Genomic DNA, 286,774 nt, shown 5'->3' with positions numbered 1-286,774 from the left:
TTTATGTATCCTAAATACCCACAATTAAATCACACTTATTTGACAGTTTGCTTTATTAGACAAAATTAAAGTTCAATTCAATTTGAATGCGACACACAATAAAAAATATATTAGGCTATTTCCTTGATTTTTCTCTGTTTTCTCCATATGTCATGTTTTATCTCAAGTTACATGCTTTTTTAATAACTATGTGCACTAACGTCTGCATTTTTGCTTGTGGTGGAAATGACTTCAAAACTGAGGGACAAATAAACATCATTTTAACACTATAAATATTGAATGCAATATTTCTTATATTTTAGATCATAGTAGATCATAGATGTATTTTTAAATAAATTAATGAATTAATAAATATTGTAGTGCTGTCAAATTATTAATTGCGATTAATCGCATCCAAAATAAACGTGTTTGTTCACATAATAGCTATATGTGTGTGTGCTGTGTATATTTTTTCATAAATACACACACATGCATGTATATATTTAAGAAAAATATTGTATGTTTATATATTAAATATATTTATATATAATATAAATTATATGAATATATATGTAAATATTTTCAAAATATATACTTGTATGTGTTTGTATTTATATATAGCCTACATAATAAATATACACAGTACACACATATATTAAACTCTTAAAAATAAGGTTCTTCAAAGCCATGCCATAGATGAACCATTTTTGGTTCTACAAAGAACCATTCAGTCAAAGGTTCTTTAAAGAACCATCTCTTTCTTACCTTTTTCTAATCTGTAGAACCTTCTTTCGCCACAAAGAACTTTTTGTGAAACTGAAAGGTTCTTCAGATGTTAAAGGTTCTTTATGGAACCATTTAGACAAAAAGGTTCTTCTATGGCATCGTAAAGCACCTTTATTTTTAAGAGTGTACCTGAACAAAAGCTTTTATTTTGGATGCAATTTTAATCATTTGACAGCACTAATTCTTATAGGCTACTTTTTTTATTGCTAACTTTGCACTTTTCCTTAAGATGAATCGCTTGTTGTACTCCTCATTTAAGTCGCTTTGAATAAAAGTGTCTGCTAAATGAATAAAAGTAAATGTTAATGAAAAATAAAGGCGGTTTTAATATGGCATAGCCAGTGAGACATAAAAGTGCCTGAAGTTGAAGAAACAAACATCGTTTATGTATCGTTTATCAATATTCAGTACCACTTTGTATCCACATCATACTCAGTATGTATACTAGGCCACTATACTAACAGCCTGACACTAGTCAGACCCGTCAGACTGGTCTAGTAACCGCTTGGTGCCGCCTGTGGGAGAGAAACACGGAAGAGTTCATTCAAGGCGTTTGGGGATCCTCGCGGACACACGTACACGAGTTTCTCCCGGTAAACATGCTTCGGTGACGCTTCTCCAATGCGTCCTCGCGTTTTACTCTCATTCGCAGCGGTTTTAAGTGGAGATGTCTGGAAACACTTTACTGCATGGCCTGATTCTCTTATATTCAATTCACCCGCTCGTGCTCGCCGAAAAACCGGGTAAGTGAACAAAACCACGGCAGATGATCGGAAACAAAAGAGGCTGTTTGCTGAGGCGTCAGAGTTTACTGGTGGAGGACTTTGTATAGTTGTTTGCATAGAACATACATTTGTGATTTTATATCATTATAAGCAAACGTAGGCTACACAGCTTGTTCTGAGGAGATATAATGTTTCAAACTTTGTTACGCGAGCTCTTGTTAAATTCTTGAGCGCAGTGAGTTTGAATTATCATTGTAGAAATAGGCTTGGATTAAGGTCTAAAACCAAGATGTATGTTTGTGTTTTCACTTACGTGCACATATGCTGTTTTACAACTTGTGTTTATGAACAGTTTCGTGTTGCATGTTTCTCTTTGAAACTGTAGTATTGCTGGAGATTTAATAGCCTACCTAAAAAGTTGATATCCTTACACTTTATTGTAGATAAGATATTTGGTGTCTGCTTTGGCTCATTAGGAAATGTGCTGACTGTGTTGGAACAGCAGTTGACACAACATGCTGGCGCAGTCTGTCCATGAGGACAACTTTCCCTCGAATCACTCTCACATTGCAGTGCCTGGATAGTTAAAGCAGCATCTGATCTTCAGTGTGGAAACATAACTTTGGGATTTCATTGCTACACAGAGGTCTTTTTACTGCTGGGATATTCATTTAGGACTCATTTTTAACTCTGCATGTGACCTTATCCAAAGTAGCTTACTGTGCAGGCATTGAGACAATACCTACCTTTGGTTATTAAAGGAATAGTGAAAAAATTTGAAGGATTTTACTGAATGGCTAAGTTTTTCGAGCCTTGAAAAAGATGTAGAATCAACATTTAAAAATAATCTATATGACTTGTGAACTAATTCCACGTCTTTTAAGCCATACAGTACATTTGTGTGATAAACAGACCAAAATCTAAATAATTTTTCACTGAAAACCTTGACATCTGTGATCTGTCCTAGCTCTCCTTGGTGGGTTCATGAGAGAAGCAGATAGTAGACCTATGCCTGATTTAGGAATGAATCATTCTGAGTCTGATCTTTCCAATGAAATGGTTGATTTACATTCATGCATTTGGCTGAAGCTATTATTTAAAAGATTAGCCTAATTCACCCAAAAATTTTAATTTTCATAATTTACTTAACTTAATGTCATTCCAAAACCATCATATGTGGTTCATCTTCAAAACACAAATGAAGATATTTTTAATGAAACCTTGAGACGTTTGTAGAATTTGTACTTCCATTGATAGACCAGGTAGCCAAAACTTAAGAGATCTGGAAAAGGTCACAAAGGCTTCGTAAAATGAATCCGCTTTCATTCAAGTCTTGTGAAGAGACACGGTCGCTTAATGTGATGAACAGATTTATAACCCTTTTAAATCTTTTAAGTTTTGGTTACCTTGATTTTGAGTACAGGGACAGAAACCTCTTGAGGTTTCATTAAAAATAGCTTTGAGTGTGTGTTTTTAAGATTAAAGAAAGTCTTAGGGGTTTGAAATGACATGAGTCTGAGTAAATGATGTGAGGGAAGTTTAATTTTTTTTAGTCAATTACCCCTTTAAAAGTACACATTTTATGGGAATCAAACCCATGACATTGGCATTGATCTACTGTTTAAAGCTACCGGAATGCTGAATCACTCACTAATTCAGGCCATTTTTATGTTACCTATTGAATTTTGTTTAAAGCTTGAAAACTTCCACAAGGACTAATTGCATGGAAAAGAGCAGCAAGTACAATTCTTCTTGTTTTCCATGGAAGAAATGAAGTCAAGTGAGTTTGAAACAATGTATGAATGAGGACATTAATGACAGAGTCTTTATTTTGGTAGGGTTGTTCCGATTCCGATACTAGTATCGGAAATTCCACCGATACCACAAAAAATTCTGGCATCGGTATCGGCGAGTACTTGAACTCATGTACTGATCCGATACCATTTTCTTAAACAAGACCTATAGTTATGCGCGCTAGCTTTGCTTAACGCTGCAAATCGGAAATCAATTATACGCTGCTCAGAATGCAAACACAGGAAGTTATGCTGTGTTGTCACAAGCAGCCACTATTTAGAATAGCGAAGAAATACAAACGTGCTAGCACATTGCCAGTAAATCACTCGCATATGCGACTAAATCTTCACCCTGGTGACTAAATAATGTATAATATTAGCCACTGGCTAATAAATGCTCCGATTTTACTCGCCAGTGTGTGAGTTGGAGGCTATGTATAAGTTTAGCACAGATATATTTTCACTCGCTGAACACTCTGACCGAGCGCTTCAGAGTTTCACTCTCCATCAAGCGATCTGTGCTATTTTTCAGATCATCTGAATGAATACGCAGTGCACCTGTATTTGACGTACCGTAAGCTCTAGTGTGAAGTACATGACTTCACTTTGCTTTTTTCCTCACACACAAAGAGAGATAGAGTGAGTCTTACATGTAGCGCGTCAATTCTGCATGGTATGTAAACGATATTCTTTGTTGAATTTTCCTGTCAAAATAACGGAGTTCCTTTTGGAATTCTTCAGCTTTTAAGAGCTGCCGGGTTCTCCAGTAGTAGGCGGAGCTAATGCGCAAACGACAATCTCATTGGCTGGCGCTCACCTATTATCGTCCCTGTTTTGATTTCAGCAAATCAGTTCGAGCGAAAGCACACAACCTGATTAATATTCATGAATCCAGCAGCTCGTTAATCCTTAGTGCGTTTTATATTGTTCTTAATAGAATTCATAGTATGATTATTATCTTATCAGTATTATTGATAGTTTTTCCCCCATTTTTTACAGAAACACTGAATGACCAAAAAAGCACCTCCACCAGTTCAGTTAAAATGACTGTATTCATACATGGTTACCAAGTTTTAATTCTAATTGCTAAAGTTGTATCATTAAATAATAGTTGATTATCATAATATATTTATAATGCTTGACTGACTGATGTTAAGAGTGTAGTTTTAGATATTTATAAAGAGGTGCCATTTTCCAAACATTATAGATTATAATTTTTTTGTTTACTATCTATCTATCTATCTATCTATCTATCTATATATATGTCGTTGCTGTTGGGCGGAAACCTCCTATGTCCAAATTTTGTCAATTTCATAGTTTTTCACAAATCGATGCTATTGGTCAGTCCCCACGTGGGTCTGTTATTTTTACAAATTATTAACCAATCTAAAGTGTTGAAAATAGCTTGAGAGCAAATCTCTTAACTCCATTGGACACTTCAGCTGTCTGAGAAGTCTCGTAACTCCACCCCTTCTTCACTCCGCGGTTTTTATTTATGGGAGAAAAAAGGGCTGTCTACTGGCGCCAAGTAAGCCTAACTCTGTGTGTTTTTTAGACAATAACGAGTGAAAATAGTTAGGTTAGATACATTTGAGTAGGCCTGTTTTGTTAAAAATCGATAGCTGTAATGCTTCGGTGCAGAAGGAAGCCCGTGAGCCACGAAGGTAAGTTTGCGAGCCGATTAGGCTAATTTCCACCTATTAGACAGCCTAGTCAGCTCATCGTTTTTTGTATTGCATCACTTATAGCTCTTAAACCTTTAAAATAGAGTTTAGGAAGATGTATGTAATCACAGGCGTTAGCTTTGGTTAACTATTGAAGCTTTTTCTCATGTCAAAAGGCTCAACGCGACCGCCGACTTTGTTTGCATGCAGATTAATTTCCGCCTATTAGACAGCCTAGTTTATCGTTTTATTTTGGTATTGCATCACTCATAGCTCTAACGTTTAAAATAGAGTTTAGGAAGATGTATGTAACCACAATCATTAGCTTTGATTAGCTCTTAAAGCCTTGTCTCTTGTCAAAAGGCTCAACGCGACCGCAGACTTTGATGAACACTGCTGGCAGCAGCGACGTCTGTGTCCGTACCATTCTTATCAATGACAACGTAATCTCGTATCTCCCTGCTCTCAAATCATAAATCTTGTATCTCCGATTAAACATGATTTGTGGGAAATGTTGTGTTAATGTTGGTACACAACAGTATATGATAGCAATATAAGGTATAATACCAACATTAACGATAGTGTTTAATAACTCAAAAAATATGCCGTTTTTTTAATTTCCTGAAAAATAATGATTTTGGAGATGCCAGGATTCTGCCGGACAGCGGCTATATATATATATATATATATATATATATATATATATATATACAGTATATGGTGAAGCACACCATAAAATAATTGTATCAATTCATACAGGGCTAGTAGTACATACAGCTGTATAACCAGATACACACCCAGGTATCGGATCAGTACTCGGTATCGGCTGATACCCTGAGCCTAGGTATCGGTATCGGAACATTTCAAATTTTTGGGTGAACTTTTCATTTAAGTGTTTCAGTCAAGGATGCAGTGCTTCAATACTACGTAGTATCACTACCCTTGATGTAGTTAGTGGTTCCATTAAGAACCTTTAACGTCCATGGAAGCTTTCCATTGTACAAGACATTATTTATAGTGAAAAAAGGTTCTTTAGGTTTAGAACATGTTCTTCACACAAGAAAAAAAATGGTTCTTTTAAGAACTGTTCACTGAATGAAAGTTTCTTTGGGGAACCAAAAATGGTTATGGAATAATTCACTGTGAACCCCCCCTTCTGGAAGTTGAATATCCTCAACTAGTGTGAACCCATATTTGCTGCATGTTAGGAGACAGTCGTTTTGTCTGTACATGCAGAACTCTCACTGTTGTGAATATTTGTGTTCCACCCTGGGGCAGACGATGGCCAGGTGTTCCTCGACATGCTGAAAAAGCTGGTTTTGAAGCTCTGTCATGTTCTTCTCTGTTGGGATGAGTGCGAGTGCAAGAGCAAGAGAAAACGGAGTCTGGTTATTTTGAAACAATGTTATTATTGACTACTTTAATTTTCAATTAATAACCTAGAATATTCTTCAAGGCAAGACACTAAAGGCTTTTTTTTTTTAATGCATTGGTCAGTTTTGAGATTTTAAACTAGTTGGCTTTTTATAACACACAAAATGTGGTGAACATTTTTTTTTCTTTCTTTTTTCTCTCCTGGCTGTTGACAGTGTTTTCTGATTTATGGAATGGCAATGGAGATTTTGATTTATGGAGACAGATTAAAAATCTTTATATTTAATTAGTATTCTAATTAAATATATTATGTATTCTAATAATATTCTAATTAGTATAAAATATTTAATTAGTAGTCTCATTTGCATATTTAAACATTTCAGAGAGCTTGTAATAAAAAAAAAAAAAGTTTGCAAATCTTAATGTAATCAGTCAATGGGGGAATTTAATTTTTTAACCCTATTCACTTAAGGTGTCTTGCATTAACTAGTCATAGCTTTTAGTTCGTTTGAATGGCCCTGATTAACATGTGATGTCATTCCTCCACCACCTGCCCTGTCTGTTAGTTTTTCTTTTTTTTTTTTTTTTTTTTGCACCAACCCAACCCTACATCTGGATAGAGTTCAGACGCCACCACAAAGGCCAACTGTGTGTCCGCTAGTATTTAGCACTGACGTAATACTAGCTAAGGTCAAAGAAAGCATTTTTAGTTAGTGCGGGCGAACGTTCCCTTAGAAACACACCGGAGCTATTTATAGCATCGGTCCCGTTTCATTCCTCGTGTCGTTTAAGAATGTTGCCAGTGTCACGAAACTCTGGGGTCTCAGAGTCTGTAATGCGCATACATCAGCGCCAAGTTCCTGCGTGGTTGCTGGAGACTCAGCTGTCTGGAAGGAAAAAAGGAGTTAGTGGTGCTATCACAGGTGTGAGTGCCTTTACCGTGGGAGACAGTGGCATAACGGAGCCATGACATATCAGTGAACAGTAACAGTCTTGACAATACTTGCACAAATGCTGATATACACAGCGTGGGAGCTCTTCACCCTGGAATCATCCATATGACTTGTGTCCGGCAGCTGACGGTTTCTAACACCACCTTTGTCACTGATCAGTGAGCATATGTGAGGAACATCTCATTTCCTCTCTAAGAAGGGTGCTGTATAGTCTTCTGCTTTTAATTACAAAAGTTATACTTAGATCTAAGTAGAGGCTTCTTGTGGTGTTTTGATTTGTCTTAGGGGCATGTGCGTGTTGAAACACTGAGTTAATGTAACTTTCTGCTGGCTGATATGATATTATTTGGTTTATGTTAGGTTGGCGTGTATTGGCTTGTTGGGTTCATGTAATCTTTTGTTGCAACAGTATCAAGCATTCTCGTGCATTTAGAGTCTTGCTTGCTGTTATGTAATTGTTTGGAGATATTAAAGAGTTTGAGTCTGGGGCTTGGATCAATATTGTCTTCTAAGAAATAAGCTTTAAAAGCTTAAATTCCAGTGATTTCTTCGCCATTATTGACACAAAACTGAATTTCAAAAATAGTGGGTGCGTTAAATACATGATTATTTTTATTCTGACAACTTGTAAATACCTTAAATTTTGCTCTTTTTTTTGTGAGAAGATCCATTGGCACAGCTTGATTTTTGACCAGAATATTGTGGATTTTAGCAGGATTCAGGCAGCTTATTCAGTGTGTTATTCCGTTTACATTTCAGTGTCAAAACCAAAGAAGAACTTGACTTTCAAAAGCCTCTTATGCTCACCAAGCCTCCATTTGATCAGAAATACAGTATTATTGTGACAATATTACAATGTAAAATAACAGATTTTAATGTTTTAAAATGTAATTTATTCCTGTGATGCAAAGCTGAATTTTCAGCTTCATAATTCTAGTCTTCAGTGTCACATGATCCTTCAGAAATCATTCTATTATGCTGATTTGGTACTCGATTTTCTTATTATTATCAATGTCGAAAACAGTTATACACAATATTTTGTGGAAAGCATGATTCTTCATTTTCAGGATCTGATGAGTAGAAAGTAAAAAAAAAAAAAAAAAATTTAAAATAAAAAATATTCTGTAACCTTATAAATCTCTTTAATATCACTTTTGATCAATTTAATGCATCCTTGCATTAATAAAACTAATTTCCTAACACTAATTGAGAGTGTTTGGTCTTGTTCTTCCTGGGTCTGATTTGGGCATTCTTTATTACAACAAATTCTCATTTTTCTTTTACAGATGATGGCTGTGGTCATTATGTCCTTGGTCAAGAGAGTGGTGTCTTGTCCTCCAAGAACTACCCAGGAACTTACCCCAACAACTCCTGGTGTGAATGGCGGATCCAAGTACCAATTGGCCACACTATTGTCCTTAAGTTTGGAGACCTGAACATGGAGAAGAAGGACTGCGAGTCTGACTATTTGAAGGTTCTGAAAGGATCGTATGGGGTAGAAAATGGTGAGCTGTTTTATATCATGGTGCTTACATAATTTGTTGTTTTCTCAGCCATTATCTAGCGATTCCCTAGTGGTCACTAGATCCTCCGTCTGGGTCAAACAATATATGAAACCCAGATGTTTTCAGTGGTGAATGATGGTACAGCTTCTTGTGTTTTGAGGTCATTATCTTTGTCATCAGGGCTTTCTTGTTTGATTAATGGACAGTGTGATGGTTTAAGTTGTTTTTGTCTTAGTGGTTTTCTTGAAGCTTTAGTGCATTTCTCAACAAGAAGAGCTGTCTTTTGCTGAATGTTACACTAAAGGACATTCTGAAAGCTGCATTTGAATTTAAAAGATTATGTTCAAACAAGTTTCCCAAACCTCCTTTGGTCGTAAAAACAGCCTCAAACTGAGACCATTGGTTGAGCCAATGTTGCTGTGTGGGGTTGAAACAGAATGCTGTAGGAAACACTGCTGTATTTAGAATTCTAATTTGAGTCTGGTTGTACTTGTGCAATCATATTGTGATATAGTTGATCACATGCTCTTTAGTCAGTTTAAACTCCTCTATATCACATTACTGTGAGTAAACCTGAATAAAGTGCTGCAAATCAGAATGCTGTCATGAGTCGGCACCAGTCACACGCTGATAAGTTTACTGTAAAACAGGAGGAAACCACAGAAATCAGTGTGTCAAAGGATGTTTCAGAGTTTATGGTGAAATGTTGCCAAGTCTTCCCATTTCCTAAAGGATATGTCACATTGTCAGATATTTTTCTATTTCGAATGAGCTTGCTGTTTTTGCACTATAGGCCTATTGGGATTTTAAAAATTGAAATAGTGCACAGATTAAGTAGTATTCTGAGTGTAAATGCATTTCAGTTAAAACGGTAACAAGACTTTTCATGTCAGAAATTTGTAATATTTTAATGAAAGATTTTCCTGAATAAGATTAGGTAAATGTTTAAATGGTTGCTCCCTCAAAATGCCTTGACGTGTGGGTACGTGGTCAAACATGGTATATTGTACAAATCTGTGCATGGATCTATTTTGATCCAATTAATGTGTGTTAATGGATATCACAGCTGCTAAAATTTCATTGATTATCTAAGTGTCAAATTCGGCCAGAATGGAATTCTGGCACCTGTAATTCAGAAAAGTAAAAAAATATTATTGGCAGTTTTTGATAGGGGTGGCTCGATACCACTTTTTCAGAACTGATCCCGATCCGATACCAAAAATTCAGAGTATCTGCCAATACCGATATCGATCCGATACCTGGGCAGTTTATTTTTTTTTAATCAGTGTTGAATTTTTATACCTCAATGTGTGTTGACCTGATCATGACTTTTTTTGTGTTACACACAATCTACTAAATATAGACAACTTTATTGTAAAGAAAAACAGCAAATGAATTCATATATATAATTATAATCTATGACAAAAATACTACTATAAACTAGGTTAGTGGATAATTCAGTAGCAAAAGTTACTCTAGAAAAATCATGAGTGCACAATTTTATAAAATCTAAAATTAGTGGGGAACAAATAAAAGTGAATAAGTGTAGGACTAAATCTAAAATGATAATGTAAAATGATATACATTGCTCTTTGTATTGTTGTAAAATGCATTCATGAAAAACAAGTAATATATTTATATATAAATATATATACGGTAAAATTAAAAGGCATTTCTTTTAAACGTATAGCACAGCAATGAGGCAGAAACATATGATAGATAAGCCGAACAAGAAAGGCTATTAATAATCTTTCATTGTGCAAAAGTATTATGATTAGGGTTGGGTACCGAAACCCGGTACCAATATGGCACCTAAGTAACTAGTTCTATGTACTAGAACCGAATCAGAACAGAGATTTCGGTGCCTCATTTCGGTGCCATGCTTGAGCGATCGATTAAAATATTTTTCCTTTGTTTCTCCGAAATGAACGTAAGAAGCATCATCACCGGCACCGCACGTGAAAAATAATTTCCAGACTGAGAAAATGCACGTGAACTCACGTCAGAAAGCTCAAATAATACTAGTCCAACAAATCTTTGTAGTAGTAACGCAAGTGTGCTGTTTTCACATTCCTACTTAAAAGCACAACTCGGGAAATGAGAGCATCCGAGGAGCGCGTGAATGCAGAAATTACACTTGCTCTGACAGCAGCAGGTAGCGTTTCATTAACTAGCTAAACTAAACATGCTTAAATTAGGGCTGGGCGATATGAGCAAAAATTCATATCTCGGTATCTTTTGGCTGATGTGTTGTATATGGTATATCTCAGTATTTGGCTTAAACAAATAAAGTGAATGTAAGCATGTAGGCATATATTATGTGCAAAAAGGGTTAAAATCACATTACATTCTAACATTGTAACATTTCAATCTAAAAACAAAAATAATGCTTTTAAAGCAGAAGTTAAATTTACTAAACTAAAAATGAAAATAAAGCACAGACTGAGTAGAAATGGCTGTTTTGATTACCCCATTACTTTACAGTTAGTGCTGTCATACAAATACACTTACTTGTAGGTTTAAAATTCTGCATATATCACATTTATTGTCCAACTACAAATATTTCAGCAAAATGTATATTTTAATCCGTCTGTTTGGCGCGCATGTTCTAAATGAAGTCTGTGAAGTTTAGCGGAGAATCGCAAAGCAAAAGCTCACGCACTTCTGACAGCAAAATGGAAATATTTCCATGGCTTTCTAACATTTACAGATGGAGAATATGTAAGTTCACATTACCTGTGAAATGTAAGTATGCATTAAGGGAAAACAGCACGTCTCAAACACATTAAACAGCACGTCTCTATCAGCGGCACATGCAACCTTTCTGTCAGAGCCGCTTTAAACTGAAACTATAGGCTAGTATATCTTACGAGTTTTTTTTTAAAGCCCTTCATATAAAGCTTGTCACATTTAGAACAAATTGTATTATGCACTTTCTCTGCAGCAGTTCAGTCTGTGTCCTCCCTAGATATCTTTTCAGCTGCGCTCGTATCAAGCTTGTAAAGAATATATCGATATATCATGGTAACTCAATATACCGCCCAGCCCTAGCTTAAATTAAAATGCCTAAAACTAAAATTATCTTGTATTCACGTTTTTAAACCTGTTGTCCAACAAAAGAGAACATTATAACCTTTTTAGTCCACAGCAGTTAAATGCTTCCTTTTGTGATCTGATGTAGCTTCTTGTCACAGAATGAGGCAGAAAATATGTTCCATAGGCTACTAATGCATCGATTAGCAATGGATTATAAATATACTTAATTATTATGAAAATACCAGCGATGGCTTGAATAACACAGATAAACTATATATTGTTGTAGTCAAGTGTTTAATGTATTTGTTTTATCATTCAAAACGTTTATATCTTCTGTTTACTCAGTTACAGCAATAGCAATGCCTTTGTCCATATTGGGGATTTCCTGGAGCTTCATGAATTGCATAAGTAAAGTGTGTTTATATATACATATACCTGTGTATATATATAACAAGTATCGGTTCAGGCACCGTTTAGGCACCAGCACCGTTTTAAAAGTATCGATTTGGCACCGGTATCGAAAAAAACCCAAACGATACCCAACCCTAATTATGATACGAAAGGCTCCAAACACAGAGCGGCACAAAGCACTTATGCGCATCCAAGTGCATTATTCTGCGCATGGAAGCAGCTATGCAGCGCTCCGCATAGAAATGTTCAAAGCACAAAGTGAAGAGATATTAATGCGTAGTATATTAAAACTGTGCGATGGTTTATTGAGCCTTTTCTTTTAACAGTTTTAAATTTCAGTTACTGTGCTCATTAAGAACATGATGCTCTCTAGTCCAGTGTTGTGATCTAACAGACACCAACACGATTTTGAAAACATTTTGTGGGACTTAACGATAACACATTAGTATTTGCACAATATCAGATTTGGATCGGTCTCTTCTGACCGATACCCCGATCCGGCTGAAAATGCCAGTATCGGAGCGATACCGATACTGAATATCGGATTGGCAGTTTTTGAGTTCATTCCATTTCCTCGTTTTGTTGGATCCAATCCAACATTCCAAGTTCCTTTTTAAAGTTTAAACATTTTTTAAACATTATGCTTCCTTCTGGTCATTGGCAGACCTTTGTAGATACGAGAAATTCATCTAGAGCTTCTTTCCAAAATCCCAACAGAGCTGCAGGTTCTGAACCTCTGTGTGATGAATGTACTCACCTACTGCTTTTTGAATGATGGATGGAAAGGAAAGGGATATTGCAACTCTTCCCTCAAGGTGAATGGGCTGTTCTGACTTATTAGGCTATCATCTTTCAACCCTAAACCTGAGGGCTTTCTTGGTCATCCTGGCCAGAAAAGATGAACTGCCCTTTGTGTGGGCCATTGCTGTGGATAGAACAAACAGCATCATGAGAAGAGACTGAAGGACATGATTCTTCCCACACTATGTCTGGTTCCTCCCCAGCCAACCCTTTAACCACAAACGTGTGGTTTCTATGGTGTCAAGAGTCGAGCCCCAGCCGCATCCACTGATCAAAGCGTCCTGCAGCGGGATGGCTGGAATTCCTCTCTGAGTGATTCTTAAACAGCAGTTGAAAGACGTTGGATGACTATAGCTTTGTGTTGGTGCAGAATTTGACAGTTGGGTCATTCCGTTCAGTCATAATGTTTTCTAGATTAAAGTGTGCTGATAATCATCAGAGCTTATCAGAAGCTCATCAGTGTACGGGGTGTTATCCTTCAGTTAGCAGACATCTCATAAACTTTCCAGAATCACACTATTTCTTTTTGGTTTCATAAATGACTTCTACAGCATTTTGGGCAGTTTAGAGAACTTTTTAGTTTAAGATCTGTACTGTCGGGTTGATTTTGTTTATTTTTTTGTTCTTAAAATTTTACAAAAAAATTTTTTACCAGCCGTCAATGCATACATATAATTTTATTTTTATCTATGTAATGTTTTTAGGTATTTATATATTTTATATGCAATTTGTAAAGGCATCACTTGGCAAGTACTGTATTGTTTGTTTGTTTTTTGTTTTGTTACAATTTTTATTTATTTATTATTATTATACTTTTTACTTTCATTGTGCACTTGGCAGGTGTTTTGAACAATTTTGAAACCAGTTTTGTTGGATGTTCATTTTCATTAATTTTATTAATACCTCAATGTGAATCTAATTCCTTATCTAAGGTTAAATTTTCATGAAGGTTAATAAATTTACTTGCATTTCATCTAGTTTACTGGGAGTACTGTGGTGGTCCGATGTCCCAAGCTACGCCGATTCACACGGACTCCAGCGAGCTGACCGTCCGCTTTCGCAGCAGCCAGCACATCTCTGGAAGAGGATTTCTGCTTTCATACTCCACTGAAAACCACAAAGGTATCCTTACTTTAAAATGAAAAGTGTGTATCGTCTTAACACAACATTGTTCGTGTGTAGCTTCAGCTCTCAGGAATCCACTGTCTTCCTGTCTCTTGGCTGACCCTCGTGTTAACCGCCGTGCATTGGCCCCATGCTGTGGCTTGCCCCCTTCCCTCATCTGGATGCTTACAGATCCTTAAGGGATGTTTCTTTAAACGACTTGTTTGAACAAAGCAATGTTAAAAGGATTGTTGATCCAAAAATGAGAATTGTCTTAATTTACTTACCCTCATGTAGTTCATGAGAGTATAGAACTCATATAGAACTTTTTCTTTTTTAGTGCTTGATAGTCTGTGGTCATTGTCTGTGACTGTCATGTGAGCGTGAGTGAGGTTTATGTCTAAGTATGTATATGTTTCCATCCTATACGTGGAAGTGCAGGAAGTGGGTCCATCATCCTGTTGTGATGCTCATGTCCTGTTGTTCTTGTTGTTGTTTGAGTCGGGGGCCTGTTTCCTTTGTTGGAGACACTTCTCATCTGCTCCATTTTTACCCTCATTGTGTGGCCTCCTCTGCTTTCCTCCTCAGAGCTGCTGACATGCTTGGACAGAGGCAGTCATTTCCCAGCAGCAAAGTACAGGTGAGAGTATGTCTTCAGCATATAGAAGCCTGGAAAAAGTCACACTCACAAGCTGGCCAGTAAAGCAGTTTTTCAGTCTTATAAAAAAGCGTATGGGTACTTTAATTTAAACATTAAAGTATACACTTTACTTGCATTTAATATGCTTTCTATGTATATAAGATAAATTTTGTAAATTTAATTTCACGTAGACACCAAAATGGGTTGCCTCGTCTTTGACACGATTTTATTATTATTATTATTATTAATTTTGTGATTTATAAATTAGATTTTTTATTTATTTTTATAATTATACTATTTGGTTTGTATAATAATATTATTATACAAATAACCTTTATAAAGTTATAACTCAATATTTTTCAGAGTGTTGATTAAACAAAAATTAACTACTAATAATTATTGTTATTGTTGTTGTTGTTGTTATTATTATTATTATTATTATTATTATTATTATACAGTGTATAATTTTTAAAATATATATTTATTTGCACAAATGCAATGCAGTAAAAAGTCTTTCAAATTTAAAAATCCAGGCATCATTTTCAGTTATAAATGGAATGACTCTTGAGGCAAGGGAAGAATGTGAAACCAGTCATTTGACACACTCTTTAGATAAATAAAAGTAAAATTGCATTTAAATCATCACAATAGCTCGAATATACATAAATATAGTGCATATATTGAGAATATTCAATATATATTGCCCAGACCTCTCTACAGCTGTTCAATTGAAATATATCCAAGCCACAAGACATTACATAGTAAAAAAGTAATGCTAGGTTATAGTCAAGAGTTTTCCAGACTATATCTCATGCAATCAATGCTTATAATTTTAGTTTCTCACTCCGCTTTATCTCTCCAGAGCCGTCGGCTGTAATTTACTGATGTGTTGTAAGCAGATATTTCTCTTTGTTCTCGTCCCGTGTAGGAAGTACTGTCCGGCCGGATGTGCAGCGGTGACGGGAGACGTGTCTGGGGACATTTCCCTGGGCTACAGACATGTGAGTTGCGTCTCATTGTTTTCCTCAGGTGTGGCTGGCATGTCGCGGCTTATTCTGTGTCCGCGGGAGAACGTTAGGCAAGCTGCAGGTTTGTTTACAAGGTCGACGTGCAGCCAAGCAAATGCTCAGCGGGGAGCTTCCTGAACAGGTTTTAGATGCAGCCGCTCGGCCAGGAAAAGCAGCTTCTCTAAGCAGATTTTCCCACAGGTGCTCTGGCCTCTAGGGCCTTCACGGGGAATGTTAAGCGGGCCAGCGGTCGGGGGTGGAATGTGCTAATGGCTCGTCCCATTGTCTGACAGCCATTTGTTGTGACAGGGCTTGTATGTGTGTGTATGTGGACACCCTGAGGATACGCGGCGACAGATCATTTGTGCTGCCTCCATTGTTCTCCCTGGTCACTTAGTGGGCAGTGAACTCTGAATGAAAGGCGTTTATGTAATTGTGCATACCTCGCTAGCGAATCGGGGTCGGAGCTTTGGGTTACGCGAGGGATTGGCCGAGCAGCAATGGATAGTTTGATGTGGAGAGAATCATGTGCTTGGACTTTGAGTTATAGCTCAAGAAGTTAAGGGCCTTTCTGAAGGCTTAGCATTGTGGTAAAATCTCTTCCTGTTTGTGAAAGCTAAGCTGGCCGAGCTTTATGTGTGTCACGGCATTGATTTTGTGAGGGTAACTGAAAGGTTCTTTTCATTTGAATCAGATGTTTGTTGCATGCGCGTAGCTTAACCTCTTAAAAACCAAAAGTAGAGTAAACCTTACTGATCACTGTGAGAAGGAAAACTGTTGCAAAAATAATGTCTATTTCCATGAGTCCATGAGTGAAAATGCTTCTATTTTGCAGCTTTGTAATTTAATGTAGTTTTTTTTTTTTTTTACAAGTTGTTATATTATCAGCAGGATTTGAGGATAAAAATTCCAAAGAGCATTTTGTGCATCAAGTAAGACTTTTTAAGTTGTTTCCTTTTGTACTTTTATAAGTTTAAATTAATTTTAGTTTTAAATTTGGTGTCAGAGTTTTGGACACCAACAATCATGTAAAAAATAAGGATAAATAATATAAATATAAAGTAGTGCTGTCAAATAATAAAAATACATAATACATGTGTGTGTGTGTGTACTGTGTATATTTATTATGTAAATATAAATACACACACATGCATGTACTGTATATTTTAAGTTAATACATTTAAAATATTTTTATATAATATCAATTATATGAGTATAAATGTACATGGAATACATGGAAATATTTTCAAAATATATACTGTATGTGTGTGTATTTTTTATATATATATATACACACATACATACACACACACACACACACACATAAATATACACAGTATACATACATATATTGTGTAAACAAACGCTTTTTATTTTGGATGCAATTAGTCATTTGACAGCACTAAAGTAGTTATGATCTGAAAAATACATATTGTATTTATAGTAATAGTTTGTAGTAATTAAACCATGTTTACTACTTTTTTTTTAAATAAATTATAACTTTTATTCAGCAAGGACACAATCATTTGATCAGAAGTTACAAATTATTTTTATTTAAAAAATCAAGTAAATGCTTTTATTTTAAGCTTTCTATTAATCAAAGAATCTTAAAAATGTATTACAGTTTCCTCAAACATTTTATGCAGCACAATTGTTTGATACTGAGATAATAAGAAATATTTATCGGGATATTATATATATTTATTATAAATATCAGGATATTAGAATGATTTCTGAAGGGTCATGTTACACTGAAGACTGGAGTAATGATGCTGAATTCAGTTATGCCATCACAGGAATAAATTATATTTTATAAATCTATTAGTAGAAAACAGTTATTTTAAATTGTAATACAGTATGTCCTAATATTACTGTTTTATTGTATTTTTGATCAAATAAATGCAGCCTTGGTATGCATAAGACTTCTTTTAAAACATTAAAAAATATTATTCAAAATGCGGTGAATGTTTTGTTGATTTGGGGAAAAAGAAAAAGTTGATCACAAAAAAAAAAAAAAATGTGGTGAATAATATGCAAAGAAATTTGTACATCAGTTGCTACAAATGTGAAACATACTGTTTGTAATTAAAAGTTAAAATTAAAAAAAAAAAAAAGTGTGTGTATATATATATATATATATATATATATATATATATATATATATATTATATGAATTGAACAGAAATATACTAAAACATGTAACCTAGAAAGAAACTGGAAAATGCACATTCTGGTTGTGGGAAAAATCAGAGCGTGACTATCTCTCCGTATTGTATTTTACTAATGATACATTTACACAGACTAAAGTGATGGTAGGAGGAACGCTTTCTGCTTTAAGTTGTCCTAACCCCCAATCACGGATCACAGGTTTTCAAGAAAGACAACAGACACACGGCTCCAGGCTCAACACTCACACAGCAGGGTCTTAACCCACAATGGAAGACAAGGGGGCGCATTTCCACCCTGCTGCTGTCTGCTTTGATATGCGAGTGTGAAGGGCTTTAGAAAGAGCTAGAGCGATTGATTACTTCACATTGGCTTTTGTGTAGATGGGGTGGAGCAGTGAACTCTGGGATTACAGACAGATAATGCCACCGCAGTGAGGGTGTGGATCTGCCCTCCAAAGACATTCAGTAGTCACTTCAACACACACACACACACGCACGCACACACACATTTATTCATTATCTTGCCACCTTATTCTAGGTTCATAAGTACTTTGAGAAACTGAATGAATCAAATGAATGAAATCTGTTTGGACATATAGCACCACCCTCCTCTTTATGCAAATAAATGAAACTGAATTCCCATAGTACACAGTACATGCTTGCTAGTTTTGCTATCATTATGAGTTGTTGTTTTTTTTTTTTTTTTTTAAATGAATACCTTTATTCAGCAAAGACTCGTGAAACTGGTCAAAAATGACAATAAGGATATTTATAAAAATTACTTTTTAAAATATATCAAAGTAGAAAACAGTTATGTTAAATTGTAGTAATATTTCACAATTTTATTACATTTTTATTACAATTATTTATTTATTTATTTTACTGTATTTTTCATCAATAAATGCAGCCTGGCTGAGTATAAGAGACTTTTTTTTTTTTTTTTTATCTGACCGACCACAAACTTTTGAGTAGTAGTGTATGTGTTTGTTGTCATTTCCAGGTCGTTTCATTGATTCTTGTATAAAAAGTGGAAAGCTCTGTGCCGTCATGCTGTGACCCGTTCTGCAGTGAGGAGATTTGTCTCAAGCTCATATTGTCTCACTGAAATAGTCATTATACAAAGGTCCTTCTATGGACGGTTAAGAATGAGGACTTCATATTTGCATAAAGAAGCTACATATGAATGCGGCAATATAGTAGTCAGTTAATAAACAAATAAGCATTAGAGCAACCAAATCAATGAAAAAATGAGTGCTTGCAAAGTTAATTATTACAATTACTATTACAAACTATTACAGTATTACAAAGCTTTACTATTACTATTGCGCTTAAGACATGTTTCCACTAACTTCACCCCATGACAGACGTGAAGTTCTGATCATATGCATATGTGGAATTTTTGGATCCAATGCAAATGAACTTCAGATACATTTAAATATTTGAATTTTCGCAGCTAGACTATATGTAACCACCTGATGTAGTCTAATCAAAACTAGAAGTGCAAAGTGAAAATTACCTGTTTTCCTTAAATATGTTAGTCTTTAAACACTTTTTTTTTTTTTTAAATGTAAAATTGACAGCTACGAGTAATTGTTAAATACTTAATGTTTATTAAACCAACCATGTCTTGTGGTTCTATTTATATATTAATTATTCATTCATTTTAACAATAGCGAATTAGCAGAGGGTAAGGGCTTTTGTGCAGAATTATTAGGAAAGTTGGTATTCTGGTCATATTTTTTTTCCAAGAACATTTTACCAATTCCAAACCAAATCAATCTTAATAACTACTATTGATTTTGTATTTAATCATTTCTAAGTGATATATAATTGTCCATGAAGGCTGAAAGTCAAAAACTCTGCAGAATTATTAGGCAGGTTTTCTCTTACAGATAAAATGAGCCAAAAAAGAGATTGAACTCAGACTAAAAGTAAAAAAAAATATATATATATATATAAGCGAAATGCTCATTGGGTCAGCAGGGTCAGAAAAAAACAGGTGGAGAAGAAAAGACACGTTAACTGCAAAATAATTAAGAATTAAGGTGAAGAATTAGGTGTGAAATCATCAGGAATCATTTTGTCTCCAGCTCCATCATTTTCCAGAACTGCAACCTTCCTGGAGTCTCCAGAAGTGCAATGTGTCAGGTTCTCAGAGACCTTACTTGAGTAAAAATGCTAAAAAAATAACCCTCGCTTAATAAGAATAACATGCTGAAGTGTTGTGAAATACATAAAGACTGATTTTGTATAGGCTTTATGGACAGATGAATTGAGAGTGACTCTTGAAGGACCAGCATCACATCCTCTTGTACCAGTGTTTGAAGAATTTATCTTCCAGAATCTGGCAGTAGGTTTTAGGAGCTCCTTTTTATTCCATAATTTTTATTCCAGTCTTGCAGAGATCGACTAAAATGAGCTAAAACTTACTGCCAGATCTTTTTGGGAGAAAGGTCTGAGTTCAATCTCTTTTTTGGCTCATTTTATCTGTAAAAGAAAACCTGCCTAATAATTCTGCACACCTGAAATAAGGAGTATTTTACTTTCAGCCTTCATGGACAATTATATATCAATTAGAAATGATTAAATACAAAATCAATTGTAGTTATCAAGATTGATGTGGTTTGGAATTGGTAAAATGTTCTTGAAAAAAAATATGACCAGAATATCAACTTGCCTAATAATTCTGCACACTGTGTGTGTGTGTGTATATATATATATATATATATATAGCAACACACTTAAAACACCCAGAGCACTGTAGCATTGCAGTAGTGTTTTGCATGGGCCAGCACAACTTTTATGCATCATAAATCAAAGGTAGCGACTGCAGTTGTTATTTATGTACCCTGACTGGAGGAGACATGTTCAGGTTAATGAAGCATCTCTGTCTGAATGCAGAGCAGCTGTTTCTGCTGATAACACACAATACGTCTTCAGTTACCTCATCACAGTAATGATTTGCAAGTGGCTAATGGGCCCAATGTAAAACACCGGACCACCCCGAAGACCGTAAACACTTTTATTCAGTCTTTCTTCCATAGTCAGTCATCTTGCTCAAGCTTTTTAAGTGAGTTTGCTTCCAGAAGTATTTTTGTAATTAATTTTATCTTCAGCTTTAAGATTCAAATTAAAAAGGTATTTTAAGTATTCAAAAGTTGTAAAAACTGTGTGGTTAATGTTTATTATGAGACGGTGAACTATGCACAGATGACTTGATCATTAATTTAAATAATCAGTTTTCTAAAAAAAAAACAAAAGGAACAAAGTTTTTGGCATGTTGCAGATGTGCTAGTTAAAAATTACGTATTTCAGATGGATATATTAAGAAACATCTGCATTTAGACGACATGCATGTGCTCTCAGTGATTTAAATCAGACGATCGCAGTGTTCAAATCCCATTATGGCTGTTACCTGGCCTGTTAAGTTAAAGGGCCTTGGAAAGGTCATTCATGCTAAGGCATTTTCTGTGACAAAGTACTAGCATTAGCGGTGGTAGCTAAGGAATGCTAAGCATTTCCACTGGCTGCTACGATTACTGTAATTGTTGCCTCAATGAAATTATAAAGCCCTACTCAGTCAGAAATTTTAAATTAATCTATGTTGTTACTAAAAACATGCATGCTTTATGTTCAATGGAGGTCTGTCTTAGTAATTATGAAATACCAGAGCAAACTGAATTGAATGCCTGTGCTAGAAGTGTGCATATGGGTGTTTTATGGTAGCTGAGACTGTGCTCACAACATGAAATTATTGGCAAAAATGTTTGTTTTTTTGTATCAGGTTTCTTTTAGGGATGCTGTAGACTGATCATAGAGAAAATAATAGAAAACTGTTTTTAAATTGTAATATTTCACAATATTACTGTTACGGTTTTTAACAAATAAATGCACATAAAAGACTTCAACTGTATAAAAAAAATCTTAATTTTCAAACTTTGGACTTGCAGTGTATGTAATTATAATGTATATAAATATGATTTTTATATACATCCATGTGTGTGTATGAATATTCATTTTTCATACTGTATAATGTATAATGTTCTAATGACTTTTTGTTCTAATTAGTATTTAGTTTTTTTATTTATTTAGACTATTATCAAATTTTTAATATCAAACATTTCTCTGTTAATTGCTGTAAGAGGAAGAAAACTGGTTTTATCGGTATTGTTCCAATATTATTTTTTTCAACTTAATTTAATTGCCATATCCATAAAAATCAACAAAATTTAGGTTCATCTTAAAGGAAAGTTTTGATAAAAGACAAATGGTCAAAAACAACAAAAACACCAATGGTTGTGTAGGAGTAAAAAAAAACACTTATGTCTTATAGGCCGATCTCTGTCCATTCATTGTGTCTGAGTGCTATCTGTACTTTCTATTTCAGACATCAGTTTTGTGTAAAGCAGCGGTGCATGCTGGGGTCATCATGGACCAGTTTGGGGGACCAATCACAGTGGAGGAGCGGCGAGGGCTCAGTCATTACCCTGCGGTCAGAGCCAATGGCATCCAGTCAAAAGAGTGAGTTACTCTAGTGGTTTCTGCGGTCTTTCTCTATGACAGAAGCTTGAAGCCTCAGATTTTATCTATACAACAGAATGCTTTTATATTCTTACATGCGTCAGATATCAGCATGTGCGCTTTCCCAGTACATAAAAAGGAATAAAATGTTGATGTTTACGTGATTATAGTTGAAGTCTATGGGGCAAGTATGCAACTTTTGCCTCATCGACTTCCATCTCAAGTGGATTTCTTTCAAAGTGTGTTTACTGTAAATTTTGCCAGGAAAAACGGTTAGGTTACAGTTTGAAAAATTTAAGTAGTCTGCCTTACAAGTTCCCCTGACAAGTCGCAACATGTCTTATTCCGGCACTTCATCTAACGGCTGTGGCTGGATGTGACCTTGGTAGGTTCTCCAGGACTACAGCAGTTATTATTAAGTGGTGATTCCTGCCGCCTTCTGCTTGATGGATGTTTCAGGTACTACCTAATGTCAGGGACACTGTCTGGACTGTTGCGGTTTCACAGATTTGTCTTCAGGGAATTGGGGGGCAGGTTGAGAAAGAAATCGGGATTGCCTCTCGTTATAGTCTCTGAGGAGTGCTTGAAGTGTCCATTGAGGAGTGATTTATTAGCAGGACAATAGGCCGCTCTCTAGAGCCAGAGGTACTTTGATCCATTTAAAACCTGGTGTAGCCTAACAGAACAAATGCAGATTAAGGCCATTTTCTCTCTTTTTTTCGACCAGTTATTAATAGGAATAGTAGATGGAGAAAACAGGAAATGAGGAGAAGAGAAAGGAAGGGGGATCAGAAAATGATGCAAGTCAGACTCGACCTAGCCACCTCCCTTAATGTGTCAAGTGCATACACTAGACCACGGCGCTAGTTTATTTTGTTCTATTAAAAGGAGCTAGAAATTATAATCACAGCAGTCTTTGTAATAGGTTACTGAATAGATTTTAGTTTTGCTTTGCTGTTGCTAGGGAGTTGCTATATGATTACTGGGGTCTACTGATTGGTATTTAATGCGATGCAGTGTGCTTTTTTGGGTGTTCACTAGGGCATTGCTATGCAGTTACTGGTACCCTTCTTTCACTGACATGGTTCGGCTCTCAGCCAATTCTCAGTTCTCTGACTAGCCAGTCAGTGTTCAAGTCTAAAACTTCATATTGTGTGGTTTTATTTTTCGTCCACTGCTGCTTATGTGTTGTGAGACACTACATTTCTCCACCACGCCTCCAACATCTCCAGTTCAGGGGTTCCAGTTTAGCAAGTTACTGGGTGCTCTGAATGGATTTCAGTGCATTGCTATGATTGCTAGAGCATTGCTGCATAGTTACTGGATGTTCAGAATGGTTTTTGGTGCTTTGCCATGTGCTGTCTAGTGTGTTCTGGTTCATAAGTGCAGTGTTATGCAGTTATTGGGTGTTCAGAATGGATTTTATTGTGTTGTTATATTGTTTCTGCCTGCTAAAGCATTGCTATATAGTTACTGGGGTGTTCTGTTTGTTTTAGTGAATTTCCATGTGATTTGAAATGGTAATTTTTATTACCATTTATTACCATTACTATTTTATATATAAATAATATATATAAAAAAAAAATTGTCTTAGCAAGCAATATTAATGCATATGAAGCTGGTGAAGTTGCATTGGTGGATTAGCCATTTATTTCACAAACCAATTGAATAGTCAAACTAAATCTATCCTCTTTAGTCTAAGGAGATTATGTTGATGATGTAACAGTCCTCAGGGTCCGCTTTAACCTAACTGAATAACTACAATCAATATCAGTTCCTGTAATTACATTGCTTGCGTTTTGATCGCAGGCTTTCCGCATGTTTTATTGTGCACACTTAAACGGCTATTTCAGTCTGGTGACTCTGATCAGCACTTGATTCATTTTTCCGTTGATTTTATTAGATTATATTTCTGTCACCAGCAGTTTATTGCTTATATTCCCAGGCTTCAGACATTTATCTATTATATTGTTGTTGTTGGCACACCACTCGCCATATCCTGTTTCGGTTTCGTTCACGCTATCGTAAACCACTTTGTACCCTGAACTCTGAAACGGTTTGCTCGACTGCCATAAAAGTAATGAAAAAGTAATCACATCCAGGAAGCCTGTGATAATGACAGGTTTTTAAGTAATGCCTGACAGAGATGCAATTTCCCAGCCTGTTCTTCTCTAATTACCAGCACACTGCTCTTTTCACCAGCCCAGCTGTACCCCAGTTCTCCTGTCAGAGGGGGAGATGCAGGATGCAGTGAGGGAGGTCGTCTGAATTTGGCAACACAACGGGGTTGACAATGGGGAATCTCCCTTTTGGCCCCTGTAGGCGTTACTTTCACTTGACAGGGCCTTAATTAATCACTGTAATAATGATCTTTTGTGTCTAAAACACTCAGTGCTCACTGATATCTGTTTTTCCTTGTCTTTCAGTGGCTCGTTGTCTGAAACCCTCTTCAGATTTGTGACAAACGGTAAGCACTTTTGTTTTATGGTTCAATGGTGATGTGAATTGAGCACACATATTGGTGTAGGATTAATCCTATTATTTCCTGAACTGAGTTGACATGATTAGTTTTCACCACCTGCTGTTATTCCTGCTGCCGCTGTGTGTTACAGTGTTGTTTGACTGGTATATTTGCACCTCTGCAAAAAAGGAAGTAGTTTAATCACCTTGTGCTGGCCCAACAGGTTTTTTTTTTTTTTTAACCAGTTCGGATATGGGAAGCACTGTTTGCTCTTTGTCAGGGTGAATGGAAGGTGTGGGAATATCTTATCACCTTAGTTTGTTTTTCTCTGGCTGTTTGAGTCTGGCACAGACTGGTTGCCGTTTACCTGTGCCGACGCGCTCCATGCAGCTCTGCAGAAGCTGATGAATCAAACTCTCACAGCGGTTGCCAAATGTGTACATGTTCCAGCACTTGTTCCAAATGTTTACCTTCCATGGTTTTATTTTTATGTATATATATTAGGGCTGTCAAAGTTAACGCAAAATATTTTTTTGTATTTACTCAATATTAACTAATAGATTTTCATTTTTATGGCAACATTTTATAGTTATGCAAAACAATGTGGCTAATTTTCACTATTTAACTTATTTAAAAGGATATATAAATTAGGGGTTGCACCGACTAATCGACTTGACGTCGACTAGTCGCTGGTCATATAGAGGGCGCAACAGTATAAGAAATCTCTGAAGGACTTCCACATTTACACTCCATTTCCAAACAGTTAAAATGACAAATAAATGCATACTCTGAAAGCACTCCACAAGGCATGTGTGATTATATTACTGGATGCTCGAAATTGAACCGGAGAATTCACGTTTTAAACGGCTTATAGTACAGTACGTTTTGTACAGTGACTGAATTACATTTTATGACTGAGGTCTGAGGATGTCCTAAAATGTACACCATATACAGGTCAGTTAATCGCCATTCTAATATAATGCGCTGCTGCTCTGTAACGCACACACATAGACTTCAGACAGTAGCGCGTACATCACGCACAGATCGTGCGTGCACAGAATCGTTCAGCGCGGAAATCTGTTGTCAACACTGTTCTGTGATTTCTCAATAAAATAGCTTAGAAACTGAAAAGTTCAAACATATATTTCTTAATAACTAAATCCCACAGCTTCACTACTAGTAGAGAGTCGCTGCCAGGTAGAATTAATTCACACACGCAATCGCTCACACTAATGCATTCATATGAATGTAATCTTTACTGTGCAACTTTATCTGTATGTGATTTAGAACGAGCAGAAATCTGTGAGAAATATAACGACCCAAAGACAAAAGAACTGAAAAAATTTGCTGTTATAGGAGTAATAGCCATGTGGGCAGCACTGTGTCATATGCCATAGCTGTGCACAAGGTGTTTGTCACAGCTCCAGACTTATTTGTTCATTAATGGCGCCATCAGCGACTAGTCGACTTCGACTCGACTTTCATCACATAAAAGTCAACTTTAAAAAATCAGAAGTCGTTCAACCCCTAATATAAATATATAATAGCTTCAAATGTTTAATCACACACACAATGTTCTTTAGAATTAGTTAAAATGAACTGTTTGGACTAATTAAGTTTCCCTGTTGTGTGACTGTTGAATCCAATTCAAATTCAAAATTCTTGTGGAGGTTCTGCATTTTTTAATTCTAAATTTTAAAGTCTAGTCAGTTCAAAGGGACCTGTGGCTGTTTCCTAATTTCCATTCGGTGTGCAAGTAAAAAGTCCACTTCCTTACTAACATTACACTCTTAAAAATAAAGTTTCCAAAAGCAGGTTTTCACAGCAATGCCACAGAATTATTATTTTTGGTTACCTAATGACAATCTGGATACATTGACTGTTCCCTATTTGCTTTAGTGATACGCACAAGCTTTGATCAGTTGTTGTTATAGATTTGTGGAAGTACCTTTCCGGATCGTTATGACCCTAATGCAGTGGTTCTCAGCCTTTTTTTCCACCGGGCCGCACTATGGTCCAAGTGCAAATATGTCATTTACATATTACGTCATCAATAAACCAACCAGATTTATAATAATTCTACTCGCCGTTAATAAAACACCTGATGCTGTCGGGAGCTGACCAATTTTGTGAAATTCTGCTCGAAAGGAGTAACGACACAATTAAGTTGCAGTCTATGAGACGTGCACGGAAGCGTGACTTGACACGCGACATTGCAGAAAGTTTGCGTTTACAAATGTAGCCTATGTTGATCCAAATATGGAAAGCATTTTCGAATTTAATAATCTGAGGTTCTCTCCAGAGATGTTTTGCCACATTTGTGTAATTAAGTAGGATTGCTGCGTAGTAGCCTATGGGTGTTTCTTTTTGCCTGAACATCAAGTGAGTGGCGGGGCAAACCGAAAATTGATGCGAAAGTCCATGTTCGTTAAATGTATAACATTAATTACGTGAGTACATAGGTCTGTTCATGTCTGAAAATAATATATGAAAAACAAAATTATTTTACATAACAAAAACATTAGCTTATATTTGTTTAGTACATTTTTAAATTAATGTAAAAACTAAAAGGAATTGTAAAACTGAAAGTTATTTTTTAATTATGTATGTACATAGTATGTACATAATACATTATGTACATAGACTGTAACATTCAGCATGGTGGGCCGCATTTGGATTCGTGACGGGCCGCATGTGTTGAGAACCGCTGCCCTAATCTCTTCTGGTCAGAAGTGGATTTGTATTCAGTGTGCATTGTTGATGTATTGCATGAGTTTCTGATGACAAGAGCTGATAGATTTGTGCACATCAGTCAATCCATGTCAATTGATTTCCATTAATCCAATTAGCTTAAAGCACAGCCGTGCACCCAGCAACGACTGCTACCATCAAGTGAGCATCCTACCCTCATCAACCCCCTAGCTAGAGTCCCTAGTGATATCACTCACAAACAGTAGCCTGTGTGACGAGACCTCTAAGATATCAAGATGCAATTTTGTGGCGTTTTAAGTCTAACTAAATGCTCAAATGCATGGACATGTTGAAATTCAAAGATTCAAAATCCTGTTTAAAACTGATAATGAACAGTTTTAGAATTAGGAAAAAGTTGAAACGAAGCATTATGATGTGAAAAATACTGAAGATTCCTTGGTATTTCTAGGTTATTAAATAAAGTAAAATACATTAAAAACATCATAAGCATCATCTCTGGAGTTTGCAGACTTTTGAACCCCACTGTACTTATGAGTGTACAGAAACTTCAATCGGGATCTTTTCTGACCTCCTTCTGAGATTCTCCTTGTCTTCTTCCTGAGTTTCCTCTGCCCACATATGCTAAATGTGTGGAATGTGATAGTGTTAGCCAAATCGGGACTAAGCAACAGGATGTATTGGCCCTGTTTTTCTCTCTTTAAAGGATGTGGCTGTCTTCCCCCCCCTTTTTTATTGTAATATTGTTGTTCATAGCACATACGTCTCCATTTAACTGTACACATGGTGGGTATTTTAAGAGCTCAGGGCTTCCTGTTGAGTCAGTGTACACGTAACTGAGTTTTTTCTCCACATGTGTGTTTTATTATGTTAAAAGCAAACACTAGACACAAGTAGAACTAATATTACTCTCTTTTGACATTCTTTTTTTTGGTGAATTTGGAATTCATTAATATGTCAACAGTCACACACGTGGCACGATATCTGACACACTAACATTCAGAAGATTTTTATATGTTTTTGAAAGTCTCTTACACTCAACAAGGCTGTGTTTATTTGATACATTGATGTTGTGAATTAATATTACAATTTAAAATACTGGTTTTGTATTTTAAAATATTATTTATTCCTGTGATACAAAGCTGAATTTTCAGCTTCATTACTCCAGTCTTCACTGTCACTTGATCCTTCAGAAATCATTCTAATATGCTGATTTGCTGCTCATTTCTTATCAGTGTTGAATGCAATGTGAATTATTTCATGGAAAATCATGGAAAGTGTGAATTATTTTTGATGAACAAAAAGTTCAAAAGAGCAGCATTTATTTGAAATAGAATTTAACAGTTTTCAAGTCTTTACCGTCACTTTTGATCAATAAAAGTAATAAATTCTCCAAACTTTAAAATTTGTGGTGTAAATGTTTCATTTTAAATGTGTTTCTGACCACAATGTTCTCTTTCACAGATTGCAGCCAACAGACTGTTCTTCAACCTGTGAGCACTACTACAAGCTTGTCATCACACAACATCTCCTCTGACAGGTCTGAAGTCGACTGGTTTCCTAACAGCACCCAACCAGGTGTTGCTGATGACCTTAATATTAACCATCCAATCTGGCTCCAGATTGACCTCAGAGAAAAGAGGAGGATCACAGGTAATACTTGTAACTTTCATAACCTGATTTCTTTGACATGTTTGTTCATCTCTGTGTCACCTGACTGTGCCAGTTTCCTCTTTAACACCTCAGGTTTTGGCTTTCCCAATGCATCATTTAGTAGCTTTTCCATACTTCAGAGGGAAATGGAATGCTATTATATCAAAACAAACACGCAAACATGTCGGAAAGACCCACAGTTGGTTCCAGAGGGTGTAGTTATCCTCACAAAAGGACTTCCTCGTGATCAGCTCTGAGTGCCAAGCATTACACACTCAGAGCACATGAGCGTTCCTCCCTCCCCGATGTTCCCCGACCGCTAACTGGTATCTGCATCTTTTGAACAGTTCCTGGTATTGCATAAAAGCACAGAAAGGCCCTCTCTGTGTCCATTCATCACAAATACAAACCCTCTTACAAAAGCACATTTAAATTTAGGAACACGCCGGACATGTTTATTTTGAGCACGACTGTGCGTAGACTGCACAACTGAGTTAATTTCATACAGCTCAAGGAGCGAGAGAATGCTCACTTTGTCTCCCGTCAGAGGGAATCTGTGCTTTTGGACACGATGACCCTGAGTGAAACCGGCCCGTCTCAAAGAGGAAGCTCTGTTATCTTTGTGATGATGGCGTAAATTTGTGAGGCTAAATAAATCTAGGGAAAAAGCATCTCTTTATCCGTGGGGTCACCACTCTGCACTTTTTCTGAGAAAGCTTTTGTCAACAGGCATGAAATGCATGTTTTTTTTTTTTTATATTACTGTAGAGAGTAGGGTAAATGAAAGCAGTGAGCCACAAGAAACTAGTGTTAGTGTTATATATTAGGATCACATTAAACATTGTAAAATCACTGTTACGTACAGCAGGGTTTTTTTTTACATACAGATTTTTGTTTTTGGAAAGAAAGAAAGAAACTATACTTGCATTCGGTAAGAACACGTTAAATTTAACAAAAGTGACCATAGAGACATTTACTATATTACAAAAGATTAAAAATTAATAAATGCTGTTTGAACTTTCAAATCATCAGAGAATTCTGTAAATGTATTACGGTTTCCACAAAAAAAAAAAAAAAAATATTGATAATGATAAGAAATGTTTCTTTAGCAGCAAACAGGCATATTAGAATGATTACTGAAGGATCATGTGACACTGAAGACTGGAGTATTTTAAATATATTCAAATAGAAAACAGTTATTATGCAATTAAATTGTAATATTTCACAATATTGCTGTATTTTTTATCAAATAAATGCCTTGTTGAGCTTAAGAAACGTATTTCAAAAACATTAAGAAATCTTACCAACACCAAACTGTATATCGCTTAATGTGAGTATATGTGTAGTTGGATATGCTGTATGTGTAATAATTGTCAGTTGAAGCTAGTGATTCATCTTGCAGTCATGAGGATTATGAAATCTGTAATGTTTTGGTGGTAATACTGGAGTGGAAATACTGAAATATCCCACTTCTGACCTCAAAATGTTCCAGTCGTTCTGTGTTCCAGACAACTCATAATTCTCCCAAAACAAACAATAGAGCATTGCTTTACTCTGCCATCTTTGAAATGACAATAAATTAAGTTTCATCAGTGTCGGATGTCCGAGTGCCGTCCGAGTGCCATCCCAGTGGTCATTTTTCACGTAGAAGGTGGGAGAATTATGGGTTATGCATTGCTCATCCTGTCAGAACCACAATTGTGTGTTTTATAATTTACCTTAACTGCTTGTTTAGTTTTCAATTTCTACAACTACAAGAAGGGACACCAGTGTCTTTTTTTAAATAGTGCTTTGATTCTTTAGCTTTCCTGGCTTTCTCTTTGATGATGAGTAACTTCCTTTCTCGACTTTCAAGTCATCACACTTCAATCTCACAGCTTCACACTTTGAATTGCTGCTATGATCACGGTGGTGTCCTCTCGCGCCTGTGATGTAGTTAATGTTGGAAAGTAATAACAGGCCTTGGGGTATTTCTGTGTCTGCTGGGAACATGTCACTTCAGTGTTTCCCTCAGGAATGTGTTTAGTAACCGAAGGAGGCCGGCCGCAGGTTTTCCACTGTGATCCAGATGACGGGCCGCACTCTGAAGTGAAGTCTTTAGCCTACATGCTGTCGCATTCCTCAGCTGGCTGAGCGCTTGCATCACGGTCCTCAGGAGAATGACCTCAGGAGCATTTGAGGCTAAATGTTGTGTGACTAGACATTGAACTAAACGGGAGTTTGCTAATGAAATAATTCCGAATCATGTTTTTTGTTTCATAGGTATTCTGACCACAGGCTTGACCATCGCAGGCTTTGAATATTTTGTAAAAAACTACAAGATCGAGTACAAAGAGAGGAGTCGCTGGCGAACATTTGTCCAGTATAATAACTCTGATGAAATGGTAAGACTTTGTCTTTAAATCACTACATAATCATGTTCAGTAAATATTATTATTATTATTATTATTATTATTATTTCCTACAATTGCCAGGGGGAAACAATGTAATTTTATATAATTAATATTACATAATTTATATACATGTATAATTTTTTTTTTTTTTTTTTTTTTTATGAATTATGTTTGGTTAACATTTTTCCCTGACAATTGTAGGAAATTAGATAGATAGATAGATTTCGCTAGTTTTAGCTGTATATACGTCATTTGTTTTATTGTTACAATGTTGTATTTTACTTCAGATCTTTGAAGGAAATACTGACAGCCTCCACCAAACACGCAACACCTTCCATCCCTCCATCGTAGCACGAAGTATTCGAGTCGTACCTCAACAATGGCACCGGATAATCGCTATGAGATTGCAGCTACTGGGCTGTCCTTACGTTAAACCCATCCCAGGTGCATGTCTGACACGCAAAGGCTTCACAATCTCATTTCTCTCATTAGAACTGTTCACTAAACCACTGTTTCTCCCTATGCAGTGAATTCATCATCTCCGGTCACACAGGAGGTCCGGCCTACACAGTCCATTCACAGTGACATGACCAAACCAGTGGCCTCTCAGGCTGATCTTGGTATGATTTATGAACACAAGCTAATCACTCATTAATTATTACAGATTATGTTACAGATGTACTGGACACTACTATTACACTACCACTACTATTCAAATTTCAGCTAAAAGCTTGTTGTCTACCTCAGGGGTTTAATATCATTAACTATAGCCATAAAAAGTTAATTACTTACTTATTATTACTTACTTAAAATAAACATTGTCTGAAACTAAATAAAATATATATTTTTTAAATTCCTCTTTTTATTTCAGCTAATTGCCAAGGCAACATTTCTCATTTTCATTTAGTTTAAGTTGAAGTATTAGAACTAAAACTTAATAAACTATATAAACATATTAAAAAACTTATCGAAACACAACAAAATTAGCAACATTTGAACTACAATTACAATTAAAACATAAAATCTAATTCGAAATAGAAATAAGAATTTTAATCAATCATCAATGACACTAAAATAACACGCAACACTTTTCTACCTGACCTTACTTTTTATATTTGTACAGTATTTTAGTTATTTAATTCACATAAACATACACACGACAATTTGGAAATTACTAAAATGAATTTTAAGTTAGTCTTTTCTCATCTCTGGAAATTCATGGTTCAAAAGTGCTTGACCATGTATATAAAAGCAAGAGGTGTTTTTCTTTTTTTTTCTTCATCATCGTTACTTTAATATCTCATCATTTTCTTTTGTTTTCAGTTAATCTGGTCATAATAATTGTGCCAACCATTCTGCTTGTGGTCCTGCTCCTTGTAGGAATCTGCGTGGTTAAAATGCTATACAAGTAAGTCAGTTTTATTACGTTTTTTGATTTGTCATATTTCTTTGTATTTTTTCTTTTGCTACCATCCTTTTAAGCCTTTTCGAGATGTAAAAGACCTCCGTTATGATTGCTTAACCTTCAATGTGTATTAACATAATAAATAGGTCTGTTTTTATTTTCATGTTGACTTGAAAGAAGAAAGGATGAAAGTTAAGACTATTTTGTCTGTATTCTCCATGTTGTGTCTGACGTGAGAGGGTGGTGGAGTCCGATATGTTAACATTCATTGAAGCACAGCAAGCTTATCTCAGTTCAGCTACAGTCTGTTACTAGTTCTGTTATCAAACACAGCAGACGCAGTCTCAGCATCGCGTATGTACATGCACCAGTGATTCCCAGCCTGCCCTAATAGATACCACAGCCACTGGTGTCAATAAAAGCTGATACGAGCAAACCTTGTGTGGCCTGTTGTGATTCCTCAGCAACACATTGCAGCGCTGTTTAAATTCATAAAGAACGGAGAGATTGAGGGCTGCGGAGGATGAAGGGGGGTTGAGGGTCAAAGATCAGTGTCAGGAGATGTGCCAGCTGCATTAGTCCCCCGAGAGAGAGCTCAAGGACAGGGGGATTGTGGGGAAATGAGGATGAATGAATGGAAGCCTCTTATGGAGGTGTTTCAAGGGAATTGTTAGGCTTCTTCTGTTGTTTAAGACTGATGAAGGTGGTGAGAGACCCTAGACTTTGCCACCTGTGTCTCTGACACTGATGTTTTTTCATTGTCCCACAGTAAGAAGACAAAGGAGAACACGTATGGCTCTGCGGAGACGCATACAGGTAATGAACTGGTTGGAACATTTAAAGGAATAATTCTCAAAACCTGTTATAAACACCAAAGCTTTTATAAACCTATGACTTCTTTCTTCAGTGGAACACAAAGCAAGATGTTTACAAAAATGCTCAAACTGCACTTTTTCATACAACGAGAATAAGTAGAGAGCAGTGGTGTCGAAAACAAGATCACCATAAAAGCACTCTTTTGAAGTTATTTGATAACTTTATGAAAAAAGTGGTAACACTTATAAAGGGTTATTAAAGGGTATAATGCATTGTAATTATTCATGATGTGCATTGTAACAAATTATATCTTGTTAATAATTATAACAGAATTTAAAGTGCGTAGTGTAACAATGAATTGATAAATGTGTTATAATGTATTAGCTGTGGTTACAATTATTGAGACAAGGTGCATTGCAAGGCATAATTAATGCATTAAAACTACTTGAATAGTAAATTATACATAAAGGCTTTAAGTGAAGCGTTACCAAAAACGTTATCCATAAATGATAAAGTCAGTTTCATATACAAAGCCATTACATGGCTTATGAAGGACAAAACTGAGTGGAAAACTGCGGCTTTAATGAAAAAAGATGATTTTTTTTTTAAGCTGCTGTTTTAAAAAAAATAACAAATATTTGTCCTTCTAAAGCCATATGATAGCTTTGTATATGAAACAGATATTGTTTGTTGTTATTTATGAATAATGACTTCATTTTTGCATTGGAGTTGCTTTTATGATGCTTTTGTTTTTGGTGCCACTGTTTTCCATTTTTTCATTGTTCGCTTGAACGTGTTCTGTTGATGAAATTAGTCCTACAGATTTAGGACAGGGTGAGTAAATAACAGCAAAATGTTCATTTTTTGGGTAAACTTTTTTCATTGCTTTTAGGACGACATAAAATCCTTAAAATAATTGAATGCACACATTTGGATGAATAAAACATATCTGAATGATCTGAATGAATATTTTTACCTTTATATTTCACTGAGTCTGCACAAAATATTTTCTGTCTTCATGACATATCCCTTCATCCACATATACGTAGTGTTTTGCCCTTTCAGACATAATATAATTTAAGGCTTAGCTGCTCAACTCACACACAGAAAAAAGCATCTTTCACAGACTGGCTGACAGTTGAATGATTCTTGTCTACAGGCTGTTGGAGGCAGATAAAACAGCCGTTTGCCAGGCACCAGTCCACAGAGTTCACCATCAAATACAGCTCAGAGAAAGACCCCGTCCAGAAGCTGGACCTGGTAACCAGTGCAATGGCAGGTAAAGATTGACCAAAAATTCGGCTGCAAGGATTTTTGCCACCCAGTGTTGAAGAACCTGCTGGAAAACTCAACAGTATTAATTTGGCCAAAAGTAAAGGCATTTATAATGTTATAATAGATTTCTAATTCAAATAAATGCTGTTGTTTTGAATTTCTGTTCATCGAAGAAACAAATATCACTTTTCCACAAAAATATGAAGCAGCACAACTGTTTTCAACATTAAAAATGAAAACTGAATATTTCTGAAGAATCACGTGACACTGAAGACTGGAGTAATGATGCTGAAAATTCAGCTTTGCTTTCATAGGAAAAAAATAAACATTAAAATATAAGTAGGTATTTTAAATTGTAATAATATTTCATAATATTACTGTTTTTGTGTTTTTATATAAATAAATGTAGCCTTGATGAGCATAAAAGACTTCTTTCAAAAACATTAAAACCAATTACCGACCCCAAACTTTTAATATAATAATTTGAGCTGGTAGCATGCCACTGAAAATGTAGTTAATGTTAGTTTAATGACCAATAAAATGTCTCTCAGCAGAGTTTGCTTGTTGTAGTCAGACCAAAAACACTTAACATAGAAGAGATGTGATCTATTGCTTTTTTTTAGGACAAAGTGGTTAGGACATTGTGTTCATATGGAAATATGGATTTAAAGCCAGAGCGTTTCATTTTTGTGGCTGCAACTAAAGTCAGAGATGGGAGTTTTTTATTGTCTGATAAAGGGGTTCAACTTGTAAGGTAATTTATGGTCCTTCAGTGAGCTGAAGAAGGAAAAATAACCTTTTTGAAATAGTTGTTACAGCCTGAAAGCTTGCCAGATGAAAACGCCTGCTAAAATTTAATTGGCACTTTTCCCCCTACACTCCTCCAGGGCTGTAATTATTGATGATTCAAAGTTTGTGCAAGACGTCAGACAGATTACAGGCAGTCCGATTTCAAGCCTGGTGCTTTACTTGAAGCCCCCTTTGAACAAATACTGAAAATTTTTCAATTCAATTTATTTGTCACAATTTTGGTTTTTAATACTGTGTCAGTCGTTCCTCTTTTAGGCTGCATTTTGTGCATAAAAATGAATACTGTATTCATATTTGATGGCATTAGAGTTTATAATAATACATTTTATTTGTTTCTTACAATCAAGGCGCTTATGGTCCCATATTTAGGAACATGGCTTGATTAGTTAGCCAGGTAGGTTTCAGTATGGCTAGGCATAAACCATTTCTTCTTTGGAACACAAAAGAAGATATTTTAAAGAATTTGTAAACCGTTTTGACCCCAAAACAACATTGGACTCCATTGAGTTTCACTGTATGAACAAATAGTGTTGTTGTTATTAACCAAAACCATTTTTTATGTGTTATTGTATATTTATTAATATTGTGAATTAGATTTAATTTTAATATTTTCTGTTTTCAATTTAAAGTATTAGTAATTTAGTTGTATCTGTTATTTTTATTTGTCTGTATAGTTTAAGCTTTGGTTTGTTATTATTATTTTATTTCCTTAATTTACTTTATTTCAGCTGGTTGTCAAGGCAGTATTTCTCCTTTTCATATAAAGTTTAAGTTTTTTAATATTTATCTCAGTTAATGTTTGTCAAGTAACAATTTTTTTTTTTTATTGTTTTAGTTTGTTCCCGATCATAAGCCCTTACTAAAATGATTAAAAATCGAGCTGAAATAATTAAATCTTAAATAATTAAATTTATAGTCATAAAAATAAGATATAAAAAAAATTAAAGCTAAAATAATAAATTAAAGCTATATAGAAATTAAAAAATCTAAAGGAAATTACAAAAGCACACAACAAAATTGCTAAAACTTAAAATAAAACTAATCAAATGCAAAATATTAATAAATACTATAATACTAAAATAACACTGACAGTAAAGATTGGAGGCATTTTTAGAAAAACTATTACTAAGTTACTATTTCCTTTTTCTTCAGCTGAGTACCAGGAGCCTCTCATGCTCGGCACAGACACCGTGTCCCGAAAAGGCTCGACGTTCAGACCCATAGACACTGAGGCCAAAGACAAGGACATCGAGGCTACTTCTCACTACGACCACCTGCAGACGGGCATCCAGTATGCCCTGCCACTGACCAATCAGGAGCCAGAGTACGCTACGCCTATCATCGAGCGGCACGCCTTCCGCAAAGATCCTTTCCTTCCAGATCCCAGCTACAGCGTCCCAGGCGTGGTACTAAATAAAAGCCCGTCGTTTCGAGCGGTGGAGGGCAGTAACTGTAGGAAAGTGATCGGAGGGCTGGCTGGGGGCTACCAGATGCCCCACGTCAAAACAGACAGGGGGAATTACCCAGAGGACATCTACGACAGCCCTAAAATCCGGAAACCCGTCATGCAGAACGGGAGTTGCTCGGAATACAAGAGACCCCAGATTAAATCTCCAGTTCAAGAGTGCTATTCCACTCCCAGAGACTGCGTCAGACTGCCTTTCTCCGGACTCAGACCGGACCCGGAGGGCAGTAGGTCCGACCCAGAGGGCAGCAGCTCCGAAGGAAGCTGAGAAGAACCACACTGTGATGTGCCTGATTTACCTGACTCAACAAAACCACCTCCAGACTCTTTAACTTATTTGTGCATGAGGGACAACTTGTTTTTGCATTTTTGCGGAGGCCGTAACGGATGCCATCAGTTTGTGTAATTTAACGTTTTTTTTGTATATATGATGTATTTTGCCTTGACATATGAAGATTTTTTTTTTGTTTAATTGTCCTGTTTGTTCCCCATTCATTCCCTACGGACACAAACTGTGAATGTGAGCCAGATTTTCATGCATTTAACAATGTGACCATCATCTCAATTTTCTCAGACTCTGCTTTGAACATCCCTAAAGGGCAATTTCACTGATTTTTCAACCAGCTATGTTTTAAGCTGTCATTAGTATTATGTGTATGCACAGTGTTTACTCTTTCTCCATTTATTTGTCAGCAAGACATTTGACAGCCAGGTGATGTGTTTTGCACAATCTGACAGACTTTTGTTGACATAAACTGGTATATTTGGGTGCAGGTAACATGGAGAAAGACTATACATTGTTTATTTCGATATACTACTGACATTTTAACAATACAAAGCTGGTTGAAAACCGGAAAAGACTCTCTTAACCATTACATTGAGGGCTACGGACAAAAAAGATCTCCTGTTGGAAGGAGGAGATGTTTTGGAGCTGGAGTAACATAAATTCCTGAGCAGTTACTTTGGTCCGTCTCCTTTAGGACCAAGAACCTCTCCATGTTCATGTCTCTACACCAATCAAAACACATGAAATTTGTATGCTTACATTACATTAGATTTAGCCATTTTGGATCACTTTTCATCTCTTATACTGCTGTATGCAATCACGTTGTTGAATCTCAAAGGTTTTTTTCATGCTGAATATTGTTTCATTCACTTTGTTGTTTTGGACTCCTCTTGTTCCATGTGAAAACTGGCTGTTTAAAGCAATAACAGACTAAAATTGATTATTTTGTACTGTCTTTATTTGGATTGTCTAGAGGAATATACATATGTATGTACAGTTTTGAAATGTATATTTAGGTAAAAAAACAAAACAAAAAGTGGTGTTACTTTGTGCTGTCAATGATTATTTAAAGGGATAGTTCACTCAACAATTGTTGTTTATTCATTCTCATTTAATTCAAAACCCATATGACTGACTTTCTTCGGTGGAACATGAGAAGAAATGATAAACTGTGTATGAAAGTGAGAGGCTGTCAAGTTTGAATGTCATTTTTTTTAAATTTCAACATTTCTTCTTTGAGTTTCACGGAAGAGAGAACTTCATACTGGTTTGGAGTGAATGATGAAGGTATTTGTGTTTTTAGGTGGATTATCCCTTTAAGCATCCAGAAGATCTGTGAGTTGCTGCTGTTTAAGGGACAATCCCTGTTAAAGATTACTGACAGGTCTTAATTTCTGTGAAATGTTTTGGGGGATGTGCTGATGGTTAATGTTTGATATGCGCCTGAGGATCTGGTCATGCTGGTGTGTTGAAGTGCTTTGCCACTGAGCATCTCAGTGCTGTGTTTGTGCTTGTCTAAACCCTGATTAAAAGCACCAGTAGCTCAACCCTGTCCTGTGATGAGTGCTTTGCTTTAAAAAATGCAAATGACTTTTAAAATTGTGAATAATCAGCATGATTACGTAAGTATTTGATGAGAGCAGGATGTCACACATGAGGTGTCTCTGTGGGACAGTGATCAGGAATGTAACGGTGGGTTGTTAGTTATGGGGCAGCAGCTGATGGTGACCCTGCTGTTTAAATCTACCGTTCAGGCGCCCTGTATCACATTTCCCACCCAAAGTATGCAACGTTAAAGCACAGCAGTGAATCTCTGGCCCGACCAACTGCCACAAATGTGACCGTGGACCACAAAACTGCTCATAAGTAGCACGGTTATATTTGTAGCAATGGCCAACAATACATTGCATATGGGTCAAAATGATCAATTTTCTTTTATGTCAAAAATAATTAGGATATTAAGTAAAGATCATGTTGCATGAAGATATTTAGTAAATTTCATACTGTAAATATATCAAAACATAATTTTTGATTATTGATTGATAAGAACTTAATTTGAACAACTTTAAAGGCGTTTTTCTCAATATTTAGTTTTTTTTTTTTTTTGCACCCTCAGCTTTTCAAATAATTGTATCTCAACCAAATATTGTCCTATCATAACAAACCATACATCAATGAAAAGCCTATTTATTCAGCTTTCAGATGATGTATAAATCCCAATTTCAACAAAATTGATCCTTATGACTGGTTTTGTGGTCCAAGGTCACAAATGTTTATGAGTCTGTGTGTCTTCAATTCTGGTATATGTGCAAATGCAATCATGCAGGAAGGAAGAACAGCATTCACCATAGGCTATTTTTAAAAAGGAAATGTCATAAACTTAAAAGGTTCGTGAAACGGCTTTGTGGTTTAGTGTGTGTGGGAGGTCTTTGTGGGAAGCGGAACTTTGTAGTTCACGCCAGGGTGCGTTCCCGTTCACACCTGCGCGTTAAATAACGAATCCTGCTAAATTATGGATATTAACACGTTGCTTTCAATACCTTCTTGAAGATCCAAGTCATATATTAAAATGAAAATTAATAAATAAAAGTGAATTTCAATAGTCCGTTACAATCGTCTGCCTTTTAGCAAACGAGTTAAACCGACTGGGCGACGTACGTCACATTGCGTAATTAACTTTAAACTGCATTTTTTGTAATATTGTCATCCAGACCTACACTGAAGCCAATATGTGGAGGAACCATAGCGTTATATTGTACAGTACGTTAACTTTCTCAGTGCTAGTCAGATGGACAGGTGGAAGCACACTTTCCAGCGATGATGACAGGATATAGCATTTTATTTAATCATATTCTAGAGATAACAAAAGCAGATTTCCATTTGTACTTCCTCGGAATTATATATATATATATATATTTACAAATGTCTCCACGAAGACAAAAACCTTCCTGAGATTTGAATTGTTTTAACCTTGTAAACCCTGATATTAAATAGGCTAATAGTCAGAATTAAACAGTTTATTAAAGTATCGTATTTGATGTATCACGCTTTTATGGCACATACTGTATGTGACCCTGGACCACAAAACCAGTCTTAAGTGTCAATTTTTCTAAATTGAGATTTATACATCATCTGAAAGCTGAATAAACAAGCTTTCAATTGATGGATGGTTTATGATGACAGGACAATATTTGAAAATCTGGAATCTGAGGGTGCAAAAAGAAAATGTAAATATTGAGAAAATCGCCTTTAAAGTTGTCCAAATGAATTCTTAGCAATGCATATTACTAATCAAAAACGACGTTTTGATATATTTACTGTAGTAAATTTACAAAATATCTTCATGGAATATGATCTTTACTTAATATCCTAATGATTTTTGGTATAAAAGAAAAATCTATTATTTTGACCGTGTATACATACAGTGTATTTTTGGCTATTGCTACAAATACTGTATACCCCAGCGACTTAAGACTGGTTTTGTGGTCCAGGGTCACATATAGTATGACAGAAGATGAAGCTTAAAATCGAGGAGGAAAAAAATACCTTATTTTTATTCAGAGGACCAAAAATGTTTTAGTAAGATATTATTTAAAGGCTTTTGTGACCAAAGCTCAGTAGATTGTGGGGGCAAAATATAATGAAATGTAATGCAGTGATGATTAAGAGATGAACAGAAACGTTCCTCAAAAGCCTGACGTATTATATTTAATACTCAAAAAAGTGTAAGGATTGTCAAGTAAACCCAAGTTTAGGAAGTGTTCATTTTGGAATATTACCAACAATATAAAAGTTATTCTTACTTCTATTGCGAATATTTCAAATATTTCACTGTTGATCATAACATACTTCTAGAGAGACTGGAAAACTGGGTCGGGCTTTCAGGGATGGTACTCAAATGGTTCAGGTCATACTTAGAAGGGAGAGGTTATTATGTGAGTATAGGAGAGCATAAGTCTAAGTGGACGTCCATGACATGCGGAGTCCCACAAGGCTCAATTCTTGCACCCCTCTTGTTTAGCCTGTATATGCTCCCACTGTCAAATAATGAGAAATAACCAAATTGCCTATCACAGCTATGCTGATGATACCCAGATTTACAGAATCAGAATCAGAAATACTTTACTACTTCCCGGAGGGAAATTAGGTTCATTACCTCAGCTCCAAAACAAATATAAATAAAAACCTATATCCAAGAAATAAAAATAAAACTTAAATATTTAAATACAAGTAAAAATATAATATTACATGATAAAATACATTATTATACTGAGGAATTATAAAGTCTGATAGACACAGGTAAAAAAGGTCAAATTTCCTGTGTCGCTTTGTGGAGCACCTAGGTTGAATAAGTCTTTGACTGAACGTACACCTGTATCTACCCAGGACATTATGAAGTGTGTGAGAGGTGTTGTCTAAGATGGCCAGAAGCTTAGACAACATCCTTCTTTCTGACACTACAGTCAGAGAGTCCAGGAGGAACTGGACCTAGCCTCATCTCCAAATGACTACAGCTCCATTGACTCCCTCTGCCAATGCATTGATGAAATAAACAGTTGGATGTGCCAGAACTTTCTTCAGTTAAACAAGGAGAAAACGGAAGTCATTGCATTTGGAAACAAAGATGAAGTTCTCAAGGTGAATGCATACCTTGACTCTAGGGGTCAAACAACTAAAAATCAAGTCAAAAATCTTGGGGTGATTCTGGAGACAGACCTTAGTTTCAAAGCAGTAACTAAATCAGCATACAATCATCTCCAAAACATTGCAAGAATTAGATGTTTTGTTTCCAGTCAAGACTTGGAGAAACTTGTTCATGCCTTTATCACCAGCAGGGTGGATTATTGTAATGGTCTCCTCACCGGCCTTCCAAAGAAGACCATTAGACAGCTGCAGCTCATCCAGAACGCTGCTGCCAGGATTCTGACTAGAACCAGAAAATCTGAGCATATCACACCAGTCCTCAGGTCCTTACACTGGCTTCCAGCTACATTTAGGATTGATTTACTTTTACTCGTTTGTAAATCACTCAATGGCCTAGGACCTAAATACACTGCAGATATGCTCACTGAATATAAACCTAACAGACCACTCAGATCATTAGGATCGAGTCAGTTAGAAATACCAAGGGTTCACACAAAACAAGGGGAGTCTGCTTTTAGCTATTATGCTGCCCGCAGTTGGGACCAGCTTCCAGAAGAGATCAGATGTGCTAAAACATTAGCCACATTTAAATCCAGACTCAAAACTCATCTGTTTAGCTGTGCATTTGTTGAATGAGCACTGTGCTATGTCCGAAATGACTGCACTGTATTTTATGTATAATCATTCTTATTTCTAACTGTTCTAAATTCATTTTAAATAAAATTTTAAATAATTTTAAAGGTTTTTAAATTTCTGGTTTTATTGTTGTGATTATTTAACTTCCTTTTATATAAAGCATTTTGAATTACCATTGTGTATGAAATGTGCTATATAAATAAACTTGCCTTGCCTTGCCTATAAGGCCTTTCACATGTAAATTTTACATATTACATATGATACAGTAGGCTTATACCATATGTTTTGCACTTGTTCTGTCAAGCCGTACTGCCACCTCATGTTTAAATGAGTTACTGCAACTGCAAACTACTTGTTTTATCAACACCACAACAAAACACTAAGCTCTGGGCAAATAAATTTAAGTTTATTGAAACATTTCATGTCATACAATAACTACAGGTGGAACATTTATTCCCAGTCTCCCTATGACAAATCCTATGACACTGGAAAAACAGAGTTAACAGAAGAATAAATCACAAACCAGAAGGAAAAGGAAAAAATTAATTGGCTATAAAAAGGACAAATGTTCCTCCATGTTAAAGTTGCATCTGTGCGGTGCCATGCACTGGCAGTGTGGGAAGCATTTCATCTCACAAATCATCTTCTAGATGGAACTAATCAGTAACAAGAAAATAAAAGCAACAACAGTCCACTGAACCAGCCCACATACTAAGAGAAGTCCTTACGGCCAAAGGAGCTGATTGTCCCGACTGCCCTCATCTGCCTAACATCTACAAACACCTGTGACAATTACAGTGGGGTGTTGAATAGCAGATTAAGGGTGATATAAGCAAATAACTTATGAATATTTCATATTTACCACTCGAGCTATGCCTCCTTGCTGAAAATACCTGCTTAAACCAGTCTAAGATCAGCTAACCACCAAGCTGTTTTTCTTTCAGCAGGGTAAAGCAATTGTTTAGGGAATGTTTTATTGCTATAGTATGCAGCCCAAATGTTTATTTTAAATAGAGTAATCAATGTACAGACATTCAGACTGGAGCATTAAATAGCAATAATGTGATAAACACCTTTCTGAAAATGCTAGTGAGAGAACAGTTTGAGAGAAAAGTGATATGTTAAATAACTCAATGGTAGTAAAGCAACACTGATGATTATAGGAACCTCTTCTAGTGATCTATACAGTAACGATTTTACAATTCACAGATTTTGAGGCACTACAGCCGACTCTACAGAGACTGAATTGGGCAAGTTAAGAATCCTCATCCTCAATTTCTGTACACTTTTATGTTTTTTCACAGAATAAAGAGAGTAAATTGGCTTGTATTAAATACGCTATGCTACACTGCTGTGTAAAATGCAAGTTAACCTCCCTAACAAGCTAAATATCAGTATCTTTTCCAAAGACACTGTTAATACAGTAGGTTCAATGGCACTCGATGGACATTGTTCAGTAAAGATGTTTGAAAATACCTTGACAGATATGTAAGGGTGGATATCACGAAAGCTGTCAAGAAATGTGTAGGTCACATCTCACCCTAAAATAAAATAAAATAAATAAAATTTTTATATACTTTAAATAAAATAAAAAAAACCTTGAATTGGAACAATAATAATTACTATTTTTAGTTTTACATTGTGACATTATTGTCACGAAAAATATAATTTTTTTATATTTATTATTCAATTGCCAGTAACATTTTTGTAATGAATTTAATCAAATATAAAATAGCATGCTGCAATGATGAGGATTTTGAGGAAAATGTGCTTAATTGTCCTGAAAATACAAATAAAAATAGAAAATATAAATAAAATACAGAAAATTGTTTAAATTAATATCATTAATTATTAATATTTTGCACTGTGCCATAATTTTCACAAGAAATAAAAATAAGCACATTAACCTTTAAAATTTCACTTTTCAGTATTTAATATTTCAATTCAAATAAAATTGTGCGGGTGTGTATAAATTCTTTAGTTGAAATAAATATTGAAAAGTGAGTGTCATTGTACATTTTAGTGTAATGTTTGCCCTTTATTTGAAATACAAAACAAATTAATGTTAAAATTATGATTTTTTTTTTATGGTGTGTGTGTGTGGGGTTGATTATTTTAAAAATAATGCCATGGAAAAGTTAAAAAAAAAAAAAAAAAAAGTGTAACTATAAACATTTTTTATATATATATATATATATGTGTGTGTATATATATATATATATACACACACACACACACACACACACATATACATATATATATATATATATATACACACACACACACACACACACGTACATGCATATAAAATGTTTATATATACACACATGTACATATATATATATACACACATACTATGTGTGTGTGTGTGTGTGTATATATATATATTTCCCTTTAGGGTAAAATATGACCTGGATATCTCTTCTATGAAATTCACCCCAAATTCATTCTAGATCAACTAAATGGCACCTCTCCACTTCTGTTCTTAGACTGTTAGTGAAGCAAAGAAATGAAAGCACATGGATGTGCACTGTTAGTAAAACATGCTGTGTCATTTCTGTCCCCGTCACCTACTGACCACCCTGTGTGCAAAACAGGAAGTAGCATCATCCTGTTTGCCTTTGCTTTGGAGCAGTACAGGATCACACTAAGCTAAAACAGAGAAGTTAAAAACAATGTGCATACATTTTGAGCTAACAGTAACTCATTGCTATATCAATCTACTTCAGTACAAGAGAAGAAGTGTGAATGATTAAAGTAAAGCCCTACATTCTAGCTCATCTTCAGCTCACCTACAGAGGGTTACACAAAAGAGGAAGTCAAGAATCAAAACTCTTATACCATATCAATCCATCCAATCACTTTACTCATCTACGTGAATATTCATTTTGTCCCCTTAAGTGTTTCTTTACAAGAATAAACCAAGATGGTGACGTACATATGCAAACAATCCATTGTGGCCACTGAGTAACTGTATGTCCTCTTCCCTCAGTGTTTCTCAACGGTTCATTCATCTCCAGTGGACGTCGAAGCAGTCTGTTCTCCAAACGGCATAAAACAAGAATCTGGTATGTTACATATTATACATGTGCAGTCTTAATCTCTTTCTGGTCTCCGTCTCCTCATCTGATGCTCCTCTCTCTCTCTCTCTCTCTCATCTCCAGGATCCGTCTGGAGATCTAGGAGGAACTCTCTGCAGACTCTGCTGTCTTGGAGGTCTTGTCGTCTGAAGGACTTTCACTGGACAAGGCAGCATCTCCATTCTCTGTTCTGTTGTTCACTAAGTGCTTCCCTACAGCTGTAAGGAGAAAGAAAACGGTTGGTTGGTCTGTTTAGAACAACTTCACAATTTTCTTTAAACCAATAGCCTTTGGTTTTTATGATTAAATGGCTGTATAGGCTATAATGATATCATTACATACAGTACCATGCATAGTTTTGCGTCAGTAAGGTTTTTTTTTTTTTTTTAAGAAGTTTATACTTTTATTAAACTGATCAAAAGTGACAGTTAAGATATTTATGAATGCTGCTATTTTAAACTTTCTATTCATCAAAGAATACTGAAAATGTATCACATTTTCCACAAAAATATTAAGCAGTGCAGCTGTTTTCAACATTAATGTTTCTTGAGCAGCAAATCGGCATATTACAATGGTTTCTGAAGGATCATGTGACGATGATGCTGTAACGATGCTGAAAATTCAGCTGTGCATCACAGGAATACATTTTTGAAACATACTAAAATAGAAAAAAGTTTTTTAAATTGTAATAATATTTCACAATATTACAGTTTTATTAAAATATTCAAAACAATATTACTGTTTTACTATATTTATGTAATAAATGCAGCCTTGTCGAGCATAAGATACCTCTTTCAAAAACAAAAAAACAAACTTGTGTATTTTTAAGAAAATAATTTGATGTAATTTTTATACTTTACTAATACATTTATAGCCTTTTTTAATGCTATGGGGTTAATATTACTTTTTACTAATACATTTTTATTGTTTCAAGTTGCGTTTTAAACTAACTTTAATATCATTATTTAGGAATATTTTATTTTTTAAATTACCCATTCATTTGTTGATATTTAGGTCTTATTGCCTGCATCAAAAATCAAAAATACTATTAATGAAAATAATACAATATTAATGTGTTCTGAACAACCATGAACAGACAATGAACAATAGTATATTTATAACTTTGCATAGATTTACATAGATTATTCATTCATATTCATATTTATTACTTTGATTTATTTTATGTTATTTATTCATAATCATATTTATTGCCTTAGCATCAAAGATAAACATTTATGAAATAAATTAAAATGCAATATTAATATAATATGAACAAATAAAGAATGAACAACAGTATATTTATAAATTTACACAGATTAATAAATGCAGTAAAAACTGTTCTTCAATTGGAAGAAAATGAATGAATACAGTGCTCTTGCCTTGAAGGGAAGCAGGGTCGGCAGTGCCATTATTGTGATTGGCTCCTGATCCCTCCTCCAGCTCGTCCAGGTACAGACGATAGCGGTGTCCGCTGTCATCTTCATACTCCACGTTCTCATCGTCAGAGTCCACCTCTGGAGCCACGTAAACCACCTCAAACTCAATTTCTCCCCTCTACAGAACAAAAAAAATCTCTGTGAATGTCTGGAAGTGTGGGGATGTGTGTATAAATGTCAGTTCTGTTTGTTATGTGAGGTGAAGATAACCTTTGGTTGCTCACACAGCGCTATCGTATGATAGGGCTGTCAAATTAAAATTGGAATTTTTAAATATTCATCGAATTTACAATAAAAAACGTTGAATTTGAATTTTAGGTGTGCGTCAGGCAGCCTTATCAGTGGCACAAGAAATGCGATGACGATGTAAGTGTCATTGTTTTTTAATGTTTTTGTTAGCCTATCCAGTTGAACACATTAGATGCGGCGATGCTGTGTTTTTCATTCAAAACATTGCGGAAAAATACAACATCAATGCAGAGAAGATCTTGTTTACGTCAAAACTGAAACCAAAAGCTTTTTCCCCCTAACTGAAATTATGCCTTTTAAATTAGAATATAATTTGAGTATTGATAATATTTAAGTGCAAAATTTGAATTTAGTTTTTCAGCCATTTTGACAGCCCTATCAAATGACTTCAGAAGACTTGCGCATGAGTCACATAAACCACTTATGATTTGTCTATGCATTTTTTTTTGTCATTACAGAGCCTGACAGACCAAGTCCTCATTTGCTTTTATTAAATTGAAAAGAGCGCCCTCCTTTTGTGTTCAACAGAAAAGAAGTCAGATGGCTTTGGAACAATATGAGGGTGAGGAAATTACAATTTCATTAACAGGTATGTTCTCTTCAAACCATTAGTCATTACACCTCACAAGCCCAATTAAAGGGCATCTTAACCTTTGGGAGGTTCTCTGCAGGTGTTAGGATGGGATTGAAAAACATGGTTCTAATAATAAGTTATAGGTCACACGCTAAGCCCGATCTGACAGCCCCCTCGCCGGGCTGGAAACTGAACCGTGTGTGTCTCTCACCTGCTGTGAGAGGATGGTGACGGCCTCTTTGTGCTTTGCATCTCTCAGGTTGATGTTGTTGACGGCTAAGATGGCATCTCCCACATGCAGTCCTCCGCAGCGCTCTGCAGGCTGGGTGGGGTGTATTTCGGAGATGAGGATGGGAACGCCGTGCTCTTTCCCGCCCTGTATTAATTCCAATGCAAACATCAAATCAGGACTTTGATCTTGGAACATACATTGATTTTTCCATTGAAACCAGATGAATTAGCCTGCATATAAAATCAAAGGTTGAACTCACGGTAATGGAGATGCCAAGTCCTTCATGATCTTCTTTGGTCAAAACCACTTTGCGAATAGGGCCGACTCCCTGAGTCTTTTTCAGAGAATCTGTGTTCTGCAGAAGTAAACGTAGAGAGGACATAATCGAGGGTGAATCACATGAAAATGGTCATAGTTCACCATAAAAATCAAACAAACTACTACTTATATTTATAGTGCATATAAATAATTAAGCTTGTTTCAGAGTATTATATTATTTATATTGTGACATTATTTTCCTATTTATAGTAGCCAGCTGTACTGTGGAAAAATCTCATTCTTGTGACTGGCATTATATAGTATACTTAATATATTTAAAGTATATTAAATATTAGTCTTTAAAATGATGTTGTTTTAAGTCAATATTAATAAATATAAAAAAATCTTAATTTTATATTTAATATATCTAAAATATATTTAATTTAAATATATAAGTAAGTCAATATGGACATTTAAGTATATTTTTTAAAGATTCTTAAATGTCAGTGCAAAAAAAAAATCTTAATGGGCTTAACATTTTATTTTTAAGATTAATTGTAATTAAACTTTGTTTAGTGCAAAATTAAATTTCTTATTCAAAAACAAAATAAATAATTATTAATTTCATTAATATTCTACTATAGTTTTTGTTATTATTTTAATTCAATTTTATTTTCATTTTCATTTTAGTTAAGGTTTTTGTAATTTTGATTTACGTTATTTTAGTACTTAAAACTGAAATAAAAAACAAATGAATGAAATAAAATGTTTTAATTTTTGTAAATTTAGTTTTATTTAGTTTTTAATGAATGAAGTAATGAATTATGGTTTTACTTTTAGTTAATAAATAAATAAATAAATAAATAAATAGCATATAAGAAATTACATTTTAATTTTAAATTACATTATTATTCATTTTGATTTTGGGGTGAAATTTCCTAAAGGCACATCATTCTCTTGTTTTGTCAAATTTTACTCTGATATGTGACCCTGGACCACAAAACCAGTCTTAAGTGTAATTTTTTCGAAATTGAGATTTATACATCATCTGAAAGCTGAATAAATAAGCTTTCCATTGATGTATAGTTTGTTAGGATCAGACAATATTTGGCCGAGATACAACTATTTGGAAATCTGGAATCTGAGGGTGCAAAAAAATCTAAATATTGAGAAAATCGCCTTTAAAGTTGTCCAAATGAATTCTTAGCAATGCATATTACTAATCAAAAACGATATATTTACAGTAGTAAATTCACAAAATATCTTCATGGAATATGATCTTTACTTAATATACTAATGATTTTTGGCATAAAAGAAAAATCTATCATTTTGACCCATACAGTGTATTTTTGGCTATTGCTACAAATATACCCCAGCGACTTAAGACTGGTTTTGTGGTCCAGGGTCACATATATCTCAAGGAAACTAGTTCACATTCTGCATGCAGGTTTACCAAGTAAATGAACTGAATGTGCTATCTTACATGCCCCACAGGTGATGGCAGGGGTTTTTTGGGATCATTGCGCCCCCTGCAGGCTCGGATCACAGTTTTGTGGCGGTGCAGGTGAATTTCAGCTTCAAGCTGGTTCCACAGCTTGTCATGAGCTGGTCCTTTCATGTCTCGCCCGAGCAACTGGATCTGCTGCACCCTTAATAAAATAAAGAGCATTCAGGTTTAAACTGACACCCAGAACTCTGTGCCAATCTTGGCTCTTTGTGTGGAAGAAATCGCCACATGAAACCCACATAACGGTTAATCAGAACAGAAGAACAATGCTGTCTCACCTCCCAGCCAGCTCTTTGTCCAGATACTTGGCTGCCAGTCTGGCTCCGTACACCTCAGCCTGTAGTACCGCAATGTGCCTGCGGAGAGCCTCGTTCTCTTTCTTCAACATCTTCACCTCTGCCTCCAACTTGGCCTCCTTCACTTTTTCCTTCTTACTGGCCTCCAGTTCCTTCTCCTGTGACAAGTAATCAAACAAAGACAAGAGGTGAGCAGTTGTGCGCCAAACCGCTGACCTAAGTCTGTTAATAACAGTCACATCAAATCTGTCATTAACAGCCTTTCTAACGTGCTGCCCAATAGGACAAGAAACAGAAGACCTATGTCACCACAAAAACTACAACTTCACAACAATGCATATGACAAGTGAGGAGAGATCACAGGACAAACACTCTAGCTTAAACATGACACTAAATGTGTGCACATTAGTGCCGTCAAACGATTAATCGCATCCAAAATAAACGTTTTTGTTTACATGATACATGTGTGTGTGATGTGTATATTTATTATGTATAAATAAACACACACATACAGCAAATATTTTGAAAATATGTACATGTATATTTATATAATAAATATATAAACATAAAATTTTTCTTAAATATATACATGCATGTGTGTATATACATAATAAATAGACAGTACACACACATATATCATGTAAACAAAAACGTTTATTTTGGATGCAATTAATCGTTTAACAGCACTAGTGCACACACTATAGAACTGTAACAAATGTAGATTTAACATCATAATTACTACAAGTTGGGGGTGGGTGATATACTGGTAGAGATTTTTTTTTTTTTAGAGATTGCGGTTACACACTCAAGTAGCGTCACTGTGCTACATGGTCACAAAAATGTATTGTTTGCACATGTTTTTAAGCATTGCAGTTTAAAAACAAGTGATTTATAGGCCTTGAACGCATAAATACACACACTTTTGTGTGTCAAAATGCCCGTCTGCAAGAATCCTCGTAAACACAGTAATTTAGGTCTTAAGTGAAAGCAAACAGCTGAGAAAGAAAACATGTGTAACAGTATATTGGATCTGGGCAGCTCTTAAAGTGACAGCAGTCCAATATTCCTGCTGTCTGTCATTCATGTTAATCAAACAGCAAAAGAGAGAAAACCTCTCACTGCTTTTGTCTAAATTAGTTTTGTAACTTTAATAAGAAGATTTTTTTAATCTAGATTATAGATTATTAAAATATATACTTCATTTACAAAGTGAAGAATATGCAATGTTTTTATACATTTGATACAATGTATGTAGAATTTCTTATTTATTTGTTCTACTGTGGTTTTTGTCCTATTGCTTGTAATTAGTTTCTTATTCTTATTTAATCACTGACTGTTTACTTGTTTTCAGTGAGCTTGAGGTTGTTGTTTGTTTGTTTTTTTATTTATTTAGGCTAATATTATTTTATTATATATCATGATATGTATCATTATCGTGAAATAAAATGACTTTGAGACTTTGGTCATATCGCCCACCTCTACTACAAGTTTACCAGTAGTGTGAAATGAAACCACTTGAATGGCATCTCTTCATTTGTTACAACCCCTGGAGTGAAAAGAGACACATCTAGCATTAGCTATGCACCAATATTGAACCTGATATCGATCGGCTTGTATCAGTGATTAAAGGTGCAGTCACGTTAGCCATATTTCGGGTGAAATTTCACAGGCATAAAAGGTCTATTGTCAAAAGTTTAGCGAGTCATTTTCAAACAAAGCAGCTTTCTCTTGGTCAGTGTGATGAATTTGAGCAAAATATGTGAAGGAACAGTTCCGTTCTCATGCCAAATTCATGATCATGCGGATTTAAAATACTGGTTATCGCCCACAAAATTTCACCCAATACCGGCAAATGACAGCTCCTTAACAGCATGTGGTGGCCGATACAGGTTCTATTACTTTTTCATTATAACCCCATCAGTTGGTTCAATTTTCCAAGGTTTCGGCGAATACTGTATCGGCTACCAATACATCACGCACCTCTAGCAGTTAGTATACTAGTACACAAAAAGAACATAGTTCTTTACTAGGGATGGTTAAAACAGACAGCAGCAGCATTAACAGAGGGAAAAAGTGGAGTTAGACAGGACACACACGGACTCAAAACAATGCAAAACTTACCTTGTCCTCCACTGAGGGAACAGGCTTAAGATTGAGAAGAAAAACAGAGGGTCAAAGGTTAAAGAGACAGGGTTACTCAGAAAGGCCGATTACAGAAGCATCAACGTTCATCCTTACATCATTAGGGTTAAGTCAGGAAGACAAAGAGCAGAGTGCCAACCCAACCAGAGCTTGTTAGTGTTCATTACAGCTGATTATACAAAGATACTGCTATTACGACACCATCAAATGTCACAGCTACGCTACACAGTCAAAAGTATGTAGACACATGTACTAATTAGTGGACTGAGCTATTCCAGCCACCCCGTTAATGACGGCTGGATAGACTGAAGCATGCAGCCATGTAATCTCTGTAGTCGGTTTGTCAGATTGGCACCCTTGGCTACTCTTAAGTGATGCTACAGTGAAGTGAAAAAGTCTAGGAGCGATGGCAGGTCACCCACAGAAGCTCACAGAACAAGACAGCGAGTTCTGAAGCGTGAAGTGCACAAACACTGTCGGCAGCTACATCACTCACTGTCGACTAACTAACGGCCTCGGAAAGCAACATCAGCTTGAGCTGGAAGGGTTTCAGATAGTGTTTTTGTTGTCGTTTTAATTTAATGGCATAAGTTGATATTGGATATAAGATAAGTTAATACTTTTATTTGGCAAGGACACAATAAATGAATCAAAAGTAACATTAAAAACAATGTTACAAAATATTCCTATTTGAAATAAAAGCTATTCTTTTTAACTTTCTATTCATCAAATAATCCTAAAAATAAATGTATCATGGTTTCCACAAAGATACTAACCAGAAAACATTGTTAACAATAATAAATGATTCTTCAAATCAGCATATTAGAATGGTTTCTGAAGGATCATGTGACACTGAAGACTGAAGTAATGATGCTGAAAATTCAACTTTTTAGCATAAATTCCATTTTAAAACATTAAAATAGAAAATTATATTAAATTGCAATAATATTTCCACAATATTACTATTTTTTACTGTATTTCTAAGCAAATAGATGCAGACCTGATCTTTCAAAAACATTTTTAAAAATCTTACCAACACTAATAACTTAGTAACACTGTTAAACGTAATCTTTAGCAAAATTATAATGCTCAAAACTCTAAATTAATATAGTTTTTCAGTTATCAATAATATTTTAATAATAATTTTTCATTCAGTTAGGTTAGCTTTTATTTGTAATTTATTTAGACAAAATCTAAATAATAAATGAAGAAAGAAAATAGTTATCAGCTATTTGCATACTGTGTAACATGGAATATTCACACATTATACGGATGGTTTTCTCTTGGAATCAAAGTTCCAGTGAATGGAAAACTAAATCTACAGCACACAATGATAATCTATGGTTTGTTTGCTAGCCGCCATGGCAATACATCCTGTACGCAAAACAGGCTGCTGGTTCGTCTACCAATCCTTTTTATATGGGTCTGGAATAACTTGATCGGCCTGCTCGAAATCCCACTCAACTAGTTAGACTAACATCACTTCTAGGCCTGACACCCCAATTGAAGCAAAAGCAAAGCAAATTCCTTTATCAGTTTCACATCACTCTTTTAGGAAAGCTTTTCATTTGAAGGCCATTATAACAGTTCCACTTTCACATTAATTACCATAGTTTTGGAATGAGATGTTCTGTGATCAGGTGTCCACATACTTTTGACCACATAATGAGTTGAAGATCCAGGTGGCCTTAATGCTAACATATAAATCTAGGTGTCCTACAAGCCAATTTTCAGTAACTCATCTAGATATAGAACCTAATCTTGGTTCTGCTACATTTGTAGGAATCTGGTTCTGTGCCCACCATCCTGTCCTTGATGGAGTCAGAGTCGACCGCCTGTCCGCCTTTGGCTTGGAGTTTGAGCTGCATGGCGTGGAGTTGAAGAAGTTGTTCGTGAACCTCCTTCTCCACCACAGCCTTCTCTGCCTGGACATCTGTCAGCTCCGACCGCAAGTCCACCAGCTGAGCCTGAAGCACACACACAGAGTATAACTAGCCATCCAAGAATCATGAATCATGCTCAGATTTGTGCTGACTCAAGTAGTGTCTGGTATGAAGTATTGACCATCCTTCTCCAATCCAGAATAGAGCAGACATAACATAACAAAAATATATGAAAATGAAGACAATTGTTTATCCTAACAGAGTCAAACTGAAAGGAAAACTGCAATTTGTGGCTTTTTGAGGGACTAGCAATTAGTGCAAGTCTTCTGGTATGTTGAGCCATGCTGCCTATGTGAAAACCTGTACTTCGATTTTAGCTTGCAACAGTCAATTTAAAGGAATAGTTCATTCAAAAATAAACATTTGCTGAAAATGGTGGTTTTGTTTCTTATAAACACGCAGATTTTCACTTCACAATACATTAACTGATGGACTGGAGTCGTGTGAATTACTTGTGGATTATTGTTTTGTTTTTATCAGCTGTTTGGACTCTCATTCTGAGTGTACAGGATCCATTGGTGAGCAAGTAACTTAATGCTAAATTTCTCCAAATCAGTTCAGATTAAGAAACAAACTCATAATCTACAACTTGGATGGTTGGGTAAGTACATTTTCATTTCTGGGTGAACTATTCCTTTATGAAGAGAGGACAGAAAACTGAACATTTAGCCTTTGCTCATATCCTTGATGACATTTCTTTAATTCACAATGAGCGATTACACATCTCACGCATTCATGCATTCGCATTCACTTCATAGCATGTTAATCAAGGCTTTGCGTATGAATGATAAAAGAAACTACTTGAAATCCAATCTTTTTGGATATCATTAGAAAAACTGGATTTCAAACCACGTATGAAAGTTGGATTGGATTTGTAAAAAGTTTTTTCCTGTTCAAACCACAAATAACTAAATGGATTTGAGCCAAAAAAAAAAAAAAAAAAAAAGTACAAAGACCATGTCGCATTTAATTCATCCTACATTTATCCTAAACATAAACAAGCTTTTTAATAATGCTCATTAAAGGGTTAATTCATTCAAAAATTAATATTCTGTTATTAATTAATTACTCATCTTCATGTTGTTCCAAACCTGTAAGACCTTCGTTCATCTTTGGAACACAAATTAAGAAATTTTTGATGAAATCCAAGAGCTCCATAGACAGCAACACATCGGACACGTTCAAGGCATGCATCGCGGTACTCTTGTGAATGCTCATCGACTGACACGAAAGAGAAGAAATTGTTGAATAAAGTCGTTATTTTTGTTTTCACTGCGCACAAAATGTATTCTCACAGCCTCATAAAAATACGGTTTAACCACTGATGTCACATGTACTATTTTAACGATGTCCTCACTACGTTTCTGGACCTTGAACGTTTCAGTTGCATTACTGTCAGAGTCAGAAAGCGCTCAGATTTCACCAAAAATTTCATTCAATTTGTGTTCCAAAGATGAACGAGTGTCTTATGGTGAATTAGTGACAGAATTTTCATTTTTGGGTGAACTATCCCTTTAAATTTCCTCTTCCTCTTTCTAATGTTTCCGCTTCCCTTCAGAAGAGCATGCTCTCATCTGACACAGTCATTAACAACCACAGCCGTGGTGAATAATGGCATCCCGTCGCCCATCAGAAGGCCCCGCCATTAGAAAGCAGCTCAATCCTCCAGCATCTCAGCCTCTTAGGAAGGCAAGCTGCGTCAAGGACAGATATAAAAGTCCTCTCGTAGAAAAGCTACTCATTTATTTATGCGCCTAATCTCTGCTGGATAGCCAAGGTTAGCTGAGGGACTCTCATATTCAGCAGTAACGCAGCAGAGAAGGTTCATTTATCTGTCAGGAGTCGTTCTGAAACAAGTACAGCGAGAGTGATGAATCTGAACCCAACACCAACAGCCGCTCTGAATACTTCAGATTCCCACTGCAGCCCCTCCCAATAAATAAAAAAACTAGCAAAACCAAATATCTTCCCTTAAATTAACAATGTAACTGAAGCTGATGCAAAACGATGGCACCGAAATACCTCAAAGGAGCTCAGTGTGAAAAAAAATGCCTTATTGTTTCAGGCCAAGACTTTTCATACAGTGTTAGCCCTCAGAGAGGGTGTTTGGTACAGATATTTGGGTGGATCCTTCGGAAAATGAGATCACAGGAGTAGATTTTTAAGTCAGCATGAAATCAAAATGGACCTTATTTACTTTCTTCATGACCAATCCCTATCAAAAATCCTGTTTCTTTCGGCAATGCATTACATTATGCAAATTGAATGGGTTGACAATGCAGTTTCATGTTGACTAGAACTATGGTACTGCAATGGTTTGTTTTTTGGTTTTGGACATGTACCATGTTAATACAATGGTATTATTTGAAGTACCATCTAAATAGTACCTTAACATGAGTATAAATACCATGAAAAGGTACCATCGTTGTGCCATAGCAGCACCACAGTACCTTTTTAAGGACAGGAAGCCGAGAGTCACATCCAACTCGCCTCTTGTTTTTATCAAGCTGTGTGTTAATCTGCTCTGCTCAGCAGCGCCGGTGAAGAGGTGGGTGTTTGCATGACCTCCTCACCTGCTAAACTACCTTTTCAGAAAGAAATTCAGCCTCCCACACAAATATACCGGTGAGTCAGTGCAGTTAAGAACCTGTTATTTTGAATTTTATCTCCTGGACTCAAGTGATTCCTCCATGGGAAAGACGATTCATTTCCCATGTGGATGATAACACTGCTTTTCAAATTGGACTGTGAGCTTTGATAGAGAGCCATTAACAGATTTGAAAAGCGGTGGGAAATGCAGATTACCCGAGCTGGTCTCCTGAGAAACCTGAATCTGCCAACACACAGAAAAGATGCCAATTATCCAGACTGTGTGACAGAAAAATCACAGGACAGCGGAGTGCAACAGCAACAATACTTAATACAAACATGACCTGGCACATAAGTGCATGTTATGCCGCTGTTAAAGTTAAGGGATCATTTATGTGATGCACTGCAGTCAGTTTAAACAGAAGAATGACCAGTGTCTGGTATTGGCTAGCTGAGCAGGTCTAGCAGGTTTTTATATGCTGTCCTCCTAATTTTGTAACTACTCTGTTTGCACCATATGCAAAGCATTTCCTGTGGACGAAGAAATCTGCTCCCAAACGGGCAACTTTTTATGTGTGTTTATGCAGCTGACATCCAGTGTGTTCCGAGAAAAATTAAAGAAACAAAATGACAAATGCACATATGCATTATTTATCAGACAGCCTACATGAAGTGACAAGTAGATTGAAGGGAACATAACAGGCCATTCACTTAATCTGATAACAATTTTCAGCCTATACGGTTTATTTTGACAATACAAAGAAGCTCATTTTCCAAATTTTACCTATTCATATTTAAAACTATTGCTTTAAATATGTACAAGACTCATGTCCATCATGACATCTTGCTTTGCGTAGGGGTTTTGATCACCCTGTTGGGTTTATTGTGCGGTGATAACCAGATTAACTGTGCTGTGCTGTGTAGTGTAGGCCTTACTTATTGACCAAAAGCACCGCACTGTAATTACGTCTAAAATTTAGAGTAATCTTTTAAGTTGTGCTACGTGGAATGAAAAACTCATGTTTAAGCAACAATAACATTATTCAAACAGGATTCAAATTAATAATTCAGAATGCAAATGATGCACTGTTGCCATATATACCATTTCAACATTATAGAGCGGTTTTAATTTCAAGGTTCTTTTTTTTCTAGCAATTTGTCTAGGATTTCTTGATTACAGAATAAAGTTTTTCTCAAGTGTTGCAGTATTGCAATTCACAACAGAAAAAAAAAAAAATTCCATGACTTTTCCAGGATTGGAAATTACACTTAAAAACTTTCTGACATTTCCATGTTTTCTAAGACCATGGAAACCCCGAGCCTTTCAAAAAGTACCAAATATATGGGAGTAAATGCTTAATTTATGCGCCAATGCTATACACGTTCACACAGTATTTTTTGTTAGTGTAGACTGGCAATAAAACATTTAGCTATTCATATTCTATTTTTGTAAAACAAAACAAAAATCAGTTATTAAAGACTAACAAATACTAGTTATTCAGTCCTAAACATTCAGATTGAAACGTTCACAAGACAACGCATACAGTAAGTTCAATGTCAGTAAACAAAAGAACAACTTTGTCTAGAGACTTTGTAGGAGAATATCCATCTCTTTTCCTCACCTCTAGTTTGTGGTTGAGCTGAAAGATGGTTTGGGATTTATGACACAGCTGAGCAAAACATGAGCTGAGGCTGGTCATCTTCTGACGGCCCTCATATGTGATATCAGCCTGATCCGGGTCGATCTCTCCCAGCAACAGATCCACATCCACAAACGCCTTGTCAAACTCCTTCTCCAGCACCTCCAGCCATCGGAACATGGACATACCGGGGCCGGGAGCCGCGGCGGGACCGGGAGAGAGGGCCGAGCCCGGGGATACAGCACCGCCAGCGGACGCAGACATGTTTAACGCGGATACAAGAAGAACACACAGATAACTTGAAATCTAGTCCTTTACTCAGTGCGATCACTGGCCGATTAAGTTATATTAACAGTAGACTTCTGATGTGATAGAGAGTGAGAGTGATGTTTTGTTGGCGTGTTTTCCGCGCTCTCATCTGACCAGGAAATCCGAGAGCGAACCAGTCAAACATGGATCGATTAGTTTGGTCTGCCACACGATGCGGCCCGTCAATGAGGAAGGCAGTCGATAGACGAGCGATTCGATTACTGAGTGCTTCGTGGGAATTTACGGCAGATACACCCTCTGTGTCATAATATGAATAAAATTATTATCATTATTATCATTTTATTAGTTGTTGAACTGTATAATATATTTGCAAGTGTTCATAAAACCTATACGTGCTTGGTTTATAATGTATGTGTGTGTGTGTGTGTGTGTGTGTGTGTGTGTGTGTATAGCCTGTATATAAATCAAGCATGTATAGGTTTTATTAACACTTGACATTAACATATTACACAGTTCTATATACAGTATATATACATACAGTATGTGTGTATGTATATATATATATATATATATATATATATATAGTAATTAACTAAAACAAAGATTAAATAAAAATACCTAAACTAAAAACTTTAACTAAAATAAAAATACTTAAACATTTCTCATTTTAATATAGTTTAATTTAGTTTAATATATATATATATATATATATATATATATATATATATATATATATGCTAATTACACATTATTAAATCATATGCGGCTCAAAAACTGAGATTTGTGATTATTTGCTGCACCACCCAACCTTTATTAATTAATTAATTACATTTTTTTTTAGCTTTTTAGAAATTGAAGATTTATTTGATAAAAAGCAGTCAGTAAAGTCAGTATTGTTTTTTATTAGATTTATAACAATAACAGTGAACAAACAACATACCAAAAAAAAAGAAGAAAAAAAAAATAGTAATGAAGTCAATAAATGTCGGTAGTTTTTTAATCCAGTAGTCCAAAATATAAAAATTTTCTACATTTTAGGTTTTAAAACATCATTCTGTAAAGTTAATATTACTGGGTGCAAAGAGAGGCCAAATCATTTATACATAAGAAATGCTTTGTGTAACAGAATAGGTTGCAAATAGTTCATCAGCAAGTTTACATCTCCAAACAGACAGGACACTCTGCTGATATGCCAGTTCCTTGCTGGTGTCGAATTTTGTTTTCTAACCAAGATAATGATCTCAACCATTGTTCCAAATAAAACAGAGGAGTCTTATTCTCACAAGCATGAATCTGCCTCAGCTATTTAAGCCTCAGATGCTCAAAATGCTGCTTCAGCACAGATGTGTGAAGCTGTTTTCTCAGAATGATGATATTCTGCCTTTTTCTGTGTGTCTTACTCTACAGTCAACATGGCCACTGCAGCCACATCTGTCCAAAAAACTGCATCTGTGAGCAAGCAACCTCAGTGCAATGTTTCAGGGCTCAGGCTGTACCACCCATCGTCTCAAACAACCTGAAGAAAATACACCTGGGATACAATCATCTCAGAGAGCTGAAGGTAATTTTTTGTTCTTAGTTGGTTATATTTGCTATTCAGGATTAAAACATTTATTTGATTATTTATTCATTTGTTCGTTTGTTCATTCATTCATTTCCAATTTCCAACTTTGAAATGTGTCACATTACAATGGTAAATTGGTAGTCAATTCATAATTCCAGAATGTCTTTCTCTTATGTTTTTTTTTTTTTACACCTCTGTACTGTAATTTTTCTTTAATTAAATGTATTTATTTATTACCATTATATCGGTTGGTTTTAAACAAATTTGTTTATTTATTAATTTCCAGTGGATAATTTTTTCCTTATTGAGTATCCTATTATTATTCTTTATTTTAATAACCTATTGTATTTGTTGATTTTAAACAGATTTAAACAGAACTTATTAATTCCCAGGGCATGAAATCTTTTTTTTTTTGAATATCCTGTTTTAATTTGAAATGTCACATTACAGAGGTAAAATTGGTAGTGAATTTGAAAATTTCAGGATACCTTTCTCTTAGTTTCATTTTTTACACTTTTGTACAACGTGATTTTTCTCTAAAAGTTTATATTATTATTATTATTATTATTTTCATAGCCTCTTATATTGGTTGATTTTAAACAGATGTATTTATTTATTTATTTAGTTTATTCATTCATTCCCAGGAGATTACATTTTTCTTTTTCTTTGTAAATATACCGTTTTTACTTTGCAATGTGTCGCATTACAGGTAGATATTAAACAGATTGTGTTATTTATAGGTCAGAGATTTTTCCGGACTGCCAGGCCTTGAAGAAGTCGTTCTGTCATCTGGTGGAATCGAGCAGATCGACGTCAATGTGTTCAGATCTCACGTGTTGCTAAGAACTCTGGACCTTCAGAAAAACAAGTTGAGACAGCTTCCCCGTGGCCTGCCCTCTGGCCTGGAGATCCTCCATTTGGGCCACAACAGGATACACAGCCTACAAGAGTCGCCCCTGGAGGGCCTCAAGAAGCTGCGGGTCCTGAACCTCCAGAATAACCAGATTAGCACCTTACGCGCAAACACCCTAACATCACTTCAGAAGCTTGAGTGTCTTTATCTGGATGGAAATAAAATCGAATCAATACATGGTGCCCCCAGGTTGCCCTTTCTCAATCTGCTTAGAATGGGAAACAATAGGATCTCCTCCATTTCATCAACGTTCTTCTCTTCACTGCAGCTTCTAAAAACATTAGATTTGTCTTCAAACCGCCTCACCAAAGTCCCTCATGATCTTCCTCGGTCTCTGGTTCATCTGAACTTGGACAGGAATCAGATCCGATCGCTGAGGAATCGTGACATGTCCCCGCTGCACAACCTCATTACCCTTTCTGTCAGCTCTAACAGGCTAGTGTCAGTGGACGGGGGTCTTCGCCTGCCTAATCTGTCTGTGTGTGAGTTGGCAGGAAACCAGTTACGAATACTGCCTGCTAGATTGACCTCTAAACTCGAGAAGCTGGACTGCAGGCAGAACAATATCCAGGAAGTCACTTTCCAACAGCTGGCAGGAATGAAACTACTGAAACATCTCTTTTTGGAAAACAACTCCATTCAAAACTTTGAAGCTAATGCCCTGAGAAACTGCATTCAACTAACCAGCCTAGCCTTAGAACAGAATCTGCTTTCTGCTATTCCTCATGGGTATGTGCATTTTTTTCTTCACTTAATGTGTTGTTATACATTTGATTTCCTCTGACATAAACAAAAAGTAAATTTTAGTAATTTTGATATGTTTTTGCCTTTTTGTAGTTTTTATACACAGTAATATTTTATTTTATTTATGAGTTTAATTATGAGCTTATGCATTTGTTTAGTTATCAGTGCTGTCAAACAATTAATTACGATTAATTTAAAATTAAAAATTAAAATTAAAATAAAAAATTTTGTTTACATAATATATGTATGTGTACTGTATATATAAATACACACACATGCAGTAAATATTTTGAAAATATTTACATGTATTTACATGCATATATTTATATTCTTATATTTTATGTTATATATAAATATATTGAACATAACATTTTTCATGAATATATACTTGCATACATAATATACACACACATATTATGTAAACAAAAACTTTTATTTTCGTTTGACAGCACTATTAATTATGCATTTATTTACGCATTAATTTACACATTTATTTACACATTTATGCATGCATTAATGCATGCAAACATTTACTGTATTTATGCATTTGTTTATTTATGCTTTTATCAGACTGAATATGATGTGATTAATTGGCCATGTTAAATACCTCCAGAATCTCTTGATAACCATTTCTATTAATCAGTTCTTTTAATATTCTTTTTATACCAGGCTTCCTGAGACACTGGTCCGTTTGGATCTGAAGGGGAACAACATTGACATGATACATGAACGTGAGCTGAAGCCTCTCAGGCGACTGCAGGTGTTAAATCTGCGCAACAACAAACTCTCCACCCTGCCTCCATTGAACCTACCAAAACTAAAAGTTCTATATTTGGATGGAAACCCATGGCAGTGCAGCTGTGAACTCCTCGAGGTCAAAAAGGCCCTTTTAGCAAAGGATGTGGAAATCAGGCCTGATTTCTGCAGCGAGCTTGTCCATGAATCTCTTGATGAATGGCGAGCTTATGTACTGGCACAGGATATCTGTGAGAAGCAGACCAGGGATTTGTTATTGGAGAGCCAAACTGAACACATAGACAATGAGGAATATGATGATTATGATTTGTAAATGTAATCTGTACATATGAAAACATTGCAATGTGGTTCTGCCTCTCTTCATGCTTTGTTTCTGGCATCCCATATAGAATGAACAATACATTTCATCTGTTGTAGTGTTTTGTCCAATATTGGTCACCGTCAGTGATATGGACACAATAAAATATAATCAATTGTATTTGGCTTGGAAAATGTGGCTTTGTTTCATTAAACTCCAGAAAGAAATCAGCAACAGACTCATAAAAAGCCATTTCATATTAATTTCATATTAACATAAAAAAAAATTCATTTAATCTACTGTATTATAGTTTAAAAATTAGCTATAAATATTTATATAAAATACATCAATATTAAATTAAAATATACATTATCGTTTTATAGTAGCAATGTGGCTAGTAGTAGTACGTGTGTTAAAAGTCGTTTTAATCCTATTATCAAACAGATTCAAATATGTCCGTCAATAAAACGTTTTATATATTCTATGACGCTGAGTAAAATCCGAAATGTATATCTGAAGTAAACATAAAATATTTTACTTTTTATATTCATAGATCACATTAATAGACATTTCAGTAATAGGATTTTTACACATATTCCATTTACCGGTACAGCAGCCAATCGCATTGCACCATCTCGCGTAAGGCTGAATTCTGATTTTATTTTGATCTGAGATCAGCCGTCAAATGTTCTTCTCCCGCCTTAGCACTTGCCGGGAAACGTCACAACCGATCCCAGACCAGCGGTTAGAATGATGCACAAGCGCTCTGACAGCCGTCCAATCAGAGAGCTCCATGTCACACAGCAGCGGGGTCAGAGTGGAAAGGTTGGCAAGATGAAGAAATGGCAGCCGGCGCGCTGCGGTGTTGGCAGTGACCAAAATGGCTCATTTCTCGATAGATCACCGCTCACACCTACACGGATTACTTTAATATGAGGAATTTACTTCAAAATCCCATAGATACATTCAACTAGGAGCGCGTTTCTAAGACTTTGAAGCATGGTTTTACTGTATGAGATGGTGTGGCGGTTTTTGCACGCGCTGCTCTATGTCCAGCGCGCGCTGGTCGCCTGGTTCCGAGTTCATATCTGGAGGTGGAAACGGGCCGTGGTGGGCTTATTGCTGCCCCTTGCCCTCGGCTTTCATAATCCGAAAAAGACTGGAGCCATAGGCAAACGGACCAGTCGTCGGGTTCGCTGGGGAGCCGATGGCAGGACGTTAGAGAAGCTGCCTCTTCATGTGGGGTTATTGATCACTGAGGAGGAGATCCACTTCACTGACGTCGCCAATCTAGTGGTCTGGTGCATGGCAGTGGGCATCTCATATGTCAGTGTTTATGATAATCAAGGTAAGACTTATTGGGATTTTATTATGCATTGAATAAAGGGAAGTGAATGGCAGTCACATGCATCCAGTCACCTGCTGTTTCATGACTTGAGCAAAAAGTTCATTTGGCGCACTTAATGTACTTTGTGTTTAGATATGATTGCCTTTATGCCAGTGCTTCACTTTTTTTGCTCGTATTGATGTCAGATATAGTATGTTTATGGTTATCTATATATGGGTTTCATTTTTGGTTTCTGCGTGAAAAAAGTTATTTCAGATATATTAAGTGTATATACATAAAAATGATTTTATATGCAATAAAGTGTCTGTTGTAATGTTTCAAATAACTTGTGAAAATAAAATGTCAAAGTATGGGTGAAATTGTTCTATCGTCATTCAGCATATCAGAAATATTTATGTAAAAATGAACACAAATGGGGGGGGGGAAATCTCATGATGAAATAAATGTTTTTCTCCAATGAATGTTGGCCACAATTATTGGCACCCCTAGAAATTCTTATGAGTAAAATATCTCTGAAGTATATTCCCATTCATATTTACAGGGTGACTAGGAGCATGAAATTGTCCAGACATGACTTCCTGTTCCATCACAAGGAGTAAAACCTAAGAATATAGTTCTGGTGTGCAGAACAAGATTGTTGAGCATCACAGAATAGAAAGTGGCTGTAAGAAAAGTGTTAAAGCATTGGAAATCCCCATTTCCACCATCAGGGTAATAACTAAGAGGTTCCAATCTAGGGCTGTCGCGGTTCAGGAATTTCCCTTGCGATAATTTTGAGTGGCTCAATAGCGCGGTATGCGTTATTACCGCATATATATATATATATATATATATCTGTGTGTGTATGTATGTTACGATGTAAAGAGGTCATATTCAGAAACCAATAAAACGTCTCCGGTTACTCACGTAACCTGGGTTCCCTGAGAGGAGGGAACGAGACATTACGTATGGGGAAACTCCTTTTCCTCGAAATGCTGAAGCCTGATTGAATCACTCTATTGCTTTGCAATAGCCAATGGCGTCCGAGCATTCGCCTGATTGGCTGGTTTAGCCACTATATAAGCGATGTCGGGCGCCAGAATATCTCAGAATCTTTCGACTGAGAGAGAGCTTTTGACTGTAAGGTGGTTTTCCTACGGCCGTCTCGTAATGTCTCGTTCCCTCCTCTCAGGGAACCCAGGTTACGTGAGTAACCGGAGACGCCCTTATCGAGTCGGTCTCTCGACATTACGTATGGGGAACGATAAAACCCGCCGTGTGAAAAAACTGTTGGCCAGCTCGCACGTAGCCGACGCAGAGGACAAGGCACTGAGGCAGTAGTAGATAATTCAGAGTACTGCCACTCCCCTCTAGGTCGGGTATCGGACCTAGTTGAAACATTTAGCCAACACTGCGCCGGGCGCCTCAGCGCCTCTCTGCACACCGTCAAGCAGCACTGAACTGGTGTGATATAAGGGTAGAAATAAAGCAGCAAACATGTTGGTGCTTGAAAAAACACTGCCGGCCTGAACAAGCGGGCATATATAAAGGGGACACTTCTGGATATGTGCTTGTTTTACTTAGTAAATGACTTACGGACACAAAGAATAAGTATGATTCTGCACCGTTTCGCCTAGACGACCTAGTCGAAACCATGGACTGAAGCACGCGCCAGGCTGGGGCGTGTCCTAGGCGACTCAGTCGGCCAATGGCTGCTCAGCCTTCTCCTCCTGCACTGACAGAACGTGTGGTGCAAACGAGGGAATATCCAAGTTATAAAATTTCGCAAACGTGTTGTGAGATGACCAGCCCGCCGCCAAGCAAATGTCTTGAATACACATTCCCTTGGCCCAGGCCCATGAGGATGCCAGACTCCTAGTGGAGTGGGCACGCACTCCTAACGGGCAGTCGAGTCCTTGGGAAGCATAAGCTAGGCGTACGGCTTCCACAATCCAGTGAGACAGCCTCTGCTTCGACAGCGGGCTACCCTTCTTAGTGCCTGCGAAACAGATGAAAAGCTGTTCAGAAGTTCGAAACTGGCTAGTTCTGTCCACATAAGCACGTAGCGCACGCACGGGGCACAGAGTGTGCTTCTGTGACACTGAATCGGCGTTCGGCTCGGGGGAACGGAACGCTTGTATAGTGATAACCTGGGCCCTGAACGGGGTTGAGAGCACTTTAGGTGTGTAGCCGAGTTTAGGCGTGAGTCTGACCATACAATCGTTTGGGCCAAACTGCATACAAACATTATTTATTGATAGAGCATGTAAATCACCCACTCGCTTCCCAGACGCTAGCGCGAGCAGCAGTGCCGTCTTAAAAGAGAGCACTTTCATGTCGCTAGACTCAACTGGTTCGAACGGTGGGTCAGACAGCGCTCTGAGCACCAATGATAAATCCCATACTGGCATCTGGCGTGGGCGGGAAGGATTCAGCCGCCTCGCCCCACGAAGAAAGGACGATATTAGGGGGTTCTTACCGACCGAGCGGCCCTCCAGCATATTATGAGAGGCAGCGATAGCGGCCACATAAACTTTCAGCATCGAGGGAGAACTACCAGCATCCAGACGTTCCTGCAGGAAGGTCAAAACAGCCGGGATATCACAGCTTATCGGGTCTTCATGCCTGCTAACGCACCAGTTCGCAAACACTCTCCATTTCAAATTATACAGGTGCCTCGTAGAAGGCGCTCTCGCTTCTGTTATTGTGTGCAATACACGTTGCGAGACGGTTAACTGATTCACTCCATACTGACTTGCCACACATGCAGATCCCATAATTCCGGCCTGGGGTGCCATATGGCGCCCCTCGCCTGGGACAATAAATCCCTTCTCAGCGGAATCTGCCACGGGGGGACCGACGACAGGTTCACCAGCTCCGGAAACCATGGTTGGTTGGGCCATTTCGGCGCTACCAGAAGCACAGCATCCCTCTCCTCTCTGATCTTCTGCAGCACCAGCGGCAATATTTTGACTGGGGGGAATGCATATTTCCGACCGGTGGGCCAGCGGCTCGACAGCGCGTCTCCTTTCAGGGTCGCATTCGTCAGCGAGAAGTATAGCGGGCAGTGGGCGTTCTCTTCCGACGCAAAAAGGTCGATCTCCGCTTCGCCAAAGAGACTCCAGATCAGCTTTATTGTTTGGGGGTGTAATCTCCACTCCCCGTGAACAATGCCCTCCCTGGACAGCATGTCCGCGCCGCGATTCAAACTGCCCGGTACATGAACTGCTCGAATCGAGAGGAGTACCCGATCTGCCCCCGAATGCAAATCGCAGAAAGCGCCTGTGATGAGGGGCCACCTGGATATGAAAATAAGCATCTTTCAGATCCACCGCTATGAAATGGTCCTCGGGCTGAATGTGCGCGAGGATCTGTTTCACTGTAATCATCTTGAACGCGCGCTTCGCGAGTGCTTTGTTCAGCGGTCTTAGATCTAGAATAGGACGCATGCCTCCGTCTTTTTTCGGGACAAGAAAATAACGGCTGTATAGCCCGCACTTCATCTGTTCCTCGGGTACTATCTCTACTGCCTGCTTGGCTAGGAGGGAGGAGATTTCTGCCCGTAGTAGCGGGACGCTCTGTTCTGACACTTCTGACATAATCACGCCGCCGAAGCGGGGCGGTCTGCGAGCGAACTGAAGAGTATAGCCGCGCCTTATAGTGTTGATCACCCAATCTGACGCCGACGGGAGCGCTGCCCACGCGCTCAAGTGGCTCGATAACGGAGACGGTGGTGTTAGCCGCGGCAAGGGCTGTGTGCCAGTCGCCGGTGAAACACCGCTGCTCAAAGGAACAAGTGACGTGCCCGCGGCGCGTCGCACGGAGGCATTCGTCGTTAATAACTCTGGCTGCCCCGAACTTCCGCTCTGCCAAACGTCCCCCGAGGGAGAGGTTTCGCTTATATTGCGGGTAATAGTGGAGGAAAAGAGCTCTTTTGGTGAGGTATGTAATGTTTTATGTTTATTGCAACAGAACCCATCGGTTTCAACATAACATTTAAACATACATTCTTGGCTTTTAGCCGCCGAGCAAACTCTGGGCAGGAACATGCCCTCTTGGCCGCTGGCCCGATGTCGTGCACGGACCGCGCCCTTTTCCTCCTGGCACGAACATCAGGAACGCTGCTCTCTTTTCTCCACAGGCCGAGCCTGCTGACGGGGTGCCGGCTTCGCTCCGAAGCGGGATTTCTTAAACTGCCTCTGACGAAGTGGCGGCTCAGGATCGCGTCGCAAGCTCGCGTTCGGTGGTGGAGCGCGACCGGCAAATCGCTGAGCTGACGACGATCTGGAACGCGACCTGGGAGGAGCGCTAGATCGCTTGGGAAGAAGGTGTGGCAGCATCTTAGACTGCTTTAGTGCTTCCGTGTACTTCTCGGAAAAAGCTTTCACCGCGACTCCAAAGAGACCTTGCGGGCTCACCGGGGCATCGAGGAGCTGCTTCTTCTCTGCATCTCGCATTTCCGTAAGCGTCAGCCATAGGTGGCGATGTAGAACCACCAGGCTGCCCATGCTGCGGCCGATTCCCTGGGCGACCTTTTTAGATGCGGCCAAGGACAGATCAGCTGCCGTGCGCAACTTACGGAACGACTCTGGGTCCGGGCCTTCTTCGTCCAGGGACCTCAGCAGTCGCGTCTGGAATACCTGCAGGACTGCCATCGTATGGAGGGCAGATGCTGCGTGTCCTGCAGAAATATATGCCTTTTCAGCGATGTGAGCTGTGGCTCGACATGGCTTAGAAGGCAATGAGGCTGTCTTCCAACCCCGGGACGGACAAAGGTGAGCCGCGACGGCGTCCTCAACGGGAGGCGGTCGTGCGTACCCTTTTTTCTCTGCTCCCTCCACTGTCGTGAGAAGCTGAGTTCCCTGTGCATGGGCTCGGGCTGAGTGAGGGGAGCGCCATGAACGAGTGAGCTCCTCGTGGAGCTCAGGGAAGAAAGGGGCGGGTCTCTGCGGCACGTCCGCTTGGCGGCTCGCGCCGAGAAAAGATCCGTCCATCCAACGTTTAGACGGCTGTTCAGGGGCTGCCCAGTCCAACTCCAGATCTGCTACAGCCTCCGTGAGGATGGTCATAAGTTCTGCATCCAACTTGCAGACCCAGGCATCCGGGTCGGAGGCAGTCGTGGACATGGTGTCGTCCTCTTCACAGCCGAAGGAGACCAGTTCCCGCGCTTTTGTCGGAGGGCGGGAACTCTCTTCAACATAGATGAGCGGAGGCTCCGGTGTGCGAGGGCGACGTGGGCGCTGGGCCGACGTCAGCCCCTCGTTAGAGCCTCCTGAAGGAATAACCTGCAATCTGCCGGCCCGTGGCTCGAAGGCGACGGGCGGGGGAGATGCAGGAGCCGGCGGGCTACCGCTGAGAACAACGGCCAGCCTCGCCCGAAGGATCTTGATTGGCAATTCTTCACAGGCTTGGCAATCAGATCCTTCCAGTGCTGCCTCGGCATGGGCGCGGCCCAGACAAAGTACACAATCCTTGTGTGCATCCGGAAAGTCAACGGGCCCGCCACACATGCGGCAAAGAGACATCTTGTCGGTATCTTGTACTCCGCCGGAACGCAAGAGGGGATCGCTATCTGCGTCGTCCACTCTAGTCGCGTAGGTCAACGGCGAAAAAAAGGCTCCAGGTGAAGGAGAAAGATTCTGAGATATTCTGGCGCCCGACATCGCTTATATAGCGGCTAAACCAGCCAATCAGGCGAATGCTCGGACGCCATTGGCTATTGCAAAGCAATAGAGTGATTCAATCAGGCTTCAGCATTTCGAGAAAAAGGAGTTTCCCCATACGTAATGTCGAGAGACCGACTCGATAAGGGAACCGAAACTAAATCGCGTTGAAACAGGAAGTGAAGTAAACACAAGAGAATGACAAAATAATGGTGAACATAAAACTTAAACCTCACAATAAGATCATTAGTATATTGTTAGCCTATATACATACAGTTAGTTCTGATCCTCGAATCTGACTGACAAGATACTTTTTCTGTTGATATTTCACCTGCGTGTTCTAGACGGCTGTCAGTCAGTGCAGCTTCATTGTTTCGCCTCAAGGTGGCGGCAAGACTGTCTTTGAGTGAGTCTTCGTTCAACTACACGTTCAAAAGCGCTGATTCATTCAGTGATTTGTAATGAAACACGCTGTTTAAATCATTTTTACTTTGAGCGCCACTTTTAAAGGCTCAGCTGACCAGCAGAGCGTCGATGCTAAGACAGATTGCGCTTTCCTTGGACATGACAACCCGTTTTCACAAATATACATGACTCGGCCTGAAGGACAGACGCAGGTAATCGCACGCGATCAGTCGATCTCCCTCTCATTCGCTGTCTGTTTAGGCTTAAGTGCAAATTTACTGAGCCTCTGTGCAAATCAGCATGATACACATTGTTATCATTACTAATATTCAGTACACATGCACGAAGTGTAAAACAAGAAGGGCGTAATCTTACGAAAAATAAAACACTGAAATATCGCGGTTGCTGCGGTTGTTGCATTCCTCTGCGGTTATGCTCGTCAATAGCGCGGTTATCGCGACAGCCCTATTCCAATCAACTAAAGATGTTACAAATCTGCCTGGAAGAGGACGTGTGTCTATATTGTCCTAATGCACGGTGAGAAGGAGAGTTTGAGTGCCCAAAGACTCTGCAAGGATCACAGCTGGAGAATTGTAGAGATAAGTTGAGTCTTGGGGCCAGAAACCTAAAAAAATATATCAAATATCCCCTACATCATCACATGTTGCTCGGGAGGGTTTCAAGGAAAATTCTCCTCGCTCATCCAAAAACAAACTCCAGCAAATTCATTTGTCAGACACGACTGGAACTTCAAATGGGACTGGCTTCTATGGTCAGATGAAACTGAAAAATAGCTTTTTGGCAGCAAACCCACCAGATGAGTTTAGTACAAATCGGGATAAAAAAGTACGCCATGTCCACGGTTAAATATACTGCTGGATCTTTAATGTTGTGGGCCTGTTTTTCTGCCAGAGGTCCTGAACATCTTGTTCAGATGCATGGCATCATGGATTCTATCAAATACCAACAGATAAAAAATCAAAACCTGACTGCCTCTGTTTGAAATCTTATGGGCTGTAGTTTGATCTTCCACCAGGACAACAATCCAAAACAAACATCAAAATAAACACAAAAATGGGTCACTGAGCACTAAAGGAATCTTTTACCATGGCTGTCCCTGTCCTCTGACCTGAACCCTACAGAAAATTAGTGGAGTGAACTGAAGAGGAGAAGTACTAACATGGAGCTGTGAATCTGAAGGATCTGGAGAGATTCTGTATGAAGAAAATGGTCTCTGATCTCTCATCAGGTGTTCTCCAAACTCTTCAGGCATTATAGGAGAAAACTCAGAGCAGTTATCTTGGGAAAAGGTTGTTGCAATAATTGGGTGCCAATAATTGTGGCCAACATGAACTAGAGAAAGCATTTATTTCACAATGAGATTTTCCCCCCACTTTCAATTGTTTTACTTCAATGATAGGTTGGAATTTTTGGAATGAAAGATAAAAAGGATAAGCAATGCAGATTTATTTTCTCAGCCGCCTTTGCTCATATTTACCAAGGGTGCCAATATTAGTGGAGGGCGCTGTGTGTAGGGCATATAGGATAAACATGTGAGACATGCACCAAAACTTCTTATTACTTGATTTCAAGAGTGAAACTAGACTTTGTAATACCACTATTTGCATGAATGTTTCTTTGAACCCTTTGAAGGTTTTGAAATGCATATTACTCCAACTTTAATTCTTGTCTTTATAATGGAACAATTTGTCTGGTCTGTTTCAAAACAGTGTGTTTCACCTCACTATATTTCTCAATGGAAGTAGGGGTGTGTCTGATATCATATGCTGCTTGTAACCTTTGACAGATATTTGATAACTGACAAATATGTGGTAAGGGTGAACAGAGATCTGAATCACATTATTAATAGTAAATTCTAGAGGTCGACCGATTCATCGGCACCGATAGTTGATTGCTGCAACTATCGGTTATCGGCAAAAATCCATGCCGATAGTTTTCCGGTTTGCAACCGTTGCTGAGAAGGTTCCGCTGGCATTATACAGTACGAGAGCGGCCTCTAGAGGCGGAAATCACTGACAGCACGTGTTGTTTATTTTGACACGTGACACTGCGCGCTGCACAGAGCGGGAAACTCCAGACGCGCATTTAAATACAGCCGACAGAAAATCCTACCGCGGAACAGAGCGCAATTCACATAGTTTTCTATTAAATTACATTATATTTGTCCCAAATCGTTGTGAATGTACATAATGACTTCACCCTAGCCTATAAATTATGTATTGTGCATTTTTCAGCAAAATGTTTGTCTTTCTGTGGCTCTAATAAAGTCTATGCTTCATATAGAGAGCTGTAATAGATCGCGATTTCTCTTTCCGCTTGTTCTGTTTTTTTAAACACCGAACTTCAAACTCATTTATGCTCATTTATGTTAATTCTTGAAGCAAATTTATGTCCGTTTGGGGATTAAATAAATTGTTTTAGACCGCCACTTGAATTGAACGCAAAGCGACTGGTGTGTGTGTGTGTGTGTGTGTGTGTGTGTGATACCTCGGAGTTCTCCTAGACGCAGCGCTGCGCTTTTTTTCCGGTGTGTGACTGACATTTTTTTTTTTATAAGATAATTATCAAGTGTTAAAAAATAGAAGCATAAGTGTGTGAGTACACATACAATATCCATATGTATGTTGTTTTAATGCTATGGCCGTGTGTAGATGTTTAAAGATGGCCATCTTTAAGTAGGACTGTTGAAATTAAACGGTAATACTTAACAATAAGAGTCCATTCGTAGCATTAATGAAAACTGTTTGTTCCTTGTTAGAGTGTGTTAATTTCAACATTCACTATTAGCAACTAATATGCTACATTTTTTAAATTGTAAAGTTTCTTCTTTTAACATTAGCAAACTATGAAATAACTAATGATCAATATAGTAAATAATATTAATATTTTTATTCATTTACAATGTATGGTTCAGTACGGTTACTGCTTTTTTTTTTATTTTTTTTATTTTTTTTTTTTATAAATAGTAAAGCACTAGCTTTCTTTCAGTATCCATTTTGAAAACTATCGGTTGATTAATCGGTATCGGCCAGTGTGGTCCAACCTAGCTATCGGTATCTGTAAAATCCACTATCGGTCGACCTCTAGTAAATTCCGCTCTTTATTCGTTCATGCCACTATGGACCAAGTAATTTTAAGAAGAAACCAAGAAGTCTGTGGTTTTCAACTAGTTTTGATTCAAGATTTTTTTCTCCTCCCTTTTAAAAACAGATGATCATGTTAATTTTGCTTTATTTTATTGTGTTTTATTATTTAACAGTGATTATTCCCAGTCAGAACAGAACTGTGTCCCTCCAATTGGAAGTCACTGATCTAAGCCACATTGTCAAGTTCAGCAATTTGAGGTCTCTCATGTGACATGTTCCTTAATTAGCCTCAAATTTTGAGTCTAAATTTGTCTTCTGAAAGTGGGAGGTTGTTGATAACATTTTTAGATTGATGTTAATGATATAACGGATGCTAAAGTGTAAACCAGTTTTTATGGTTGTTTCTCATTTTAATGGATGAAGAACACGGAGCATTTCTTTCTGGAACTATATTGTCTAATGGTTGTGGGGCATCTTGTTTTACAGGTGTGTTCAGGAGGAATAACTCCAGACTCATGGAGGAGATACTGAAACAGCAGCAGGAGCTTTTGGGAATGGACAGCTCCAAATACACGGTGGAGTTTATGAAGAACGGTACAGATAAACAAGAGCATCAAGGTGAGGCTTAAAACCTGAGAAAACGACTGTTGCTTTTTGTTTGAGACGCCCATTGTGGGTGGACGCCTGTACAAACAGGTTAGATCAGAATATTTAGTCTAGGATGAATGTAGGTTTTGCTCCTTTATGATCTCTGAGATAGATCACAATGACTAGTTGTTTACACCTTTTATCTGTTTTCACGGCTTGGGTTTGGAAACAGGTTAATTGCGGAGAAACGGACACTTTTGTGCAGTTTTGTCTGGAAAAGATTCATTGTTGCTAACCTCTGTAGATCAGGAAATTGGTTTTATTTTTCCGAAGTTGCCTTGAGCAAGTCGTGTTTTAAGAACTGTATGGAACTCAATCCAGAGTGACGCAGTGATGCATGGAAAAACCCTCTTTGCTTATTGCTTTACTTCTAGGCTATATATATATATTTTGGGCAAAACAATAAGGACATTTTTTCTCTGCTGATCCAGTTTTACTGGTAGTTCAGATTTTGCCCTGCCAACATATTTATAATTTTAAAAGGTGTGGGATCACTGAGAATTTTTAAAAGAAATTCATGTTTTTTATTCAACAGGGATGTGTTAATTTGTTTAAACATGACAGTAAAGTCACTTATTTTACAAAGGATTTCAAATGCTGTCCATTTCTGTTCATTACAAATTCTTAAAAAATGGTTTCCACAAAAATATTAAGTAGCAACTGTTTTTAACTTTAATAATAATAGGAAATATTTCCTGCAGCAAATCAGCATATGATTTTTAGTACACTGAAGTAATGATACTGAAAATTCAGCTTTGCATCAAAGGTATACATTATATATTCAAATAGAAAACTGTTATTTTAATTTGTGATATTTCACAATATTGCTTTTTTTTTCTTTTTTTTTACTGTATTTTCGATTAAATGAATGCAGCCTTTGTGAGCATAAGAGATAACCTTTTCAAAGAAATTAAAAAAGGCTTTTTGTCCCAGATAAATTGAATGTGTGTGTGTGTATATATATATGTATGTATATGTATGTGTGTGTGTGTGTGTGTGTGTGTGTGTGTGTGTGTGTGTGTATATATATATGTATGTATGTGTGTGTGTGTGTGTATATATATATTTGTGTATATGTGTATATATATATGTATGTGTGTGTGTATATATTATCTTATCCCTCAAATTTTCATCATTAAAATAACTTTTGAGCTTGTTCGTTCACATGATGTGACTTGTGATTTCCGTTTTAATCTCAGTCTCATCAGACGTCTGACTATAACGAGAAGACTGTGACTTCATATTTAGTCACTTGTTCTGAGTTACTCAGTTTTTAAATGAGAAATACACCAATGTCTATGCATTGCCTGATTCTTTTAGTCTGTTTAAATATTGTCGTCACTTAATAAAGTTATTTTTTTTCCTGTCTTCTGTAGTGTTATCTTGTCAGTCAGTGGTGAAAGTCTTATCTCCAGACGATGGGCGGCTCAGTATCGTCCAGGCAGCCCAGCAGCTCTGCAGGGCCATTGAGCAGAAGGAAAAGACATCCAAAGACATTAACGTCACTGTGTTGGACTCATTACTTAGAGGTGAGGTTACACACCTAGAAGTCTGTCAGCTGACAAGCACAAAACCAACACTTAAATATGAGCATTCAGTCCTGTAATTTTACTGAGCAATGTGTTAGTCTTTTAAAGGATCTTGTCAATTCTTTACCTTTCTTTAGTGAAGAATGTCGATAGGGATTAGATGTTTTCAAAGTGCCTTATGAGAAATTTCAAGCGAAAGCCAGTGAAATTATTAATTGGATGTTTTGTTGTATTGGTGGTGTCTTTTCACAGTACAAGAGCAGAATAAAAAGAAACAACTTCAACATCAAGTTTTTTAAAAGCTGTAAAATGTTATAAAAAAAAAAAAAGATTAAAAACAGTATAATAATTTACTGACCATTTATATGGTAATTTGACATTTCTTTATAGATGCAATGATTTAAACCTTTGTTTCAAATAAATTGAATTTTTTTTGTGACATAATCAATTAAATAAAACTGTAAATTGACATTTTAATAAATATTGGATCATAATATTAAATATTAATCATGTAAATACATTTTTATACAAAATTGTAGTACAAGATTTATAATGGTTACAATAATGTTGGATGTATCAAACCAAAATCCACTTACAAAAATAGAATAGTATATATCTGTTTCAGGAACATGATAATGTTAGATAACAAGAGGCACAATAGAAAATGTACAATTCAGGCCAGAATATTTATAGCACAACCTCTGATTGCAACAATATGAGCATCATTGCTGCTCTGTGATTGCAGCTCACTCATCCTGGAGGATATGTTGTGTTGAGAGATCCGTTATTCAGAACCTTTTTCACTGTTACTGTGGTCTCCAGGATCTTCTCAGTTAACAGAAGAGCCTGTAGTGTTCTCAGTATTCATCTTCAGAAGCTCCTCAGTAGGAGTGTGCGATATATATCGTCTGTGATAATATCGTAATTGTTGTTTTAACGATGTGCAATTTGACATTGAGTATTTTGCAAAAACCAAACAAAACACCTACGGAGTGCACGCATACATTACGTGATGAAGTCCAGTGGGTTAAACAGTGCATGTGTGCATTTACAGTGTTTTTTCACTGGATGATTCAGTCTATTAAAATGCATGAAAATGATCACAAAATTCAAGATATGGGGGCAAAAAGTGTATATATATAATTTCATATAGTTAAAATCACACGAAGAGTGCTTTTTTCTTCAAAAATAAGCATGATTTCAAATGTGATATTGATTTTATACAACAGTTAAAAAAACAATAAGTTAATATTAAGAGACTTACGTTTTAGACACCATACTGCCTGTTTTTGCTCCATTTCGGCAACAAAAATAATTCCAAACACAGCCACAGCACTGTTTTGCGTCTCTGAGCAACATGACGGTGTTGTTTCGTTCCTGAATGAATCAACAGTTTAAATGATTCGGTTCAGTCGCAATGACTCACTTGTTATCAGTGACTTGCTGCCACCTACTGACGATTTTAATTTCATATTTAAAGTATCTTTTTCATTTTTAAAAATTTCACACATCAGTATTCAATGTTTTATGTTTAAAATATCAAAACATTTTCATTTGTAACTGCAGAGCTGCATTAAACAGTGTGTAAATACATCTAAATGCCACTTAAGATGCAACTTCTGCAAAGATTAATTTTGTTGATACTGGTTTCATTTATTTGGTAACAGCCTAAATGTCTTATTATGCTAATTGACTGATTAAATGTAATAGTTTGTCTCAAAAAATGCACACTTTTAGAAATAAATGGCTTTATTAAAGGTAAAATTGCCCATAAAAGGTAAAAATCAATTTAAAGTTATATGAAAAGATTAATTTCTATCACTGATTTAAACTGACCACAGAATATGAAGAGTATCAAAAACTGCGGCTGTCCACACGGTAGTCGGATATCAGCACAATAACACACTCGGCAAAATATTGTCTAATTATCGTTATCGAAAAAATCCCAAAAAATATTGAGAGATCTTTTTTTTTTTCAATATCGCACACTCCTACTCAGGCTTTTTCCACTGATGCCTGTTTTTTTCCCCTGCGCAGAGTCAAAGAACATACCAGACCCAGACCTTGTGCTGAAGTTTGGCCCTGTGGAAAGCACACTTGGATTTCTTCCCTGGCACATCAGACTAACAGAGATTATGTGAGTATGTTTATGTATCGATGTAATTAAGCACAAACTGTACAGATTACAGGCTAATTGCTTTGTACAGAATTTTTACATTTTTATTCTTTTTTTTTTTTTATCCTTTCCTCTGGATTTTTCTTTTGTGCATCTTAAAAAGTATTAATTTGTTCTTCCACAAATTAAGGCCTTATAAAGTTCTTAAGTCAGAGCAGAATGACTTAAATTCATAATGATTTTGCTTTAAATATGCAAAAAAAAAAAAAAAACCTTCCTCAATATTTTTGTCTCGTTTTGCAATACAAATAGCTCACAAATCAAACTACACGTACTTTAGATGCAAAATGAAGTCTTGTCTAAGACACAGAACAAAATGAAGTGAGTTCATGCTTAAAACAAGAACAAGATGGTATTCTTTAAAGTACAGTGGGCTTCACTGTCCACAATAGATGTCTAGAATTTAAAATCAAAGTGAAAATGTACATAATGAGGGATCGGTAGCAGAAAGTCTGTGATTTGACGTAGTTGTGTTCGCATGTTTGTTTTCTGTGAGTGCATACAGTGGCATTTTGCCTGGAAAGTTTACTTAAATCCCTTCGCGTGATTATCAGCACAGATTAACAACTAAACCTGTCCACGCTGGCACACTTATCTCTGGAAGATTTCCAAGCGTGTGTGATGACGTGTGCAGCTCTGTGAGATCACAGCACACATGCAGACTTTCACTGCATTGCATCATGCAACCATTGTCAGCATCCAGCAGTCTGACAGTCTCCATCTTAACTGTTTTAAACGCCAGTTTCTTGTCTTAATTAATACGCATGGAGTTTTTACCACACCAGATTGTGAATGATAGATGCGTTGTAGTAACTAATTTAATTAAAGGTTAAACAAATGTAAGGCATTTGTACACAGAACAGTTAAGTATACACTTTTCGTTCTATATAAATTTTAACCCAAAATCTTAATACACAAATAAAAAAATTGGAGATTAAATGAGAAAATATTAATGAAATTTTAAAAGTAGAAGCATATAAATATGGACTTTTATCTTGTCGACTTATGTTAAGAAACAGAATTTAATAGAGAAGGTAGCATGTATTTTTCCTTTTTAGTGATAATTGCTAAATATATTGAACTAATGGAGAATGTAAATTTGCATTGTTCAACGCTGAATGGGTTTTTGTTTTTGTGTTTATCTGAGCTTCCACTAGATGGCAGTGTGTCACTGCGCTGATTCGCAGCAAACTTGGTCCTCTGTTTAGTTTCCCTTCCATGTATCAGGACACATTCAGTCTTCTAAGCCTTGGATGGTGTTTGTCTGGTGACTGATAACACATCTGTAGACTGTTAATCAGGGCTGTTTTAAAGTAATTAAAATGACTTTTTGATTTTTAAAAGTTTAAGTGATTGCACAAAATTGATTTACAATTATGCACCTACATTTCAGGTATGTAATTAGCTACATTTGAATTATATCAGCCCAACTACCCTGAGGAAACTGAGATAATCCAACCACATCTAATCACGTTCATTCCACTAAAATGAAATGTGCACATTTGGAAAAGACTGAAATTGGGGAGTAATTTTTTTTTAGAGAAATTAGTACTTTTACACAGCAAGGGCACATTAATTTGAATAAAAATGACAGTAAAGACATTTATAATGTTGCAAAAATTCTTTTTCAACTAAATACTGTTCTTGTGAACCTGAAACCTAAAACAAAAATGGTCATAGTGCTGCTTAATATTTTTGTGGAAACTGTTTCCAACATTGATAAAAAAGCAGCTGATCAGCATATGAGAATGATTTCTGAAGGATCATGTGACACTCAAGACTGGAGTAATGATGCTGAAAATTCAGCTTTGCATCACAAGAAGAAATTACATTATAAAATAGAAAAGTTATCTTATTACCATTTATAGTATTTTATTTATATAGTATTACTATTTTAGTGTATATTTGATCAAATAAATGCAGCCTTGGTGAACATAAGAGCTTTAAAAATCATATTTATTTTATGTATTCGGTCCTGCACATTTGATGTGGAACCAAGGTTTAGCTTTAATTAAAAATCATGAAATGCAGCTGAAACAATATTTTCTAAATCACCAATTAACCAACCGTTTCAATTGTTTTTCATTGTAAAATATTAAACCTATTTAAGAAAATGAAAGGCAACATTAAAATGAATAAAATATATATTTACTAGTGTGTTTCTGAAGTATTTATTCTCTCTCCTCCACCTGTAGCTCCATGCCGTCCCACGTAGACGTCTCTTATGACGACCTGTTCGGTGCTCTGCAGCGCTATGCGACGTGCGAGCAGCGGCTGGGCAAGTGAGGATCAGTCCGCAGAGAGCAGAACAGAAGGAACTGAATGAGCGAGAGGGGATGGAGGGGGTCCGTCCCTCTCTCTTCATGTTTACAGTACAAGCACTGGAGCCTCAGCGCCAGCGACCCGCTACTGCTGCTCTTCTCCGCCCAGATCATCTCTGCTCTTCTCCGCCAAGGCCTGCCGGGCGTCTCTCTGTGTGTATGTGTGTGATTATACTTGTGCGTTTGTGTATGTGTGAGTCTCCCGTGAGTAACAACATGCAGAAAAGGACGCAACCTCTGCCCTGCAAGCAAGCCGGTCGCTCGAGGAGCTTGGTTAGCCATGTGGTGTAAATTTGCCATTTTTTTTTTTTACTTTCCTGTATCTTTGGACACTTTGGAATAGTGGCAGTTCGTAATGGTGCACTGAACTCTACAGAAGCTGCGTACGGTCATCCCATATGTCTTGCACAGCGAACGAGAGCCCCTGGAGAGGGAATGCGCTTCTAGTTGCACAGCTGCTCTCAGACAGCGCAAACGTATGAGATTTTTCTATTTCGACGAATCTTCTGCATGCTCCCATTAAGGCTGTACAAGCGTGCTATAAATGGTTATGTGTGTGTTTATTCGTAATTGTGTCGTTTGAATGTGCACGTGCGTGCCACAAATGACACTAATTAGCGTTAAACCCTGAAGTTTGTAATTCTAAGTGCGTAAATTGATTGCTCTACGTCGTTCCCCTCGAAAGCTCTCGCTGTTTGTAATGGCACGTGGCGCTATAATTGTTTTTATTTGATTTTTATTTGTCATCAGTAAATATTGTTTCACTCAGAAGTCTGTTATTTTTTTCTGTTGATATCTCTGGATCAGAAATGTTTCGCATTAATATTTCGTGAGATCCGTGATTGTTTTTTCATAGAATGCCACAGGCTTTTCATCATTCTGCTCAGCACAAGAAGTCTTAAATGTGTAATTCATGGGTTGCCGTTGGAAGGGTTGGTTTGCTAGTGTCCAGCGTGAATGTACAATAAACGTTACTGAATCCTTTAACTGAAGTTGTATTGAGAGTGGCATTGATTCTTCTGCGGTGGAGTCGAAATGAAAAGAGGAATGATTTTCTGTTGCAGCTTCACTCTCACACTTCCTGCTTCTGACTGGTGTGCGGGTTTTTTTTTTTTTTTTTTTTAATAAAACTTTTGTGTATTTCATCTGACAGTTCTTCATCTGGCTGGCACTTTTATCCAAAGTGACTTTTGCTCAGGCTATATATTTTATCACTATGTTCCCTGGGAATTGAACTCATGGCATTGGCATTTCTAGTGACATGCTCTAGCACTCACAGGAACCCGCTGGTATATTGGATACATCCTGAATAATTCTTCTACAGTAATTCAGCTTTTCATCCATAAGGTTCACACATACTGCCAGGCAAAAGTTTGGGCTCGTAAGGTTTCCTAATGTTTTTTGAAAGAAGTCTCTTATGTTCACAAAGGCTGCATTTATTTGATTAAAAACACAGTAAAGCTGTAAACATTGTGAAATATTATTACAGTTTAATGTAATTTATTCCTGTGATGCAAAGCTGAATTTTCAGCTTCATTACTCCAGTCTTCAGTGTCATGATCCTTCAGAAATCATTTTAATTTGCTGCTCAAGAAATATTTCTTATCAATGTTGTAAACAGTTTTTTTTTGTTTAATATTCATTATATTATATTAATTTTTCTGGAAACCATGTTTTATTTTTTGCTACAGATTTTTTAATAAATATGAATTTTTAATAAAAATTAATTTGAAATATAATTTTTTTTATAACATTATAGATGTATTTACTGTCAGTTTTAATCAGTTCTATGCATCCTTGAAAGATAAAAAAAAAAAACCTGACGACCAAACTTTTGAACAGTAGTTTTACTACACAATAATACTTCTCAATATATTGCAACCTTTTTTTAAAACCAGTCAACCAATATTATATATAATCATTAAAGACAGTTAATTTCCAGTTTTATTACATTTGCTACATTGAATGCACTCTTAAAGCTATAAAAACACACTGCACATTTATAATGTTATGGAGTAATTCACTTGAAACATTTAAAATGGTTTATTTTGATTTGTAGTGTTCTATTTTATTTAGACAAAATATTAAAATTTAATATTAGCCTTTTACCACTTATTGACCATAACAAGAAGCCATTTATATAATTATATAATTATAATATTGGTTACAATGTTAACATTAATCAAGTTAGATGCATTCAAAATCTAAAACCAGGGCAACTAACAAAGGCAAATAATGTATTGTCCTCATAGATAGAGCTTCTGCTTTATAAACCTTTGGAAGGAATTGTTTTTTAATCTATTTTTTATTTTTTTGTTGTTTCAAAGTTGTATGACTGATTGTCTTGTCAAACACAAAAGAAGTTAACCAGAATGTCTAAAGATGATCTCAATCTCAAGAATGTACTCGCCACCATAAATGTAGTTTGTACTCGAGCACTAGATTCTGAAGCCATACAATATCTTGTGTGAAACCCAGACTGAAATTAAACCTATCCAAAATTGACATCTGTGGTCACCATTCACTTCCATTATATGTAAAAGAGCAGCTTGAACTTTGTGCAATAAATAACTCCTTGTGAGTTCTACAAAGTCCGTCAGAGGGGTTTCAAAGGCATAAGGGTGAGTAGATGGACTTTATTTCGATAGTCCACTTTAGACATTCTACTAACTAGAAGTAACTTTGTAACTACATGTCAACTAATTCTCATTCATTTGCAACTACATGTCTACTAACTCTCAGATTAGACTGTTAGGGTAGGTTTAGGGTTAGAATAAGTTTCTCATAGTCATTATGTTGTATCCATCAAAATAAAGTGTTAGAAGTTAAGCAGACAGTCTACTAATACACTCTAATGACTGCTAGTTGACATGTAGTTGCAAAGTTACTTACTGTTAGTAGAATGTCTAAAGTGTTACCTTACATTTTTGGGAGAACTGTAACTTTAAATTCACATTCATAAGTAGTAGATGTATTTGGAACATCAAAGCTGAAGGATGGGGGTTGTCATAAATTCCTCCTGTTCTTATTAAACACCTCCATGTCCAAAAATGCAGCTTCTGAAGTAGTTCACACATTTAGGTCAGTGAGGACAGAAGGTGTTATGAACATCTGGGCCACCGATTACATCCCGAGACTTATTCATTGCTTCTGTCAGGTGTCATTTACTTCTCCTTTTGAGGTAAAAGACTGAAAATGACTCTTTTGAGAAGAAAAAAAGAAGAAAGGTTTTTTTTACCTTTCATTTGATGGTTCGAAATCTGTTACTCGGATCTACGGCTGACTATGTTCAGAGTTACTAAAATCTGCTTTTCATATTCCCATGTTCTCACAGGAGAAGTTTCATTATGGATTGTTGCTGGGATTGAAAATACGTCAGGTTGCATTTTTAAGAGCATATCCGCCTCAGGAGGACAGAATAATGCTGGAAATTAACATATATTTGGCTCCAAGGCTTTAGATTTTCGACGCAGTTTGAAATGTACAAACTAATTCGGTCTTACATGTCCCTCGTCATCTTTAATGTATTACATATTTTATTTGGAAAAGCTTTTCCATATTTATTGCTATTTTTTATATCACTTAGATTTCTTTTCATATTTTTTCTTTTACATGGATTCATAGCCAGTCAGTGCGTTTGTTACAACTACAATTGCAAGCAAGAAGGGTTTATTGCCTTAAGCATCTTCGCACAGAATTTAGTTTCTCTCCATTTTTGTCTCTAAAGAGAAAATAAACGTATTCACAGGTGAACATGAAAAATACATGATGACTTTGAACTAATAAGATTGTCAAGGCAACAAATTGTCATGACCTACTTTTGAACACTGGGGGGAAAAATCAGTGCATCTGGTATACAAGTCATCCTAATAGTTGTTGGTGAGTAAATTTGAGGTCCGGTATGGAACTATGCCTTATTAATAAATCCATATTTCACCATTGTTTTAAATTATGATGAAAATTACTTGTTTGTCATACTGTATGAAATGAACTGTATTTTTATCAAATGAGAGATGTAAATCTGTTGTTTTAATTTAAAGCAATATTAAATGAAATGTGTGTGTGTGTGTGTGTGTGTATACACACATAGGCTATACATATACAGCTTTTTTTTTCCTTTGGACATTTTATATATTTTTTAGATATTCATATAAGTTTGTTTCCTATCAAATAAACAATTCCATATTAAAGGAATAGTTCACCCATAAATGGAAATTTTCTGAAAATGTACTCACCTTCTGGCCATCCAAGATATAGATGAGGATGCGTATGGATTATGGATTTATAATTTGGCCGGAAGGTTAAAGTTAAAACAATGTAATGATGTATTTGCTTACAAACACGCAAATTTTCGTTTCACCAGACATTAATAGATAGACTGGAGTGGATTATTGTGATGTTTTTATCAGCTGTTTGGACTCTCACTCTGACGGCACCCATTCACTGCAGAGGATGGTGAGCAAGTGATGTAATGCTAAAATGCTAATTTCTCCAAATCTGTTCTGATGATGAATCAAACTCATCTACATCATGGATGGCCTGAGGGTGAGTAAAGATTTTCATTTTGGGTGATTTCTTCCTTTAAGACCTAAAAGCAGTTACAAAATGCATGTCAGTAACCCCCCATACTTTCAATATGTTTTTATTATTTTATTTTATTTCAAAGGTTAAAACTGAATTTTCAGAAATCATATTTTACCTCAGGCCCTAAGTAACTGGACATTTCAAAACGCTTTAGGGTTGAAGTCATAATGGGGTTGAACTCTTGAGAACAAACTTCAGACAGTGAAAGACAGACATAAATTCAATAATAATAAAGTATCTTCTAGCCATTCAAATATTGAAACATGCTAACCGATGTTACTAACAAAAATATATTTGGTCCCACTTTATATTAGGTGGCCTTAACTACTATGTACTTACATTTACATTAATTATTTGATACAATGCATTTATTGTGTACATGTTCTTACACTGTACTTATATTTTTAAAAATACCTATATGTAGTTACATCTGTAATTAATTTCTGTAATTACATTTATAATTACACTGTTGACCCATCCCTTACACCTTAACCCACCTTTAAACCTACCCAAACCCCCAAACCTGTCCCAACCTTACCCGTATCCCACCTCAATACCAGCAAAAGTGTGTTGAAATACAATATGACCACAATAAGTACATTGTACTTGTTTTTTGATGTAAGTACATAGTAGTTAAGGCCACCTAATATAAAGTGTGACCATATATTTTATTATTTAATTGGTTTTCAATATAAATTTTTTAATTATACATTAAACAGTTATGTTTATAATGTGAATATAATTTCAGTAATACGTCGCAGATTGCATCATTGCCTGACAATGACTTTCTATGCTGTGCCGTCTAATGAAATGTAAACAATTTGCTTAGTTGAGCAGTACAGTATCCAAATGAATCTCAAGTCTTGCAGTTCTTTGGTCCCTCAGTTTTACTAAAACTGGAAAATCCAAAAAAGCAATCCAACCAACAAAATTTCATCGAGCATGATGCGAGCGTTTTTACTGATGTTGGATTAAGAACTTATCTGTCTGTCTCAATGACTTTTAGTGTTTGTTATATGGAGCCTTTGTTAAAAATCCTTTGTTCTTTTCATTGTACGTGTTTCCAATAAAGCACAAGTCCTCGTGGACCTTCAGTCAGTCAGAGAGAGGCATCGACCGCGGCTCTAGGTGATCCACCCCCCGTGGCTAATACGATAAATATTGCAGCAGCACGCTAACACCTTGAATAGAAACAAATCAATTGATAACCGGAGCACATTGAACTGAGGTGCTTAGAAAGAATAATTCAGACCTGCCTACAAAAATAACATCTCGTAGTGGATTAGCCAAAGTCTAAATTATCATTAGGTCGTTTCAGGGAACACACAACAGTCGGGATGCATTAGCAGACACATAAATCTACTCAAGGACCCGCTTTATGAGCTCTACAGTTCCCTTGTTTTTATTGATTTGAATTTGTGCCTATTTATAGTACAGACATTGTCAGGTCGTTCTCTTGTAATAGGGTGTTTGTCTCCTGCCGCTTGACAAAGCAGTCATGTTGCAGTCACGGGCCCTCAGTAAAGGAAAAAGATAAAGGCTTCTTTATATATCAGCATTCTTCAGGCTGCGTGAAATTTTAAATGGATTTCGAACCCGATAGTCTTTCAGTCAAGAAATCAATTGCAAGATATGGGCTGTGTTCGGAATAGCATACTAACTGCTACTATTATGTACACTGCACACATTTCTGTTTGCATAAAGAACTCCTACCAAAATGGGCAAGCACGCTGCCAGGAATAATGTATCCCACGATGCAATGCATTCAAACTGACCTTCCATTTTCTTTGTGAAGAATGAAACAAGAATTAACAGCTGGGATATTGAAAATCTTAAAATTTTACAAACAAATTAACCTGTCATCTTGAAAATAATATCATGAAATATTTCATTTATCAAAGTGAAAAAGGCATTGCACTGTGGTCTGCAGTATTGCACAAAGTGAGCTTGTTGTGTAACTGAACCATTGAGTAATATTGCGTGGCAATTCTGTTACATTAATAATGACGTTTTATTCATGCAGGCCAAGACTGCAGCGCAAGGTTTAGATTAAAGATACAAAACATGCTAGAATCTGCTTAGACACACTTTCATTTATTCCCACTCTATCTGAAATGAAATCCTATAAAGTGAATGCTCAGCGCTGATATAGTTTTAAAACAGCATTTTAAGGGAAGTATATGTTAGATGGATGGATGGATGGATGGATGGACAGACAGACGGACGGATAGATAGATAGATAGATAGATAGATAGATGGACGGACAGAATTCAGCATCTATGTAGGCAGTAAGTGAAGCAGCTCACTAAGTTTTGGAACAGAGTTTCTGTATCGGCTTCAAAACAAGCAGACAGATGCTTGATCAAGGCCAGAAGAACATGTGGGATCAAACATCATCATTCCAGCGCCTTCCTCGTCAACATTCAGCAGATCAACATCCATTAATGCGCTGCTGTGCTTCTCTAACATAAGAATTCCCACTGGGTTATGATTGCACCTGCTGTCTGTAGAGTCCCTCTGAACGAGTCAGTGACCTCTCTCTGTGCTTCAACCACAAAGAATATACTCTATGCTGCGGTTTCGCACACATGCAATATGAGAGCCAATCCTGTTCAGCATGCTGGCCACTGGTTTCCATGACAACTAAGGGGTGATGGGTGGTCAAAGCCTGTATGAAAACAGTACTTTCTCAACCAGCTGATATTGAACGGACTAATCTATCATTACTTAAAGTGGATGTGGATTTAAATTCAAAGCATATCGTATCAAAGCAAATTAAGACAGAGAGCTTGCAAATGTGACTCACTTATACAGTTCTAAGCGCACCCATTAAACATGAAGATGTGCTGCAAGTAAATGCAATCCATGTATTGATTTCAGACCGAAGCATCCATAACTGTTGGGCTTTTGGCCCACTAACAAGCATAGGCTTAGATGTTCGGCCCCCTTAGGAATGAGTAACTGATCGTGGGCTTTGTGTTTTGACATCTCGCTGCACAGAGGGAATTGAAATACCTGCAGTGTTTCCTTATGGCAAGATTACATCCTCTGAAGAGAAAGCTAGTTGCCTTTTGCTCTGTTTTTGTTTCGTTGCTTCTTTTTTCTCTAGAAAAATATGCATTTATTTATTTGCTTGCAAAAGAATCCAGTATGTGCTTAATTTTCTTTCTCTCATAAAGAAAATGCTGACATAAATTAAAAATTACGTTTCACTGAAATAGATTTATTAAATGAAATAATCCAAGATTAGTCATTTCTGATTTATTAATAATCTAAGAGCAAACTGTATTTGTCCATTTGTAGTGATTGTATAGGTGCAGATTTTTCCACTTTGCTTTTCCTTTTCAGTATTGTCTAATTTATTGCTGTATTTTATGTATATATACTTATTTATTATTGTTATTATTTACATATATTTATTCTTTATTATTATTATTTTCATTTATCTTGATGCAATTATATTCAATAGTATATTTTGTGACTTTTTATCTGATCTTATCTTGATGTCTCTGTTAACATGCCAAAAAGTTGATTTGTTTGTTTTTTCTTTAACTCAAAAGGAAAAAAAAAAATTAAATAATTAAAATGAAAAAATATATATATTTTAATTTAAATAAATTAATTTTGTTCTGTATATATACTGTATATACACACATGAAAAAAATCTGAAATTAAATTCCAAAATAAAATGTAACATTTAAAACAAATATTAGCAATCAATAAGTCAAAGTCAAGTCAAAATTCAAGTATTTGTTTAATGAGATATTAAATGAAAGATTTCTGGGAAAATGCTATTTTTTCTATTGTGTATAACTGTGTAACTTTTGTGCTATATGTATATGTTGCATACAGTACATTTATATATTAATGTATTTTTCTTTATATTTACTAAATATGATTACATTACATAATATTGCAGAACTTATTTTTATTTAATAAATCAGATTACATTTATTTATTTATTTGTAAATTATTTAATTTATATTTACAATAAATTAATATTTAGTAAATGTGATTACATTTATTCATTGCCGCATTTTTTATTATATTTATTAAATATGATTACATTTAGGCCTATTATATTATATTACAGTACTTATATTTATTTAATAAATCAGCTTACATTTGTTTGTTAATTCATTCATTTATATTTACAGTATATTTATATTTAGTAAATGTGCTTACATTTTTATACCGCATTTTTCTTATATTTACTAGATATTTATTTATTACAGTACGTATTAATACATTTATCAAATGTGCTTAGCCTACATTTCTTTGTTACAGATTTTTATTTTAATGAGCGTCATTTTGAACTCATTCTCATTGGTTGACGCTTACCGTCGGAAACAGTGGCCTCTAGCGGTCAAACTGTCTACTTCGCTCAAAAGCGCACCTCCTCCCAATAATCACGGCAGTCCTGCTCCGGCGTTCAGAAAATGCGCACCGAAACACCGGGAAACATAAACAGGGGAACAGGTGCAACATCGCGCATGAATCTGTAACATCCAGCGACTTCTAGGAGCCTCCAGCATCCCTTCTCCTCCAGCACTTACTGGAGATACATACACCTGTTTATTCTCACCTGCAATATGGAGAGCTGGAGCTGCTCGGAATAACCAAAGCCATAGGAATGATCACTGCTTACTGATTGACCGCTTTAGTTTTCAGCTTTAGAGATGATGCCCGAGCACCAGAACCATGTTGTCACCACTATTGAGACCATTCCACCAGAGACAGTCACCGCCTCACCATCGCTGTTTCAGAGGATGAAGAAAGTGTTTAACAGGTAAGAGAAACTACTGGACATATCCTCTCAGGATGTGTTTGGATTTGCTCAGAAATCAATTCAACTTTGTCATGCTATGCACATTTATTAAGATGTTTATTTTGCATTTGCTCAACCATGTTTACATCAGAGTAAACTGAAGCAATCTGTTCTAAAGCACACATTAAGAGTTCCCAATAGTGCATCCAGATGTGATGCTTGTAATATTTATATCTTTATTTTCATCTACTGTATAGAGAGGTGAAGCAAGTCCTGTTTTTATATTCATGAGCCATAGGCTGGTTTCTTCTGTCATTATTTATACTACTAATTTGGACAGAGATTTAGGAAATATTAATGTTCTAATGTCAGTTACTGTCATTTCTTACATTGATTCCTACAAAACATCCCTCACATGCTGTTCCTTGGTCTGCATGCTTGCAGTGAGCATCACCGATTGTCTTTTTGTAAAAGTCAGGATTCACTTCATCACGTTGACGGAAAGGTCTTGTGGAGAAATGCACACTTTGTCTCTTTTGTCTTGTGATGTTTGCGTTCATCAATCACAAGTGCATGCTGGCACCAGAGGAATCTTCTCTTGAACGCCTGTTAAAGTCACAGAAAACCTGCTGTGTACAATTTGGCCCAATAAAACTGCAATCTGAGCAACTTGGGCTGAAAATCTGCTCTTAATCAGGTTCTAAGGTGGCCAAATTTTGGTTTAGTTTGGGTGGGAGTCAGTCTCAGAAATGAACTTTACCCTTCAGATAGATTTTATTAGCTTTTTTACCTTTATAAATGCATATTTTTAAAAATATTTTCAGATATTTTGCATCAAAACCCATCATATTAGCACAAAATTTGCTTTAAAGACAAATGAAATGACAGCAACAGACGAATAATACACCGAAAAAATGAACTTTTTCAACTGCTAGTAAGAAATTACAAGCAACACACTGAATTAAATGCGAGTTGTTCAAGTAGAAAGTCTGAAGTTGTATTTTCTGCTAGAACATTTATTTACAACTTCAAAAATTCTTTTTTTACAGTCAGTGTACGGCGTCTGCAGTCACAGAATCCATTACTAATTGAATCTAGAAAAGATTTTTAAAAGCAGATTTTTCCTCCCATATTTTAAATACCAAAGCATTTTTGTCACTTTTGGTAGGTTTTTTAATTTATTTTTGATCGTAATTGGGATGTTCTAACTTTAAATGCGCCAGAAGTGTTCTTCTGACTTGTTGGAGTTGTTTTGTCTGGTAATTTGTTTGTCCGTGTGTGTAAGGGTATCCGGATGGGAGGCTTCAGCTGCTCCAGTTGTGTGTGTGGTTATGCAGAGAGGATGACAGCTGGTAGTCCTAGGTCAGATGAGTCAGGCTGCCCACTCTTTCTCTCTCTTTGCCATCTGCTGGTCCTTTTTATCCCCGCCACTTGCCTTTATCTCCCAGAACAATGTCCCAGGAGGTGGAATCTGTGCAGGGGCAGATCGGGTTGCACGCTGGGTGCTTCAGTGCCCATTGTGAACCTGCCAAAAGTAAAATCTGCTCTTAGGGTGAAAGTGAGGCCTGTTCTTACTGAGGAATCTTTTAACCAGCTGGATGCCACTGTATAGAAATTAACATTTTTAGTGCCGCATCACTATATGCTAACTCGTCCCACAAAGTTTGTGCTACAGTTCAAATCAAGCGGGCATATATAGTATATTGAAACCAAAATATCATATGGATCTTTGACTACTTTGATAGTTTGTATTATAAAATTCTGTATTCAACTAGTTTCTGGATCCTGGCAAGTTTGACTGTTCTTTATGATACACTTGATATATTACAAGTTACACTTACATAATGTGCATGTTTCATTTATTTATGTTTCTATAATCGGATAGCATCATGAGCTTGGTCTGATCCATCATGCTTAATGTTCTCAGTGTCTGTCTTTTATTCCAAAGCCCAGTAATTGAAATGCTTGTTTGGATGAAAAAGGTCCTACTTATTTATGGGATTTGATGTCATATTGTATTTGTGGTTGCTTAAAGCAATGCAATATAAAGCTTAATTGGAGGAAAGATTCAGATTGCATTAATAACCATAAAGGTTGTTTTGCCCTGGATGATTGTCTTCCATTTAGATAGTAATCACTTAAAGGAGTGGCTCACTCAAAAAGTAAAATGTCCATAATGTTGTTCAAAACCTTTGTGCTTTTTGGAGCTAGAGAGCATCTGGTAACGCTTGCATTGCAAGAGCAGCATAATGATTTTACAAAAATGTTTAATTTATGGCAACAAAAAAAAAAGAGCATATAGGTTTAGAACAAAATGAGGGTGAGTAAATAATGACAAAACTTTCTCTCTCTTTTTTTCGCAGTAAACTATCCCTTTAAACTTGTACCAAGGGTAAACCTGCCACGTAACTGCTTTTCTCAATGTGCAATGGGGTTGTGGAAACAATGTGACATAATAAGATATAAAATATGCAACATCTAGTAATTCCCCATGGCATGTTAGGAGCAGCAAAAAGAGTTTGTCCTCCATTACCTTCGGTACACTCTCAGAAATAAAGGTACAAAAGCTGTCACTGGGGCGGTACCTTTTCAAAAGGTACACTTTTGTACCTATTAAGCTAAAATATGTATAGTTTTAGTACTAATATGTATTTTTAAGGTACCAAAATGGACCTTTTAGGTACAAACATGTAACTTTTGAAAAGGTGCTGCCCCAGTGACAGCTTTTGTACCTTTATTTCTGAGAGTGTAGAGCTCTTTTCCGTCCTCACCTCATGGGGAAAATGAGTTGAATGTGTTCAGATCCTTTGTTTCAGTAATTAATATTGTGCCAGTCAACAGCAAACTCAATAAAAATCAGCTTTTTTGGACGGAAAGCGGTTCTTTTCTCTGACACATGGATAGTGAGGACAGGTAAGCTAAATCTAATCACATTTCGTCTGTAGAAAAACCCATGCGGTTCACACGGCACAGGAAGATTTGCTTAAGATATCTTTCTTGCGTTACAGCTAATAATGTTTGCAAATGGATAGAAGATGTTTTAGGGGGAAATTGCTAATGTTTTACAGTGGATTATATTTCTTTGAAATTGATCTACCCAGCTAGTTCTGTGGCATATGGAGGGGATGGGCTTCTTGGTAAAACGTTAAAGGGATAGTTCACCCGAAAATGAAAATTCTGTCATCATTTACTCACCCTCAAGTTCTTCCAAAACTGTGAATTTCTTTCTTCTGCTGAACACAACAGAAAATAGTTTGAAGAATGTGGCAGTTTTTGGTTCCTATTGACTTCCATAATATTTTTTTTAGTATTCCCATACTATGGAAGGTAATGGGTACCAGCAACTGTCTGGTTACCCACATTCTTCAAAATGTCTATTAAGTTTAGTAGAAGAAAGAAACTCAAATAGGGTGTAAATCATGAGAGAATTTTCGTTTTTGAACTAATGCAGCAGTCATTTTTTAAAACACTTTCTTAACTCTAATACTAAAATAATAACATGTATTCATTGTTTTAAATATATATTTTAAAAACAAAGATCTTACCACCAGACTACAGCAACCACATGGTAGGTTATGCGAAAATATATATATATATAATCAGAAATGTTGGTACAAGATGATTTTTTTATTTTTTTTTGTAAACAAACGTCCTCTTTGAACCCGGCAAGTTCTTCTAGTCATGTGTACTTGAGTTTTTCACATTGTTAGAGTTGTTAAGACGTAATGTAATCCTCAAAGAAAGTGGCTCCTTTTCTTAGCAACCCAGGAGATAATGCATGGAATGTTCATGGCTCATTGAGGAGCGGGTGGGCTGATGTTATTGTTCTGGTGCACCCAAGGCTGCGTTGACTTCCTGGGTCTAACAGCGCAACTTTGTTCTCATTTCCTGTGGCACCATTACTGCACGGCCGACAGCTGAAATCATGTGAAATGTTAAATGAAACGTGCCATTCATCCCTCTGAGGCTTGAAGTCTTGAGGCTCTGAAATGTGTTACAAAGTATCTTTTTAATTTGGATCTTCATTCTAAGAAATGATTTTAAATTATGATTAATCATATAAGCGAAATTGAATAACAAACAAGTCGTTCTATATGACATGCTTTTATTAGCGAGATTTGGAAGAAAAGTCCTATATATAGAAATTTGCTTAAAGCCTAGAACTCATTGATCCAGTATTTCTCCTTTCAGAATAACAGTGGAGCGGATCTGATGATTTCTGCTCCCAGAATGGCTATTCCGGGGCCTTGTGCCGCAATGTAATTGGCTGTTTAATCATGTGGCGGTAATCAGGTCAGAGGAACTCACATGGCTTGACTTGGCAGGAGCTGTTAAAATTGAGTTAACATTCAGTCTCCGTTATGAAATTCTCCCGATAATGAGCCTCATAGTTTTGTTCGCAGCTTAATGCCCATTTTTTGCTTTGTGGAACATTTATGAGCAATTTAATCCAGGCGTCTTAATCAGCTTTATTTCGGCTTAGCAGGACACTCTTTAACTCCTTCCTCTGTGCGCTTTAATGTATTTATTTCACTTTTTGGCGAGGAGGATGATGTGAACAGAATGATGTGCTGCATTAAAATGTATTTAGTATGATTATGCACATATAATGATTATGTTTCCTATATGTGACCCTGGACCACAAAACCAGTCTTAAGTCGCTGGGGTATATTTGTAGCAATGGCCAACAATACATTGTATGGGTCAAAATTATCAATTTTTCTTTTATGCCAAAAATCATTAGGATATTAAGTAAAGATCATGTTCCATGAAGATATTTAGTGAATTTCCTACCGTAAATGTATCAAAACTTAATTTTTGATTAGTAATATGCATAGCTAAGAACTTGATTTAGACAACTTTAAAAGCGATTTTCTCAGTATTTTGATTTTTTTTGCACCCTCAGATTCCAGATTTTCAAATAGTTATATCTTGGCCAAATATTGTAACAAGCCATACATCAATGGAAAGCTTATTTATTCAGCTTTCAGCTGATGTAGAAATCTCAATTTCGAAAAATTGACACTTAAGACTGGTTTTGTGGTCCAGGGTCACACATGTGATCATTTACTTAACTTTGTTGCAGATCTATATATTTTCCTCCTTCCATTGAACACAAATGGAGAATTATGTAGTTTCTTACTCTTTTGCATGTTATTAAAATGAGGATTTAGGATTTCAAGCAACAACAAAGATGCAAAAGTATCATAAACGTTGTTCACATGACTCATTCGCTGTATTGTGTGAACATAATATTTCTTAACATATTCTTTACCGCACGAATCATTCCATGCATGCTATTGACTGACCAATATATGTGTTATTGCTGGGCAATGATTAATTGTGATTAATTGCATCCAAAATAAAAGTGTTTGTGTACATAATATATGTGTGTACTGTGTATATTTATTATGTATATATAAATACACACACATGCATGTATATATTTAAGAAAAATGTTATGTTTATATATATATATATATATATATATATATATATATATATAATATATATATATATATTAAATGTATTTATATATAATATAAATTATATGAATATAAATGTTTAAATATGTATATGTTCTAAATATATACTGTATGTGTGTGTCTTTATATATACATGATAAATATATTGCCATTCAAAACAACTGTTTTCTATTGTAATATATTTTAAAATGCAGTTAATTTCTGTGATGCAAAGCTACATTTTTAGCAGCCATTACTACAGTACACACACACACACACACACACACACACACACACACACACACAGAGTCTGGTTAGCTATCCTTGTAGGGACTCTCCATAGGCGTAATGGTTTTTATACTGTACAAACCGTATTTTTTCTCGCCCAACACCAACCTTACACCTAAACCTACTCCTCACAGGAAACTTTGTGCATTTTTACTTTCTCAAAAAAACTCATTCTGTATGATTTATAAGCTTTTGTACTCAGTTTAGGTCCCCACCATGACACGAGTCCCCATGAGTCTGTGTGTATTGTGTAAGCACCCTCCAATATATAAACCTGTACACACACACAAGCACATCCACACACAGCCACCACTACAGTACATAAATGATATTATTTGAATTATTAAAAAAAAATCTTTATTTCATTACAAAAATTATATTTTTCATAAAATGTCTATTCTACAGTGTCTTCAATTAAGTTCCATTAACATGAATATCATGAAGCAGGGCTGTGCATACATATTTATGACTTGCTTTCTTTTTCCTTTGCTGTGTTCATGGGTGGTCTAAGAATAATCAAATATCACGCACTCCCATCATCAACTGAGGAGAGTGGAAAATGTCTGAAAATTTTGCCATTTCCAAACTCAGCAGTTGGTTTCTCCCGTAAATATTTTGGAGCGCTGGAGTTCAGATCATTAATGCATCTATTCTGATTGTGCTTAGAGGTGACGGTGAAGTTGGCTTTTGACAATATGGCCAAATCGAACATAACTGAAAAAAAAGGAAAGAAAAATCCTTTCCTCTCAATTAATTGCCCCTCACAGCGTTGCAGCAAAGTCAAATATCATCATTCACTTGATGTCTGATTCCCTCCAGTGAAACGTGATTAATCGAGGTGAATTCAGGAGTGAAGCCTCGTGTGTCAGTCAGCTGGTGAATGAAGGACGCCCAGGATTCAATTTGTCTCAGCATGTGCCACTGGGAAGCAGGTGCTTTGATAGGAAGGAGGATGCAGGATGAAGAATCTTAGTGTGCTTCATCTTAAAATTTCCACTCATATTGCCCAACTCAAAAGCAATGACATATTTTAATGGGACATATCATATGCTTTTGTAGCAGAACCTAAATTTATAAAGTTTTCAAGGTTTCATGCTCCTAAAAACAAAGTTTTAGTTGAACATCTCCATTTTCACCCTCCTTCTGACTGTTTTTGCTACTGTACGTTACCTTTTAATGGGGTCAGCAGGAAAATGAATACTTCTGTTCAGTAAAAATTACACTAATGACATAATATTACAAAAGATTTCTATTTTTTTTTTTTTTTTTTTAACTGTTCTTTTTAACTTTATATCCATCAAAGCAGCATATAACAATGATTTCTGAAGGATCATGTGACACTGAAGACTGCCTGCTAAAAAAAAATCCAGCTTCGCATCACAGGAATAAATAACATTTTTAAAATATTTTAAAATAGAAACCAGTTAATTGTAATTATATTACAGTTTTTTTTAACTGTATTTCTGAATAAATAAATGCAGCCTTTCTGAGTATACAAGACTTTAAAAAACATTTAAAAATCTTACCGACCCCTATCTATATCTATATCTATATCTATATCTATATCTATATCTATCTATATCTATATATATATATATATATATATATATATATATATATATATATATATATATATATATATATACAGTATATGACCTTTACCTTTGTGAGTGCCTGTCCTGTTTGCAAGTTAAATTAATGAAGTCCCAAAAGGTCATGGATTATGCTGGTTAACATGGTCCCATTAGCCCTTTTAGTTTTCTATGGCATATCTACAAAAACTATGCATTTTTCCCACTGGTATTTTTGCAAGGGGTCAGTGACAGAGCTGCCACATCTGTACACGCCCCGTCAGTTTTAAAGTTGGTCATAATCCACACTGACATCCACTTTTCATCACTGTGACTCGAAAAGCTTGAGTGTTTGTCATGCAACACTCTCTTCTACTAGAAAGCACTTGAACTTGCCCTGTCTGATGTCTTGAGTTATTTCAGTGCGCTGGAGTGGCATTTTATGCTGGAGTCTAATACTTAGAGGGAAATTTCTTGGTGAGGCACTGTCTGTGTTTGTACCACCTGAAATTGTGCACCTAAAATGTTACTTTCGCGTTAACCCTGTAAAGCCTGTCATATGAAATAATGGTCTGATATATATATATATATATATATACGGTATATATATTTTTTTTGGATCTTTTGAAATAAAACTAGTTCTTTATGTACTGTGAAACATAGTGTAACCTTCAGAACTGACAACTTCCCAAGACCATTTATTGAAATGGCACAGAATTCATTAACACATGTCAGTGATGACCATCTGGTTTGATCTCAGCAGTTTGTATGGCACATTTCAGCATAGATTGTTTTGTGAACTTGTTGAAATATACAGGTTTTGCAAAGAGAGTGTTTGCATAGACATCTTAAAGGGATAGTTCAGCCAAAAATCTAAATTCTGTCAACATTTTCTTATCCTCAAGTTGTTCCAAATGTTGTATGACTTTTTTTAAAGCTAACAGTTGCGGGTATCAATTGATGTACATAGTACAGAAAAAATACTATGGAAGTCAGTGGAGACCATCAACTGTTTGGTTACCAACATTCTTCAAAATATCTTTTGTGTTCAATAGAAGAAAGAAATTTTTGGAAAGGTTTGGAATGATATAAGGGTGAGTAAATGATGACAGCTTTCAGCTATTTCTTAAACAGAGTGTCTATTTACATTAACTCCGCCCACCAAGGTGTGATTGGGTTTGTCAACTATAAAAAAAGACGCTCATTCAACATCAGTTTCAGTGGCGTAGATGGTAAGGCACATGCTTTTTGACGCTGTCGACCCAAGTTCGAGACCGCCTTTTACCGAACTTTTTTTCTCCCTTTTCAAATCTCATATCGCATCGGAAAGGCATTTATTTTCAATAAAAATGAAGGAAATAATCAAAAAGTTGAAAATAAAAGTATCGGGTAGGGTTAGGGTAGGTGTAGGGAGGGCTTTATTGTCCCAATAAGGTGGCATCCATTTAATAATTTTAATTAAAACTATAATTTACACTCAATACGTTATTATTGCGTACTGTTTTATAATGTACTACAATACTGAGGTGCAGATAATTGCCACTATTTACAATAAGTAGTATAAATAGCAGAAAATCTTGCTATTTTAACAGTGTAAATAGAATCTATAGCCATTTGCACTTAGTGTAAATAGCATATCATTAAAAAATACTGCTATTTTCACTTGGTGTAAATACCATCCATCGCTATTTGCAATTAGTGTAAATGGCATCTATCGCTATTTATACTTAGTGCAAATAGCCGCTGCCTTAAATGGTGCAGAAATAGAAAACTTGTTTATTTAATTATAAGATCAAAGAAAGAGTGGAAAATGGTTTTTGACACAACAAAATTGGACTAACATGACCTCCGTAATTTTATGAATATTCAGGAATTTATTTTAAAATATTGATTGACCTTTTTGCTTTATGCTAATTTGTGTTGTTTTAGAGTTTGTCTTGTGTCCAGAGAATTTCTTTTTATCCTAATGAAAACAGTTCTCCGGTCATTTCAAGCTGCTGAAGCAGAGCCTCAGAAACGGCAGCTCTAAGAGATTAAAGAGAGAAGGAAAGACTCCGAGATTTATCATGTCTTAGGGGTTAATTAAAGGACTGGACCATCTCTGTTTGTCTTGACACAAGGATTTCATGTTCATTTCCTTGTGCTGAAATGCAGCGCACTCTCCATTTCCTGTCCCTAGTGTCCAATAAACAGATATTATGACAAAGACATTTCAGTGCCATTAGTCTGTATCCGCTGCTGATAAAATCTAAGTGTGTCAGATAACACACTGTCAATGCAATAAGGATCTGTAAAATCAAATTCAGAGTGTATACTGATACTCTAATGCACTAACGCCCAGTTTTTGGGATATTGCATATCAAGGTGTTTCTTCAGCTACAGGCACTTTTGTGCCCTAGGGTTGATATTTATTTTAAATAAAATTTTTGTATCCTTTTTCCAGACTTTCAATCTTAATTGATACACTGATACACTGAAAAACATCTGGTGTAGAATCGGTTTTCACTCAGAAATTGCTAGTAAATGTTACAATGAAATAACAAGGAAATATCCATTAATACTTTGAATTAAACGTCATTTTGAAGTAGAAGACTGAAAGTATTTTCTTGTTAAACATACTTCAATAATGTTTGTTTTATTTACTTCAAAATAAAACTGTATAATAACGGTTTAACTTAAATAAAATCGTTACAGTGGAAAATATATCAAAATATTATCACTTGTTATAGTAATATTTTTACAAATATTTTTGTATAAACAAATTGTGATCATCTAAACAGAATTTAAATAATAATTTTTAAATTATTTGTGTTTGTTGAAATGATTTATATACATTTTTTTCAATGGTAAATAAATATCACTTATGAACAATATATTATTAACAATATATTGTGTAAATTTTGTTTTCAATTATTATTTTAAAGGCAAGACAAGGCAAGTTTATTTATATAGCACATTTCATACTCAATGGTAATTCAAAGTACTTTACATAAAAAAAAATCTAAATAATAAAAACAATAAAATCAAAGAATACAAATTTTTAAATTATTAAATTTTGATTATTAAATTTAAAATGACTTAAAACAGTTAAGGATAAAAATACGATACAATTCAATTAAATAAAAAGTGTGAAAAATATTGTTTATTTAAAATCTTACCTATGAAATTAGTCTTAGCGAGAAAAGGAGTTGGCCATTTTATTTTTTCAAAAAAATATTAAAAATGTCCATTTCTGACATTTCCACCACAAAATGAAAAATACATTAGAGATGGTGGAAATGATATTTCAGAAAAATGACCTTCTGTGACGCATGTATGTTCACTCTTGTATGTTCACGATGTTGTTAGCGGACAAATGACTTGAAAAGTGTTTAACTGTAGAAGAGTTTCTTTTCTAAAAGTCCACAGGGCAAAAAGTGCCCATAGCTTGGATGAGACTAAAGATTTGATGCCAGACACATTTGAGCGTCTATCAGCTTTTAAAAACACCCTGCCAAGTCCAGTCTCCCAGGAAATTCTGAGATCAGAGTCAAAGGTCATTATAGAGAAGGATGTGTCCCTGAAGATGGCAGGAGTCCAATTTTCCAGCCCTGTTCGACCATTTAGCGGTGTCTTCATGACTGCCAAGGAGTGATGTAAGGCAAGGAGCATCCGCACATAATCAAGGCATTGATCGCACTGGGGCTGTTTGAACATTTTCTCCACACCTCCAGCGGCCATGCAGACTAGACGTTCACACTGGAAGAACACAAAATGCTTTTCCGTGGATCTTTTCAATGACAAATTGAAGACAATGGAGTGTTTATGTATCTGTACTATTAACATATTGCAATATTTATTGATAATATTCTTTTATCTATTGAATATAAGATGCAAACTATATGCAACAAACAAGACGCAATAAAGCACTGTGTGAGTGTGAGAAAGCTAAAATTGCTGTGAATTTTTGACCAGTTGTGACCGCACTTTTTTAATAGTATTTTTTGTGTGGGCTGTGTTGCAATAGTATGCTAGTTTATCTGTCTTTCTACACTATGCAGTATGCATATTGTTCACAAAATGTAAATTTTCTGTACGCATGGAGTACCCGGATGGAATATTGTGCATTATACAACAAAGCACACATCACAGAATAATACAGTCATGGCCAAAAATATTGGCACCCTTGGTAAATACGATCAAAGAAGGCTGTGAACAGCACCTGCATCACCACATGTTGTTTGGGAGGGTTTCAAGAAAAATTCTCCTAGCTCATCCAAAAACAATCTCCAGCATATTCAGATATCAGACACGACTGGAACTTCAAATGGGACTGGCTTCTATGGTCAGATGAAACTAAAAAATGAGCTTTTTAGAAGCAAACACTCAAGATGGGTTTGGTGAACACAGGGATAAAAAGTACCTCATGTGTACACTGAAATATACTGCTGTATTTTTGATGTTGTGGGCCTATATTTCTGCTGGAGGTCCTGGACATCTTGTTCAGACACATGGCATCATGGATTCTATCAAATACCAACAGATAAAAAAATCAATAAGTGACTGACTCTGTTAGAAATCTTATAATGGGCCATGTTTGGATCTTCCAACCGTACAATAATTCAAACACAAACCTCAAAAACAACACAAAAATGGGTCACTGAGCACCAAGCGTCTGCTGACCATTCCAGTCCTCTGACCTGAACCCTATAGAAAATGAGTGAACTGAAGAGAAGAAGCACCAACATGGAGCTGGGAATCTAAAGGGTCTGGAGTGATTCTGGATGAAGGAATGGTCTCTGATTTCTTGTCAGGTGTCTCTAACCTCATCAGGCATTATAGGAGAACAATTAGAGCTGTTAAACTGGCAAATGGAGGTTTCAAAAAGTATTGAATAAAAGGGTGCCGTTAATTGTGGCCAATGTGTATTAGAGAAAAACATTTCTTTCTTAATGATATTTCCCCCCATTTTAAATTCTTATTATCCAATGAAAGGTTAGATTTTTGTGAAGTTTTAAAATAAAAGATCAAAAGGATTAACAATGCAGATTAATTTTCACAGCCTTCTTTGATCATATTTACCAAGGGTGCCGATATTTTTGGCCATGACTGTATATCCCACAATGCAATATGTGCAACTTTCATTCCCAGTGTAAAAATGAAAACACCAACAGCTTCATTTTGGCTCATTTGACAGCCAAAAATGAAAGCATTTAACATAAAATTGATTTATAAATGACTCTTTATTCATTAGGTTATAATTTTTGATTTTGCCCGTAGATAACCTAATATTACAAAATATTATAATAAATTTTTTATATAATATTATGTTTAAATATATTTTAGTATATTGATATGATTTAGACATATTTTATATTTGATGCATTTAAAATATAATAATTATATATTTATTGTATTTCTATAATATTAATATATTTAAAAATAATATTAAAATATATTTATATTGTAATATATATATTTTCAATTATATTTCTATAATTGTGTGTATGTATGTGTATGTATATGTGTAATGTGTAATTGTGACATGTCATATTTCACTTTTAATATGGACAAACAAATTGCTTGTTACTGGAAACTAACTGGGTTAACTAGTTTTTATTAAAAGACATGACTGTCATCCAAGATTGAGAGCTAACATATTGTCGACACATCTCAAATATCATTTCATGCAATGAAAGACCTGAGGAGCTTTTCAGTACATATACTGCTCTCTTTATGTTATTAGTTACATTTTACTCTGGATTCTGATGTTTAAACCCTTCTGTCTGACATCACCGGCCCTGAGAGTTTTCCCAAGATGCACTTAGCATGCGCAGACACCTCTTAGCATGCATGCTGAGCACTCCAGACTCTGCTAGCCACGTCCCAGCAGAGCAGCTAAGCTAAGCTAAGCAGAGCGGGGCCGTGAACGTGGCTCCACTGATGAACAGGGATCTCGGGGCAGAACGAGGGGGTCGGATCATTGACTTGTGGGAACTCATTAGCCCACCTGGCAAACCTTAAACTACATTATTATTCTTCTGTGGTTTTTCTCTTTAGCCCTGATGCCTCTGATGGAACGGGTCCATATACTCCTATCACTGGTTAATGAGGTTTAGGCTTGACTAACTGGGTCAGGCTTCAGGAGCCACAGCTAAAGACCTTCATCTGCTCTCAAGAGTAAATGTGAAAGAGTCCCTCAAGGTATAGATTAAGAGAATAAGACTGAAGACCAGGAAGAGGGGAAATAGAAAGGATAAATGTTGGAAAGGGACGTAAGCAGGAAGCTGAAATTATGTTATTTTCTGCAATTCACCTCTGATTTGGTTTGTTTACCAACCTGTCTTTAAATTTAGCATCAGATACTACACTAAAAAAGGTGTTTAAACAATTTTCATTGCTAGTATATTTTACAAATAAACACAAAGAAAGACTGGAAATAGTCCAATAGAAAGACTGGAACAGAATTAGAGAGACAGAAATAGTCCAATAATGTTTATTTTACAACTTTGAAAAATCATTTTTTTGTTTATGTTTATTCTTATGACAAATTGCTTAGTCACTCTGATTAAAAGTGTCTGTTAAATGAATACATGTAAGTGTGAATTACTATTCATTGGTGTTTGAATGGCCATAAAATAATTGGTTAATATTTTTCTGCCCATGCATGAAATTTTTTTTTGAATGGAGCCTGAATTTAATTTGTTTTATTGAAGCTGAAATAAAACAACTTTCCACTTAACAATAAGGCAAGACACAATGGGTGAATAGGGTAAACATTTTCATCTAAGAAATTGTCATACTTCTCCATCTGATTAATCACAGTACACACCATGTTTTCTGAAATAATATATTTAAATATGAACTAATTTGCATATATTTCCAAGAATCTGAAAACTTCAAAAAGACATTTTGTTGAGTTGGAGTTAAAGTTTTTACAGAGGGAAAATAAATCCTTTTTTATCAATCCATAAATCAGATGATACTGTCAGCCCCCAGAAAAAAGAAAAAAAAATCACAATGTTTTTTTTTTTTTTTTTAGGAATAAATGTTATACAAATCAGGCAAATGATATATGAACAAACCACTCTGTAAAAACCTTCAGAATACGGGAATAAAACAGTAAAGTGGTGTATGTAAGGGAGTAGACATTTCTGACTAAATATGTGCTACTGTAATTAAAATCAACACATGCAAATAGATAAAGTGGAATAAAATGAACACTTAAGCATGCACTTCGAAAGTTTTAACATTTTAAAAATGTCTTTACATGTAGAAATAACTACAACTAATCCACTTGTAGCTTGATTCACTTGAACATTTCCTGAACATTGGATTAGTGCTGTAATTTTGGTTTGAGACCATCTAGAGGGAAAATAGTGGGAAACCAGTTTGAAAACAGTCATTATTTTTGCAATTCCATTTGGTGATGCTAATGGTGCAGAAATGACACGCTTCACCTTTAGAGAAAGAAACTGTTAAATGAGGAGGAAGGAGCAAGCGAGGCATTAGCCCCTCACCCTCTTGTTCAATAAGAGCCTGTTCCTTCAGACATGCTGTGCACATGCTTCATGAATAGATGTGTTTGTGAGGAAGCGATCCTGTGAAATATCAGCCCTCTCCTTGTGGGGTCACGAATGTGGGAACAAAGAGAGATTCTGTGTATGTGAGCATGAGGATGTCATCGCACATAAGACCCATCAGTTATGGATATTTTTAGAACGGAGAACATTCAGGGAGCCCAAACTTATGCTATTAGTTGATGCTCAAATGGGGGAAACAGCCTATGAATGGCTTATAATTGACTTTGCATATAAAGCTGGGATATTCGAGAATTCTATATACACAATTGAGGATATTGATGCAGCAAACATATTTATACATATTTTAAGTAACGCTAATTCCTAATGTAAAATGTAGTTTTATTTGTTTATTAGCTGTGTGGACCATATTATCGCTCTGTATTTATTCACTAGCATTTAGTATGATGAGAAATCGTCCTGAAACATGTTCCTTTTTTCTGTGGCTTGCATGCTATCTCTGGGCATCAGATTCATGCTGGATCACTGAGGATAAATCAAAAGCCTTTCTCAATCCCTCAATAACTGATTAAACATTATTTAGCTGCATGATTTGAAAATGGATAAAGCTATTATCACCAGATAAGACTGACCCGAGATGGACTCTCATATGCTATGGAGAGGCAGTAAAATCACAAGTTTTATATGGTTTGAGGGGCTGTTGGGACATGCTCATTATATTTGTGCTATGTTAGTGTATAGCTTTATGCTATGCTTTTTATGTCTTGTTGTTTTTAAGTATCTCACTCCATGAGCACAGCATTTTAATCACTAGTACACCGTTCAAAAGTGTAAGGTTAGTGAATTATTATTATTTTTTATTCAGTATGATCAAAAGTGTCAGCAAAGGCATTTATAATATAATATTACAACATTTTTCTATTTCAAATAAATGCTGTTCTTTTGAACGGTCTATTCATGAAACAATCCTGAAAAAAATTATCACCGTTTACACAGAAATAATTAATTAATCAGCATATTAGAATGATTTCTGAAGGATCATGTGACACTGAAGACTGGAGTAATGATGCTGAAAATTCAGCTTTGCCATCACAGGAATAAATACATTTTAAAATATATTCAACTAGAAAACAGTTATTTAAATTGTAATAATATATATAAATTGCAATAATAATTATATACTGTATTTATATTGTATACTGTACCATACACATACTGTTTGTGTGTGTGTGTGTGTATATATATATATAGCACTAGAATATATTACAACATTATTTGTATGTGTGGACACATCTTCCATCACACTAATGGGGTTTGATTCATAGTCTATATGTGCTTTATGAAAAATGATATGTTGAGATCCAAACTGTCAAGATTTGCAGAAATCAAAGCAGTGTTAGCTGCTAATTTTCCCTGATATAAATGCTCTTTTCCTGATCTGGCATTGCGGAATTGCGAGTGTTGTAGAAAAAGCTTGTGTTTGGTTTAAATATGTATCTGTTGAAGCAGGTAGTGAGATGAAGGTCTGCCAGCATAGACATCTCCTCATATCTGACAGCTCAGTGCCTGCCTGGAGGACTGATGGGATATTGAAGAACCGCAGGGTTTGTTTTAGGCTCAAAGCCAGTGTGTTTGGCCCCACCGCTGTGTGTTTATTGCGCATGAAGTCACTGAAGCATCCTCTGTCATGGAATGCAACTTCCTGTCTGATGAAAGGGTTGTTGCTTGTAGGAAATGCAGGCAGATTCCTTTGCTGGAAGACAGATGAAATGGTTGCGTCTTGCTTTTTCCTGCCTCAGATATGTGCTGTCTTCTTAGGGGGACGATATACATGTCACCTCACTGAAGGTTTTGCTAACTAAGAGCGAGTGAAAAAAGAAACCGAATTTGCATGTGCACATCCTGTCAGGAGTTTTTTTTAGAAACATTTTCTTGCACATTCAGTTGTTTTTTGACAAAATGCCAAGGGCTGTGCACCTCCCAGCTTGCGTTCCCTCCTTTCTGCTTCATCTTCAATAAGGTAGCACTCCCGTCGGACCGGAGCACTGCTGGTCGATTCTTCGGTCGTGGCTCCTGCTGGCCAATGCCCCTTTGGAGATGCTAAAGTGGCTGCATTCCAAAGGCATCTGTAGAGATTTTGAGCAATGATTATCCCTGGGCTGCTGGATGACCTGCGGCTGTATAATTCCCTTCTGAGCTGACGCAACTCTCTGGGTTCTCTCTCCTGCTCTGGGATTTCATTCGATGATGTTTTTGATAAATAATGCAACCTCACCGATCAGCATCAGTAGTCTGCACGGCTTTCATAGAAGAATTGAGCTGCAAGGGCAGTTAAATGGGATGCAGCTGTAGGGGTTGCTGTCCTGTGACTCAGGGCTGTGTGATTATGTTGAATGTTCAATAAAGATTACGTGTGTAATCTTTTTTTTTTTAATGTTGTTATGTCTGGGTTTAATGTGCAGAGATGACCAGGGCAAGCGATTGGTGCTGGTAGAAGCACAAAAATAGCCACTTTTCCACTGTCGGGACAGTGTGAGCCAGTGCTTTCAGCGGGCTGGGCTGGGCGGGCGGGCGGGCGGGCGGGGCTAACAACTAATAGCCTCGCCTCGGACCTGTAACACCGAGCCCAAAATCACCATGCGTTCCTCCATCAGGCCAGAAGCTCCACAGCGCTTCACTAAAACCCGCCCTTTACATGCCTCTCTGGAACAAACGTCACGCAACCCCATCATTTCACAGACAAAGAGAAGATTTATCAGAAAGTCACTGGAACTAGCACGATCACAAAAACAACATGATAAAAGCGTCCATTTGTTTGCATGTTTTGTTAAAGATTTAAACCCAAAAGCATCGCTGTTTATCGATACATTGATCATAATGAATTAATTTATCAGGATTAAAAAATGAGTCACACAGAAATAAAGCGTTATGAACCGTTATTTCCTTAAAGAAAGAGGACACATAGCCTAATTATTCAGTCGAGTCTATTTCTGTTTATTTGTAGTCACAGTATACATCACATTTAGAAAGAATGATCAATTCCATATTTTTTTCCATCCAAAATATGACCTGAGTAGCAGAGGGAGCTCCCGAACAAAAACTATTATTGTGATATTTTTTTTATGACATACGCGGAGCTAAAGTCTCGAGACGAGACTTATATGACAGATAAAATATGTTACTGAATAAATACACGATTGTGATAGAGAATGAGAAGCTGACGTCTGATTCCTTCAAGCGATTGTAGCCTATTTTTAGACACCCTGCACTTTAAAAGAATGCTGTATTGAATTTAAAAACTGAATAACAACTTACATTTTAGTTTGTTTCTATAAAACTTATTACATAGGCCTAGCGTTGGAAGTTTTTGACTTGGACTACTTTTAAAATATGTATAATATGAACTACTTTAGGTAATATCACACAAGCAAAATCTGTTATTCTGCACACCTGTGATTTGGGCTTTGGCACGAGCAACACAGTAGTGGCAAAAGTTATTAAATGAACCTCGACTGAATCATTGTTTTTTTTTAAAGGAATCATTTGAGCGAATGATTCAATGATTCACTCATAAAACAGTCACTTGCTTTGTTTTTGAGTGAATCAGTGTTAGAATAGAATCATTTGATTGAATGATTCTGTGACTCACTAGTAAAAATTTATTTATTTATTTATTTAGACATGCCTGCATACTACCATTTAAAAGTTTGGAGTCTGTAAGAGTTTTTATAATGTTTTTGAAAGAAATGTCTTATGCTCTCAAGACATTTATTTGATCAAAAATACAATCAAAATAGTAATAGTGTAAAATACTACTACAATTTAAAATAATGTTTTTCTATTTATTATATGTATTTTTAAATATTCCTGTGATGGCAAACTGAATTTTCAGCACTTTTCAGTGTCACATGATCCTTCAGAAATCATTCTAAGATGCTGATTTGGAGCTCAAGAAACATTTATTATTATTATTATTATTATTGTCAATGTTGAAATATTTTTGTGCTACATTTCTGTCCGGATTATTTGAAGTATAAAAAAGAAGAACAATATTTATGTAAAACAGAAATTTTGTGTGAATGTAAAAATCTAATTTATGAATATAAATTTGTCTGGACTGTCACTTTTGATCAATTTAGTGCGTTCTTGGTGAATAAAATTTCTTAAAATAATTCTTTGGAATAATTCCAAAACTGTAAATATCAGTGTATTTATTTAAATATTTTGAAGCTGTATAACAATTATGTGTGTATTCCACATTTAAAAAATGAACAGTTTGCAACAAATTAAGCATAATTTCATTTCAGAGTGAACTATTTCTTTAAGTGTGCACAGTCATGAGCACATATTGTGTGTGGGCGTTAGTCCACAAGGACTAATTGGTTTGCATGTGTGCATTGAGACTGCAAGGCGAAAAGCGGGCTGCTTCGTTCGAGTCGGATTGAACGTGTGAGGAGTGTGGGGATCTGTGCTTATCTCATGAGCCTCTCTGGGAGGACTGTTTCACAGAACCACTGAAGCAAGAAATGTGGTGTAACCGAGAACAGTGATTGTAGCCAGAACTAGCTTGTATCCAGTCAGCAAGGATTGCACCGTGTCTGTGACTTTCTAAAAGCATATATTATTTCAAGTGTAATTCTTTGAGTTTAAGCTTCCAAATAACTAGAAAACACCGTAGAATCAGGCCACCCTTCTCTCAGATAAGTACTATACTGTTGATTTGAATAATTCATGAGAGCGCTATGCCTGAGTAACTCTTTATTACCTTGTAAGAGCAGGTAAATTATTCATAAAATGAACATCTTGGATTATATTTCAAAAAAAGATGAAATAAGGTTTGTGATTTAGTGTCCTGTAAAAAAGAAAATAGATTTTAGGTTAGGATGTACCCGTCCTGCTCATCGATATTCTTGTCAGCTAGGAGCAGCTCCTTTCTCTGTGACAATAAGAAAATAAATGAAGCCGCAGAAATTCAGGAGCATCATGGCACTTTTGTTCGTCCACGTACAGAGATTCTCAATCTTTCTTTGCAGATAGGTTGTCTTTATCATAACCAGCGGCTTTTGGGAACTGAGGCTCTGAAGTAATTACCCGTCTTTTAGAGAGGGTTGGAGTGGATGCACCCTTCAGAAACATTGAATTGTATTGAATCCTTTAGAGCCCGATGCTTTTGGTCTCAATAGTACCTTTGTGACAGACGATTCGGCCCAGCTAGTTTGAGTTGGTTGCTGGCTGCTGCATTTAAGTAATTGAGAAAAGTGTCAATTGTGGAATTTGATTCAGGTCTACTTGTGTTGCCAATTTTTGCACCAGTATTTTCTTTGCTGGACTGAGGACCAAGGTGATTTATAGTAGAGTTGGATGTGTAGCCTACTACATTTATAATGTAGTAATAATAATAGCTAATTTTTATATTTTGTATTTAAACCAATGTCAATTTTATTATATAAAAATGTCAAATAATTCATTGCTACTCCAATTTAAGTGCTTTATTGTATTAATTGTCATTAATAATCAAAATTACATTATCACAGGATAAATCTTGCAACACTTGTTGGTTATATTGATTGTTACATCCAATCTGTTAGTCACTTGATGTGTATTAGATGTTCCCCATTAACCTTTTCATCAAGCCTTATGTGTTTTTTAGTGGCATTTATCATTAACTTTTATTTGCATGATCTTCATTAGTAGTTCAGACCTCTACTTCACACGGAGAACCCCGCTGGAGTTTCTGCATTCGTTATGAAAGAATGATGTCATCTATTTGATTAGTAAATGATAGTAAGTGTCTGTTGCAGATAGTGAATGTATAATTAATTGGGTCATGATGATGTTAATCTTGAAGATAATTGCTGGGATTTCCATGCTAATTCAGGTAATCATATTCAAATCTAATCAGTATGATCAGATTGAAGAAACGGTTCACCTTAAAATGTAAAATCTGTTATTATTTGCTCACGCTCGCCGCTCGTGTCTTTGGTGGAACACAGAAAGGAGAAGTTTTAAAGAATGTCCTTTTTTAACTTTTTGACTTATTTCTGGTCTCAAAATTATGGAAGCTTGTGTCTGCCAAAAAAAAATAAAATAAAAAAGCCCTTTTAATCTCACAGTTCTGACTTGTTTTGCAATTCTAAGAAAACAAGGCAGAACTGTGAGATATAAACAGAATTGCAAGTATAAAAGTCAGAATTGACCCTTTGCGAAAACCCGTCCTCCTTAGTTACTGTTGCTATGTCCAACAAGCCATGCCGTTCATGTTCTCACACAGTGAAAAATACATCGCGGAGCAAAGAGAAAACTGACAACACGCCGACAGACAAGACAGAGCAGGTTAATTCTGGTATTAAACAAGGTTTCAGCTTTCAATTTTTGTCATTTATTTAAAGAAATTCAAACAATTAATACTGTTTTGTAGCTCTTTAATGTTTCGTGACAAGTCACAGTAGCTCCTCAGTTCAAGCAGCATGTGAACAGATCGTCTTTTTTTATATTTCCTTACAGCACGAAATAAACGTGAATGAACATCAGAACACATTTTATTTCAACCACAGAAAGACATCGACACACAATTTTTAAAGTCGAAGTCCACCGAAGTTAATCTACTCTCCTGTCTGATTTGTTTGTCGTACAAGATGGCAGATTTGGCGTTACGATTGGTCAGATCACCTGTCAATCAAACTCTTTGCGAAGGGTCAACTGCAAGATTTAAACTTACAATTCAACAGAAAAAAGTCATAATTGTGAGATTTAAACTCATAATTTTAAAGAAAAATGTCAGAATTCCAAGATTATCTCACAGTTCTATAGAACAAAGTCAGAATTCCGAGATTTAAACTCACAATTCTAAAGAAATACGTCAAAATTCTGAGATTAAAAAGTCAGTATTGCAAAATGCAAACACAGAATTGTGAAATGTAAACACAAAATTGCAAGAAAAAAGTTTCTGAGAAAAGTCTGAAATATAAACTCTGAATATGAATTGCAATTACCTGTTTTTTTTTATTTATTTTTTTCTCCATTGCGGAAACAGGCTTCCATACAAAAAATAACAAGCTTTGTGAAGTTACTTCAGAAGTTATGTTCCTGTAATTTGTGAACTGAAAGTTGATGAAAGTGTCAGCTAAATTGCAAGTTTGAACTTGATGAACCTGCATTACGCAACTTCAAAACAATTACCAGTTGTACGAAGTCACTTGTATTCATCAGTATGTCATGTGATGGTACCAATTAAGTAGTCGTGCTGCTAGCTGAAGGTCTCTGATTGACAACATAGCTGTGATCACTACTCATTTTTTGTGCCGTTTGACAGGCGTCTCTGTGGGACGTGCGTTAATGGTTGGATAAAAGTTTTATGTGCTTGTCTTCTGCCTTCTGCTTTTGGTCATGACACCTCATCTTGGTTCACAGCCAAGTTTTTCTGTCTTTTAGACCCCTAATTAAGTTTGATGAAGCACTGCTTCCTTTACCAATATACTTTAAGTCTTTTGCTTTAACCATCTTTTTCCCATCAGGATGATATGAAGCTCATTATGATTTAACTTTTGCTATAAGAGTGCCTGCCAATGTCTGTCTTGTTTGAAACAGCGACTGCATCCCAAGTTGCAAAAAATCTGTACTATACAAGATTAGGATCTTAAATCATAGAAAAATATTATGTGAAAATTGCATGAAGAGAATACTAATTACAGTGAATTTTCGAAACGTGCATTTATACATCATGTTTAGGCAAATATTACCAATAACCACTTGGGCTTTGGAACTTGTTTAAGATTTTTATTTACTTGTACACTGTAAAAATAACCAGTTAAATTGAATTTAAATATTACAGCGGAAATTCACCATAAAAATACTGTGACAATGTTTCCGGTGTTATAGGATGCCATATTTGTGCCTGTATAGTTTACAACTTTTTGCCATAAATGTCATTAAGTGATATAATGTTAACTACAAAAATCAGCTTTTTACTTTAAAATGTACTGAAAATCACTATAAAACATGCCAATGTATATAGATAGTACACATAAAACAAAGGTAACACACAACACTAACTAAATAACAGAAAATTTAATACAAAACACCCTAATGTATATTAAGGATGACAAAAATAACAAGGTATATACATTGAAGTATAATCATGTCACACAGGGACGTATAGGAATGTTATTTTGCTGTTTTCTCATTAAATATTATGGTAATTATAGTTTTTACCTCTGTGCAGTTTAAGTGCAGTGCTTCCTCCACCATGTTTCTGTCAAAGAATATATAATTTAAAGAGTAAGGGCCTATTTCTACACTAATGTGCCAAGAAATAACAGAGAGATCTGTCTAATACAGTTGTGCTGTTACTAGTGACTGATTTAAAATGTGAAAACTTCTTCATCTTATGCTGATCGATTGGCACTTTCACTCTAGAAGAACTACAAAACGGGAGAGAGATGCGTGTATTTTTCCAGAAAACTGATGTGAAAGCATCCGCTCGGCTTGAGTAATGACCCTGTGCATGGAGACAGTGGTTATTTGTGTGCTGCAGTATATGAAGGATGATTTATTTCATGACTACAGCTCTGTACTGAGTGAAGTGAGCATTGAGTTGTTTTCTGGCAGCATGGTTGGATCTCACAATGGCTCTCTGCTACCTAGCATACCAACTGAACACAGGCCATGTTGTTTTCGGCAGGGAATGGTCAGGTTTCTTTTGTCGGAAGTGACATATGCACTATTGTGCAGTGTTTAACATCAGTATAAGATGATATTAACCTGTTGTAGTTGTATTGGATAATGCTGTTATTGTTTTATCTAACTTAAATTAGTTTTGGCTCCTTTTACGTACTGTTCCAATTCGAATCCATTGGAAAAAAAGAAGCACTGTCTTAGGTTTTTTGGGTTTTTGGGTTTTTTGGGGGGATCTTGTTTCACTCTGAAATATGTCAAATAATGGAAATAAAATGGGTTGCAAAGGTCAGTAACATTGACCAGTATTTTACTGCCTTTTAAAGGGTTAAACTCAAATTCTATTAATTGTATTCTAGTATAATCTCAGTGTGGGGTCCCTATGAAAATGCATATAGGCATATTATCGTAGACTTCAAAAGAACATTTTTGCTTTTGTGTTAAATATTTTTGTCACTGAAGCTTGAATATTGTTGTTTTCACTGAAGTAGGCTTATCTGAACCCTAACTGAAATATATCTAGCAGTGATATTGCTTTTCTGTATGAATATTATCTTACAGTATCGCTCAAATATTGAGCCTCTTGACCTTCTAATGTCCTTGAGAGATATTACCTGCTTTAAGAAAGGACTGCTTCAGAACAAAAATCTCCAGTCTGTTTACTCACAGCACACATTGATATCAGACTTGATCAAAATCAGATTCAGTTTCTCACTATAAAAGCATTTTGATATTTAACACACTTTAAATTGCAATCACAACCCACTTCACTTCCTTTAAGAGATGCTTTTCTGAGTGAAACAGGATGTTCAATTAGAATTGATTGGATTGTGAAAAGTTGATATTATCAGAATGTAGAGGAACAAAAAGTCCAATTTGACTTTATGATGACATTTTTCGTAATCTCTGACCTGTGTGACTTGCAACAATATTATATTTGTAGGTTTACATCCCATTAACAGTGTATGGCACCCTGGAAACATTAAAAAAAAGCATGTAATGTCAACCAACCATCTGGCACTGGACCTTTAACCTGTAACAAGTGTGTTTCATTTCTTCATTTGCATCTAATTTGAATACCTGTCATCAAGTGGTAGTAGTTCCAAACAGAGTTTAAAGGGATAATTCACCCAAAAATGAAACAAAACCCAATGTGTGCTTTTTTCAAAAAAGCATCTCTTTTCTATATGATGGGTGTTTATAGTCATAGGCACCATATTTGTCAAAAAGGACAAAAATTACTATGAAAGAACCCCCGAAGTAGTCCATATGAATGTTTACCTCTGTTTCAGCTTGACAGCAGGTCTGACATCAAATAGGGCGCCCATAATGTTGGTATTTTCAGTGGAAACTGATATAAATTTCTGGTTTGTCATCATACTGTACAGCATATGGGTTCAGAAGACTTGTAATCTAGTGCATGAGTATTGACAACCTTTATGAAATGTTGGCAACAGCACCATGACAACTAACCAATGTTCAATAAAACAAAATTTATTGAAGAAAGTTAATTTATCAATAAAAATAATCACAATAAGCAATTTTTCTTCCAATAAATAGTCATTAGCACAACTGGTGAATTTGTGTTATAAGAAATATTTATTGAGCACCAAATCAGTATATTAGAAAGATTTCTGAAGGATCATGTGACACTGAAGACTGGAGTAATGATGCTGAAATTTTAGTTTTGTGTCACAGGAATAAATTACATTATTAAAATATATTCAAAGTAAAAACTGTTTTTTTAATATTTTTTTTTATTGTAAGAATATTTTACAATATTGCTGTTTTTAATGTATTTTTGATCAAATAAAGTTCACTTTCATAAGCATTAAAAATCATACATCTCATTCAATCAGATTTCATAGATTTTAAGAATCCAAACTATCCGTTTCAAAGAGAATCAAATCATTTAATCTGTTCAGCAGAACGTCCTGTTGAAGAAAACTGATTTGATGTTCCAGGTTGAGAAAGCGTATCATTCCAGATTTTTCAACGTTGTAATCAAAGTGGTGGCCGCTTTACCTCACGGTGACTAAACCCTTGAGTAAAACCCCTCTGTGAGACCAATCTCAACCCCAGCACAGCAAGACGACTCCTAGATGAAAGAACTTCCCTGCTTTTGAGAAAGAATTCACTTTTGTGTTCTCCCTAATCCCTCTGCAAGTTAGTTAAATGAAGCATGGGCTCTCTGATACATATAGCGAAGCGGGGCAAGCCGGGGTTACCGAGACCCCACAGGGAGTCTGTGCTAGTTTCGTGTGCCTTCTTGGAGAGGTGAAAAATATCTTTTGAAACACTCAAGAAATTGTGAGCAGGGCTGATTTCTAGAAGCTGAACCCAGCCATTAGATCCTTAATTGCATCTTGAAGCGTTGTATATTACACCAGAGGGTCGTCTCCATGGCAGGATATTAGATTTCGGTGGTATGCTTTAGTGAGCACTTGCACTAGGTGGTCTAGCATCTGCTTAAGGACAAGGAAAATTAATGCAATACAGGGTGACCTACAGAGCAGAAAAAATGATATAATGTGGATTGCTTATCTAAAGGTGCACTGCATTAGACAAAGTGTATTAAGATTTATTTTTGTTATGCAAATTCACAGGGCATAGGACAACAAACTTGAAGTTTAAAACAGTATTTTGATTAATTTGAAAATTATACATTTGATGTAATAAGTTTGCATAAATGTGAAAGAAGTGATACTTTTATTCAGCAAGAATGTATTAAATTGAAAAAAAATTACAGTAACTTTTACAAAATTAGTGCTGGGCAATGATTAATCACGATTAATTGCATCCAAAATAAAGTTTTTGTTTATATAATATATGTGTGTGTACTTTGTATATTTATTATGTATATATAAATATACACATGCATGCATATATATATATATATGAAAAATATGTTATGTTTATATATAATATAAATTATATGAATATAAATATATACATGTAAATACATGTAAATATTTTCAAAATATATACTGCATGTGTGTGTCTTTTATATATACATAATAAATATACACAGTACACACACATATATTATGTGAACTTTCTATTTGTCCACAAAAATGTTAAGCAGGATAGATTGATAATAACAATAAATGTTTTTTGAGCATCAAATCGTGATTTCTGAAGACTGGAGTAATGATGCTGAAAATTCAGCTTTATGAATAAATTACATTTTTAAAATATACTCAAATAGAAAACCGTTATTAAAAATTTTAATAATATTTCACAATATTACTACTAACTAACTATTTATTTATTTATGATAGTGGCCAATGGCCATCTTAATATCTTCTGGCCATTTTTCTGTAAATATTAATAATATGTGCTAATAATTACATTTTAAATTTGGTTACTTAATCAGTATATCATCTATTTAATTTGAATATTTTTTTTTTTTAAATCAACTGATCTCTCCTCAATCAAAATATTTATTGGCTATTTGATACCAGCAAAAAATCGTAGCCACAGATAGATCAAAACCTTTCAGATAAATAAATTTACTGTTATACCCATCTGCCCATGTACTATTCCAGCTCAGTTTTGTTTTAGGGCAACATTTATCTGTGCAAATGCGAATAGAGTGATCTCTTTCCTGTGGGACATGACCTAGTTCTCATTAAACTATTGTTTATTTAATCCCATTAGATGTCTCTTCTCTAATGTGTGTGGCTACAACCGAGCACCTTTCAGAAGTATGACAGGGACAACAGGAACATGTTTACTGCACTCCCAGTCCAGGGGTTTTGACGATTCTCTTTGTGGTTGTGGTATGGTAACCTATGGTAACTAATTTCATGGAAACAGTCTCATGAAATCAATTTTCACATTGGCAATGGTGCTTTGATCAAATGAGACTGTTCAGACAACATCACCTTGAAATCAACAGTGTTCACATTCATTTTCACTTCTGTAATCAGATGTATTTGTAGCAGATGTAGTTAAACAGGATGATAAATATTGGTGGGACATGATTTTATAAATCAGGAATTCTTTGAATTGTGAAAAGTGACAGATGGTTGTCCCAGAAGGGGCACTTTTCTTTAATTCCTTTTTTTCATAATTATTTTTGGAAAAATGTGGCTTATTTTAAATAGTAAAGAGTCAAAATTATCAAACAGGTGTGCACATCCCAAACACCCAGATTGGGATCAGGTGCAGAACAACTAAGTAATTTAAACGAAAAAAAAAGATTGAAGTTCGCACACTGAAAAGTAGCTGTTCAGGATTAATTTATTATTAGCAACGTTTCGACCCACAGGTCTTCATCAGGCACATTAATCCTGAACAGCTACTTTTCAGTGTGCGAACTTCAATCTTTTTTTTCCCGTTTATTTTAAATAGTAAACAGATTTATTTGGATAATTAAAAATAAACATTTACATTTTAAATTATATTTTTATTTACATATACTTTATAGGTTTAAAAATGTAGAAATATTAAAAAAATATTTGTAAAGATTTACAAACACTGTAAAAAAACTATATGATCAGCAAGTCATGGCATCTTATGTTTTTACACTAATTTATGATTATTGATTTTTTAAGACTGTTTAGGTTTACATGATTTGTACAACCAAACTGATTATACTTAAAAAAATATAAGCTTAATGTAAACTTAAGAAACCGAAGGGTTCTTTTTCATTCTTTTTTTTTTAAATTTTTTATTATTATTATTAATTTCTTTTTTTTACAGTGAATACTATACAGAGAATACTATATTTTTTGAGGATTTTGTGTCAAGTGGTTTAGCACTTCATGTACCACTGCATACTTTTATTGGAGAGTCTCTGCAGAAGAGAAAATATGAAAAAAAGCTTGAGTAGTTCTCTTTTTAACTAACATGGGTCTTATTTCAAGAAGCAAGGAGTTGCCTTGAATGGGAATGAAATTAGCTCTTGATGTATATTTACCCCTTGAGGAGAGTCTGTATAGGTCATCCCACTGATCTGTATTGATCTAGACTGGAGTAATTTGGGAGAAAATGATGTTTGATTGGACCTTCAGAGTTAGCATGGAGTGTAGACCTGATGAGGAGATGCCTGGAGATGCAAGTAAGAAAAAAATCAATCTTTAAACATCCTTTCTTTTCTACCAGAGCAGAAGCCCAGAGTAGCTCCGTAAATAAGGTGTGTAGCGTTTTACTTCACTCTTTCAAAGAGTCTGTCAGAATAGATTACCAGACAGAGACCACTTTTATCAGATTGACTTTGAACCTTTTTACCTCTGTTGTTTCGGTGGAGTTTGCTGGTAAGTCTTTGTTGTAAAATGAAGTCTATTGATCTGACAAGACATCCGTTTGAGTTAACCGTCATTTGATCCAAGACATTTGGAAATTAGAGCTTGAAGTAAGTCTGAGGAAATGGTGTGAACTGTTAGGTGAAGGCTGTTTAAAAGATAAAATAAAAATAATACTAACAAATCTAATTCTGCAAGGTGCAACAAAAGTTACTGAAAGTAAAAATGTTATTTTAAATGAAATTATTTTAATCATACAATATAAACCTCTATTTAGTAATATAATATAATATAAATACACAAAAAGTGTGTTGAACCTCAAAATTGAATTATTTAAATGGTCTAAAATAAATGAATATGACAAATAATTGTGTATAATTGACATCATTTGCTGTTTTATTTATTTGTTTATTTAGTCAAAGGAATAATGAAATAAAAATGGTCATCATTTACTCATCCTGAAGTTGTTCCAAGCTTGTATGCATTTCTTATTTCTGTTGAATATAAAATAATATATTTTGAAAAATGTGGGTAACCAAACAGTTGATGAAAAAAGTACTATTGAAGTCAATGGGGACCAAAAAATCATTTGGTTGCCCACATTTTTCAAAATATTTTGTTTTGTGTTCAACTGAAGAACTTGAGGTTGAGTAAATGATGACAGAATTTTCATTTTTGGGTGAAATATCCCTATGACACAATATGACATAATTAAAAGATTGGCTAAATTTAATGACATTTTGGCAATTATGGCAATAACAGTCTTTATTTGGAAACCTCTGATTAAAAATGTTAGTGATGATGACCATGCATGGCTCTAAAATAAATTCTAGTCATATTTCAGGTGGAAATCCTCAGCCACTGAGAACCAAGATTGCTGGATGATAGATATGTTTCCTCACCTCCCAATTTGTTCCATAGATTAATAAGTCTGCTTGGAAGCAAGTATCAGATACCTTTGATAAATTCCTCTCTTGCCAGGCTCTATCTTCCTGCAGACTATCTTGTATTTTTGATCTGAAGTTGTTTACTACTCCACACACACCCCATCATCTTTTTTTCTTTTTTTTTTAAATAACAGACTTTAGTGCTACAATCTTCCCAATTACACTGAATTCACAGGCGCTCTAAAGTATGAAAAAAATCATTGCTGGCTCTTGTGAAGTTGGTTGAACTGATGTTTTTCTGGCTCTGGAATAATTTGGTCCAAATCTTAAGTTAGAGCTGCCTTGTTTCAGTGCTTATTTAATGGTACTAGTGGGCTCCATAGAGACAGGCCATTATGGGATGTTGTCTGTGGCTTTTTCAGTAAATTCTAGTTAGTCGGTATGGTTAGTTAGCTTCATAGGCTGCTGCACTGTGAAAGAGTATGGATAGACCTTTAAAGAAAAGAACTGGTGGTGCATGACTTAGTAAGTCATTTTGATCAAACAGGACAAAAAACACTATAATAACAAATTAAAAGCAGTCCATACGATGTGCAGAGCAGAGAAGATTTTCAGCGGATGATAATATTAATTTCAGTTTTTTACTCACACGAAAGCTTCAGAAGACAGTCATATAGAATACTTTTACCATACATAAATGTTTTTTTTTTTTTTTCTTTCATTTTTTTTGGAGCTTGACCGACTAACGTTAGATGGTATTGTTTATTGGCATTAAGAGTTCCATGAAGAATCTTTAACATCCATGGCCTTTACATTCCACAAAAAGTCCTTTATAGTGGAAAAAGGTTCTTTAGATTTGAAGATGTTCTTCACTCTAAGAAAAAAAAGGTTTTTTTTAATTACTATTCACTGACGGGTTCATTGGGGAACCAAAAATTGTTCTTCTATGGCATTGTTGCTTATTTAATTTAATTTTTAAATTTAATTTAATTTAATTTAATTTAATTTTGGGGTATGTGCTAATAATATAATAAAATATAATTTTATTTTTATTTTATTTTATTTGGGGGTATGTGCTAATAATAAAAGAAATGAAAGAAATTAATACTACTATTCAGCAAGGACGCATTAAATTAATCATGGTAAAGACATTTATAATGCTATAAACATTTTCTGCTTCAAATAAATGTTATTTTGCATTTATTCATTTATGAAAGAGTCCTGAAAAAGTGTATAATGCTTTCCACAAAAATATTCATAGTTTTCATTTATAGGAATATAAGAACAGAAGATCAACCCCGAATGACTTTTTCATGAATGTCTGTTGAACAGAAAACGTCCCTGAAAAGTACAGGCCGTACATTTGTCACACTTACCTCAAAACGATGTCTTTTATGGCCCAGGAGTGCAACACAACAGGACACTTTTGTAACAGAGGCCAAGGCCCATTGTGTCTTAACCTCTTTTTTTCTGTTTGCATCAGCAGATAAATAGTTTACTTGTTGTTTTGCTCCCCTGTTCGTCCTCATCACATCCCTGTCCTTGAGAAGAACAACAAAAACAACATGAATCCTTTCACCGTTTGCAGTGAATGCTGAGTGTACAAAAACACAGGCTCCTTCATAGTCTGAGTTTAAGAAGATATCAGCTTCCAGAAGACTGGAGTGACCAATCATCACATTCCAAACATCATCCATCAATCTGAGCATTTATTGTGTGGATGCCTTGCAGCTGGCAGCCTGCTTGCATTACATATTTCTGAAGGCAAAGAAGGTACATGTGAAGGACAGTAAAGCGTATATGAGCTTAATATCATTTTCTTTTTGTCCTTGTCACTCTTTCTCCTCCATAATGAAAGAGAGCTTCTTACAGGAGCTATAAAGCAAATTCAATTCAACTTTCGCCATGTAATTCCTCTTGGGGCAATGTTACATAGACCAAAAAGAAAGAAAAAAACTACATATTTCATCTTAAATACAATTGCCTTAGAGAAAAGCAAATTGGTTTCTATCTAAATGCAAATTTGTACCTCTGTGGTACTGTTGGGTGAAGTGAGCTCATGCATGTGGGTTCTGGACCTTTCTGAGACACAAGCAAGGCCTCAATCATGTATGACATTTCACTGTTTAATCTTCAATGATTGACGGGTCTGTTCTTAAAAAGTTTGACAAGGCAGAGATTTTAAATGATTCATGCTGAAATATTTGCTACATGCAGTACTTTGAACACCTCTGTTTTAAGTATAAGGCTTCTTTAATGTAAGCATGGAGTTTATTTTTTGTAACCTTTGCATCAATTTACTATCAACGCACTTATCTGTTCTTGGCTAGTTGTGAGGTGAACATTGCTGTCATTTCTGAATGCTATTATAGCACACAGAAATGACAGCAATTTCAAGAACATAAAATTTTAGCTTTTTTTATTTTTTTTATCTTGTTTTTTTCTTATTTTGTGTTACATGATTTTTACATTTTTTATTTTATTATTATTTTTTATTTTATCATTGAATCATCATATTTCTTCTTCTTCTTCTTCTTTTGACTTATTTATCTTATATTTTACATGACCTTATATTAATATATTATATTATATTTTCTATTATTTTGCAAAAAAAATCAAGTCGCAGTTATTGTCACACATGATTGATCATTGCTGTTATTTTGCTGTTCTAGCACTCAAAAACAACAGTAATCTCAATAAAATAAATATTAAATTTTTTTTTTATCTTTATAAGACTCTTATTTTTCTTATTTTGTTATATGATTATTTTATTTTATATTTAATTAATTAATGACTAGCTTTTTGTCAGAATGAAATATTTTGAAGAAAAACATCAAGTCACAGTTATTGTCACAAATGATTGAAATTATAACAATTATAACGCTAAAAAATGAAAACATTTTTATTTTATCTTGTCTTATTTTATTTGTATTGTACTTTATATTTAATTACATTTTATTGTATTTCCAGTTTTATATCAGTATGAAATATTTAGAAGAAAAAAGAGCTTGAGTCACACAATTATCGTCACGCATGATTGATCATTGCTGTCATTTCTGAGTGCCATTACAGTACGTGAAGCTCAAAGCGTTTGCCTGCAGACCGTGACGTTCTTGGCAAAAGCCTGTAGTCTTTGAGAAAATTAGAAAATGGCCACAAAAGCCCTGGGGATAGAGATGTGAGATGTCGGATATCTGCTCCATCACTTTAATACTGTTATCGTGAAATTGGCCATTGCTCAATTATTGTCAGAACCGGTGAAGAGATGAAGAGCTAATCGGACATTCATTAATCTCAGTCTCATAAACGTTTCCTCACATTTCATGACTAAGAAGTGGCAACAAACATTGCTTGCCACTATTTACTTCAGCTGCCAGTCCCCCTAAAAAAATGATTATTTGATCTGTCTTGACGTTTGCTGAAAACAGCGGCTGCAGTAAGCTATGTGAGGTTATTGCATTATTAAAAGACATTAAAGTTTCTCATCCATCTCATTCCAGTGCTTCCCGTTCTGGTGAAATCACAAGATAAATGCAACCAAACAGGCCATGATTACTGATCTGACAAACAGATGCTATTTAGATGTGTTTATTTATTTAAAAAATGATCACTGGAGCAAGATTTGAATTTGTGACCCCTCACATTTAAAGCAAAATATTCCTTTGAGCCACATCAGCTCATGCTCAGATTAAAGACTGAGCCTCCCTGAGACTGAAATCCTAGAGTCGCCTGTGGTAGCAGATGCTCTTGGTTTAACCTCAAGTATTTGATACTTTTCTTTCACTGTCAGTTGTTAACTTGAATGTGAGAATTTCACCTCCTCGTGGTCCTTGTCTTGGTGTGATTATCTGGCTTCAGTTAAATAATTCTGTAATATTTCTCCGTTGTTAAATAGAGTTGATGTTTTTGTCTTTGTAGCAGCCACAAAGGGGGTACTTGTGAATGGTGAAGCACCCTTTTGAAATAAAATAACAAATGAGAAACACTACAGTCTCATGCACTTCACAGACACAGAACAGATCACCCAAAAATTAATATTTGCTGAAAATGTACTCCCCCTCAGGCCATCCACGATGTAGATTAATTTGTTTCTTTATCAAAACAAATTTGGAGAAACTTGCTCGCCAATGGATCCTCTGCAGTGAATGGGTGCCGTCAGAATGAGAGTCCAAACAGCTGATAAAAACATCACAATAATCAATTTGTTTAGAATTATTTTGGTTTGTAAATGTGCATATTTCTCTCCTGATTCAGACAGGATGGATTTTTCACTGGACAAAGCTATGTGATAGATAGAGGACTCTTATTTTAGTCGGAAACAATAGTTTGAAGTTAAAAAAATCTTTTAATGATGATTTTTTTCACTTTAATTGATTGACTTGAGTCGTGTGGATTATTGCGATGTGATATATCAGCTGTTTGGACTCTCATTTTGACGGCACCCATTCACTGCACATGATCCATTGGTGAGCAAGTGCTGTACTATAATGCTAAATTTCTCCAAAGAAAGAAACAAAGAAACAAACTCTATATCTTGGATGGCCTGGGGGTGAGTAAATATTAAGTAAGTTTTCATTTTTGGATGAACTATCCCTTTAAATGAAGGCCACAAGACTGCATGTCCTCATCAAAAAATGCACCATTTTGGACAGGGTCTTGCAATTAATTGTGTAAAGTGTACACCGTAATGTGAAAAACACAAAAGAAATCAATAAACCGAGTCTTTAAACGAAAACAATTCTACAAGCTTTTGTCTTGTAATGAGGACAGCTTTGTAATGTGATGGCAAAAAAACAAAGTTTTCAGTAACCTTTTCCAAGTCTCAAAGCTGTTTTGTTTGTCGTTAATTGCAATACTTGGCTTTGAAATTTTACCTGAATAGATTTTTGTTGTATACAACAAATACATTTTTGTTGTAAGCACATCTAATTAACCTTTAGCATTGTTTTCTGCACCGCTACTGAATCTGCAGGGCCACGGCACGGAAATGATATTTTACCTGAGTAATGAGCTTGCAGTCGGAGTTAAATGTGATAAGATGAAAAATACTGTGTACCGTAAATAATAATACAACTATAAATAAAGCAACACGCCGGTCTATTTTTTTTTCTCTTCACTGGCTGCACTCAAACACAGCACAAACAGTGCCGTCTGACACATGTACAAAGGACTCTTATGATTTGATTCTTTTAATGAATTATGAATGAATTTGTTAATTAATTCTTTTAATGAATTTAATGAATCATTAAACACAGCTAGGGTTACCAGTCTGAGTTGATTCAGTTTGAATCCATCACCGAATCAATCCATATATATCTAAATACAGAGATTAAAAGTTTTTGATACATTATATAGACACACATACATACACGCATATAGAAGCTAAATATCAGTTTATTTTAAAGTTTAATCAAATGTAATATATTTAAGAATAATATGTGCATTTTTTAACATTAATATATTGATAAAATGAATGTTAAAAAGTATAAAAGCACAAGTATAATTTGTTTACATTTTTTTTTAAAACAACAAATGTAGTTTTACAGTACATTCATATATTAATATATTTTTAAAATCAATGCAAAACTACATTTGTTGTTTTGTTTAATATAACTTTGAAACAGGTTATATTATATTCATACTTTTGTACTTTTTAACATTAATTTTAACAATATATTATTGTAAAACTACATTTACTGTTTTGTTTAATGTAGATTTTTAACATAATTATATAGTATTCAAACAATTTACTTCCAAAAACAATCCGTTTGATACAATTTTACTAATTGTAATTACTATATAGAGCTTGCACATTTTGGCTGAGAAACTACCTCCCAAAATATACGCTATATACACATATGCTGTGTGTATGTATACACACACACACACACACACACACACACACACACACACACACACACACACACACACACACACTTGAATTTGTGATTTACAGGGACTCTCCATAGGTTTTTATACTGTACAAACTGTATGTGCTATTGCCCTACACCAACCCTACACCTAACCCTACCCCTTACAGGAAATTACTGGCAATTTTTGAATTTCATAAAACACCGTTTAGTATTTTTTATTTTATTTTATTTTTTAAGCCTTTTGTTTTACGAGGACACAGGAAGTGTCCTCCTAAATCATGTTTACATTGTAGTACCCATGTCATTATACACATTTGTGTCCTCATAAACCATATATACCAGTGTACACATCACACACACACACACACACACACACACACACTTATATACACATTGAAATGCATTACAAACATTTCTGATTTCTTGTAAATATAGCAACTTATATTTTTTTAAGTAGCTTCTACTCCACTTTTCAGTTACCTACTAAAGCTTAACATTCATTTTATTATCTCAGTTGTACTAGACTAAGAGGATTTTTATGAAAGGTAGGACAAACACATTACGTTTTTTTTTTTGCCCCATTTTCTTTTCCACCTTGTCTTTGACGGTGTACCAATGCAGCACACGTTTTTTGATAACGCGGCTCCTCTTTCATCTTCCCGCATGTTGTCTTTGGAACTAACCTGTGTGCGTGCCTCATTCATTACCCATGTGTGTGTGGCGAGCACTGGCTGTTTTCGTATGCGCTGTGCTCACTGGGGAGCTGGATGGGGTTTTTGAAGAGAGGGCAAGTCCCCTACATTTAAGCCCAGTTGATTGACAGTTCATTCCCTCACCCGGTTCCACACGCCTGCGTTTCCTGCGTTCTCCTCAGAGCTCTGATCCTGCCAATTGGACTGTCACACACTCAGACACACACACACACACACACATACTGCACCTACAATTAAACATGCCCTATCGTATTGGATTCCACTAGTTGTCCCCACTAACCACCACCTGTAACTAACCATCTGGCACCATCCAGAAAATGGCAAATCTGACAAATTGTCTTGATGAATTACAGGAAGCTGGTTTGTTTATCACCATGACAGCTGGTGTGATTTTATCATCATTTAAATCCGACGGGAAGGATGTGGCGAACAGCTCTTGAAAGGCTTGCTTGATGGGAGGTCACCAGTGTTGGAAAGTTACTTTGAAACTTGCAACGCTAATCTACTAAATATTTCAAGTACAGCCAATCTCTTCAAGATATACTTCAAGCTACTAACAAAAAAGCAGCTAATTACATTATTTAGAGGGACAGCATTTTTTTATTATTATGATTAACCCATCATATAATTTTGAACATCAAGAGCTAAATATTTAGCTAAAATCATATTTTTATATATAATAAATAGATATATTTATTATGCATTTATGACATTTATTTACTTTTTTGTTTGATTTTAAACAAATTATATGGTATTCAAACATTTTACTTTCAAAACTCATACATTTGACAGAATTTTACTGTATGTAGCGGTTTTGTCCTGTTAAATTTAATATAATTCTTACTGATATGCTAATATAACTACATTTCAGGAATTAAGAAATACATTTTAAAATATATTAAAACATTTTTTAGAATAAATTTTTCATTAATTTTATTTTTCACAATATTTATCTTTTTGCTGTATTTTTGCTCAAATAAATGCTGTTAAAAATGTTTTTTTTTTTCAATGCAAACATTAAAAAGTATTTTTAAAATGTAGTTAAGGTTATTGGCATTGTTACTTTTATTTATTTTCTCCCCAACACAGACAGTCGTATCATAGGAACCACTCTGTAAAGACCAATCTGTTGATAAAAATGTTAATGTGCTTCAAAAAGAAGTAAAGTGTTAATTGACCAGAAGCATTTAAACAAAGAAAAGTGTGTCTTCTCTTTGCTTGGTAGCTTTTGCTTGATAGCTTCTCAAAGAGATGCATATTGTGTCCTCATAGTATTAGCACCTTTCTCTTTGTTCACACTTTTTTGTTACAGTATTTTTATCTCAAATTGCACACAACACATGTATATGAAACAAAGGGGAATGTAATCATGTATATTTGCAAAATAAACGGGCTTATCAACTTTTAAAGAAAGGAGAAAACACTTTCTGTATCATTTGTTGTTGACTTCAGAGGTTGTGTATGTCCAATTAAATTCTTACGGCACAAATTAATCTGTCACTCAGTAAAAGTTAGACAAATTAGACACTTTTTGTGAGCAGGATCAAGAACCATTATTCTACAAACCCATTTTTCTCCAAGGTTGTTAAGATTTATCCTTGGGTCCCTTTTCTCTACTTTTAAAGGAATAGTATATTCAAAAATGAATATTTGCTGAAAATGTACTAACCCCCAGGCCATCCAAGATGTAGACGAGTTTGTTTTTTCATCAGAACAGATTTTGCTCACCAGTGGAACCTCTGCAGTGAATGGGTGCCGTCAGAATGAGAGTCCAAACAGATGATAAAAACATCACAATAATCCACATGACTCCAGTCCATCAGTTGATGTCTTGTGAGAAACTATATCATTAAGATATTTTTAACTTCAAACTATTGTTTCTAGCTAAAATATGAGTCCTCTATACATAATATTGTTTTTTCTTTGTGAACAAAATAATCTCACCTGAATCAGGAGAGAAATAGATCAAGCGCTGTTCACAAGAAAAAACAGTCTAAAACAGTACACCAACAAAACGCATATGTTGGTGGATTTTGATGTGAGAGGACAACGGGGGATGGACTTTTTCACTGGAGGAAGTGTTATAATGGATTATGGACTGTTTTGGTGGTTTAAAGTTAAAATAACTTTAATATATTTGTTTCTTACAAACACATAGTTTTTCACTTCACAAGATGTTAATTAATAAACTGAAATGGTGTGGATTACTTGTGGATTATTGTGATGTTTTTATCAGCTGTTTGAACTCTCATTCTGACGGCACCCATTCACTGTAGAGGATCCATTGGTGAGCAAGTGACATAATGCTAAATTTCTCCAAATCTGGTGAGATGAAGAAGAGTCAAATTTTCAGTGAAGTTTAGTTTTTGGCTGAACTATTCCTTTAATGTGTCCTTCTGTCATGGTTAAGGTCACACAGTACAGTACAGTACAGTTTTCTTTGGATCTGTGAGTTATGCAAATGACTCCTGGATTTCTATTCACAGGGAACTTCTCCTCACGCTGGCCCTCGGCCAGGTCTTATCACTGCTCATCTGTGGGATTGGCCTGACCAGCAAATACCTGGCGGACGATTACCACGCCAACACCCCGGTGTTCCAGAGCTTTCTCAACTACATCCTGCTGTTCCTGGTCTACACCACCACACTCGCAGTCAGGCAAGGTAAGGGCGGCTCCTCCAGGTTTCTGTGCAGTTTAATAAAAACACTGTCAAATGGAAACATAACGTGAGGTTATCTGTAAGACAAGGTGATGATAAGACCATAGGAACATACATTTTTTATGAGAGATTGGCAGAAAAAGGTTATTTGAAGTTTTTTCATTACATTTCTTTGTCTGTCTCGAGCATGACCTCTTCTGGGACTCTGGCAGAAACTTGCAAAACTACTAGCCTGTTTCTATTCAGAAATATGTCAGTCAGGCTGTGTAGATTGCTGTTGTTTTTTTTTTTTTTTTTAAAAAGAAAAGAAAAAGGAGCACTGCCTTTGCTTGTATTTTTTTAAGTTACATTTTTATATTATTTTATATTGTTCAATTACATACAAATTCTCTTATTTTATTTAATAAAAGCATAAATGCACCATATTTTACTTGTCACATTTTTTTTTTCCTGAAGTAAGCTTAGAATATCCATTTGTATTTAGTTTAGTATATATTATAAATATTTACAAATGATTTACATATAATTTATTTGTAAAATATCAAATTTGCATTGACTGAACTAAGTAAATTTGGACAAATACTTTCTTTTGTTTATTTTAACCCCTTAACTGTCACTCACAGTTTTGAACAGAGACATTATAGTGCACGATCCAAACTTAATTTTTTATAATTCATGAATGAAAACATTTTGTAACATGATTTTGATGTACCATTTCCATGGTAATGCAATGTCTGATTTTAAAATGGGTTTCAAAGGATGAATTTTGAGATTTTAAGTTTTCTACTGATAAATAATTTCTTATGATTTCTAATTCGTGATAGAGATAAAGGCAACTAAGATGACTTTCTGTGACAAAGGTTAGAATTCCTGTTATGATGTAGATTTTTTTTCAGGTGCCCTCTTGTCATAAATTAATCTATTACTTTTCCTACATAATTTTTTAACAGAAAAAGTGGTAAAATACCTATTTAGGAGTCTTAGATCTTTCCAACGATATACAGTTTGTCATGATTAGATTAGGATTTAATTGTAAAATAGTGAAGTAAACGTAGGCGTCCCACAGAGGGGACGGTGACAGTTAAGAGGTTAAAGTTCTAAATGAAACATAGGAGTGCATAATAAGCCCTGTCTTAATGTTGATGTAGTAATTATACGTTTCATATTTCTCAGCATTTTCACTTCATGTCTAGATGACAAGTCAGGTTACAGGTGTCATGCTCCGGTTTTATTTCCTAATTGATTTCATGTTGAGCCTCGTGTCCAAGCAGCAAGCTTTGACACAATGTTTTCTGGCACACTTTCAGCAGGCTAATAATAGAAATGGAAAAGCATCGTGTTCTGAGCTGAGAAATATGCCAACTCACAGTCTATTTATAACAGATCACATGTGATTCCCTGACTAACACACTCTTTTTATACAGAAATCAGGTTGTTCTAATAAGCTCCTTTAGGATCATTAATGGATGAGTCATTTTGTTTGAAGGCTAAACGGGACCATAAATGATTTCGGATGAAAATTTTTGCGGTGCTGGTATCGCCAGGAGCTTTCATACTTTTATAAATATTACAGAGTACATGATTCAGATTGGTTAATCAAGCAAATATTTTTGTAAAATGCTGCTAAACTCTGTAAATAGAATACTTCCATGACAATGCAAGATTTTATGTCCCTTTAATTGGTAAGTAATCATATGTACAGTCAGATGGACATGTCTAGCTGATACATTACCCTTTGCTTAGAAAAGTTTGGGCTTTTAAGTTTTAGTTTTGGACTAGTTTAGTTGATATAAATGATTATAATTATAAATGATTAAATGATTTAATGGGAGGTAGCAAAATCTGACAGGGTAGCACAAATCATCAGAACACCAGCTTTACTGACAAGATGCGCATGACAGTCGCATTCGATTAATCGTGCAGCCCTAGTAAATCACCCACCAAATTTTCCCCTCCCATCGGCGCTTTTATGGAGTTGCGCTCTAACACTAATTTGCCCTGTTTAGTAAATCTGCCCCATAGTGGACAACAATCGATGCCGCGTTTGCGATGCTTCACAACGTCTACACAAAAAGTCTAACATGTCTAATTACTTTTCCTGTCGTCCACGACGAGTTCGCCTTCGTATATTGTTTCAAACATGCTGAAACGAAAGAGAGACAGTGGAATCAGTGGAAATTTTACAATGGAGGAAATGTTCGTGGAGTTATATGGCTATAATACTTCTGCATTTATGATGTGAGAAAGGTCAAGTAAAAACTAATTTACCTCAGTTCTCTTTGACAGTCCTCTTCATACAATCCAGATTTGTGTCCACTGTCAGGTTTTCTTTCTTTTTTGAGTTTTTCTGAGGACAAGACAGAGCAGAAGATGTTTGTTTAGCCATTGTTTGTTTAATGTCTAATCCAGTGCCTATCGATGACAGCACACACATCGTTAAAGACATAAAGCCCTAAGCTCGAAACACACAAAAACACAGACGAAAGACTGGCATCGTGAAACAATCGTGGCCAATCAGAAATCGCCACGATTGCTTCACAATGCCAGTCTTTTGTCTGGGACAGCCGAAAATCGTGCATTCGAAAATCAAAGAATTTCACAAAAAAAATTGTGTAGTCTGAACCGGGATTATAAGGTGTTCTGAGTAGTTCTAAAGCTTGGTTCAGACTACTTTTTTTTTTTTTTGTTTTTTTTTGTCGGCTACGACAGTCACTATGCCAGCTTATACGATTTTGACTCCTAAAATCTTGTGTCGTGAATAGGGTTGGGTATCGAGAACCAGTTCCAAATTTCCAACAACCAGGTATTCGATAAGACATGTGCATTTCGATTCCACTTAACAATTCCTGCGTTCGCATTTTAATGTGATTTTTAAACTATTTAAGTGCAAGAAGGGAAACTTCTTGCGCACTGTTTGCGTGCAGCGCACACATCTGAACCGCAAGAACAGCGGTAGTGGTTCCCGGTTTGTGTCCGTTCTCGAACCGTTCCGTGCATTTCCACTGCAGAAAAGGTTGTTCCGGGCAGGAACTAACTTCTCTTTCACATTTATCGACCAGTAGGCAAAAAATACGTCAGTATATCATCATAAACACAGCCGTTTTTTGTCTTAAGTGAACGTAAACAGATGAGAAAGAAAACGCACGTGTACTGTATTTTTAGATCTGCGTGCGTTGTGTTAAAGAGTCAGCCGTCTAATAAACATGCTTCCTGTCATTTATGTTAATCAAAGAACAAAAGAAAATCATTAACTGACTGAATATCTTTCGGAAATTTAATGAGGATTAATCAATGTTTTATTTGAATGAAAAGAACAAATGCAGTGTTTTTAAACTTTTGATTTCAATTTCTGTACCTGAGATTTCTTCAGTTTTATTTATTTATGCTATTGCTAATTGATTTGTTTGTTCTATTATTTACTGTTTACTTGTCTTTAACAATTTAATGTTTGAAATTTATATTCAAGTCTAGATGTTTTTTCTGTAGTATTTCTTTTGGTAAAACCATAGGCAAAAGACAGAATAAATATGTTTTAAATATATCTAAATGTTTGACTTAAAAAAAATTTAATGGATTTTAAAAAAATCTTATTGGAATTGGAATTAGGAATCGTTAAGAATCGGAATGGATAAAATTCAAACGGTACCCAACTCTAGTCGTTAACAGGAAACAGACTACAGGTTGCTATCCGATCATTCTTTGCTTGCTGTCTTTAATGACGTGTGTGCTGTCATTGCTAGCGCGCGACTAGACAGGTGGTGACTTGAGCGTAAACAAACAATGGCTAGCAAACAGCGTGTTTTACTCTGTCTTGTCCTTTAGAAAAGCTAAAAAAATAAAGAAAACCTGACAGTGGACACAAATCTGGATTAAATGAAGAGAACTGTCAAAGAGAACGGAGGTAAATTAGTTTTTACTTTTCCTCTTTCACTCTTTTGCGGCACCTCGAGACAAACATCATAAAATATTATTGCCATACCTCCATGAACATTTTATCCATTGTAAAATGACATCTAGCAGGACGAATACCATTCTCTCTTTCGTTTAGGCATGTTTGAAAGAATGTACGAAGGCCCTTCTGCGCTCTTATTGGCCTGTGTCATTGATGTGATAGAACTTGTCGTGGACGATGGAAAAAAAAATTAAAACATGCAAGACTTGCTATGTTGACGTCGTGAAACATCGTAGACATGGCATCGATTGTCGTCCACTATGACACGCTACACAAGATGAATGTCCCGACGCCCATTGTCATATACGAATCCGCAGGACAGCTACGTCAAGCAGATCGTGCCAAAATCATGCTAAAATCGTGTAGTCTGAACCGGGCTTAAGTGTATTCTGAGTGGTTACTAGGGCATTGCTAGGTAGATGGTAACATTTAGGGTTTAATGGGTGAAGTTTTTGTCATTTCATAGCTCTTTTTCCACCCATAATGCATCATTTTAATTGACAAGCCTTGAACATTGCACGCGAAGGCTGCGCACAAACTCATTATTTCAAGCACGCCACTCTGAGTGAGCCGTCGGCGGCCCCTGCCAAATTGGCGCAGTCTCTTTGTTCTACTCCAATGACCAAAGAGTTGTGTCTGCAGCCTCGGTGAACACGGCCACACGCTACAGAAGGCGGGCAGGGAACGTCTTTCAGGGTAACAAGAGGGCAACAAGAGCAGCTGCCTGTCAGGCGGCCCGTGTCCACGAGCTCCGGCCAAACAATGATGCTCATCTTCTACAGTCCGACAGCGTAGAAGCTGTCATCTTACAATAGCCTCGGTAAAGTGAGACTTGCTTTTCTCATTTCCTTCCCTTCCCATCATCTCTTCTCACCTCTTCTGTGTAGCTTGTAGCAGTCGTGACCCTCGTGCTCCGTTCAAATTGGATTTAAACCACGGTGCTGCAGAACTGGAGAAAGGACTATGGCGGGAAATCAGTCTCTCTCTCTTTTCTAGTCAAAACTGCATCACTTTTTACCGGTGGAGACATAATGTGGTTTCCTGTACTAATGCGGCCAGGCAGTTATTAATTACTCGAGGCTAATGCTGATGGCTGACAGAAACGTTTCGAGCGACAGCGTTTTGCTCTGCTGTGCGTTATTAAGCCTGATTCATATTATGGCAATTCCAGAACACTACACTCCGCTGATCAGAGCCAATATTAAATACACCTTGTCTAACTTTTAATACATTTGGAAAGATTTCGATTGCTTATGCCAGCTGTGTCAGTTTGGTATAATTGAGATATTTTGAATTTATTTATATTTTTATATTTTCTGTTTTTATTTTAATTTTAGTTTAGTTATGTTGTGTTTTTGTCATTTCTATTTGTTTTTTATGTCTATTTATTAATTTTATATTAACAATAGACATAACATTTTAAATAGACATAAAAAACAAATGTTTTGTTGGAAAGTAGCTGACATAAAATAAATTAATCTTTTTAAGCATTTTATTTTACTTCAGTTAATTAGTTTTAATACATCAAGCTAAACTAAATAAAATAAAATGATAAATGATGACTTGGCAACATTTATTTTATTTAGCTGAAATAAAATAAATGTAATTTTTAATTATTTCAAGTATTTCAAGTATTAACTAAATAAAAATAATCATTATTGCCATGGCAACCACATACAATAAAAATAATTTTATTTCAGTTAATTTAAATAATAAATTTTGCCTTGGCAACTAGCTGAAATAAAATAAATGTATTTATAATTTTTATTTTATTTCAGTTAATCTATTCAAAAAATTAGTTACTTTAATACATCAAGTTAAACTAAATAATGATAAATGTTGCCTTGGCAACTAGCTGAAATTCTATTATATTAAATTCTATTTTTGTTAATTTATTTGAAGTAATGAAAATATTTTTAGCTAATTATAATCTTTCAGGAACCTTTGAAAATTAACAAGCGCTTTAATTTTTTTGATCCCAGTGGGTATTTCTTTTGTATTTTAAAAGAATAGTGTTTTCTAATGCATCTGTTTGTTCCAGATATAGTTTTCTGAGGTGTTCAGACACTGATTTCATTGTATAAATGGCCTTTTGATAGTGTACTGTATCAGGTAAGCTGCATTAGTATCAAGTTCGCTGATTTTGGAAGATAAAAATGAAAGAATAGCTTTCCAAAGCATGGGAGAAGCATTAGTGTATGAGAATAGCCTGTCTGCCCGGTGCGAGGATGCAAACAGTCAGAATAGCTGTTGTTCCAGCAGGACAGTGTCTGCCCAGCATATGGCTCTCTCTCCTATTGTTTCAGGAATAGAAAACAAATGCAATTGCATGCCAGAATTCTTCTTACCAATCTGTCAGCGCTGCGCCATGGCTGCCAAGTGGACGCTGGCAAAGAGAAACAAGTGCATGGCAATAACGGTTATAATCACAAAAAGAAGACGCTGAAAACAGTCGCTGTGAGGGAAGTGGTAGGAAAACGTGTGAAAACTGCACTTGTTTTTTTAACAACTTTGGCTTTGTTCATACCTCAAAGTTTAGTGCTGTCCTAAATGCCACCCTCAAACTATTTCAGTGACAAAATGTTGCATTGACTGATGGGTATTTGTTTATTTATATACATTGTCTGTATACAGTTTCATTAAAAGTGATATAGACTAAAATGACTGAATATGACATGAAGACATATTGACTAAATTGTCTGTAGTCTTCATGGGTGTTTTGTTAAACTAAGACAGCTAGACCGATTCTGATTGTCACAGGTGTAGAGTTCCATTTACTCAATGCCTATTGGCCTTGAGCTGTGGGGGCGTGTCATTGAAGAGCCCCGCCCCCTCACATTCATCACTGCCATCTGACATTACAAGCTTGTACAACTTTTTGTACAACAAGCGATTGTTACTCTCCCCTACAGAGCTGCATTGAATAAGCTAATTAATCATTTTGATGTGATAGCCCTGATATTGATTTTACGCCGCTGCGATTTGTTTTTACGCTGCCGTCTACACACGTCTAGAGAGCTGGCATCAGGAACCTTTTGAATCATTGATATTAGGGCACAATTATATTTGTTTCGGAGCTTGATTTCCTGGTGGATTGCAACAGCAAAATCAGTCAGTTTTATCTTTTCACAGCTTGTCTCATCCATTTGATTTGAAAACAACTTGGGATCAGGTTTTAGAAGGGTTTTGCATCTCAAAATGAATCAACTTCAGCCAATTATGATGCATGATGGAAATGAATGTTAATGATTTTGCTGGAGCGAGTTCACATAATTCAAACTGTTAACATACAGCATTTGCTATGTGAGGCTTTTTTGTTTCAAATGTTTCCTTGTGTAACTTACGTAGGCCCTAAAATCTATTTTCATTGTTTCTCAAATTTCGTTTTGTTTGTATGGTTAAATTTAAAATGTTTAAATTCTAAAATCAAGTAGTGAAAAAGCATGTCTAATTAATTGTAATCTTTCACAAAATCATTTATAAGTTTTTACAAACTTATACAATTCTACAATAATTTATTAGACTAAAAGTTTAACAAAAATTACATGTTTAGGACCCTATAAAATGCATTTGATTTTTTTTATTGAATTCCATTTTTTTCTAAATTCAATTTTTTGTATTATATTTTAATGGTTAAATAAAAAAAATGAAAAAATCATGACACTTGTAAAATTTAACAACAATTTATTAAAAGTGTTATTTTTTTTTCTCCTCAAATTCTGTTTTATTTTTCCAAAATTCAGTTATTTCCATTTTAATGTTTTTCTGCATTCCATATTATTGGTTTAACAAAATTTTTGTAATCAGAAAGCATATCTAATAAATTGCATTCATAAAACTTTAACAGTTTAATAATTTATAACATGTTTTACAATAAAGATTATTTTTTTCTCAGAAATTCTGTTTTGTCTGTTTTAATAAATTTCTATTAAATCATAAATCCAGAAAAATTATCAAAAAAGGTTATCAAATGAAGACATAAATGTAGAAAAAAAGGTAATTACCTTTTTAAAATTTAATCAAATGAAACTTTAACTATTAATTTCATTTTTGTCCAAGTGTTTAACAACAGTGGTTTACTGTTAAAATAAAAACATGAAATAAAAACTGTTATATTCCTTAATAATTGAGCCTGTGTAGAAGATGAAATATAGAATAGCAGTCTTTTTGCAGTTTAATATTCACAGACACTAGTCCATACCACGATTCGATTACGTTTACATCCCTACTTTTTATTTATTCATCAATATTTTGCTCAATTCTTTGACATTCCGTGTCATACTGTAAATTCCATTTTTATTACTGGATTCTGTGATTCCATCTGCATTAGGGCCTTTCAATGCCCTGTTGAAATACTTTCGAAATTGTAGGTTAGGAGGAGGCCTCTGCTTTGTGTTTGCAGCATATCCATCACGCAGTCTTCATTATCTTCTGCAAAATCGAGTGCAAGGATTGCTTGGTAATGTGTGAGGTCAGTGCTTTGTCCTCTGCGTTGATGATTACCCCTGAAAGCTTCTTTATTGGCTTTTTAGAGGCCAGCTGTATCCACTCCTTCTTACTGACACAGATTAGAAGTGTTGAGCTGGCAGGAGTAAGGGAAGAGATTTATTGTTTGCATTGCTACAGTGCCTCGACTCTATCCTGTTCCCCCCATGGACAGATAATCAATAAACTGTGTCCACACGATGATGGGGTGTGCATGTATCCTCCTCGGCCGGTGTTGAGTGTGAATAAGCCATTCACGGCCACACACACGTATATTCAATGCAGCTTTTTGGAGGTTTTGTTGGAGCGAGTCTATGGTGTCGTTAATTCCAAGGTCAGGGGTTTGATTCCTAGCGAACAACACACTTACTGATAAAATGTATACCTTGACTGCACTCTAAAACACGAAGAGCACAATAACAGGTTCACACAAGGGCGGTTAAAAACGGTAAAAAATCGTTTGATGTTTAATGCATAATGGCTATGTGTAATTTTTTGTCTGTTTGACACATTTCCATAATTTTCGCTTTAGGTGAAAGTGTCTAAATGTAGACAAAACACGGTATGTCTGTAAACACGGATGACCTACTTACTACATTTGCCAAAATGTGCAGTTTATAATATGCGGGCACATACTGTATCCCAGAATGCACCTTGAGCATCCATTTACATTGTGATGAATAAATGAAAGCAATTTTAGCTTGGATTTGTACATAGAATTGAAATATCCCTGTCAAGTTTGAAATAATAGTCCAAAAATGTATTTTTAATACTACACTTTAACGAGCCTCAGACAAAATCTAAAGAAAAAAAGAGAGTTCGCATATATCAGGCTTTTATGTTTTATATACTGTATATTATAAATGAGTTTCATCCACATGCCCAAACCGAGCAGTTGCTGATATTTATATGGCCATGTAAATATTTCTTATTTCTTAAGCTTCACTTTTTGACTATCTGTGTGTACGACTAAAGTAAAATGAATTTCTGATAGCTTGTAATGTATTTTATAGTCACATTTTAACAGGATTTTTCAAAAAATTATGTAAGGATTATCAAGTAAACCTAAGGTGCTTCAGTCCAGTAAGTGTTCATTTTGAAATATTACCAACAATATAAAAGTTATTACTGGGTTTGCATTATAAAAGTAGGGATTTTACAGCAATAGAACATGTGGACGGTCAGAAGGGGGACTAAAAGGTCTTTTACTTGCTATAAATGTATGAACTATCAATCAGACAACAGAAAGCATGCAGGCTAGTAGATTGTGTACAACAGGTTTTCAAGTTTTAATCATGTCGATAATTTAGAGGCCTTAGAAATTTGTGTAGGCCTATCACTTATGATACAGTATAATACTGAAGTATACAATGTAATGAGGTTGTTTGACAACAGTGTTGCACACTGCACACTGCAAACTGTTTTACTTGTATTGTTTGGCAGCGTAGAGTATTTACTATGCTGCAGTATACAGGTGCTGGTCATATAATTAGAATATCATCAAAAAGTTGATTTATTTCACTAATTCCATTCAAAAAGGGAAACTTGTATATTATATTCATTCATTACACACAGACTGATATATTTCAAATGTTTATTTCTTTTAATTTTGGTGATTAGAGCTTACAGCTCATGAAAGTCAAAAATCAGTATCTCAAAATATTAGAATATTACTTAAGACCAATACAAAGAAAGGATTTTTAGAAATCTTGGCCAAATGAAAAGTATGAAAATGAAAAGTATGAGCATGTACAGCACTCAATACTTAGTTGGGGCTCCTTTTGCCTGAATTACTGCAGCAATGCGGCGTGGCATGGAGTCGATCAGTCTGTGGCACTGCTCAGGTGTTATGAGAGCCCAGGTTGCTCTGATAGTGGCCTTCAGCTCATCTGCATTGTTGGGTCTGGTGTCTCTCATCTTCCTCTTGACAATACCCCATAGATTCTCTATGGGGTTCAGGTCAGCGAGTTTGCTGGCCAATCAAGCACAGTAACACTATGGTCATTGAACCAGCTTTTGGTACCTTTGGCAGTGTGGGCAGGTGCCAAGTCCTGCTTGAAAATGAAATCAGCATCTCCATAAAGCTTGTCAACAGAAGGAAGCATGAAGTGCTCTAAAATCTCCTGGTAGATGGCTGCGTTGACTGTGGACATCAGAAAACACAGTGGACCAACACCAGCAGATGACATGGCAGCCCAAATCATCACTGACTGTGGAAACTTCACACTGGACTTCAAGCAACATGGATTCTGTGCCTCTCCACTCTTCCTCCAGACTCTGGGACCTTGATTTCCAAATGAAATGTAAAATTTACTTTCATCTGAAAAGAGGACTTTGGACCACTGAGCAACAGTCCAGTTCTTTTTCTCCACAGCCCAGTTAAGATGCTTCTGATGTTGTCTCTGGTTCAGAAGTGGCTTGGTAGCCCTTTTCCTGAAGACGTCTGAGCGTGGTGACTCTTGATGCACTGACTCCAGCTTCAGTTCTCTCCTTGTTAAGCTCTCAAAAGTGTTTGAATCGGCTTTGCTTGACTGTATTCTCAAGCTTGCTGTCATCCCTGTTGCTTGTGCACCTTTTCCTACCCAAATTCTTCCTTCCAGTCAACTTTGCATTTAATATGCTTTGATGCAGCACTCTGTAAACAGCCACACCTTTCAGTAATGACCTTCTGTGACTTACCCTCTTTGTGGGAGGGTGTCAATGTTCGTCTTCTGGATCATTGCCAAGTCAGCAGTCTTCTCCATTATTGTGGTTTCAAAGAACAAGAGATACCCAGAATTTATACTGTAGGGATGGTCATTTATTCAAACTCGAATATAAATATTCTAATATTTTGAGATACTGATTTTTGACTTTCATGAGCTGTAAGCCCTAATCATCAAAATTAAAAGAAATAAACATTTGAAATATATCAGTCTGTGTGTAATGAATGAATATAATATAGTTTCACTTTTTGAATGGAATTAGTGAAATAAATCAACTTTTTGATGATATTCTAATTATATGACCAGCACCTGTATTACCTCTTTAAGGATGATCTTAAAGGTATAGATCACTAAAAAATTAAACTTGTCATCATTTACAGTCATGACAGTCCAATCCTGTACAATTGACTTTCTTGTGCTGAACACAAAAGAGGAAGTATTGAAAAATATCCTGTCCTGAAAAATTGTAGTCCATGTGATTTAGTGCATATGATTTGTGCATAATGTTCATTAATTTCCTATATTCTTTGAAATCAGACTACAGTTTCTGATGTACACCTGTAAGTAGGGCATTTGATCCAAGTATTAGTCTTTCTTTTGGAACAGGAGAACAGATTAATGAGTCTCTGGAAGGGTCCTTTAGTCTCTAAGGAGTGATCATGTTAGTTCTGTAAGACTTTTAGTAATCACCAAAGTAAATGTAGACGTGCTGCACACAGGATTTCTGCATTATTTATTGATTTAACGGATGCTTTTATCATAAGTGCCTCATGTTCTCCTGAGTATAGCTGTTTTGTTTTGACTAATGCATTGCACACCGATGCCTTTACCTCAGGGCTTCAGGCTTTACTTTGGGCTTTATACTACATAACCACAGATTTCTGTTTAAAAGCTACTACTAGCAACAGACAGTAAACTTTTATTTTCATTAAAGGGATTTATCACCAAAAAATTAAAATTGTACTCACCATCATGTTGTTCCAAACCTGTATGAATTTCTTTCTTCTTCTGAACCAAACAGTTGCTGGTAGCCATTGACTATAGTATTTTTTCCCATACTATGGACATCAGCAACTGCAACTGTTTGCTTATGCAAATTCATGGAAATATCTTCTTTTGTTTTCAACGGAAGAAAGAAACTCACACAGGTTTGGAAAAACTTGAGGGTGAGTAAATCATGATGCTAGTATTTCATCAAATGATGGAGAAGAGACTAGTTTTCTATAAAAAACTTATGTTTAAGTGTATGCACTTGTATACTATATATATACTTGGCTGGGTCATACTATATAGAGTATATACACTATACTATACTTTACATACTATTTATACTCTCTCTCTCTCTCTCTGTATATATAGTATGCAATAAATGTTTAAAGTGCATATGTATGTTTCAAAGTTTGGGGTTAGTAAGACTTTAAACATGTTTTTTAAAAGAAGTCTCTTATGCTCCGCAAGGCAGTGTTTATTTGATCAAAAATAGTAATATTGCAAAATATTATTACAGTTTAAAATAACTGTTTTCTATTTGAATATATATTACAATATAATTTGTTGAAAAATATTTGTAATTTGTCATTTTTAAATTGTGATGCAAATTGCAAAGCTGAATTTTCAGCATCATTACTCCAGTCTTCAGTGTCACATGATCCTTCAGAAATCATTCTAATATGCTGATTTGCTGCTCAAGAAACATTTCTTCTTATTATCAACATTGAAAACAGTTGTGTTGCTTAATCATTTTTGTGGAAAACAATACTTTTTTCAGGATTCTTTGATGAAAGTTCAAAATAACAGCATGCACTTACATAAAATAGATAAATGTTTTGGAACATTAAAACTGTGACTTTTGATCCATTTTCATTTTACAAAGTAAATTTTATGTTTGTAATACAAAGTATTATAAAGTTTTTTTTTTTTTATGGATCTCTTTTTCCGAAAATCTGAGACCAACCAGCAGTCTCATTCGCAACTTTGAGGACATATGGGCTCTGCACTGCCAGTGTGAAGAAGAGTCGTTTGTCGAGAGATCTATCTTTAGAAACTCTGGTAACGCAGTGGGATTTGTCAGTGCTCTCCGGGAATGGGATTATTATATGGTCTCTCAGAATGACCTGTCTTTAAGAGTAATTTTCCCTTCCTTGTTCGACCAGCACGCTATCCGCTGTCAGTCCTTTAACAAGCACTATGATGACATCTCTGTCACAGCTGCTGCCTGTGGTGATCGCGTTAAAGTCGATATAATGGCACACACCATTAACATTCTCACAAATGGGAGGTGGGAATAAATATGATTCGAAAGCAAAATGATATGCCTTATGGAGAACGGTTCAGTGTTATATATCTCTATAAAGCTGAAAGGGACAGAGAGCAAGTACTCAGCAAAGAAAATTCTGACATCATTTTTGTCCACGTCATTTGAAACCATTATGATTTTTTTTTCCTTTGTGAGTTTTGTTCAATTGTGTGTAAAAAGCAGCATGAACACTCTGCACAATATCTCCATTTGTTTTTCAAAGAGGACATTTATTTTATTTTATTTTGTTATTTTATTATTATTTTTATATTATAATTATTATTTATTATTTATTATTTATTATTTTTATTTTATTTTTAATTGTCATGAAAAACAGATCGGAAGTATGATTTCATCATATTCTTGTGTAACTAAAATATAATTGATAAAATAAATCATACAAATATTTTATAATAATTGCATTGTATCGGGGACAACTTGTGCACGTACAGTATCTCACAGAAGCGAGTACACCCCTCACATTTTTGTAAATATTTTATTATATCTTGTCATGTGACAACACTGAAGAAATGACACTTTACTACAATGTAAAGTAGTGAGTGTACAGGTTGTATAACAGTGTAAATCTGATGTCCCCTCAAAATAACTCAACACACAGACATTAATGTCTAAACTGCTGGCCATAAAAGTGAGTACACCTAAGTGAAAATGTCCAAATTGGGCCCAATTAGCCATTTTCTCTCCCCGGTGTCATGTGACTCGTTAGTGTTACAAGGTCTCAGGTGTGAATGGGGAGCAGGTGTGTTAAATTTGGTGTTATCGCTCTCACTCTCTCATACTGGTCACTGGAAGTTCAACATGGCACCTCATGGCAAAGAACTCTGAGGATCTGAAAAAGAATTGTTGCTCTACATAAAGATGGCGTAGGCTATAAGAAGATTGCCAAGACCCTGAAACTGAGCTGCAGCATGGTGGCCAAGACCATACAGCGGTTTAACAGGACAGGTTCGACCAAAGAAGTTGAGTGCACATGCTCAGCGTCATATCCAAAGGTTGTGTTTGGGAAATCGACGTATGAGTGCTGCTAGCATTGCTGCAGAGGTCGAAGGGGTGGGGGGTCAGCCTGTCAGTGCTCAGGCCATACGCTGCACACTGCATCAAATTGGTCTGCATGGCTGTCGTCCCAGAAGGAAGCCTCTTCTAAAGATGATGCACAAGAAAGCCCGCAAACAGTTTGCTGAAGACAAGCAGATTAAGGACATGGATTACTGGAACCATGTCCTGTGGTCTGATGAGACGAAGAAAAACTTATTTGGTTCAGATGGTGTCACATGTGTGTGGCGGCAACCAGGTGAGGAGTACAAATACAAGTGTGTCTTGCCTACATTAAAGCATGGTGGTGATAACGACCCCAAACACACCTCCAAGACGACCACTGCCTTGCTAAAGAAGCTGAGGGTAAAGGTGATGGACTGGCCAAGCATGTCTCCAGACCTAAACCCTATTGAGCATCTGTGGGGCATCCTCAAACGGAAGGTGGAGGAGTGCAAGGTCTCTAACATCCACCAGCTCCATGATGTCGATGAGACAGATGAAGAGGACTCCATTGGCAACCTGTGAAGCTCTGGTGAACTCCATGCCCAAGAGGGTTAAGGCAGTGCTGGAAAATAATGGTGGCCACACAAAGTATTGACACTTTGGGCCCAATTTGGACATTTTCACTTAGGGGTGTACTCACTTTTGTGGCCAGCGGTTTAGACATTAATGGCTGTGTGCTGAGTTATTTTGAGGGGACCGCAAATTTGCACTGTTATATAAGCTGTACACTCACTACTTTACATTGTAGCAAAGTGTCATTTCTTCAGTGTTGTGTCATGAAAAGATATAATAAAATATTTACAAAAATGTGAGGGATGTACTCACTTCTGTGAGATACTGTATATACTCTCTCTTCTGAGAGATTTTAGATCTTACCTGCTGCTTCTATCATATTTCTAGTGCTTTTATCCCCTGCTGTTTTCAGATGAAGCAGATTTAAATTACTTTTCTCCTGACCGTCAAATCTGACCCCAGTGAGAGGCATCCGCAAATGTTATTATGGTCTCCGGTTACTGTAATCTATATTAAAATGTTTGATTACCTTTGGGGAGACATGCTTTCTCTTTACATGTTTGTGAAAGGATTTGACATCTGCAGGATTTGATTGTCATTGGCATTGAATTAGATCTGCCCTTCCCTGTAACATCTCATTTCACCTTGTCTTACGAGAATCGCACGTCATTTTCATTTATTTTATTCTTTGAAGCTATTTAACCGTCACACTTAAAAGCTTAATTACTGTTGTTAATTCAGTTAATGAGGTTCTATACAGGTTTTAGAAACTGAATAGGAAAAAATGAAAAAAGATTATCAGCCAGTATTGAAACATACAAAATACATTATTTTATTTTTCATTTCATTTCATTTCATTTCATTTCATTTCATTTCATTTCATTTCATTTCATTTCATTTCATTTCATTTCATTTCATTTCATTTCATTTCATTTCATTTCATTTCATTTCATTTCATTTCATTTCATTTCATTTCATTTCATTTCATTTCATTTCATTTCATTTCACCTTGCCTGTATAGGTTGTTTGAGATCTACTGACCTTGATTATTAATAATCAAGTTTAGTGACTGAAAGTAGTTAATGGATATTGGATAGATCATGACTTTGCACAATCCATTCTTCCCTTTAATTACACTAATTTCTTGTACCGGAGTCTGTGACACAGTAGATCTCTCAGTAGAAAATGGATTAAATTGTTCGCTTCTTAACATACAGTGTATAGTTTTTACAGTTACAGCACACAGATGAAAGTAAACACTTGACATACGTTTGGCTTTATATTCTGCTGCTCTACCAACAACTCATTCAATAACCTTTCTTTTTTGGTCTGCTGGTGTTTTCTTGACTTTACCAGTTGTCCTCAACGTTCATTTCCTAATTAAATTTAAGACTGTGGAAGTTGCAAGAACAAAGCATTGTATTGTGTTCGATTCGATTAGATTAGAGCAATTATCTTTATTTTCTGATTCTTGGTGTGCTGCTTAGAGGAGCCAGTGCTTTTTTCAAGCACAATACCCTGAGAGTTTGACGTGTTGAAAAGGCCTAATGAATCAATTAACTTATAAGGTCTTACAAAAGTCCAATCCATTAAAAGTTTCTAGAATATGTCAAGAATAAGTTTGTTCACTGCAGAGAGACTGTGTTCAATTAGAAAATCAAAACAAGTAAGAAGGACAGTCAAGTATCAGCATGGCTATAGCTGCAAAAGTAAGTTGATCACATTTTACACTTGCCTTCATTTGAAATAATACACATTATGAGGAAACTAAGTTAGTTTCTAAGTTCTATTCGTCTTGCTTTTTTACCGGCAGTACTTCTGCTGTTATGATCCTATAGAAAACTCATTTATTTAAAGAGCAGATTTGCTGTGTCAAGAGATTACTGCAGTATTTTAATAAAACCTCTCTGTGCAGAAAGAAAACTGGCTGTTGTATTTTATTTATTCACCAGATCGGTAGACAAATCTATAGACCTGTTTTTGGTTTTTATAGTTTCTTGGAAAATGACAAAACAACTTTTCTTTATTTGAACCTTTCTTATAATCTCACCAAGCCTGCAATTATTTGATTAAAAATACCAATATTGTGACATTTTTTGTACAATTTAAAGTAACCATTTTCTATTTTAAAATGTAATTTATTCCTGTGATGTTAATTCAGATTGTTCAGCATCATTACTCCAGTGTCACATGATCCTTCAGAAATATCTTTCTATATACTGTATGCTATCCTTCTAATATGCTTTGCAGCTCAAGGAACTTTTCTTATTGTTGAAAACAGTTGTGCTGCTTAGTGCTTTTGTGCAAAGAATGTCAAATTTTTAGGGATTCTTTGATGAATAATAAGTTAAAAAAAGTATTATTTCATATAAAAATATGTTTTTACTGTCACTTTTGATCAGTTGAATTTCTTCCCCAAAACAGTAGTGTATACATAAATTATGTATTTGTTTTGGAGTAGTTTTTGATTTATTATAGTGCCATCTATACTCTAATCTAATCTAACCCTAAAATCTGAAGTCAAGGCTTTATAGAAATGACCAGTAAAAGAAGGTTGATCCAGGATTATGTTCTGCTCGTTTAAATGATTGGATGATTTTAATAGCTGGCTTCATCTTGCTTGACTTCAAACCACTCCAACCGATTGATCGTTTTCCCAAACAGTTTGTACATATAAGTTTGTATTGATTGTGTAAAATGGATTATACCACAGGAGACTGTCTTAATAAGTGAATTCTCTGTGTACCTTCATGTTTTCCCACAGGAGAAGAAAATCTGCTGGCGATACTGAAAAGAAGATGGTGGAAGTACATGATTCTGGGATTGATTGATATAGAGGCCAATTACCTGGTCATCAAAGCCTACCAGTACACCACACTGACCAGCGTTCAGGTATATAAATGTGTTTACGAGTCTGTGTTTGTGCGTTGTGAAGGAAAGAAAAGACAGATTTTCAAACAGCCAATGTCCTAAGAAACAAAAGCGCAGTGGCTTGAGGCTTTTATTGGGTCTGTCCGATTGGCGGTTAAATCTCAGCTGTTTGCTTCACATTGCGCTTGTCATTTAATCTTCATTACAGCGCTGTTAGTGCTGAAAGAGCCTTATTCATGTCACTGCTAATGGTGTTTGATTAGTGGCCAGAGGAGGTCTCAATGATTATTAGAGATTCCAGCAGAGAAAAGGATCGATTTTTTTCACTTCTCACTCTTCTATTGCCATCACCGACGGTCATTACAACCGCCCTTGTTGATGCAAAGACTGTCATCAGCTATTTGTTAGAGAACGTGCTGGCATCCAGGCATATATTAGCCTAGCCTACCCTACCATTAGACATTAAAAGGGACATTCAGACAGGTTTTTATCAGATCTGCAGGCGTAACTGAGAGGATCAGCTCTGATCAATAAGGATTTTATAATGTGCACAAAAGAGTACATATCTTAAAACAAGACTGTGTGTTGTTTTGTTATTGATTTTTTTTTTTTGTGATAAGATCCCATAGCATTATGATAGCATAGGACTACAGGTGAATACAGATGCTGTTTGATTTTATAAGCCCCAAAAAACACACAAACAAACACTACAAAGGCATCATGCACACTCAGATTTTTGTGGGTATTGATTGCAACTTGTAAAAAATGTGCAAAGCCCTATTTGCAGTATCTTTGATAATTAACTTTCGTGATGATTGTTTGTAAAAACAAAGAAGTTTGTGTCAGAAATCACCCATTTACATGGCTAAATTTGGTCAGTCCCATTGGCTGTAACATGCCTTACACAGATCACTTGCTTTAAATTTGAAATTTTATTATCATCTGTGTCACTCTATTAAATCAAACATTTGACATTTATGCAAAATTATATTAAGTTGCTTCTTTCATGTTTTGCAACACTTTCAAGGTTTGAAATGTCCAGTTTATCCGAAACAGCTGAATGTGAATACGGCAATGTTTTATTATGCTGGTTGTTGTACATACTGTCCAAAGTGGTGCTAAAATGTTAATGCTCTATTGTGTAAATGATAAATAAATAACATAACTCCTACATTAAAGCTTACCATAGTGTTAACAGAAGCAAACATGAGATAAAAATTCAATTGCTAAAGCAACCATGACATTTTAGATTGTTTCTAAAAGTCTTTGAGCTCATTTACCTGACTCTGAGTGTTCTGTATTGCAAGTGCAATAATGTACCGGGTGAGTTATCGAGCAAGTTTACTATGCCAGAAACGCTATACATATAAAGCTAGTTATGCAAACATCAAATTTAATTGTTTACAAATTATGCACTAAACTGTTCTGAGGTTGTAACATCACATTTTAAAGGAAACTGCATAAAAAAGCTTTTTTAGTCTATATTCTGCCCTTGTTATAATTTGTGTGAAAAGGAGTAAAAGTTATTGGTGTTTTACTGCCAACAGTGTTAATTTCAGCTGGATGCATATTTGGAGTTTTGCAAAAAATGTGGGTTAATGTATGTTTTTACAATGAGCCTATGATGCTTTTGCACATGATGTTTTCGGTCCACAAACCTGCATCTTATTCACAAACCACCCACAATCCAGTTTTAACCAGATGTGAGTATTTCAATTTGCATACTTTTTCTTTTTTTTTTGCAAACAAAAAGCAGCCAATGCATGTAAATAAAATGTGATTTATCATCATATATTTATGTGTCCTTCTATAATATATAGAGGCAAATTCGCTAAACAATTGCTAAGTTTTTGCATGTGGTCTTCCAGGATTTTATTCACAAACCACCCACAATCAAGTTTAATTAGACACAAGAATTGCAATTAAGTATTTTTTAAATGCTTGTTCGTAACATTCCTTTAATAAATTGGGGGAAAACGAAAGCAGACAATGCATGCAAATAAACAGCGTAATCATTGTGAATTTCAAATATGACTTTTTTTTCCTGTGGAACAGAGTTATTATGGAAATATAAAAGCTGCTCTTATCTATACACTGAAACTGCATGATCACTGGCTGTCAAGTTAAGTTGCATCTTAGCTTAGTCTATTAAACACAATAATACAATATATTAGCTCAGAATCTGAATTTTATCCTCTTGCAGGCAACTTTATTAATATATGAACATGCCTTACACATATATGTTGAACTACCAAGTTGTTTAGGTCATGTTTTATCTCACCTAGGGAATCCAGTGAGCCAGAACTGCCTCAAAATAATAGGTGCATGACGTCCCTGCACACATGCACTGATTTGTTTTCAGGAGTCTTATTTTTTGAACGCACCCACTGCGACCAATCAGCAGGTACCGCTAGTTCAGCACTTCTCTGGTGCCTGCACAGCACAGCCTGTGCGCCCGATTTTAAAGTGTTATCTGTCTCTGTGTTCTCTACCTTGCACAAAAGAGAATTAGACTCTCACCATCGTAAAGTTCATACCGCTAGAGCCACTGGAGACTGCAGCGTCTCTGATCAGACAGTGGAACCAGACGCTCCTGCAGGTCAATCAAAAACAGAAACCCCGAAGCATGCCACCAGACTTCCTAATGATTTCCACAGCATTGCTGTGCAACCAACTTTAATACAGGTGCATCTCAATAAATTAGAATGTTGTGGAAAAGTTCATTTATTTCAGTAATTCAACTCAAATTGTGAAACTCGTGTATTAAATAAATTTAATGCATACAGACTGAAGTAGTTTAAGTCTTTGGTTCTTTTAATTGTGATGATTTTGGCTCACATTTAACAAAAACCCACCAATTCACTATCTCAACAAATTAGAATATGGTGACATGCCAATCAGCTAATCAACTCAAAACACCTGCAAAGGTGTCCTGAGCCTTCAAAACGGTCTCTCAGTTTGGTTCACTAGGCTACACAATCATGGGGAAGACTGCTGATCTGACAGTTGTCCAGAAGACAATCATTGACACCCTTCACAAGGAGGGTAAGCCACAAACATTCATTGCCAAAGAAGCTGACTGTTCACAGAGTGCTGTATCCAAGCATGTTAACAGAAAGTTGAGTGGAAGGAAAAAGTGTGGAAGAAAAAGATGCACAACAACCGAGAGAACCGCAGCCTTATGAGGATTGTCAAGCAAAATCGACTCAAGAATTTGGGTGAACTTCACAAGGAATGGACTGAGGCTGGGGTCAAGGCATCAAGAGCCACCACACACAGACGTGTCAAGGAATGTGGCTACAGTTGTCGAATTCCTCTTGTTAAGCCACTCCTGAACCACAGACAACGTCAGAGGCGTCTTACCTGGGCTAAGGAGAAGAAGAACTGGACTGTTGCCCAGTGGTCCAAAGTCCTCTTTTCAGATGAGAGCAAGTTTTGTTTTTCATTTGGAAACCAAGGTCCTAGAGTCTGGAGGAAGGGTGGAGAAGCTCATAGCCCAAGTTGCTTGAAGTCCAGTGTTAAGTTTTCACAGTCTGTGATGATTTGGGGTGCAATGTCATCTGCTGGTGTTGGTCCATTGTGTTTTTTGAAAACCAAAGTCACTGCACCCGTTTACCAAGAAATTTTGGAGCACTTCATGCTTCCTTCTGCTGACCAGCTTTTTAAAGATGCTGATTTCATTTTCCAGCAGGATTTGGCACCTGCCCACACTGCCAAAAGCACCAAAAGTTGGTTAAATGACCATGGTGTTGGTGTGCTTGACTGGCCAGCAAACTCACCAGACCTGAACCCCATAGAGAATCTGAAATGAGAAACAAGAGACCAAACAATGCAGATGAGCTGAAGGCCACTGTCAAAGAAACCTGGGCTTCCATACCACCTCAGCAGTGCCACAAACTGATCACCTCCATGCCACGCCGAATTGAGGCAGTAATTAAAGCAAAAGGAGCCCCTACCAAGTATTGAGTACATATACAGTAAATGAACATACTTTCCAGAAGGCCAACAATTCACTAAAAATGTTTTTTTTTTATTGGTCTTATGAAGTATTCTAATTTGTTTAGATATTGAATTGGTGGGTTTTTGTTAAATGTGAGCCAAAATCATCACAATTAAAACAACCAAAGACTTAAACTACTTCAGTCTGTGTGCATTGAATCTATTTAATACATGAGTTTCACAATTTGAGATGAATTACTGAAATAAATGAACTTTTCCACGACATTCTAATTTATTGAGATGCACCTGTATAAATACTGTAGATGGACAACACTTTCTTTTAGAAAGTCAGGTGATGTTAGATGAGAAAGCTATGGAAGCTTGTTTCTGCCACAGGAAATACAAAAAATACAAAAGGTGATTGCTTTTTATCTCACAATTCTGCCTTTTCTCACTATTCTGAGTTTATGTCTCACAATTTTACCTTTTTTCTCACATTGAATAACTGGCACTTCTGTTGACTTTTCTCCAGAATTTTGAGTTTACTTCTTGCAATTCAGTTTATTGGTTTATGCCACAGGATTAAAAAAAAATTTAAGTTATTGCGACTTTTTATCTCACAATTCACTTCACTTTTTTTCTCTCTGAATTCTGCATTTATAATATAAAGTTTTTATGTTTCTCACAATTCTAAGTTTATATCTGAATTTTCTTTGCAATTTGCAAGATATAAACTCAAATAATATAAACAATTACCTCCTATTATTATTATTATTATTATTATTTTATTTATTTATTTTTAATCTCATGGAGGAAACAAGCTTCTGTAGCACCAGCAGAAAGTGTCTCAATACAGAATTTATATAGGTCAGGGAGTTTGATTAAATGTTCGTTTTTTTTAAAGTTTTTTTTTAATAATTATTTTATAACTATTTGTTTTTTTTAGAAGGAATCACACTAAATGAATGTTAAATTGACCATTTTTTAATATAATATTTTTTATAATCATTTATATAATATTAGTCAATTTATGAATGTGACACATTTCATTAAATTTGGTTGTGTCCAAGATTGTTGGTTAGAAGTAAACTTTTGACAAACAGCAAAACGTTTAGATTTAGATTCCAGCATTGACACTCATTATAACACAGTCCAATGAACTAAAACCTCCTGCTTGAAAAATTTTCTGTGTTATGCATTTATTAATTTAACAGACTCATTGATCCAAAGCGATTTACCAGTGAGGAACTTTACAGCATTAGTTATCCATCACAAGGAGACAGGTAACATTAAGTGCACAAAACAAAGTTTCAAATAAAATATTTTTATAATATGTTCATTTTCCAGTTTTAATAAAGTTATATTAAATATATTTCTTTTATTCAAGAGTTGACACTTATTTAAATAAGGAGAAAAAACAATAAAGATGCGTTGTGTGCGTTCATTGCTGTTTCAAAAGCGTTACTAATTCGACGTCACATAGAGCTTCTGAGAAGTTATTATGATATGGCTTTTATTAAAACAATTGCTAAAGAGGATAGAAATAACATATTCCCTATGAACTGCATATGTGAATATTATGTGTAAACCAATTGTTTAAATCAAATTTATGCTTTAAAAGTAGAATAATCATAGCAGATTTCATTCATTAGTCTGTCCGTTTAAACGTCTGCATTTAGTTTCAAATGGCGTTTTTGACGACAGTATTCTATAAAAATTATTTGCATTCCGATTCTGACATCCAAAGGCACAACAGTACATTTTATCTCTTATTCTGTGGATTGTTCCCGTTTCACTCCACTTGTTACCATGTGTTTCTGCCACCACAATGCGTGCGCAGCTGCGAGTGACGTAACTGTGACGTCTACACGAAATTGGTCTATTGAGCAAATTTTAGAAATAGCTACTTTGTCTGTTTTTGCTCTGTTAGTGTTGCTTCACTGGTGTTTCGTTCCTGAGTGATTCGGTGTTTGAATTAACGATTCGCTTCCATTTAATTTGTGAATCATCGTTCGAGTTAATGAACGATTCAGTCATTCACGCATTTACAGTGGCCGAGAGAGCTCAACGCGCTGCAAATAGAAAAAAACACCTGCAAATTAAGAAAACATCTTCATCAATTTGACAACACACGTGCTGCAAATAGGCTACTCGCAACTCAAACAAATAAAGAAACGCGCTGCAAGAACTTAAACAAATTGAGGAAACCCCTTGCCTTAAAATTATGAAGTACATAATTTAAAAGTTAAATGAACTTATTTTCAATTAACTTATTTTTTTAATTAACATATACTTAAAAATTTTAAGGCAACGGGTTTCCTCAACTTTTTTAAGTTAAGTCAACTTATCACTTTTTACAGTGTGCAAATACTCAAAACACAAACAAAAACATAGTTAATTTTAATTTTGTTGTGGTTTGTGCTACTTGCGCGTTTCTGTATTTGGTTGGGTTTTTGAGTATTGAGTATTTGCAGCGCGTTTCTTTAGGCTAGCTATTTGGTTGTGTTGTGAGGATTTGCAGCTCATGTGCTGTCAAACTAATGAAGATGTTTTCTTAATTTGCTGGTGCTTTTTCTATTTGCATGTGTTTTCTGAAGTTGCAGCGTTGAGCTCTCTCGGTCACCATACTCATTAGGTTGCTTGTTGCCACCTATTGGTGTATCGATGTAACAGAAAGAGTCCTATCCATCTATCTACTACAGTATTAAAAAAATATATAATTGTTTAAATAAGATGTAAGATTCTAAATCTTACAGTACTGAGATCCCACATAAATGTATCATAATTTTCAGTATAAACTTGTATTATTATGGTTTGCGGTTATCAAAAGTAAATTTTCAATAATAGTAACAGGATAATAGTATATTGTAGAGTAAAAGTATGTTAAATTGTGTATAGTAGGAATCAAATGAAGTCACAAACAAAAACGGAAATAGAAACAAAACTGATAAACAAGCCAGAGGCTTTAAAAGAAGCATTGCATTTTCAGCTCTAAATGAGCAAGAAACATTCTCACGTTTCTAGTCTAACACGATAGCTTGTTTGATGAGGTCAGTCGGGTTGCTGCTCATCCCACACTGGAGCACATCATGTTTCGCTCTTCTCTGTGTGAAGAGATGCTTCCTACCTCCCAAACTTTTGCGTGCCGTTTCCCCTGTGGTTCACAACGAGCGTATTTTAACATTTTTATATAGACAGTAATGAGGTTACACAACGGCTCATCAATATTAATAGGCAGTCATGCCGAACCATGCGATGGAGCCACTCTTTAAAACATTTGCCCATTAAGGGTAGATGATTACTTGTTATAAATGGTCATGGTGTTGGCTGAGGTCCAGAATGCAAATATCTTGACTAATTCTGCTTATATTTTCTCTTCTTTCTCTCCTTTTCTTTTTTCGTTTTATCGAATGAGCCAAAAATTGTGGAGTTTTAACAAATGTCTCTGATTTTGGTGCATAAATGGAGGCGTTGTATAAATTTTATGACCTCATTATATCTCTTGTGTGTCCTTCAGTCATTGACGCCTTATGAAAAATGTATTTTCGCTAAACTTCTCAGTACCTCGCTAGAGGAACATGAACAGGTTAGAGCTTAAAATTGGACTCTGGAATGGGATCAGTTAACTCAAATAAGCCCAGTGAGCACTGCAACAGCAGAGAGCTATTTAAATGAGTTCAGAGATTCCACACTTCCATCCAAGGAGGTTTCTGGTGAAGGTTATCAATCAGCATCGAAAAATAATAAAACACAGAATAAAGGGCTCCCTTCAAGTTTTCGAGTTGAATTGAGTTTCTGTATGGTAAATCTATCATTCTATCTATCTATCTTTCTGTCACCTTTTGGTCTGTTTATCTATCTGTCGTTCTATTTTCTATAATTGAATTTGAATTTAAAAATGTTTTTTTGAGATGCTATTGTTCGAGGATATGGGATCCTATCTATCTATCTATCTATCTATCTATCTATCTATCTATCTATCTATCTATCTATCTATCTATCTATCTATCTATCTATCTATCTATCTATCTATCTATCTATCTATCTATCTATCCATCCATCCATCCATCTATCTATCTATCTATCCATCTAATATAATTGACCTTGAATTACCGGTACTTTTTTTTTTTTTGACAGTTATTTTGTATGAATATGGGATATTTATTATCTATCATTCTGGGATATAGATATATCTATCTCTGTCTGTCTATCTATCTATAGTTCTATCATTCTATTGTTCTTTCTATCAATCTATCGTTCTATCTGTTGTCTTTCTGTCTATCTATTGTTCTATCTATCATTGTCTATCATGTATTGTTCCATCTATTTGTCGTTCTATCACCAGTTGTTCTGTCTATCTATCTGTTCTATTTTCTATAATTTAATTTGAATTTAAAAATGCTTATTTTTTAGTTATTTTGAATGAGTTATTTTTAATGAATATGGGATATGTCAAAATATGTTTTTGATTTTTACTGAATACAGATTTTCAATGTATTCCACAGCTGCTGGATTGCTTCGTGATCCCTGTGGTGTTGCTGCTGTCATGGTTCTTCCTGTTAGTCAGGTATAAAGTGCTGCACTTTGTGGGTGTGGGCGTTTGTCTCCTGGGCATGGGCTGCATGGTGGGTGCTGACGTCCTGGTGGGCCGACAGCAAGGCCTCGGTAAGTCCTTGCCCCTCCACGATGCCACGATACACATTGAATATGAAACCACACAATAACCCTTTCTCATTTCCCTTGGGTGGTGTTTTGTTTCACGTGCAGCCACAGTCCAGACATTACATCAGTGTAAAGCACTGCCCAATCCTCCCGAGAATCCTGGATCGTGCGGATTGATTCAGTTTCAGAGTGTGTTATTAAATATGAATGAACAGTAGGGGCTTGTCCATACAATTCTACACACAGCTTTCCCCATGGGGTGGTCTAATGAAAATCACACTAATTTGCAGCGATTCTGCTGTTGTTAGAGTTGTCTCTGAATAATTTACCTACCGCTGAGTTAATGTTACATTTACATTTATGCATTTGGCAGATGCTTTTATCCAGAGTGACTTACAGAGCATTCGAGTATACATTTTATTAGTATGCTTGTTCCCTGAGAATTGAGATTTCGTACACATGCATTAAAATATTATTTTCATTGTCATTGTTTTTGAGTTAACTTAAGTTTTTAGCATTTATATATATATATATAATATGTATTACCTAATATAAAGCTCATATCTGTTTTATACAGGGGACCATAAGCTTTTAGGGGATTTATTGGTTCTTGCGGGAGCTACGCTCTACGGCATCTCCAATGTATGTGAGGAGTTCATCGTGAAGAACCTGAGCCGGGTCGAATTCCTGGGAATGATGGGTCTCTTTGGCTCCTTCTTCAGTGGTATCCAACTGTGAGTCTCTTACTATTAACTTTTAAAGATCAAATAATTGTAATTGTAGATTTGTGGCTTTTCATCCAGGTCTCTTAGCTTTGAGGCCATCAATATGCTAGTATACTTATAAAACTTGACAAAAAATTGAACTATTGCACTTATATTTTTAAGAAAATTATGTTTTTGTTCAATAAAATGCTCTTTAAGATGACAGTCTTTTTACTGACTGTAATTTAAGGATGCACAATATATACTACCATTGAAAAGACTTTTATACAGCAAGGATGCAATAAATTGATCAAAAGTGACAGTAAAAGTTTTTTGACTTATATTTCAAATAAATGCTGTGTTAAATCTTTTTAGCTTTGCTATCACAAAAATAAATTACATTTTAGAATATATGACAATATAAAAGTCATTTTAAATTGTAACAATTTTTTATCAAATAAATGCAGTCAAATGAGCTTAAAGGGGTGGTTTACTGCTTTTTTTCTTTGCTTGATTGTGTTTATGGGGTGCAATATAACATGTCTTCGTGTTTCGTTTGTTAAAAAACGCCTTATTTTTCATATATTTCACCTTTATTGTAAGCCGCTTTCTCCTCTGTCATTTGAACGACCGGTTGACTTCCTGATTCTATGAAACCACTCCCTCAGAAACAGGCAATGGGCTCAGATTGGTTAGTTGGGCCGGTGTGTTGTGATTGGCTAAACTGCGTACTGCACATTGTCCGGAAACTTCACGCCCATTACCTTCACGGGCGACAGTCGCACGTGCTGCGGTCAAATGTGAATAACGGTGTCAATATTGCCGTATCAGTTTGAGCCAGAATCAGACCCAGAAAGCGGTAATGAAGAGAGTCAAGCAGAACTTCCGCAAGCACGGCTCTTACAAACGTTTCTGAATGGAAGTTTGCTGTTGTGATTACATATCATTTTTTGAAGTTTGTACACGTTTGTCTTATAAACAAAATAGCATCGAACTAACTGGCCACTATAACCAAACAGCGTTGGCTTGTGTTTACGTTCTTGATCAAATCGAAAAATTACGTCATAAAGTATACATGGAAAATACATTTACAAAATTAGTACATAATTACAAATTCGGGTCCAAAATGTTTGTACGCGTCTGTCAAAGACACACGAAACATAATTTAACTAACTGGCTACTAAAGCCAGCGTTGGCATTTGTTTACGTCCTTGAACATTACGTCTGAAATTATACATGCAAATACATTTAAAATTATTAAATCTTACTTACAGGTTGTGGACCAACAACTGCTGCCTCTGGTTTTAAAGTTGGAACCGCTCCATGTTTTAGTAATAGTTTCTGTGTGAATCCGGCATTGAACTCGTGTAGATTCTGGAAGCTGTCTTCCGTAAAATGCGCAGCACAGAGAGCTGAACTAGGATTGTAATTGTCAGGAACATAATCAAACATAAATTTTAACCATTGTTGACGAACTACAGCATCCGTAGGAAGCCCGAACACAGAAGACCTGACAGCTGGGTGAAAATAACACTGTTTCGACGGCACGGCTACAACTCTCCACTATAACTCTTCCTCTGTGACAAAGCCGCAGAACATGGCCTTGCCCCCTCTTTGGCATGTTCCGGAGGGAGGGGTTTGATGGGTTTTTTACGCATGCAACCCGGGAAGTATCTCGTTGTAGTCCCATATGAGTCGTTTTTGTAGGCATTAAACTTCCTGGTTTTTAAAAGACGATATCTCCACTTACGTTGAACTTTCAGCGCAGCAACTTTGCAGATACTGTTCATGCACCAACAGCAACATTACACACTATTTAAAATGAAAAAAGTGAAATCGCAGTAAACCACCCCTTTAAGAGACTTTTTTCAAAAAACATTTAAAAAAAATCTTACTGACCCCAACCAGTATAGTTTACATTGGTACCATACAGTTTTACAATATATCACTTATTTATCTATGCAGCGATACAATTTATTGCTATTAGTTAATATTTGATATACCAGCTTTTTAATGTTAATTTTCCTTATTTTTACATTTAACTCTCCACTGCTGTCATCTAATACTTAAAGTTTACAGTTTTTATATTTTTTAAATGTAATAGTATTTAATTGCATTTTTCATTTATGTAGTCAAAATAGTATGGGATTTTAAAAGCTTCCATTTATTGATTATCAAGCTAAATTGATTAAGACCCTTTACACCAAGTTACTCCAGGGTTTCCTGTTTATGGAACCATATGGAACCAAATTCAATTTGAAATGTAATATGTAAAATGGCAATGTATTTCTGTATTTAAATTTACATTTTCCCATTCATATGTGCAACTTTTAGTGCAAAATGAAAATGAAAATTCAATTATATCATTTAAATTTGCCATTTTCTACACTAGTTTTAATATGCGAACTAAAAACATATTTTAAAGCTTTATAAGTTGCAAAATGAAAATGTATTACCCAAATTGATTAGATATGTTAACATGTCCAAGCAAAAACTAGCAAAATTATAATTTAAATGCTGTTTTTCCTAAATGCATTTAGACTTAGGAGTAGGACACTTGGGATTGCATTTTCATCGTGATACCACGTGATAATTGTAGCAAAATGCAACGAGAGTTTCAAAATGCATTCTGAGCCAAAGGTGCAGCAAAAGGGTATCTTTTATTGTCTTTTAATTTTCTTAAATGCATTGACACTTACATGTATGATGTTTCAATTACATTTTCATTAAATGCCCCGCGATGAATATAGTTTAAGTCATTGTGGATTTGAAAATGCATTCCGAGCCGAGCACGCCCCCTACCCTAATAAAATATAAGGTAAGGCAGTATGAGTGTAGAATAGCACTGTCTGTTTGCTTATGTGCATCAATCCGAGTGTAAACAGTGAGAGATGTTAAGGCAGGTGAAAAGCGTTTGGTTAACGGTGAATATTGACCTATTGTGCGTCCTGTTGCCGAGCCCCGCCTTGATGTAATGATTGACAGGTAGGGGGCGTGCTCAGCTCGGAATGCATTTTCAAATCCACAGTGACTTAAACTATATTCATTGCGGGGTATTTAATGAAAATGCAATTGAAACGTCATGCATGTAAGTGTCAATGCATTTAAGAAAAATAAAAGACATTTAAATCACCATTTTGCTACCCTTTTGCTGCACCTTTGGCTCAGAATGCATTTTGAAACTCTCGTTGCATTTTGCTACAATTATCACGTGGTATCACGATGAAAATGCAATCCCAAGTGTCCTACTCCTAAGTCTAAATGCATTTAGGAAAAACAAATAGTTTTTGCTTGGACATGTTAAACATATCTAATCAATTTGGGTAATACATTTTCATTTTCATTTTGCAACTTAAAAGGCTTTAAAATATGTTTTTAATTTGCATATTAAAACTAGTGTAGAAAATGGCAAATTTAAAGGATATAATTGAATTTTCATTTTCATTTTGCACTAAATGTAGCACATATGAATGGGAAAATGTAAATTTAAATACAGAAATACATTGCCATTTTACATATTGCATTGCCATTTTGCATATTACATTTCAAATTGAATTTTGCTACACATATGCTTCCATACCTGTTAACTGTTTAATTATGATTATTTATTGCTTTGGCAGGAGATCACCTTCACATGGTTTTCACAGAAACGTAATAATTTTCCTCAGATCCTCCTCACAGTTTGACGTTTACACAGCCTGCATGTTTAATTATCATTTCCACCAGAGCTGTTTGGATCTCCAGCACCACATATCCCAGCTACTTCCAAGCGCCAGCCAGCTGGAAGGTTCTCGTCTCCCATCTTTTTTATCCATCCGCAAACGAGGCCCATTTGGACCGCCTGCGTCCCGCAGCAAACATACAGCAGTTCCAGCTGGAGTCGCGCTCTCATCTAACACCTTTATTCCCCCGCTGCTGGAGCTTCGGTGTGCTTTAACATCTATATTTGTGGCGTATTTACATAAACGCCAACGACACTGTTTATCCATGCCAGCTGGGTGTAATTATGCTGAAAGGCATTCATATCTGACAGCAGGCTGGAACTGTGGACGACAGTCAAACACTGCTTTCACTTAAAATCTGACTGCTTCATAAAGGGCTGTGGAGGAAGCAGTTTGACAACCTCACTGGATCTAGAATATTCTCTCTTTCTCTGTCTGCATCTAATAGTTTCATCTGCAGGCTTCAGGAACGGTCTCCCGCTGATGCACCTCTAGACGCTGTCGGCCGATGAGACTTGTAGCCTTGGCAACAGATCATCTGTGACGGCTCTACAGAGGTGTCACACGGGGCCAGACGATTGTTTCCCGCGCGGCTTTAATTGTGGGGGGGATGGGGGTGTGGGGGGGGGATGACCTGTCATTGTTAGTAAGTCGGAAAAGCTCATACGGAACCGGCCGCGTGTCACGAGAATCCCTCGGACTGTTCAGGAGGGCTTCAGGGGAGATTGACCGCTCTTTGCTGAGGCTGGCTGGATTTGTCACACTGGCCGTTGTCGCCATAATCGCTCACCTGTCAAAATGAAGCATGCTGTCGAGACTTCGGGGCTGTCGCTATTTATCTTTTATTGACGTTCTGGTTTTTCCCCAGCTCAGCTGTGGCTGATGGGAGTTGTGCTGTGTTTCTGTTTTTCAGGGCCATTATGGAGCACAAGGAGCTTCTGAAGGTGCAGTGGGACTGGCAGATCGGTAAGCTGGTGATTTTGACAGTTTTCACACTTGGTTTGATTGCTTGATCCCAACCTGAGTTGAATTCAATCATCCTCTCTCTCCCATTGGTCTCTTTTCACAATGTACCACTGAACCTGAAAGCGGTTTTACTGCAAATAGTTTCATTCTTAGCAAGTATTTTTGTCTATTTAAAAAAAAAAAAAGAAGTTCACTAAATTAAAGATTTTAAAATATGTTTTTAAAGAATGAAGTCATGAACAATTGCTGTCATATTGCTTTGGTAGATATTTTTAACTTATTTTAAATAAAAAGTTAAAAACAAATGGAGAATCTGCCAGTGCAATAAAACAAAATACACTTATATTTACAATAAAATTAACAAATTAAGTCTAAGTAAATTTTAAAAAGATTTGTAAATACACTACAATTCACATAAATTTTAAAACTGTAATTTTTAAAAAGTTATTAGCATTTTATTCTCACCAATGTGGCTTTTATTTGATCAAAAATACAGTAAAAACAGTAATATTGTAAAATATTATTACTTTTTTTAAAATAACTGATTTTTGTACAGGTCAGAACTAAGGCATTAATAATTGTGTTAATTTATGACATTTTTGTCTAATAAATTGCATTATATTAAGAGTTCAACTGACAGCCATTATAAAAGCACTTAAAATCCATATATATATATATATATATATATAGTAGTGGCAAAAGCAATATAAAATAAATAATGTAAATAAAAAATAAATACAAATATATTAGGCCACTTAAATAACACAAGCTTCAGTAACACTTTAAAATGTATGAATTTCATTGCATTACATAAAAAAATATTAAGTTTATTTAATCTTTAAAACCACATTAATTTTCAAGAGAAGCAACACTGCAAAAAACAAGACTTGTTTTTGTTGATTGTATCATGAATATAAGTGTATTTTCTTATTGCACCAAATCAGCATATTAGAATGATTACTGAAAGATCACGTGAGTAATGATGCTGAAAATTCAGCTTTGCATCACAGGAATAAGTTACACCAGAACAGTCTATGCTGTTTAATCGATTGAGTCATTTTTTTCTGCCCATATTTCTATTAAGAATTCAATTTCCTTTGTCAACCAGTAAGCATTTTTCAATTATCTTGGGAATGTTTCATGACAGATATAACAAAATATGCATCTTCAATAGCGGTTCGTTTCCTCAAATTAGGCTGGATAGCTTTCATTGCAAATATAAATCACAAAGCACATAAACCACACTCCAGACCCCCGCTTTCAAGGGATCTTGTGTGCAGCCGGGTTCAGAAAACAGCTTTCATAGCACTGCACTCAAACATACAGGGGTCTGGTGTTGAAACCTCCATAGAAACAACACACAGCTGTGAACGGACGGGGCTGATTAAATATTGCTGTGCACGTGCTGCTGAGCTCAGGGAGAGATGCTGAAGCGCCAACATAACCAGAAGATGTGACTTTCAATTTGACTTCCTCGCAAACGATAACGGGCTTATTTAAACTGTTGACAAAAGACAATTAACAAAATTAATTGCTTATGCAGTCCATGACATCTCTGCCCCGCGTATAAACACACACGCCTGCTCACGTCTTAGAAAATCAATGCACAAACACAAAACTGGTTTTATTGAAGCAATAAGCCACTCCAGGCAGTGCGTTACAGTAATTTTACTACGGTTACTGTTAAATGCATCTGATTTGAAATAATTAAAAATATCATTCGGTTTGTAATCCCGTTTAGATGAGACTTGGCAAAACTTGCGTCCTCAAATTCAGTGTATTTTATGACCCAGGAAGTCGCTTAAGTTTAATCCAGATTGATGCGGCTTGATGAAGTGTTGAGAGGCTGTGCCAAAGGCAGCATTTGGGTTGGATCCCAGGAGGATGCTGGCTTGTCACAGGGACATTAGCAAGTCTAGAGTCGCTTGAGGGGGCAACGTCATTAACTGTCAGGGCTGTTGCAAGTAACGCGCTTTATGCCAGAAGAAGGAACGTCTCCCGCCAAAACTGTGATGCCCTTGAAAAATAACGAGGGCATGTTGATGACAATGCATTAGTTATGTTGCCACCGTCCTTGAAAGAGCTTGAGAAAATTCATATTTATTTGTGTATCATTGCATATGTTATATTTATTAATATGCAGTGACTTCTGAAGTATTTGGGTGCTTAAATGAATAGTTCACCCAAAAATGAACATTTGCTAAAAATGTACTCACCCTCAGGCTTTACAAGTTGTAGATGAGTTTGTTTCTTCATCTGAACAGATTTGGAGAAAGTTAACATTACATCACTTGTTCACCAATGGATCCTCTGCAGTGAATGGGTGCCGTCAGAATGAGAGTCCAAACCACTGATAAAAATATCACAATAATCACATCCACATGACTTCCGTCCATCAATTAAGCTGCATTTTGAGTCGTCTATACATAACATTGCTTTCTCTAGTGAAAAAGTTATCTCGTCTGAATCAGGAGAGAAATATGCACAGATCAAGCACTGTTTACAAGTCAAAACAGTCCAGAACACTTCTAAACAAATATGTGGGTAGATAATGATGTGAGAGGAAAACAGGGGATGGACTGGGACTGATTCGCTGGAGGAGGTGTTATTATGGATTGTATACTATAGTATTTTGGGCAGAGGCGATGGTTTGAAGTTAAAAATGTCTTACTGATGAATTTGTTCATTGCAAACATGTACACTCTAAAAAATGCTTGGTTAAATACAACACAGCGCTGGATAAAATATGGACAAACCCAGCTATTGGGTTGTTTTGACCCACTGGTTGGGTTAAACATTTAAAGGGATAGTTCACACAAAAATGAAAATTTGATGTTTATCAGGGCATCCAAGATGTAGGTGACTTTGTTTCTTCAGTAGAACACAAATGAAGATTTTTAACTCAAACCGTTGCAGTCTGTTAGTCCTGTAATGCCAGTCAATGGGCACACAATCTTTGGGAGAAAAAAAAAAACATGCACAAACAAATCCAAATTAAACCTTGCAGCTCGTGAGGATACATTGATGTCCTAAGACACGAAACGATCAGTTTGTGCGAGAAACTGAACAGTATTTATATAATTTTTTACCTCTGATCCACCACAATGTCAACCATCCTGAGCTCATCCACAACATCCGGCGTGTGTCACGTCAACGGCTCTGGAACATAGATATATATATATATATATATATACACACATAGATCCTTACATATCGTGGCCCATAGAAACCGTTGCTAATGAGGCATCTATGTATATATATATCTATGTGCCAGAGCAGGTTGACGCGTCACGCGCCGAATGTTGTGACAGTCGGACATTGAGGTTTATCAGTGGTAAAAAATGATATAAATACTGTTCAGTTTGTTACACAAACCGATCGTTTCGTGTCTTAGAACATCAATGTATCGTCACGAGCTGCAAGATTTAATTTGAATTTGTCTGTGCATGTTTTTTTTCTCTCCCAAAGATTGTGCCCATTGATGGGCATTATATGACTGACAGACTGCAACGGTTTGAGTTAAAAATCTTCGTTTGGGTTCTACTGAAGAAACAAAGTCACCTACATCTTGGATGCTCTGGGGGTAAGCAGATAAACATCAAATTTTCATTTTTGGGTGAACTATCCCTTTAATAGCTGGGTTTGTCCATATTTCACCCAGCGCTGGATTGTATTTAACCCAGCAGTTTTTAGAGTGTAGCTTTTCACTTCACAAGATGTTAATTGCTGTACTGGAGATTTAGGATTACTCGTGGATAATTGTAATGTTTTTATCAGCTGTTTGGACTCTCATTCTGACGGCACCCATTCACTGCAGAGGATCCATTGTTGAACTAGAGATGTAATGCTAAATTTCTCCAAATCTGTTCTGATTAAGAAACAAACTCATCTACATCTTGAATACCTCCACATCATGAGTAAATTTTCAGCAAATTTCCATTTCTTGGTGCACTATTCTTTTAAAAAGTATGAACGTCATTGCATTAGAAAACAAATGTCAAAAGTGCTTTTTATTTTGAGGAAATAAAACCTTTTTCAAGTAAAACGCTTGAATAAATTTAATATTTTGTTATAAAATGCAATGCATGCATTGTGGTGTTTTTTTTTTTTTTTTAGATTTTTAAAAGTGTCCAAATATATTTTATATTTATATTTCTTTTTAATTTAATTTTATTTCATTTTTGCCACTACCGTATATATGGGTACTGTTACTTTGCTCAGGGTGCATCATTAGTTAGATTTGTCACATCTACTCTGAAAATACTCTAAAAATGTTGTCATCATCTCCAATTAATTATTTTTTACAGGTTTATTTCAGGCTTTTTTTTTTTTACAGTGTCACATTAAATCCTCGCCTACAGATAGATCTGAACTTCCCCTGAATAGCAGGTGACAACTTATAATTCTCTGATGTACTATATCGCCAAACAGTGTTAGCAAGGCATCTGAATAAGTTATGAAGCCTTCTGCTCAGCTCCGAAGCCTTATAGCCTGAGAACCAACTACGTGTGAACAGCAGTGAGCTCTGAAATATATAGTGTGATACAATCCTGACATTGATTTGTCCTTATTGGGTACAAGCTAATTATTTGTTTTTACCTCAAGGGTTTCCGAGTTGATCCTGTACTTTTTCTTTTATTGCAGCACTGTCACTAACAAAAAGATTAAAACGTGCTATGATAAGGGAGTTTTATGGTATCACAGTAATATCATGTTTTTAATATTCACCGTAAAGTACAATGTAAATGAATACTATGGTACCAATAATATAAAGGGGCCACCTAAATATACAATATACGGTTTTTAACATTACAGTATTCATATTTGTAATGGGACCACTCAGGAATAATAATAATAATAATAATAAAATATTATTATTATTATTATTTAACAGTTTATTAGATCCTGAGTTGTCCTATAATCAATATTGTTAATAGTCTAGTGGTCTCAGTTTTTTTCTCTATGCGTTTCCCTTATATTTTCCAAAATGAGAAATGTATTAAAACATAAAGAAGTTATGTGCTTCACCTACAAAAGCGAAATTGGTGACTTGGTGGGATGCCAGACAGGAAGCAGATTTTATTAGTATTGTCTGCTTTTTCATTTCAAAACAAATTATCATTATCTGTCTCCATTTCTGCTGCGTCTCCCTCCATCTGCTGGAATAAGAGTTGTGTCCTTTACAAACGCATTTTAAAATGAATGGCCTGAGAAAACACAAGTGAATAATTTAATTTTTTTGTGCCATCCAATTCCATTATGATTGTGCTGGATGAATTATGACCAGAATATCACAGCTGCTGACTTTCTGTCCTCTATGACATAAACAGCTGAATGCTGCTAACAGAGGAATATTGTGCTACACTCCTCACTGGCTTTATTTGCACAATATAAAGCTGCAATATAATGTTGTACTGGAATATAATAGTAGCTGTTTGCAATGTTTTCTATAAAGCCTGTACATATATAATGCATTATAAAGAGGTATCGTAATAGCATGTAAAATTGTAACTACAGTTATTATTAGCTTTTTCTTATAATACATTATATTCATAAGAGCACAGCTATGAATACTTAAGCATTATAAATAAGAGATAATGTACAGTGATTACTGAAAAATAAAACAGATCAAGACCCAGATGCAATGTAGACTTGTGCAGTTCACATGAAATATTGATTCAAGTTGTAACTGTTTTATTATGTGAGAAAAAAGATATTTCACAGTGATATGAAAGACATGTTTAACAGTCAATTCCAGAGAACTGTGTAATAATGTATTATTATTATAATTTTTTATGAAGTAATGTAATATAAATACTAATAATCATAGACCAATACATTCCAAAGTATTATTATATTATATATAAAAATACATATTTTTTGAATATATGCTTTACATTGATCTGTTAAGCTTGTTTTTGAATTATTTGAATTTAACTATACATTTTTTCAACTCACATTTTGATTACAAATATAATTATAAAATACATACAAAATAAAACATTTATGGTTGTTAATCAACTTTTAATTTTTTTTTTTTTATAAAGATTAAGGATCTATCTTCAGTTACCATTTTTTTTAAATTGCAATGTATTGTTGAGATTTTCCCTATAGTGTCTGATGTGTCTGTGACTCTTTATGTCCTCTCAGGGCTGCTGTACATTGGATTCAGCGCATGTATGTTTGGCTTGTACAGCTTCATGCCAGTGGTAATCAAAAGAACCAGCGCCACAGCGGTGAACCTCTCCCTGCTGACAGCCGACCTGTACAGCCTCTTCTGTGGCCTGTTCCTGTTCCAGTACAAGGTTAGAATATGCTCTCACTCTCTCTCTCTCTTTCTCACCTACACCATCAGCTGTATGTCATTACACCTGCTGTAATTTTACTCACTTGCCCCATTTTTTCCCTCTCATGAATGTTGAGCAGAATTTCTCTGCTCTCCTTCTCAGAGAAGGTCTCTGTGATTTCAGTACGAAACATGCAGCTTTCACAATCCTCAAAAACATGTTTCTTTGAGATTAGAGAATCCTAAATTCTCCTGCACATCATTTATTTTTTCCACCCAAAGTCTGTGTACTTATAATGTAAGTCAAGATTTCTTGTACTGAAAAAAAATATTTAGTTTTGCATGACCATTTTCCTGTGGCAGGATAAGAAAAGACAGATATGTATGTGTTAGTGCTAGGCAATGATTAATCGTGATTAATTGCATCCAAACTAAATGTTTTTGTTTATATAATATATGTGTCTACTGTATATATTTATTACGTATATATATATAAAGACACACACATACAGTATATTTTTTGAAAATATTTACATGTATATATTTATATTCATATAATTTATATTATATATAAATATATTTAATATATAAACATAAAATTTTTCTTAAATATTTACACTAATGTACTCTTTTATTTTGGATGCTAATAATCTATGTGCACTATGTGTTGACTTGTGTCTTCAGTGATTGAAATTTTATTCAAAATAACAATATTTTGAGTGGGAAAATAAAATGTCCATAGTGAAGTAGTGTCTTGGGTTGTGGCCAGGGTTTGAAATTAACACCCATCAACTCGCCAATTGCAGGTGAAAATCATACAATTATCTAACTAACACTTCTTAGCTTATTAGTCATATTGGCCGATTGTGATTAATAAATTATGTCCTCCAACCAGGAGCCTCTAACATTAGCAATAGACAGTGAAAAGAGGCTCACCCACTGGACGAGAAGTGTACGTCTTTAAAATCCAAATACTTTCTTACTCAGATATTTTCTAAAATAATTTTTTTTTTTTTAAACTTAAAATTTAAACAAATTTGAATGTTTTTATTAGTTTCAGAGTCACAGAGGTTTATTTTTTATTTTATATTTATTTTTATTTTATTTTATTTACAATCGACTGTTGAAAACTGAAAACTTTCAATTCAGGTTTAATAATAAATATACTTTAAATCTAAGCCATGATTTCCATCTTATAATCTGGTTTATTTCTGATATTTTTGTTTTAGCTTTTATTGTAAAAGTTTTGAATTTCCAGCAACTTAAAAATGTAGTTACCAAATCAGCTGTTGGGTGAAAAAGTTCATTGCAATTGTTCGCGGCATTGCTTACTTGCGAGTTTGCCGTTGGGTTCAATGTAGTTTGTGCTGCCCCGTCCCCGTCCTTCACCGCTTTAAAAAGCTGCAATGAATTGAGACAGATCCACAATGCAATAATACAACGCCCTTAAAAGAATGAGCAAGGATTTTTCACTGAAATACTAAGACGATTTATCAGGGGATTTCAGAGGCACTTTGCCTTCAGGGAAGGATCCAGCCACAATGTGAGACTTCATCTCAAAACACCACCATTACAACTAAAGCCATCACTGAACAAAGCCATTAGTCATACTGTACAATGAGCATAGTGTTTTAAACTCCCACTCCTTATCTAGTACAGATTACTCTGTCTGGAGGACAAAAGGGCATTCTTGTTTCTTTTGAATTGATTATTATATGAAGTATCACACTGAGTAGTTTTAATGGTTACTGTGCTGCTAAAGTGACGTATGGAAGTAGCGAGGTGTTTTACTGGTGAATAAAAGCGCTTGAATTTTGACTCTCGAGGTGAATGTATTAGGACCATGTTTTTGAGCTTCAGGATTCATGAAATACAATTAGAGTGATGGATATGAAACAAGCCTCCATGTCTGTCGCCATCGGCAGAAAGCTCAGGATTACTGCATGTTCTCTCTACTTGCTGGGAATAGTTAGAAGTGGCTCAACCAAATCAGATTCAGTCTGAGCAGAGCGGCGTTTTTTAGTGATAACAAAAGCTGTAATCACATATAGAGCATCTCTGGCTTTGTTTTCAGTGTCCTTGTGTGAAGAGGCTCAGCACAGCTGTCATCTGTCTCTTTCTGAATCACAGAAATAATGTTTGATAGACATGTTGAAATGCATTATTATGTAGAAATATAGCATATCATAAAAAGTAAAAATAGTATAAGGTGTTGTTTTGCTAGTTTCAGCAGTTTTTGTGTACTAGATACAGGATAGTAATATATATTTATGAAATACATTATATTTTTGTAATGAATAAAAAGTATAAAGTGTTGTTTTGCTAATTTCAGCAGTGTATGTGTACTAGATACAGGAATTTATGAAATACATTATTATATTATGTAAAGGAGTAAGAAGAGTATAAGGACTTGTTTGTCTAATTTCAGTATTTTACATACACTACACTCTCAAAAATAAAGGTACAAAAGCTGTCACTGGGGCGGTACCTTCTCAAAAGGTACACTTTTGTACCTATTAGGTTCAAATATGTACACTTTAAGTACTAATATGTACCTTTAAGGTACCAAAATGGACCCTTTAGGTACAAACATGTACCTTTTGAAAAGGTACCGCCCCAGTGACAGCTTTTGTACCTTTATCTGAGAGTGTAGATAAAGAAAAATATAGTAATAACATTATTTTTTAAATTAAGACAGCACACTATTTTTTTTTCTTCATGCCTCAATGGCTCTTAACATTTCTTTTAACTCTTATTTTATTCCCTTGGTAACTAAGTACACAACATTTGATCAAACGTTATTAGTAGAAAAATTGTTAGTAGAAAGTAGTATTGTAGTATTGTAAGTTAGTCGAAACTGTTTATTGATATAAATCATTTTCACACAAATGTTGAAACTACAGCTTTAAGCATAGCTCTGTCAGATTTGGGAGCCATAACTATTTTGTAATTAGCCTTAAGCAGAGCTGTCAATCATTATATTTCTTTATCAAATTAATTACACAATATGCTGATTAATTAAATATGTCATTAATCTAAAGCTTTATCAATATAAGCTGAAAAATTAAGATATTTTAAGGGTGGCAGATGAGTAAACCTGTTGTCATATTCAATCTGTTTTATTATTGTTGTGCACAAATGCATCAGACACGTTTCAATTGGCTGCTGTATTGCGTTTTTTGTTTTGCTTAGTGTATTTAAAATGCTGTTTTTTTTTTTTAACATATTAATGAACCAAATGAATGCATTACATTGACAGGCACAGTATTAAAGGGGACCTATTATGCCCCTTTTTACAAGATGTAAAATAAGTCTCTGATGTCCCCAGAGCGTATATGTAAAGTTTTAGCTCAAAATACCGCACAGATAAATTTTTATAGCTTGTTAAAATTGCCACTTTTAGGTTTATGAGCCAAAACGCGCTGATTTTGAGTATGTTGCTTTAAAGCAAATGAGCTGTTGCTCCGGGAGAAGAGGGTGGAGCTTCAAGAGTCCACTATCAGTACAAGCCTGTTATCTTTACAGAAAACATACTCTGTTTCAAAGTCAGTCATCTGATTATAATGTGCATAATAAATTCTCGTTTATGAATTACAGAGATGGGGAGCATGGCGGGATAAAAATAACAACATAGCTGGTCTCATGCTACCACAAACTTTATAAGTCCCACTTCTAATTAAGAGCCAGACAACTTCAAGCGATTGACTCACCTTGCTTTCATATGCAATTTGGAAAACAAACGCGTGATACTTACTTTGTCTGGAGCTGACGTTCCCGCACGAAGCATTGGTATTGATTCCTAAACATTTGGGGGACGTTACCGATTTTTTTTTCGGGGATATTTCCTTCGAAAATGAAGTTTAACCACAGTGTCCTCGGCTCAGATGGGGAGATTATGGCGACTCTTATGTTCATTAGTGCATCCCAAAACACAACACTTGTGAAGCCTCTTTGGTGCTGACATTGTATATATCTCCAGTAATGGCGGACCGCAGCTTCTCACTCAGGGCTGTGTTTATGCTAATAGGACAGAGAGCGTCACAAATGGGCGGGACTTTTTCCCCTCAGTGACGTGAACAGAGGGAGAATCTGAAATGGCTCTTTTGGAGAGACTGTTCATGATTTATTGGTTTTATAAAAAAAAAAAAAAAATGAGTTAGTGGATTTTTAACATTATAGGCTGGTTGTTTTCACACACCGCAGCCACACAACTGTGTTCAAACACCTTATAAAAGTGATTTTTGCATAATAGGTCCCAAGGGCGACGCTAGACCCCTTTTACTGGGGCGCGTGCCCCAGTATAAATCTGCTGTGCCCCAGTATAAATCTCAAGTTTAAGTTTTAACAATTTACTTTATTTGTCAGTGTATTCATTTACATTGATAATCGCAGCAAAAAAACAAAAACAAACTGGTCTATATGCAACGTAGTAACCTAATTAACGCAGTCGCGTACTTTAACCGAAAACACAAACTCGTCCTTTTGCGCAGAAATCCATGTCCACGCGTCTGTTTCCTTGAAACAACTGCAGCAAGCAGATACGCGAATGAGGTACACAGTAAAAAAAATTCCGTAAAATTTACGGTACAAAACCGGCAGCTGTGGTTTAACTTAAATTTACAGTTAAATACCGTAATTTCATTAACTGATATAATGTTAATATACCAACCTATTGAAGGACTGAAATCTGTTTTGTACCTTTGAAATACACTGATAACCACCAAATGCAGGTGGTGATGAGAAAGTCACATGATGAACCAAAGCCCATCACAAGCAGCTTTTAAATAATAACATATAGAAGGTGCACAGTGTCATTCACAAGCACTAAACACCATCATGGTGAGGTTCATTAAACTGAAATATGCCGTAAACATTAATTTAACATCATTAGATGTAACATACACCCTAATAAACATAACTGATAAGAAAAAACTAAGAAGAAACAGTTATTTCAAAGAAAAACATCCAATTCAAACAAAATTTGAAATGCAATGCAGGGAATTCTGGGAACGTCAGTTTACGTTTTTTCCCTATAACTTTTACAGGAACTTACCGTTAACCATTTAACAGGTTTTTACTGTAGCATTTTCACAGTTTTTTAGGATATGAAAACATGACTAAACTAAAGTAAGTCTCTAAATAATATCGATCACCTTATTTTGACTCAATCATTATTGGCTTCTGTAGATGGACATCAGAATTTTTTTTGTGCGAAGCAGGGAAAGGGAAGCAGAAAGGAGAGATGATGAATTTGAGGGAGGTAAGACTTGATAAACAAACTACTGTGCATCCCCAGCCAGACAGGTCTCAGACAAAAAGTCTCAGAAAAACCGGTCAAGTCTGTAGAATCGCATTGTTGCTGAGAAAAACATTTATGTGTTCTGTACTTTCAGATATGAAATTAATATTTAATTCATTAGCTCTAATTTAGGACATTACATAAATAGTTGGCATAACTATGGCTGAGATAACTATGTGCTATTATAGGCAGTTCAGTTTAATGCTCAATAAATGAACCAACCTTGTTTGGACTTGGCTGGGAAACCAGGGAATACCTTTTTGTTTTTTTCCCTAGATTAAATATGCTTTTTATTTTAGTTGCAGCCATAAAATGACTAGTTTCTTGAAATATTGTAGTTATAAATTCTTGAAAAGATGTAATTATTCATTGTTATCATTGTGTAATGTAGAAGAATGCAGATGTGCAAGAAAAAAATTATCTTTGCTTTTATTATTTCCATACAGTGTATGTCATTTATGCTTTAAACGATGTTAATGTTCATGTTGAGTTTGTTAAAGATACTTTTTAAATACATTCATGTTTACCTTCCTCAGTATTGTTGCACTGTAGGAATAGTGGTTTAAGCAAGGGAAGTTTGTACAGCGCATTGTGTTGCACACTTCTTCACACAGCAGGCTTTCAAGAAAAAAAGTGATAGAAAAAGGGGGCCTGTGCCCCAGTAGAGCTTTAGGCCTAGCAACGCCCCTGATAGGTCCCCTTTAAGTAATCCTGTAATACTTCGTGATGCTCATGTCTGGTATGATATGAAGAACATTTTCTGCATTTCAAAATATTTCATACTGTTCTCTCTGGTCATTGTGCTGTACACATAAAGGCTAGGGGTTACATCAGCATGAAAGAAAGCTGGCAGACATGAAGCGCCTCCAAATGAATCCCGCTCCAGCCCTGAACTGAATGCCAGAGCCATTTGTAATGTGGTCATATGTAGCCAGAGCTCTCTGAGATTCTCTGCACGCTGTTGTTATTGCTGGTCAGTAGTCTGCACCTATATTCTCATTCTCATCTCCTTTATTTTTGTGTCTGGCCTTTTGTCTTCTCAAACCTGCAAACTCAAGGTCCTTGTGAGTGTATAGCGGAGCCTAAAAGTCTGAGACTACAGTGAAGATCTAATATCATTAAATGAATTAGAAAGGACATAAAAGATAGGAGAAATATTTCAGATTCTGCACTATTTGTAGGTCACTAAGCAAATTTGTGACATTCAAGTACAGACAGTCAGATGCTTTTGCTTTCACACTCTTTTGGATCGTAAGGGTTATTAGAGTTATTAGAGATTTAAAAAATTACCTGAAATAAAATAAACATAAAAATCATGAAACTAGCTGAAAACTGAACTAAAAATTAATTTAAAAACCCACAGAACTATTAAAAATGACAAAACACAACAAAATTATTAGAATTTTAAAACGAAGGTGAAAATCTAAAATAAAATATAACTCAATAAAAACTAACTATAATCGTATTTCACTGATTCTAAAAACGTTAAAAACATAAAAAATAAATTGTACATTTGAAATAAAATAAACAGTACCTGAAATAAAATAAGTTGAAGTTTTTTATATAATTTATTTCATATAGTTGTAAAGGAAAATTTCTCATTTTCATATAGTTTTACTTGATTTCCTAAAATAACTAAAGCTAAAACTGAAATAAAATGAATAAACCTAAAAAAAAAAAAAATTACAAAAACACAACAAAACTAAAATGTAAAATATAAAATAAAACTATTCAGACTATTAATAAAAACTATAATGGTATTTCACTGATTCTAAAATAACACTTTCAAATCATGCAGATTTTATTCATGCAACTTGAGTGCTGCTATTATATAAATAAATAAAAAATGTTCTGTAATCCATGCAATTTTCTCTGAAATTGCTATGCTGAAATGTAAAAATGTTAAAGTAGTAGTAATAATAATAATAATAATACAATATATATATATATATATATATATATATATATATATATATATATATATATATATATATATATATATAACATTTAATCCGAACATAACATTTAATCCGAAACGTGTTAAATGTATAAAATAGAAGCATTTTTTTTTCTAGTGGTCTCAGACTTCTGGATCCTACTGTATGAATCCATATCTGCAGTGGACAGATATTGGCATATACCTAGCTCTTGGCTAAGACCATTTTGAACGTGCTTGCATGTTTTTCACAGTGATTTGCCGCTTGTCAGACAGAAGTAGATGAGAGTGTGTTTGAAATTTGAATCGAGCTGATTCCCACAATAGCTTTCGATGTTCAGTTCAGCTGAGCCAATTCTGAAAAAAATGAGCTGTAATGATTGAGTTCTGATCTTGATGGGTTGCTCAATTTCCTGAAATCTTGGTAGCCCGTAAATGTGTGACAGAAGCATGTTCTCGCTGCAATTAGACTTTGATTTGCACTTGATTTGTACTTTGTGGCTTGTTTGGAGCATGTTCCATGAGGAAATGTAGATCGTTTGGTGGTTGGAGGTATCTTCATATTGGCAGCGGTCGGGTCCAGATTAAATTGTTAAGACTGTTAATGAGAATTTTACTGGAAGCATGTGGTGGTTACAGAACAAATCATTTGAAAACCGCAGAGGGAGACGGAGACTCTTCAATCAGCAGATATGCCAATATTCATGTCTTTAGCTGTGTGGTAGAATAATAGGTTTTTAACTGCCTGACTTAAATGATATTCTCCAATCAATATAGACAGAGTGAAGTTTGTTATGAGTCATTCATGCGGTACTTTTTATGTCCTTCTATTTATATCTTATATTGGTTTAAGTGAACATAAGCCCTATTCGGACGGGACTAGTTTTCTAAACTACGTTTGAGTTTCGATTCTTATCACCTGACGTCTGCGATTTTCATGTACTAATTCGGACGGGACTAACATCTCCGTGTTTATTACAGAGGTGGAGGGGATGTTTTGTACATCTGGGCGTTTCAGAGATCACGCGCTCTGTATGCATGCATTGCGTGTCATTCGGATTGATTACCATTAGTATAACAAGGAAACAAAACAAAGGAAAAAAATATCACCGGCAATCACAGACATCGGACGGGATTAGTTTTCTCAGAGGATCACTGAGTTTGCTGAAAAACAGTAGGTTGCTCTGGAATTATTACAGAGGTTGTGTGAGAAAAAAAACAGACGTGGCAGATTCGGACGGGATTAAAATCACCAAGTACGTCTGTGAAACACAAATTTCTCTAACGACCCCCTGTAAAACTAGTCCCGTCCGAATAGGGCTAGAAGTGAGTTTTAAAGGTACAATAGGAGATCTCGGAAAATGCTAACTTTAGCCTTATAGCACTGAAAGCGAACGCACATACGCTCAAAGAGCAGAATACCAGAAACAACATTAAATTACTACAATAGGCTACATCAACAGTTTCCAATTACAGTCCTAGCGCCTTCCCCGCTCTGCACTTTTCATATGTATATCTTATCCCGTCTGACCGGTTGTTCTGTTCGACTGTAATAAGTGCCCTGTGAAGTGGACATCACCAGATATTCCGCCATGATTCCAGTTCAAAGCCTATGTTCCATACAAAGGGCATCAAAGTGTGCAAGACGTGAATTTAAATTGTATTTATTTACAGAGGTGTATTATGTCACACTTAACACTTCTCTAGTAATTTTCGTCTGTGTGTGAAGACGCTGCGCAGCGCAAATCCGTGAGTGAATGTTCCGAAGTGAAATAAACTTCAACGGATTTTCCCTGCTCAGGGAGTAGAGCGCAATGAACACTGTAGGGAGCATGTCAATCGGTACACAGTTCATGCACGGAGCTCACTTCAAACGAGCTGTTAACTAAGCAAGACATGCAAAATATGCAGAGTGGGGGGCGCGAGGACTGGAATTGGGAACCACTGGGCTACATCATGTGCCATTCACCGGTGAGAAAACTTTACAGCACAGTTAGTAAAAGTATTACAATACCAGAAGGAAGATTGGGTTGTTGATGTTTGCCTGCCATTCTTGCTCTGTCCGCACAGCGTGCGTGAACGCACTGATGACGTATCCTGTCTGCGCGAACAGGGTGCGCAGAGGTATGCAAATACATACGTTTGGCAGGCAGGTAGGAAAGCCAATTAAAACGCTCGGACCGAGCGTTTTGATTGGACGAACATTTCTTGGTCCTACACCTTCCACAGAATATATAAATACTAGTGCTGTCAATCGATTAAAAAATTGAATTGCGTTAATCACAGTCATGGACTGTGATTAATCATGACTAATCACAAATTTAAAATACTAGGATTTACCTGTAAATGTGTTGAAATAAAGAAATGCATGACAAACTAGTTTAAGGAAACAGAACCTTTCACACTTCCGCCAGGTATGAGACATAATCCTTATTATTCTTTTATCATTTTTATTTTGTTTTTATTCAGCCATTATCAGCCTTTAAACTGGCAATAAAACGTTTACCACATCGCTTCAATCCCAGTATACATTTACCCAACTATTATCAAAAGTATTTATAAATAAATACAACAAAACATTTCTTGCGTCCTTGCGTGAAGTATTATGGCAAAATGCATTATAAAGAAGAATTGGACCTGTTCTGCAGCTGCATTAGAGCTAATATTAGCATCATGCATCATAAGACAATTTATGAGATTTAATAGTACACTTTTACTCAGAACTCACTTCAAACCACCATCGAGTGTTTGTAATAACTTCCTTTTGCGATCACATGTGGAATTTGGTCGTTTACTGCTGTTAAAATATGCTATTTATAGCCTTTTATATCGCTGCACAAATTAGCATTTTAGATGTTCACATACAAATATCCTATCGCAATCGTGAGTTTATTATCTTATATAATCTACAGTGGCTGTTGTCATGTTTATTTCTGCTGTGTAAAAGCCTTAACATGTATGCTCTGCTGAAACTCACGTTGTTTGTGATGTTAACCGTCTCTCCGTTCTTAAGTTGCCAGGGATACATTCCAAGTATAATACACATTAGTAAAAGGATCTATTTAAATTTTTATTTGGCTATATACACTTTGGACAGCCGTGGTACATTATAAAAGTAGCCCAAAAAACCGCAACGCATGGCTCTATAATTTTTTTCCGTGACTGCATTTTCAAAATAGCCCACTTGTGCCGTTACCCTGGCAACACTGGTTCGCTGTACCCCCATCAACCTTCCGCGATGACGGCAAGAAGTTGGGGTCAATCCTTATCAAACGATTAATTTGCCTTAAAAAAATATTAACACATTAAATTTTTTTGATTAATCGCATGCGTTAACGCGTTAACGTTGACAACCCTAGTATATATGTATATGTATGTGTGTGTGTATATATCTATATATATAATATGCATACTACTACTGTCAAAATTAGCTTGTTAACACGTGATTAATTTTTCCAGTTTAACGGCATTAAAAATATTTAACGCAGTTAACGCAAGGGGCGGGGCTAGGGTTGGCCAGCCCATTCACAACTGCTGCTTTTGTCTCTTTTTCTTGACAAAAAATGCATTCATTTAGACGTGCAGAACGCCTTTATGACCACATCAAATGGGAGATGATTCAGATGCGCACTCCACTTCGCTAGGCAAATGAGAGCCAAACGAACGCGAAATGTGGGATTTGAAATTCTCCTGTAAACATGCCTTCCTTATTGAGGACAGTTGTTAATAGCTGACTAATTTTATTCATTGAAGTCAATGAATATGAAATTTGAATGTGGTTACAAAAGCTTGCATGCTGAGCACAGTCCGTTTTCCGTCTATTATAGGTCATTTTAGGTAATTTGAGTGTAATTAGTGGGTCAAGACATGCTTTTCTTTGTAGTTGGTCTATGCTGCACAGCTAACTTGGTTAGCGGAGTTTCATGTTGCATTTTGAGTTTGATTTCCATAGTCAAGGAGCCATTGATTTTCTGAATTTGGAAATGTTTTGAGATAAGCGAGTGTAAATTACATTAAAGAACAAGAATAAAATCAAGATATAAGTGAATGTAGGGGTGAGTTTTAGATCATTTAGGTAATTTCACTATTTTGGATTGATTTGGCATTTCAGCAATTTCAAAAAAGCTAAATGTTTCAAAAATGGTGTTTTAATTAAAAATGAATGTTATTTATTTCAAAGAGGTGCCTTTTGTTTGATTCTGGTGTAGCAGTTGCTTTTTATTAGTTAGTTTGTGTGCCACTCTAAAATAAATTTTGATAAAAATGACTATGATAATATAAAAAAGGTTTACAAAAATGTAAACAACAAAAATATAAAAAAGCTACTTCAAGAAGGTAAGGAAATTGATGCTCCACTAATTGTGTTAATTATTTTTAACATATTAAACTGAAAATATTGAATAATAAGAATTTTTCACATACATTTTTCATATACAGTATAGCCACTGATTTTCAGAATTTGGAAATGTTTTGAGAAAAGTTACATTAAATACGAAATAAGTTAAAGAACAATAAGGAAGAAAAAATACCATTGGATATAGTGTTAGGGAGGAGTAGCTAACCAATAGTAGTGTCGCTACTAACTTTCTACTCTTTTTTTCAGTAGCGTAGTAGTTATTAACAATCAGTAGCCGTTTTTAAAATACTGTAGCTTTTCCAGTAACTTGTACTAAAATGCAGTTAGATATTTTTTATGAAACCAAATATTGGATTCAGTCATTTTATCAACTTGTTTTCTTTCAATCAACACAGGTTTTGTATGGCTTCGTTGATTTGAACCTATGCACCTCAAAACTGAGAAGTTGTTATACCCTGTTTAAACAAAGTCAGTACATTTTAGGGAACACTTTACAATAAGGTTCATTAGTTAACATTAGTTAACTACATTAGTTAACATGAACTAAAAATGAACAATACTTCTACAGCATTTATTAATCTTAGAACAAGAATTTTCAGGAAATAGAAAATTCTCTCTGGGTCAAAATGAACATGAAAGGTAGACAAACTATAAAGCCACAACAAGTTTTATTCTTTGAAAACCCTCCTTTAACAAATGGCTGTTTGTCTCTTGGACAGTACAATCCATCTTTGGTTCATAACTTTCATTTTGAAATATGACATTCAGAACACCTTGCATATTACAGTATGATTTATTGCGAGTATGGCATCTTTTTTTTTTGACAGGTTGTAATTACATTACTGTACCCTTATTGAAAACTCTTTTCTCCCCTAATGCTTGGGGAAAAAGGGGGCACCATGTGTCTGGCTTGAAATAGCAGGCACTTTATCATAGTTATGCTGGCATGTAGCACCACTTGATATATTTAAATGAGCAACCTGACACACCGGCGATGTAAGCAGAATATATTCCTTTCCAGCAGATATTACTCTTGCCGGCTCTAATACCCTTGCAGTACTGGAAAATCACTCGGGCTGTGCTCGATCTTCCATACGTTTGCCAGAACCATCTGCCTAATTTCTATCCTGTGGTCTGCACTGAACTCTCAGGTGTGTTAACTTTTAAAAACCTCAGGCAGGATTTAAAAATCCTCTAAAGGACAGGCAGGATTTTGCCACATTTTTTTCTGCTATTTTCATTTTGAAAGATTTTTCCACCTCACTGTAAAACAAAAAAAGGAATTATCTCCCATATATGTTTTATCTCTCAATGTGACTTTGTTTCTCACAATTGCAACTTTGTACCTCACAATTATTATTTTATATCTCACAACATTACTGTATATTATCAGTTAGAACATGAAACCACACAATTGTCATTATTTCTTTTACTTGCATCTTTATATCACAACTGCAAGTTTATTAGTAGTCATTGTGATTAAACATCACAGTTGCTTATTTTCTGATAATTGTGCATATTTTCCATCTTTCTTATCTCACAATTATTATTTCTCACAATTGGAACTCAGCATTACCTCAACATTAAATCACATAATTGTCTCATTATTTTTTCAAAATTGCATCATTCTCACAATTGCAGCTTCATTACTCTTAATTGTGATGAATATATAACTGCAACTTTATGCTTTTAATTTCAACTAACTTTGCTAATATTTGTGACAATCACAATTGTGACTTTTTTTCATTCTTGCGACTTCATAAGTCAATTATTGTAACTTTATCTCTCAAATTTGCAACATTAAAGCACAAAATTTCTATTAGCATAATTGCATTTTTATTTAACAATTGCAACTTTATTTCTTGTAATTTCAGTTTATTGATGTGATTATTTCCCACAATTGTTACTTTGTTTCATAACTGCAACTTTAAACTCACAATTACAATTTTTTTTTTTTTTTACAAACTAAACTTTATTTCTCAAAATTAAGATTTTATATCTCACAATATGACTTTATGTCTGTAATATATGATATAATATTGCAGCATTATATTACACAGTTATTATTTCTCACAATTGCAAATATAAGACTCACTTCTCACAACTTCATCTTTATTTCTTGAAATTGTGACGCTTTCCCAAAATTGGTAAAAAAAAAAAAAAAAATTCTCCAGTGACTTCATTTTCTAATGTAAACTTTATCTCACATTTACTTTTTTTATTTTGTCTCTGAGCTGGAAATGGGCTGTCATAAATCAGCCCTACACTAAAAACCCCTTTAAAAATAAAGGTTATTTATCAAAGAACATTTTCCCTTATCAAAAACCATTTTGCTGTATTCAGTTCTCCAGTTGTTTACATGCTGTTTTAGAGATTAAAAAGTTTTTGAAGTTACATCACAGGTTCTTCAGTTCATCTAGATACCATCTGAGGAATGAAATAGATATCTTCAGATGAAAAGTAAGTCCTTCTGGGTTATTTTTTAAGTACTGTCCGTCCTAAACCTCTCGTTTTTAATTTATTCATTTTTCCTGTGTATCCATGCACATGCTGACAGATTTATACAGACTTGATTTTATGAAAAGCAACTCTGGATATGCATAAAAGCCTCACCAAGACATAATGTGACTTGCCTTTATTGATTTATTGGAAATATTTATTCTGCTGTGATGCTCGAGGGGGGAAAGGCAGAGGGCTGCAAACTGCGAGAAAGTGTCAAAGTTTATTTAAAATTCTCTGTGGAGTTTCTCTAGACTTCAAAGGCCTAATGTCTATCACTTTAGGGCTTTGGAGTGTATGTGCTAGCAAATATTTATGAGTGTGTGTGTGTGTGTGCATTTTTACACGAGCGGCCTCGGCTCAGTGTGGCGGGAAGCGCCAATGGTCTCATGGTGGTCCTCTCTGGTAGAGTTTTTAGATGTGATGTGATCAGCTAATAACACTAAAAGCAATTGCATATGAGGCTTAGTGAATCACGCATATTTTGATACTTTGAATCTATGCAAAAACATGTTTCATTCCCCCAAAACTAGCATAATGATGTTTTCTGATCAAACACTTTCATACTGAACATTGTTAGTGATTTATTAATGGTCTGCGAGCTTCCAGCATGCTTTGCAGCATTAAATGAGCGTTAATACAATACAGTTACTGTTACAGATATTTTCTTACACTGAAAAAAGTGACAAGTTTACTTAACTTAAAAAAATTGAGGAAACCCGTTGCCTTAAAATTATTAAGTAATAATTTTTAAAAAAGTTAAGTGAACTTGACAATTCACTTAACTTATTTTTTTTATTATTATTATTTACTTAATAATTTTAAGGCAACGGGTTTCCTCACACTGTAAAAAGTGACAAGTTGACTTAAAATTATTAAGTAAATAATTATTTTTTTTTTTTAAAGTTAAATGAACTTGACAATTCACTTAAAACAATTGATGAAACCCATTGCCTTAAAATGATTAAGTAAATAATAATTTTAAAAAATAAGTTAAGTGAATTGTCGAGTCCATTTACCTTTTTTTTTTTTAATTATTATTTACTTAATAATTTTAAGACAACGGGTTTCCTCAATTTTTTTAAGTTGTCTTAAAATTATTAAGTAAATAATAATTTTTTTAAAAAAAAGTTAAATGAACGTGACAATTCACTTAACTTATTTTTTTAAATTATTATTTAATTAATAATTTTAAGGCAACGGGTTTCCTCACACTGTAAAAAGTGATAAGTTGACTTAACTTAAAAAAATTGAGGAAACCCGTTGCCTTAAAATTATTAAGCAAATAATAATTAAAAATATAAGTTAAGTGAACTTGAAGGCAACGGGTTTCCTCATTAAGTTAAGTCAACTTATCACTTTTTACAGTGTAATTTGTCCTGATGTACTGTAGTTGTTCGTTATTTGTTGTCTGATGTTAAAAACACATCTTTTATGTTTGCTGTTATGTAAGAAATCTGTAGTTTCCTCCAGAAGAATTTTTAGGGATTAGGGATATTACAGTTAATTAAAACTAAAACCATAAAAAACATTAACAAAATGTTAACTGAAATAAAATAAAACATACTAAAAACTTTGCCAAGAAACATTTATTATTTTTATTTAGTTTAACTTTATGTACTAAAATAACTAAAACTAAGGGGACGTTTACACAACACCATTTTCAAATTTCGACCATAAACGGAAAACTTTTGATGTCAGATTTCAAAATAAAAGTTTTTGAAAATGATACTATTACTGTCTTTGTGTAAATGCTAATGTTCAGTCTACAGGTATGTGCGCAGGCGCATATTGTTTCTTTACAAAGTGACATACTGGCATGGCATGAATAATACAGTGTTTTAGTCATTTTCATGGATCCGTGTGAATGGGGATCGGTTTGACAACGTTGTCATCTGTAAACAAATCTACATTGATGTCGTGTAAACGTACCCTAAAACGAAATATATAAAAATGTATAAAATCATGTATGAAAACTAATATAATAATAATAAGATATTACTACTAATGTATGTATGTATGTATGTATGTATGTATATATATGTGTGTGTGTGTGTGTGTGTATCTATATCTATATCTATACATACACTCTCAGAAATAAAGGTACAAAAGCTGTCACTGGGGCGGTACCTTTTCAAATGGTACATGTTTGTACCTAAAGGGTCCATTTTGGTACCTTAAAGGTACATATTAGTACTTAAAGTGTACATATTTGAACCTAAGGTACCGCCCCAGTTACAGCTTTTGTACCTTTATTTCTGAGAGTGCATATATAAAGCAAATTAATAAACATGACAGATAAACACAACTATATTACTAAAATTTAATTTTAAAATGTAAAATTTTTTAAACAAAAAAATTTATACAATAAAAACTAATTAAAATTATTAATAAAAAATAGCATCTCGATACTAAAATAACACTGGGCTGAACATGCAGTGCATGCAGTAAACAAAATTTAAAAGCTACTGGGGAAATTCAAAATCCTAATGCATCAGATTTGCTTGTATTTGTTTGTTTGTTTGTTTCTTTCTTTTTTAATTATTAACTCTGCTGAATCCTGCTCTTATGGGCTAGAGCTGAAGGCCGCATGTAATTGGAAGCCCTTTGTTAGTCACAGGCGTTATAGATGGGCGGCACATGGCTCAGAAATGGACCATGATAGAGCTGAGAGGCCATTGTTCATAGCACAGCTCTACTGCCAGAACTGATTGTTGTGCTTATCCACACCTCAGACCCTACGGATGAAAAACTATTGATGTGATTTGGAGATTGAGTGACGGCAAATAGAGTGAAGCTTTGGCATTTCAGTTTTCAAAGTCGTGATTGTTTTTCAAAGCGCTGACAAGGGTATTGAGTCCCTGCTTGACCATAACGCAAAGCAAAATATAATGCACTGCTCAAAAATGGCATTGTCAGTGGTGCAGATTTATTTTACATTACGTAAAAAAAAAAAAGAAGCTCTTAGCAGTCCAGCATCTTTCTAAGATTCAAAAAACATAGTTGGGCAAAATTCAGATTTTAAGATCTGGCTCACTTTCAGTTAATGAGTGTGAATTTCCATCTTCCATCCTAAACCTGTCATGTAATTTGGGATAAATTAGAGCATTCTGGGAAATTAAAGTGTTCTTCCATGACCCATTAAGTTAAGATAAGCATTCCCGTGACATTAAATCACATTAATGCACATGTTTTGCCCTTTGGTCTCACAACATAAATTTTAAACTATTATTAAATTATTAATGCCATCCCATCATAATTACAATCTCAGACCTCCTGCCTTGAACAGTAGACTCACACTGAGAGTGAATCATTTCTCTGGACATGCTTCGCTCCATCTCTAACACAACTGCTGCTTTTGCTCATTAGTTCATTCCTGGTAGAATCTCTCCTGTTGGGCCTGCACATATGATTCCCTCATGTTCATTAACGAAATATAACTCTAATGTGACACATTTATAGGAGCAAACAATTTATAGGAGCAAGCAATGGCTGTCATTACACTGTATGGAGCATCTGCTCAAAAATTATATTCTGTCATTATTTACTCACCCCATTTTGTTCCAATCTGTATGCTGTTATTTTGTCTGTGGAAAACAAAAGGAGTGTTTTCTTTTCCATACAGACACTTTTGACTTTGACTGTCAAGTTTTTCTTTTTTTTTTTTAGTTCCATAGAACAAATAACAGCATGCATATTTGGAATGATTTGATTTATTATTAATAAATTATGATTTGCCGTTTTAAATCAGTGTTCTGTTTAGAATAAACCATGATTTAGAAGTCACTATTCTATTTAAAAGTAGTAAATTATGATTTTAAGTTTTAAAACATTTATTTAGAAAGAATAAATCATGATTTAGTTTTTGATCAGTGTTCTGTAGTAGTAGTAGTAGTAGTAGTAGTAGTAGTTTTAAAATTTGAAGTTTTAAATTAGTGTTTTATTTAGAATTAATAATTTATGATTTAAGCTCTTAAATTCAGTGTTCTAGTTCAAATTAATAAACCATGATTTACCGTTTTAAATCAGTGTTCTGTTTAGAATGAATAAATCATGATTTACAGTTTTAAATTAGTATTCTATTTTAAAGTAAAGTAAATTATGGTTTGAAGTTTTAAATCAGTGTTCTATTTAGAAGCAATAAACAATAATTTACAGTTTAAATCGGTGTTTTATTTAGAATTAATAAATTACGGTTTACAGTTTTAAGTCACTGTTCTGTTTAAAATTAGTAAATGATTTAAGAATTTAAATAAGTGTTCTATTTGGAATTAATAAATCGTGATTTACATTTTTAAATCCGTGATCTTATTTAGAATTTAGAATTAATAAATCAATTAATAATTATTACTTTAATCAGTGTTCCCAATCATTACTTAAATCAGTGCTCTATTTAAAATGATGTGTTTTAAAGTTTTCGATGAGTATTCTATTTGAAGTAAAAAAAAAAAAAAACGATTTACGGTACAAATCAGTGTTCTGTTTTGAATTAATAAATCATTGTTTACAGTTTTACAGTTTAAAATCACTGTTCTAATTAAAAGTAGTAAATATTCACTTTATGATTTAAAGTGTTCTATTTAGGATTCCTAGATGATGATTTGAAGTTTTAAATCACTGTTCTATTTGGAATGAATAAATCATTATGTTGAGTTCTAAATCATTCTTTAGACACTATATGAAGTTCATTATGTTGTTTGTCTGTCTTCAGTTTTCAGGCCTTTACCTGCTGTCCTTCATCATCATCATCCTGGGACTGGTCCTGTACTCCTCCTCCTCCACCTACGTTGCACAGGATCCTCGCGTTTATAAACAGTTCCGCAACGTGGGAAACACTATCACAGACACGCCCACCGTGGGGCCCTGGAGCCTTCAGTGACCTATACGAGCCTGGGTCAGGAAATAGAGGAGGAGCCTCGCGTAAGAGTAGCCTGAAGGGGGCGTGGTCTCTCAAAACCAATCATCCACTGCCCGGCCCAGCAGTCTGTAGAAAAACGAATGATAATGATCACTGAATGATGTAATCAACCACGTAGCAAACGAGTACACTGTGATCACGAACTGTCAATAGGTAGCAGTGACTTCTGTATATCTGAGATATCAGATCCATTATGTATAGAGATGATTTCACCTCATTGCCTCTTTCCCCTCGGCAAATTAAGTGTTTAGAAGGATTCGTGCTGACTGTTTTGTCCAAATGCTCAATTGTGAATGTTTTATTTTCTTATACGAGCACAAAGGGTTCGTTGTATTTGAAAATTTGACATGGTTTGTTTCACTACAATTTCATGAATATTTTACATTTTAAATGAGATCTATCTGACGAAAACTGCATTCTGAGTTTTACAATGCTGATTTGAGCCAGTGCCTTGCCATGTAATATTATTGTGGGTTACATTAGCCAATGAGAAATCATGACTTAAAAACAGTGTCATCAGTACTGGACGTCATGTCAGGATTGCATATTGTATTATCTGCTCTAAATGATAAATATTTCCATTCATCAGTCAGAAACACAAAAAGGGTAAAAAAAAAAAGAAAAAAAAAAAAGATTTTACACCCTTTAACTGTACCCTCATACATACTCATTTTAAATTTGTCATATTTTGTTTTAATTCTGCCAAGAAAAAGGGTACATGCATTTGTATTAAATATAAAAGTCTGTGTAATAGCAATTGATTGTAAACTTGTAAACTATTTTACTGCACTTGTCTTTGTTTTATAAGCAGCTCAGTCTTAATTATCATCTTATTTGGATAAAATCCAGTACATGTAAAGTATTCTGAACTGATATCTTGAGGTTTTTTTTGTTTTAATTTTTTTTTTCATTCTTAAGTTGTCATTTAAATATTGGAAATTCTTAATGTGTCTGACTTGCTTAAAATAAAGTATATTTGTCTTAAACTCAAAAAACACAAAAGGCCAAGACTGGGAAAATGTATTTGACCTTGCATAACATTACATCAAAATCAAACTTTTGCATATCAGACTATGTAATGGTGTAAACTACAATTTAAGGGGATGGTTTACCCAAACATGAAAATTCTGTTATCACTCACTCTTATGTTGTTCCAAACTGATATGAACACAAAAAAATGTTGAAATAGTTGTGCAGTCCAGTGTCCAGTCATTTGACGGTAGCCATTGACTTCCAATGTATTTTTTCTATTTTATATATGGAATAGCTACTATTTGTTTACTCACATTAAAAAAAAATATATATATATATATATCTTCTGATGTATTCAACAGAAGAAGGAAGCTCGTACATATTTGGAACAAGTTGAGAGTGAGTAAATGATACTAATAAAAGCATAATCCCTACAGCAGACAAAAATAGGCTCCTAGTATATTGACCCATGGGGAACTTCAGGTGCAGGACAACAGCAACATTAAAAGTAAAATTCACCTCTAACATGGTGAATTCAAGATATTCAAGAATCAAGACGGAGTGTAGAAAAGATTAGCATTACAAACACACTGCAAATAAGAAATGCGTTTTTGTCATTGCTGTTGGGAAATGAAGTTTTTATCTTATGAATATTTATTACATAACGTTCCAAGAATGCCTACCCGATTGGCTTGGCGAATTAAACGCTTGCCGTGTGAATGTTAATTAATTTAAGCAGGTATGTTGCCAAGCAACGTCGGCGTGACCTCATTTATATTCATGAGCTACTAATATTCATGAGCGACTCCTTAGAGATGTATCTCCCTATGACCTCTCTCAGGTGGTTTCTTCCTAACCTTTAACACCTGAGAGACGCCTGCAAGCAGCGCGGTGACACCGGCGCAGGTATGGCAGACTTCAGCGCGACCTGGGAGCGTGAGTTGCTGGAGCAATTCTCCTGCCTGACTGCCGCCACAGACGAGGAGCCTCATCTGAATACAGCAGATATTACTTCGGAAAGCAGCGACAAAGCAACGGGCTTATTGCATTTAAGTGATGAAGTTCTCCTGGTTATACTGAGGAACTTGGACCCAGTGTCGCTGCTGAGGCTCGGCAGCACGTGCAGCTTATTGTTCCGAGTTTGTTCGTGCAACTCTCTTTGGACCACACACTTCCAGGTATGATTTGCGTGGGAATTCGATTTTTGATTCATCACAGTGAGTCGAATCTTTTACATTCGTTAATTCTTACTTTATGCACTATACATACATACCTAAGGCAGTAGGTCGCGAACAGTGAACAGCGTGTTCTAGGTAAATATTTGAATCATGTGTCAAAACGACTTGGAACAATGTATGACACTGAGCAAGTAGTTATAGAGAAAATGTGACCCTGGACCACAAAACTAGTCATAAGGGTCTTTTTTTTTTTTTTAAATTGAGACATCATCTGAAAGCGGAATAAATAAGCTTTCCATTCATGTATGGTTTGTTAGGATAGGACAATATTTGGCCAAGAGACAACTATTGAAAATCTGGAATCTGAGGGTGCAAAAAAAAAATTGAGAAAATCGCCTTTAAAGTTGCCCAAATGAAGTTCTTAGCAATGCATATTACTAATCAACAATTAAGTTTTGATATAGGCTACTTGCAGTAGGAAATTTACAAAATCATGGACCGTGATCTTTACAGAATATCCTAATGATTTTTGGCATAAAAGAAAAATCGAACATTTTGACCCATACAATGTGTTGTCGCTATTATTGTTACAACCCGTGCTACTTATGACTAGTTTTGTGGTCCAGGGTCACAAATAAGAAAACAATTATAATATCTTATAGAGTTTTAAGAATTTCCTTGGGTCGTTATTTGTTTAGTTATGTGAATGTAACTGAGTGATCTGACAGGTAATCCATGTATAAAGGCCCGTTCATACCAAGGACGATAACTCTAAAGATAACAGCGTCCACACCAGCGAACTATATCCTCTGTTTATTCTAAGCGCACGCGCATCTGCCGCTTTAAAGGGGTCATATGATGCTCTTATTAAAGATCATTATTTGGTGTAACAGAATGTTGGCATGCTTTAATGTTCCAAAAACATTTTTCAAATACTGTACATTATTGTAGGTCCTCTATGCCCCGCCTCTCTCAAACACGTCGCTTTCTACAAAGTCCCTCCTTCCGACAAGCGCAGTCTGCTCTGATTGGCCAACTGACCCAGTGCATTGTGTTTGGCCGAATACCGCAAGCACTCGGAAATGTAACGCCCCTTTCCATAAGTGAGCTTCAGCTTTCAAAATAAATTTAAAGGGGTCATTCTACAGAAACGTCCACTTTTCTGTCCCTAGACTTTAAAGAAATATTACAATTGAAATACACATTAGGGATACAATTATTATTTTTTTTAATATATTTTAAAATGAAACAATATGTTAATTGAACAATTACACCTTCCTGAGCCATCAATGTGGCATTATTATTATTTTTTAATTATATATAATTCCAAGTACCACAAAACTGCTTGTCCCCACAGCCATGTACAGCAGGAAAGTGCTTTATTTTGAGGTCAAAAACAGGATTTTCTACCATTTTAAAATACAAAAGTCTATTCATAACTATCAAATATATGATATAAATGGCATAATAAAACAAAATGCCAAATAAATATTATAAAATGTATAATGAAAATAGTGGTCCCCTGGAGTTGTCACTGGTGTTACAGCTGAACAAAAGTCTTTTATTTTGGAATAAAAAAATCACACTGATGACATCACTCGACTTCCTCCTTCCTATTTTCTAAACATCTATGAAAAAAGGCCCATGTTTAGTCCACTGTTTCTTTTCAGTTATGAGAAATTTTCTCATTTATCTCATGATTTCATATGAAGCTTTTAGTTGATGTCACTGGTGTGACCTATTTATTGTTAGGGAAATGTAAAAAAAACTGTAATACAAATTGATTAAACTACTTAATTTAGTGAGTATACCATGATTGACAACATGTGGCTTGATACCTTGCAGCAGACATTTTGTAAAATGCATTTTTCATGAAAATTGTCACTGGTGTTACCTTCCTTATGGATAACACCAGTGACGATCAGTATATCAGGCCTAATGTATGTCACTGGTGTACTGTTACTCTACTGTTTTTGTCTGTCACATTAAATAAATAAAACACAATCTCCTTATTTCTTGCATTTTCATTATTTTTCTGTAACTCTGACTACATGTGCTGAGAATTTTATTTTTAGAAATATTTCATAAAAACTTTTAATATTGCTAAAGAAGGTAACACCAGTGACAAAAAATGATACATATGGTCTTGAAATAATTGCACAAAAAGCTAAAAAATATATAATTAAGCTGTCATTTATATGTATTCATAAAGTCAAAAGGTAATCTAATAATGTGGTCTAAGTTTAAATGTAAAAAATAAATAAAAATTAAGACATTTTGCTATACCAAAAGTGGACGTTTCTGTAGAATGAGTTAATAATGTCCTTAGTTTTACCATCAGTTCAAGCCCGAAAGTGGAACAGAGTTGCGTGACAGACACCGTGATGAAGCTATGTGTTTGCACACAAGCCGCAATTAGCCTTTTTCACAAGAATCGGAAATTATGTCAGCACAGGGTAAAGTTAGTTCCTTTACAGGTCTGCGCCTATTATATCAGTGTGCCCTTTTCTCAATTAATGCTTCTTACCTTTTCTGTTTTCCAAGTTGTTGTGTTATAAGCTATAAAGAAATATAATTTTACTTGTTAATTTATATAGCCACTCAGACCGCTGACTCGAGAGATAATGCGCTTAACATGGCGCTGGATGGATCTATTATCCGTCTCCAGCAAAGTCCCTTTTTTAAACAGTCTTTGATCTCTGGTACATTTGAGCGTATTCTGTTTTTTTTTTTTTTTCAGTCATTTCCACTCCAATCACTACATCATGATAAATTACCGTATTGTCCCGAATATAAGACGACCCTGATTATAAGACCCCCTTTTTCCAGATGTACCTTTTGGAAAAAGGTTTTTTGAAACCCAAATCTTGTTTGTTGTTTTCTGTTTTTTTCCTATTTTAATTTTTGTTTTGAAAGTATGGTAAATACTGGTAAAATGTACCAACAATGACATTGAAAAATATACACTTTTTGATATACCATTGAAAACAGGTAGCCCATCTGAATTATATAACATTTAGGCTATCCATCTCATAGCCTACCAAAATGTTATTAACAGTAGAAGTGAAATCTTATTGTAGTCTTCAAATCTGGGTACTGTCTTATGTTTTAAAATCACTTGCAGAGGAAGTTTGTTCCCATCAGGCTAACATGACAGTCACGTCTCGTGCCCCTGTAAGCTTTTCTTTTTCTTTTGTTTTCACTCGCGATCTTTACAATACACATTACATTATTTTATGGCACACTCGTTTTATGCGTTTTTGGCGCCACCTATTGTTGTGGGTGTATTACTGACATGTCAAAGTCTAGACCCCGAATATAAGACGACCGCTTTTTTCAGATGTATTTCCAAGAAAAAAAACATCGTCTTATATTCGGGTCAATACGGTACTTAAAAATGACAACATTTATGTCCAGATGCACATTTTTCCAAGGATACATTAAACAATTCTCAGTCCGGTTGAAGCCTATTAAACTCAACACAACAACGTAACGTTAATCCCAATAGAATAGGAAGGAACAAAGCCATGAATCCGAGTCATCTCTTGCTTAATATGTATTTCCCAGGGCACATTATACAATGTACATTTACTCCATCACATTAATGCAAAGGAGAGCAAGTAGACAATTCAACATTACTTTTTAATAATAATAGCGGGAAAAAAATCACGTGGAGAGTCATAATGCACAGCCAACACCAAACGGACAGAATGGCAAAGCTAACTGAACTGCCACCATTTAGAATTAAACAAACTTGTATTTGTGATTACCCGAGCTGACCAAACAGTTAATTGTGAAATGTTTGCCCTTTGTAGAGTACAGCACGGGCAGTTAGAGCATTTTCATAGGATCTAATTTGTAAAAAAAAAAAAAGACTTTGATTCTCGAATTCATTCTTTTTCAGTACGGCCGCTGTTGTCACCGGAAAAACTTTTACCCTGCAAGCGCCAATCCGGAAGCCAGAAACTCAGAAGTGTGAAAAAGGCTAATTAAGACAGTTGACTCCACTGTGATTTAGGGGGGCGTGGCAGAGTCTTAACTTTGATAAAGAATATCTCTTTGGTTTTGAGACTTTAGTCTTTGCAACTCCAGGGATCTTATCTATGCATAATCAGCTTGTAACACCCCAAAGAGAAAGGAAAACTTGAAATCGCATCGTATGACCCCTTTAAATTCTCGAGCTTGTTATAGCAGGATGGATTCTGATTGGATGTCAATGTTTGTATCGTTCATCAGCTGGAAAAAATCGTTCTGAAAGTGATTCCAACGATATCTTTTCTTTGTGCCTTTATCGTTATAGTTGTGGTGTGGAATCATTCGAAAATGATTTGAGTACTTGGTATGTTTTTAATTTGGGCTATTTTTTTTAAATAAACGGTAAGAAAGACTCATTTTGAATTAGCTTTTTTGCGCATTTCTGTGGTCATTACATTTTATTTACTTTACCATTTTTGTTTTTACTTTTTTTTTTTTTTTTTCTGTTTGCAATTTAAACGGTTCTCAGAGGTTCTAATTTTTGTCATACACCAGCAAAATATAATCCTGAATGGACACCAAAATCCACAATCAGCATAATGGCAATCCAACTATATGTGGGCCAAAGATGAAAAAGGGTTTAAGCATAAAAACAATAAGTGCAATACTGCTTTAAATTGTTGCCCCAAAAGTTTTCTGTTTAATTTAATTGCAAATTTGTTTTTGTTTTTCTGCGCAAAAAATAAATATCATACATTTTTCCCTGTTTTACAGAAGACACCCACTAAAATGTCATTCAATGTAACAATCTTGTCAGGCATATTTACTACAAAAATCAATTTATGACACATTAAAAGACTAATTACTTTCACCCCAAATAGTAATTAGTTGTAATTTTACATTTTTAAAATTTGCAATTGTCCTAAGTTTTGACCATTTGTCAGTAAGAATACTCCAATACTACATTAACAATAAAATTTAATATGCTCCCTTATTCGTTTATATTTTAGTCAGAATGAGCATGTTGTTTGGATTTTTACATAAATATTGTATGACACTGAATGACAATGTAACATTATTTCAATCCAAATTGACATTTTATTCTCCCAAAAACTTATTTGAAACCTTAAAAGTAGACACTTTACTTACATTTAATGTGCTTTCTATGGACACAATCACTTTTATAAATTTCTTTTGATGCGGACATCTTAACATCTTTGAACCATGTTCCTAAGAATTTAAATAATTATTACATTCATGAGGTTTGGGAGATTTTATTTATTTATTTTGACCTGCAGGCTTGAAGTGATTTAATTAGTGGTCCTAACAGACTATTCCAGTGGTCCCTTGCGTGCTTATTCTCTCCAAAATCTCTCCACAGGATTCGTTTGGGGTCAGTCTGTCATATACCCAAGCCCGGTGTCCCGTAACGGCCAAAACTGCCTTCCGTCTGGTTTTTATGTGGAGATCCCTTTTCAGAAACATCCACTGTAACCGTGCGTTTCAGGAGAAACTCTTTGTGGAGATCCCACTCGCGCCGCACAAGTACTGGATCCAGTGGCTCGTGTTGGAGGAAAATGTTCCCTTGCCTTCAGTGAGGCTTCCCTGCAGCGATGTGGAGAAACTGTGGGGAATCACTGCCGATTTGTTCCAGGAGAAATTCCAAGGTGGTCATGCTCTTAGCTGTTACATGGGCTTTCCATGTTTAATTTTAGCCTAACATGTGGTGTTCTGTTTCCCAGAGAAAACTGAAGATTGTGACACCCTCAAGTTTGAATGGAGAGAGCTGTATCATCTTGCACTGACGCATCATGGTAGTGTCTCACTGGTCTTTCAGCATGTTCTCAGCCAGAACCAAAACAGTGGTGAGAGATTTGCATCCCATTTCATGAAACTAGATGTGAAACTTGTCGTCTTGCCAGGTTTTTAGGAAGCTTAATGGCCAAATAAAAAGTGAGATAACGTTGCGAATATTGTGATTTAATATTGCCAAAATATAATATATTATGCAATATATCGCCTTGCTTTAATCCTCTGTGAGTGCTGGAGTGAATCCAGTCAACTGCAGTTTGTTCTCTGGCACTTTTGCATCGCATTTAGACTCTGAAAAGTCTGACTCAAGCCAACTGTACTGTATTGTCTTCTTAACCAAAAGTACATGAGGGTGTCTGGGTGCTCTTGCTGGTCTGGTTGACTTTTTATACGTCTTTGCTTTCTCTGTTTTGCTTTCCCCCCTTTGAAAGTGATGGGATTTCTAAAGAAATATGTATTAATCCAATTTTTTGCACTGGTGAATCACTTCAAACTGCTGTGATGGAAAGTTGGGGTATGACACACAGTTTTTGAGTGATGTGTCTGAAGAAGGACTGTGACTCATAGTTCAGGCTCACCTGGTATTTCCTGTTTCTTTTAATGCTCTAGTATATGAAAGGCCCATGTTCTATAGCTGTTAGCTTTGAACAGGATGTAGTGCATCCTGGTCAGACTCGGTGATGATATAAAGGTCTTTCAAACTTCCACCTGAGGTTTTGGAGTTCCTTCTGTAAGGTTCAACTGTACAGATTTATTTATGAATGCATTTTATTGCAGTGTTACTTTTTCTGCCCATTAGCTTTCAGTCTGTAGTATTGTTGGCATTGACAATCATTTTATGTGCTGATTTTAGAGCACATAGAGCTGGAGTCCATGTACCATCAGTACGTCCAGTGCAGGTTCCAGTGGCTCTTCACATATTGGTTGTTTCGTCAGCCGGCTCCGTACAACAAGCAGCTGCGATCCATTTTCCTGCAGTGGAAGAAGCACAGCAAGAGAAAGGTGGCCACCTGGGGTGAAACCCTGTGTGATGTGAGGTACCTGGCCTCCCTGCACCCCATCACCAAAGACTACTGGAGAGGCCGATTGGCCCGGGGAGATGAGAGCCTCGGTAAGTTATTTGGTTAACTAATTTAAAGGTGATGTTGATGATTTTTATTAAGATTTATTGAATGGCTATTATTATTATTATTATTAATGTTTTTTCTTAATATTAATATTGCTATTATTTTGCTTTTACTTGTTAAATATCAATAATAACTTTAGTATGTTAGCACGTAAACAGATTGCAAAGCTTTATATAAATTTTAGTGGTAGTGTTTATTTATTTTAATAGTGTTGTTATTAATGTTAGTATGTTCTGTGTAAACATTGCACACCTTTATGTAAATTAGTTGCTTTGTTTTATTAGTGTTTATTTATTATTATTATTATTAATAATAACTAGTGTTTTATTTGAACAGATTGCATACCTTTTATATAAATTAGTCACTTATTTATTGAACAACACTTAAGTTTTATTATTATTAGCTTTGTTAAATGTAAACACAATGCCATTATATTATTTATTATTATTATACCACTACTAATACTGTTATTGTTATTATTAGCCTATTATTTGTAAAACTGCTTTTTTCCCCTCTACCTTTTGTTACTGGCATTTGCAAAATCTATTATTGGTCAGCCTCTGCTGGAGAATTGGCTTGATCTGCAAAACTTGCTGTATTTGATGGTGTTTTGTTTTCTCTGACGGTCTCGTGTGGTGCTCTCTCTTGAGGAACTATGCCTGTACCAGTCCTTTGGCAGGAAATCCGTCTGTAGATCAAATGTTACTGCTCCAGTCTCTTGGAGTATCATCTCATGTTCTGACTCTACTTGTTTCTCCTCATCAGGGATTCAGACTGTCAGAAACTACTTCTCCATGTGCAAGTCTCTCATGGCCTGGATCTTGGGCCGCGACTGGGGCCGACTGAAGCGAAGAAAGGTACGTCTATGGAATACATGCAGGAAACTGAACAATATTTCAGTCTAAATTTTAAAAGGTTTTTTGTTTTTTTTGACATGAAGTCCTCTCTCCCTGGTGTGCATTGTGATGTTTGAATAAATTTGACATGCTGTCTTTCCAGGGACTAAGTTTTCTTCACACATGATTGTTCCCTGTTCTGTTCCAACTGATATCTGTCTTCCCCATCTGAAAAATGCCAAATAAGTTCCTCAGAGGACGTGATCTTAAATATTCCAGCAGTGCTCATCTTCTGCATTCATTAGCCAGGGAAAATGATTTCACAGGTCACGGCGTGAGCAGACGCTCCTATCTAATGGCTGCCTAAATGGATTATAGACGTATCGGTGCATGTCCCAGTCAATTACATCGCACGTCTGAGCATACAAGCTCTCCTGCCATTATACGCCGTTTTACAACACATGTGACCATTGAAGGACACACAGAGGACCAGAGAGACATTAAATGTGCATTTTATTGTTTTTCCAACAAAGGTTAATATAGTCAGTTTCGTTTCAGGGTTTTCATGTACATGTCCTGTATGTGCTTTGCATAATCTATATGCTTGATATCAGCATAGTATGACTAGGATATTAAGATATTTTAATGCTAATTGGATAGTACTTTGTGTGCAATTTATTTTATATTTTTTTGCACTTTTATTAATATGCAAATTTGGTCTTGTTCCCCTATGCATGCCATTTTTCAGGAGCAAGGTCAGGTGGAATATTGTTTGCTGATGGAGTGATGTGTCATTGGCAGGTTTATGAAGACACACTGGAGGGTGTGTATCTTCTGCTGAGACGGGAGATGCAGGAGACGCTCATCGAGCATGAGCGCTTCTGGCAGGTGGCCAAAGTCCAGATGACCCGTGTCTGTACGCTGGAGGAGACGGCTGCAAATTATGTCAACTGGAAAATGATTGAGTCGCTCCCCTACTACAAGTCAGTCCTGCTTGAGTCTGTTCAATTACTCTGTCTGTCTGACTTTCTCTCTTTCCCCCAAGAATACAGAATTAGGCATATAATGTAATGAAAATGACTCGCTGATGTTTTAATGTTTTAAAAATTAAATTAACTGATTAACTGATTAATTTTATTTGAGATTTTGTAAAATCTTTTACACATTTAAAATTAAATTGTTTAAATACATAATGTTAGCTTGATTTAATTTATTAATATCAATTTGTGTGCCTAAATGCAAATAAAATTTAATTTAAAATAAAAAAACCTTAAATTTAAGCTGACCTTATGTATTTTTTGCTTGTATTTAAATCCATAATTTAAAAAATATATTTATCATCTAAAAATCTTAAATTCAAGCTGACATTATGTATTTAAATATATAAAAAATATAAAGTCTTAATATTTTACTTTTTTTTTTTATTTATATAGAATAGTCTTGCATTTAAGATGACATTAATGTAAAACGTTAGCTTAATTTAAGATGTTTGTTGTTTATTTTTTGGGATTAATGAGTTTTTTTTTTTCTTAACTTTCTTTAAATACATAGTTTTTTTTTTTTTTTAGATAAATAAAAACAATCTAACTTTAATGTTTGTATTTAAACATTTAAAAATACTAAACTGAGCTAATGTTTAATCATTTTAGATAAATACAAAAAAACACAAGATTTTCATTTTTTTCCCCCCTTTTAAATGAAACACAACACTTTTTTTTAACCTTTAAAAATGTATTTAACAATTTTATTTAAATGAAGCTAGATGTTTTTTTTATGTGCTTATTTAAATACAAATTTATAAATAAAATGCAATGCTATAAATTAAGCTGACATTAAATAATTTATTTAAATAAGCTTTTTTACTAAACTGATTTAACAAAGTAAGCAGCCTAATTTTATGCAGCGCTAATATTGACGGCGATTTATAGTCTTCAGCACATTGTGCACAAAGCAACTGCTTTGCAAAGCTTATTTTTATAATATGGTGAAAAATCCGAACTGATGCAGCGTTTTGCTTAAATGAGGCTCTTTCACAATTATCATGTTAAATTAGTGACACTTATTTGCTGGTACCCATAGGTGGTACCATCGATCACTATTTTTAGGCTGTAAATTGTTGCTCTATTACTCGAATTGCTGTCGTTTCCATTAAAAACTAGTGGTGAAAGTGTTGAGCTTTAGTAGTGGTTGGCTTTCAGCCTGGGCTTTGAAGCCTGGAGAGTGCGCTGGGTGGAGATACGAGCACCGCTAGCAGCTTCAAACAAATAGCCCACAGTAACTTGCGGCCTGAGATCCGCAGCCAGTCGATGACATCTTTGAAGTGGATGGTGACTGATCTCAAAGAGCATGGACTGAACTCCGCTCTAAAGTCAGCCTGATCCCACAGCATCAGAGAACAGTAGTGTGAAAAGTTAAGTGGGATGTTCCTTGAGGCCGATAGTCTTGCATAAGCAGATGTGTGAGTGATTGAAGTGGTAAAGTGCTCACTTGACGAAACGAGAAGACCTGAATATTATAGTGCTTTTTACCCATACTGGACAAACATTTTCATGCTATGGCACTTTAAAATAGTTTTTAAAAATTTTTATTTGTATTTATTTCCATGCTATGGCACTGTATTGTTTCTTTTCATTTGTGTGGGTGTCTTTTATTTTCATACTTTCATGCTGTGGCCTTTAAAAAAAAATATATGTATGAAAAGTGAAAATGCAAACACTAATAAAACAAAAAAATTAGTTTGCATTTTTTTCATGCTATGCCACTTACATTAAAATAAAATTTTAATTGTCATAGCATGGATTATATATTTATATATATGTATGTATATGTTTGTACTTCGTTGTCTTGCAAATATTTGTATTAATGTTGTTTATTTTTATTTTAATATGGCACTTTAAAGCGTGCGTGCCATAGCATAGAGGATAATAATAATAAAAGGGTAACACTTTACAATAGTGTCATTTGTTGACTAATGTATTAACTAACATGAACACACAATGATCAATACATTTATTACACTTTATTCATCTTTGTTAACGTTAGTTAATAAGTTGTTCATTGTTAGTTCATGTTAAAAAACAAAACAATTTTTATTCCTTTCAGTTTTATACAAATATAATTTATTAATGTTTGTGCATTTTAATTATATGGCACTTTAAAGTGTGTGTGTGTATATGGATGTTTATACGTATATATTTTTTTTTTTTTTTTGCACAAAACTCTCAAAATAAAATGTATGTAGTTTAGCACTTCCCTACTATCTTATCTGTCTAATTGATCATTTGCATTCAAACCATCAGTCCTGCTTGGCTGGTTTTAAATTGAGCTAATAATCCGCATTTGAAGAGCTATATGTCTGCGCATGTGTTTGCATGTTTGCTGCACACAAATTGAGTTTTCTTAAGTGTTTTTTCTTCCAGGGTGTTTTGTTTGAAGCAGTAGTAGTCATTATACAGGAGCAAATCTCCAGAGACTGTAAAGATGAATGCCTTGTTGTTGAGAAGTGCTTGAAAAATTACTTTCCCCGCAAAAGCCATTACATTGTTTTTGGTTTTTAATTCTCATTGTGGCTTATTAATAAAGGTTGTCTTACTTCCCAAGCTAATGAAAAAACACATAATTAGACTTGCCTTGCCTTGTGTAGCTGCTTTCATAATGGCTTTCCAGCTCATGCATATAATGTTTGTTTTCTTTTTTCTTCTTTTTAAGGCTGTATCTGGTGTCTGGTAATTCGGTGTACCTGGATCACGTTCAAGGTTTCTTGCGTAGAAAGAAGCTGATCCGGAATTGGATTTACCTGGAGGAGAACAGCTGGGCGAGACAGTTGCTGCCTGAATCGCTCTACACGCTGCTGGAGTTTGACACCAAGATCTCTCAAGGTGGGTTCAGCTAACATGATGTGAACAACACGTGTAAAAGGACCCTGAATCGATCTAAATGACTGCACAGCAACCGTACATAACCCAGTAGCTCATATTGTGATTAATTCCCATATTGAATTAGTAAGCTTTGCCAATGGGGTTTTGTTGTCTTCCGAGACCCTCAGGTCTCGTGTTTCCTCTTATCAGATCATCTTTATGCTGATGCTGTCTTATAGAATGCTGCTCATCAAGTTCATCTTGGTTCAGCAGATTTTTGTAAGTGTGTTGGTGTTAATCCAGTCCTCCGTGAACGGTCAGGACCACACAGAGTTCATGACATTTGTATAAACAGGATCTTTTCTATCAAAGCGTCTTACAAGTTTTATGTAAATGCCTGTTTTAGTACTTGCCAAATTTTGTCCAGTTTGTGATTTGATTAATGTAATGAAAGTAAATAAGAAAAATCTAAAAGATGATTATTATTATTATATTGATGATGATGATAATAACAACAATTTTATTGTTAATATATAACATGAAATATTGACATCCCATACCATGGAAATCAAAACATTATTAAAATTAAAAATAATTTAAGAACCATGGTATGGAAAAAAAAAAAATTCTAATGTATATCATTGTTATATACATATACATACTTTTTTTTTTTTTTTTTTAACTGTTTGCATTTTGTTTTCATGCTGTGGGATTTTTAGGATTAAAGTGTAGTAGAGTGAAGAAAAATGCAAACATTAATATTCAATATTCTTTTTAATTTATTTTTCTAAAACAAAATATTAAATAACTTTTCATTGTAAGAAATATTGAGAAATGTATATAAAATTCTTAATATAACATTTTGAAATTCTTTGTCTAGTGTTTACAATTTTAAAATGTGATTTTTAGATAATGTTTTTAAATCAGCAATTGTGTACACATTTATCATGAAATTGTATTGTGTATATCAGTCACCGCCTGTCTACATATTGTATATGAATTGGCCTGATGGCCATCAAACATTGATAACCTCGATGTGTGTTTTGTTTGAACAGAGAGTTTGCATGGGGACTGTCTGACGGCACAGCTGAGTCGACTCATGTGGCTGTACCTGAACTCTGGGCAGGAGCTCTATCTGCAGGCGCTGAAGGGAATGGTGCTGCAGTGCGCTCAGGACTGTCTTGGCCATCTCAACACACTTCAGGCCTGTCAAGTGCCTGTGGCCTAGGCCTCATACACTCACACAGACCTCTGAAGTGTTTTAACTGTCTTTTTATAACATGCCTATGATGATTTTTTATTTTTAAAACTTTGTATTTTTAGATTTTTTAAATTTTTTCAAGCTTCACTCAAGTTGTCAGTCCTCAGGTTTTAGTGCACACATTCATTCTCAATTTATGTCGGAGTAAATGCAGTGCACATACAACGGAAATTGTTTTTAATGTTGTATTGGTTTTAATGCCAAATGATCACTAGTCTCCATTTGAGATGCTTTTATTGTAACTATCATGTGACTTTTTACCATGGTACACTGCAGGGTTGCTGATTTATTAAAGCACCTCTATGCTCCACTTAAGTCTTATTGTTTTTCCTTAAGTTTTGAAAAACCCTGAAGTACAGATGAAACCCAGTGCATTTTTATTTTTATATAAGTTAATTAGTTTCTGGAGAGAAGGCATTTTATATATTTGATTACTGCCTAGTTTTTTTTTTTTTTTTGTCAAAGCACCTGAAATATACTTTGACTATTTTAATGAAATGCACATACTTCATACACTACTACACCGTTTACACAAAGATTTGAAAATGAATGTGCATCATTAACTTTCTTTTAACAGTGATTTTTAAAAAAAGATATCTTTTTTTTTTTATTGTTGGCCAAAACATTAAACAAACCGATGTAGAAAAATACTTTATTTGACATTTGTACAAATGAAAAGCATTTTACAAAATGGAAAAATAGTTAATACTTTTGAGAACAAAAAGCTTGTACATAAATAGACCTTTGGCATTTGTAAAATCTAGCTGGAAAATTAAAAGCTTAAGATTTCAAAGACTGATGAGAAATTCAAACATACTGTTAAGCCAACCAGTGGCTTTCAGTGCACAGTGAGTGGGTCATGTCAACCAGTGCACGTTGCTTTTGTATTCATATATACACAATTCAGCATGCGGTCACACTGTCCTCTAATGCACAATGAAGAGCACCACATACATTCTCCATCTGGTTATGAGCAGCTCTCTGCCTGAGAATAAATATGCATTGCTTGTGAATATGGCTTAGCTTGCCTGCACCTTTATGAAATAAACTTGTCTCTGCCAGTTATGGAAAATATCCCTCGATGTCAAACTGTGGTTCTGCTGCATAGATTCGTAAAGGCACAGAATAATATTACATATCTGCAAAAACGCATTAATAAATGCTGGTTAACGTGAGGTTGCATAGCGCAAAATACATCTAATTAGTTACCTTTATCTATTCCCTTCTTTACATAAAAAGAAAAGTAATTCTAAACCTATGCACATGCACAAGATATTATGAGCGCATAATGACAAAACCTCCGTTTGAAAACATGCGTAATATACTTTAAATACAACGAGATTACAGTCACGATACATAAGCCGTATATAGATGCTTGTACTGTAAATATCTTAAACATTTGTCACCTTGGTGCAAAGCTTGACATGACCGCATCGCTGGACTTTATCAACTATAAAAAATTCTGCTTGGGGTCAAAATGAACTTACTGACACTTAAATTCCCTTCTGAAAGCATTCAGCTCAACCGCAACGAATAAAAGACTCTTAAAATACCTGAGTGAACAAGTTTTGCATTGATTTCGTCCATATTCCTAAGAAATACATGTGTTATCTGGAGTATATAAAATGTCATGAGCATGTCACAGGAAGTGCAGAGCATTCCGTTTCCTGTCTGCCTTTGGAACTCAACATGTGCAACTTGTTCTGAACCGAACTGTGCTGCAGCGTTAAAAAAGCAGCTCATATTTTATTAAAATTAAAAATAGTTAATCGGTGTCCTGAATAGATTAACCTGGATTCCTCTGCTGTCATTTATTTTGAATTGGAACATTGCTTGTTTTTACGGAAGCTCAAACATACTAAACCACATGAAAACATGCAGGATGTTGGTGATGAAGGACCTTTCAAATGCTGCTGTTCCTGTCGGTTTTTTCGATGTAGAGGATCCTGAATGTCGACCTGCGACCTGTAGCTGTTGGGTAGAGGATGGACCAGCTTCTTTGGGTAAAAATCACTGACGTTCATGAAGTTTGGAGGTACACAAACAGCAACACAAGGCACTTTAGGACACCAGTTGCTCTACGTTCCCTCAAAGACGACTGACAGGAACAGCGTGAGGAACTCAACCTCAAGCAGTCTCAATAAATACACTAAAACATTCAAACTCCTTGAAAATTCAACGTTCCACAAGAAACAAAAAAACAAGAAACTTGTAAAGACGTCCTTGTAAACTGGATTCACAGCTTGGTCCAACCTTTAGTAGTCAGAAAGACCTTGTTTGTTTCCATCAGGTTGACTTTATTTTCTCTTTATGAGCTCTGGGAGCACCGTCTGTCCTGACAAGGTGGAAATGGAAGCCTCATTGCGTCACGCAGTTTTCGCCCATGTCCTGTGCGTAACGGTCCGAGATGACCGTCCGCAGCTCGTCAATGTCTTTCCTCAGCTGGCACACCTCCACCAGCTTGGCCCGCAAACCGTCCTCCATCAGCGGCTTCTCGTTCTCCTCCGCCGAGCAGCTCATAGCTGGAAAAAAAAAAGTGTCACAAATGGGTATTTTCATTCCATTGGCTGGAATGGGTACTTTATCTGGTGCTGCAATAAAGTGCATTTATTCTTAATTATGAAAATGTTAATGTCTTTTAAATGACACATTGTGTTTCACGTTATATCAGCAAAGCTAAACGGATGAAATTAAACATTTCTCTTTCTTTGTGTTTTCAGTTAACAAGCTTACAACTTAGCCTACTAGCCTAGCATAATGCTAATAGTTAAGAAAAGGATTTTAAATACATGATACACTGCTATTCAAAAGTTTGAGGTTAGTAATGTTTTTTTTTTTTTAAAGAAATCTCTTGCGCTCATCAAGGCTGCATTTATTTGATAATTTTGTGAAATATTATTACAATTTAAAATAACTGTTTTCTATTTTAATATATTTTAAAATGTAATTTATTCCTCTGATGGCAAAGCTCTCAGCATCATTACTCCAATCTTCAGTGTCACATGATCCTTCAGAAATCATTCTAATTTGCCGCTTAAAAAAATCTGAAAACTGACATTTTTTGTCATGATTTTTTGATCATTTAAAAGAACAGTATTTATTTAAAATCAATGCATACTTGCTGAAAAAAAATCATTAAAAAGTACATTTGAAAACTTATTGACCCCAAACTTAAAAAAAACCCCACCATTAATTTTAAAACACTGCTAAATGTAATCTTTAGCAAATCTCAAAACGAATATCCATTTTTCATACTGTACATTACAATATTGTGATGCATAATTTGACTTGCAGCATTTAAAACGATTTTAATGTTCTATTTTTAATTAAAAATATTTAAATATGAAGTGAGAACTAAAATATGAAATTCAAATTTAAATTAATAATAATAAATAAATTAGTGCCGTCAAACAATTAATCGCGATTAATAGCATACAAAATAAAAGTTTTTGTTTGCAAAAAAAAAGTTTGCAATATATGTGTGTTCTGTGTATATTTATTATGTATATATAAATACACACACATATAGTATATATTTAGAAAATATTTACATGTAGTTACATGTATATATATTCACGTAATTTATATTATAAATAAATATTCAATATATAAACATAACATATTTTTCTGAAATATATACATGCATGTGTGTATATTTATATATACATAATAAATATACACAACGCATACATATATAACTTTTATTTTGGATACAATTAATCGCGATGAATCGTTTGACAGCACTAAAATAAATTAATAATACTAAAGGTAAAGTGCAATATAAATTCCGAGTGACTAGGGATGAACAGAATTTGAATATCTATAAATTAATTTCTGGATTATTAAAGGCTACTGTAAAAAGATAATATGCTGCTAAGGCTAGAGTTTTATATGTTATGGATGAGTATTTACATTTTATGCCAAGCAGCAGGGCCAGGTTGGGCTCTTTGCCTTGAGCTCTCTGTGTGAGGACACTGCACAGGCCCTTCAGATCCAGCAGACACAGGGACATCTCTTTCAACAGGGGCCCGGCCTCCTTCAGACAGGACTCGGAGGTCACATTCAGCGTCTCCTCGTCTGGCCGTCTTTGGTTCTGTGGAGATAAAAATACAGAAAGAAAAACACGCAGCAGGGTGAATCAGGACAGAGCCTTTCAAGGGAACATTCAGAGTTTAATTTTAAATTACGGAAGTACAATGAAGCTCCGGCTTGTCACATTTGCCACTGGAGATTTGAGAGAATGGTTATTTTCACCTTCAAATGCTATTCCGGACACAAAGAATGTGTCTGAAGTGTGATTTCAGCATTTTACACTGCAGTGTGGGAGGAACTTTCAGAGTTTGGACTGCGGCGTTGATGACTAAGCTTAACAATTGTGTGTGTCCTGATACAGATTACCAGCGTAACTCATTCCCACTTATCAGAGCATATTCAAACAAGCGCTACAAGAAGAAATTCATAAGTAGCTGTTTGTGAAAGCTGTCCAAAACATTAAACAGTGAGAGGTGGAATTACTAGCACTTACACAGCAGGACTACACCAAGAGCGGAGGAGAACGTGTGCCCTGATCTATTGGGGACGGTGGGATAAAATCTGCACATCAGCGGAAAACGCTTGATAATTCATTCAGATCTTGCCAGAAGAGAACTGTTCTCTGTGTTGTACATTATAGAAGATGCAGATATTCATTTATACACACGAGGTCATTACGAAATAATACTGGACAGCATCAAGCAGCTTTGCAAGTCATTTCACACAGCTAGAATGTAGTTACTCGACATTTAGTAACTCTTTTTAAAACTAATTATATTGCTAGAGCTTGTACAAATTCCAGAAAATTAATAAGGAGAAAGTGAGCACACAGTAAAGGCCTATTAACTAGAGAGTTGCAACAAAATTACACTAAGTGCATAAAAAAAAAAACAGAAGCTGCATCTGAAATCACATACTGGTTTCACTACTATTAAACTACTTTTTAAAAATTTGGGCTCAGAGAATTTGAAGTGAGAGCTAAAATATGAAATTAAAATTAAATATTAATAATATTAAAAGTAATAATTTTAAACATGAAATGACCAGGATTTTTATATCTTAGTATCTAATTTACAGTCAAATAGGCATATGCTGGATTATAATACAAATATTAAAATGAAAAAATACTGTAAAAATGAAAATGTACTTGTAAAACTTAGAGAGATTACTTTTAATCAATATTTTTTATTTGGCAAGGATGCACAAAATATAAAAAAGCTGTTCTTTTGAACTTTCTTATTATCACAGAATCCTAAAAAACAGATCATAGTTTTCACAAAATATTAAGAAATAGGTTTATATATATGTATATATAAACACACACACACATGCATGTATATATTTAAGAAAAATGTTACGTTTATATATTAAATTAGTGCTGTCAAACAATTAATCGTGATTAATCGCATCCAAAATAAAAGTAATAATATGTGTGTGTACGGTGTATATCTATTATGTATATATAAATACACACACATGCATGTATATATTTAAGAAAAATATGTTATATTTATGAATTAAATATAAATATATACATGTAATACTTTTTTAAAAATTATTATTATAAATGATAAATTATTGAATATATTAAAATAGAAAACAGCTATTTTAAATTGTAACAATATTTCACAATATTACTGTTTTCACTGTATTTTGGTCAAATAAGCATGAGCATAAGACTTTAAAAAACGTTTGAACGGTTGTTTAAATGAACACTAGAAAAGTCCATCTGTCAATGCAGATTTGCATACTTTAATGCAAAATATAAACCCCCGCTAAAATGTAACAAATATGTTTTAAAACTACTCTTATGTAACAGTTGCTTAGAAATGAAACACTTGTCGTTTAAGGCTTCAGGATCTCGGTTTAAAAGCGGTTGTGAACTGCATCATGAGGGAACCAAACTGCTGTCCGCCGCAATCATCCTTTACATGGGATCTTTAATACTTGGTAATCAAACCTTACAATACACTGTGGGTCTCGCATGAGAAAGCCAGTAAGAGCACGCTTGCTAATAACCTGGTGTCCCTGTGGCAGCGGTATGATGTACGGCCTCTGTGCTCTGTGAGAGTCTGTGTGGATCAGTGCGGCTGCGTCACGCATGACTGCGGCTCTGCTCTCGCTCACCTTGAGACGGCGTGCTGAAAAATGACGTCCTGAATTCTAATAACGCACTGAGGGCGGGTTGGGTTATTCATGACTAGACTGCCATGAAAAAGCAGTGTGAGGAATTTAATGGCACAAAAGATGAGCCTTCAATCAAGCTTCTAACTTCCGCTTGCAGGCTCATCTGTATCATTTAGGACGAAAAAGTCTTAGCGGGACTTTAGAGTCCCTTCGCGGGTGGCTTGGAGAGCCGTACCTGCTGAAGAGATTTGGAGAGGGTTTCCAGTTCCACCTCGCGTTCCAAGAGCTGTTTGCGGAGCTCCTGCGTGATTCCCCTCTCCATCTGCAGCTTCTTTTCCAGGGCCTGCAAGAAGGATGACAGACAGCGGTTAGTGTGTCTCAAGCAAGCCTCCTCTGATAACACAATTCAACATTAGCCTTAACATCCATCCAAAAATAAGAGCCAGTCCAAACCAAGCTTCCTCAACCAAAGGTAGAGAATGACATCTTACCGACATCTCCAGAGTGAGTTTGTTAGTCTGCTGCTTCTGATCGTCGATCAGCTGAAACAAAAGGAATCGCAGAGTGAATCATTTCACATGGCTTTGGTTTGAAACGGTTTAAGTTTGTGTCTTTTGTCTTAAAACATTCTACCTAGTCAGCATTTTTGGATGTATACTCATTATGCCTAAAGTCTGGAAACAATTCAGAAATGTTTTTATTTAAAGGCTTAAATTAGTCTTGTAGTCAAACATAAATTGTACATATATGTAAGTATGCATATATATATATATATATATATATGTGTGTGTGTGTGTACAAAATTACAATTTTAATACAGACATTTTAATTATATAATTTGAATGCCCAAAGAAGGAAAAGAAGCCAGTAAATAAAATTAAATAAAACAAAACAAAACAAAACAAAAGAAGATAAAATAAAACGAGAAGTGTTATTTCAGCATTTTACGTTGCAGTGTGGGAAGAACTTGGACTGTAGTTCAGACTGTAACAAATAAAAATAAATAAATAATAATAAAAAAGATTTATTCACCAATTTTTGGTCACTTCCATTAGTTCATTTCAATTTTTGGTTATTTCTATTTGTGTTATTTCATGGCTTTGATAACTTCAATATTTTTCTAAAAGGTGGGATATATTTAATAATACAGAATGACTAGGTGTTCCCAAACTATTGGCCTGTTGTCTTTTTATACCTACATAATTTTTAATTGAATTATTTTTACTATATCACTGTTTTTATTGTATTTTGGTGAGAATTTTATATATTAAAAAATAAACCTAATTATTCAAATCCAAACATTTAATGTAATGTATGTTCCGTCTTTAGTGCAAAATTGAAATCTACCAGTAATTTATTGATTATAATGTACTATCTGTGGCAGAGACATCTGGAAATAAAAGCAGCAAATGATTACAGTGATGTATTTTTAAGCATCATTAGGTGCATCATGGGAGATCAGTACCAGGCTCTTCTGGCTCTGTTGTTCTAGCAGACGAGTGTTTTCCCTTTCCAGCTGCTTCAGGTCCAGCATGGGCAGCCGTACTCCATCCTCCAAGCACTTCTCCACTTTCTCTTGCAGGCTACGAACACAAGTTTTATGGAATTAAATAAAGCACAGAGAGAAATCTTAATAGATCCTCATTACATATATCAAAGCTGCTGTGGCCTTCCATTATTATCTTTTCAGTCCGAGCGGATGATTGGCCTGATTTCATCCCCGTGTTTACGCCACGTTTTCTATGTTTTAATAAGAGTACACAGCACTTTGATCTTCAGCTCACTTAAGGACTGAGCACTTTATATATATATATATATATATATAAAGTGGCTTTCAGAAGGGAAGCAAATCAAAAGCAATGCTTCTGGCTGTGAGGTCGTCTCAATGGAGTGAGTGTGTGAGTGCAGTACCTTTGAACAGCAGCCACCAGCTCTTTCTCCCGTTTGGATTGGGTCTCGATGAGGGCGTCTTTCTCCTGCAGCAGGGCTCGGTTCTCCTCCAGGGTTTTCTCCAGCTGGGCGACGGTGTCCTCCAACGCCTGCTTCTTCCCCTGCACTTCCTGCAACTGAGACGCCACAATATGGACAGAGATGAGTAACACTACTACAATTTTACACACCATTTTGTAATGTTTACTCAAATGTGAAATTTTATTTTGCCCGTGATCAGAATTGCTCAAATTAATATTTAAACAACACAAAATCAAGATATATTTAATTGAGAAGAAAATATAATATGACTTGTTTTCAGAAACAAGTGAATTATTAAAATATTAGTAAATTAGTATTTTTTTTATTTTCTTTGTGTGTTTATTTTACTTATCCAATTGACAAGTAGTTTTTTAATGTTTTGGCATAAACCTTATAAATTTTGTTAGATTTATGCTTAAAGCAAGACATAGCTATCTGACAATGAGCAAGGAAAAATAAAATAAAATAAAATATAAAATAAAATGAGAATGTGTCTGAAGTGTTATTTCAGCACTCGTACTGTAGTTCGGACAGTAACATTTAAAATCAAATCAAATCAAATGTTTTGATTAATTCAACAATTTGTGGTCACTTCAATTGGTTCATTTCAATTTTTGGTTACTTCCATTTGTGTTATTTCATGGATTTGATAACAAATCATAATTATTTATTTTAAAATAATTAAATAATAAATAAAAAATGTTTCATTTTGATTTGTTTAACCAGTTTTGGTCACTACATAATCCTCATTCCATTTGTGTCTTTTTTAAAAAGTTTTAATAACTTAAGTTAAAAATAATACTAAAACAAAATGAATAAGTGTTTACAAATGTTTTTCATTTGGTGGGTAGTTCTGAGTTAAAATATTAGTAGTTTAGTATTTAGAAATATGTTATTTTATTTTATATGTTAGTTTATTTTGCTTATCCAATTCTTGTTTTTAGCATAAACCATACAACATTTTCATAAAATAAAATAAAGTCAATTTTTTTTTAAATAAATAAAATAATGTTAGTTTTTATTCAGCTATTTTTGGTCACTACATAATTCACATACTTCCATTTGTGAAATAAATTAATTTATAACAAATTCTGTTTGTTTTTTTTAACAATTAGTACAGAAATGTATCCCTTTTTAAGGATATTCTGATATGTACTGAGAAGGGAGACTAAAATATTAATGAGTAAAATGATTTTCTGCAGTAAACTGCATTGCATTTAATCCAATCTCAGCACAGAAAAAATCAGCAGACATCATCTGGGGGTAGCTCAAAGTGACAGACGCCTCAAACTACACCAAAGTACTAAGCAGGTAAGAAAACTGTGACATCAAACATTTGTTGTTGACTGTCAGATAATATTAATCTTCACTAGTAAACTGCACAAAACAATGATTTAATAACCCACAAGTAAGATTATTCCCAACCATAATGAAGAGCATCTGTCACATCAGCAGCTGTTTGTGCTGATCTATTAGCAGAACGCCGTGGGGACTGACACTGCTGTGTTGGTTTAGCATTGAAAGGGGAGGCTAATCATGCCCTGATTAACCGAACCAACATCAATTTCGATTTTTGGGACTGACAATCAGATTTAAGGTTGAACAGGATGGTGATAATCAGGAGAAATGAAACTGTTAAATGTAAAAGACTGTTAGATCAGGTTTTGCAGTTTAGGACTTTAGAATAAATCTGGAGCATGGCCCGGACCTGCTGAGCCTGCGTCTGGACCTCGTCCAGCGAGGGCAGGTCTGCCAGGTACTTCTCCAGCGTCTCGATGCGCTGCTGCTTCTCTTGATTCTGCTCCTGTTCACGCTGGCATTTCTTCTTCAGACTGCTGATGTAGCGGTCACGTGTTTTCATCTGAACCCAAACACAAAGTATCTTGTTCAGCTTCAGTAAGGTATGTGGAACAGTTTACTCATTTACTACGCACATTACGAACACAAAACTTTGTGTGAGAAATCTGTACGAACGTTTTCACAAAGATATCACAATTACCAACTAAAATTTATTTTAAACGTACGAAACACAACAACTGAAACCACACGTACGCCAAAATCACATGCATTGGATGGCCTTATAATCATGCTAAAACAAAATTTTAGATACAGATATATAATCTTAAATATAGTTAATCCTAATATAAAATTAAAATGTATAATACAATGAAATGCTATAATGATAATAAATTTTTATACACAGATTTACATAGATATTTAATCATGTGTATGTATACATATATATATATATATATATATATAGTCAAATGTTTAATAATACTGTGGTTATTTTTGAGAACATGTCTGTGAAAAAAAAGGGTTTAAAAAAATAATATTATGAACAAATCACAATTCACCAATAACTTTCCTACTAAAATTGATTCTAAATTTATGAAAAATTGTTCGAACAACTGAAATCACATGCATTAGATTGCCTTATGATCATGATAAAATAAAAGTTTAGTTATAGATATTTAATCTAAAATATAGCTAATCATAATATAAAATTCTATACATATATATACATAAATAATTATCATGAATACATTTTATATTATATACAGTATATATATATATATATATTGCTGTCAAATAATTAATCGCGATTAATCGCATCCAAAGTAAAAGTTAATTTACATAATATATCTGTGTACTGTGTATATTTATTATGTATATATAAATACACACACATACAGTATATATTTTGAAAATATTTATATACATTTACATGTGTATATTTATTATTTATATTCATATAATTTATATTATATATAAATATATAAACGTAACATTTTTCTTAAATATATGCATGCATGGGTGTGTATTTATATACACATAATAACACATATGTAAACAAAACCTTTTATTTTGGATGCGATTAATCGTTTGACAGCACTAATATATATATATATATATATATACACATATATACATATATACATACACACACACACACACACACACACACTCACTCACTCACTCATGCTATTTAAAAAAAGTCTGAGAAAAATGTATAAAAAATAAATAAATAAATAAATGTCAAATTATTTCTGAGAACATTTCTAAAAAATGTAAATAAGTACTGTCCATAATTAATCTGAAATCATGAGATTGATTGTAATTGTTTTATTTCTAGTTTTTAACTGTAAGAAATAACTGTACATTTTAAAAGAAAATCAACAACAACCAAACAAACAAACACTTCTTTTGGTTTTAGTACAATGGCAAAATAAAAAGCAAGATTTTAATATTTTTTAATTGATTTTATTGCTGTCTTTACAATATCATACTATATTTCTCACATAGTATAATGTACAGCTGGCTAATAAGAGGTCTGTAATTTGGTTTTGATGGTTTGGGCGTGTTTTATGCAAATAACTAACTTCAGGCATGCGGTTGCTTATTTACAAAACTCAAAATTCATTAACATTAGAATGAGGTTAAGAACAAATTCATGTGTGTGTGCATGTGTTCTGAATTAGGGGTACTTATTCATAAGAAATTGTTCTGTGCATACAAATCCAAAATAATCCATGCAATTATAAGCGAATGAGGCCCAAATATTTTAGTACCATTGACGTTTAGAAGCTAGAAGCCCTCACCTTCTCCTCCAGTTTCTTGATATCTTCAGTGTATTTCTGTGTGTTCTGTTTGAGAAATTCGCTGAGGTGGATGACCTCCAGCTCTGCCGCAGCTAGTTTACGGCCCAGCTCTCCGTTCTCACAGCACAGTGGACTCACACGCTCCGGCAGCTGGGACTTCGGACTCTGGCTGGATACAGGACTGTCATACGGAGAGTCCTAAAATAGTGGAGAGAGGCATCAGCCGTAGGTAAGTGACCATTTTTAATCTCATTATAAAAGTATTATGTTATTTGATTCATTATAATACCTTAGCTTTGAGCAGATATGAGTCGTCATAGCGCCCCCTCTGGTTTTGGAGGACTTGTTGTGCCCTTAACTCATTTTCCCTGATCCTCGCATGGAGCTGAAGGATTTGCTGCTTTTGCCTAGAAATTGCAAATCAGTAAGACACTCAATATTCACTTTGATTTTATTGGCGTTCACAGTCTGTTGCACAGCGCTGCTTCAGAGCACTTCTTTGGGGTTCCATGTGGAAAAGTTGTTTTAAAAACAAGCATGCTGAAAAATTCCTTTTGAACGAGAAGGGCATGCTCGCTGGAGGCAGTCGCTGTGATGTGCCAGGCACAACTACTTTTGTAAGAAATGCTTTTACACTTGTAATGACATTTTAAAGTGTGCTTGTTGCACTTGGTTTGGACATTTTCTGCCTTTGAGCAAAATGAGAGAGGGTGTGTGGTTAAACATTACTAGATCAAGTTCAGCATACTAAAAACCAGCAAGATCAGAGAACCGATCGCAAAGCTATCTTGTGGTACCTAATGTTTTGATCAGTTAAAGGTGCTGCAAGCGATCTGTTTGGAAAATTTCCCTTTTTCCTAACGGAAAAAATAACTGAATTAGATGTTCTGAAAGATACCTTTCTCTGTGATGACTGTAGACTCTGTAAACATAAACAAAAATGTGGCCAAAAAGTTCTGAGACACAAAATATAATAAAATACAAATTAAAAAAGGTAAAATAATAATAATAATATGAATTAACATATTCCAAGAACGTGACGTTATTTCTGAGAAAAAGTGTAAAATAATATTACGAATAAAAAAATAAATAAAATAAAAACATTATTAATATATATATATAAATTTTTAAATAATAATAATAATTAACATATTCTAAGACTGTGACATTATTTCAGAGAAAAGTGCAAAAAAAAAAAACCTAATTAATTAATATAATACTACTACTACCATTACTATTAATAAAAATTTCTGGAAAAAAGTGTAAGGGGGGAAAGGTGTGAAAAAAATAAATAAATTCATGAATGTGACATTATTTCAAAGATTTTTGTTTTAAAAATGTAATGAATAAATGAATAAATAATAATAATAATTAATGAATACACTATTATTTCAGCGAAAATTTCTACATTTATACTTATATATAAATAATAATAAAGTACTAAACTAATAAACTTTTTACAATTTATTAAAAACCAACAAATAACCAAAATTATTTTGGCATTAGTACAATGTCAACATAAAAAGCGAATTATTTTGTTGTCTTTATAATATCACAATTTATGATTTCAACTATATTCCTCACACAGTATAAATGGGTTTTTACACATGAAAAATATAAAGTTGTGTTTATATTTTTTGGTTTAAAAAAACCCTGGTTTAGACTATCAGAAGGCTCTGAAATGCTTTCTACCTGTCAATCATGTTGCATGTTCACGGAGCAGTCCATATATGTGAAACAGGAAGCAGAAAGTGTGATCATTCCTGAAGATTATTCAGGTTTCCTGCCATATTCACTTTCATAAACAATCGTCAGTTAGTCTGTGGTACTATTTTGCTCCTCTCTCCTGATTTCAGCATTAAATTTGTAGGGCAGGGTTTTGGAAGAAGAGGAGGAGAAAAGAGAAGTTCCCAAACATTGCTTACAGCATCTTTAATAAGGTAAACTACATTGTAAATGAGCAATATATAAGCAAACAACTAAACTGTCATGTGACGTAGAAGCCTGAGCAACACCAGACTGATGGCCAGCTAAAAGCGATTCCTCATGTGTAATTCTTGGCTGGGAAACACGGTGCGTTTGTGTCTGCTCTGTGGCGTCTGTGGCACTGCCCCGTCTGTCAGAGCTCACCTAAAAGCAAAGCCACACTTCGGCTGACGGCATGATACTATAATTACAAGCGCTCAAGGTCACAGCAATCACTACAGGGTCAGAGTCGCAAACACAGCCGACGTCATGTTAAACGATTGAAACGCTATTAATGAAGCATCTGCCCCTCCCCAGAAACAGGAGCTAATGACAAACTTACAGACAAAAATGGATGATTCCATTACTTTGTTTACATGGGAGGTCAGGATAGGCCTTGTTTGGACACAGACAGTTGACAGATGACAGGAAATGATGCGTAGAAGCAGTGGCATGGCTTTTTCTTTCGGCTAGGGTGAGTGATTATTTTAATAGGTAGAATATGTCTACATGCATCAGACGGTCATCTTTTAACCTCATTTGAATAAATATTTGACCCAACAACCTAAAAATGGTCTTATTCTTAACTGAGCACTCTAAAAATGTCTTTGTTTATCAAGGAGGCGTGTGACTTACTGAAAGCATGATATTTGATTGGATATTACATGTATAAAATATAGATATGTAAATATAAAAATGTCCATTATTATAATCTAATATCTAATATATTAATGTTAATTATTATATATTAATGTCTGTTAATTAAGAATTTACATTAATTTATAATAAAATATATAATTATAATAAATTTAGAGAAATAATATATAATATATTTTAAAATATAATATAATATAACATAACATAATAATGAATATAATAATTTCTAATATCTGTTAATTTAGAATTTATATGTGTGACCCTGGACCACAAAACCAGTCATACATTTTTCGAAATTGAGATTTATACATCATAGGACAATATTAGGATAGGACAATATTTGGCCGAGATACAACTATTTGAAAATCTGGAATCTGAGGGTGCAAAAAAATCTAAATTTTGAGAAAATCGCCTTCAAAGTCGTCCAAATAAAGTTCTTAGAAATGCATATTACATATCAAAAATTAAGTTTTGATATAAAAGAATATAATAACATAATATAATATAATAATTTGATTTCAATAAATATTTGGACCCAACATCCTGAAAAAGGTCTTGTTCTTTGTGTACAACTTAATTTGGCAAATAAAATATATCTATTCATTTAACATATATATTAATTTAAAATACATTTATAATAATATAAAATATATAACCACAATAAATATAACAAAATAATTATATTTTCAGAATTATGTAGATTTTATATTACACGGATATATTAACATATATTTATATATTTGCATATTACATTACTTAGATTATAATACATATAATTCTTGAATTGAGTGTTTCTGGACCATTCTAGCCCAATTTGTCAGCTGATTTTAATATATATTTGACTCCACAACCTAAAAATCATCTTATAATTTGTGTACGACTTCATGAGCACTCTAAAAGTGTCTTTGTTTACTCACCGGTCAATCTCCAGTTCCCTCTGCCTCAGGAGTCCCTCCTTAATCTTTACCAGGGTATTGACAGGGAGAGACGTTCCACCCAGAATCTGCACGAAACAATAATTATAGCATTAGAACTGCTCATCTGGTAAACACACGGGGTCAGGCTAGCGTGTCCTTATGGTAAGCACACTGTAATTAGCATACTCTGTCATCATAATCACTATCAGCAACAAACTGCCACCGAAGCCATGCAGCATTACAGTGAAGAACTCCAGGGGGTTTTTGTAAAGGTCTCTTCTCACTTCGAGGACGACAGCGAGTCTTTGCGCTACTCAATCTAATTATGCATTTGTTTATAACTTTACTTGCATGGTTTTTCCAAGGAGATGCACGACTCACTGAAAGTTATACATTTCAATTATAATCTGAAATTATATATATACACATGTACAGTAACATATAGTTCCCCCACAGCCAGTATGTACACAATCACCAGCAGCGCATGTTTGAGTGAAGGGTGCCGGGTCATGCCTCTTTAACACAGAGATCATTAGGGCACTAAATGGGAGCACTGATGTGCTATCAGAGTGCTGAAAGGACCCCCTGAAGAGCTCGCTGATGATGTCACATCCCACGGTTTACACCAAATATACGCCGGACGTGAACACATGACTCTATAACTCACTACAGCACAAGGGAAGTCTGTCTTGAAATATTGTTATGATCCATATTGTATGGGAGATTGGGGTTAAATGTGTCACTATTTTCGTGTGAAACTGCTACATTTTTTTTGATCTTTCTAAATATTTATTTAAAAAACAAACAAACTATAAAACATACTTAAAATATAAAAAAATTAAACCAAAATATTTTCAATATATTTAATATAATTTTAAAATATTTTAGTCGCTGCTTTATTGATATACTATAATCAGATTTATATTCATGATTTGCAGGTAATAAAATAAACAAATAATAATATTAATAATAATTTTACATATTTAATATAAAATCATTTTATAAATAACAAATGTAAAAATTTATTTAATATTTTAATTGCTACTTTATTGATATACTATAAACAGGTAAATTTGCAGGATTCTCATAAATGAACAATATATAATAATTATTAAATGTATTTAATATAAAATAATTTAATATGTTTAATAATCAATTAAAAATAATTTACAATTTAAATATTTTTCCAAAAATATTATAATTGCTACTGTATTGATATAATATAAATAGATCTAAATTCAGGATTTGCATGTTTCGTAATGAAATGAATCATTTCAATTAATTGTTTATTTAAAATTATTTAATTTTAGAAATGTATCATTTTCAAATTAATTAATACATTTCAATTAATAATTATAAAATGTAAATAATTAATTTTAAAAATCCATACTTTCAAATTAGGTTAGTAAAATATTGTAAATCTTATTTTTATTTATTTTCAAATTATATTTATTTGAAATATTATTTTATTTAATATTTTCAAATTAATTAAATAATTAACAATTATTATCAATTAAATTATTTACTTATTTTCTTTAATTATAAGGTGCCTCCATGTTCATTGTTACTGATTCTTTGTCATCTGAGCAACTGTTCAGAATTGAAATAAATCTTAGGAGTCCTGTACTTTTTGCACTGGATACTGGAAGCGGTATGGTACAATTTCATCCACGGAGACCAATGGTTGCCATCCACTAGACTATGCATGTATGTACTATGATGTGATTGTGCAGGAGCAACCGCAGTTGCCAATTACACAACCAGTTATCAGATGTATTAATCTCATTTACATCAACTCTTTAAAATAGTGTGTATTGTTTCCCAGACTTGACCAGCCGCCAGGCTCACAAATGCCAACCCTATAAATGTGGCACATATCAGTGGCGCACTCGAGCCTGCAAACATGCCTTTATTTGCCTCTGGAGAGGTTTTAGTCCCTGCAGCAAACTGCGCGGTGATAAGAAGCAGGTGCCACTTTCATTGCCAGGCCTCCCTCAACTCTTCACATAGCTGGGGATATTTTTAACAGTCAGTGTGTGGTAAACACAACGAGCTGGCTCAAATCTCCACAGTATGTGCCACGAGCACCAACCACTCGCACACACGGAGCTGTGCAGAAGGAGTCCATCACCAGTTGGGTGGTTGGCAGCAGTGACAACAAACACAGGCTGGGAAGCAGATGACAGAGAATGGATGGGGAGAAGTTGAGTAGGCAGCTCGCTCTATTCACTCTTAAGGGATTATTTCACCCAAAACAGAAAAGCACAATGACTTTCTGTCTTTCCTTATGCATAAAAACTGGTGCAAAAGAATCATAAAAAGTTGTAAAAGTAGTCTATACAACTACATTTATGTGAATGGGTTTCAATTCCAGCAAAGAACTGATAAGAAACGTGTACCTTGAATGCAATGCAAGCTGCTTTGGATAAAAGTGTTTGCCAAATGTAGATGTTAAAAAGTTTTATTAACAATCTTAATTAAAATGCTAAAAAAAAAAAAATAAAAAATGAAAGAGACATCTTAATACATTTTAAGAAATAAATAATTGTAATATTTTATTAAAAGGCTAAAAACACTAAAAATGATTAAACTTATGTCATATTTTAAGTTTATTTTTATTACAACATAATTACTTGAATACTATCTTGGAATCAAAAAGATTAAGAACCACTGAAAGTAAGTGGTCTTAATTGAGTTTATGTCACGGATCGGCCAGGCCCTACTCTCTACCAATCACAACGTTCCACCTCACCTGAGTATTAATCACGTCCACCTGCACCTCATCCGCTCATCACCAGCACCGAGATATAAACCCCATCACCAGTCACACTCACCGTCCGATCTCGTCAGTCGATGTGGACTCTTCACCCAGCAACCAGCAAAGACAAAGAACGATATCCTTTACGAGCTATACTTACCTCGAAAGCCTTACCTCCTGTTTCTGCTCCTTGTATCCTCTCCTCCTCCTAGTTCGTCAACCCCCCCCGGATCAGTGCACCCTGTGAGGAATCCCTCTCCTCGTCCCTGGAAAAGAGTTCAGTGTGTGTGTGTCAACGCCAGCCTTCGTTTCAGCTCCATATCATCTTCACTCATTTCTGTCTCAATAAACTTTATGTGATCACTGACCTTGTGTCCGGCCCATACTGTGACAGAAGATCGGACCGCTTAAATCGACAGACAGGATGAGTGCTCCAGATCCCTTCCAGGAGTTGGTGGATTCGCTCAAGAAGGTCTTACTTCAATCGCCCACGCCACCGGTACCATCAGCTCCACCGCCACCACCCGCCCGCACAAACGCCAACACTTCTTCTCCGATTGTTTTCGCCAGTCCCATGGCCAGACCAGCGCCCTTCTCTGGCTCGGCGGAGGAGTGCAATGGCTTTCTCTTACAATGCAACCTCACCATCGACCTTCACCCCCATATGTTCCCGAATGACCAGTCTAAGATCGCCTTTGTGGTCACCTCCCTAACTGGGCCTGCACTCCGTTGGGCGGAAACTATTCTCCACCAGGCCGGACACGCCACTCAAACTTTCGCAAACTTCATCCATCATTTTAGGGAGGTATTCAGCAGCTCCCCAGGAGACTCGACTGTGGGAGAGAAACTTTATCGACTATGACAAGGTACAATGCCCATTCATCAATATGCCCTCCAATTCCGTACCCTCGCCGCAGCCAGTGGGTGGAATGAACCCTCTCTCTTGACAGCGTTCAGACAAGGGCTCAACCCATCTCTTCGCCTTCAAGTCTCCACATACGATGACACTTATGGATTGGAGAAATTTATTCAACTGGCCATTCGGTGCTCAAACCGTATTCAATCTTGCCACACAGAAACATCCATAGCCATTGCATCTCCTCCTTCACATCAGCCAGAGACCAGTGAGCCTCCAGAACCGATGCAAACCGACTCCACCCACTTATCACTGAGAGATATCCCCATCCCCATGATCCCCATCTATCCTGGAGGACAGGAAAAGTCCTAAAGTGGGGTGAGAGTTGTTTTCCTCACTGTTTTCCGAAACATCCACTACCAGTATCCCAAGATCCCATTCGAATTCCAGTTCACACCACTTCCATTGAGAGCCCAGTGGAGAAGCAATCTGTAGACATCCCTGCCTGCTACGCCCACTTTAGCGACATCTTCTGTCCCCAGAAGGCTGCCCAGCTACCACCACACCGGCCATGGAACTATGCCATCGACCTCATACCGGGTGAACCAGTACCACACGGGATAATTTACCCACTGTCACCTCCCGAACAGAAGGCCATGGAGGAGTATATTGAGGAGGCGTTGAAACAAGGTTATATTGTCCCATCCACCTCCCCTGCTGCTTCCAGCTTCTTTTTCGTGGCCAAGAAGGATGGCGGTCTAAGACCCTGTATTGATTACCGAAAACTGAATGAAATCACAGTCAAGTTCCGGTATCTTCTTCCCCTTGTCCCTACGGCTTTGGAACAACTCCGCGGTGCCACCATCTTCACCAAGTTGGACCTCCGCAGCACTTATAACCTCATTCGCATCCGAGAGGGAGACGAATGGAAGACCGCTTTTGTAACCCCCACACTACGAGTACAGGGTAATGCCATATGGGCTGGTCAATGCTCCCTCGGTCTTCCAAGGTTTCATGCATGAGGTGCTCCGGGAGTTCCTCCACCGTTTTGTCATTGTATACATAGACGACATCCTCATATACTCCCGGAGCCTGGCCGAACATCGCCAACACGTTGCGGAGGTCCTCCAGCGTCTCCGTCAATACCACCTCTTCCTCAAGGCAGAAAAATGCACTTTCCATCAGTCCACAGTTCATTTCCTCGGATATATCATCAACAGTGGTGGCATTCGCATGGACAAGGGGAAGGTGGAGGCTATCACTTCTTGGCCCCGTCCCAATACCATCAAAGAGCTCCAGCGGTTCTTAGGATTTTCCAACTTTTACAGCAGATTCATCTCAAACTACAGCACCATCACCAGTTCCCTCACAGACCTACTAAAAGGTAACGCCAAGGCCCTCTCTTGGAATCCAAATGCCCAAAAAGCCTTCGAAACCCTCAAAAGAGCATTCACCAACGCACCACTCTTAGTTCACCCCAATCCCAACCTGCCGTTTATTGTGGAAGTGGATGCATCCACCACCGGAGTCGGAGCTATACTATCTCAGCAGCAGGGGACGCCTCCCAAACTCCATCCATGCGCCTACTTCTCTCTGAAACTCAGCCCGGCGGAGAGGAACTATGACATCGGCAACAGGGAACTCCTAGCTATCAAGCTCGCCCTGGAAGAATGGAGGCACTGGTTGGAGGGGGCTGCACACCCATTCCTGGTACTTACAGACCACAAGAATCTCCAGTATCTCCGCGAAGCCAAACGGCTGAACCCAAGACAAGCCCGATGGGCTTTATTCTTCACTCGATTTAGATTCAAGATCTCCTATTGTCCGGGTCCAAAGAATGTAAAGGCAGATGCACTATCTCCAGCCCCATCCAATGGACCTCTCCACCAGTCGCCTCCACCACTCCACCTGCCAACCCGCCGGGCTGTCCCCCTGGTCATCAGTACATTCCAAGAACTCAACGGACCCCTCTCATCCACACCACTCACACCTCCCTAGGTACTGGTCACCCAGGGGCCAACGCCACCCTCTCGCTGCTACAAGATCGCTTCTGGTGGCCTAACATGGCTAGGGACGTGAGAAGGTTCATACGGGGCTGCCCTGACTGATCATCGATCGATTTTCAAAATTTTGTCATCTCATACCTCTCCCAGGACTTCCCACTGCCTTACAAACGGCAGAGATCTTATTCAATCAAATATTCCGTTACTACGGCATCCCAGAGGACATCATATCGGACAGAGGACCACAATTAATCTCCCGGGTTTGGAAGGCATTTTTCTCTCTCCTAGGTGTGACCGTAAGCCTCTCATTAGGTTACCACCTGCAGTCAAACGGGCAGACTGAACGCAAGATCCAGGAAGTGGGACGTTTCTGAGAACCTTCTGCCATGGTCGCCAGAACTCTTGGAACCAGTTCTAGGCTGGGCTGAGTACGCCCAAAATGCGTTACGTCAAAGCTCTACTGGACTCACGCCCTTCCAGTGCGTATTCGGTTTCCAGCCTCCCTGTTTCCCTGGTTAGGAGAACCATCTGAGGTACCCGCTATCGACTACTCGCTCTCTCGGAACCAGAGGGTCTGGGACGCAGCACACCACCAGCTCCAGCAGGCAGTGCGCAGACAACGGATAGCAGCAGACGTCCGAAGAGCCGCCAACCCCACTTACCAACTGGGACAAAAGGTCTGGCTATCCACCAGGGACATCAGGCTGCACCTGCCTAGCCGGAAACTTAGTCCCAGATTCGTTGGCCCCTTCACCATTCTAGAGCAAATCAACCCAGTCACTTACAAACTACAGTTACCACCACAATACAAGATTCACCCAACCTTCCATGTCTCACTTCTCAAACCCTTTTCTCCTCCTGTTTCCCCAGGGCCTGGCCAAACGGAGGAGCCCCCTCTCCCTCTCATTGTGGAAGAAGGCGCCGTCTACAGAGTGAAGGAAATTCTGGACTCTCGGCGCCGTGGTGGTAAGCTTGAATATCTTGTAGATTGGGATGGCTACGGCCCTGAAGAACGCTCATGGGTGCCAAGAGAAGATGTCCTCGATCCCACAATCCTGGAGGACTTTCACTTAGCACACTCTGATCAGCCAGCACCCCGTGGCCGGGGTAGACCACCACGATGCCGAGGGCGGCCCTCAGGAGCGGGCCGTGGAGAGGGGGGTACTGTCACGGATCGGCCAGGCCCTACTCTCCACCAATCACAACGTTCCACCTCACCTGAGTATTAATCACGTCCACCTGCACCTCATCCGCTCATCACCAGCACCGAGATATAAACCCCATCACCAGTCACACTCACCGCCCGATCTCGTCAGTCGACGTGGACTCTTCACCCAGCAACCAGCAAAGACAAAGAACGATATCCTTTACGAGCTATACTTACCTCGAAAGCCTTACCTCCTGTTTCTGCTCCTTGTGTCCTCTCCTCCTCCTAGTAAAAAAAAATCATTTATTTTAAAGACAGCACTAGCACACACTTTTTAGGTTTCAAATGATAAAACAAAAGACATATTGTTCATATTGTGTGGACATTTAAGCCACAATTACAAATTTATAAAGTAGAGAAAAGACAGACCAGCACATAATTAAAATATCTTATTTTGCTGATGAAATGACAAAATGTTCATTTTTTTGAATGAAATAATCTTTTAACAAATGTACGCAATATGACGAGTCTAACAGAGCAATATGTTTGTTTAGTAATATTAATTAGCTTCCTTAAAGCAACTGTGACAGGTGGAAGTAGGCCAACCATTCAACCAAATGAAAGTCTGCAGGCCTGTGACGTGTCCATGCATCTGACCAGCAGGCTTTCCATTGAAGATTGGGGAGTGTGTAGGCCAGGACATAGCTGTCATTCCCCACCAGCTTGTCTCCTCTGAGGGTGTTGTCGCCACATGCCAGAAGCACCACGCCATTCCTATCAAGACCGGGACCTTTGCACTTACATAAGATACTATGCTGACCCTAGGCCTCCACAAATCTATCATAAATGCAGGCTGTTATGCAGATGTGGCCATTAAGAATGCACATTTTTTTTTATTATATTTTTGGGCCTTTTTATACCTTTATTTGACAAGATAGTAAAGAGCAGACAGGAAAGCATTGGGTGAGTGGGACCGGCAAAGGACCTCGAGACGGGAATCGAACTCGGGTCACCGTGAATGCAGATGCACTGTGTGTCGGTAGGCTAACCACGAGGCTATTGGCGCCGACAGAATGCACGTTCTTTCACGCAGCATCACGCAATTCATCACGCGTGATCACGGTGCTTTTTCAGATTTTTTCAAAACGTTGTGCTTCACACGATATCCACCAGGTAGCACAAGGAATAACATTCTGCAGTTAAGCACCCAGGCAAGATCTACGACAGTGTTTTATTGCCACGCAAAATAAAATAAAATAAATGTAAGATTACGAGATTAAAGTCATAATATTTTGAGAATAAAATCAAAAATACTAGAATAAAGTAGTAGCCATATTGAGCGTGTAGTTGTAGCAATATAAGAAGAATAATTTGAGAATAAAGGCATAGCATTATGAGATTAAATGAGAGTCAAAAAACAAAGTCATATTAAAGTCATTGTATCTGTAGGTTTTATGGCATCAAAATGTGTGAGTGTTTCTTTGACAAATATTACTTACCAATAACTAAACAAGTTACAAAACTTGCATCATAGCAGATAAGAGCGCCTGTCCTCTTGGCAAGTGGGCACCTAACGGGAATAAACGTCTATGTTTACCAAATTTTATGCTGTTACATAAACTAAAAGCTTTATGAGTCAGGGGTTTGTCTAAACTTATTCCTCCACCTGCTTCTCAAAGCTCCTGACGGCACTGTTTGTCTCCCTCCACGCGGCCATTTAAATAGTCTAAGACAGGAACAGCTGCTTGAGGAAGGAACCTCATTCATTACAGTAGACTGAGGCCAGAAAATGCAAAATGCTGCATCTTTAATTTTATACTCCCTTTGGTCCTCGTTCGCCTAGAGTCAACAACTTTGAATAGGTCTTCATTTGAGAATGGAGAAGCCTCCTCCGCATATTCTATTATTAACCACTACCACATGAACAAAATCCACATTAAACACCACAATAAATCACTTGACATCACATTTCCTATTTAAACAAGTAGTTTGGGCAGGACACAATAAAGGGCAGGACAAATAAATATGTTTGATCAGTTTTCCAGGAAGAGATGCACATATATTGAAACTTCAATTGCGATAAGCTGATAATTATATTGCTGTTATGGTTAATAGTGATATATACAGTGTATATATATATATATATATACTGTATCTATCTTAATCCCATAGAAAATCTGTGGAGGGAGCTGAAGGTTAATGACTTGGAGAGGATCTGCAAAGAGGAGTGGGATGTGAATCCCTCCTGAGATGTGTGCAAACCTGGTGGCCAACTACAAGAAACGTCTGACCTCTGTGATTGCCAACAAGGGTTTTGCCACCAAGTACTAAGTCATGTTTTGTGAAGGGGTCAAATACTTATTTCACTCATTAAAATACAATACAATTTCTAACTTTTTTTACATTTGTTTTTCTGGATCTTTTTGTTATTCTGTCTTTCTCTGTTCAAATAAACCTACCATTAAAATACTATTATGATCATTTCTTTGTCAGTGGGAAAATGTACAAAATCAGCAGGGGATCAAAATATATATATAAAATAAAATTATTAGATAAAACAAACACAAATCAAATTGCAAGGCATCAAAACACTACAAATGATTAATCAAACAATAAAAGATAATCTGAATATAAAAACAGGCAGAAATAAGCAATTAAATATCTAATACTGGTTGAATCTGATGGATGATAGATGTGTATTCCTAATAAATATAATATTAAATATTAAATAAAACAATTAAATGCAAATCTGTTAATGTAAAGTTACTTGATGGTGTTTAGGAACAGCATATAAAATCCTCTAAGCAAAAATTGAGTTCAAGAGGTGATTTCACTGATTTCAGATGTAAAAATGACTTTCTAAAAATGTAGCTTAGTCTGGTAGCCATTAGAAAGAGGGATTCTTCCACAGAGGACGGATGCCCTTGGTGAACAGTAGAAAAGTCAGATCCACTCTCTCAAATGCAGCAAAGAGCACAGGAAAGGTCTGATGCCTTTCGGCTACAGCACTTGAACAGTTTCACTCTGTCACATTGCACCGCTAATCTGGTGCCAATTCCCTGAACTCTATCACATCCTGCCACTGCGCTTTCTCCAAGGCCCTCCAGACAGCCGTCCATCAACCTCTTGGCATTCTGGGACAACACAAGGGAGACACGCTGGCTCCTTTCGAGGTGGCGGTACTCAGAATTGCCAATAAAGGCAGTGCTGTGGCCATTTGTAATGCAGCGGGGAGTTCAGCAGTGTGTTATATAAGAATCACCTTTCGGTATTAAGCAAAGGTAGGTGATATCGGATTTGCTCAAAGCTATTCTCACTACATTAAAACAGCGCAAATACATAAAATTTAACATACCGTGTCCCAAAAATTATTTAGACAATTAAGCTATGCTTAAAAATGTCTTTACATTAGATTAAGAAACAAAGTATTAAACAAACTGATATTTATTTGAAAGAAAACACAAGAAGCACACCTTATATATATTGTATGAATGTCACTGCATTCAATTGAGCAACGAAACTATTATTGCATAATAACAATATTTATTTGAAAGAAAAACTGCACAAGTACACTTTTTAAGCAAAATATTTATAATGGGTAGGTTGGATTAAAGTTTCAAATATGTGACCCTGGACCACAAAACTTATGTGTCAATTTTTCAAAATCTGGAATCTGCGGGTGCAAAAAAAATCTAAATATTGAGAAAAACGCCTTTAAAGTTGTCCAAATTAAGTTCTTAGCAATGCATATTACTAATCAAAAATGAAGTTTTGATATATTTACGGAAAGAAATTTACAAAATATCTTCATGGAACATGATCTTTACTTAATATCCTAATGATTTTTGGCATAAAAGAAAAATGGATCATTTTGACCCATACATTGTATTTTTGGCTATTGCTACAAATATACCCCAGCGACTTAAGACTGGTTTTGTGGTCCAGGGTTTTAAATATTTTAAAGTTTTAAATATAACAAATATTATTGGAGTATTTTACAATAAAATACTATTTTAGCTTTTCTACTTCAAAATGTTATGTTTGATTCAGTGTTACTTGTTGTTTCTTTTTGAAATTTCATTCTTACAACACTTTTTCTTTGTGCATTGTTCAAAATAATAATAATAATACAATTTGGTCACTTAAGCAATGCTTAAAAACTTTATTGCATATACATACTGTAGATTAGATTTAGTAACACAATATCAAGCCAAGTGATGTTTATTTGAAAGAAAGACACTTAAGAATAAAAAAAGAAGATGTTTTAGGTTTTAAATTATAATTAAATTATAAAAAAAAAAAAACACAAAAAGAAAACCAAACACAACCTATTTGGACACTTCAACACCTGTGTGAATTTGAGGAGGAATGACTTCATACATCCACTTAAAATCACTGTGGCTCCAGTTGGTTAAAAGCACTTGCTATTAAATAGCAATTTAGAACGTTAATTCGGAGAAAATCTCAAGCAGCATTTGTTTACAGATGCCACTTAATGAAATGACATTCAGACATGTTAAGTGTCACTCGAGTGTCCAAATACCTTTTGAGGGTCACTGTATACACACACTCTCTGTCATAACCCAAAGGCACCTCTGTTTGTGTGTTCTGATGACAGCTGCTGGATCCGGGGATCGAGTGAGCTAAGCTGAACGATGAGGTGAGACATGGATGTATAACACCTAACGAGCAAACTTTCCAGCACTGGCCAGAGGGCATGGCACAGGCGAATGAACAATGTGTATGCATGCACATGGCAACCAGGCATTTACACGCCATAAACACTCTGTAAATGAGGTACGGTGGACAAGGTCACCAGATAGGACTGACCTCCTCCATTTTAATGAGCTCTTCCAAAAAGAACAGCATGTCTACCGAGCCGAACGGCACACACAATGTCCTGTTGCATTGGGATTATGGTAGTGAGAAGAACTAACACGCTAACTAATGCACATTCAGAAAGATCTGAGGAACTATGAGATGAAGGAGTTGCTTAAAATAATTGGTTTATGCTTGATTCGACTCACAACTGTTGTGTTCACTAGCAAAACCTTTTCAAAAAGTCTGAAGCTGAATTATGGACATAATTTTTTAAAACAACACAACCCTCAAACTTTGGCATCTAGTGTGCATTTTAAAATCTTTTTAGACACTGGCATGGTTTTGGTCAAGTGTCGGTCATCCAGACTTAGCCAAAAACAGTTTGGCATTGGCTGGAGGCTTCGTTGAAATCAGATGCCATCATAATGTCCTCTCCATTCCTCATGTCCTCTTCAAGCTTTTAGAGCTTCCCTGACTAGTGAACAGAGCTCCTTATAAGGAAGAGAACTCGGGATGTTTTCATCTCAAAATAGAACTCAAACAATGAGGAAAAAAAGCTCAAATATGCAAGAAAGTTCCCAGAGCCCCCTGAGGATGCTCTTAAACCACAGGTTGAAGATGATTATAGTCTATTAGGACATAGGTATCATCTTCTCAATAGAACCGGTCATTTAGCACATGCTGTTCTGGCTGCAACATCAAGAGAATATTTGTATTAATCCACCAGTGAGACTCAGAGCTGCCGGATACAGTTACAGAGTAAATTCAACCAGGGCTGAACGGTTCAGTAATGGAGAAACGCATGCAAATGCAAGAAAAACAATATATTATGCACAAATATTGTTTGCAAATATTTCTGTTTTGCTTGTTTAGATTCTTGTGAGCCTACTTGGCACATGCAGCAGGGAAAAGCTTAGCAAAATTTGTCACTACCTTAATATAAATGCACAATTTTTATCACGTGACAATAAATTTAGGCAAGGCCCATAATATACCTGTAAGAGATGCACATGACAAAAAAAGTTAAAAAACGATTAAAAAAAAAAAAAAGATTAAAAGATGATTTTCTCAGGGGAAAGTTAATTTTATAAATTTTTATACATGCAAACTTAATTCATGTCTATTCAAATGTAAGTAGGATTATAGTAAATAAAATTAATCCATATATACATTAAATAAGTTTATTTAATTTTTTTTAATTTAGTTTAGACCTTCATTTACCCTCAATGTAAAATCTTACAAACAAAACAAATATAATAAAAATAAACTAATAAATAATAATCAACTAATAAATATACACATTTCATATATATCTGTATACTGTATATATAAATTTAATATATTATTTTAAACCTGGATACATTTATTTTAATTTTGCTTCCAATTTAAGATTTGATAAATACATAAATGAATAAATAATCGTATAAATACTGTCCATGAAAACCTCATTTTGGTATGCTGCACTTATGTAAGGATAAAGCCTCGTAAATCTGCTTCCAAATAAAAAATGAGAGAAAGAAAGCGAGAGCTCAGACCCCTCCTACGCATCTCTTTTCTTTTCTCTCTCCTCCTCTACTCCACCCCTCCACTTTTTCTGCCATAAACTTTCGAACTCCACTTTGCTGCCACAGACCCTCCTTTCCTCTAAAACCAGAGCAACAGGATTGAACCCCAAAACTCTCCATCTACAGATTTAGGTAGGTAACATTTTCTTGTATATCAGTTTCAGAATGGCCCACAATGGTTGTCTAGTTGTCAAAGATCAGTTTATCTAGATTTTATCCTTGACAGTTACCACATTTGACTATTGTGTCTAGTGCCGTTTGATGAGCATCTCTTCATAAACATAGCATTTTTAGGATGCCGTGTCAAGTAAAAAACAATTTGACTTCTAAAAATGCAGCTGTGGAAAAAAAAGAGAATGGAGTCATAGAGTAAATTCTTAATATTAATTAGCTGACGAGGCTATTTACCATTGAACGCTCCGTGCATATGCATTTCCACAAGCAACAATGCTGTTGATATATTTTTGTGATAAATAATCAGAAGGTTACTCAACAGGTAGCCTTTGTGTTTTATATTCATAACTTTACACAGCAGTGGACGACGTGTCCAAATGCACAGAGTCAGAGATTAATCAGAGTTTTGATGTTTGGGTCTGTCCGCTGGTCTTTGTAAGCGCCGCTCTGTGTGCTCACGATAAACAGCGAGCCAGACTCATTCTTCTCCCGACACAAATGTCTCCCGACACAAAAGACGTGACCTACACTGACTCCGACCCATTCACAGCACCCCACTTTTGCACTCCGCTGGGAACTCTGACAGCCCTTCATTTCAGCACAAATGAGCTCGCTGCATTCACTGCGGCCCTGCAGAGGAGGAAAGGTTAACTGCATACAGAAGACCGTTAAAGCAGGAACCACACCACAGGTTGCACACATCCAATTGTGTTGGCTTTCACGTAAGACTGAGGCAAATGTCGAAGCAATAAAGATGCATGAAAGAAATGATGATATATATCTATATACAGACATTTTTTACACTATACAGTATAGAGTAAAAATGATATGATCGGTAAGTCATGGCAACTTATGTTTTTACATTAACTCATCAAAATAAGTTGAGCAATTTTACCTTTTTAAAATAAGTTATATGAAATTCAACTTGATTATTTAAAGTCAGTTTAATGTAATTTAAGTTAAAATGACTTGCACAACCAACTTAATTATATAAACTATAAAAGTTTAAGGCTGCAAATGAACTTAAGTTTCTAAGTTGAAAGTTTTTTCATAACTGTACTGCGAATGAAACATTTTTAAGAATGAAAAATTACTTTTAAACTGATTTGCTTCACTTTTGCATCTCCAAAACACTAGTTTCAGAGTTTCCACTTCTTCGGTAACTGAACTGTAAGAAATTATATCAATACTATATCTAAAAGATCTGAAGCGTCTAAGTAATACAATGAAATATCAATATGTGACTCTATCTGCATGGTCAAAAATGTCTGTCCTAAAGCCAGTTCAACAGGCACTGTCCTACCTGTTAAGAGTCATGCCCTCAGAGGCGTCACCAAGCCACAAAAATCCCCCACTGCATTGCTCCACAATGCCATCATGGAAAGTTCAGTATTGAGGCCAACTGAGTGCACTCGCTCTGTCTCACGTCAACTTATTTGTACAGCAGAGAGTAAAAAATATGCACATAAACATGCACAGGCTTGGGAAATCTCCGGGCCAGCCTTTCAGATGATTTCCTTCTTCGGTGCGATTCCATCTTATTTTTGCTCCGCTTGTTTTATTTTTTTCACAACTTTCTTGGCTCTCTCTCTGCATTTCAGTGCAGACAAGTTGACGTCTTTCTGACAAAGTCTGGCTTGAGAGAAATGATAGAAATCTGCTCAGAATAGCCATACGAGGAAGGGTCTCTTAAACATGTGACCTGCTCAAAACCCTCCTAAGAAGATTGTTAATGATCTTATCATTCCCAGCAGTGAAGGCGGACATGACTCCTGACTAGCTAACTAGGGTGCTGGAATGCTGGTGCCCTGTGGTGTTGACAAACATCTCTCCAAAGCCTGTCGTCACCAGCAGCTGTGTCACGTGCGGTCTGCGTGGACTCCAGGCTTCACTGTCAGTCACTCGTACACTTAACGTCTTTGTTCAGTGACACCGGTCAGCTGGACGCAAGAATCGCTATGAAAGCAAGCGGCGGGGAAGTGTAGGTTGTACTTTTCTGTAGATTAGCTTCAATCATTCTGCTGAAAAAACATTGAAAACATGGCTTTCCAAGTTGAGATAAGACTCTTAAGACTGCTGAGTAAAATACACAATGCAAACCATCCAATTATTAACATTTCAAACAAACCATTTTCCTAAGACTTTTCAGGTGTTTTTCCTTCAATCACTCAACAAAAATGGCCAACTCTAGTAGGGATGTCCAAAATCACATATTTTAAATAGTGTCTTGTTGGTGGGTTGGTTGAACAACTAGTTGACCAGTCCTAAAGAAGCTCTATATACAGGCTTCCCAAACTTTCTGGCCAATAAATTGCTATGATTCATGATTTTTCCAGTTGTCTGTGATGAGGATTTTTAAAAATCATTGCATAAAGATCACAAAAAAGTTACAAAGTAATTTCTAGTAAAATAAATATCTTAGAACTAGGGGTGGCCGATACCGGTAGACATGATTAATAGACGGTAGAGATTTTGGACCATAAAACACGTGTAAAAAGAAAACACGTGTAACAGTATTTTGGATAAGGGCAGCTCTTAAAGTGACAGCAGTCTGCATATCTGTTATTTATTTTAATCAAAAAACAAAAGAGAAAATCTCTCACTGCTCTCGACTGAATCACTTTTGTAACTTTAATAAAAATAAATATATATTTAATTTACACAGTGAAGAATATGCAGTTTTTATACATTTGATTATACATAACACAATGTATGTAGCATTTCTTATTTATCTAATTCTTATTTGATCGCTGACTGTTTACTTGTCTTCAATGAGCTTGAGTTTTTGTTTTTCATTTTGTTGTTTACTTTAGGCTACTATTACTTTTTTGTGATATTGACACTGGTGACAAGAATTCTGAAATTTCTATGGTATATCATAAAGACCTTATTTAAAGCAAAAATACCTATATTGTGATATTTATCATTACCGTGAAATAAAATTACTCATATCGTGATATAAGACTTTGGTCATGTCACCCACCCATATTCAGAAGAGAGAGAAAAAAAGACAAATATTGACTATACAAATTGCCATCACTTTATTTTCCATGGCCATTTAGGATTTTATCAGTCAATTGAAGTAGCTGCTAAAAATATGAAAAGAAAAAAAATGTAAATCCAAAACTAGTCAACCTGACTAATATATGTAGTTAACAACAGTGACCCATCCCTAATTTAAAGTGGAACAGACAAAAACAAGAAGTACATCATTTTCCTGACAGGAAGCCACTGCCAAAGCCTTCATATTTAACAACATAAATTGTGGAAATGCTTAAATTGTTGAACATACCATGCACGCCATTAAAGGCCTGTTTTATGTCTTTACAAGCCATTGCAAAGGAACAGGTTTCTGTCAAGCACGATCAAGACAAGCCACTACCAAAACAACCAATCCTACACAGCCTATTTCCCATTAGGCTAAAGTAGTCACAGCCTACATATCCAACAACAACATCATCCCAGGCCTTCATTACTCTCTTGGCGATAAGTTGTACGTGGTAAAATAGAGTCTGGCTCCAGAGGGATTCTGGGTAAGTCCTGGCCACGGTTTCAATGGAATATTGCGACCGCCAAAGGTCATTCCTAAGAATAACCTTACTGCGGGTGAAGCAGATAATGCAACACAGCGGCCAATGAGAACACAGGCCACAGGTGCTTCAGCGTCCACGATGCTGCCGAATGCATCCGTGAGACAGAACTCCCTACAGATTCGAGGAGACAGGAATGAGCAGCAGAGTCTGAAAGAGCAAGATAAGCTCGTCTAGGACGAGAGCTCCGCTAATACGCAAAGATTTATAATCAAGGCCACTTTATCTTTCAGCGAAAACAGGGCTTCATCTAATCTTTCTGGAGGCGAAGTGCTAAATCCTGATTTAGGTTGTTTTGTACACATGTAAAATCACCAATATAAAACGTCTTTCTGAAGCCAGAAAAAGGCTTCTGAAAAGAAATAAGCTCACTCCTACACTGCAAAGACGGTTATATAAAGACACAATATGTGCTGCTGAAGTCTCATCTCACAAGCGTTCCATAATAATAGGTTAATGACCTTGCACTCAAAGTATGATAGACCAAGGCTTTGTACAAGTGCATCTAAGCAAGAGTAAGACTGCAAAATCCACTCTGAAAGAAGAACCCAGTGGAACCGAGACCCCTGGGGTTTTAATTTTGGGAATCTGTCAAGCACCTTTCTTTTAGGTGACACATCTGAAACTGAACTATTTAGGCTAAAAGCAATTTCATTTGACTTGCATCAGAGTTGGCAAATGCATTAAATGCTATAAAGAGACAGTGACAGTGTGCGCCATTCAAACTACTTCAACTTTGACCACCGACCTTTTAAAGCACAGCTGATGATCAATGGAAAAGTCTCACATTGTACACTATTGTTCAAATATTCAGGGTCAATAAGATTTTTTTTTTTAAGAAATGTATTGCTTTATTCAGCAAAAATGCATTACGTTGAAATAAATCAAATAAAGAGACCATGAAGACATTTATAATGTTATAAAAGATTTTTATTTCAAATAAATGCTGTTCATTTGAACTTTCTATTCATCAAAGGATGCTGAAATAAATACAAAAATATTAAGCAGCACAACTGTTTTCAACATTGATAATAAATTATATTTTAAAATGCATTAAAACAGAAATGTAATTTTGTAATTCAAATTTTAAATTGTAACGTCACAATATTATTGCTTTTACTGTATTTTTAATATTCACCAAATTCAGACTTGTTAAGCATAAGAGACTTCTTTCATTAAACAAATTCTACTGACCCCAAAGCTTTGAATAATAGTGTATACAACAATTTTGTCTCAGTACCATACAACAAGCAATGATTAAAACTAATGTTTATAAACCTTTTATCAACTTATAGTTTAAAATTTATGAAGAGATGCACCATAATTCAGTCTATTTCTTTGTAGTCAAAGTACCATCATTCTTTACCTAAAATTTTGTGAATCTTTTTGTGGTGTATTGAAACAATCCTATTTTTTCACACTGTATAAACCTGACAATTTCTTGCTACATTACTTGCTAAGGTCCAAGTGGCCTTTCACATTTCTATAATGCTAATCATGTGAAATGACCTTTAAAGTGATAGTTCAACCAAAAAAGCAAATGAGAGCTGGGTTACTTTTTACAATTACTTACAAATTGTAATCTGTTACTGATTCCAAATTACATGACAAAAATTGTAGTTAGTAACGTAATCCATTACATTACACATTTTAGGTAATACAATCAGATTACTTTTAGATTACTTTTGAATTTGATTTTTCGAAATTCAGATTACATGTAATCAGTTCCACAGAACACAAAATAAGATATTCGGAGGTCCATGTTATTTGGACCCCGATGTTCTTCAAAATATCTTCTCTTGTGTTTGGAACGACATGAAGGTGAGTAAATAAATGATGATAGATTATTCATTTTTGGACGAACTATCACTTTAAGGACACTATATAGTGTCAAAATCTTCTGATACATCTACCAAACCTGCATGACACGTGTGAATCTGCATGCACATTCACTCTTTCATCTCCTGCTCCTTTCCCTCAGCCAACCGGATCACCTTGTCCATCACCACAACAACCAGCACTGCTTCCTCCTCACACGGCTCTCCGTACCACCTCGCGCTACTGCCGTCCTTCCTCCTCTGTCCTCCGCACCTCTCCCCTCTCTCTGCACTAATCCGTCCCACCCACTCCGCCTCAGCATGGATAAGGTGCAGCACATCACGCGGGCAGCCATTCGGCGGGCGTCCACCATGGAGGTTCCCCAGCAGGCCAAGCAAAACATGCAGGAGCTCTTCGTCAACTTCTGCCTCATCCTCATCTGCCTGCTGCTCATCTACATCATTGTCTTGCTGATGTGAGCGGGTGGGGCCACAGGTTTCCCTCTATCCAATGAGGACGAAGGACTATACATAGGGGCCAATCGTATTGAGGGGTGGGATAGGCGGGGCTATTTATTATTTTGAGTAGTTGCATGATTTGTGTCTAAATATTTTGTTTGTAAATAGCACATTCAGAGTAAAACAAAAAAGGCAATACTGATATAAACTAGTGGTTAAACATGGGTTTTTAGTGGATGTTGCCAACATCAATAACTAATCGGATGATTAAAATGCCAATATATTTGATAATGTCTCACACGATTGAATTACATGATTTAATTTAATTTGGGCCAAATGCTAAGGCAGCATCACATGCATCCTTAGCAGAAAAGCCTTATTAAATTATGAACTGTGCCATTTTGAAAGTAAATCCAAGACAGCGGATGAGGCAAAATTAATAAAGTAATGAATATAAATACTGAGCATAATTAAACACATATTAAATGTAAAACTGAAAAAAGTCTGAGGTCAGTAAGTTCTGTTTCGATTTTTTTTAAAGAAATGAAAACATCTGTTCAGCATAGATGCAATAAATTGATCAAAAGTGACAGTAAAGACATTTCGAATGTTAGAAAAAAGCTGTTCTTAAAATGATCAATTTGTCAAAAAACTAAGAACTGAGAAAAATGTATTGCAGTTTCCATAAAAAATATAAAGCAGCACAAATTTTGAACATTGATAATATTAATGTTTCTTGAGCAGCAAATCAGCATATTAGAAGGATCATGTGACACTGAAGACTGGAGTAATGATGCTGAAAATAAATAATCAAATACATTATTAATAAATTATATTAACATAGAAAACTGTTATTTTTAATTATAATACTATTTCCCATTATTACTGTTCTTACGGTATTTTTGATCAAATAAATGCAGCTTTGGTGATCATAAGAAGCTTTTAATCTTACTGACCCCAAACTTCTGGACAACAGTGTACAATCGATTTAACAGCACAGTGGATTAGAAATGAGTTAAATCAGCGTGCAACTAAAACAGATCTTCACTGTGAACTTATGATGCATGCAAGTGTCTCTCCATGTGTCTGTCACTATCCCATCACTGCATGTCACCTGCAGGCTTGGAAGATTTTGACTGAGCCAGGTCTTCTGTCACACGCTGTGCCAAACTGAAAAACACTTGCTCAATAAAAACATTACATGATCACTTGTGTGCAATAAAAAGTGTGCCGTTTCAGTTTTTGACTGATACTCCCACTGTACTAATTCAGTTATTGTCTGTTTATATGACTCTGTCTTATCAGAAAAGCTCATCTCAGTCTGTCAATCATGTTTAGCTCTTTCCACGGCATGTGAGAGACCAGCGTGATGTAACCTGCTCATCCTCCTTTTCAACGGCAAACAGGAAGAACCTCCACTTGGGGCCAAACACGCTCGGGATACACTTCGACACAGCTGAACAGCCCAGGAAATCTCCATCCCATCACTATGGATCTGATCAATAACCGAGGACTAAACCTGCTGCTCAACTTCCTGCTAATTGTAGTGGCTCTACTGCTCATGCTGATTCTGGTCAAGCTCATGTGACCCGAAAATGGCCAGAAATAAGAATTATTGGTATAAGAGGGACGCATGTTTCAGAGGCTCCTACTCTTCTCTACCTCCAAAACCAATTTAAGGTTCCTTACATGACATTAGACTGATTTCTAAACTTTTTCTCACTTCAACTACACACCGGACGAACCTGTGCAAAATGACTGACAGGCAGAGAATGTTTCTGATTGGCTAGTTTTCTGATGTAGGCTTTTCCCCTAACTATTTAGTTTTTCACTGTCACAGAGACTTTTATTATTTCTCAGGGCACATATTTCACTCATTTGAATCAGATAGTAGGGACGTTTTGAAAGCCTGGTGTTAAAAATATCAGTTATCACTTATTACAACTTTAGCCTATGATACACGCTTTGCTAGAGCTTAATGGAGGAGTGAGGTAAACGCTAAAAACTGATTTCCACTGCATCACTCACAAATAAGTCAAGCATTATAAATTTTTTAAAAAATTAATAGTTGATCAAAAATGCTGCTACATTTCAATTACCAAAAAAAAAAAAAAAAACTGAGGCTTTAAAACCAGTGTCACTGCGCCCTCTAGTGGTTGCTGCCTCTTACAGCTCAAAAACAACAACACAATTCCATAACAATGGGGTTTAGATCAAAATGAAGTCTTTTTCTGTGAACAGCAGGTTTGGATTCAAGTACATGGTCAAATTAATTAAAACTGAAAATATAGATGAGCACTGAAGTCACGACACACCACTGACGCTATTCTTAAAAATCAGTATTTTTCCTGCAAAAAAAAAAAAAAAAGCTGTGGATATGCACTCGTAATAAGATGTATTTCATAAACTGAAGGACACAGTCAAGGTTTTAATAAGAATACGTACCGGTTTGCCTGTTATATAATCAATGTACTCTTTATATATTATTTATACAATCACCGCTCTTGTTAAAATCTGTGTGAATATATTTATGAAATAATTATACTCATAAAAGGAAGGAATTGCTGTGTAGTGCAGGCACTTGAGAAATAAGACAAAGAAAGCAAGTGCTGCGAATAAAACACTTCCACTGATAACAATATGTTTTTTGTGTCTCTTTGTGAGCTGAATAAGACATTTTGAGGCTCAAGCACTCTTTACTAAAAATAGACACCTGGCACAGGAGACCATAATCAACTTGAAATCAAAATGGATCTAATCTACTTTCTTAATGCACACTCATGGTCATATTGTGCATGATTCCACCATGCACATTATTTCAATCATAACCTTGTTCTGTCTCTGAAATGACTTTTATTATCGTTTGACGTCAAGAATCCATCTTACTCTTCAACCCCTCCGACTACCAGGCTCTATTCTGGTAAGTAACACAGAGTTTTCAGAAAATATACAATATATATGTATATATACAGAAAATTTGTTTAATTTAATTTATATTTTAAGTTTATATTTTAATTTAAATATAAAAGTTATTATTTTTTAAATTATAATATATATACACACATACATATATATATATATATATATATATATATATATATATATATATATATATATATTTAAAAAAATTATATTTAAATTAAACATTTGTTTACATTTTCTCTCTCTCTATATATATATATTTTAATGAAAATGTTAGGAGGCCTACTACTATCCAAACTAGGAGAATATCGTGTTGTTGTTGTTTAGCCTGGACAAGGTTCATTAGCAATTTTCTCACACTAGTCTCATGTTCACACATTGTTTAAGTCCTCTCAATATATTTTGAAACAGCGTGCAACAGTTGACATCTATTGTAAGTTTAATTGTTTATTTTTACAAACTGAGGGTTAAGTCGTATTGAAATACACTGAAATATAAATATTAGATGAATTATTATTATTTTTTTAGATATATATTAATCTAAATATCTATATATATTATTTAATTTATAATAACAAAAAAATAAAAGATAAAAATGACAAAGGTATCACAAAAAATAAAACCTGACCTAAAATTAAAACAAAAACTAAATTTTTTTTTAGTAATAATTATTAAATGGTATAATAGTATATAATTAATACTAAAATAACACTGGTGTGGATGTATTCTGAAACATCCCTTAAACACAAGCTGTATTTAAAAAAAAAAAACAGTCTGATAAATTAAGCATTTTTGCATAGCAACATTTTTCTGTGGTTTGTGCTTTAAACAAAACAATTCACCCAACCACTGTCTCTCCAGCAGAGGGCGCTGTTAACCTACTTTTATAAGACATTTCTTCATTTCTCCATGCATTTTTCCATCTTTGCATTCCCTGTCAAAGCAATTACAGACTGACCTGTGGGAGTTCCACTTCCTGTCGTAGTCGCTCTCGCTGCTGCTGTTCTTGCTGCCACGAGCCGCATCCCTCCGGTCCCGGCCTGTACTCCATCTGCTCGCTCAGCCACATCTGAGTTCGTACGGCTGGCTGGATGGGTGACCCTCCCACGGCCTGGTGCCTGAGAGTGGGACCTCTCTGCCCGGGCCCGGCCAGGCCCATGGTGGGCGTCTTGCTCTCCGGTAAGGCACTGTAGGTGAGGTCTAACGTGCTGGGCTTGAGCGGAGAGGAGCAAGACGAGTCTGTTTTCCCCAGGTTGTTACTGCTGCCCAGGTCGTACTTAGTAAAGTCAGAGTTGGTGGAGAGTTTGTGCAGGCTCTCAGAGAGAAAGCCATCTGAATAAAGAGGGTCCTGTCGGTAGCCGTAGAGCACACCTCGATCCAGGGATCCGTGAGGGTCCATGCGGTACGACGGTCTCCCGGAAGGGGTGGACTTCTCCTGGCCGGTAAGACGGGTGAGGGAGGACCAGCGGCGCACCGGCCGGGGGTCTTTCATGTCCAGGGGGCTGTCCAGGGGAGAAGGGAGCTGGCAGCTGCTCCAGGGGCTGGAGGGGGCAGAGGGCGCGCTGAGTTTGGAGCTGGACGGAGATGGCATGACGTGGGCCGTGGGGATGGGACCTTGCGAGCGCAGAGGCTGGAAGGACAATGTGCCACTGGAGCTGGAGTGGTCTGGAGACAGACAGAAAGAGAGGCTAAATTTAGACATTTTAGGCTTAACTAACAACGTTAATGCTCCTGCTAACGTCAGGTGTTACTAGAAAACAGAACTTTCATTTGAATGTAAACACATTCTGGGTGTCACTGCTTTTCTGTCGGTAGGAAAACAGCTAGCTGGCTTGTTATGGATCAAAAAGAGCACCCTCTGCTCTGAGTGTGGACTTTATTTATTTACCAGCAACAAATCGCAAGATCCACCTGCCTTGGTTTCTGTCACTAACTCAAACAAGCTTTATAAAACATATAACAGAAATTAACTATACATTTTCATGATCAGCATAAACATAAAAAATAAATAAATAAATAAATAACAATAAATTAAATAAGTGTAAAAATGATTGGATATTATTCTTACAGGGGACGAAATAAAATAAAACAGATGGAATATAATAAACTCAGTGTAATAAATAAGTGTTAATTATGATTGGATATTATTGTTATGTGGGCTGGAACAAGTGAAAACAAATAAATAAATAGATAATTGTTAAAAAATTATTGGATATTATTCTTATAAGGCCTGAAATAAAATAAAATAAAATAAAATAAGTGTTGTAAAATAAGTGAATAATTGGATATAATTATGTAGACTGAAATGAGTGTACTGAAAAAAATAAAACAATAAAATAAAACAAGAGTGTTATAAATTAGTGTTAAAATGACTGGATATTACTCTTTGGAGGGCTGGAATGAGTGAAATAAGAGAAGCATTTTTATCTGCTATTGTCTTTAAATAAAATGTTAAATTAAGCAGTAATGTGGATGAAAACAGAATATATTGTAAACCCGAGACAAATGGATACAAATGCTTCTCAGAGTCAACTAAAAAGAGAAAAGTCTCATTTGAAAGAGTAGAAGAGAACAGTTTTCCCCCTCCGAACTGTTTACAATGCTCTTGTCCGAAAGGTATTACATGGAAAAATTTGGGGTGTCACAAGTCACTGATGAGGACATTGCATTCTTATTCTTCCTGAGAGCCTGAAATGACCGAAAGTAACTGGATGGAGATGACCTAATACTGACCCTGCCCTAGGGATTCCTCCGATCACATAGCCTCTCTTTCATGCTTTAAAAACAGACCACAAACATTGCGAGAAAACACGTCATGATAAACAGTGACTGAACTCATCTGACTGTGAGTCACAGCAGGAGAAAAACATTCATCAAACTTACTATTCTTATATAAGACTACCAGACTTCAAACCTATGAAGATTTGATTCAAAGCAATATATATATATATATATATATATATATTGTTGATCGAGCATATTATTAAAGTTATATTTATAAGGGATGCACCAATATGGCTGAAATGGGTAGAAAACAATTCTGATTATTTTAAATAATAATTTTATTAATGTTATATTTATTATTTTCTAGGTCCAACAATAGTCTATAAAGGTATTTAACAGACTAAATTAAAAGAATTAATTTTTTTTTTTATGTCATGGAATGTTGCAATAGATACATCTACAATGAAACGTAAAATAAAATCATTTAAAATGTAAAATAAAATGGATGCAAAATCACATAAAATAGCCCTAAAAATAAAACACACAAAATACAAAATAAACTACACGCCTTGAAGTAAAATATAGCGGATTCAATATATCATAAATATTACATCATGAAATGATGTTGCATTCAATAAATATGCATAATGAAAAGTTAGTACAAATAAAGAAATAGGGCATGGCATGTTTTTATGCATTTACTAAATGTATTTATTTATGCCTACATTGCACAGTAATTTTATTTACTGCAACATTCCACAAAGTATTTTAGAATAATATTATAAAGATATATACACACAGTGCTTATTTATTTATAAAGATTTATCTCTGTTAAATCTCTCCATAGTAGTCAACATGATAGCAAATATTATAGATCTATATTGATATGTCTACCTGTTTTTTAAAAGCTCAAATTTTTTTATAAGGGGAAAATAACTACTATTTTTATTTTTTTTTAATAATTTCATAAAAAGAGTATTATTTGCTTTCCTTTAATTGATGTAATCTACTGGTAGTCATATTAATACATGAATAATAAATCAATCTTTTTGACTTGAATAAAATCAGTTCATTTAGATGTTCTACTGTTAGGATACCTGACAAAACATTTTTTTTTTACACTGTAAATAAACCAGCAATAACCAAGCACACTACAACAATGACAGGAAATGGGAATCTAAAAAGGATCTAGAAATGTATATACTGCCGTAATAATAAATTGGAAGCAGAGGTGAAACAAATGAAAGGTGCTGATGTGGTCAGTGTACTGCAGTATGAGCAGTCATGGCAGAGTGAAGAGCACTGACAGTCACACTGAGACGAGCTGACAGGCTTGATCACCGTCATGAGGAAGCTTGAGATATGGACATTCAGATGAAGAAGCTCAGCTGTCCGTGAGGCTCTCATCATATCAGAGCTGTCATGTGTGACCGCCGCTTCGGACACTTTGTTATGCGAGATAAGAGCAATCAAAATGTTTCAAAGGATGCTCAGGTGGTTTATACAATAATAAAAAACAGACTATTCCGGCTCTGAAATCTGATTAAATGAGTCACATGAGACTTGGTATTCACACACCCATAACTGCACATCCATTGAATTCTGTATTATTGTTCTGCAGCAACTGTAAACAGCCTGCAATTATTTAGTGATTTGTGTTATGTGTAATAATTGTTCATTAAAATTGTGATTATTGATACTACTACTACTAAGTAATAATAAAAACAAACAAAATGTATTAAACATGGGTGTATTTTATCATTTGCTGTTGTTAATTTTTATAAAAGCAATAAGACAATCAGGTTGCAGTATTTTTATCACTTATTTTCCAGTTCTCCACATAAATATGTACAGTAAATCACAGTTCTATTAGAGACACCTGACTGGCTTTCAGTGATCATATCAAGGAATTCTGAACTCTAGATATCAATTTTAAGTCATAATCACCCTTTTTGACTAACTTCTAATGGTTAACTGCCACACATCTCTACGGAGGTTTGCACAATGCGGCGCTTTGTTGGCATGAGTGTGTCTGCCAACAGAAGACCATCTGGACACAGAGGAGAATTGAGACGGCACATTCCACAGAAGAGACGCCGCTTATGCAAATGTGCACATATTGTACACACATACAGTAAGCGAACACTGCCAAACAAATCACAGGGAATTACCTGGTTTTCCAGACTGACAAGACTACTCTCGCTTTTGCTTCCAGTGCAACACGATTATTTGCGTTTTTGACTACTGGATCACCAAGGTCACCCGAGATGGATGTTGACATCAGGTGTAAATGGGGATTTCAAAGCTTTCTGAACTTGCACCAAATCTTGGCTCTTGTTGAGCCTTCAACAATGTAAATGAACAAACAAAGACCATAAAACTGGTTACTTTTATGGCATGGTTTCATAACTACTTCACTATCTCTTAGGAAAGGTAAAGTGAAACAAAAAGCAAGAAGTGAAAATACTTGTGCAGTGTGTATTTACTCCAATATGAAACCGTGACAAATTGCTTCTGGTTTTAGCATCAAATGCAAATAAACAAATGCAGTTTCTTACATTGTCTGCTGATTTCTGAAGGAGCAAATGAGGAGGTGTAAAAATGCGACACAATAATTTTTCATGTTCATGTGGAAAGCACGCATACAGCTCTTTAAAAAAGGATAAGAACAACATAAACCTGACATAATCAACTATTCTATGCACACATTATGATTTCATACAGAAAACCTGCCGTTTTAAACATGTCAAAAGAATTTTACTGTACAACATGTTCACTCTTTATCCTTATATAGTCAAGTGGTCTCTAAACCTCCTTATATTTGGAGTGCCGTGTCGTAAAACGGGCTGGACTAGCCATTCCAGAGAGGTTGGATTAAGCCGCCCAGAATAACCTCATCTGGTTCTAATTTACACTGGGGTGGAGGAGAGAGAGGCAGAGCAAACCAGGACTGCTGAAGCCTTGGGCTACGGGTGCTCCAGTCCCAGAATTCCCAGCAGAGGGGTGGACAACCCACTGATGAGCGTCTGCTATTTATCAGTGCTGAATAAATGTGACAACCAGGTTTGAGATCAGTCTATGCAATCGATTAGCATGGTACAGATCAGGCTCAGATTCAAAACATTTCAAGTGAAATCAGTTTGGTGTTGAAGCTATTGAGAGCAGGGGTGAGGAAGAATCAGGGCGGGCTGATCTCTGATTGGTTGACGTCTCCCTAGGGCTGAATAGATGTGTTTAGGTCGATGAACATAGTCTGTGCACTTTCAAGTGATTTGGGTTTCTTGCCGTGTTTCTGTCAGATGCGCTGTGATAAATGCAGTGCCGTGTGTGTTTGTATCTATGGGATTCTGAAATGTGGGTCACCGAAATCTACAAAGATCTTCCTCCTACGGAGATCAAGCCATTTATAAATCATCAAAAACATTTTTTCTTGCAATACCGCCTGCACTTTCTGCATGTTTTCTTACCTGACTTGTGACAGATTTCTCTCAAAAATCTTTGGATTGAGGATGGATATTTTAGAGGAAAGATAGATGGATGGATAGATGGATCTTTTAGAGGAAAGGTGGATGGATGGATGGTTTAGAGGAAAATGGATGGATGGATGAATGAATATGTTAGAGGAAAAATGGATGGACGGATGAATCAATTGATGGTTGGATGGATGGACAGATTCATACTTTAGAGGAAAAATGGATGGATGGAAGGATAAAATCTACAAAGCTCTTCCTCATACTGAGATCCAGCCATTTATAAAGATAGATAGATCCAGTATCCTCCTCAGTGACATTGATTAGCACGACGTCCACATGGACACTGTCAGAAAACATCTGCAATCTGTGTCCAAACGTGTCTTCAAGAGAAATCTCCCTGAGCCAGAGTAAGCAGAATGTTGTTATTTTAGCCGCCCTCTCAGCAAGTCAATCAACCCCTCACAGCTGCTCACAGCTGGAACACACGTGTTTATTTTTATTTAGTGCTTGCTAACAAGTGAACGTTCTCAGAATTGTTACGTAACAGCATAAAGTCAACTTTGAGCGGTAAAGCTAAAAAAAGATGAAAACCAGCACGACAGATCAATGAGAACGAGATCAATGGGTTTTTCACAGGATTCCTCTATTGAACATGTTTTCCATATTCCCCACTGGAGAATATTTTGATGAATTTATAATTGTGGTCATTAACAAATCATTGGTTTGAAGTGAAACTTCAAATGAAAACTTCAATTCAACGAATCTGTTGATTTTGTTCATAAATAATTTATTTGACTCTGCCTGATCTGGTTCTCAAGTTCAACTCAAGTCAATTATTCGGTTTCACCACTCACTGGAGGTGAAAAATATCAAAAGCAGGTTAAATTTTGTTCTGTACATCACATAGAGCAGCCGTACAACTTCAGAAGACTCAAAATATAGCACAAAAGCCATATGGTCCACATTTAAGCTACGTTAATGGTGCTGTTGCTCATAATGGTCATATATGATCAACATTGCGCAACTGCACATGGTCATGAGTAAGCGTACATGTGAGTACTCCATATCTAAAGTATCACAACACACTCTGACGTCAGTTGTCAAGCGTGTGCTGCCAGAGTGTGGACTTGATGGTCTTACCACATTAGCACATATTTAGCAACTGCTATTAGGTTTCACTGCCACATTCATCACCATTAGCCTGGCGCCAAAAAGACGGTTGCTGGGGACCAACACGGAACTCAAGAGCCATTCTCGTAAGGGCCCCGGGCCAAGACACGTCTAATAAAAGATTAGGCATATTAAAAACAGACAAGGACATGATGTGTGCTTCTTGAATCAGTGATGGATTCTGGTAACAGCAATATGGAAACAAAAATGGCAAGTTGAAATCAGACACAGTGATTATTACTTGTTCACGACATATAAGGGCACTGTACAACCTAGGTGACATCATTAACGTAGATAAATTAGTCACATCACAATCACAGGTGAATAGCAGGAACCTTTCACAGATTCTAATCAGATAGAATGATAGAACGTTAGAACAAAAGATAGATAGAACAATAGATACAAACAATAGATAGAACTAGAGAATGATAGACAGAACAATAGACAGAACGATACATAGAACTATAGAATGATAGAATTATAGAGCGATAGATAGAAACATAGATAGAACTATAGAATGATAGATAGAACTATAGAATGAGACAGAACAATAGATAGAACTAGAACAACAGATAAAACGATAGATAGAAGGATAGATAGAACAATAGCATGATAGATAGATAGATAGATAGACAGATAGATAGACAGACAGAACGATAGTATGACAGAACAATAGAAAGAATGATAGACAACAACGATAGATAGATAGATAGATAGATAGATAGATAGATAGATAGATAGATAGATAGATAGATAGATAGATAGAACGACAGAGAGAACGATAGATAGATAGCACGATAAAACAATAGATGGACAGAACGATAGATAGATAGAGACAGACAGACAGATAGACAGACAGAGATAGATAGAACGACAGAACAATAGATAGAACGATAGATAGATAGAACGACAGACAGAACTAGGGCTGTGCAATTAATCGAAATTCAGTTTCGATTTCGGCCTCCAACGATTATGAAAATATAATAATCGAGATAAAACGATTATTTGCGCCCCATTCACCCCCTTTCCAGCAGTGCGCTTTCACTCCTCTATAAAAGCCCATTTCCACGTGTAGATCAGTAAAATCATGTAACGTGACTGTTGCAAAATGGGTCGTGCTTGAGTTATTAAAGTTGATTAGAATTATTAATGTTTTTAAAAGCGCGAAAGAGAACTTGCGCTTCCTCAGGAGGCTTGTGCTCAGAGACGGAACAGAACACGGACATATAAAGTCATCGTTTAACGCCTAAACCAGGGATCCTCAAATCTGGCCCACGAGATCTACTTTCCTGCAGAGTTTAGCTGTAACCCTAATCAAACACACCTGAACATGCTAATCAATGTCTTCAGGATCATTAGAAAATCACAGACAGGTGAGTTTGATCAGGGTTGGAGCTAAACTCTGCAGTGGATTGGCCCTCCAGGATAAGATTTGAGGAACCCTGGCATAAACGATCAAACACACACAAAAATGTGTCAAAATGCAGCGCTTAGTGATTATTCACGTAAACCCTCGTCGGTTATGTAATAAATGAATGTAAACAGATGAGAATGAAAATATGTGTGTAACAGTAAATTGGATCCGTGCGGCTCTTAAAGTGACAGTGGGCTATATTCCTGCTGCCAACTGTGGGCTTAATATTAATCAAACAACAAAAGACGGACAAAATCACTCACTGCTCTTCACAGAAGGTCTTTTGTAGCTTTAATAAGAAACAAAGGAAGTTTCATTCTTACAGTGAAGACTATCCTGTTTTATTTTACATAGAATTATTCCATTTCTATCGGCTGTTAACTGAATACTTTAGAAAAAATTGGTTATATGGCCCACTAATAATCGTGTTAAATAATTGCGATTACAATATTGACCAAAATAATCGTGATTATGATTTTTGTCATAATCGAGCAGTCCTAGACAGAACAATAGATAAGACAGATGAAACGATAGATAGAACGATACATAGATAGAACTACAGAATGAAAGATAGACAGATAGAACTAGAATGACAGATAAGATATATAGACAGATAGATAGAAAGATAGATAGACAGATAGAATGATAGAACGATAGAACGATAGATAGAACGATAGATAGATAGATAGATAGATAGATAGATAGATAGATAGATAGATAGATAGATAGATTTATGTCTGTGCTTGGAAACTCAGAGGAGACGTCCTTACTCAGCCAAGGCTCTGGAAAACTCTTCCTGACATGTCAGTTCTGTCAGCAGTCAGTATTTCCGGCTTGCTGTTGCGTCACCAGCTGCTCAGAATTCCACAGTGACACGCGAGAGCTGATGTAACGACTCCGAGACGAGTCACGGTCAAGCCTCCAAAAACACACTGCTCCACACTGCCAATTGCTGACAATCAGCATACCGTTTAAAGCGCTAGCTCATCCAGAAAGGAAAATTCAGTCAAGCTTCTTTCTTCCGTGGAACACAAAAGGAGATATTTAGCAGAACATTCGCACTGCCACCACATTCAACCTTTTCTATACACTAAAAGTGACTGGAGACAGTACTAGCTTGTTGACGTTGTTAGTGAGCAGACAAACAGATGGTGGTGTGTAATCTCCTCCAGCCATTAGTATTAATTTAACACAGCGCAGTAAGCATGGACACAATGGTTCGACCAGGAGGAGCGAAGCAGTTAAACTCTAAGCTGAAAAAACACAGGCCTCAGCAGAGCTTTAATGAGGACCGAGATGACGCGGAGTGTGTTTTCAAACTGGTGAGGCTAATTATCAGCATTGGGAACAGAAATGCTGAGCCATTACACGGTGTCTGTGTGCATGTATTTGTACGTCCTCGAGGGAACGCGGAGTGCTAACATGCCACTTGATCTTGTTATGAAAAGAGATGGCAATTTTGCAAAGTCACTCACAAACTACCGTAATAGTGGATCGTGGGCCCTATGATTTCTGCAATGTGGAAAACACAGATGGAATGCATGTAACATGTCAGAGAATTTGGTGAATTTTGGATGAATAAATCAAAATAGGGCCGTACAATTAATTAATCAAATTACGATATGGACTCGCTGTCGTCAGACACACACAGAAACTCAAATGTCATCAAAAAATAAAAGTCAAAATAAAAGTTTGTTTGAGGAAATTGTGACAGAAATATATTAAAATTGTACAGCAGAACGTGCTTTTTTAAAATAATAATAATACTAAATATTAAAAATCTTTTAATTTTAACAGTAAACCTCTGCAGCACCTTGTTTAGCAAAAAATACAAGGACTTTGTTCATTTTTATTTGTTTACATTTAGAAAGATTAATAAAATTGTTAATGTTTTATGCCTTTTCCTCATAAATTTGTATTAATACATAAATCCAGAAAAAAAATTAAACAAACTAGACAGAATATGATAGGGCCCTATTACTGTAAAAAATATATAATTAATAAATTATTCAACTTTATGAATTCAATTAATTAGACATGCTTTTTTTATTTTTAAAATTGAATTAAACCATTAAAACTGAATCTTTAAAAAATGGAATTTGGGAAAAATAAAACAGAATTTGGAAAAATTTAAATAGATTTCATAGGGTCCTAAAATGTCATTTGTGTTTAACTTTTAATAAATCGCTGTTAAATTTTACATTTTATTATTTCAATTAATTAGACATGCTTTTCTATTACATACATTTAATTTAACCTTTAAAAAGGAACGCTTTTTAAAAAAAAATGGGTTGGGGGGCAGTAAATCCGGAAAAATTAAAACAGAAAAACTTGGGAATTAGGGAAAAAATATAAAACATATATAAACACATTCTTTAAACAACATAAATGACGGCTCATGCTCATCATATTCTCTCTAATATCTCTAGTCTGTCATTTTCATGAAGAAGTGATCAATCTCTTCCTCTCTGAAGCATCAATGATACAATCCCTTCCTGTGTGGTTTTTCACATCCTTCCATCAGCAGCTTGTATTAAAGCAAAGGCAGCACTATAGGCTGCATTCATATTGATCTATATCCATATCCAGTAGACATAAGTCTGCCTAAGCTGCATCCTGCTCCGGTGTAATTCGTTTACCTCCTTCCTTTGAGATAAAATATGTAATAAAGTACTAGCAAGTGGCGCTTTCTCATTCATCGTACATGTTCTTTCATACCCTCTCTCCATGCAAAGCGTGTCTCATTTCATTCATGAGTTCGAGGTAATGCAGACTGGGACAGCATTTACTGGACGGGGTGAGGAAAATGTCAGGACAAGAGAGGCCATCAAAATAAACCAAGTTCGTTTTTGTTAATTATTTAATGATTAAATTTAATTTATAAAAATATTATATGAAAAAATAATATATATTTTATTAAAAATAAATTATTGTTAATTTAAATAAATAGTTACATTTAAAATTAATACAAATAATTATTTACTTTTATAATTTATTTACTTATAAAAATAAATGAATAATTGAATTTTAATAGTAATAATATAGTAGTTATATATATATATATATATATATATATATATATATATATATATAGTATTAATTTTATTAATTTAAAAGTAAATTATTGTTAATTTTTAAATACAAATGTTTATTTTTAAATGAATAAAATTTATAAATTATGATTACTTTTATTTTATTTAAAACAACATTTTTATGACTGTAAATATGCCAACATTGATAAAATTATATATTATATGAAATATACCTTAACCTTATAGCTCAGTTAACCAATAGTAGCTTTTAGGAAAGAAAACATTTTGACTAATATCAACTGTTTGCAATAAAACTGTTCAACTGATCAATTACTATACAAAACCACACTAAAAAAGTTGGCATTTAAGCTTTTTCTCAACCAACAAACAAGAAAACCAGACGAACTCATAAAAAGAGAAAATTAAAGGCCCTTTCACAAGAAGTCAGGGCTTTAACGTACCTCTCAACAACACAAGCATCATGCGGCACTTTGACCTTCAACTGAAAAACGCTGCAGATCACGGAAGATTGATTTCACAAGATTATTAGGTAGCAGTTAAGAAACTAACAAAAGCAAACCTGCATTATTTTTTCTCTAATATGCCTTCAATGTCGGGTCGTACAACTTGACATATCTAAATATGCAGTGATCGGCCTCTTCTGTTTCTTTTCACGTTGTGCCTCAGATTGTCTGGTTTTCATTGGCTAGACCTGCAAAGTAAAGAGTAACTATCCTACAGTTCTTTGTTACGGTTTTCACACAAACATCACTCCAGACCACATACTCAAGCGCACTGCAGCTGGAGCCTGATGACAGACGTTCCAGCCCTCGGGGAGCACAATAACAGAGCACAATAACAGAGACCTAACGCACTGGATCACATTCACCACAAAAGGGCCATCATCACAGCCGTAATGGCTTACATGTGATTCCCAAACAGATGAAAGGAGGTCAATATAAAGGAAGGTCTATGTACAAGGTCCCTTTATGGCTAAGCTGTGCCAGAAAACATATGGAACAGTTTGGGGTAAAATGGTAAAATAGCCCCGACAGCAAGAGAATAAACCAGTCTGGTGTTGAGATGAGAGAGGATTAGCTGCTGACCTCATTCATCACAACAGAAGCCGCTCTCCTTTTCTACATCCAAGGACTTTCATCAATTAAACTCCAATGAATTAAAGAGCTACAAATTTCACGGAATAACAAAGCATATACTTTATTATACAAAACAGGTTTAAAAACTATTGTTCAAAAGTTTTGGGTCACATAAATGTTTTTAATTAGGTAATTAGCACTTTTATTCAGCTGGGATGCATTAAATTGACCAAAAGTGACAGCAAATACATTATGTTATAAAAGATTTTCATTTCAAGTGCTGTTATTTTGAAGTTTCTATTAATCATAAACCATAAAAAAAAAAGTTTCTTGAGCTGTAAATCAGCATATTGAAGGATCACGTGACACTGAAGACTGGAGTAATGATGCTGAAAAATCAGCATTGCATCACAACAATAAATTACATTTTAAAATATTTTTAAATAGAAAACAGTTATTTTAAATTGTAATAATATTTCACAATATTACTGATCAAATAAATCAGCCATGCTGAGCATAAGCATATTTAAAATATATAAATATGTATATAAAACTAATCACAAACTTTTGAACGGTAGTGAAAATTGAGCAGAAACGTAACATTTTTAATTTATATTAATGTGCTCAAGTCAAACTATACTGACTACATAACTAACTGTCCAGTATTGTTACAACAACCACAAATGCTGAGTTTAACAGTGTGAAATATGACTTAGAAGAGCCAAAATCAGCAAAACAGCATTACATAATATAACTGAGACCTGGCCTTTCCCTTTTTCAATGAAGTCCACTATGGAAAAGTCAAGCATAACTTTGTTCTGGATATGTGGAAAGAGCCATTAAGCCCAAATAGTTTCCTTCCTGTGGTAAAGCACCAGATTTAACATGAATTGCTTCGTACGTGTGGTCTTTGGGAGTACAGGTGAAGTTTCATATCATTATGTAATTATGTAAAAGTTAACTTGCTAAAATGCACTGGTGATCTTTCCATGAAGTCAAAAACTATATGTTCTACAGCTGTCGATAAGAGGTGCTAACCTACTTTTGTGAGCCTGGCCCTTAGTATATAATTAGAGAAATTACCCAGTCTCAGTGGGGAGGTATTTCCGCAGGACTACATCTTTCAGTGTTTGAAGGACTGAAAGCTCTTATCTGGTTCCTTCAAGGCAAGAGGATTATCCTTTTTGCAAAGCAGCACTAGATATCATTCTGTTTTCTATGAGGGTGGCGATATGACTCATGTTTCAATGCGGCAAAAGTAAACAAAAGTCTTGCTTCCACATCTATGATTAGAGATGCTGAAAATCAATTAGTCTGCACGCCGTCTGAACAATTAGTCAACTAGTTCGTCATAAGGAAGCCCCGAATAAATTACAAACAGTTTTTTACTTTATATGTCTTCTTAAAATTGCAATAGCTCAGGTAGCCCACACACATGAAAATGCACTTAAAAATATTTGGACTCACAATAAACGCCTTGAAATATATTGTTAAAGATGACGAATTTGTCACCAAGTGCTACTTAGATTGTGAAGATGCTGTAAAAGAGAAGAAGGAAAATATCAATAATCAACTCCTTGTCTAAGCCATAGTCATCTATTCAACCAATCTTAGTGGCAAAACACTGATAAATCATTTTAATAATGAAGAAGAACAACAAAACCACATTAAAAAGCTAGTGGGAAACTTGTGGTTAACTGGAGTTACCTAGTAGTGCAATGTATTGACGAGAAGCGAGTTAAGAGTCTTAAGTTAAGTTAAGTCGTGACGTATTGTCAAGTATGGTGACCCATACTCGAAATGGTGCTCTGCATTTAACCCATCCAAGTGCACACACACAGCAGTGAGTAGTGAACAAGTGCACACACACACACAGAGAACACACACCCGGAGCAGTGGGCAGCCTTGCTCCAGCGCCCGGGGAGCAATTAGGGATTCGGTGCCTTGCTCAAGGGCACCTAAGTCATGGTATCGAAGGTCGAGAGAGTGCTGTTCATTCACAACCCCCACCTTCAATTCCTGCCGGCGCGAGAATTGAACCAGCAACCAGGCTCCCTAACCATTAGGCCATGACTACCCCATGATACTATCTTCATGTCTTCATGATACTAACCGATTAAAACAGATGTAGAGAAAAAAACACTCCCAAAATTATACTAAAACAATAAAAGCATGGTTTCCATAAACACCCTTCCAGATATCAGTCCACAGGAAGTGAATGATGTGTCCATGTGATATTTCAGTGATGTTACATAGCTTCCTGTTTACCAAACAACTCGATGACAGAAAATGTAGGTCACCAACATGGGGAACTAGAAGGCTTCAAAGCCGTGTCATTTCTTGACTAAATAATGTTATTGTATTTTATAAATAGCAAGATTTGGTCTTCAAAATCCTCACTGAATATCCCAAATCATTTGGAAATACAACACTTAATAAGACTAAAAGGCTCTGAATGCTGTTTCTTGTTGCATTACTAACTGGCTAACTCACCCTTCAGCCAATTACCACCTCCATTGTGATTTCTAATACTGACCTTAACTAGTCTTATTCATAGACTACTATATTTTCATAAGGAAGTCCTTATCTTCTCCTGTCCTCCATAATATGATCAAGATATGCTGGATACTGAACCAATCTACTTTCAACAGGGAGAGAAAACGCAAGTTAGCCCGTCCTGGTTGTGCGGTTAAAACCCATAGAGATTATTAATTAAAAAGGGCAGGGCAGGAGTTTCTAAGTGTGAGTGTGGCTGCACTCCAAATGTAATTAGAAAGATTCACACAGACGGACTTCCATCCTTTCACGCTGCCCTCGTCTATAAAAACATGGCATCTTAATTAACCATCCGCTTACTACACAGACTGGTTCTCCAAGTTATGGAGTTGTGATGGAAAATCCTATCTGGGTGCGATTTAATCAACGCTCTGCTTGACCCTTAATTCAGAATTGATTAAGCCAATGTTCACATGCACAGGAAATCCTGACGCCTCTGCCAAAAGGTGAAGCGGTGCGTTAGTTCTGGGTGACCCAAAGCTGGCAGGATTTTTAACACTGGTTGACACCACTGAGCTTTCAACACAACACAATATGTCAGATGAGTAAATGAAGATGCCAGATGTCTCAAAGCAGATGCCAGAGAAAAGACATTCTGGAAATCAGGTAGGGGGCTTCAAAAGATACATCATCTCACATTACAATAAGAGCGACCCTAAAGGACTTCATTCATACAGTATACAAGCTTTCTTTATATATATAAATATATATATATATATATATATATATTTTATTTTATTTTTTTAATTAATTTATATTTTTTATTACATTTTATATTTTCAATTTGTGTATGTATATTTTAATATATTTTAATTTAATATAAATATTATATTTTAAAAATGTGTATACATTATGTATTTTTTATACAAATAAAAAATGTGTAAAAATATATATAAAGAATCATTTTTTTTGTCTGTATGTATTTAACTAAACAAATTAAATAAAAAATATATGTAAATATTTATATATTAAAATAAAATCTTTAACATTTGTTTTATATTATATTATATTATAATAGGTCTTAAAGGGGTCATCGGATGCAAAATTCACTTTACAAGTTGTTTGAACATAAATGTGTGTGTACACATCCACCCTATAATCATAAAATTCAACCCAGTGGTTTTTTTAAAATCCCTGTTTTAAAATCCCCTCTCTCAAATCAGGCTGTTCTGAGATTCCTGTCAGAATGACGTAGTTCTGTACAGGCCGTTCCCACGATAGTTGATTGACAAGACCGTCTTACCTTAGACCCGCCCTGAGAGAGCTGAGAGCTGTCCGCCATTGTGTCGACTCCGGTGCAAGGGAAGACAAGAATGTCTCCGATTAAGTGATTGAGGTGTTTTGTTGTTGGATGTAATAATGAATATAGCAGTTGTCATTTAAGTTACTCCCGACATCTGAGCCTCTGAAGACGCAGAGGATTAACGTTAATTTCGTTTTGAATGGAATGCGATGATCCCCGATCTGCCTAAATGCGTTTATGTGTTTTTTTAACTACCATTGAGAAATTTTAACCAAAGTATGTTATAAACTTTTCATTAAGACCCTAAAGAATCATATCAACTTGTGGAAAACGGGCATCCGATGACCCCTTTAAAAAAAACACCTTTGCCAATACAACTCAAAGAAGTCCAAGCTATTCAAAGTGTGGCAAGTCAAAACTGAAAAGTAGAATAATTTCTGATATGCTTAAAGAGGTTGAGGACTCTTAGGATAAGGCTTTTTTTAGTGGTACATTTGGCTGGACTGTTACTGATATAAAAAGTGATTGTCTTTGGCTTTGGGAGGAAATGCTATTAGGCTAACCGCCATGAAGCTATGGCAGGACATATCTGCAAGGCAAATTAACAAATTCGTCTTGCATATATGCATGAGCTGATATGAGCAATTTGTAAATTTAATAAGCCTACCATATACCTCATTAGATATTCATTGACGAAATACTTCATATCTTTATTACATTTGCAAACACACCCAAAAATCTAGCAGTTACTTGAGGAAAACGGTTTTGGCTCTCACGTGAACTAAGAAGAGAATGTTAATGCAGTGTTGTGTCAAACTCATTCCTCATTCAGTGTCTAAGCCATCATTAGCACGATGGGTTGGGAGCAGCTGGCATATGAAATATGTTTCGGGTGGGGTTATGGGGTACAAGGCACAGAAGGCCATGAGCAAACAATACCCCCCTTAATCATGCTAACTGCATTACCCAACTCTCAGTCAAATGCTAATAAGCTAGTCCCAACTGGCTAATCAGACTGTGCCAGGAGCTAATCTAGCCCAAATCTAATAGAGGCTAACATTTTGACCTGGAATGCTCTTGGGACTGAGATGTTCGGTGAAGATGAAGAGATTTAGTTAATACCACTGGATTGATACTAGTTTTTTAAACTGTAGCAACTTATAAGATTATTTACCAGTTTTGGAAACAGATAAAGATCTCTCTTTTTTTTTTTGTCAAAAACCTGTCAATGTAACTACAATATGCAATCCTCAATCTTCATCTAACCACAAACAAACTAAGACCCACGTGAAACCTAACAATAAAGCAACCATATTTATAGCGATCTGCTCAAAGTCCAAAAACTATACTTATATACTTATTTTGAAAAAGCATGAATAAATAAATTTATGAAATGTAGAATGCATATTTGCAATAACATTTTTTAATAAAAATGTGACTAAGTTTTGAAAGAGTTTTATATAATTGAATAATCACTTCAAAACTAATAACTGTTCTTGAACAATAATAATAATAATATATTTTAAGCCTTTTATAACAAAGATTGTTATAAAAAAGAATACATTATTTTATGCCATGTATAATGCACATTTTCTGTAAGGAATTTATAAATAGAATAGATCTATACCTAAACTGTGATTTTTATTTAATTTTGACACACTTTTGGTTTAAATTGAAAAAATGTTAAAGCACGAATAACTGAATAATTACTTCAAAAACTATTTATATTAAAAAATAAAAATATTTTTTAGCTTTATTTATTTTACATAAAATTGTGTATTCTGTTTTTATTACAATTGTTATTAAATATATAATGCATACTACATTCTACATGGAAACAATAAATGGAACAAAGCAACATTTTAAATGGGATTTTAGTCTAAACCCACCGTTATTTTGTCATTAAATACAAAGACAATGGCTTCTCTACAAAATAAGCACTGATGTGTGACATAGTGCAGTCAAAAGGTTAAAAAACAATGCAAAAGCAGAGCGGATCAAATGCACGTCACTTGCTCCTCGTGTATTTATGGATGCTTCAGTGGCATCCAAGACATCTTTTCCAGCAAGTCTTAGGGCACCTCTGTGTTTATTCTCGGCTGATAAGTCATGCGACTCAGGTTTCGTTTCGACACAGCTGATCCTCACACAGCAAGATGACACCTTTACTGTCCTGAACTACGTTGCGTAAGTGCTCCATGGAAATGCATGTACCATGAGTACATGGCAAAAACAATATTCAGATCAGAAGTATTGCAAGTGGGGCAATGAACATGATTCTTGGTGAATTAAGATTAGCTATGTCATTCTCTTAACATCAATCCCATGCAAGAGTTGCTGAAACAAGAATGGAGTCCCCGAAAGGAGCCATCAGCCCCCCCAGGGGTAATTACAAAACTGCTGCTGCTGCCCATGGAAAGGTATAATTAGTGACTCAGGTCATGAGGCGTCCTGGTTCAAAACTAAAGGAATTTCCTGTGCCTTCTTCTAGGTCAGCCACTGGCAGCTTATTTGGAGAGAGGGAATTCTGATCCTCAAGGTGGATGAAAGTAGGTAAATTAATATGCAAGAGGACACGTCTCTGGCACTTTTCTCAAGGTTAAACACGTGTCAAAGGAAAGCCTGACACTTTGGCAGGACAGGGTTTTGAGAATGAAGACGTCTTACAAGGAAAAGTCGCTCTATCGTGAAACCATCAGGGGGTCAAAGGGCAAGATGACAACTGATTGCCATCAAGCAACCTTTAGACCTAGCAATTTCCTGCAGACAGGTTACAATTACTTCATTAGATTGATAAAATTACTTCATATACATATACATACACAACTTCTTTGTAAAATAAAATCAATAGATTTAAATGCATTATATTATAAAAAAGTACTAGTTTAGATATTTTATAGATTACATTTAACAGAATTAAATTATTAATGTTTTTGAAGATAGATGACGACAAATATAAAATCTAAAATGTATCTAAATGTAAAAATAGTCAGAAATGAGAAAGCACAATTCAACTTACAATACCAATATATCTCATATCAACTGATAAATAAATATAAATAAATAAAAAATAAATCTAATATCCACCAATAATTGTTGTAAATGCCTAATTCTATTCAACATTAAACAGGCTATTTCACCAGTCAGAAAACCAAATCTCCCTATAAATTGTATCTAAATCTAAATGTACTGAATTCATTAGCCTTTTTTATGTCAGTTGGCTTGAGGCCTGGTGACTCTGCATCTGAGGTCACATGTGCTCAAAGTGACTGAGTACAATATGACAGGATGTCCTCGATGCAGGACATGTCCCCAGGCTCACAGATATACGGCACTTTCTAACGAACGAACCGTAATGAGGCCGTCTGCTAATTATGAAATCCACATGAGAAGAGCACACCCCCAGTATAAAAACACAGAAAAAGCTAAGGTCTTTGACAAGCAATCAGCAATAGCATTGTTATAGACATGTAAAAAAGAGAAACTAGATCAGTGATTCCCAAATATAACAGGCGGGTTTCAAACTTATCAAACTCAACACATATCTATATCTATATCTATATCTTATATATATATATATATATATATATATATATAATAAATTCTGTATTTCTAAAACTTCAGAAAAGTAGGGGAAAACTTAACTAGACCGCTTAAATCATCCCAGGAAAGAAAAAAGGAAATGGGACAGTAACTATTAAATTATAGGGTGCAGCTGTCTGTACATTATGGCTAAATGTACCAGACTGTTTCAGTGTTTTATAGAGTGAAAATGATATAAGCCAATTGTAAGCTGAAAACTAGATACAGCGGTTTTACAGAGTCTCCCAGAATAGTATTCTTTTTCATGTAGATTACAGTCAGTGAGCCTGCATTAGAATTCTTCATGAAAGAAAGATTCAGGAGAGAAGGACTTCAGGGTAGACCTGCATAAAACCATCCTTGAGCACAGTACAACATGGCCAGATTAAAACAAAGAGGCTTATTTTGGAGAATCATTCGTAAGCCTTTCTTTATCAGATTTCCTCCGCTCTGCACTCCATGGTGCATTGTCTGCAAAATCACATTGGTCTCACTGCAATGAAACAGTCATACTTTGAAAGAAACTTTAGCTTGGTTGTATTAAGCTAGTTAGGTTACTAAAGAGGAACTCAGACTTATTAGCACAAAAGTGAACCACAAACAATAACTAACTTTTCCTGTTTACAGGCTCAACAGCAGCAAAAGGGTTGTATTTAATGAAAAATGAATAAATAGCTATTATTAAAGCTGAAGTATGTACTTTTTGGATGTTAAAAATATCCCAACTATTAATTAGACATTTCTAGGTTGATTAGCATTGCTCTGTTTGTTTGAGCATCCTGACCAGACCAACACAGAAACACACGGACTCAACCAATGGCGTGAGTTTGGGGCGGGAAGATCTGTTTGACCAGCCAATGAAAATCGAAGGGAGCGTTCAGGAAACCTATATGAGAACAATCATTATTTTCACAATTCCATTTGTCATAGTGGTGCAAAAATTACTCAAATTAGCTCAAACTTTGCTTATGTTTTTAAGCGATTATCATGTCAAAACATCTGTGGAATTATTATTGATAGCATCATCAGATTAGGCGAAAATATTTAATAAACATGCAATGGAAACTTATGAATGACAGCCATTAAAATTCAGCTTTGAAGCTGAAGTTGTGCAGATTAGTCATCACGTCTAGCAGTGCAGGGATGGTCATAGTTCTTTTCTCTACCATGCGGTGATATCACGGCTCACATCCTACACAGCAATTGCAGATGTTCCCATAGCAGATCTGCCCTACTTCTGGAGCCAACTCATGCTGGCTGCGTGCATCTAGATTGGCACTGAGACAAAGTCTTGAGATCATGCTTGACTGAGCCGGTTTGGACTCACTCTTGTACAATTTGGGGCATTTAGATGAAATCACACGTTTTTGCAAAAGCCAGAATTGCAACAGAATGCATGGACAGCCTGTGGCTTGACCTTGACTTGAGCCCTGAGCGGAGGCGTATTTACTGCGCTAATGATAAAGAGATCAATTAAAGCAGCGAGCTGTGATCGATACGAGCATGACCATGGTCCGCCCAACGGCAAGATGGGCTTGATTTTGTCTTCCTAGGGCACCGAGCCAGGCAAACGTCAACTCTCTTTAGACAGCAGTGGGACAGGAAGTAGGGTAAGGATGGTGAGAGAGGGATGTTGGCTATTGGCTTCTAAAAATGTAGGGCAGAACAGTGCTCCTCCAGCTGGGAGCTCACACTGGAAAAGACATGATATACCATAGCACAAATCCATCATAGCCCTAGGCATCAATTATGATTATAGAACAGGGGCGAACAAAACCGCATAGATTTCTATTGAAGGAGGGACTGCAAAATTGGTCTAGTGACCACAACATGATAGAGTCTTGGAGGCTTTTGATCACCTAGCAACACCCTAGCAAACACCCAAAACAATCCAGAATGCCCTAGCAACTGAATAGCAACCGAATAGCAACATACTGACTGATTTTCAAAGGAAAGCAGCAATCACATTTTCTTCTGCACTTGATATTTTAGTATTATTTATAGCCTATACCTATAAAAATACTTTGAATTAGCTTTATATTTTCAGTTTCAATTATAATTTTAGTTTAAGCTTTAGCTTTTTTTACTGTTTTTGTTATTTTATTTTAATTAACACTTTTAGTAATTTTAGTACTTTAACTTTTATTTCAGTTCCAATTTTCATTTAAGTTTTTTATGTTTAAGTTCTTCCATCCAGTACACGTTAACTCAAATCTTATGTCTATTAATATTTTTACACAATCATCATGGCAAAATAAATTTTTTGCCACTTTATTTTTTAAGGAACTATTATTAAAAGCATCATCAAATTAGCCAAAATATTTAATAAACAATGGAATCTTGCAAATGACAGCCATTAATATTATTGTAAGTTGTAAAGATTAGTCATCAAATACTTAAATACATAACATATTTATGCATTTAAATGTTTTATGTTTAAGTTTTTCCATACAATATTTATATTTTATTTCCTTCCAGCTTTATTTTAATTACTAAAACCGATTTTTAATAGTTTTATTTAACAACAACAACACTGCTAGTTAATACTAAATAATTTGGGAGATACTTTTGTCCAAAATATCTGGAGCTGCATTCAAGGTTTACAGTTTATTTAGTATGCATGTTGCCTGGTAATTGAACCCATGACCTTGGCACTGCTAGATGAGATAGAGGAACTCTACTGGAATTGAGATACTGGATACTGACCACCAGTGTTGGGTAAAGTTACTTTTAAAAGTAATGCATTACAATATTGCGCTACTCCCTAAAAAAGTAACTAATTACATTACTTTTAAGTTACTTTTTAAATCTGGGCAGGGCTTTCTTGTTTGTTTTTAATATAAAAAGTTCTTCTTTTACAAATGTAAAAGCCCTTTGAATATGCCTCAGGCTGAAAGAAATGTAAATTCACGTCTGTAGAGGGTGCTGCACAAACAAACTGCATGAAGAATACGATGCAGGAGAAGAAAGTTCAACACTATTCAGCAACAACAAAAATTAAACACAAATGTGTCATTTTTGCTTATTAGTATGGTTGAATTGGATCATCGAAAATCAGTAGCAAAGACACTGGTTAATAAAATGGGATTAAATACATAAATTATATTTGTGTTATTTAACATTTAACTATTGCAGGTTTGTGTAATATCCTGAGTTTGCATTTGACTGTTTTTACTGATTTTGAGGAGTACTGAATCTGTTTTTGTACAGTGAGATGAGCAAATGCATGTTCATATTTAGAACTACAGTAACATCATGTTCACACAGCGCACACAACGCCTCTGCACTTACTCCCGATTTCTCTCAACATGGCAACACGAGAGCTGTCAGTCAATACATGGGAAACAAAGTAAGTGGCGTTACGCTTTTGAAAAAGTAACCTAACTCAGATATTTCCTTCTAAATTAAAAAAGTAATGCGTTATTTTACTAGTTACGTCAAAAAAGTAATCTGATTATGCAACGTTAATTGTAATGCGTTACCCCCAACACTGCTGACCACCAGCATCTAGTAAATAAAGCTCATTAGTGCTGCTAAACTTAAGTGACAATCAATTTGTGTTGGTAAATGTGTTCCATGAGTTTGTTTTGATCGTAATTGTAAAGGAACTGCCTGTATTCTCCTGCATAATGCATGAAGTGTTCTACAGCAAATGTACTGAGCTGCCTTGCTGATTATAGCTGCTAAGCTGTTGGTAGTTATATACACTTAAATATGTATGATCATATCAGAGTTCCTATGCAAGAAATACAGGCAGATATAATCTGGTGTGCTTGTTTTGACAATCATCATTCAATCACCATTGCAACTAAAAACCCAAACAGCCTTTAGTCCATAATTTTCAAACCCCAAAGCACTACATTAACCGTAGGTATATCCCATTTAGGTTACTGCCAAAACGCCAGGCTAAGATTTATTACACACACAATTGGTGAGACGTTAGAATACCCAATCCAAGACTGACAATTTTACAACTAAATTAAATCCTTACAGTGCTTTACCTAGACTAAGAGTAGACTAACATTAACATTATAATTTAGAGAAAATTATGCATATGGTTGGCCTTATAATTCCTATACTGTCTAACATGTTAAATAATTTTTTTTTTTTTTTTAAAAAGCATTTGGCTCAAAGTGAAGGATCAGCTTGAGGCACCAGTAAACAAGCATTTCCTCATGGCATTATTTTCTGACAGAATCAGAGTGTTTAGATGCAAACAGTCGTTTGGAAAAAGAGAAAACTAATGGATTTACCATTACTCATCATCTTATAATCTCTACCCATAAGCCATTGCACACATTGGCCTACATATATTTAAGAGACATTGAAGCGTGACCTAATTCTAGAGGCTTTTACAATCCGTTGCTTGCTCAGGGTAACTTCTCAAAAATCAAAGTGGTCAACAAATAACAGGAAGAAAGCCCTGGTTTGACCTCGCTAAAGCATTAAAACCTCTGTATTTGTTGGTCACGGCGAAACTAGAGCCGATCCTATTTGGGGTTTTGTCTGACTAAAGCGAAGCATGAGGAGACGGGTCATGACTTCGGGCTGATTTTGTAATGAGCTTGCTAGAAAACGTCTGACTGCGAAAACCAGGCATGAATTACAAGCAGCCGATCAATAACACGTTTCACACCTCACAAAACAGATTAAAGCTGGTTAGCCGAGCCACATGTGGTTTGTTCATAAATGTCTCGTACCTTCTACGCTGTCAGAACAGGAGGTTCCGATGCCGGTATCGCCACTGTCCGAGGCAGCGCTGTGACGTCGCCCGCGGCTGCTAATGCCAGTGGCGGAAGAGGAAGCTTGCCATGCCGAGTCGCAGCCAGGGACCCATCCAGGAGAGGACGTGCTCAAACCTAGGAGACAAACAGAGCAGGGTTACCATGGAAGAGGAGGAGACAAACAGAGGGATGTCATGTCCAACAAACACATGATTTCAAACTGTATCAGCATTTAAACTACTTTGTTTATTCACAATGAAAGTCGTTTAGTTAAGTGAGCATTCAAAAACGACACAGAAGTGCAGCCAGACACTACAAAAGCAACAAGAAACAAGATGAATGTGAATGGTTCTTATTCAAAATCATTAGAACTGCCAAGTAAACCAAATGTCATGGAAATCTGAAAAAAAAGGGGGAAATTATGTACTTTGAGACTTAAATCTATATGACTCATATTAATAGTTAATCTTAATAGAATTTGTTTGATTATTAATAGTTATTTAAATCAATAGTTTTGTTTTAGTATTTTTTATATATACACTGCCATTAAGATGTATGGTCTGGGGTAAGTAAAATTTTATTTATTTATTTACTTTTAAAATAAATTAATACTTTTATTTTGCACAAACACATTAAATTGATCTAAAGTGGCAGTAAAGATTTCTAATGATTTTCAAATGAATGCAGTACTTTTGAACCTTCTATTCATCAAGGAATACTGTTTTTAACATTAATAATAATAAGAGATGTTTCTTAAGCACAAAATTGTCATATTAGAATGTTATATTACTGGAGCAATGGCTGTTGAAAATTCAGCTTTGACCTCACAGGAATAGATTACATTTTAAGATATATTAAAACAGAATTTTTTATTTCAAATTGTAACAATATTTCACAATATTGGTGTTTTTACCGTATTTTAAAACAACTGAGTAGGCTATACAAGACTTCTTTTAAAAACATTTTAAAATCTTGATGACCTCAAATTTTTGAACGGTAAACACAAAATAAAAAAAACTTTTAATGCAGTTTAGTAAATATATTAGAATTATACATACACAAATATCACCTCACATTTTTTTTGCTAATTGTGGGCCAAAAACTACTAAAACTAGGTGAAGTTCAGTGAACCAAATGCTCAGACTTGCCCTAGAGGGCTCGTCCCCAATTTCTGCTGGCCTAATCTATTCTGAGGTGTAATCCGTTTAGACATCACCATTTAGGCTGTCCTCCGTAATGCCTGGCAGGAAAAAAGTGGAATATGTAAACTCTCTTGCCAACATCTCTGAACATTTTTATTTGCTTCCAAATAGTGGATAAAACATCTTAAAGGGATAGTTCACCCAAAAATGAAAACTGTGTCATCATTTACTCACCCTCAAGTAGTTCCAAACCTGTATGAATGTCTTTGTTCTGCTGAACACAAAGGAAGATAGATATTCTGAAGAATGTGGGAAACAGAGCAGTATTGGGGCACCATTGACTTCCATAGTGTTTTTTTTCACTACTATGGAAGTCAATGGTGCCCCAAAACAGCCAGGTTACAAACTTTCTTCAAAATATCTTCCTGTGTCGCAGAACAAAGAAATTTATACAGGTTTGGAACTACTTGAGGGTGAGTAAATGATGACACAATTTTCATTTTTGGGTGAACTATCCCTTTAATACTGATTCATAATACAAAGTTGTGTGATGAAAAATTTCAACAGATATATTTTTGAGTTGATAATTAACAGTTTATTAAAAACTGTGGAAAGTATAAACCTTTTTCTTCCAGGTACAGTCAGCAAAATCTATACTCCTAACACAGGCATTTGTATTGTGCCATACATCTTGGAAAACTCACAAAACTGAGTTTGAAGCACTTTTCCCTGAAACAGCAATAAACAGAAAACCAAAAAATTCTTCAGATGCTTTATTATGAATCTCAAACCTACAAGAGTTCAAGACCAGCAGAAGCCAAGCTCCAGCTGAAATCACTAAGGTCAGAACCAAAATTAGGTCTCCATAATTCCTGGGTGGAAAACCTCAAGTTCATAGCAGTTCATATGAAAGTGATCCACATTAGCCATCGTGACAGAGTAGCAGATCTGTAAATATCCCGGGTAAACACAGGGCTTGTTGTTGACGAGGCTCCAGCAACTTCTAGACCACCAACAGTTACGCAACGTGATATGAATTATTAAAAACACTGGCAGAGGGACTAGTCAGAATCTGTTGCATCACTGTTCAATATTTAGATAACTTTCAAACATACAATGTGTAAAAACACAAGCTACTAAATACTGAACACGTGTTTGGATTTTACCGTCACCACTGTACAATTTGTTTAAAAAAATAAAGAAAGAAAGACTGTACTAAAGATACATGCAAGCAATTTATACGTCAATATTTGGGAGAGAAAAAAAATACAATTACGTAAATCACAAAATGTATAATGCAATATAACACATTTATAAATAATTAAAATTTTTTTTAAAATTCTTTTTATTACACATCTAACATTAATAGTAGCTACAAACCTTAAAGTAAATAAATATTCTAGATAAGTAAGTTAATATTTTGCTTTAGAAAAATGACAATATTGTTTGTTTATTATAGGGGAAAACATTTTATACCACTCTACAATATATATATATATATATATATATATATATGGTAACACTTTACAATAAGGTTCATTAGTTAACATTAGTTAACAACATTAGTAAACATGAACTAAGAATGAACAATACTTCTACAGCATTTATTAATCTTAGTTAATGTTAATTTCAGCATTTACTAATGATTTATTAAAATCACAAGTTGTGTTTGTTAACATTAGGTAATGCACTGTGAACTAACATGAATAAACAATGAACAACTGTATTTTCATTAAATAACATCAACAAAGATTAATAAATAGTGTAATAAATGCATTGTTCATTGTTTGTTCATGTTAGTTAATACATTAACTAATGTTAATAAATGACACCTTATTGTAAAGTGTTACCATATATATATATTATATATATATATATATGTATATATATATATGCGTGTGCCATCTGTGTGCCACAGCACTGCATATATTAAAAAGACCCCTCATTAAAGAGACAGAACACGTTAGCGACCCTTGTGTCCATATGTGACTCAAAGACAAAGCTGAAGGTGACACGAGTGATGCTGTCAAACCATCACAGTTCATTAACATCACAACGCTCATAACGGAACATCACGTATCTAATATATCACAGCCTGAGAGCGAGGAACAACAATACACGCTCCGTTACACGCGATCAAATATGGCTGTTCCTATGAGCATATATATCTGGCTTACAGTGTGTTATTACACAAGCGCTAGGCGCTTACCTATTTTATAAGCGTCGAATCCGTCCTCAAAATCGTTCCTGGCCCACATGGCGCTCGGTTTCACACACTGAACCGATAGATCCGACACAACGAGCCGAGACAAAATGCGCGACCCCACTAAGAAGAGGAGGAGGAGTATTTAAGTGAAACCGCATTCCATAGCCACCGATGACTGGAAGAACCTGCGGATACTGTCTGAAATCAACGCGTTTATACGTCGCTACGCGGTAGTCCTGCAAGGCTGGCGCGTATGTCGCAGATTTGAGCCGGAGTTATGAACTAGTATTCGCCGTATGACTCGCTGGCAGCTGCATCGCGAGGATGTGATCTCACTGCCTGCAGCTCCCTCCAGAGATCCGCGGAGAAACGCAATCACAGTCCGAGAGCGAGCGACACTGGCTCCTCCCACTCAAAGAGCCACAGCCACACTCTCTATTACTGTAAGTGATAAGTGAAGAAAAGACCGGGGCTAGTTGTCACACGGGTGAAAAGTGTCTTTAATGGCCAAGAATTCTGAAGAAGTCTGAAAATTTTCAAACGCGCCCGCACTCACAAAAAATTTTGTTTTCAATTGTACAGTTTTTGTTTTCCTGGGATTTATGATGAAATAAATAATAATAAAAATGTAAATTTTCAATTTAGAACCACAATTCAAAAGAAAAATGTAATAATAAAAAAAATATATGTATATATATATTTTTTTTAACTAACTGGTCATCCAGGAAAAACAAACTGTACAGTTGAAAATAAAACCAATATTTTGAGAAAAAAAAAAAAAAATCTGAAATTACTTATCTTTTATAGCCTAATACAAAAATCTATATCTACCTCTCCCCAGCACAAGTAGTTTTAAACTTTTGTATATTTATTTATTACTATTTGTTGGCCAAAATACAAAATACTTTTTAATTTTTCTTTTGAATTGTGGTTCTAAATTGAAAATTTAAATTTTGCTTAAAATTCTACAATAGGCTTTTTAAAGGCAGGTTCCCATTGTGACAACATGCCTCATTTAATGTAACTTTTAAGTAATGTATTTTTTTTTCTTAATGACTTAAATGTATATGCCTGTGTTAAACTGACTTTATGTATATGAAATACTGTATGTACTGGAATAAAAAGTGTGACAATATCTAGCCGATCTCCTATATAAATGGAGGAGATGCATATAAATATAAGTAAATACATTGTTCATATGTGACCCTGGACCACAAAACCAGTCATAAGGGTCAAATTTCTAAAATTTAGATTAATACATCACATGAAAGCTGATTAAATAAGCTTTCCATTGATGTATGGATTGTAAGGATAGGACAATATTTGGCTGAGATACAACTATTTAGAAATCTGGAATCTGAGGGTGCAAAAAATCTAAATATTGAGAAAATCGCCTTTAAAATTGTCCAAATGAAGTTCTTAGCAATTAATTTTACTAATTAAAAATTAAGTTTTGATATATTTACGGAAGGAAATTTACAAAATATCTTGATGAAACATGATCTTTACTTAATATCCTAATGATTTTTGGCATAAAAGAAAAATCAATAATTTTGACCCATACAATGTATTGTTGGCGATTGCTACAAATATAGCCATGCTGCTTATGACTGGTTTTGTGCTCCAGAGTTACATATGATGTAAAGTTTATTTTCATATATTAATACTCTTAATTAAAACAGATCATTTTAATGGATCTTTTAAATATTATAATGTTTTTAATGATTTAAATTTACTAAATTCTACATATATTCTAATATAGACTGGTATTTGTTGCCAAGGTCTTTTGTGGATAAAATTAAATGTGCCCATGGTTCAAATCAACAAACACACTCAGCCCTATTCAGATAGCACATTCTTTCACAGAGAAACAGCAGAACTATTTATATTTCAGGGTGTTTGAGACTGTTTCCACTCCACACCTGTTTGACAGACTATAGGGTGATTGTCCAAGCTGCCCAAATGGGCCATTCCTTTCTCAACATTCCTTTGTAGCATTTGCATCTATTTACCCTGCTGTCTCATTACATTAAGAAGTTTACAAGAGTCTCATAGAAGAACTAATTGAGAGTTTTTCATGTGCTGTTTAAGACTGCAGGAAACTCTGCTTTTGTCTCTTGCACAACATACGAATGTACAAAACATATTGCTGCTCTGATTTTTCACAATATCCTTATTGCATATACAACATGGCATACTATCTACAATTATCACGATTATTGCGGAAACCATTGAAATGTGTATTTACATCAAGGTACCTCAATGCATGCAATAACTAAAATTTGAGATGTGTTTTGTACATATAAAATTTAATCAAAGCATGTCAAACTGCACACAACAGAAAAGGAAGACAAACAACGGTCAGTTGTCTGCTTAATTGGGTCTATGTCAACAGATAAAAAAATCAGTCTCCCACAGGCGAGAGAAAACAAGACTGCTTAATAACTGTATTATCCTGGTGCAACTGTGCATAATCTCACAATTATGAACATGCATTCAACTGCAATTACACCATTCTGACAACACTGACAATTTCAAATCCAACAGCTTCTCTCTCAAAAAAAATTAAAATAAAATAAAATAAAAAAAATACTAGTTGTGCTTTTAAATGTTTTTATGTCAAAATTTCATTTGGGTTTGAGTTATTAATGATAGGAAACAAATAAAAAAGCAAGATAAAATAATGTTTTTCAAGGTGCAAACCATTGTGATAAGCCATTATGATAAGCCTTTGATAGATCAGTATTATATAAATGGATACAAGGACCAGGCTCAAATGAATTTCAAAAAGCTTTACCCAAAGCATACCACAATAGTTGCATAAGCTCCTGTCATCAGGGCCTATTCATCAGATTTATTATGCATACAGTTCTATGTCGCCAATTTGACAAATCAGTTCTGTCAGGACAGGAAAGGACTGGACCTGACCTGCACTTAATTTAAAATGTAATGTTTCTTAAAGGAATTGTTCACCTTAAAATGTATTTATTATATACTCACCCTCATTGTTGTTCTAAACCTTTATGCTTGTGGAAGACAAAATTCTGAAGACTTCTACTGTTCACTTATTTCCACACAATAACATTAATTGGGAACTGGAACTTCAAAAAGCACATAAAAGCATTAATTAAAGCTTTCATTTACAAAAATATTATGAATGTAGTTCATTTGACTTGTGCGGTCTTGTAATATTATACAATAGAGCTTTGCATGATTAAAATAAAATTATATAAAATAAAAAATTATAAAATAAAAATAAATCTGATTCGTGAACAAATCTTTTAGATTGTGAACTAGATCAACCGATTCATTGAAAAGATCCAATTCAAAAGTTCCGCAACACATCTTTTTATAGCTTGAAAGCTTCAACCCAAATTTATTGCACTTGTATGGAAAACTACATTGGCCCAGTAGTGCAGAACACCACGAAATCTCCACAACACAACGGAAACAAGCCGCAACAACAAAATTAGCACAACACAATGGAAACAAGCTGCAACACAATGAAATTAGCACAACACAACGGAAACAAGCCGCAACACAATGGAAACAAGCCGCAATACAATGGAAACAAGTTGCAACACAATGGAAACAAGTCGCAACACAATGGAAACAAGGTGCAACACAACAAAATTAGCACAACACAATGGAAACAAGCTGCAACACAATTAAATTAGCACAACACAACGGAAACAAGCCGCAATACAATGGAAACAAGTCGCAACACAATGGAAACAAGTCGCAACACAACAAAATTAGCACAACACAATGGAAATAAGCTGCAACACAATTAAATTAGCACAACACAATGGAAACAAGCTGCAACACAATTAAATTAGCACAACACAGCAGAAACAGGCCGCAACTCAACGGAAACAAGCCGCAATACAATGGAAACAAGTCGCAACACAATGGAAACAAGCTGCAACACAATTAAATTAGCACAACACAACGGAAACAAGCCGCAATACAATGGAAACAAGTCGCAACACAATGGAAACAAGTCACAACACAATGGAAACAAGTCGCAACACAACAAAATTAGCACAACACAATGGAAACAAGCTGCAACACAATTAAATTAGCACAACACAGCGGAAACAAGCCGCAATACAATGGAAACAAGTTGCAACACAATGGAAACAAGTTGCAACACAACAAAATTAGCACAACACAATGGAAACAAGTTGCAACACAACAAAATTAGCACAACACAATGGAAACAAGCTGCAACACAATTAAATTAGCACAACACAACGGAAACAAGCCGCAATACAATGGAAACAAGTCGCAACACAATGGAAACAAGTCACAACACAATGGAAACAAGTCGCAACACAACAAAATTAGCACAACACAATGGAAACAAGCTGCAACACAACAAAATTAGCACAACACAATGGAAACAAGCTGCAACACAATTAAATTAGCACATCACAGCGGAAACAAGCCGCAATACAATGGAAACAAGTCGCAACACAATGGAAACAAGCTGCAACACAATTAAATTAGCACAACACAGCGGAAACAAGCCGCAATACAATGGAAACAAGTCGCAACACAATGGAAACAAGTCGCAACACAATGGAAACAAGCTGCAACACAATTAAATTAGCACAACACAACGGAAACAAGCCGCAATACAATGGAAACAAGTCGCAACACAATGGAAACAAGTCGCAACACAACAAAATTAGCACAACACAATGGAAACAAGTCGCAACACAACAAAATTAGCACAACACAATGGAAACAAGCTGCAACACAATTAAATTAGCACAACACAGCGAAACAAGCCGCAACATAATGCAAATAAGCACAGCATAATGGAAACAAGTTGCAACACAACAAAATTAGCACAACACAATGGAAACAAGCTGCAACACAATTAAATTAGCACAACACAGCAGAAACAGGCCGCAACTCAACGGAAACAAGCCGCAATACAATGGAAACAAGTCGCAACACAATGGAAACAAGCTGCAACACAATTAAATTAGCACAACACAACGGAAACAAGCCGCAATACAATGGAAACAAGTCGCAACACAATGGAAACAAGTCGCAACACAACAAAATTAGCACAACACAATGGAAACAAGTCGCAACACAACAAAATTAGCACAACACAATGGAAACAAGCTGCAACACAATTAAATTAGCACAACACAGCGGAAACAAGCCGCAATACAATGGAAACAAGTTGCAACACAACAAAATTAGCACAACACAATGGAAACAAGCTGCAACACAATTAAATTAGCACAACTCAACGGAAACAAGCTGCAATACAATGGAAACAAGTCGCAACACAACAAAATTAGCATAACACAATGGAAACAAGCTGCAACACAATTAAATTAGCACAACACAATGGAAACAAGCTGCAACACAATTAAATTAGCACAACACAGCGGAAACAAGCCGCAACTCAACGGAAACAAGCCGCAACTCAACGGAAACAAGCCGCAATACAATGGAAACAAGTCGCAACACAATGGAAACAAGTCGCAACACAACAAAATTAGCACAACACAATGGAAACAAGTCGCAACACAACAAAATTAGCACAACACAATGGAAACAAGCTGCAACACAATTAAATTAGCACAACACAATGGAAACAAGCTGCAACACAATTAAATTAGCACAACACAGCGGAAACAAGCCACAACTCAACGGAAACAAGTCGCAACACAATGGAAACAAGTCGCAACACAACAAAATTAGCACAACACAATGGAAACAAGCTGCAACACAATGAAATTAGCACAACACAATGGAAACAAGTCGCAACACAATGGAAACAAGTCGCAATACAATGGAAACAAGTCGCAACACAATGAAATTAGCACAACACAACGGAAACAAGCCGCAATACAATGGAAACAAGTCTCAACACAATGGAAACAAAACGCAACACAACAGAAACAAGTCGCAACTACGAAATTAGCACAGCACAACGGAAACAAGGCACAACAAAACAAAATTAGCACAACACAACGAAAACAAGCTGCAATACAATGGAAACAAGCCACAACAAAACTACATTAGCACAATGCAATGGAAACAAGCCGCAACATAATGCAAATAAGCACAGCATAATGGAAACAAGCTGCAACACAACGGAAACAAACCACAACACAACAAAATTAGCTCAACACAACGGAATTAGTCCTATATGTTGTGGCAATTTTGTTGTGTTGTGGAGATTTCGTTGTCTTGTGCACTACTGGGCCACGGTAGAAAACAGCAACCAATACTATTCTGCAAAATCCTTCTTTTGTGCTCTATGGATGAGAGAAAGTCATACAAGTTTATAACGACAAAGGAGTGCGTAAATAATGACAGCGTTCATTGAGGCTAAGACTGCTCTTTGAAAAAGGCTTCTGCTACATGCTGGGTCTAGCTAAACGGCCACCTGTGTATATGGAAACCGTATTGAGGAAGTGAACAAAGACCTGTGAACACATTCCTGCAGACTATACGGAGTCCTGGTACTGGATGACACTGAGGCCTGTCTCCACAACAACAGAAGCTCTGAGCCACAGTTCTGGCCCACTCACTCCACACACAGAGCAGCTACACTTCATAACACAAAGAGCGCTCACACTCCACTGTGAACAGCCATGGTGTGTGATAGTGCCAAAATGCACTGAACAAATCTCTGCTAAGGAAAGCATCACTATTACTATTGCTCATCAAACTTCAGCACATAACTTCTCCCAGGCTGTTGCTACAGACATAAATGATAGCTTAGCTCATGCAGCTTATTGAGGAGAGGTGTGCTATTGCTTTCCTAAAGGCATTTTACACAGCTGAGTTAAAGCTGCTCTGTGCCTGCTTAAAATTCTGTGTAAAGATATTATGTCGCATAAAAGCCAGACTAACTTATGCCTGCTCTCATATGGTTATCTTTGCTGTGTAAATGCATTCATGCCACCTCTGAGCAGTATTAATCGGTCTATGTAAAGACATCTAAATGCCACTTCAGAAGTGCCTCTGTCACCTTTGCAGTGTCAATTTGGCATGAGTGATCTGACTAATGATTTTCAAAAAATAAATAAATAAAATAATAATAATACACTGAAAGTGGGACCTGAATATCCTAGAAAGCAAAATATCAGAGATTTGAAGGTGGACCCTTTTGACTTGCGTTGGTAAGTAAAAACCTACCAACCACCCAGAAAACCTTAGGAACCACATATCAATGTTCTGAAAACAGCCAAGTATTAAAAAATGTATATAAAAAAATTAAAAACTTTTTTCCCATTTTGTAGATAAATGGTCCATGCCAGGTGCATTTGTGGAAAATATGTTGTACTTGAAACAATACAATATTACAGAATCAATTGGCAACGATTAAAATCAACACTGGCGCAGAGTGAGATAACATTTCTACAATATTTTCCATAAACAGCAATCTCATTTTTCTAACCAGCGATCGTGTTTTTACAGAACAAAGGTCTTTGACCCTCTTGGAGATGAATGAAAGCTGTTGCTACTCAACCCAAACAACACATTTCCTCTCAGAGGACTGAGAGAGAGCTGTTCACTACGCCACCAGTTTTGACAACTTCACTCCTATATTTTGCCACGGATCGGGCTTGGTTTGGGAGAGAACTACATGAATAATTCCCTGAGGTTTGGAGCAAGTGGGACGTACAAACCAGGGCATCAAGAATCGGTGTTTTTGTGCATGTTATCGGCTAGTGCAGACTACACCCAGCCCCCACTTCCTGTCTCTCTGCCAGGAAACCAGTGGTTGCATTTGAACACAGTGGACCTGCACATGCATAAGCTGTCCATAGTAACAGTACCAGGCCAAAGTATGACTGAACAGTATTTGGTGTACTATACATTTCATATTTAAAATATATTTGCTTTATATATTCGACTTCCTGCTTACAATACCTGCACGCTCTAAACAAAGGTCTTTGCTTCTTAAAAAACACATATTAAACAGAATTCAATATAAAATATGCGTCAGCCAATCACATATTCCGAATAACATGAATCTTGAATTCATATTCCTATAATATAATCTTTGTCTTCAAACGTACAGCATGAAAGGTCAACCGCATTCATTACTAAGAGTCTCAAAGCCTATTTTCAAATTTAAATCAGTTCAAGTGCCAACACAAATAGCAATGCCCTATATTGCTCGGCCTGGAAATGAGAAACTTACAAACAGTTCGATTAAAACTAAAAATATAGTTGTACAAATGCAAAACTTACAGTTGTTGGTCGACATGGGAAATGCACATTATGCAGAAGTAGCGGGAGGAAGTGGTGTTTGCTAAGCATACGTTACCTTGTGGGGAACTCTGTCGGCCAATGAGATCACATGAAACGCATCACAGACACTTTTGAATAGATGTGTCAAAATGACTTGCTTTCAAGTGTCATTAAAACGATCAATCAACTCACATTCATTTGGTTCAAAATAAAAAATAAAAACTGTTGGTCTTTGTTTGATGCCCATTAGCTTCTGTTTGAACTGCAAAGGTCAGGACTTCTGACTTTGTAGTTTTCCAGAGGCACTCTAGTGGGACTCTTGTTAAACAGATCACAGCAGGAGGCGTCCGGTCTCAACAGCCACGCTAGAAACCATAGTCAAAGATCAATACCGGTCTAGGTCAGAGGGACCTTTATGAAGTGTTTGTGGAACTAGAGCAGACTTTGATTCTCTCACAGAACATTTGCCTCACAAAGTGAATTATCTTGCACTAAAAGAAAGCTTGAAAGCATGTATACCTTGAATAGTTCGCACAAAAATGACAATTCTACATAATTTACTCACTCTTATGGTGTTCAAAACCCATTTGATTTTTAGCTCTCTTTGAAATCCGTTTTATTTTTTCCCAAATTCTGTTAAATTTTTTTCTCCAAATTTATTAAAAGTTTAGCAAAAAATACATTTTAAGGCCCTACGAAACACTTTTTTATTTTTTTATTTAATTTTGATAAAACTCTTTTCTGGATTTCATTTTAATGTTTTCATTCAATTTTAATAATCAAATGCATAAATAATTGATTTGTTTAGATTTTTTTTCTGGTAATTATTCCTTAAAATTAATGTTTTAATTTTAATTTTATTGTTAGTAATAGTACTATAATTACATTAAGTAATATATTTCTGTCACATTTTCTTCATTTTAAACCAAACTTTTATTTTGGTGATATACAGTGAGGAAAATAAGTATTTGAACACCCTGCTATTTTGCAAGTTCTCCCACTTAGAAATCATGGAGGGGTCTGAAATTGTCATCGTAGGTGCATGTCCACTGTGAGAGACATAATCTAAAAAAAAAAATCCAGAAATCACAATGTATGATTTTTTAACTATTTATTTGTATGATACAGCTGCAAATAAGTATGTGAACACCTGTCTATCAGCTAGAATTCTGACCCTCAAAGACCTGTTAGTCTGCCTTTAAAATGTCCACCTCCACTCCATTTATTATCCTAAATTAGATGCACCTGTTTGAGGTCGTTAGCTGCATAAAGACACCTGTCCACCCCATACAATCAGTAAGAATCCAACTACTAACATGGCCAAGACCAAAGAGCTGTCCAAAGACACTAGAGACAAAATTGTACACCTCCACAAGGCTGGAAAGGGCTACGGGAAATTGCCAAGCAGCTTGGTGAAAAAGGTCCACTGTTGGAGCAATCATTAGAAAATGGAAGAAGCTAAACATGACTGTCAATCTCCCTCGGACTGGGGCTCCATGCAAGATCTCACCGTGGGGTCTCAATGATCCTAAGAAAGGTGAGAAATCAGCCCAGAACTACACGGGAGGAGCTGGTCAATGACCTGAAAAGAGCTGGGACCACCGCTTCCAAGGTTACTGTTGGTAATACACTAAGACGTCATGGTTTGAAATCATGCATGGCACGGAAGGTTCCCCTGCTTAAACCAGCACATGTCCAGGCCCGACTTAAGTTTGCCAATGACCATTTGGATGATCCAGAGGAGTCATGGGAGAAAGTCATGTGGTCAGATGAGACCAAAATAGAACTTTTGGTCATAATTCCACTAAACGTGTTTGGAGGAAGAAGAATGATGAGTACCATCCCAAGAACACCATCCCTACTGTGAAGCATGGGGTGGTAGCATCATGCTTTGGGGGTGTTTTTCTGCACATGGGACAGGGCGACTGCACTGTATTAAGGAGAGGATGACCGGGGCCATGTATTGCGAGATTTTGGGGAACAACCTCCTTCCCTCAGTTAGAGCATTGAAGATGGGTCGAGGCTGGGTCTTCCAACATGACAATGACCAAGCACACAGCCAGGATAACCAAGGAGTGGCTCTGTAAGAAGCATATCAAGGTTCTGGCGTGGCCTAGCCAGTCTCCAGACCTAAACCCAATAGAGAATCTTTGAGGGAGCTCAAAGCCAGAAACCTGACTGATCTAGAGAAGATCTGTGTGGAGGAGTGGGCCAAAATCCCTCCTGCAGTGTGTGCAAACCTGGTGAAAAACTACAGGAAACTTTGACCTCTGTAATTGCAAACAAAGGCTACTGTACCAAATATTAACATTGATTTTCTCAGGTGTTCAAATACTTATTTGCAGCTGTATCATACAAATAAATAGTTAAAAAATCATACATTGTGATTTCTGGATTTTATTTTTTAGATTATGTCTCTCACAGTGGACATGCACCTACGATGACAATTTCAGACCCCTCCATGATTTCTAAGTGGGAGAACTTGCAAAATAGCAGGGTGTTCAAATACTTATTTTCCTCACTGTATATATGATATTACTATAGTTTTTCTCACAAAAAACAGTAAAAAAAAAACTCTGCAAGCGTCACGCGCGCTTTAGTATGCGTGTAAACGAAACCATGCGTCTGCGCCATTCATTCACACAGAGACACCTGGCTTTAAATAGTCTTTTTGTGGCTTAATATTCACAGAGAGTAGTCCATATCGTGTTTTGATATAAGTGTACTGTCCTACTTGGAATTTGCCAAACATTAAATGACATTCCGCCTTATACAGTAAATTCCGTTTTTATGACTGGATCCTGCGATTCCATCTGTGTTTTCCGCATCACGGAATCCATAGGGCCTTAGATTTTCTTTCATTGGAGCTCAAAGGAACACCTTTATCAAGAATTGCTTTGCAACTCTTGGTGTTGGCCAACTGTGAAAAGTTTTTTTGGACAAATTTGATATTTTTTGCAGCTATAAACTTTACAATGATTCTTCAAAATCTTTGGAAAAATACAGGTTTATGCTGTTAGTAACTAATAACACAACTTTCATTTATGAGTTAATTTCTCCTAACACTGTTGAGACACTCAGAAGGATGTTGCAAATTTCACAAACTTGCTAATGTGTGAGTCAGTGTTTCTTGATCAGCAATTTTCTTTCCAGTTAACAGGCGATGGCTGACCATGCAGAGGAGGATGTGTTGCCCAACTTTACACACATTTAATGTGTCAAATGCACGCTTATGTCAAAAACATATTTATATTTATCACAAAAATAGAGCAAACTAGCTTTTTCTAAAGCAGATAAGAGTTTGCTCCATGACAACTCCCATAAACCTGCTAGTCGCATTGATTGATGTTTTTTCCCCTGAAGCATTCCTGGTGAAGAGGTGCAAAAACAACATTCATATTACACCTCTGGGTTTATGTAATCGAGCTACACCCCAACTGTCAGAGCAACACGTTCAGTTCTATCCAGTTCATATGATCATGTGCAACAGAAGAAGATCATAATTACCGGAATTACAGTTTGCAGCATAAATGACTGCTTCTCATTGATATCCATGCTTACCCTAAAAGAAGAGTGTTCTAGCTCAGGCCTAAAAGGAAAATCCCAGGTCCTGCCAAACAAAACTCCATCTCTGCTGAATAGAACAGAATAGAGTTTAGAGAAAGGTGCTCATTTAGATGTGCAGTGGCTCAAATGTTCACTCAAAACACCAAAATCACTCAGGCATATGGTTTTGACATGAGCCAACACATGCAAGGCTTTCAAAATTGTCAAAACAACCTGATAGGGAACCTGAAAGCTTCACGCCTTCTGACTTAAAGACCAAAAGGCTTTTGACTAGAATTTTCAATTACAATGGCATTAAGTTCTCTGGAAAACTGCATTACATTCTCTGCTAAGACAAGTGGCATTTATGTGGGTTAACAAAGTTAAAACATCTATCCATCCATCTCTATAGGTAAATATAAACAAACATTTTGGATAAATTGTAACTTTGTAATTTTGATGATAAATTGATTTAAAAAAAAAAAAAACCTTTTGAAAAAACTAAACTCAACTTTTAAGTGCATTTAAACGTGTGTGAGCTTGTGTTAACTTGTATGTAACTATATAAGCTATATATCTATCAGTTATATAGTTAGGCTATAACAGTACCTTCTTTTTGACTGATAATAAATAGATAAAACTTTAGAAAAACATAAATGTAACTTAAAATTTTGTGAGACGTGAAATTCTGTAAAATAAATGTAAAATGAGAAAAATGTGAAGAATATGTAAAATTGCATATAGCTATGTTGGTATTATCTATTGTTTACATAGTTATATATAACAACCTTTAAAAAAATGTAACAAAAACTTTTAAGGAATACAAAAACTTGTAACTATACAAACTGTAGATACAGTATCCGGACTAAAATGATTCTTATTTGCTGCAAAAAAAGCTTTAAAATGACAAAGACCCAAATTCAATCCTCTAAAACGCTGTAAGATGCCAAATGAATGATGTAATGGTGAGCTTGGGGATCCTTGGTGGCACATTCAGAGACATTAAATCAATAACGCTTCATTATTGATAAGGCCAGTGATCCATCTGCAGGAAGTTTAGGATCCATTAACGTCTCATCTTACCTTCATCCTCCCTTTAATACTGAAGCTGTACAGACCTTGACCCTCTCCACCAGAAGGTTAGACTTCACTAGTAACTCAGCCAGTAAATGGAAATGATCTCATAACTGCTTCAAGACAAAACAGAAGCTTATTATAGTCAAATATTAACACATGCATCAATTAAAGCATGTCCTTATTTCAAGAACAAATACGGCATTATTAGGCGTATAAAAAACATATACACTCTCACACACACCAATAACCTTAGAAATGTGCCTAAAAAGAAGATTAATTTAATTATAAAACAGCAATACACAAAATAGGTGGAAGTGCTTGCAGTTAAAGAGGTTTGCATGATAAACAAGTAAAATGTGCTTGACTTAACCATCATGATTTTGACCTTGGGGACTGCAGCAGATCCTGTCCTGCATGATGCTATTATCACCTATGCAGTACCTTCATCCCTAAACTCCCAATGGAATGCAATTCGTCACCATGACAAATAGACAACATCTCTTCACCATGGTGTCATTTATTGCTCCCGAGGGGTAAATTGTTCAAGCCTGAAAACATCTCTTACAGCATCCACTAAGCATTGAAGCATCTGTTTTGATGGTTATTTGGCTTTGCATGGGCTGAAAGGCATCTTTAGCCTGGCTTTATTTTTGTTGGGTGAATACAACTATTGTTGAACAACAAATCACTGCATGGCAATTAAACATGCGCTATTAGGTTGTTAATGTAACTGGCCCCATTATCTTGCACTGCTTTTCTATATGTTTAGAACTGGCTGGTTACTTAAAGTGTGTTTGTTTGTTTGAAACTAAAGAAGACTAATTTAAAGCTCCCTTGTACACACAGACAATTTTCGAAAAATAAGCTGCAGAAAAGGGTCATTCATAAATCATCATGGTTATGAGGTCAGAACCATGTGGAAATGAACATGGCCGCCCAGTTGTTTACAACCTATTCGGTATTCAGCAATCATAAAAGAGGCAATTTAACTATAGAAATCTTAAAGGTGAAGTAGAAAAAAAACAGTATGTTTGATTGTAAGGGTCAGAGGAAGAAAGAAAAATTGTCTTGTAAAATTAAACTTCAGGTTTTGGTACATAACCTTGATTATCAGTGTAAGTGGACTTTAGGGGGGAAAATGCTAGTGTAGAATGGTGCTTTTTAATGTAAAGTTCTGCTCAAATGTTTAAGAATCTCTTGCAAAATAAGTGAGATGTTTATCATTTTAAAACAAGAGCAATGCTGAAAATAGCATTTGGCCTTTTATTTAGTATTACTTTTTTCTTTTTTTTGTGGAAACCCATTTCCCCCACCAAATAAAGATAATAAAAAAAAACTAAAAAAACAATTGCTACTTTTTATCACGCAATTCTGAGAAAAAAAGTCAGAATTGGGAGATGTAAAAATTGCAATTGCAAGTTAAGTCAAAATTGCAAGATAAAAAGTCGCGGCATATAAACTCACAATTCTGACTTTATATCTCACAATTTTGACTTAATTTGCAATTGCATAAACTCACAATTCTGAGAAAATATCAGTCTATTTCCCCCTCAGAGTTGGACTTAAAACTCGCAACGGCAAGTTTATTTCTCACAATTCTGAGAAAAAAAGACAGAATTGTGAGTTTATATGCCGTGACTTTATATCTCACAATTTTGGCTTTATATCAAGCAATTCTGAGGGGGAAAAAGCCAACTCACAATTCTGAGAAAAAATTGCAAGATGTAAAAATGTATGCAATAAAATTAGGAGAAAAAAAAAAAAAGTAAAAATTATGAGATAAAGTCACAACTACCTTTTTTATTTTTATTCGGTGGTGAAAATGGGCTTCCATAAAAAAACTTAAAAAAAAAAACATACAAAAAAACTGAGGGGTATGTAACCTTGCATGTAAAAAAGTACAAAGGGGTATATAAATATGAATATAACCATATAAACTGAGTTACTGAGAAAACAAAACCAGACATAAAATGTAACTGATATTTACTGAATGAAAACATAAGTGCAAATAAAGATTTTTACTGTGACATCAGAATCTGTTTAGCCATTAAAATACATCACACTGCATTTAAATGAAAAAATAAACACAAAAAACACATATACGGTTAATACACATGACAAAAGTCTCCTGCTGCATTAGTTCCAGTCAGCATCTAGATCTTCATCGTCTATGACAGATGAGCTGAACAGTGAAAAACCTTTGAGGAGTCCTGCGGGGCCTCCGGAGCCCAACTCAAAACATCTCCTCTTCTTTGTAGCATTCTCTCCGGCTTCTTCCTGTCTGTCGGAGGGCTCTGTCCTCATGTTGCCCGTCTGCATTGTGGTGGCCTTCGCATCTGTGGTTGTATTTTTCCTGGTCTGTGTGCTTGTGTTCTCCTGGTCTTCAGAAAGCAGGTTTGCTGGCACTTTGTTTGTACTGCCGTTTGTAGCTGGGACTGTTTTATCTCCAGTGTTTTCCTCAGATGAGCCCATAAAAGAGAATCTAGAAAGTCTGGCCAGAGTTGAACTGGCCACCTTCACCTTTGGGTGGTCTGTCCTTGGTGGGGATTGTGGGTGTTTATTAGTGTTTCCATTATTCTCACCTGGAGAGAGGCTGTTGAGTCTGGACAGCAGCTGTTGTTGATGTTCAGTGTCCTCAGACGTCCCTTTTTGAGCTGTGCTCACATCATTCAAGACCTGAGAGGAAACATCTTTGATTTTATTGTTAGTTCCTAGCCGGGGTTTCTTATTAGCTCTGCTGCCCTCTGCTGGACGACGTAAGCTTGACCAATTCCCTCTTTCAGCCCGTTTTTCTGGCATTTGAGGTGCGGTAGGTTTCACCCCTCATGCACCGCCACTTTGACACTCGCTTTCGCAACCGCCTGATCAGCACGAGTCATTCTCTCTCTGGGTTGGAATGTGAAGTTTGTGAGTTTGCTACGTAAATCCTCTCTGCTCTCGGCTCTGATGTCAGGAGGACTGATGGCTGTGTTTTTTCTTTTTGAGGGTTTCTTCCCTGTTTTGGGTGTACTGTGGGAGAATATCTCCTCTAAATCGTCGCCGGTCTCTCCTAAAACTCGTTCCTCACTCAGCAGGAGGGATGCTTTCATCTCTTTCAACCGTTTGGCTCTGAGCTGTTTGGAGCCCTTTTCCACAACAGCCTCAACCATGGATGGATCCTCATCCTTCTCCCACACAGAACCCTTGTGGCGTATGGAACGGCTGTTGCTAGGCAACACCGCCGTGCCGCCCAGTGTGGTTGTGGCGGTCTGTGTGGAGGTAATGACGGGGGAGGTGTGAACGACAGAGCCAGTTTCAGTCGGGGAGGATAAGGAGTGGAACCAGTCCAGGCTAGGGTCTGAATCAGTGGTCACCTCACCACTACTGTGATTTTGACCAGCTTGACGATTGCTGGTGTGGTCACTATGTGGTTCGGTCCCTTTAGGGGAGTCCGGTCTTCTGTTCTTTAGCCTAAAGAGGAGCACAAAAGATGTTCTTAGGAGGAATCTCAGATCTTTGAAGGGCTCAGATGAATTTTAGGCAAGTTTTCTATGTGCTGTAAAATATAGAAGCCCCTTTCTTCCACTGAATAAAAAAAAAAAAAAAAAAAAAAAGGTAATTCCTTTTTATCTCACAATTCTGACTTTTTTTTTCTTACAATTACACGATACAAACTCGAAATTCTGACTTTTTTCTCAGAATTGTGAGATATACTTGCAAATGCAAGTTATAAATTTAGAATTTCGAAATATAAACTCAATTGTGAAAAAGTCAGAATTGTGAGTTGATATCTTGCAAGTATTAATATATTTTATTCTTGATAATGTTTGATTCATATTACTAATTAAGTACAATTGTATAAAACTGTATTTTAAAACAAAACTAATAATACTAACTGGTAAAATGTATGTATATAAATATATATATATATATATATATATATATATATATTATTACTATCAAATATGTATTATTATTATTATTATTATATTTAAAATGTATACAAATTAAATTAACTTAATTTTACTATTATGTAAAATAGTATAATTTATATTATTATATTAAATACTATTTTGTATTTAAGCATTATATACATATTTTATCATGAATATTACATATTAATACATTATCTTTTGTCTTTAATAATACTTTTTATTTATAGTACAAATAAATTAAATTTATCATTTCAGTTTTACCTTGAAAGTCTGAGCAGTTCTTTCTGTAGGATATCCGTCAATCCCAGCCTCTCGAGCACAATCTCACACTGTGTTTTATACTGTTCACAGGGGTCATCAGGAAAAGAGGTGTGTAGAGCATTCACATTTCCAAGAAGAGCGCCTCCCTAAGGCAAACATAAAAATATACTTATCCAGTCCTCAACAATTTCATATAGCTTCCGGATGATGAAGTAGTAATAAACAAACCTGCATGGAGCACTCCATAACAGACACCACAACAACAGCGTCCTCTACTGTCACCGCCTCTCTGAACATCAGCCTGGCATGAGCTGAAACACACAGAGAGATGAGCATCAATTCTGATGAGATGATCGTTAGATATTATGCTGCATGTGAGCATCTGACCCTCAGCAAGGCGGCTGAGACTCTCCAGCATGCGGATGGTCGTCCGGGCGGCGTTACGGCTGTTGCTCTGTCTCTGCAGCTGATAGTAGCGGCTCAGGATGGTGTTTGCTTCCTGTGTTATACAAGGCTTAAGAGTCTTAATCAGGCAGAAATAGGCCCTCATCTTCTCCATACTCCATAAACATGAAGACTCACTCGGCGCTCCTTGTGGGAAAAACACGAGGGAAGAGAGGTGAGAGAAAGGGAGAGACGTTAAGATGAATATTTTATAAATATGCAACAAATGGCAAGGCTTCACCATTAACTTCTAGTCAGTATCAAAGAGTTTCTCAGCCAGATGAGGGGTGAATCAGCCCTCGAGGGGACAGGTTTTCCTATCAAAGTGGCATCACTTGGGAAAATAACAAAGACTGAACAAGTAACAAATCTCATGAGGGAAGCAGTCAGGCTGGATGGGGGGCTCTGATCCAATAACAAATCAGATGACACCTCACAAACTACATTTTTTGTATATCACGTACAACAAAAACATGCACTATATGAGCCAGGTATCGAGTTAAAAATGTGTCAAAAAATATATTCATGGAACCAGGACATGATTCAAAGGAAGGGGAAAAAAGGAAATTCTGTAGGGATAGCCTAGAAATGCAAAGGCAGGTATAAGGCCCACTTCTAGTGCAAAAAATTATTTAAAAATGATCATAAATACAAACATTATATGGAAAATGTTTGAATTTCTACAAAGAATATTATGTAAAATAATAGACCGGAGGAAACATTACAAGTATTCACATTTCGCACTGGTGGATTGTAACCAGGTGGTAAGTACGGCAAGAAGAAAAAGGAAATAGAGAATAGGCAATTTATTGAAAACTGCATTTAAACTCAAACAGGCTGTTCGTCAGCTGATCAAAAGTTTAAGACCATAGCCTTAAAAAGTTAAAATCTGCACAAAAATATGGCTTTCATGTCATTGTCCTTCAGGCAGTCATACTGTCATGACCTCCTGATGGCAAAGGCAAAAAGTCACAAGCAAGTGCATGCGCAACGCACCATCGCTGCCGAGGTTAGACACAGTACGACAGTCATTTTTAATTTCTTAAAAGATCCTGAGAGTTATGAGACAAAAAAAGTCAAGTGGTAGACCCAAAAAAGATCAGGGTTACACGCAGGATGGTCCAAAAGAGCGACGTTATTCTCCTGGAAGAGGTCCTTCATCAGGTGGGCGTTGTGAACTGCAGCGTTGTCCTACTGAAACCGCACAGACGAGGGCCCTCAGTCAAGAGGGATGCCCATTGCAACATGTACACATAGCCAGCCACAGTTTGATGCCCCTGTGCAACCTGAAGCTCCATTATCCAATTGAAGGAAAAAGCACCGCAGATCATGATGGAGCCTCCTCCACTGTGCCGCGTAGAAAACATCTCTAGTGGGATCTCCTTGTCATGCCAGTAATGTTGGAAGCCATCAGGACCGTCCAGGTTAATTTTTTCTAGTCAGGGAATAAAACTTTCTTACACCTTTCAATGTCCCATGTTTGGTGCTCCATTGCAAATTCCAAACGGGCAAGTTTGTGGCGTGGGAGGAGACGTGGCCTTTGAAGACGTTTTTTGTTCTTTAAGCCCTTCTCTCGCAGATGCCGTCTTATGGTTATTGGGCTGCAGTCAGCATCTGTAAGGGCCTTAATTTGGGTCGAGGATCGGCCTGTGTCTTCACAGACAGCCCGTTGGATCCTGACAGCCCGTCCGGCTCAGTGCAGGTGAATTTTATTTTAGGTCTACCACTTGACTTTTTTGTCCCATAACTCTCAGGATCTATTAAGAAATGTAAAATGAATTACTGCATCCAACCTCGGCAGCAATGGTGCGTTGCACACGCACGTGCTTGTGCGGCTCAACAATCCTGCCACGTTCAAAGACAGAAAGACTTTTTGCCTTTGCCATTAGGAGGTCATGACAGTGTGACTGCCTGAAGGACAATGACATGAAAGCCATATTTTTGCCTTATGGTCTTAAACTTTTGATCAGCTGATGAACAGCCTGTTTGAGTTTAAATGCAGTTTTCATTAAATTGCCTATTTTCTATTTTTTGTCTCTTGCTCCTGTTTCTTCTTTTGGCATTTTGAAGCAGTACTTACAACCTGGTTACGATTCACCAGCGCGAAATGCAAATACTTGTAATGTTTCCCCCAGTCTTAAGATTTTGTTCAGGAGTGTGTGTGTGTGTGTGTATATATATATATATATATATATATATATATATATATATATATATATATATATATATTACTTTGAATAAATAAAATAACAAAATGTTTTATATAATTATATAAATAAAGTATATAAAATGCTATGTAAATCCAAATACATGGTTATAACCCTGAAAATGTAAAATGTTCTAACTATATATTTGGAATTATGTTTATAATTATAACTTTATATTCAGGATATATATATATATATATATATATATATATATATA

General features: G+C 35.6%; 9 protein-coding genes and 1 long non-coding RNA gene across 13 annotated transcripts in view; 6 read left to right on the top strand and 4 right to left on the bottom strand.

Moving 5' to 3' along the window:
- Nucleotides 1-1,220: 1,220 nt before the first annotated feature.
- dcbld1 (discoidin, CUB and LCCL domain containing 1) lies at nt 1,221-39,287 on the top strand. Its single transcript, XM_058756661.1, has 15 exons — nt 1,221-1,508; nt 8,561-8,779; nt 14,006-14,149; nt 14,720-14,771; nt 15,700-15,772; nt 22,334-22,467; nt 24,894-24,934; nt 29,102-29,290; nt 31,553-31,674; nt 31,971-32,127; nt 32,211-32,303; nt 33,007-33,091; nt 33,858-33,904; nt 35,064-35,183; nt 37,142-39,287. Exons 1-15 carry the CDS (start codon nt 1,433-1,435, stop codon nt 37,720-37,722), a joined length of 2,133 nt encoding a protein of 710 aa, XP_058612644.1. The 5' UTR covers nt 1,221-1,432; the 3' UTR covers nt 37,723-39,287.
- A 6,582-nt stretch (nt 39,288-45,869) lies between these two features.
- Nucleotides 45,870-59,527, bottom strand: gopc (golgi-associated PDZ and coiled-coil motif containing). 2 transcript variants are annotated; one of them, XM_058756979.1, is made up of 9 exons: nt 58,949-59,526; nt 54,597-54,761; nt 52,774-52,797; nt 50,635-50,810; nt 50,333-50,498; nt 48,851-48,946; nt 48,571-48,735; nt 47,480-47,654; nt 45,870-46,318 (listed from the first exon to the last, which is right to left on the bottom strand). In XM_058756979.1, exons 1-9 carry the CDS (start codon nt 59,228-59,230, stop codon nt 46,200-46,202), a joined length of 1,368 nt encoding a protein of 455 aa, XP_058612962.1. In that variant the 5' UTR covers nt 59,231-59,526; the 3' UTR covers nt 45,870-46,199. The 2 variants fall into 2 exon arrangements, with proteins under 2 accessions (XP_058612962.1, XP_058612963.1); XM_058756980.1 differs by lacking the exon at nt 52,774-52,797 and having other exon boundaries at nt 58,949-59,527.
- Nucleotides 59,528-60,062: 535 nt separating this feature from the next.
- Nucleotides 60,063-63,662, top strand: LOC131527407 (nephrocan-like). The gene is made up of 3 exons (XM_058756471.1): nt 60,063-60,797; nt 61,541-62,442; nt 63,127-63,662. Exons 1-3 carry the CDS (start codon nt 60,603-60,605, stop codon nt 63,524-63,526), a joined length of 1,497 nt encoding a protein of 498 aa, XP_058612454.1. The 5' UTR covers nt 60,063-60,602; the 3' UTR covers nt 63,527-63,662.
- Nucleotides 63,663-64,323: 661 nt separating this feature from the next.
- Nucleotides 64,324-82,326, top strand: nus1 (NUS1 dehydrodolichyl diphosphate synthase subunit). Its single transcript, XM_058756947.1, has 5 exons — nt 64,324-64,859; nt 74,500-74,631; nt 76,038-76,190; nt 78,228-78,327; nt 80,562-82,326. The coding sequence occupies exons 1-5, from the start codon at nt 64,511-64,513 to the stop codon at nt 80,650-80,652; spliced, it is 825 nt and encodes a 274-aa protein (XP_058612930.1). The 5' UTR covers nt 64,324-64,510; the 3' UTR covers nt 80,653-82,326.
- Nucleotides 82,327-89,671: 7,345 nt separating this feature from the next.
- Nucleotides 89,672-187,231, top strand: slc35f1 (solute carrier family 35 member F1). The gene is given in 9 exon segments (XM_058754888.1): nt 89,672-90,060; nt 128,765-128,940; nt 146,712-146,839; nt 155,263-155,422; nt 155,997-156,153; nt 160,759-160,811; nt 166,962-167,116; nt 185,900-186,047; nt 186,050-187,231. Coding segments are annotated over 9 exon segments (1,161 nt in total). The 5' UTR covers nt 89,672-89,950; the 3' UTR covers nt 186,124-187,231.
- Nucleotides 128,880-176,408, bottom strand: LOC131526556 (uncharacterized). Its single transcript, XR_009267488.1, has 3 exons — nt 176,347-176,408; nt 135,238-135,275; nt 128,880-128,963 (listed from the first exon to the last, which is right to left on the bottom strand). It is a non-coding gene; the product is annotated as an uncharacterized LOC131526556 (long non-coding RNA).
- Nucleotides 187,232-187,908: 677 nt separating the features above from the next.
- On the top strand, nt 187,909-201,452 carry si:dkeyp-114g9.1 (uncharacterized protein LOC555399 homolog). 2 transcript variants are annotated; one of them, XM_058755114.1, is made up of 9 exons: nt 187,909-188,256; nt 193,613-193,898; nt 193,974-194,096; nt 194,897-195,154; nt 195,936-196,027; nt 196,808-196,989; nt 199,715-199,884; nt 200,074-200,142; nt 200,919-201,044. In XM_058755114.1, the coding sequence occupies exons 1-8, from the start codon at nt 187,987-187,989 to the stop codon at nt 200,100-200,102; spliced, it is 1,410 nt and encodes a 469-aa protein (XP_058611097.1). In that variant the 5' UTR covers nt 187,909-187,986; the 3' UTR covers nt 200,103-200,142; nt 200,919-201,044. The 2 variants fall into 2 exon arrangements, with proteins under 2 accessions (XP_058611097.1, XP_058611096.1); XM_058755113.1 differs by lacking the exon at nt 200,074-200,142 and having other exon boundaries at nt 187,912-188,256; nt 200,919-201,452.
- Nucleotides 201,453-201,762: 310 nt separating this feature from the next.
- Nucleotides 201,763-267,190, bottom strand: cep85l (centrosomal protein 85, like). The gene is given in 14 exon segments (XM_058755112.1): nt 201,763-203,646; nt 205,037-205,217; nt 207,519-207,626; nt 207,775-207,825; nt 208,749-208,866; nt 209,195-209,349; nt 210,963-211,115; nt 212,857-213,054; nt 213,146-213,263; nt 216,396-216,481; nt 239,466-240,172; nt 263,499-263,657; nt 266,874-267,001; nt 267,003-267,190. Coding segments are annotated over 14 exon segments (2,352 nt in total). The 5' UTR covers nt 267,029-267,190; the 3' UTR covers nt 201,763-203,482.
- Nucleotides 229,486-238,224, top strand: pln (phospholamban). Its single transcript, XM_058755116.1, has 3 exons — nt 229,486-229,677; nt 235,291-235,602; nt 236,924-238,224. The coding sequence occupies exons 2-3, from the start codon at nt 235,448-235,450 to the stop codon at nt 236,940-236,942; spliced, it is 174 nt and encodes a 57-aa protein (XP_058611099.1). The 5' UTR covers nt 229,486-229,677; nt 235,291-235,447; the 3' UTR covers nt 236,943-238,224.
- A 15,354-nt stretch (nt 267,191-282,544) lies between the features above and the next one.
- The window catches only part of mcm9 (minichromosome maintenance 9 homologous recombination repair factor), a 16,123-nt gene continuing 11,893 nt past the window's right edge, over nt 282,545-286,774 (bottom strand). For both annotated transcript variants that reach the window (XM_058756821.1, XM_058756820.1), the window contains exons 10-13: nt 284,294-284,497; nt 284,135-284,217; nt 283,907-284,052; nt 282,545-283,181 (exon numbers count right to left, since the gene is read on the bottom strand). In XM_058756821.1, the coding sequence (XP_058612804.1) occupies nt 282,548-283,181; nt 283,907-284,052; nt 284,135-284,217; nt 284,294-284,497 (1,067 nt within the window). In that variant the 3' untranslated portion in view covers nt 282,545-282,547. The remainder of the gene's footprint in view (nt 283,182-283,906; nt 284,053-284,134; nt 284,218-284,293; nt 284,498-286,774) is intronic.

This window comes from Onychostoma macrolepis, chromosome 20, assembly GCF_012432095.1.
Source record: "Onychostoma macrolepis isolate SWU-2019 chromosome 20, ASM1243209v1, whole genome shotgun sequence".
Lineage (NCBI taxonomy): Eukaryota > Metazoa > Chordata > Actinopteri > Cypriniformes > Cyprinidae > Onychostoma > Onychostoma macrolepis.
Note: the sequence above shows the minus strand (reverse complement) of the source record. Positions and strands in the feature narration are given on the sequence as shown.

Coding starts and splice junctions, on each gene's coding strand:
- dcbld1 (XM_058756661.1), top strand. CDS start 1,433: ATGTCTGGAAACACTTTACTGCATGGCCTGATTCTCTTATATTCAATT. Junction 22,468..24,893: donor AATGGCATCCAGTCAAAAGA/GTGAGTTACTCT, acceptor CTTGTCTTTCAG/TGGCTCGTTGTCTGAAACCC. Junction 33,092..33,857: donor GTGGTTAAAATGCTATACAA/GTAAGTCAGTTT, acceptor ATTGTCCCACAG/TAAGAAGACAAAGGAGAACA.
- gopc (XM_058756979.1), bottom strand. CDS start 59,230: ATGTCTGCGTCCGCTGGCGGTGCTGTATCCCCGGGCTCGGCCCTCTCT. Junction 50,811..52,773: donor TTCCCTCAGTGGAGGACAAG/GTAAGTTTTGCA, acceptor TACTTGTCACAG/GAGAAGGAACTGGAGGCCAG. Junction 46,319..47,479: donor CGACCCTGCTTCCCTTCAAG/GCAAGAGCACTG, acceptor TTCTCCTTACAG/CTGTAGGGAAGCACTTAGTG.
- LOC131527407 (XM_058756471.1), top strand. CDS start 60,603: ATGATGATATTCTGCCTTTTTCTGTGTGTCTTACTCTACAGTCAACAT. Junction 60,798..61,540: donor ATCATCTCAGAGAGCTGAAG/GTAATTTTTTGT, acceptor TGTTATTTATAG/GTCAGAGATTTTTCCGGACT. Junction 62,443..63,126: donor CTTTCTGCTATTCCTCATGG/GTATGTGCATTT, acceptor TTTTTATACCAG/GCTTCCTGAGACACTGGTCC.
- nus1 (XM_058756947.1), top strand. CDS start 64,511: ATGGTTTTACTGTATGAGATGGTGTGGCGGTTTTTGCACGCGCTGCTC. Junction 64,860..74,499: donor CAGTGTTTATGATAATCAAG/GTAAGACTTATT, acceptor CTTGTTTTACAG/GTGTGTTCAGGAGGAATAAC. Junction 78,328..80,561: donor ATCAGACTAACAGAGATTAT/GTGAGTATGTTT, acceptor CTCCACCTGTAG/CTCCATGCCGTCCCACGTAG.
- si:dkeyp-114g9.1 (XM_058755113.1), top strand. CDS start 187,987: ATGGCAGACTTCAGCGCGACCTGGGAGCGTGAGTTGCTGGAGCAATTC. Junction 188,257..193,612: donor TTTGGACCACACACTTCCAG/GTATGATTTGCG, acceptor ATCTCTCCACAG/GATTCGTTTGGGGTCAGTCT. Junction 194,097..194,896: donor CAGCCAGAACCAAAACAGTG/GTGAGAGATTTG, acceptor TGCTGATTTTAG/AGCACATAGAGCTGGAGTCC.
- pln (XM_058755116.1), top strand. CDS start 235,448: ATGGATAAGGTGCAGCACATCACGCGGGCAGCCATTCGGCGGGCGTCC.